Source organism: Leptodactylus fuscus, chromosome 2, assembly GCF_031893055.1.
Source record: "Leptodactylus fuscus isolate aLepFus1 chromosome 2, aLepFus1.hap2, whole genome shotgun sequence".
NCBI lineage: Eukaryota > Metazoa > Chordata > Amphibia > Anura > Leptodactylidae > Leptodactylus > Leptodactylus fuscus.
Window position 1 is genome coordinate 134172357 of NC_134266.1, and position 236408 is coordinate 134408764.

The 236408-nt window shown below is 42.8% G+C and overlaps 3 protein-coding genes across 4 annotated transcripts; 2 read left to right on the plus strand and 1 right to left on the minus strand.

Annotated features, from left to right (window-relative positions):
- The first annotated feature begins 13509 nt into the window (after window positions 1-13509).
- Window positions 13510-33223, plus strand: SMAP2 (small ArfGAP2). Its single transcript, XM_075264644.1, has 10 exons — window positions 13510-13642; window positions 18409-18542; window positions 18640-18725; window positions 21501-21579; window positions 23058-23141; window positions 24832-24913; window positions 25387-25493; window positions 25735-25897; window positions 31622-31938; window positions 32078-33223. The coding sequence occupies exons 1-10, from the start codon at window positions 13540-13542 to the stop codon at window positions 32192-32194; spliced, it is 1272 nt and encodes a 423-aa protein (XP_075120745.1). The 5' UTR covers window positions 13510-13539; the 3' UTR covers window positions 32195-33223.
- A 29254-nt stretch (window positions 33224-62477) lies between these two features.
- RIMS3 (regulating synaptic membrane exocytosis 3) lies at window positions 62478-170268 on the minus strand. Of its 2 annotated transcripts, none has more exons than XM_075264711.1 (7): window positions 170251-170268; window positions 133004-133233; window positions 90019-90160; window positions 86480-86592; window positions 68531-68632; window positions 66230-66369; window positions 62478-64760 (listed from the first exon to the last, which is right to left on the minus strand). In XM_075264711.1, the coding sequence occupies exons 2-7, from the start codon at window positions 133215-133217 to the stop codon at window positions 64548-64550; spliced, it is 924 nt and encodes a 307-aa protein (XP_075120812.1). In that variant the 5' UTR covers window positions 133218-133233; window positions 170251-170268; the 3' UTR covers window positions 62478-64547. The 2 variants fall into 2 exon arrangements, with proteins under 2 accessions (XP_075120812.1, XP_075120810.1); XM_075264709.1 differs by lacking the exon at window positions 170251-170268 and adding an exon at window positions 140582-140872.
- Window positions 170269-221448: 51180 nt separating this feature from the next.
- LOC142194084 (general transcription factor II-I repeat domain-containing protein 2B-like) lies at window positions 221449-223155 on the plus strand. The gene has a single exon (XM_075263111.1). It carries the CDS (start codon window positions 221449-221451, stop codon window positions 223153-223155), a length of 1707 nt encoding a protein of 568 aa, XP_075119212.1.
- The last annotated feature ends 13253 nt before the right edge of the window (window positions 223156-236408 follow it).

Sequence of the window (236408 nt, forward strand, 5' to 3'; positions counted from 1 at the left end):
AAGATATTACTGCATTGTATTTAGTGTAAGGTTACCGCTAGCACCCTCATTAGCCCCCCCCCCCTCTGGGGCGGACGATCAAAAGATGAACAACACCCCCTCCCCCCCGGATTCATTATATGGGGGGGCGTCCTTTGATCGTCCGCCTCAGGCAGTAGAGAGGCTAGATTCACTACTGGTCCCTTACAAGTCTTTTTCTCCTACATGCTGCAGTCCAGTGAAGTGGCACAGCTGAGCTGCTGCAATATTGGTCTTACGCTGGGTTCACACCTGCGTTCATGTGTCCGTACTATGGTTTCCGTCTTCTGCATGGCAGAAGACGGAAACCATAGACCGGGTCCGGCCGTGCGCGGCGGTGAGCGTTTTAGGCTCTCCGCCGCGAAACCGGATTTTTTTATCCAGACACAGAGTACTGCATGTCCGACTCTGTGTCCGGATTATAAAACCCAGTTTTGCGGCGGAGAGCGCAAAACGCTCACTGCCGCGCACGGCCGGACAGCTTTCTCACCCATTCAAATGAATGGGTGAGAAAGTCTCCTGCAGGCTTCCGTCTCCTGCATCTGTTTTATGCAGGAAACGGAAACCTGCAATAAGGACCCATGAACGCAGATGTGAACGAGCCCTTACAGTGTATATAAGTGCAATGTGTGGTCTTTTCAAAGGGGTATCCACTGAAATTTGCTGAAAAAAAGTGATCTACTTATAGAGTGGAAGCTTCCATAAATTAAAATGGGGGGGAAATCAGTCACTGAAAAAAAATAGTTATTTAATCCTTTAAGGCTGTCTGCTGCTGGCAGTAGCGTATGTGTCTGGGATTCCTATTGATCCTTATTTTGAACACAATAGGTGGTGACAGCATGTATTTGGGGTATGTGGACTGAATTGGGGTGTGATTTATGTTAATTTTGCTGCATGAGTGTAGTGTGAGTGCAAGGTTGAATGAGTGGAGAGAGTTAACCCCTGACAGCTGCACCCACATCACAAGATAGGACAGTCTGTACATAACAACCCTCTTCATGCCTTTCCATTTTCTTCAATAAGATTTAAGACCTGGTATTCTGTAACATTATTTTGGTCCTTAAAGCGATTCAACCATTAAAAAAATTTTTTTGTGGATAAGACGTCGGAATAGCCTTTACAAAGGATATTCGTGTCTTACCTTTAGACCGGTTTTTACCAGTATGCAAATAAGTTCTCTCGCTAACACTACTAATACTATGCAAGCGGCCATTTTCCCGTGGCCTGTACGCCTGCACAGTCTGCTCTGTTCAAGGCCCGACGCCTAGAAGTTACGAGCCTGCGCCGGAAGAAGACATTGAAGATGACGCTGCGGACGAAGAAGGAGGCGGCGCTGGAGACAATTCTCTGGCAGCGGTGGGGACGCCCTCATCACTGTTTGAGTGCTGGGGCCCGCCCCCATCGCTGCGAGAGAACTCATTTGCATACCGGTAAAAAACGGTATTTCTAAGGAACGGCGCAGCTGAGACCACGTCTAAAGGTAAGAGATGAATAGCCTTTCTAAAGGTAATTCCGACATCTTATCCACAAAAAAAAAAAAAAATTTTAATGGTAGAATCCCTTTAAGGAAAAATTAGCTGGGCTACTAAGGGGTTAATAAACACTTAAAGCAGAGCTTACTCCATCCTCCATGAAGCAACAGGTAATAGGCACTGCTATACTTACTTCAGTGCAGTTGGAATTTTCATTCCTGTCCACTTTATTCTTAAACAACAATTACAGTTAGTTTTAGGACCAGAAGTGCTATTTAAGCTCTGTAATGTCATAAATGCGGTGTCAGGCAGGGGGTCTGATTCAGAGCTCCAATCAGAGGAAGCCAGTGAGTTCAGAATCACACCACCTTCCTGATCCTGCCTAACACCACTGCCCATACAGTGCAGAGTCTAAATAGCATATGAGGCACCAAAATTAAAAGCACTGATTGCTCAGGAATGGTGGGGGCAATAGAAAACATTCCAACTTTGCCAAAATCAGTGGAATAGAGCCTATTAATTGATGTAAAGTATTGGACTTGGAGATGATGAAAGGTTCCCTTTAACGCTTTCACTGCCCGGGTTCTCCTGATATTTTGCACCTCTGGTAGCCAGAGCAATTTTCACATTTTTGAGATGGCAAATAAATCCTAAAGACAACATTAAAAAATCATACTGAACCCCCATACCTATATGTTTTCTTAAAGTAGACATCTACAGTATTGTCATAATGCTACTTGGTATTTGTATACGAACAGGCACATTCATGCAATTTTGATTTAAAACGTATGGGGGGGTTTTTTGTTTTTTTTTAATGCAAAAAAAAAATTGTTAGAAGCTGAAAGTGGAAACAAAACAAAAATGAATATGCACCAACCTCCCAAAAATAAAAGTTCAACATAAAAAAAAAAAAGTCTCAACCTATAAAATGAAAAAATGTACAGATTACACACTATGAAAAGCAAGTGTACCCCTACACCCTATATATTTCTTTAAAGTAGACAACCCGAAGATTACATGTGTCTCAATGGGTTATCAGTAGCCACATCCACCTTCATGTAACTTTGTGACAAACACAAATAATTTTTTGACAAAATGCATTAAAATATATAGTTACACCTAAAACTCCTATTTAATTGTACATTCACACTTAACACACATATAAAATAATAGATCAAGATGTAGACTATATATACCGCACACATCAACTACCACAAGAGCTCATACTCTTAAAAATACTGATACAGAAAACAAGCAACATTTTGCTGTCATTTACTAATAAATTAAAAATCTAAACTGCACATGGCAAACTGTGACTGTGAGCTTGCACAGCATACCATATATAAAAACACAACTTAATATTTCATATACAGCCAACTCCATGCAACTTTTCATCAAACTGAGATTCCGAGCAAAAATTGCACAAAAATTCATATTTGCCACTAAAGTGCATACTCAAGTATCCCCTTTCTGCAAACAAAATGTACTTTCCAAAAAATTGCAAGATGTGAGGAGTTCAAACATACCACACAAATATATATAATTAGGGTAGGTTCACATATATTAGTTGCATCAGTATCAGTTTTTTTGTCTTTCAGTTATTAAATGTGACAATCAGAGAGCAAAAGTATGCTCTATGATTGATAGGAGAGGGGATAACATGGACAGAAGTCCATGCCACCCCTCACCCTGGGGTCACATATAGGTTATGCGCAGATGAAGATGAACACCCTGATGTGGTCGCTGGAAACCATATATGAGTATATGAATGGAAGTATCTCTTATTCAAGTGAATGGGATAGAGACTGCAGTTCCAGAACCACCACTATAGTGTAAAGAGCTTCTGATCTGTACAGGGTGGCAGTAGTGCCTGGAACTGCAGGCACTTTACTTGAATAGGAGCAGAGCTGCCTCTAGCCGTATACTTAGCAAATGGCTTCTATCATCTGATCAGCTTGGGGTTCAGGTCAGACCCTGATTGATCTCATCTCATTCCAGTGGCGTAACTACCGGGGAAGCAGCAGAGGCAGCTGCCACAGGGCCCAGGACAGTAGGGGGTCCAGCGACAGCCGCTACCGCTGCGTTTTTGTTTTTTTTTCTTAATAGGCATAACTCCAGCCAGTAACGGGCCCTACTTACTTACCGATCCTGGCAGGGGTCGGGATCGGTGAGTGACACCGCGGGCCCCACAAACATCATCATTATACTCAGAGGTCTTTTCAGACCCCCGAGTATAATGATCGGGGGCCCGGGAGAGGTAAGCGAACATAACAAACAGTGTTACTTACCTCTCCACGTTCCGCGAAGGCTTCGGGGCCTACTTGTGTGTCATCTCAGACGTCACATGACCGTGGCCTGCGTCCTTATTCGTCGCGACGCAGGCCCCGGTCACATCATGTCCCTGATGTCATTGAAGATAGCCGACAGCAGGGAGCACTGGGATAGGTAAGTTACAGTGTTTATGTTTGTATCCCCCTCTCGGTCTCTGATTATTATACTCTGGGGTCTGAAAAGACCCCAGAGTATAATAATTGTTAATGGGTGTGCTCAATGGAGCATAATACTGAGTGATGGGGCCACTATGGGGCATAATACTGGGTGATGGGGCCACTATCCTACTAATATGATAAAGGTGAAAGTTTGTGTGTTTGGTTGTTTGTGGGTTTGTGTGTTTGGATGTTTGTTCCTCAATCACAGCCAAACGGCTGAATGGATTTTGTTGAAATTTCACACACTCAGACATATTGTCCAGGAAGGAAGGATAGGCTACTTTAAATGTGGGTCACTCACCCCAAATCGCCACCGTGACCCTCCAAAGAACCCTCCGGCTCTGCTGTACAAGCTGGCATTCCGCCAGCGCTGGTCTGTCCTATTGATGCATGACTGGGTGTGGGTGGGCTATGGAGCCAGGGCTACGGCACCATACGTTGGGGGCTGAATGTTGGCGCGCCGATTGAGCAGGGAAACAGTGAGCAAGATGGCGGCAGCCCACATGGTCCTGGCGCCGCAGTTATCCCAGGCCGCCTACACACTGTCACTTCGCGGACGGCTAAAGAGGAGCGGACATGCCGGCAGCTGCTGCACCCAACACACCACATAACTGGTCAGTGCAGCGGATACAAGGCGATGGGTGGGGGGTTGGGGGGTTTGCCCCAGGTCGGTGACCCGGCCGGTGTCCCCAGGGATCAACCACATTCACTCTGAACACATTTCCTCCGTCGGCGCGTGGGCGCAGCCATGTCCCCTCTCCACGCCAACAGCCGGAGAAGTCTCCGGGGCCGGCGTCAGGTTGCTATGACAGTCGGGAGCCTTGCGCTGGCTCCCCGGCCTGTCAGTCTTTCGTTTCTATTGCAGCCTAGGCTGAGTAGCCTGCAATAGAGACGCCGATATTATGCAGTGCATTGCATTTCAATTGCAGTCAACCTGCCATAGGCTGCAATCGAAGCGAAAGACTGACAGGCCAGGGAGCCAGCGCAAGGCTCCCGGCTGCCATAGCAACGTGCTGGTGATAAACCGGTCCCGGTATTATGAAATGCATTACAATGCATAAGCATTGTAATGCATTGCGTTGCTCATCAGAAAAGTAAAAACAGCAACCAAGAATAAACACATACAAAAGTTATTAAATACATATTAGGTATCCCTGTCTCCCAACGCCGCCAACTTCCGTCTCTTACCCGCCACCGGGAGTAAGCTCTGGCCCCGCCAGAGGTGGAGGAGCACGTGTGGAGTCTTTGGGGAGAGGGATTAGGGGGGACAGTGGGGTGCACAGGGCTTTGGAGCACGGAGGAGGAGTTCGCGGTGCACCGTGCGAGAGGGGTCTGTGCAAAAGAGGGATTTGTGAGTCTGCGGGCGCAACATCGTCCTCAACCGCGACCCGTCGACAATGTCACAGGTAAGTGCTAGTGGGGAATAATACTGAGTGAAGGGGCCACTATGGGGTACAATGCTGCGTGCAGGGGCAACTATGGGGCATAATAGTGCTCTCAGAAATGCAGGGGGTTTGGTCGGGGTTTTTAGCGTCGGTCGGGGGGGTATGTCAAAGGTTCGCCATGGGGCCCCGCCATTCCTAGCTACGCCACTGTCCCATTCCCTTTCATCTCACTCCTACCTCTCGTATTTCCTGTCTGTTTTAATCCTAGTCCTGGCAACTCTTTTTAGCATGTCTCCATCTACTGGTGTGTTCCAGTAACAATCTACAGACTGCTATGAGGCCACCCTGTGGAAAAAATGTTTTGTTTTTTTTGCTGATTTTCCTGCATTTTTTTTTTTTTTTTTTTTTTTTTTTTAGGCAAAGCCAGAAGTTGATGTAGCAGAACTGAGAAGTCTGTTTCCTTTATTTTTCCCTTTCATTTTGAAGTCACTGTTGGCTTTGGCTCAAACTGCAGCAAAATCTGAAATAAAAAAACAAACAGCTTTCCTGCTACATTTGGCCTCAGTCAAAATCTAAGGACTATTATTCCATATTTATCCTTTGCTGCCTATATATGTGCCTTTGCCACTGTCGATACAGAAAAGGACCTATCCAACCAACTTCTACAGAAGTATCAAATGGATAAAAGGATCCGCGCTTACCAACCGTAGTTCTTGTTTCATTCGTTTATTAAAGCCTCAAATACAATGCATTTTGAAACCAGAAGCTGGTTTCTTCTTCAGGTGTACAAAGGACAGTATTGCATAGATACTGAGAGCACAGAATATAAATAGACATCCGAGGATGCACCCCCATAGTGAACTCATCACTTTACAATTGTAGCAAAAAAACACATAAAATGGACAAATGACAACCAATAAATAGTTAAGAAACAGAATAAGACTAACATTATGTCAGCAATACAATGAAAAACTACAAACCTTTATGCAGTATATTGAAATCCTTTCCAGCATCCAGGCGTATCTACTTGCGCATGTATTCATAAAAAGCCCGCCCTGAAGTATAATTATGCGTCATAGCCCATCGTTTGGGACGCGTCTCACATGCCGGAACTACTCTTAGAATGCACATGCATTCCATATACCGGAAGAAGTTGAAAATAGACCACATGTTAAAAACCCAATTCGGGGTCACGTGTGCATGCGTGTCAACGGACTCTCAGCGATTCATAAAGGTGGTGTCTGAGCAGCCGAAACCCAGAACGTGCATGCACACGGAACATACCGGCTCCTATAAATCTGAATCTATAACAAGCAAAATAACAAATGTTATGGAGCACTACAAATATAGACACATATAGTCCTCTATTAAACAATAATACATAAAATAATGATACATGAAATTTACCACTCATTAAAATTATTGTATATGTATAAAAACACTTTATGTTAATAACCAATAAAAATATATTAAACTGAAAAAAGACTCACCATTATAATCGTTACTATTTTTCAAGAGGTGATGTCTTCCAATGTCTCATTCAAACCAGCTGGACTCAAAGTATCCAGCTGGTAGATCCAGTAGATTTCACGCCGTTTCTATTGGGTATATTCGAAGGGATGTGGTCTATGGGGACAACATTAAACCCTGCAAAATTACAAAAAAGTTCAAAAGCAGCGGCACCGTTCTGTGAGTGTGAACATACACCAAATCACTGGATCTCAAACTAGATGATCTGGCATTCAGGTGGTGCTCACTGTTAAACAAATAGTCCAATATAGTGCAAAAAAATAGAAAAAAATCAGGGCACTCACCAGCCAGTAGTAAAATTCACCAAACTTTAATAATCTTCCATAAAAATAGGCACTTGAACAGCATTTACAGACGGGGGTAGGGTAGATGGAATGTAGAAGAAATGAAGCGACGACCGTTTCGTGCTAAATGCACTTCATCAGGCTTCCGGGAAGCCTGATGAAGTGCATTTAGCACGAAACGGTCGTCGCTTCATTTCTTCTACATTCCATCTACCCTACCCCCGTCTGTAAATGCTGTTCAAGTGCCTGCAAAATTACTATTATGCTTATATAAAAAGTGTCTTGAGACCCATTTACTATATTTGACCTGTGTTTATTTATTCTAATACTAGCTGTTACCCGCGACTTTGTCTGCGGTGATTGTAGAAGTGGGTATATACAGGCACGGGTAAGGTTTTCGTACTGTGTATAAGGTATGGGATATGAAATGTAACTTTGTATCTTGTATTTGCTGTAATTCTGAGAATACGTGCGACTTTTGTGTTGAATGTAATTTGTATTTGAGCTGCTATACGGTGTTGTGAGAAACTGTACATAGTGTCTTTGGGACAGAGGTATTTGAAGTTAATAGACCTCGATATACGACATTGTATGATTTGTTATTTTCTGCCAGTAGTGTGTTGACATTTTTTTGTTTTTAAAAGTCGCCATATTCTGACAGCAGTCACTTTTTTATTTGTCTGTGTCAGGGGATGTGTTTTTTTTGTGGGGCCGGGTGTAGTTTGTAGTTGTTCCATTTTCGGGAAATGCTATTGGTTTGATCACTTTTGATTGATATTTGTATGATAATGAAAATAGTGAAAAAACAGCGGTTTTCGACTTTTCAGTATGTTTGCCGGTATGGCATTAAGTGTCCAGGCAAAATATTTGTATAGCTTTGTAGAGCGGGCAATTTTGGACACAGGGATACCTAACATGTATGTGTTTCACAGTATTTAACTACTTTTATATGTGTTCTAGGGAAAGGGGGGGATTTGAATTTGTAATACTTTTTATTTTTTATTTTATTTTTTTTCCTTTTTTTTGTTTTTGTATTTATTAGACCACCTAGGGGTATTGACATGGATGGGCGGTGTCGCGGATTGTCAGAGCAGTGGGGGTCGGCAAACATGGCTGCTCCGGTGCGTAAAAGAGAGCCTCCTGGAGTATCGTTAAGGTGAGGGGCAAAGTGGCAAAGTATATGTATATGTGATTGTGTGGGGTTTGGAGGCTAGGCTGTAGAGGGCAATATGAATTTTGTGGCTTGCTATGGTCCAAAGTGTGTGAGATTGCAGAGATGGTGGTGTGAGTTTGGGTTTTGTGGGGGTCCTGGCACAAACGTATGTGTGCTATTGTGACAAAAAGTAGCCTATTGCGCAATCGGGTGTATTAACTATGTTTGTGGAAACTTTCAGCCAAATCGGTCGAGCGGGTTTTGCGTGATTGAGGAACAAACATCCAAACACACAAACCCACAAACTTTTTTTATAATATTAATAGGATGTAGGTTCATGATCGTTCTCCCTACATATTGCAGGCCACAAGGGCATTCTGCTAAATAAATTACATAGGGCGTAGAGCAATCCATACGGAAATCAAGTTGGAAAGTCCTACCTGTAGATCTACTAGAGATCTCTTGGACCACGTGACCTATACATTGACAGCACTTGCATCGCCTGTTACCACACCTATAGCTTCCTTTTTCATTTCCTTCAGTTGTTGGACTTGTATCAGATTTGGGAGCTATGGCTTTGAGTCTACTTGGGGCTATTACATTTTTAACACTTTTAGCCCTTCTAAATTTAAGTTTCGGTCTCTTAGGGAGATACTTCTGTAGAAGTTGGTTGGATAGATCCTTTTCTGTATAGTACCATGCGTACGTGCTTTCACGGTTAAGATTTGCTAGCTACTAGCCATTTTGTCTATGAAGTGATATTTGAGTGCTGTGATCATTTCACAGCGCTTAAAGGTGATTATATGTTGAATAATACTTTGTGGAATCACTTTAAAAGGGTAATGCACAAGGTGCCGCGCGGTGCTCTCTCTTGTGTTTTCTTTGCCACTGTCAATGACTCTCTTCTCCTCCAGATTCCCCTCTGCCTTTATATTCTTTATCTTTTCGGCTTTTTTGGGGATCTTTAGCGTAAGTTCACACAGAGTTTTTTGGTCAGGGTTTTGAAGCCGCATCCACCTCAAAACCCTGACCAAAAAGATGGCTCCCATTGAAATCAATGGGAGCCGCTCAGGTCTTTTTTCCGGGAGCCGTTTGTTCCGACTTAGGGAAACAAGAAGCGAGATGCTCATTCTTCAGGCTGAGTCACCTCGCGATTCGGCCTGAAGACACACCCTCCTCCGGACTAGGCCCATTCCAAATTTGTATAGATTTTATAAAAATCTAAAACTGGCAAAACTCAAAAAAATTTACAATGATTTAAGTCACCGTATTTTAATGCCTATAACTTTTTATTGTTTCCATGTACAGAGATGCGCAAGGTTTTTTTGTGAAACAAGATGTAGTTCATATTTACACCGTTTTGGGGATTTTTTTTTTTTAAATGCAGATTGTGAGCCCCATATAAGGATCACAATGTACATTTTTTTTCCATTTAAGTATATATTTCACCACACATAAATATAGGGCATCACATTGGTAGCTTAGTGATAAATATGCAAACACCGCCTATAAAAAAGGCAAACTACCTCCACAATATTATAAAAATATATGTATTCTTTATTAATTTAAATAAAAAAGACAATAACCCACAAAACATATATAAGGGAAATGAGGGAGACAATACAACCACAATAGCACAGGGATATAGGAATATTGCATGTACGTAATACCCATATAATTTCTCTTAAAGTGCATATACAGAAAGTGCAGTCTATGAAATTGTTCTCATGCCTGGAAAATATACAACTCAATGCACAAAAGGTTTATATATGAATAAGACAAGGTATGTATAAGTGAATAAGACCAGGCATGACCTAAAAGGACCCAATAACTATAGACATTTAAGCAAGAACATAGTGTAAAATGAGAATGTGGGCTATATAAGTATGGGAAGCATTACCTATTATATTCCACTGTGCGAGTAACGCGCCCCGACGCGCGTTTCGCCACCCTTGGCTTCGTCAGGGGGATGCCATTTTTATAGTATGTATGTCTTTGTAGAATGGGAGGAAATCCATGCAAATACGGGGAGAACATACAAACTGCTAAACCACTGAGCCACTGTGTTGCCCCATTTTTTTGGGGAATGTTTAACATTTTGGTCACTTTTTATTCATAAGGTGTTTTTTAATAGTTTGGACGTTTTGGGATGCCAGGATGGCTAGTTTGTTTGTTTCTTTGGTTTTAATTAGTATTGTGATCTGGAGGAGGAGTGATTTTATTTATTAGTATATATAATATACTAATACCAATATATATTTTAGCTTTTTATGGCATTCACTGTGCTGTAAAAATTATGTTCCTTATATTCTTTGGGTTGGCATGATCACCGCTAATTTGTATAGTTTTTGTTATGTTTTAATACCTTTATAAGAATCTAAAACTTTGAGAAATGCAAAAAGTAATTTTAGTTGCCATTTTCTCACATCTGTATCTTTTTATGAGCTGTGTAAGGTGTCTTTTTGCGGCTCAAAATTTAGTTTTTATTTGTACCATTTTGGTGAATATCTGACATTTTCAACACTTCTTAGTAAATTTTTTTGGGAGGCAAAATAGTGATTTGACTATTTTGATTTTTTTTTCTGATATATGGTTCGCTGAATTGCATGCACAGTGTAAACGGCCATAAGAGAAGGGCCACAGACATGCGCAGTTGGTTCTGCCCAATGGCAGAGCCGACTACGCATGTTTGACAGTTAAATCCAGAAGAAACCTTCGGAAGAAGCCATCGCAGAGGACATGGCGCAGAGGCGTGTCAGAAGAAGATGGAGACGGCGCTGGAGAGTTTTCTCACAGCATAATGGACGCCCTCAATGCTGTTTGAGCGCATTGGACCGCCCCAAGTGCTTTGAGCGAACTCATTTACATACCAAAGCATACCTCCCAACTGTCCCGCATTTGGCGTGAAAGTCCCGCATTCATACCCCTGTCCCGCAGTCCTGCGCAGCTCCCTACATGTCCCTTTAATGTTTTACTGAACAACCATTCCTTCACTACGGTACAAGGGCCTTTGTGTGACATCACACGGCCACGTGACTAGGTGGGCATGTCAGTGTCCCGTGCAGTGAAAAGATGAAGGGATGTATGTAAGGTACTGAAAAGGGAGGGGGATGTGAGATGCAGGGTGGAGAGAGAGAGAGTGTGAGTGTCTGTCTGTGTGAGTTTGTGTGTCTGTCTGTATGTCTGTGTGTGTGTGTTTGTCATTATACTGGGGGCAGAGATGGAGGGGGGCATGAAACTGGGGGCAGATGAAAGAGGATATGAAACTGAGGAAGAAATGGAGGGGAGGGATGAAACCGGGGGCAGAGATGGAGGAGGGGACATGAAATGGGGTAGATTAAGGAGGCAACTGGAAGGGAGCATTAAACCGTGGGAGTAGCTGGAGGGGGACCTGTCTGCCTCTAGTTGCCCCCAGTTTAATGTCCCCCTCCAGCTACACCTACGGTTTAATGTCTGCTTCTAGCTGACCGAGTTTAATGTCCCCCTCTAGTTAACCCCTGTTTAATTTCCCACTTCATCTGCCATTAATTTATTGTCCCCTCCAACTACCCCCATTGCTAACGTCCCCCTCCAGCTACCCAGTTTCATGTTTAAATTGGGGCAACAGATAATTTACAGGTGACTGTAGGAGGATTATACTATGTTGGGGCACATGAAAAATTAATGTGAATGGGTAGGAGTCAACATAAAAGTGGGCGGAGCTAAATTTGATGTGGTGTCCCTCTTTCTATTGTTCAAAAGTTGGGAGATATGCCAAAGAAAATCGGGATTTCTACCAAAAGTAGAGTAAAAGACATCTAAAGGTAGGAGAAGAATAGCCTTTCTTAAAGAGGACCTTTCACCGATTTGGGGACAGGCAGTTCTATATACTGTTGGAAAGCCGACAGTGCACTGAATTCAGCACACTGTCGGCTTTCCTGATCTATGCCCAGGTGAAGAGCTTTCGGTCCCAGTACCGTAGCGCTTTACAGTCAGAAGGGTTTTCCTGACAGTCTGTCAGGAACGTCCTTCTCCATAGAAGTGCCTATCGCGCTATACAGTGTGAGCGTTCCTCCTCGCTCACACTGTACAGCGCGATAGGCACTGCTGTTGTCAAGGACGTTCCTGACAGACTGTCAGGAACGCCCTTCTGACTGTAAAGAGATACGGTACCGGCACCAATAGCTCTTTACCCGGGCACAGATTGGGAAAGCCGACAGTGCGCTGAATTTAGCGCACTGTCGGCTTTCCAGCAGTATATAGAACTGCCTGTGCCCAAACCCATGAAATGTCCTCTTTAAAGGGGTATTCCCACATCGCATACTCACCAGTCTTTGTTGCTGTAAATTCTTCTTTCTTCCGGCTTTGTTGCGTCATTGGTGGGCGGGGTTACATATGCAAAGCCAGTTGGCCCTGCCGCTGGCCCTGTGTGCACGCTCATAGACCAGTCTAGCCTTCACAATGCGAATACAGACCCGGCATCCGCCTCTCTCTATTACAGCGGATGCCGGGTCTGTATTCGCATTGTGAAGGCTAGACTGGTCTATGAGCGTGCACACAGGGCCAGTGGCATCTCGCCGCTTGGCTTTGCATATGTGAATACAGACCCGGCATCCGCTGTAATAGAGAGGTGGATGCCGGGGAGTGTAGACGCCGGCACAGATGCCTGCAACATCGCTATGCTCCTGCCAGCAGCGGCAGAAGCGATGCTGTTATTCCGCTCCTCCGCCCCTTAAAAAACGGGTTTCTAATGATAGAATCAATTTAAAAAGTCTAACACTTCTGCCACAACAGACAGTTTCACCCTGTGAAGGGCTCTCACTGATTGACACCTCTGGATATAGTGAATATATATATATATATATATATATATATATATATATATATATATATATATATATATTATAATAATCAATCAGCTATAAACCAGAAATACACTTGTCCTGCTACAGCCAGCAACTACTACCACTGAGACGTCATATATCTGCACCCCAGTTCTCTTTGCAACGGGATTTAATGTTGCCAAGTGACGTCACCGTCCATTTTGCCTTGTGGGCGTCAAGAGCCCTCCTTCCTATTGGCTGAGCTGCTTATTCTGCGCCGAGAGTGAGCAAGGAGTGGGCGCGGCTTAGTGACGTATACACTGTCGAAAGCGACGGTAGGAGTCGACCCGGAAACAGGAACTGAGAGCCGCGGCACGGGGAGGCCATCTTACTGTCTCCCGGGAAGATGACCGGGAAGTCTGTTCGGGACGTGGAGCGGTACCAGGCCGTGCTTTCTGAGCTGCTGCTGAGGGAAGAGAACAAATTCTGTGCCGACTGCCAGGCTAAAGGTATTTGACCAGACTGGCTTATTTGGATATCCTATGCGGATACCGGGCACTCCCTTATGTACCCCAAGTGCCTTGACAGGATAGTGGAGGCTGTGACTGGCAGTACAGGGATTTGTATGGATGGTTCCCTATGTGGGCACTCTTCCTATAGTCCGGTCTATTGGCATGTTTCTTACACGTTGGGGCAGGGCTCATCCTAGGAGACAGGATGCTAGTATGCACTGAGCTATTTCTGTCTGTCCTCTATGGATGCTTATGACGTTCTCATAAGCCTCATTTTAGTCGCTGGGTGAGTGGTCTGATTGGCTCGTAAGATCTAGCCTCTAGTCGGGGGTGTCATGGAGCTGATTACATTTCTCACCTAACTATGATTTCGGTAATAAAAGGGAGAGATTTTGATCTGGAGCTGTTTGTAGGTGTGAAAATAGTGATGTAATTCATTCAGAAATATGGTTATGCGCCAAGAAATTCTTTGGCGCATATGTTGGTTCCAAATGTGGAACCAATATTGATGGTTGAGTCTAGAATGGAGTGGTTTAAATCAGGTGTATTGTGGAACCAGTAGGTGGTGCTGTCTCCGCCTGCCAGCCCATCGCAGCTAGCGCACCCCGAGTCTTTGCATTTTCAGGTGTTGCCTCTTCTATGTGCTACCCTAACCCACCTGGTATGATATGGATAGAGCAGGGGGTGCAGCACATCATACCAGGCAGCACTTGCTTTTACCCATAGATGATCAGCTGTTATCATGGGAGGAAGCTGTTGGTGACAGAACCTGTGGCTAGCCGCCCATAGGTTACACTGTTTCTTATTCTGCTACATTCATGTTTGCTTATAGTGTACCACTACTCACTGATTTAATGATATGTGAAATAATTCAGATACTTCATCTGGTTTTACTGTATGATGTTGAAATGTGATATGTGTTTGTTTTTGTATGTGTGTTGACTATCCCATGGCTGTTGCATAGCTTTAGCTCCCAATCTCTTGTAGGATGCTACAGCATTCACGGAGTTGCTATGCTTGATACGTAGTTAGAGACCATTGTGTTAGTGGGTTCTACAGTCTCTTAGCTGATCAAATCCCTGATAGGCTATACGCTGTGAGAAGTTTACTGCTGGAGAATAAGAATAAAGGTCACGGCAGCTTAATTTTAGTCCGTTGCTCTGATGTGGTATAGGATCAGAATAACAAACTGAATAACTATTAGAATGATGTATACAGAATGAAGAGGGCTGGGCAATAAATTGCAAGTCGCTCAATTAATAGATGGGAACTTGCTTGCTATTCATTTATTTTTTTTTGTCCTGTCTCACACTGCCATTGACTGAAAGATATATCACTTACTGTACACTATCTATTCAGGATTGACAATATGACTTTTATTTATTTTCCTTATATAGTGCCATCTTATTCCATAGTGCTTTACAGAGATATTGTCAACACTGTCCTATATAGGGCTCACAATCTAAACTCCCTACAGTATGTCGTTGGAGTCTGGGAGGAAACCTATTCGAACACTGGGGAGAACATATAGACTCCATGCTAGAGTGCTAATATACTGTACAGTACCATGGAATTAATGGTGCTATATAAATAAACAATAATAACTACCAAAAACCAAAATTCAGAGGAATGGTGTACCATCTAAATAGGGGGTGCGATATGTAAAAATTGTATTGTCCTATAAATAATCGTTTGGTAATTGTAGGCATTGTAAAATATTCAATTAATCATGATTTTGAGTTCAATCTAATTGCCCAGCCCTACAGAGAAAGAACATACTGTCTGTCTCCGTACCATTCACCTTGACTTAAAAAACAAAAACCTTTCTTCCTTCGTTTGTATACTTCTTTGCTTCAAAGGTATTTATTAAAATCTATCATAAATACAAAACACATAGTCAGTGTAGAAAGGCGAGACAAGGCATACAAAATGCCAGAGAAATGTGACAAAACCATGTAATCTGTGGCTTTAGCACAGGGGTAGGGAACGTACGGCTCTCCAGTTGTTGCAAAACTACAACTCCCAGCATGTATACTTGCTCTGCTGTTCTTGTAACTCCAATGGAAGTGAATGGAGCATGTTGGGAGTTGTAGTTTCACAGCAGCTGGAGAGCCGAAGGTTCCCTACCCCTGCTTTAGCAGATGCTGGGATTGAGTGGGCAGCTGACTTTGAGGTCCAAAAATGGGCTTGTCATTGGCCAGGGCTATAAGAGTTGACTCTAACGCGACCATTTGCGGGCCGTCCAGCTTGTTTGCATACTTTTTAGATGGAAGATAAAGTCCCACATACAAGACTTTTATCTTCTATCCAAAACAATAACAAACGAGAAAAAAAAAAATCTACCGTCTTGTTTTTTACGCTATAGTGCTTGCTTTTTGAGTCCATTGTGAGAAAAGCGCATTGCAAATGTTTCTTGTAGTAAATCATGACTGGTGCAGACAGAATGCGCTCCATCCTTATCCATCATGCTATTAGTTTAAAGCCTATTCTTCTGCTGTTATCTCTGATCAGAGCAGCGGACTGAAATTAAACTGATCTTGGTCTAAATTTTTGGATTTTTTTGATGAACGCCTATGACCACTCTTGTTGCCTTTCTACCTGTGAAATGATTTCTTTGTGATTCTGTATTTTTGAGCTGTTTGTGTTCAGGCAGTTGCTTAGTATTAAATGCTACTGATGCCATTGCCAGCTGTCCATTCCCCTTTGCAGATCCAGAAGTGTTACCCATCTGGATGGTGACGCAGCATTCTAGTACTCTCATGCCTGCTCCGCAGCCCTGAACTGGTTATGTAACTGCAGCAGTGTGCTTCCATATCATACGTCCTATAGTTTATCCAAACTGCTAATGTAAACTCATGTAGCAGAGTATAAAATCTCCATTTCCCTATTAAGATGAATCTGTCACAGAACATAGAAGTGAGAGCAGAGTGTGGTTTACCAGCATTATCCCACGGGGAACACATTTGCTGGGAAATGATACATCCGGTGAATCACCGCCTGTGGATAGGAAGAGAAATCCTTGATCATGCAGTGTCCTTCAGAAAACCTTAGTGTTTTGCAGTCATGTCTTCTTTATCAGTGGTAATCTGGCTCTGACTGCAGTATCAGACAACATTTGTTGACAGTATACACAACTTGTACATCCTTGCTGAAGGCAGCAAGAGCTCCTGAGCCTTTATTATAGTTTAACCCTTTCACCGATTATACACCTTAAGAAGCTACATGTCTTGGTGGTTTCATTTGCCGGTATCTCAGTACCTTGATGGGTTTCGTAGTATATATTTTGTACAGTTTCATTTGAAAATGGCACCTGGTGCTTAGTAAGACCCTGTCAGCTCATAATATTTAGTATGGGAGGAAATCCACGCAAACACGGGCAGAACATACTAACTCCTTGCAGGTGTTGTTCCTGGCAGGATTTGAACCCAGGACTCCAGCGCTGCAAGGCTGCAGTGCTAACCACTGAGCCACCGTGTTGCCCCCACTGACATTTTATTTTACAGTCATTTATTTGGAAACAGTCAGATTGCATAACTACTGAGGTAGGCAATCTGACTGTTTCCAAATAAATGACTGTTGTGTATTGCCCAATCTTGCCACTTCTGTGTAAGAAAATTGAGGAAGATGTCGAATGTACTTTGACTTTGTTGTGATTTTTGTTGTTTTGTTCTTAAGAGTTGTGTACTTATTATAGAGGTTTTCTGTGGGTCTTGATCACTGGGGTTGTTATGTTGATCTATGTCTCCTCCTCCATGTCAGTAAGTCTGTAGGTAGCATTTTCAGCACACACATATATTCTTTTTTTTTTTTTGTTTATTTGTTTGTTTTTTTTAAATACATCACTTCGGATAACTTGTGTAAAGTAGATATCTTGAGGAGGTTTTGTATCCATTCTCATGCTGTACGTCTACAGCCAGGCAAGGGGGAGGTATATAGTCTGACCTAGTTCTTTTATTGGCCAAGGAAGACCTCAGAAATGCACAAGTAAATAAACCCGTTGCTACACACATCAACTATTTTGAAGAACATAGTATAAAGTCTGAGCATGTTTTCTGTGATGTGCCTCATAATACATTTTCCTTTTGAAAGGGGTCGTCTAGTCAAAGACAACTTTTATTGACAATGAGACGCCCTGTGTTGAAAAGCTGAGCGACCCACTTGTGGAAGCTCTACGAAAATAACCTGTCTGCAGAATAGCTGTCTCCCCTGCAGCCAGGTCTAGAAGTGGAGTATTACATGGCAGCCAGTTTGATCATAGGCCAGCTATTTAATACAAGGGCCGCTTGTGTGTGAGGATGCAGTAAACAAGCGCACGAGTGTCAGGAAATCATGTGAAGTACATCATGGAGAGCTTTGACCTACCTTTCCTTTGCAAGTCAATCCATATTTGTGACCTTATACACTCACAATAGTCAGATGATGGATGAGCAGGATATGCCCTAGGAATATAGACTCTTTCCTGATCCCCAGTTCCAGAACAGGCTGAGCCGAATTGTGATACGTTTGCAGATCACTTGTGCTGATGTGGATGCTTTTCTTTCTGTTCCTTTCCTTCCCCTTGTTTCTGTAACTACAATTATTGCTATACCTGTAAAATATCTTATTTCCTCTATATAACACAGGGACAAATAAGAATAGGTCAGATGAAGGGGGAGGTTTATCTTTCCTCAAAACTAGGAGGAACATGGCAATGTATATGCATGAACAAGTTTGTTTTTTCAATTATGTATTCAAATTTAGTTATTTAATATGTCTCTCACCAGGACCAAGATGGGCTTCTTGGAATATTGGGGTTTTTGTGTGCATCCGCTGTGCAGGTGTCCACAGGAACCTTGGAGTTCACATCTCACGGGTGAAATCTGTGAATTTGGACCAGTGGACACAGGAACAGATACAGGTATAGAGAAGCCACTGTCTTGAAAAAATAAATGTCTATAAATAAAACCTATGGCCCTTTTGTGTTAGTTACTCTAACTTTTTTTTTCTCTGTTCAGTGTATGGAAGAGATGGGAAATGGGAAAGCCAAACGACTGTATGAAGCATTCTTGCCAGATAGTTTTATCCGACCACAGACAGATCAGTATCCTTTCACTCTGAAGGTCTCATTGGAAGATGCTTGTAGTCTTGAATTTATTTCTCTTTTCTCTGCACAAATTCTTTTTGGGTACTATACAGTATAAAATATTTGCCCTGCTAATGGTTGCATTAGATTTCAGTTTGGGGAAATCAGAAATATGTCCATGTGTGCTGCACCACTGGTAAACCTATTCTTAAAAGCCAAGTTATATCTTCAAGGGAGTAATCCCATCTCATGGATCCTATTCAAACTTTTATCTTAAATGGATATTCCCATGAACATAGACAAAGACAGCTCAAAGTTAGTTGTTGTTCACTGGCTGTGAAGTCACAGATCCCTTCCACTGAAGCTTCTGTTTGGCCTCAGCCACATGTGAACGCGAAGCTGGGACTTACCGCACACATCAACGCGGGACCGAGAAGAACAGTCCCATGCTGATGTGCGTAGGGAGGCACTGGAGCACCGTGGAAAGGTGAGTATTTACCGTAATTTTTTTTTTTTTTTCCCACTGCCCCCCGGCCTATTTAGAATTTAAACGGGTCGTCTATTTGTGATGGACAACCCCATTGAACGTTTTAAAGATTTACTCTGTTCGTCTTAGTGGTGGCAGACTGTTGTCTTTATTTAGCTTATTTGTATGGCGCCATCATATTCCGCAGCACTTTTACAGACATTGTGTTCACTGTCCCACATAGGGCTCACATTCTACATTCCCCCTCTGTATGTTGTCTTGGTCGTTTTCTAACAGCTATGACCATGAACCGGAACTTTCAAAACAAGGTTTTCTTATTATGGCCATATTATCTTCTTGCGCATGCACTGTTCTTGTCTAATAATCTGTATACAATAACTCAGAAATCTAAATATAGTTTGTGTTTACCTTACTTGACCCCCTTCAAATTGCCACCATAGTGCTGTAGGTGAAGTGACATGCTTCAATATCATAACTTCAATATCTGTTATAGTCTTGTGGATGCCCACAAGACACTTTCTTTATATACAGATAAGTTGCATGGAGCACAGGGGGGGCATTCCCAGAGATCTCTACGCACAGCTCTCTCAGTTGAAAACACACCCCTGTATGCTTTGTTCTACCCCTTGGTCAGTGGGAAATGAAAGTCCCATGTGGTGTCATCACCTGCTCAGTTCCAACTGGCTCTTTGATGGCCATCCGTTTGGTAACAAATGATGGTTAGATATAGGATATCTGTATACACGCATAACACGTAACAGAAGTATATCAATAAGATATAGAAGATAAGAATAACTGTGTAGTTTACAACAATTAGATTAGGTTGGTGGACTGGGCAGAATATCAAGAAGTGGAGAAGACAGGAGGATGGTTGAAATCATGAGATGTAAACACACTTTTAAACACAATCTTAAAGAAGGATATGCATACATGTCTGAAGTTGGTATACAATTATATATCATGCTTCTTTTGTGAAAAGATCACATCATATATTGTTTGACAACGCGCACCAATATAGTGCAGTATTGAAAACACATAGATGGAATAAGATTCACTGATGAATGGCCTCTTACCTTCTGGTGTTGTGATATGTCATAACATCACAACAGCATATATAATAGGTCCAAACGATAAGGTGGCAGCAGCTATTAGCGACCTATCAGATATACTACTAACTGGTTTCATTTGCACTTGAGAAAGGGCTCGGCACGAAACGTGTTGTGCTTGATACTTAAATACATTTGCTGAAGAATTCCTGTGAATTTTTGGGATGTGCACGCTCCCACTCCTCTTAACCTGACTGGTTTAGACCTTGAGGGACTTTGTACTGTTAAAAACCCAGGTAGCACACTGACCTAGCCCATGTTCGTCTGTAATGCCTATAATAAAACAATTGAAACCTGCATGATAAATATCAAAGCTACTTCCACCAATACATTAACAAATAAACAGTATATAAATACCAACAGGCTTATGCGAGAGGAGTAAACACTATGAGTTTGTATAAATGTGTATTTCTTCTTGCACATAGGCAAGCACATCCATAGGCTTAGGCCCCATTCACATGACAAAATGTGCTGTTCGATGTGCAAGTACCTTCCAATACAGCAGGTCCTATTCTGCTCCATGTCATCTGAACACAACATACTGGAAGCCCCCATAGGAGGGAATGCACTATGATGTCGTCTGTATGCATTCTGTTACTAAATCGCATCCAAGTCTGCTTGCACAATTGGTTGTATGCATTAGTCCTGACAGATCAGACTTATGCCATATGAGTGTCCTTTTGGAATGCTTCTTGGTGGCATGACTGGCTGTTCTTTTAATGCCACAGCCCATGGCAAATGCTATAGTGCACTGCTATACATGGATGGCATATGCTATTGTACACTGCTATATTGTTGTATACATTATGTTTTTATGTTCAGTGTAGGCATCAACAGATGACATTGAACATAATTCATAAGTGAGATATAAACACAGCAAAACCATGGAATCAGTATTCAGGACTACAGAAAAAAAAATATACAAGCAAGACAATAGTGGCTAGTTTGTGAATTTTCCTTTTACCCCATACTCTTCTGCAGCTGTCTTGGAGAATCATCTAATAAGAAGCCCCAGGGTATTATCAGTGGTGCCATCCTCTTAAGCTATGCTGAATCTTGATCAAACGGAGTTTGTATAGTTTGTTGTTAGGATTGGGGATTTTTTTTTTTTTTTTTTTTAAATTGTGCCAATGCATAAACTTGTCAGGTTTAAATTCCTGTGTTTTGTATGGTTATTTTTCCTTCATGTAACTTCTGTAGAGCTGTAGAATCATTTATTAGAGACAAATATGAAAAGAAAAAGTACATGGATCGCAGTGTAGACATCAGCGCATTCAGAGTAAGTATTCCTGTGTTTTTCTGCTCCTGTCAGGAGCTGCTGCCAGCCAATGGAGAACATTGATCAACCCTATTTAGACGTTTTTTTCTATTGGATAATGCTGAGCCCCCACGTTGCAGAAACACTGCTTTCTTTGGCTTAAAAAGCGCAGTAAAGTCTGCAATAAAGTCACGAGTGGCTTGAAAAGGATGGAAAATATATAGGAAGGACGTACACTTCTACCTTCTACCCAATCCAATCCTGGCTTTGGCTCAAAAAAAACGCATGCATATAAAAGCTGCATTTCCGTAACGTGGAGCTTCAGCCTTAGAGTTTGTTCACACTAGCGCTTGTATTCCATCCGGATGGAGTCCGCATTGACACCCCCCAGACGGAATACAATCGCAATTGGAAGCGATGTGCTGTCAAAGCACACGGACCCCATAGACTATAATGGGCTCGGTGTGCTTGCCATGCACTGCCCGCACGAATCATTCAACCCAGGAAGTATTTTTGCTATGACTGACTACATGCACAGACATTGTGTTTTACCAAGGAAGGGTCTATGGGATACATGTAAAACAGCTCACGATGTATTTTATTAGATTGAGTAGTTTTGCATGTAATTGTATGGAATTAAGTTGAAAACACTTCTGCTCAACTTGCTTTATCAAGCTGACTACTGTCGGGAAAAACTTTTTAACCAGTTAAACTACTCCAGTTAAAAGCAAATTTTTTGGCTAAGTTCACATCTGTTAATTCGTTAAAAGTTGTGAACAAAAAAAAATCCTGTATACAAAACCTTTTAATCCATCAAAATGAAAACTGGAACAGAAGCCCATTCGACCAGGTTATAGTTAGTGGGATCTTTTGTGCTCCATTGTTGTCCATAATTTGAAAGCGCACTCTTCAAACCCCCCCCCCCCCCCATCAACTCCAGTTCTTTGCATCTTTTAATACAGTAGTTGCTCCACTAATTCCAGCACAGTTGGAATGTTTTCTCTAGCTCCCACCATTCCTGAGCAATCTGTACAGTTTTAGTACCTGGTCTTGGGCAGGAGCAGATGAAGGGGTCTGATTCTGTACTCTGTCTGTTCTAAGGCAGAAAGTGTTAGTGTTACAGAGCTCAGAATCAAACCCCTTCATGAGATCACCATCTTGACCCTCATTACAATACAGAGCCTCATTGGCATATTGGGCAGTAAAACTGTTCTGATTGCTTGGAGACAGTTTCTTGCTTATCTAAGCTTCCCTTTTTTATGTCTACGGTTTCTGAATAAAACTTGTTCATATGCCCTAATTAGACATATGTATAGGGGTTGTTTTCTTCAGTTAACCCCTTCTACCTACACTGCCAGGTACGCTATAGCCTGTGTAAATCTTGAGGTGAAAGTGTTTGCCCGTGTTGTTTTATGTGTGTGTGTGTAGGGGAGGGGGGTTATGTTTCTTTTTTGTTTTGTTTTGGTTTTTTTAATAATCTTAAATGTCTCTTCAAACAGAAAGAGAGAGAAACTAAGTGGAAGAAATCGGAATCTGCACCTGAAATAAAATCGGAGCCTGTCATATTTGAGAAGGTTAAGTTGGTAAGTTCTTGTTTTTTGTTTTTTCTTCTGTTGCTGTATGGCCTATTATTAACTCGGTAATACAGTGCATCAGCTATGCTTCTATTAAAAGAGTGGTTCAGGGAGGGAAAAAATATTGTGTGAAAGAGAATTTGTTGTTACGGTTGTATAATCTTAATCCACCTCCTGGTAATGGGTCAATGAACGTATCTTCTACAAAGGGGCACACCTAGGTTACCTAGTGGTCAAGTATTAATTCATGTTACTCTGCTTTAAAAATTAGTTTCTTAGATCAATGCTTAAAGGGATTCTACCACTAAAACACTTTTTTTTCTAGTTACCACGTCGGAATAGCCTTTAAAAAGGCTATTCGTCTCCTACCTTTGGAAGTGCTCTCCGCCGCGCCGTTCGTTCAAAATACCGGTTTGTACCGGTATGCTAATTAGTTCTCTCGCAGCAATGGGGGCGTCCCCATCGTAGGAGCAGCGATGGGGGCGTCCCCATCGTAGGAGCAGCGATGGGGGCGTCCCCATTGCAGCTCGAAAACCGACCGCAGCGCCGCCTCTCTGGTCTTCGGTGTCCTCCCCTTGCTTCTTCAGCGTACTGTCGGACGCCTGCGCAGTACGCTCTGTTCGGCGAAGATTGCCGAACGTACTGCGCATGCGCAAAATTGCGGTCCCAGCCATAGTGCGGGCACCGCACTTTCGCGCATGCGCAGTACGTTCGGCAAGCTTCGCCGAACAGAGAGCATACTGCGCAGGCGTCCGACAGACGCTGAAGAGGCAAGGGGAGGACACCGAAGACCAGAGAGGCGGCGCTGCGGTCGGTTTTCGAGCTGCAATGGGGACGCCCCCATCGCTGCTCCTGTGATGGGGACGCCCCCATCGCTGCGAGAGAACTAATTAGCATACCGATACAAACCGGTATTTTGAACGAACGGCGCGGCGGAGAGCACTTCCACAGGTAAGAGACGAATAGCCTTTTTAAAGGCTATTCCGACGTGGTAACTAGAGAAAAAAAAGTGTTTTAGTGGTAGAATCCCTTTAAGATTGTATATTTTTGTAAGTTACTTATTGCTTTTCTAGCTTGCCTGTAGTCATACACATTTCGGCAATGGGTGTCTGTTAGGACAGAAGTGCGACCATTAGTGAGTTTCGCTCTGTAAACGTGCGAATTAAAATATGGGCTCAAAATGGTAAAATAACAAACTAACGCACGCAACCCACTCCATTATACTTGTCTGTCTTCCTGTCTGGTTATTCTGGGCAGACATCAAGAAGAGGAATAGGATACGGAGAGAAAGACAGGTATGACGGGGTGGAGTGGGGGGTCAGTTAGTATTGGTGATAATCCGTTTCCAGAAACTGTATGTGATCAGCAAATCTGAAAATGTTTTGTTTTTGTTTTTTTTTTATTTATTTTTGTAAGTTAGAAATTTAGAGAGAGAGTTTTATCCCAGATATGGATGAGCACTGATGGAGAGACTGTATCAGTAAAGTAAGCCTATTGCAAAGCTTACTATTTTAAATTTACATGGATATTTCTAAATCCCAGGTATCCTTTTACGTTGTCTCTTTAATGAAATACCTACATAAATACAGACTACCATTGTGATAATTATAGTATATGATATGTGAGTTAAATACATATATCTGCACATACACATAATTTATCACCTGGTTTTAAAAAGTTTTTTTAATTTTTCTTCTAGCCTCATAGGAAGGATGACACTCATCTTGCTAAAAGCTCTCCACAAAGAACGTCAGAGCCAGTCATGGACCTCCTTGGCCTTGGTGAGATGGCTTTTCATTACAGGGGGTCATTTGCATCTCTATGCCCTGGATGTAATACTGGAAGATCTTTACTTGAGATCCCTCTACTGGTCATGGAGAAGTGCCTTTCTGTAAAGGATATCTTAATAATTTACCTATCATGTGGGAAAGGAATTATCCGTCTTGTGTGTTCTGTTAGCCAATTTTATTTTCTAATATTATACATTTATGTAGCAACCTAGACATTTACTATTTATTACTGTTTAGATGTCTAAAATATAAAGTATCAAGATATAACCTACTTATTCTGTTTGCAGGATGCTTGTTTTATTCAGATGAGCGGTGCTAAGCATATTCATTTATGAGCCTCTAGAATCACTATGTGCTAGGTTATTGCTAACCATATCTTGCACCCCTAGAAAGTTTAATATATATATATATATATATATATATATATATATATATATATATATATTTTTATAATGTTGTTTTAGATGCTCCAGTGGCTACTGCTGTTTCCAATGGAAAGTCGAGTACCAGCTTGGAAAAGGAGCTAGACCTTTTTGGCTCTACTTGCTTGGCAGGTGCAAAAAATAGCCAGGTAAACTTTTGGCATGATGTGTTATCTAATCAGTGCATTATATATTTTATTAAGGGTCTAGCTAAGACCGAAACTATATGACATCGACAATTACATTGTATAACATGTTAAGGGTCTAGCTAAGACTGAAACTATATAACATCGACAATTACATTATGGCCTACAAAGTCCAGAAGCACCTTCACTTATGATATTGTCTATTATCTATCTAAACCCTGTTTTCCGGTTGTTATTCCAACAGACTGTCAGCTCCATGCCAGTAACTGGCTCAGGATCTGTCCCAGAGAATCTTAACCTGTTTCCAGAATCTGGTGGCAAAGCAGAAGAAGGTACAAAGAAGCAACTTTCAAAGGACTCCATCCTCTCTCTGTACGGGCCTCAGACTCCACAGATTCCAGCTCAAGGTCTGAATTTGACTAGTGAACAAATTGTAGTATATTTCTGATGGGTATCAGATTGCTCCTCCATCTTGGTCAGGGGTTGGAGGGTCACTGCATGTGAGCATCGCCATTCTGTACCTTGGTCAGATATTTATGGCATCAACTTGATATAGTATCTTGAATAACAAAGCCCCTGTCATTTTGGACAGATTTTGTAGCTTTGAGAGATTTCATGTAGAAATTGTTATTATGTCTCCAATTATTAAAAGCAACAAAAAAAAAAAAAAAATTAGAACTGAGTAGTACAGGTGAAAGTAAACTTTGTAATATATTTTATTTAACAAATAGTTACTTTTTACATATTAGTATGTGGAGTTCTAGAGATAAGAGGCAATAAATCAGTTAACATCCTCTTCATCGCCCTACCATCTCCATGGAGCTGTGTTTGTGAGCAGAATAGGAATAAGGCTAATAAGGAGGAGGAAAGCAGCCTCATAAGTGGGCAAGGAAACAAATTTCCTTAAAGGGGTGTCTGGGATAAATAGAAAATCAATCCCTAAACTAAACTCCCTCCCCCTGCCTAACTTCTAATTGACTTTATTTAAAAAACAAAAAATCTATATTTACTGATATACCTGGGGCGGTCACATTTTCTGGTTAAATAGTGACATTCCGTTTCCAGAAACGAAGCATTACCAAAACTCCCCTGCCCCCGTCCCTTACATACTTGCCCATCTTCATTCTTCTGGCACCAAGCGCCACTTCCTCTGCTTCTGTTGGCGCATGCGCAATAGAGCTTTATTGTAGAGTATCCGGCAGAAGTGAAGAGCGCATAACACGCATGTGCAAGAAGTCCAGAGAAGAAGATGCCGACTGGCCGAAGACTCTGATCTTCAGGACACAGAGGAAAAGTAAATATGATTGTGGAGGGGGGTGTATTTTGGTGCAATTATTAACCCTTTAATAATTGCAGCAATAAAATACCCTTTTTAAAAAAAACTAAATATTTATTTACACTCACCGTCCACTTTATTAGGTACACCTGTCCAACTGCTCGTTAACACTTAATTTCTAATCAGCCAATCACATGGCGGCAACTCAGTGCATTTAGGCATGTAGACATGGTCAAGACAATCTCCTGCAGTTCAAACCGAGCATCAGTATGGGGAAGAAAGGTGATTTGAGTGCCTTTGAACGTGGCATGGTTGTTGGTGCCAGAAGGGCTGGTCTGAGTATTTCAGAAACTGCTGATCTACTGGGATTTTCACGCACAACCATCTCTAGGGTTTACAGAGAATGGTCCGAAAAAGAAAAAACATCCAGTGAGCGGCAGTTCTGTGGGCGGAAATGCGTGGTTGATGCCAGAGGTCAGAGGAGAATGGCCAGACTGGTTCGAGCTGATAGAAAGGCAACAGTGACTCAAATAGCCACCTGTTACAACCAAGGTAGCCAGAAGAGCATCTCTGAACGCACAGTACGTCGAACTTTGAGGCAGATGGGCTACAGCAGCAGAAGACCACACCGGGTGCCACTCCTTTCAGCTAAGAACAGGAAACTGAGGCTACAATTTGCACAAGCTCATCGAAATTGGACAATTAAAGATTGGAAAAACGTTGCCTGGTCTGATGAGTCTCGATTTCTGCTGCGACATTCGGATGGTAGGGTCAGAATTTGGCATCAACAACATGAAAGCATGGATCCATCCTGCCTTGTATCAACGGTTCAGGCTGGTGGTGGTGGTGTCATGGTGTGGGGAATATTTTCTTGGCACTCTTTGGGCCCCTTGGTACCAATTGAGCATCGTTGCAACGCCAAAGCCTACCTGAGTATTGTTGCTGACCATGTCCATCCCTTTATGACCACAATGTACCCAACATCTGATGGCTACTTTCAGCAGGATAATGCGCCATGTCATAAAGCTGGAATCATCTCAGACTGGTTTCTTGAACATGACAATGAGTTCACTGTACTCCAATGGCCTCCACGGTCACCAGATCTCAATCCAATAGAGCATCTTTGGGATGTGGTGGAACGGGAGATTCGCATCATGGATGTGCAGCCGACAAATCTGCAACTGTGTGATGCCATCATGTCAATATGGACCAAAATCTCTGAGGAATGCTTCCAGCACCTTGTTGTATCTATGCCACGAAGAATTGAGGCAGTTCTGAAGGCAAAAGGGGGTCCAACCCGTTACTAGCATGGTGTACCTAATAAAGTGGCCGGTGAGTGTATTTTGCCTGGAAAACTCCTTTAACAACTACAGTACCAGGCCAATTTTTCTGGTTCTGGACCAGACTTATTTATTTATTTATTTTTTCTCGTATGTGTGGTTTTGTGGTCTAGAACATTTATATCATTTTATCATATCTCTAAGTAAAATTGTCTGTTTTTCACATTTTATTTTTTTTCATTTTAATTTAATAGCACAAAGTGCTACCAAATTTTTTTTTAAAATATAGTTTTTCCTCTTGTTACGGTAATTATTTTATGTATTGTTGTTAGGGGTGGGGCTAGAACCTGTGATGTGGGCGTGGTATTGGCTTTTTTTTATTTATTATTTTACTTTCATCTTTATTTTCCACTTCTCAATTCATTTGCTTTTTTTTTTTTTTTTTTGGGGGGGGGGGGTAGGGGGACACTAATTTTCCCTGTGACTGGGGCTGATACATACCTCACTTAGAAGAGGAATTCAGCCTCTTGCCCATGACTGTAGAGCTTTACCCCCAGCTCTAACAGTCTCTGATCCCCGGCAGGTCAGAGGGAAGCCGCATCATGGCTGCTCCCATAGATTTGTATACAGTGTTCACAGCATTCAGGAAGGCAAGGATAGTAATAAACAGTCTCTGCCTTTTCAAAGTCTTATATTCACCTGTACTATTCATTTATGAAATGTTGATTATAATTGGAGGTAAACTTTTAAATCTAGCCGTATACATTAGAAACATAAATGAGGCCAATTCTTCACAAAGGTGTGGAAAGAAAATAGAATTCAACAACCCAAAAAGATTTCCCACACATATATACAGTAAAATAAAGTTTATTAATATTTACTAAAAACAGTAACATGACAGACAATATAAGGGGGAATGTAAATACATAAAAGCACTAGCGTACCATTACACCGGGTAATATCAAAAATTGGGCAAAAAATGACTAGTATCATATAAAGCCGTAGCATTATACATTAAAGAGGACCTTTCACCATATCCGGGCACATGCAGTGTTATATACTGCTGGAAAGCTGACAGTGCGCTGAATTCAGCGCACTGTCGGCTGTCCCGATCTGTGCCCGGTGTGAAGAGCTTACAGCCCGGTACCGTAGCTCTTCTATGGTCAGAAGGGCGTTTCTGACCATTAGCCAGGAACGTCCTTCTGCCTCGCGGCGCCTATCGCGCTGTGCTGTGGAGCGGGGAGGAATGCCCCCTCCCTCTGCTCACACAGCTCGTCCATAGACGAGCATTATCAGGAGAGGGAGGGGGGAGTTCCTCCCCGCTCCACAGCACAGCGCGATTGGCGCCGCGAGGCAGAAGGACGTTCCTGGCTAATGGTCAGAAACGCCCTTCTGACTGTAAAGCGCTACGGTACCGGGACCGATAGCGCTTTACACCGGGCACAGATCGGGAAAGCCGACAGTGCGCTGAATTCAGCGCACTGTCAGCTTTCTGGCAGTATATAACACTGCCTGTGCCCAGACATGGTGAAAGGTCCTCTTTAAAGAGGACCTTTCATGTCTTCAGGCACATGCGGTTTTACATACTGCTAGAAAGCAGACAGTGCACTGAATTCAGGCTTTCCCATTATGTGCCCCGGGGCTTGAAATATTGGTGCTGTTACTAATGTCTGACCACTGTCAGAAGGACGTTCATCACAGTCCAGCTGGGCTGTGAGGAACGCCCCCTCCCTCTGACAGTACTCATCCATAGCCCTACACCAGGGGTCTCAAACTCAACTCAGCATGTGGGCCGCAGAGCAAGATCCCAGCCAGTCGGCGGGCCGCACCGCGGCAAATTTAGCTCCACCCACTTTTATGTTGACTCCGCCCATTCATTTTTCATGTGCCCCCACACTGTATAATCCTCCTACAGTCACCCGTAAACTATATGTCCCCCCTCCATCTTTCCCCCAGTTACATATACACCCTTCATCTGCCCCCAGATTCATGTCCCCCCATCTCTGCCCTCAGATTCATGTCCCCCCATCTCTGCCCCCAGATTCATGTCCCTCCATTTCTTCCCCAGTGTCATGCCGTTCTCCCCCCTCCCTTCGTCTGCCCCCAGTGTCATGAGCCCCTTCATTCCACCTCAATGTTTAAAGAGGACCTTCCACCATTTTGCCCACAGGCAGTTCTATATACTGCCGGAAAGATGACAGTGCGCTGAGTTCAGCACACTGTCGGCTTTCCCGATGTGGGCCCGGTGTAAAGAGCTTACGGTCCGGTACTGTAGCTCTTCTATGGTCAGAAGAGCGTCTCTGACACTCAGTCAGAGACGTCCTTCTTCACAGCACAGCCAATCGCGCTGTGCTGTGAGAGCCGGGAGGAACGCCCCCTCCCTCTGCTCGCAGTACTCGTCCAGAGACGAGCATTATCAGGGAGGGAGGGGGCGTTCCTCCCGGCTCTCACAGCACAGCGCGATTGGCTGTGCTGTGAAGAAGGACGTCTCTGACTGAGTGTCAGAGACGCTCTTCTGACCATAGAAGAGCTACGGTACCGGACCGTAAGCTCTTCACACTGGGCCCAGATCAGGAAAGCCGACAGTGTGCTGAACTCAGCGCACTGTCAGCTTTCCGGCAGTATATAAAACTGCCTGTGGGCAAAATGGTGAAACGTCCGGATTTAACTTGGATCTGGCGTCCCTAGGCTTGTGCGGGCCGCACAAAATTGTTCGTGGGGCCGCGAGTTTGAGACCCCTGCCCTACACTGTCAGAGGGGGCATTCCTTACCACCCAGCAACGATGCTAAGCTGTTAAGAACTCCCCCCCCCCCCCCCCCCCCCCCCAGTGCAGGGCTATGGACAAGTACAGTCAGGTGGGGCATTCCTCACAGCTCTGTGTCTTCACTAAGCGGTAATGAGTGCCCCCTCTGACAGTACACAGCTATGGACAAGTACTGTCAGGGAGGGCATTTCTCACATCCCAGCTAGACTGTCAGGAATGCTCTTGTGACAGTGGACAAATATCAGTGCCATTATAACAGCACTGATCGCTCCAGGGTATATAAAACCACATGTACCTGAGGCCATGAAAGGTCCTCTTTAAAGGGGTATTCCTGTTTCATGAGTTTTGTTTTTAAAAATTCTTTTGAAGCATGGTTGAAAAGCAATGTCTGACTTTCACTTGTTCATTTTCATAGAATTTTTATTTATTATTACTTTGGTCAGATTCAAGTTATTTCTGTGACGATTGTGGTTTTTTCTTTCATTAAACGAGGCATACTAATAATTTTGTCCACGTGTCTATGCCCAAGAAGGTAATTCATTTACCAGAATGAAATCATGGCTGGATTTCAGACCACAGAAAGTTCCTCTATTCTTAGTCGTATCCATTGGCAACTGATAAACACAAAAGACTGTCACCACTAACTTAGAGAAATCTTTAAAACTACATAAATTTTAATTACTTGTAAAAATGTTTAGTTATGATCTTTACATTTAAATATGTTTATTTTCGTGAGAATACCCTTTATAAGAATGTTTTTACTCATAAATCAGTCATAACTAACCCAGCACTTCTCGATTTCTTGTGTAGGGGCTGTTTTCATGGCACCAGCACAAATGCCATACCCAAGTGCTTACACTGGCTTTCCAGCAGTACCTTCTCCTAGTGGTGTTATGGGTGGTATGATGGCTTCGCCCCTTGGAATCATGACTCAACCAGCACACCCAGGAGTAGTTACTCCTATGGCTGTTCCAGCTGGATATGTGGGTGGAATGCAGGCAGCAGTGATGGGTGTCCCGAATGGCATGATGGCACAACATGCAGGCTATGTAACAGGAATGGGAGCTGTGGCGCAGCCAATGTATGGCATACAACCAGGACAACAATTACAGTGGAATGTCGCTCAGGTAACACTTATATGAATATTCTCTATAGACCCACAAGCAGAATGTGTGTGTGGTTTTGTTGTTTTTCTGTTTGTTTTGCTTTTCAGTGTGCATGTATATGTTATTAAATCTGTGGGGGGGTTGTTTTTTTGTCATTTAGGTGTCCCAACAGATGGCGGGGATGACCTTTTTTGGTGTAGGAGGCATGACTGGATATGGACAGCCTACAGCTAACCAGGGACCTAACCAGACCCTTAGCTCTCCAATGTGGAAATGAAAATCAATGAACTCCTTTACCTGTGAACTCTTCCTCCCCTCCCTTCTCCAGCCAAGCTGGTCCTTCTCTGGTGGTAAATGAACATCTTCATTCACCCAAGTCTTTCTGACGTTCACTCCACTTATATTCTTCGATGATTCAGTCTTTCCCATACTTTTATAGGGACACACTGGTCCTTTTAAATCTACCATTACCAGTATATTTTAGTGTAGGATTATATGAATTTCTGAAAATCTTCACCAGACATATTTATAGATGAGCTACACACATCATAATATGAAGATCCAAAACAAGGATTTGGTATGTTCGGATGATAAGAAACGGGTGTGCTGCTACCAGCTGAATATCAATGGGCGCATGCCTCAAGAGACCTGTTACAATTCTACACCAGCAAGCCTCTTCAGGTCTGCAGCTAGTCTGTGTATATCACCTTTTCCCTGTACAGCAACTGGAATAGGATGGCATTAATATATGTTTTTTTTCCCTCATTCTTCTGGTGTCAGATATAGGAATGTGCTTACGTAACTTAGGTTTCCTCCTTTCTCCATGTATACCTTTTTTTTTTTTTTTTTTTTTCTATGAGAGGGTTTCTATAAAAGTGGAGTAATTAAGTAGATAGAAGTTAATATAATCTTAATATAGTTCACACCTAATGTGTTCTATAAAATATTATTACTAGAGATGAGCAAATAGCATGCAAAACTCTAGATTCGAATACCACGCTCCCATAGGAATGAATGGAAGCGGCCGAACACCAAGGGGTTAGGCGCCGGCTGCTTCCATTCATTTCTGTGGAGCGAGGTATTTGAAACTAGAGTTTCGAATGCTATTCGCTCATCTCTAATTATTACATTTAAGAGTCATCAGCTGAAAGGGTTACTCTACAATAATATCACTTACATGCTTCATCAGTGGGTGTTTCAGTGCTGGGACCCCGCCGATCATAAGAACAGGAATCCCATGTCCCTCATTTGGATGCCGGAGCATGCAGCCTTCGTGGTTCTGACCAAGATAGTCAAACAAAGTAGATGCCTATTTGTGGTCAGTTCCATAGTTTGACTGTTTATCCATTCAGATGAGTACCTGGGACCACCATTCTCATGATGTGTGGGCGTACCTGTACTCATACCCCCAGCAATTATGCATATCCTCTATCCTGGGGAGAAGTTATGATAGAGAGACAACCCCTATAGATAGACATGAATAATTTAGATTTTTTAAGCAACATTATAATGTCTATTTTTTTCTTTTGACAGCAATATTTTATTTGTAAAGTTAGTTTCTATTACAACATATATTCAGTTTGGAATACTTGTTAAACCTCTATCTATTCTTGGCTAGAGTTTTGGAAAAGATATCAAAACCACATCCACTTTGAAACTCTTTAGATTATTTAGTAATATAAGGACATGTACATCTCCACTCCTATTACACCCACCCACCCATTAGATTAAGTACCCTAAAGGATTTTACGTTTTCTGCTGCTGCTGAGCGCAACTAAAGTAGTATGTCCGTTCTGTCATGTTGGCGTGCAATGTGCAAGAATTAAGTTATGGCAGGGAAGGGTTAAACTGGAGTGTCCTAGTCGGAAATGAATGGCATACACTAAACTAGTCATTCTAGGTGTTCAGTGTATCCATTACATAATTTGGGGACATTGTAATGTGGACTAATAACATCTTCTATAGGTTCAGCTATGGGTCATGCATTATTGTAACACTTTTTTTTTATTGTTTTTCTGTTTCTTAGTAGTGTTCTAATGGAATTTGGTGCTCTTCCTATCCATTCCTATGGGAAGCTTTCTTATTAGGCCCTCTAATAGCTAGTCTTGTCTGTTGTTATATATTATACTTGCACATTAATTGCTGTACTTGGATATGTGGGCATGATCATACTTGGGAAGAGAAAGGTTTGCTTTAATATTCTACATGAGCACATTATGTGATGGGTTTGTCTGCACTCTAGATGTGTGCGGGACAGAGCTGGTTCTCATTTGTTTGTGAGGATCCTGTAGAGCTATGTATACATAGTTCTCTTGAGACTCAAAATTTGGTATGGTGATTCATAGCCTTCTGTATATTCAGAACAGCCGTATGCACTGATTTTTTTTATTTTGTTTTTTTAATGTTTTAAATATATATTCTATTGTAATTATAATATAATACATTTAGACCTTCGGAGAATATGAGCTGTTTCAGTTTTCCTTTAATGATTACAGCTTTTTTTATTCTCTTTTCCTGTTATCTGCGAATCACTGCACTTTAGTAGTGATTTAGTAGTTCACTTTAGTAGTGCTGATACACATTGCAGTACCCTGTACATGAACTATAAGGGTGTGCCCAAGCTTTTTTTTTTTTTCTCCTCTCTCCCTTCTGTTTATCTTCATAGTAGACACATGCAGTTACCTTGTCTTATGTACGCACCTGCCTTTACTGGTGGGTATATGTTCAGTTTCAGCACATGTTTTTCTGATGTAGTTTCAAGGCTAACACCAGGAGTGGATTCAGAAATAAGGCGTATCACTTGTCCTTAATACTGTCAGTCTCTCTGTACCATCCAGTGCCCAGGCAGCCATTGCTTTCACATCTGTTAGGGGGTGCTCACACTACCCGAAATTGCAGGATAAACAGCTTGGGGATAGCTTGCCGGCGGTCTGTTTAAAAATCCATTAGTTTCAAAGAGTTTTTAAAGCAAACCGTTGGTGTCCGTATGCAGTCTCTCCACCGTGAAACCGTTTTTTTTTTGTTTTTTTTTTTGCACAGACACAAATTCCTGCATGTCCAAGTTTGTCTTCGTGCTAAAAAAAAAACAACCCTGTTTTACCATGGAGTAGCTGCATACGAATACCAGCGGGTTGCTTTAAAACCCCATTGAAGTAAATGGGTTTTTGAACTGACTGCCGGCAAGCCGCCAAGATGTTTTTCCTGCAATTTCAGCAGAATCGTGGACAGCGTCACAATTGTGAACATTTCCTAAGTGACAAACTTATTAATTCAAGGCTATATCTCATTACTGAGGGGGTGACACACTATGTACCTGGATGCAGTCACAGGAGCTGTCTCTAATAAAATAAGTCACTAATAAAAGTAAGTATCCAAAGTATCACAAAAGAGGAAAAAAAAGGGGTCCTGGTGCCTCAGTCATATTGGTGAGTGGTAATGGTAGGCAGTAGGTACTCTCCTATGTACTGAGCAAATTTAGTACCTGCTGCTCACCACAGTGACCACTCAACCAAGGAATTCAAGGAAAAATCATTAAAAAAAACTGGGATAGAAACTGAGCAATGCTCAACAAGATAATAAATATCACTGATGGCATTGAATAAATAGTTCCAATTTATTAGTTCCACTTGGATATACAGGTAAAAGGCAACTTGTTTTGACGCAGTACTAGTGTCTTCTTCAGGCCAACAAAGTAGGACAATTTGGAGCAGAAACTGACCTGTTGTATAGATTTGCAATGCAAAGAGGGGAAGTCGGCAGGTTTCCTGATTAAAATCTGCGACAAAAAAGTTGAGAATCTGCACCGTGTCAGTCCTCTGAGTCCTTTAGGATTGGAAATGAGTCATTCTGTGGATACTCCAGTTTTCCTCAGATTTCCCTGTTTCCATAGCTATGCAGTACAAACAAGTCACTCCTGTACTATGTCCCATCAGCTTTGAAAAGCAGAGGTTTTTTGTAGCTTGATAAAAGTATTCAGTTTCTGAATCTTTCACCCTTGAGTGACTTGTGTGGGTCATTAAAAAGTTTTTATAATTTTCAATGAACCCCCATGTGCAGAGCTGGTCTGCTTGTACTAAACTAGCAGTGAATGTAACTGTGGCTAGACATACCAGGGTTGATTTGTATGAGCCATAACATAACCCGATTGTACTTGGCACACAACTGCCTCTGTCCTTGTTCTATATCTTGTTACTAAAATCAAGTAACTTTTTTTTTTTCCCCCTTGTTTCTAAGCAGAGTACAAGACTTGCAGGTGTTATGTCATATTAGGCTGATACTTGACTGTTTGCATGATGGTTTCACAAGAAAAGCAGGGTTTTTAGCATGTCCGTCCTCTAGAATACTGTTTTGTTTTTGGGTTTTTTTGTAGTGTATTGTTTGGTAATCAGCTGAACCAAATTCCTTCAGACAAAAGGACTCCATTTACCATATGTGCTGGGAAATAAATACATATTATGAATGTGAAATATTTGCACTTTCTGTAGCTTTAACATATATGTTTATATTTTGCTAACGTGTGTTTTTTTTTTTTTGTTTTTTCTTTGTTTTGTGTGCAACTTGTCAGTTTTCTTCTGGCAATGGAAGAGTTAAAGGAAATTTTTAATTTAACCTATCTTACAAGGAGCATTTAAGTTATAAACACATCTAATGGAGATAATCTTACAGGTATATAAAAATATTTTTGTTCTGTCAGTGTCTGAATTTATACTTTACAAATGTTTATATTAATTTTTTGTAACAATGATTGTAAGGCAAAATATGGTTTGTGTATTTGATTCTTGTTCATTTGAAGGTGGATATCATATACAGAGGCAGCTACACATCTGTGTATATGTACATTCCGAATTAAAATGGTCATTAAACATTAAAATTGATTAGTGTTTGGTTTTGTTTCATTAGTTTAACCCCTTCCTGCTCCATGACATAATAGTACATCACAGCATGTATATAGTTCACGCTCAGCTCAGAACTCTTAAGGCACTGTAATGCCGTGGGCACAGAAGCTGTACCTATGGCATTACATCCTGCTGCGGCATTAACCTCCTGGATGCCGTGATTGCTATTGATCCATGTGGTCTGGGCCATGGCCTCCTGAATTCTTATGCACAGTTCCCATAGGAGCTACTATGTGATGTTCAGCAATACAGTGTATTGCAGGACATTGCACTGGGGATCTGAGATCCCAGCTTCAAGTCCCCTTGTGGGACATGTAAAAAGTGAAAACACACACACACTTATAGTAAAAACATTTAAAAAAACAAAAAAACTCCTTTTGTAATTAAAAAAAAAAAAAAAAGGTTGTAAAGAAAAACAAACATGTTGGGTATCCCCTCATGTATACAAGTCCCTACTATGCAAAAATAGTTATTTATCCTGTATGGTGAATGCCATAAAAAAGAAAACTCCAAAAAACGCAATGCGCAAATTAACATATTATGGGCACTTTGCTTTCCTCAAAAAATAACAAAGTGATCAAAAAGTCATATGTACCAAACATTGGTACCAATAAAAACTTCTCCGTCAACAATACAGTAAAAAAAGGTTATAGATGACCCCAGGAAAATCCTTCATTTTCAAAAAAAAATAAATTATTTGTAAAATGTAAATATGGTAATTGGACAAAGCTGCCATGTCATTTTTAATGCAGAATGAACGCTGTAAAAAAACCAAAAAATTGTTATTTCACATATTTTTGATAGTCTAAACCAGGGGTCCTCAAACTGCGGTCCACTGAGGACATTTATTCGGCCTGCCGCATGTGGCCCGTACGCCGCTGCCTGGATCGCTCACTAACGGGAAATCCGATTCCCCGATAGTGAGCGGATCGCTGTTTTTAGTTCTATGTGCAAATGTACGTAGAACTGAAAGCTGTCATTGTAGTCCAACACAGGCGCGATGATGTCATTGCTCCTGCAGTCTGAAGGAGGAGGACGCGCGGCGGTGGCTCTTCATGGGTAAGTATGATAAAGTGTTGTTTGTACTGAGGAGCATATAATACAGTGAGGGGGTACTGAGGAGTGTATAATACAGGGGGGGGGGGCGTACTGAGGAGTGTATAATATAGTGGGGTGTACTGAGGATCGTATAATACGTGGGGGGGGACGGCGTACTGAGGAGCGTATAATACAGTGAAGTGGGGAGGCGTACAATACAGTGGTGTTGGGGGTGTACAGAGGAGCAGATAATGCTGGGGGGGGGGGGCTACTGTGGAGCATATAATCTTACACTTTTTTTAAACTATATTTTGGCCCTCCAGTGGTCTGGCTCCCTGTTAAAGAAAAAAAAAAAGGGTGAGGACCCCTGGTCTAAACCCTGTTGATTCCATTTAGGTTGTGTTTCACCTGCAATGTTTTTCCACTAAATAGCAGCACCCAGTTCACTGCATCACTGCGTCTCCCTTTATTCTCAGAACTTATGGATGTCTCAGACTCCCGTCAGTTGAAAAGTGATGAACTATCCTAGCAACATGCATAGAGATCTGTATGCAAAGAGCATTCTGGTATTTTTACCTATAGGAATTCCAGCCAGGGAAGTGAGTCACAAAACGCTATTTTCTCAATTCAAGGAATTTTTCTGGAATACGAGGGTTTGTACCTGAATATGAAAATTTTGTGAGCAAATTGATCTCTTCTCCCCCTCCCCCCAAAAAAAAAAAAAAAAAGAAAAATAAATATTCTTCAATACACTTATTCCACCTCGCCTCCAGTGATTGGATGCCCTCAGAATAGACTTCTTGCTGCTGCAGGAAACCTGTTACTGCCTTTTTGCATTATTATCAGGAAATCGTTGTCCTGGCAGAAATTTCTTTGGCTCACGGAGAAAAAGAATTTTAGCAAAAAAAAAAAGTTACTTTTAATAAATACAAAATTTGATGAAACAAAAATTTCTAAGCAAAAAATACAGACCGATCACGTAATAGAAAATACTTCTGGTGTCAGCATATATTCCTCTCATGCACAGTTATTCCCTCGGAAGTGGAATGTACTAACAAGTAAAAAAAAATTCCAGAGGAATGGAGATAGATATAGATATAGATATATATATATATATATATATATATATAATCATAAATTTTACTTTAAAAAAATAAATATAAAATGGATACCATAAAATTGTCACAAACAGATAAAAAGTTGCTTATGTGTTTCGAGACTGTTGCCTGTTACGCATAGCACTAACATGGAGTAACCATCTGTTTGTATGTGACATTTTATGATATCTATTTTTTAAGTAAAAGTTACGTTTTCTATACATCCTGTCCTCTGGTGCTGGAATTTATTTTTCCTTGTTTGATAAAACAAAAAATAGCCACGTGTTCACATTTGACACCGTATAGCAGCAACAGTTATGCATCAAGGTGTAGGTTCATCTGTAGGGTATAGGGACTTTGAGGTGATACACACCTCCATATAGATATGTCTCAATACAGGGATAGGAACATAGTACAACTATAATCCCTTATGTCCCTAAATATACTGATATAATATATATATATATATATATATATTATAATATATTTCAGATGACATAATGACCACTGTTAAATCTTGGAACCAATGCAATGACTGACCAATATAAAACAAGTTAGGCCACCAGGGAGGCTACTGGCCTAATGCCACACCAACAACCCTAGGAGACTGGATAATGGTCAGTCACAAAACAAAGGCTTTTAGTGCTGAAGATTCGCTCATCTTAACACGCTCTGCATGTATCCTATCCATTGTACATGGATCATCAGGGGCAAATACTGCAGCAAAGGATGCAGATAAATAGACAAAATAACACGATGGATCAGTGGTTCTGATCAGCAGCAGCCACACTGAGCCACTAATGACACTGTCTTGATACATAGCTGTTGCTGCTATACAATGTCGAATGTGAACACATGGTTATTTTTTTGTTATATCAGATTTTGGTTTTTATTAACGTTAAGTTTTAATTTTTAATTTATTTTTTTTCTTCTCTACTTACTTGGATAAACCATCTCTGTTATTCAGTGGTTACACAAATTTCTTCAGCTTGTCCAAGACAAAATAACGAATTGGGAGGCAGGTCTGAACTGAAGGGGGGACAGTTAAGCCCCATGAAGCCATATTCCCCAATGGCAGCTTGTGATTTGTGAGCTTAGAAATTGTGAAGCGACAACGTTCCACCGTGTTTCTCTTTGTCTCACGTAATGTCTTCATTGTTGAAGTAAAGGTGTCTCTAATAATTGTTGTGTATGGATGGGGCATTAATTCTTGTAATAAAACTCTTTCTGTATCCCAAAAACTTTAACCATGATTTTTCCAGATGACTGCTGCATAAGAATTTTTTTTTTTTTTGGTGTTTGTGAACCCTTGTGTTTCCACTGCACAGACTCTCGTTCAATCTCAGGATCATGGTAGTGGACCCATGTTTCATCACCCATAACCACTAAAATAGAAGTCTGCTGGATTTTTTTGAGCATGTCTAAATTCACTTTGTGAAATTGCCGAGCACGTATTTTTTGGCTCAGGCATTTGTGGCACCCAGCAGGAACTGAACCTTGACATCATTAAAACATCATGGATGATACTGGAAACCATGTCAACTGAAATGCTTAAAGGAAGTCTCATTGGTGTCAGTGGTTTTGGGATAAAGACTAGAGATGAGCAAACAGTGTTCTATCGAACTCATGTTCGATTGGATATTAGGCTGTTCGGCATGTTCGAATCGAATCGAACACCGCGTGGTAAAGTGCGCCATTACTCGATTCCCCTCCCACCTTCCCTGGCGCCTTTTTTGCTCCAATAACAGCGCAGGGTAGGTGGGACAGGAACTACGACACCGGTGACGTTGAAAAAAGTAGGCAAAACCCATTGGCTGCCGAAAACATGTGACCTCTAATTTAAAAGAACAGCGACGCCCAGCTTCGCGTCATTCTGAGCTTGCAATTCACCGGGGACGGAGGTTTCCGTCCAGTTAGCTAGGGGTTAGATTCTGGGTAGGCAGGGACAGGCTAGGATAGGAAGGAGAAGACAACCAACAGCTCTTATATGAGCTAAATTCCAGGGAGAAGCTTGTCAGTGTAACGTGGCACTGACGGGCTCAATCGCCGCAACCCAGCTTTCCCAGGATCCTGAATGGAATACACTGACAGTGTATTCCCGTATACCCGATATATACCCCCGATACCCGTTCCAACGGTGTGCCCCCCCACCTTCACCCCAGAAATACACTGCAAGTCCCCTAGCAATAGAATTGGGGCTATATACACCCACTATTTTTGCTACTGCCATATAGTGCCATTGTCTGACTGGGAATTCAAAGAATATATTGGGGTTACGTGCACCCACAATTTTTGCTACTGGTATATAGTGCCATTGTCTGACTGGGAATTCAAAGAATATATTGGGGTTATAAATACCCTCATTTCTTGCTACTGGTATATAGTGCCATTGTCTGACTGGGAATTCAAAGAATATATTGGGGTTACAAATACCCTCATTTCTTGCTACTGCCATATAGTGCCATTGTCTGACTGGGAATTCAAAGAATATATTGGGGTTACGTGCACCCACAATTTTTGCTACTGGTATATAGTGCCATTGTCTGACTGGGAATTCAAAGAATATATTGGGGTTATAAATACCCTCATTTCTTGCTACTGGTATATAGTGCCATTGTCTGACTGGGAATTCAAAGAATATATTGGGGTTACAAATACCCTCATTTCTTGCTACTGCCATATAGTGCCAGTTTCTGACTGGTAATTCAAAGAATATATTGGGGTTACGTGCACCCACAATTTTTGCTACTGGTATATAGTGCCATTGTCTGACTGGGAATTCAAAGAATATATTGGGGTTACAAATACCCTCATTTCTTGCTACTGGTATATAGTGCCATTGTCTGACTGGGAATTCAAAGAATATATTGGGGTTATAAATACCCTCATTTCTTGCTACTGCCATATAGTGCCAGTTTCTGACTAGTAATTCAAAGAATATATTGGGGTTATAAATACCCTCATTTCTTGCTACTGGTATATAGTGCCATTGTCTGACTGGGAATTCAAAGAATATATTGGGGTTACGTGCACCCACAATTTTTGCTACTGGTATATAGTGCCAATTTCTAACTGGGAATTCAAAATGCGCAAGGCTCCCGGAAAGGGACGTGGACGAGGCCGTGGGCGAGGTCGGGGGAATGGTTCTGGGGAGCAAGGTAGCAGTGAAGCCACAGGGCGTCCCGTGCCTACTCCTGTGGGGCAGCAAGCATTGCGCCACTCCACAGTGCCAGGGTTGCTTGCCACATTAACTAAACTGCAGGATACAAACATTAGTAGGCCCGAGAACCAAGAACAGGTCTTGCAATGGCTGTCAGAGAACGCTTACAGCACATTGTCCAGCAGCCAGTCAGACTCTGCCTCCTCTCCTCCTATTACCCAACAGTCTTGTCCTCCTTCCTCCCAAAATTCCCAAGCTTCACAGAACAATAACCCCAACTGTCCCTGCTCCCCAGAGCTGTTCTCCGCTCCTTTCATTGTCCCTCAACCTGCCTCTCCACGTCACGATTCCACGAACCTAACAGAGGAGCATCTGTGTCCAGATGCTCAAACACTAGAGTCTCCTCCATCTCAGTTCAATTTGGTGGTGGATGACCAGCAACCCACCCTCATCGACGATGATGTGACGCAGTTGCCGTCAGGGCATCCAGTTGACCGGCGCATTGTGCGGGAGGAGGAGATGAGACAGGAGTTGGAAGAGGAAGTGGTGGATGATGAGGACACTGACCCGACCTGGACAGTGGGGATGTCAAGCGGGGAAAGTAGTGTGGATGTTGAGGCAGGTGCAGCACCAAAAAGGGTAGCTAGAGGCAAAGGCAGAGGTCAGCAGCTTAGGCGAAGCCAGGCGACACCCGGAATCTCCCAAGATGTTCCAGTTCGTACCCAGCCCCGAAAAACTCCCACCTCGAGGGCACGTTTCTTGAAGGTGTGGAGTTTTTTCAAGGAATGCGCCGAGGACAGATATAGTGTTGTCTGCACAATTTGCCTCTCGAAATTGATTAGGGGCTCTGAGAAGAGCAACCTGTCCACCACTTCAATGCGCCGTCATTTGGAATCCAAGCAGTGGAATCAGTGGCAGGCAGCAACGGCAGGACAAAGGCCGCCTGCCGTTCACGCCACTGCCTCTGCCACTGCCACTGCTGACTGTGCTGGCGATGCACTCCAGAGGACGAGCCAGGACACCACTTCATCTGCCTCCGCCACTTTGTTGACTTCTCCCTCATCCTCCCCTGTTCCTGTCTTATCTCCTTCTCCTGCACCATCAAAGGAACCATCAGGCGCTTCTTTACAACAACCCACCATCTCTCAGACATTGGAGCGGCGGCAGAAATACACTGCTAACCACCCACACGCGCAAGCCTTGAACGCCAACATCGCTAAACTGCTGGCCCAGGAGATGTTGGCGTTCCGGCTTGTTGAAACTCCCGCCTTCCTGGACCTGATGGCAACTGCGGCACCTCGCTATGCCGTCCCTAGCCGTCACTACTTCTCCCGGTGTGCCGTCCCCGCCTTGCACCAGCACGTGTCACTCAACATCAGGCGGGCCCTTAGTTCCGCGCTTTGCACAAAGGTCCACTTGACCACCGACGCGTGGACAAGTGCATGCGGACAGGGACGCTACATTTCACTGACGGCACACTGGGTGAATGTAGTTGAGGCTGGGACTGCTTCCCAAACTGGCCCGGTGTACCTCGTCTCCCCGCCTAACATTCCTGGCAGGGACACGAGAAGAACACCCCCCTCCTCCTCCTCCGCCACCGCCTCCTCCTCCGCCACCGCCTCCTCCTCCGCTGTTAGATTGACCCCAGCTACGAGTTGGAAACGTTGCAGCACTGGCGTTGGTAGACGTCAGCAGGCTGTGCTGAAGCTGATCAGCTTGGGGGACAGACAGCACACTGCCTCCGAGGTGAGGGATGCCCTCCTCGATGAGACGGCAATATGGTTTGAGCCGCTGCACCTGGGCCCAGGCATGGTCGTTTGTGATAACGGCCGGAACCTGGTAGCAGCTCTGGAGCTTGCCGGACTCCAACATGTTCCATGCCTGGCCCACGTCTTCAACCTAGTGGTGCAACGTTTCCTAAAGAGCTACCCCAATGTTCCAGAGCTACTGGTGAAAGTGCGGCGCATGTGTGCCCACTTTCGCAAGTCGACAGTAGCCGCTGCTAGCTTAAAATCTCTCCAGCAATGCCTGCATGTGCCACAACACTGGCTTTTGTGCGACGTCCCCACACGCTGGAACTCAACGTTTCAGATGTTGAATAGAGTGGTTGAGCAGCAGAGACCTTTGATGGAATACCAGCTACAAAACCCTAGGGTGCCACAAAGTCAGCTGCCTCAGTTTCACATCCATGAGTGGCCATGGATGAGAGACCTTTGTGACATCCTACGGGTCTTTGAGGAGTCCACAAGGAGGGTGAGCTCTGAGGATGCGATGGTGAGCCTTACAATCCCGCTCTTGTGTGTTCTGAGAGAATCCCTGATTGACATCAGGGATAACTCAGATCACACAGAGGAGTTAGGGATAGCATCCGATCCGTCACAGCTGGAGAGTAGGTCCACACATCTGTCCGCTTCACTGCGTTTAATGGAGGAGGAGGAGGAAGAAGAGTTGTCCGATGATGTGATGGTGATACAGGAGGCTTCCGGGCAACTTCGAATCGTCCCATTGTTGCAGCGCGGATGGGTAGACATGGAGGATGAGGAGGAAATGGAGATTGAACTTTCCGGTGGGGCCAGAGGAGTCATGCCAACTAACACTGTGGCAGACATGGCTGAGTTCATGTTGGGGTGCTTTACAACCGACAAGCGTATTGTCAAAATCATGGAGGACAACCAGTACTGGATCTTTGCTATCCTTGACCCCCGGTATAAAAACAACATCTCGTCTTTTATTCCGGTAGAGGGGAGGGCCAATCGCATCAATGCTTGCCACAGGCAATTGGTGCAGAATATGATGGAGATGTTTCCAGCATGTGACGTTGGCGGCAGGGAGGGCAGTTCCTCCAGTAGGCAACCAAGTTCTCACCGGTCCACACAAACGAGGGGCACACTGTCTAAGGTCTGGGACACCTTGATGGCACCCCCTCGCCAAAGTGCCGCCACGGAGGGTCCTAGTGTCACCAGGCGTGAGAAGTATAGGCGCATGTTGCGGGAATACCTTTCCGACCACAGCCCTGTCCTCTCCGACCCCTCTGCGCCCTACACGTATTGGGTGTCGAAGTTGGACCTGTGGCTTGAACTTGCCCTATATGCCTTGGAGGTGCTGTCCTGTCCTGCCGCCAGCGTCCTATCTGAGAGGGTGTTCAGTGCAGCCGGTGGCATCATCACTGACAAGCGCACCCGTCTGTCAGCTGAGAGTGCCGACCGGCTCACTTTGATAAAAATGAACCACCACTGGATAGAGCCTTCATTTTTGTGGCCACCTGTGTAAAGCACCCCAACATGAAACTCCATGTCTGTACTCAACCTCTCCAATTCCTCCGCATCCTCATACTCATCCACCATAAGCGTTGCACAATTCTGCTAATACTAGGCTCCCTCCACCCTGATTTCCCCCAACTCTGCTGGTTAGAGGCTCCCTCCACCCTGATTTCCACCAACTCTGCTGGTTAGAGGCTCCCTCCACCCTGCTTTCCCACAACTCTGCTGGTTAGAGGCTCCCTCCACCCTGCTTTCCCACAACTCTGCTGGTTAGAGGCTCCCTCCACCCTGCTTTCCCACAACTCTGCTGGTTAGAGGCTCCCTCCACCCTGATTTCCACCAACTCTGCTGGTTAGAGGCTCCCTCCACCCTGATTTCCACCAACTCTGCTGGTTAGAGGCTCCCTCCACCCTGCTTTCCCACAACTCTGCTGGTTAGAGGCTCCCTCCACCATGAATTGGTCCAAACTGGGCTGTTTAGCGGCTCCCTCCACCATGAATTGGTCCAAACTGGGGTTTTTAGAGGCTCCCTCCACCATGAATTGGTCCAAACTGGGCTGTTTAGAGGCTCCCTCCACCATGAATTGGTCCAAACTGGGGTTTTTAGAGGCTCCCTCCACCATGAATTGGTCCAAACTGGGCTGGTTAGAGGCTCCCTCCACCATGAATTTGCCCAAACTGGGCTGTTTAGAGGCTCCCTCCACCATGAATTTGCCCAAACTGGCCAGTTTAGAGGCTCCCTCCACCATGAATTGGTCCAAACTGGGGTTTTTAGAGGCTCTCTCCACCATGAATTGGTCCAAACTGGGCTGTTTAGAGGCTCCCTCCATCATGAATTGGTCCAAACTGGGGTTTTTAGAGGCTCCCTCCACCATGAATTGGTCCAAACTGGGCTGGTTAGAGGCTCCCTCCACCATGAATTGGTCCAAACTGGGGGTTTTTAGAGGCTCCCTCCACCATGAATTTGCCCAAACTGGGCTGTTTAGAGGCTCCCTCCATCATGAATTGGTCCAAACTGGGGTTTTTAGAGGCTCCCTCCACCATGAATTGGTCCAAACTGGGGTTTTTAGAGGCTCCCTCCACCATGAATTGGTCCAAACTGGGGTTTTTAGAGGCTCCCTCCACCATGAATTTGCCCAAACTGGGCTGTTTAGAGGCTCCCTCCACCATGAATTTGCCCAAACTGAGCTGTTTAGAGGCTCCCTCCACCATGAATTGGTCCAAACTGGGGTTTTTAGAGGCTCCCTCCACCATGAATTGGTCCAAACTGGGGGTTTTTAGAGGCTCCCTCCACCATGAATTTGCCCAAACTGGGCTGTATAGAGGCTCCCTCCATCATGAATTGGTCCAAACTGGGGTTTTTAGAGGCTCCCTCCACCATGAATTGGTCCAAACTGGGGTTTTTAGAGGCTCCCTCCACCATGAATTTGCCCAAACTGGGCTGTTTAGAGGCTCCCTCCACCATGAATTTGCCCAAACTGGGCTGTTTAGAGGCTCCCTCCACCATGAATTGGTCCAAACTGGGGTTTTTAGAGGCTCCCTCCACCATGAATTGGTCCAAACTGGGGTTTTTTAGATGCTCCCTCCACCATGAATTTGCCCAAACTGGGCTGTTTAGAGGCTCCCTCCACCATGAATTGGTCCAAACTGGGGTTTTTAGAGGCTCCCTCCACCATGAATTGGTCCAAACTGGGGTTTTTAGAGGCTCCCTCCACCATGAATTGGTCCAAACTGGGGGTTTTTAGAGGCTCCCTCCACCATGAATTTGCCCAAACTGGGCTGTTTAGAGGCTCCCTCCACCATGAATTGGTCCAAACTGGGGTTTTTAGAGGCTCCCTCCACCATGAATTTGCCCAAACTGGGCTGTTTAGAGGCTCCCTCCACCATGAATTTGCCCAAACTGAGCTGTTTAGAGGCTCCCTCCACCATGAATTGGTCCAAACTGGGGTTTTTAGAGGCTCCCTCCACCATGAATTGGTCCAAACTGGGGGTTTTTAGAGGCTCCCTCCACCATGAATTTGCCCAAACTGGGCTGTTTAGAGGCTCCCTCCATCATGAATTGGTCCAAACTGGGGTTTTTAGAGGCTCCCTCCACCATGAATTGGTCCAAACTGGGGTTTTTAGAGGCTCCCTCCACCATGAATTGGTCCAAACTGGGGTTTTTAGAGGCTCCCTCCACCATGAATTTGCCCAAACTGGGCTGTTTAGAGGCTCCCTCCACCATGAATTTGCCCAAACTGAGCTGTTTAGAGGCTCCCTCCACCATGAATTGGTCCAAACTGGGGTTTTTAGAGGCTCCCTCCACCATGAATTGGTCCAAACTGGGGGTTTTTAGAGGCTCCCTCCACCATGAATTTGCCCAAACTGGGCTGTTTAGAGGCTCCCTCCATCATGAATTGGTCCAAACTGGGGTTTTTAGAGGCTCCCTCCACCATGAATTGGTCCAAACTGGGGTTTTTAGAGGCTCCCTCCACCATGAATTGGTCCAAACTGGAGTTTTTAGAGGCTCCCTCCACCATGAATTGGTCCAAACTGGGGTTTTTAGAGGCTCCCTCCACCATGAATTTGCCCAAACTGGGCTGTTTAGAGGCTCCCTCCACCATGAATTTGCCCAAACTGGGCTGTTTAGAGGCTCCCTCCACCATGAATTGGTCCAAACTGGGGTTTTTAGAGGCTCCCTCCACCATGAATTGGTCCAAACTGGGGGTTTTTAGAGGCTCCCTCCACCATGAATTTGCCCAAACTGGGCTGTTTAGAGGCTCCCTCCATCATGAATTGGTCCAAACTGGGGTTTTTAGAGGCTCCCTCCACCATGAATTGGTCCAAACTGGGGTTTTTAGAGGCTCCCTCCACCATGAATTTGCCCAAACTCTGCTGGTTAGAGGCTCAATCCACCCTGATTTTCAAAACAAATGTTGGTGCCAACCTCAACTTACTACAAGGGCCAAATTCACTGCTGGTGACAAGCTCTCCTCACTGCAAGTGCCAAATACACATGTTTCAAGGTGTTTTCCTACTGTCAGAGATGTGGTATTGAGTGTGTAAAGTGTGTAGTTGTTAGGCTGTGATGTTGGGGTAATAGAGGGTCTTTGGTGTGTTAGATGCCCCCAGACATGCTTCCCCTGCTGTCCCAGTGTCATTCCAGAGGTGTTGGCATCATTTCCTGGGGTGTCATAGTGGACTTGGTGACCCTCCAGACACGGATTTGGGTTTCCCCCTTAACGAGTATCTGTTCCCCATAGACTATAATGGGGTTCGAAACCCGTTCGTACACACGAACATTGAGCGGCTGTTCGAATCGAATTTCGAACCTCGAACATTTTAGTGTTCGCTCATCTCTAATAAAGACATTCCTGGATAGCCTTTAAAAAGGCTATTCTACTACTACTACTACTACTACATTCTTTTTTTCAATTCTCCCCGCCGTTCCATTGTAATCCTGGTGAATTACTTTATGTAAATGAGCCCACAGAGCACCCCCCTCCCATGTCATACCTCTGTTCACGCCCTCCACTGCTTGTGCTCTGTCTGCCCTCCTCCTCCCTGGATGTTTTTCCAGCCAGATCGCGCTCCTGTATTTGAAATCTCGGGCATGAGCAGTTCCGCTCCGTTCAGAGCGGGACTGCACATGTTCCAGCACCATTTTGATGTAGCCAACTACAGTACACCAACACACTGCGCATGCGATGAATGATACTCGTTATCCTGAGAACTATACAAGCGTGCATTATGACCAGATTATGGCGTCTTAGAAATGTTAAAACCCTGAGTAATGACCTCTTCAGGTATTTATTCTTTTAAAAATTAAGAAAAACATTTGTGGGTCAACTAGATAATTAACATGGACAAAATTTTATTAAAATTTGTGGATAACATGGGCAATGAAAATTACTGCTGAAAATGTATTCCAAGAATTGTTTTGGGAAACGTTTGTGCACCAATCATGGCTAATGGGTGTGGCACAGCAATTTAAAATCTCTTAACTAGAGATGAGCGAGTACTGTTTGGATCAGCCGATCCGAGCAGCACGCTCCATAGAAATGAATGGATGCACCTGGTACTTACGCTTTGACGTCGGCCGGCCGCTTAACCCCCCGCGTGCTGGCTACGTCCATTCATTTCTATGCGAGCGTGCTGTTCGGATCGGCTGATCCGAACAGTACTCGCTCATCTCTACTCTTAACCAAAGCCTCAGATCAAGATGACAGTCTACAGTGAGACAAGCTGGATAAATTTGTTTGTTAAAGATCCACACAAAAATTTTACTTCAAGAATAATAATGGGAAAAATTAGTAACGCAACAACTAAAAAGCTCATACTTGAACCTTCAGATCAAGTTGGTGGTCCACTGTGGAACTGTCTCAGGCCCTGTCTCTTGGCAGCTTCCCATTGCCTTTGACAGTGTACCCCAGGGACCTAAAGTGTATACATTTTTTATTTTTTTTTTTAATATTAAAGCAGAATTGGTCTTGCAATTTTTCAACTAGGATTAACAATGCAATAAGGGTAAATTTTCAGAGCTGAGTCTATATTTTATCCCTTCCCACCACACGCATTTTTCATTTTTACGGCGTTCACTGTGCAGCCAAAATGACATGTCATCTGTATTCTATGTTTCATTACGATTCTGAGGATACCAAATTTATATGGTTTTATTAACATTTTAACTCCTAAACAAAAATCCAAAACTGTGCCAATTTTTTTTTTCTAAAAGTCCTCATATTCTGACACCCATAACTTTTTTCTTTTTTTTTTTTTTTTTTTTTCTTTTGCAGGGCCAGGTGTCTTTTTCAGTTATACCATTTTGGTGTATTGCTTTTGCTTTGATCACTTTTTACTCTATAATTTCTATCAGAGGCAAAACAATGAAAAAACACGGTTTAGCACTTCTGACTTTTTTTTTTCCCGCTACGGTGTTTACCGTATAGGAAAAATATTTTATAGATTTGTAGAGCGAGCGTTTTCGGACACAGGGATACCTAATATGTATGTGTTTCACAGTATTTAAATACTTTTGTATGTGTTCTGGGGAAAGAGGGGGTGATTTGAGTTTTAATACTTTTTAATTTTTTTTAAACCTTTTTTTTATTTATATTTTTGCATTTATTAGACACCCTAGGGGGTCTTGAACCCCAGGGGGTCTGATCTCTAATGCAATACATTACAATGCTAATGCATTGCAAAAAATTGTAATTTCTTTTGCAGGCTATATAGAATAGCCTGCAAAAGAACATTAGTACAGAAAGGCCAGGGAGTAGGGTTGAGCCGATCTTGGGATTTCAAGATCGATTTTAAAATCCGATTTCCGATCATTTTCCAGACGATCTCCATCCTGATCGCGATCATGAAATTTGCTCGATCTCTGATTGGAAACTGATCTTTTCCGATCCCAATCGCTCAACCCTACCAGGGAGCCTTTCCAAGGTTTTCATGGCAACATAACGTCTGCCCCAGAGCTTGCTGCAGGAGTCGGCAATCGCCGTCAAAATAGCAGTGCCCATGCATTGCCGGGAAAACGGCGCCTTGGTCAGCGTTGACCGAGGCACCAGAAAGGTTTATGCCTGCGATCGGTGCGGGCACCAACCATGGGCATTAGTGCATGGTGTCTGCTGTATGAAACAGAAGACACCAGGCGGCTATGGCGGCTGCCCAGCTCCACACACCCGGCTAGTACGGCGGACGTTGGGAAGGGGTTAAAGATTTGCACACATCATATGCTATAACAAGACATGCTCCAATTTCTGTTGAAATAAACTTATAGATGGGTGTCGCCTCATGGGCAGCCCTGAGTAATGCTAAGAAGTCCAAAAGAAAAGAACTCCTAAAGACAAGGAATGTATTTTATGCAAACCAAGTTTACCAGCTGTCTATGTTAATCCTGTATAGAATAAAATGTGTTGGAGGCATCGGTGTCCTTATTTGAGAAAATTAGCTTTTTAATTAATGCTGATGTTCTCTTAGCTATGCTATTTCCATAAGGTGTCTTCTCCCTGCCAAGGCCCAGAGAAAGTAAAGAGATAAATAATACTTTATTTTACTCCATTTCCTCCTGTCACCAAATTTCTTTTAATCATGAAAAAGATCGTTCTATCAAAATTTCAGGGACAAACTGTCACTGTGTGAACATAAAGGCTGACAAGTCAAAATTGCGTAATGCAATAACATAGATGATTGTTAAAAACTTTACAAAACACACGTTGCCAAAAGAAATAACACACCAAGACAGAGTTGTTGGAATTGAATGAAACTTTATATTTGTGAATATAATGATGTAAGTGGTTACAAGTTATTGAGGTAAACTGTACAACTGAAGGGAGATTCTAGGACCCTGCTGGGCAACCTTAGTCTGGATTCAAAATAAGATATGATTGGGTATATGGTTGAGACTATAATGGAGTGGTTTAAAGGGAATCTACCATTGGCAAAGATGTAACCACCTCCTTGCTCCAAATCCCACGCATGTGCAATATACACGGCCACTTTGGGTCCCAGCTGTGCATACTGCGCATGTTCTGTTCCTAAAACATACTGCTACTGCTTTATTGAAAAAACCCAAGATGGCGCATGAGCATTCACAGTATACACGTATGGGATCCGAAGTGGCCTTGTGTACTGTACATGCGCAGGATTTGGAGCAAGGAGGCTGTCAGAGCGGCGCTGGAATGATAGTGACGACACTAACATGAAGATTGGGGGAAGGTTTAGAAAAGTGAAGAGGACGGTGCATAACGGATCCAGAAGGATGCCAGAACGGATCCAGAAGGATGACGCGGCTGTGCTTTCTGGGAAAAGTATATGCCCTGTGTGCTCCCTGGGAAGGCTGAAGATAAAGAAGACAAGTTAGTTTATTTAAAATCTACATGATGCATCTGAAAAATAAAGGTACTGCTGGAATAGCCTTTATAAAGGCTACAATACATGGAGCAGCATCTATTAAATGATATAAAGAGCTTGATTTACTGGCGGTGGTAAAAGGTCCTCTTTATGTCTGAAAATGCTGCTTTATCAGTGTTGGGAAGGACTGTAGATCACATGACTTATGTTTATAGAAGTCAATGGAAAGAAAAGAAATAACAGGAATAGAGCGATAGCAGTAGAAACACAGGTATACTAGATTCGAATACCTCGCTCCATAGGAATGCATGTTAGCGACCGGCACTTAACCTCTTGTGGTACGGCCGCTCCCATGCATTACACCCCCAATCCTCAAAATGTTTTAATTGCTGTTTATTCAAATTTTTAAGGTAAGTGAAACATTGAAAAATGGCAGTCCATCTCTTTTGATCTTTTTTCCTACTATGGTGCTCACCTTATGGGAAATATTTTTCCATATAAACAAATCAGATGTAGATCAGACAAAAAAATAAACAATGTAAACCATATATACATAAGGAATATCTGTGAATAACTAATCTACATACAGTCCTATGAAAAAGTTTGGGCACCCCTATTAATCTTAATCATTTTTAGTTCTAATTATTTTGGTGTTTGCAACAGCCATTTCAGTTTGATATATCTAATAACTGATGGACACAGTAATATTTCAGGATTGAAATGAGGTTTATTGTACTAACAGAAAATGTGCAATATGCATTAAACCAAAATTTGACCGGTGCAAAAGTATGGGCACCTCAACAGAAAAGTGACAATATTTAGTAGATCCTCCTTTTGCAAAGATAACAGCCTCTAGTCGCTTCCTGCAGCTTTTAATCAGTTCCTGGATCCTGGATGAAGGTATTTCGGACCATTCCTCCTTACAAAACAATTCAAGATCAGTTAAGTTTGATGGTCGCCGAGCATGGACAGCCCGCTCTCAAATGATCTGAAAACAAAGATTGTTCAACATAGTTGTTCAGGGGAAGGATACAAAAAGTTGTCTCAGAGATTTAACCTGTCAGTTTCCACTGTGAGGAACATAGTAAGGATATGGAAGACCACAGGGACAGTTCTTGTTAAGCCCAGAAGTGGCAGGCCAAGAAAAATATCAGAAAGGCAGAGAAGAAGAATGGTGAGAACAGTCAAGGACAATCCACAGACCACCTCCAAAGAGCTGCAGCATCATCTTGCTGCAGATGGTGTCACTGAGCATCGGTCAACAATACAGTGCACTTTGCACAAGGAGAAGCTGTATGGGAGAGTGATGAGAAAGAAGCCGTTTCTGCAAGCACACCACAAACAGAGTTGCCTGAGGTATGCAAAAGCACATTTGGACAAGCCAGCTTAATTTTGGAAGAAGGTCCTGTGGACTGATGAAACAAAGATTGAGTTGTTTGGTCATACAAAAAGGCGTTATGCATGGCATCCAAAAAAAACAGCATTCCAAGAAAAACACTTGCTACCCACTGTAAAATTTGGTGGAGGTTCCATCATGCTTTGGGGCTGTGTGGACAATGCCGGCACCGGGAATCTTGATAAAATTGAGGGTCGCATGGATTACACTCAGTATCAGCAGATTCTTGAGAATAATGTTCAAGAATCAGTGACAAAGTTGAAGTTACGCCGGGGATGGATATTTCAGCAAGACAATGATCCAAAACATCGCTCCAAATCGACTCAGGCATTCATGCAGAGGAACAATTACAATGTTCTGGAATGGCCATCCCAGTCCCCAGACCTGAATATCATTGAACATCTGTGGGATGATTTGAAGCGGGCTGTCCATGCTCGGCGACCATCAAACTTAACTGAACTTGAATTGTTCTGTAAAGAGGAACGGTCCAAAATACCTTCATCCAGGATCCAGGAACTGATTAAAAGCTACAGGAAGCGACTAGAGGCTGTTATCTTTGCAAAAGGAGGATCTACTAAATATTAATGTCACTTTTCTGTTGAGGTGCCCATACTTTTGCACCGGTCAAATTTTGGTTTAATGCATATTGTACGTTTTCTGTTAGTACAATAAACCTCATTTCAATCCTAAAATATTACTGTGTCCAACAGTTATTAGATAAATCAAACTGAAATGGCTGTTGCAAACACCAAAATATTTAGAACTAAAAATGATTAAGATTAATAGGGGTGCCCAAACTTTTTCATAGGACTGTATGTAGATTAGTTATTCACAGATATTCCTTATGTATATATGGTTTACATTGTTTATTTTTTTGTCTGATCTACATCTGATTTGTTTATATATTTTTTTTCTTTGCTTTTATTTTTAAACCCTTAGGGGAGCCTTCAGTAGTCTCCTAACTGTCATGGTAAAAGATTGTCGCCCCAGGATCTCGTTGTGTAGGACAACAATCCTCAAAATGGCTCCCAGAATAATGTAGTATAGCATGCTGCTCTATAACATTCTGTGAAAAGATTAAAACGGATTGATCCATGTATTACAGCCAGTAGGAACCTTTTCAATTGTATAACACAATAGATCCTCCACAACATAATTCTATTTTAAACATGGTCTTAATATAAATACAGATATAAACCCGGAGTTACTTGAGCCTTTAGTTTTCATGTATCTATGACATTTTATTTTTCTTCTTCTATAGCATTTTAAAACATTTTTAAATAGGTTTTCCCCTAAAAAAAAGGTCTGTTAATGCTATCAATGAGTTATTAAATGCACCCATATACTTTTAGCCATGTTTTGAGTGATATCTGGGTGTTTCTGAGAGCTCCTGATATCTTCTGCATGTTTTCCTGCTATGTATCTTCCACAGTAACTCCCTCTCACCTTACACCCCCTCCTCCCTCCCATATACCTCTCTAGCTATCCCACCCACTAATAGCCCTTCCCTACCTACTCAGCCCAACCCCCGACCACATTATATACTTACCTCTCTTCCTGCCAGTCTTCCTCCTGTGGGACAGTCCATCCTTCTTTTCTGATTCTGCAAGTGCATGCTATTGTTCCAGTGCTATTCTGTGCTCTGCAGGTGACAATCCACCACTACTTCACAGAAAAGGGAGCTGCGTAGTAGATGTGGATTATCGGCTACAGAACAGCGCTGGGTCTATAGGGGCAGTAGTAGTGACATTCGGAAAGGGAATGTGAATACCGCTGTCAGTGGTTACACATGGTTTCTTTTATTTGATGGCCTATTAGGTTATAACCATCTGATCAGTGGGGGGCCACAACCAGCCGGCTGTGCCAACCAGCGGTTTAGGATTTCTGCCAGGCCTAATACAGTACAGTGGTTTTAAGGTCACTATACCAGGTATAGAGCCATCTGCTTCTAGCTCTGTATATTGTATAGTACTAAGCCTGGAAGCAGTTCCGAACAGCAATAGCTGCAAGGTGTTGGCCCTTACCGATCACATATTGATATAGGCCATTAAAAATAATTCCAGGAAACCCCCTTTATATGTTTGATTCTTAGGACATGATATATTTTATTATGCTGTATTTGATCAACAGGGTACCAAAATAAACAAGTTACAGTATTAGTTTTAATTGGATTTATTAATCTCTGGTTGCCAGAATACATGCGTTTACAAGCTGACCATCCAAATGTCCTCACATTTTTTTTTTCTCCTTTTTCAAAAATTGCCAAGAATATTTTACAAAAAGAAGAATCGTGCATTTTTTTTTTAATAGTCATCAGTCCTGCTGCATGAAAACCACAAAAATACTAGGATTTAACAGTAAAGACCACATCTATAAAACATTACAGAGCACAGGTAGAAAATGCAGGTTTCCCTTTTGATCATAAACATCTGATTTCTCATTTGCTGTATTACAAACATTATTCATCACATACTTGGCCTTTAGTTTGAATATATATATATTTATATAATATTTGTATTTTTTTCTATATTTTTTTTATTTTGCCATACACAAAGCTTTACAAATAGAAGCAGGTATCAAATCATGTGACACCACATTCAGAGCATTAAAGCGTTACAAACATTCAACAGTGAGCCAGAAAGGAGGGCACTTCTGTACGAAGAAGAGGCAGTCTGTTTTAGCCAGAGCCATGTGAACAGTTCTCTATTCTGTATTTGATACCGGGATTGTCATGTGGACTCATGGACGGGATCAATCACCTAACCACATTCTTGCTGCTTTGTGGCTATTCCTGCTGTTAAGGCGCTGGTCTATGGAGTGGGTGAGACCATTTTTGGTCTGTTTGGCAGCCAGGACTGCTTGTGCTGTCTAAAGTGATGCTTTTGTTCAACTTTCCCTATATACTGCTCTTGCAAACTGCTGGTGCATTGTATGAAAATAAACTCTGTACCATAGTCTTATCCCATGCTGCTACAATAATGTTGCTGTATTTTATCTGGCAGCAGTAACGCTTTTATTTCTTTAAAGCTGTGTTTTTTATATATCAAATGATTTATACATTGTCAATTCTGTAAGGCAGCAGGGTGTCTTGGGTAATGTAGGGCATGTCTGCGCTCTCACTACTAGTAAGGGTCTCCCCCCAGGTACATCATGAGTAGAATTGCCATAATGTTTGATGTCTTAATACACTATTTGGCACTTCCTACGTTACTTTGGTTACCCACACGAATAACAGATGATGACTAATGTCAGCGATAACCATAGTCCTATGTAGTTGTCATGTAGCTTACGACAAACTAAATGGCTTTAACAGTAGTCCACATGCATTGTTATGGAATGTAAGTAGGGATGTGAATTTATGGGCCTTTTTAATGGTATTATTACACCTACATGTCAAGACCTATAAAGAAAAAAATAATTTTGTATAGAGTTAGCCAGTGAATATGAAATATAAAAAAAATTTGAGAGTCTTCAGTAGTTGATACCTTTTTTAATGGCTAAAAATGCATAAATATGCATCCTTCAGAAATTGTTTTTAAACTATGCCTGAGGAAGAGGCTTACAGCCTCGAAAGCTTTCAATCTGTCATCATTTTTAGTTAGACATTAAAAAAGGTATTGACTACTGAAGACTCACAGAATTTTTTATATTTCAACACCTATAAACATAAAAATGTTTGACACTTTTGGTTGCTTTTCAACTTTTTTTGTATTGGAGAAAAAAAATAAAGGATCTCAATGTAAGGGGTGGTGATCTGGTCATTTAGGAGGATCTTATGACCAGATTGATGACAAAGAACAGGGACCTATTGACTCTCACTGTGGCAGAACCTGCTCTGTCCATGTATGTCCAGTCACAGCCTTTATCAGTTTCGACACATGGCGATCAGCTGGTCTTTGAGTTGGATTCAGTATAAAAAAAAAAAAAGAGGTTGTCGTGATGACACAAGGGGTTAACTCAGGGATTTCTTGGTAATAATTTGGTGTTAGGTGAAAATTTCATATACAAGAGAGCAGGAATGAATACAAAAATCTGTGACTGTAAATTCTTAACTATTAATCTTCAAATAATTTTATATTCTGAAGACTGATATTCCCTATTTCAGAGAAGGAAATTGGAGGAGACAAACTTCTTAAAGGAATTCTATTATTTGTTGAGTTCGCTACCTGTTATAGTAAATTATGCCTGATCATATGAAGCTCCCATTCTTCTGTCGCACCAACCCCCTCCAAGTTTTCATGCTGCCTCTATATCTTTTGCTGACAAGGTGAAAAACCGTACTGTTTAACTAGCCTTTTTTTTGCTGAATAAAGAAGATTTTACTAGGCACCTGTGAAAAGTGATGGTCTTTGTTACTTCTTCTATTCCCTGGGTTCAATTTAATTGCCAAGCATTCGTTATCAAGTCTGTATGGAGGCCCTAATGAGGATCTAAAACAATATGTGCTTGTAGTTTTCGCTGGGCTCCTGCTGTTATAGTGGCTGACCTTCATAGATGCACCTGTAATGGCGGTGCCACTACAGTAGGCGGCAAATGGCATTAAGATCAGTGGGGCTTGAATCTTGAAAAAGGTCATATAAGGACTCTATGCGTTATACAAAAAATGTTCTCATAGTTCTAACAAACAACAGTACGGTTGATTATCTGAGACTTGAGGTACAGAATACTTCATGCCAAATAAAGTGACTAGGTGCAAGTGATTTAGTGACTTGCTCTCACACTAGGTTGGGTTTACCCACTGTTTCTTTAACTAAGAACTGCATGCTTTAGTAACTGCGTTAATGCCTAGCATAGTTTACCATGCATTTCACCTTTAAAATAATGGCCATGAAATTGAAAATTAAAGGGGTTGTCCAGGATAAACTATTTTTGGCAAGGAAAAGGTGAAAAAAAAAAACCATTCACCTGTCCTGGATGCTCCAGTGTCTCCCATTGTGGTCCAGTCCTGCTGCTCCCGAGGTCTTGTTCTGGCAGAAGTCCTCACTGCACATGACCGCTGAGGCAAATCAGCAGAGAATAAAGAAAGGACATGAGATGTCACAGGTGATGTATGCAAGTGACTTCCTGGTTCCTTTCTTTAGGCCGCTGAGGCCAATCAATGGCCTAAAGAAAGGTGTAACCTGTGGCGAGGACTTCCACAAAAAGAAACACCGGGGCGCCACTGGACCAGACCATGGTGGGAGAAACTAGAGCACTGGGGATAGGTGAGTATGGGTTTTTTCACCTTCCTGGCCAAAATTAGATTATCCTGGGCAACCCCTTTAATACACCATGCATAGTATAGACTTGCTTCTCAGCTGAAACATATAGCACAATGTGGTGCTCATTACATTGATCAGCCATTATTCAGTTAACAAATAAATAAAAAGCAATAGGCTGAGGCCCCCTGTTGTGGAAAAGCTGCCTTGTTTGTTGCAGATATTGCTGCATTATTTTTATTTAGGTCAAAAGAAATGGGAAATATAAAGGAATCACTTGTACATCTCATCTGCTCATTCCACTACTGATTTTGGCTCAAAAAACCACAGCAAAGTCTACAATAGAAAACACTGCTTTTCTGCAATGTGGTACCTTAGCCATATAGTGTCACTATGGTCTAACTATTTACTTACAATGTACACAATTTTCAATAACTTTATTGAATGGAGCAGCAGGGTGCGATTTCAACCCCCATTCAAGCTCCTCTACTCTTGGTCATGTACTGCATAGGAACAGAGGACATGGGATCCCCATTTTAGTAATTCTTGGAGTCCTAGTTGAGGCCCCCCCCCAGTGATCTATTCTGTGGCTAGGTAATAAATGTGGATTATGGGGATACCCCTTTAAAGAATGGACAACTATAAAGTACATGGTTGTGTGCAGTTCCCCATCCAAGCTAATAGAGGGAGGTCATGAGCAATATGACATCTGTATGCTGTAATAGGATTTATGGAGAAAAGATGTTCTAATCTAACTGCAACATTGTTCTACAGCATATGAATGGCGCTTTCTACTAGTACATTTCTTTATGTACTTTTGTTGCACATTTTCTTTTGCAGAATCTGCCAAGGACGGCCTAATGATAGAGCACCAACAATTTCAAGGTGCCATCAGCTTGTTGGGAATAAAGTTATAAGCAAATATTACTAAATTATCTTTAGATTGTGTGCTCAGTATGGACGATGAATTATATTTACTAGACATCAATAGAAGTTGCTTGCATTCTAATAGTAGAGGAAATACTTTTACATGCAGTGTTGTTTTTTATGCCTTTTAACTAGAGTTATATAAGTGGCAGAGAGGACCATCCATTATGCAGCATTTTAGTCATTGTTAGAAATGTTAGTCATTTGTTAGATTTTTTTTTTTGTTTCATGTATTTTCTCTGGGGTTATATTTTCTAGCCTTCTATACGCTTTTAAAACACCGCCAACTCCCACACAAACATGGTTTTGTGCTTTCATACAATTGACAGCCTTGTACTCATGACAGGTCTTGGAGGCAGAATTATCATTGTTAAACTCAATTGTCAACCTATTTATGCCGTTGTCTTCTGCATGGTATTGTGTACTAAGACAAGGGTAAGGTAAGGGGTGCAATAACTGTTCTTGTGTGCTCTTTAGGTATATCTGTTCTAGAGATTAATACCTCTTAGGCTACATTCACATCTACATTAGAGTCTCCATTTGGAGACTGTTGCAGTGTTTAGCCAAAATTGCTGAACAAAAAAGTGCTGTAAATCTCACTGACTGTTTCAGTTTAAAAGAGCACCTGACGAATCCCTTCATTCTCTGTGACCGCTGTTGTAGAAGTTTGCCTATCTGCAAACAAACATGCATGCTATAAGCAATGATCCTACCTATGGGGGAATCATTTAGAATATATCTATTATAAAAGTAATAAATATATAATAGCCATATTAATACTTTACTAAAATGTTTAATTAAATATTATATAATTTTACATATATAATATATATAATTATTTTTAATATATATGTATGTATTATAGAGAGACATTTATAATATAAGGATTTATAACATAAAGGGGATTATTTATTATCAAAACATAAGAAAGCACATTTGCTTGTTCATTGAGTGATCTAATTTAAGCAGGTCAAAAAAAAAACATCCCCCGCAGAACGAACTCTGCTGCCAACAGACAATGAAAGTATATAGTGAGAGAACTAGCAGTCATTACTCCTTCCTGAGCTATGCAACCATCTGTATATTCAGGCCGAAGCAGAAAGATCACCGATAGGCAAATTTTCTAGCCTATCAGCAGTTGTTCAGAAATATCTTCAGGTGTAAGATTACCCTTAATCTCGCCACAACTGCACGCTATGTGAAATCCTGTCTCCATTTGTCTCCTCCATTTTTATTTTATACTTCCTAACCTTTAATGGAAGGCTCTAAAACAAGCCTGAGTTTCGGAATCGTTTTTTGCAGCTAGTAGAACGTTCTATCACCATTTAAGGGTAAGGAAAATCGTTGCAAAAAAAAAAAAAAGACGCTGCGGAAAAGACAATCTTTTTTTTTCCTGCACAAAGTCCATAGAGTTTTCCTCTGCAGACTTTCTGCCTCTATTATACCTATATGCAAAATGCCAGCATTTCTGTAGGTATAATTGACATGCTGCGATTTACACTGCTGCACTTCTGTTAGAATGACTGCGGAGCTCTCAGCAGAGGCCGTCCCAGCGATCAGACATCTATTACCAATACTATGATTATGGTAAAAGTGTCCATTGTGAACACACCCCTTAAATACTTGACATTAGCCTGAGATGGATAAATGAGCACTCAGCTTACAGCTATTCTTCCCATTCACCCCATATACGTGCATGCATGGCTTGGCTCCACATGCATGTGTTCTTAATTGGGAGAGATCAAAAAGCTTCTGCCAGGGACCTCTGACCCCAGCTTACCTCCCATTAGAACACAGTTGAAATCCTGCATACCCAAAACCTTCTCTTATTGATATCTGACATAGGGGAGAGTTGGGACACCTCCTACAATGTGTATGGGCATGACATGAACTCAGTCTTAAAGGCTCTCCTGAGGTTAAATAAACTCTATAAATGTTTAAAATATCAGTTAAACTAGGTATATGCTGGAATGGTATGGAGTACTAATATGTATCAGTATTGATCTAAACAGTATACATACATAGATGTGAACATACCATTGGACACAAACTGAATCGGTGATTGATAAGTGTTAGTGCATATTTTTACTTGGTTATTTTGTGAAATTCACAAACAAAACTGGACATGGATCAACGCTTACGGTACCAGCACAAGGACATATCATCGTCATATCATCATGCAACAGATTGGCTGCACTTAAGCGTGACATCTCTCTAGACAAGAGGACGGACTGGACTAAAGCGTGCTACAGATCAGATGAGTGTTTCCATATGTACTTGTTATCAGAATGGTCATAAGTAAGCAGCATACACACAGATATGACCTGGCAATTCTTTTTACCACGGAAAATCCATTCTAGTCCAGTTGTTAAAGAGAACCTGTCAGCTTCTATTTTTTACCTTTATTTATTGTAGCCTAACACTACATTTTTTTCATTTCTTTTTGTGTTTTTTTTTTAGAAATATTTTAAATACATGTATGGTTTACCCAGCTTCTTCGCTAGTGTTATTCTGGTCAGTACATACAGAAGAATAACAGAAATGTCTGCAGAAATGTTTATGGAGAATATACGTTGGCCAGGTCTGTCTTATCTGAGCCTCCCTCTTGGGTTTATTCTATGTTTTTTATAAACTGTAAATGCTAAGATTCTCAAACAAAATTTTTACAATGTGTGGAAAAAAACAAAAAGATGACAGGTTCTCTATAGACATCAGGATAGAACATTTTCAGACTATATCTGTAAGTGTGTCTATGGTCATTTTTACAGTAGTCTTTGGCAGCTTACAAACGTTATATTCTTTTTAAACTCTGAAAATCGGATATTCTACCTATGTTGGCGTACATGAAACTGCTAACAAGAGTCAGAGATCATTGGTAAATATCATAATGCAAGTCATTCAGAGGCTTTATGGGCCAGGTCATTTGCAAAAGCAGCTAAAGCTTTGGAGTATTAACTAAAGATATAATGCATAATAATAATCAGAACATGTTTTGCAGTAATAGTCTCGAGAATTTAATATGACATATTACTATACCTTAGATTTCTGTCTACATCATAGAGGTTTGTAGTGTCAACACAGTATTTTCCTTTCTAATTGTATGAATGCAATTCCATACCTGCAATTTGCATGTCAAGAGACACTTACTGTGTTATTTTGTCTACATACCAACACAATTTTTTTCTTTTCATTTCATTATAGTCAGACTACCTTGACACATCCGACCAGCCCTTCTGTATTTCCTATATCAGTCCAAGCTTTGCGTTTCAGAGGAATTGATGGGACTCTTATCCATCTTCCTGGTGAAAAAACATGCTGCAGATTGTGTTGGAATTGTAATGGATGGATGTAGATCAGAGAAAGCTCACAGTTCCATAGAAGACCAATGTCTTTTTCAGCCCTGAGTTGTTATAGTAGACATATCAGTTGCTACATGAGATCACATGCTACATATATGCTTTTGTATTCCAGTATCCTTGATGCTTGCATCCCCTATCTTTCGCTTATTTAGTGGAGACTGTCCACTGCTTACCATGGATGAATGTGACTGTTTAGTATTATACGTGTATGGGATATTGGATATTGTAATTTCGCAGATAATGGATCATTGCAAACAACTCTCATGTCTCTTGGAAATAGATAATTCCTTGAAGATGACCTCTTTGTATCGAAGCAGGCTAGCACTATCAATCCTGGCAATCTGCTACCAAGCTTATTGGCACATCGAATTGCACTTCGAGACCACTGAAGGTGGGCTGCAAGGAACGTCATTGTTGTGATAAAGAAGCGCATAGCAGGTCTTCCTGGCATTAAAGTGTTTTAAGAGTTCAGTGCAGCACAAAAAGTTTAAAGCACTTAAAATAAAAAGTATGAGTTTGATGACTTGTGCTATTACACAAAAAGCTACATGCAGTAATATGTATATATAGATTTATATAAAAAAGATTGCTTATCTGTGCTGCAAAAAGAACATGTCGACAAGAAGTAGCAATTCTCCTTCTGCAATTCTTTTTGTAAAATCTCAGAGATAAAATTGCATGTTTTAAGATGCTACATTCCATTTTAAACGCAAAAATGTAGAAAAAAAAAATATTTTACCTGAAAAAATATCATTTGCCGTATAGATAGATGTATGTGCGTTCATACTCATGAGCATATATAGCTTTGTATGAAATATACATGATATCACAGTTGCCAGCGTTATGTCTTCCAGCTCTCTTGCTGCCTGAGGAGGAGGGTAGGTAGTAGGAAATGGAGAGAATGGTTATGACCGCTTGGTAGGGTTGGGCACTGCTTTAAAGAACAAACAACAGTAACATATCTGCAATGCAAAGGGTTAATATAATCCTAGAGATTTACTATATCTTGAGAGCTATGTGCTGTCTAGTGTGTATGTGCTTTTTTGTACTGTAGTGCTGGAGAAATGCATTGGCATACATTCACTCCAGCATTGTAAATGTTGCCAAGGCAGTTAATCTGTCACCCCATAGGCATTTGAAGGTGACAAAGGTGACACAAGGTTGTTGTTGTTGGTGATTCTCTTCTGCATGTAGTATTCTTGTTTGGTTCCCCTGTGTATTGAAGATAACAGTCACATATGTGATTTCTTATCATACAGATATATATCTTTTGTATATAATTTTTTGCAGTAGCATTTTATTGGCAGCTCTGTTGCACAGGGTCCTCAGCCCCATTTGCATCCCTCCTTTTCCAGAGCCCTGAATAACCAGTCTACGATATATGTCTGGTGCTATAAAGAGGAAGGTGATTGGTTAGACTTCAGGAAAAGGAGGGAACATTGGAATAAATGCGTTTTCCTCCATAGGTTAAGTGCAGGATGGACTGGTGGAGCTTTCCAGTGAGGACTGTGATAGTCGTCGAGTGAGAGGAGCAATGCTGGAGTCTGCCAGTGATGAGGTGGGAAATAGTTTATACCAGCCTGTGACACAGGAACTTAGATCAAGCTCTTCAAGTAGGATCTGCGCCATCCCCATAAAGCATTTGTGGTCCATTCTGCCATAGTCTCCCCATACAATTACCTATAGAAGGTACACAAATGGTTCTCTTTCATGAGTATTTATAGCACAACTACTGGTTACATACATATTTTGCTAATAAGATTGGTGGTATAAATACAGTAGGAATAGTTACAAATGTATTCAAGTACAAGGCAATGCTACAATTTAATACGTGGCACAGGAACAGTGAGCTGACTTGTCTATTTAATGTTTCATTCTAGGGAACTAGAAATGTTGCCCTATAGTAGATAATAAAAGGAGGGAGGGTACACATACACAATGCTCAAGGTATTAAAAAGGATTATATGCTTTTTTCTTTTTTTTTTTAATTGAAGTCCTATCCATAACATAGGATGGAAATTTTAGGTTGGTAGGCTCCATATGTCAGTACCTTCCAAAAAAGAGCAAATAAGTCTTTTAAGGCTAAGGGCTAGTTCACACGGGGACATGGACGCTGATTTTGACAGCAGATTTTGCGGCCAAATCAGCGTCCATACAATGTCCACACTATGTGAACTGCTCCCACCGCGACCATCGCGGTCGCGGCTTTCACCTCCGCTGTCGGCTCAAATGAATGAGCCGACATGGAGGGCGCTGCGGCTGGGCGGAAGCCGCGGCTCATCGCGAGCGGCTTCCGCCCGAAAGATAGGTCATGTCGCTTCTTTTTCTGCTAGCTCGCTAGCAGAAAAAAAAAAGCGAGCAGTTCACATAGGGATACATTGTATGGACGCTGATTTGGCCGCGAAATCCGCTGTCAAAATCAGCGTCCATGTCCCCGTGTGAACTAGCCCTAAGGCCCCACGTTGCGGAAACACAGCTTTTTTTTTGTTGCAGATTATGTTGCGTTTTTTTGAGCCTAAGCCAAGAATGGCTACAGTAGGAATGGAAATATATATATAAAAAAGTTCTTATTCTTCTACCTTTTGCTAAATCCAGTCCTGACTTTGGCTCAAAAAACCGCAACAAAATCTGCAACAAAAAAAGCTGCGTTTCTGCAATGTGGGGTCTCAGCCTAAAAGTCTTTTCTCCACCTCCTTCAACTTCAGTACATTCGTCAATAGTTGCCACTCCACTGATTCCAATTGGGTTTATTTTCTAACTATAGCTCACACAGATCCTGAGTGGTTTGTGCTGGGACTGCCCACCTGACAGTAGGAAGCCTAGATAGTATATTGGGTACTGAAACTACCAGAATTGATTGACTGTGATAGGTAGTAAAAATTCTGTACTCCTTGCTATTGCCTCCCGTAGATGGCTTCCTTCTATACATCATCATTAGGTGTGATCCTAAATCCAAATCCTGAACCACGCCAAATGTACAATGTATGTAGAATACAACTTAAAACAGAAGTTGGGATCCCCAGCGACCTCCTCCTCAGTATTCACTGCACAGAGGTAAGTGAACATTCACCTGGTGAGGTAACATAGATAAAATATAAAGCTTTCTTTGGTGTTACTGTTCATACTGTTTCAGGAAGACAATACCTTACCTGTAGTACCTTACCCTGAGGTCCTTCATCAAACTGGAGAACTTGCTGATATACTGGGTCCCAAGTTTTCTTAGCAGTTCTGGTCTTCTTCTTAGACAGGCACGCTCCATTCTCTATTAGGTACACCTTGATATATGGTGCTGATAAGACAGTGAAAAGAGACAAAATGAGTTACGACAGTGATGCAATATGAGACCAAAAATTGGACACAAACAAATATTAGTGGGGTTGTCCAGGATATACAATTTTGTGCAAGGTGCCTGGGAATGTTTAAAAAAACAAACAAACAAAAAAGCTTACCTGTCCCTTGTGCCATGGTGTCTCCCACCGCGGTCCTGCTGCTGCAGGTCTTATTCTGGTGGAAGTTGTCGCCGCATGTGACCACTGAGGCCAATCAGCAGCCTCAATGACTTAAGGAAAGGACACAGGATTTCACAGGTGACGTATCAGAGTGACATCCTGCTTCCAGTGGTCACGTGAAGGGAGAACTTCCACTGGAAGAAGCATTGGGGAGCCACCGGACTGGACGGTGGCGGGGAACGCCAAAGCACTTGGGAAAGGTGAGTGTGTTTGTTTTTTTTTGTTGTTGTTGTTGTTTTTGTTTATAGCTTCCCTGGCCTTTCTTGCACAAACTGTATATCCTAGGCAACTGCCTTAATGACTGTAAGTAAAAGTATAGGCTCAGGCACATGGATTTATATGGGTCCAAACTGCACCTCAATAAACCTCTGATTTTACACAAAGACCCACAGAGAGAATCTGTGAGACAAAATACATTGGCATGCTTATAGTATGCATTAGTTTGGTAAAGATGGGGTTTTTCGGAAGCACGAAGGATTCAATAAAAAAAAAAAAATCGAACTTTTGCTTGCATCTGTAGTCAAGGAAAGATTTTAAATCTAAAACCTCTCTAGTTATTTTAATGTTTGAAAATCCTAAGTCTGAGGGGACTGATGCAAAGCAGGAAGGCGATTGTACTGTCTACTGTATTTTCCCATCACTCCTATTTGCCAAGTGGCATAATACTTTTTGGCACATACGAGAGTGGGCCTGTTCCCATTCTATGCTGCCTGTTTTTAAGGAAAAAGGGAAACATCTGGTGATCTGGGTATGAGAAAAGCAGTCACTTTTGGCAGTGATTTGTTATATAGATGTTTGAGATGGGAATTGACCATATAAACACAATTTGAATACAAAGATCTGTGATTTTTGTAAATGCCTATAATGTAGTAATAATAAATGAAGGGATCATTTTGGTGCCAATATTGTTTTCCAGTAACAAAAAAATGTTTATAATACGCTAGGTTCACACTAGTATCGGGGTGTCCAATGTTCTGGTCTGATCAGAGAGAAATGGACATTCAGATCGCTAAAATAGCAGACACCAGTGAAGTTTGACAGACCCCATTGACTATGATGGGGTCCATCGGGTATCTGTTCTTTTTAAGTGATAGTGCCAGACTCCAATGCAGATATGAATCCAGTCTTTGTCAGACAATACTGTACATCAGAAATGTTAAGAAACATAGATGATAAAGCAAAGCATATCTGTGTATATATTACTCTAATGACCATATATACCAAAGATCATTATAGAAACAGTGACTGCTGGATTGAATTCTTTTTTTGGAAATGAACAACCATCACTATTTTTTAGGAAGGCTCTGGTCTTCTTTTCCTCTGACCTCAATGATCATTTGATACTAGAATGCTGCATGGTGATCAGTGGTATAACGACAGAGCCTGGAGGAGTACGGAGCCCGTGGCCACCTGAAAAAAGCCAGGGCCCCGGACCACCATGATAGCAGTTGGGCAAAACCTGATTCCCAGACCGCTATCCATATTGTTAATGAAAAGCCAGTAGATTCCATCCCAGGAAAAGTAACTGAAAATAAATAAATAAAAAAATACTTATACTCACCTCTCCTGGGCTCAGCACCCATTTCAGGGCTCTTTTAGCCTGTGACTAAGGTTATGCATGTAATGATGTCAGTGCACCCCACGTCACCGCTGAAGCCCACTCACATCTGGGATGCATCACTCCTCAGTCACAGGCAGAAGAGAACTGAAGAAGATGCTGAAGAGAGAAGTGAGGTAAGGTGAGTATAAGTGTTATTTTTAATCACTTTCCCAGGGGCCTCTACTTATTATACTCCCTATTGAAGTAAACTGAAAAACCAAGCAATGCCCCCTTATGCAGAATTATGAGGGGATTATTAGAGGGAATAAAACGTGCCATACTTGGAATTTGAAGCCAAACATTATTTAATGGTTATTTATTTTAGGTACAGTGCTCTTTACCTGGTATAGTCTTAGAACCTGGTTTTGGAGTTAGACCCCTGGCCTGTATTACTTCTACCTCAAGTTGGCCATTTCGGTCTACCATTGCGATGTTTACGTCTCCTAAAAAAAAAAAAAAAAAAAAAAACAGGATTTGTTTTGCTTCATAGTGCAGCAATAAAAGTCACAGGTTTATGAAATCTTGCTTCTGTAAAGGAGGCCATACACACACCACAACTGCCATGCAGAAATTAATACATATCAAAGTATATGCTACTTATAGAAGCTGAACGTAAGGAAGAACATGCCATGCTGGCTTACTCTTAAAGTTAAAAATAAAAGAACTGATTTTCCAAGCCCCTGGTGACACAAGGAAGGTGCAAATCTCTGTTTGCGACTTTTTATTCTACACTTTGATAATGATGTTGCTACAGCTATCTTTCACCAGCCTCGCCACTTTCTAAAAAGGTTGTGACGCCATCTGCCCAGCCAGATTCTTCATCATCCTCATCGTCATCATTTAGAGCAGGTGTCAATGCCAGAAATCTATCCCAACAATAAGCTTATGTATATTTCATTTAGTTGCATTGCCTGGTATGCACCCTGATATATGACAAAAACTCTCTTGATAAATTCTCCAAAAATTGTACAATGAGATTTATGTGCCAGGCAGATGCCAAATATGTGGATATATCAAATGTCATGTACACATTATTGTCATGTATCTGCCTAGTGTACTGTGAATGACAAATACGACCAAGATTTAAAGGTAAGCATGTCCAGCGTTCCATGCACCAGAAGATTCAGGTTCACTTTTAGGCACAAGTATATGTCATACCAGTCACCTGCTTAAAGGGGCTCTATCATTGGGAAAAGTCATTTTTAGCTAAGCACATACTTGCATAGCCTTTAGAAAGACTATTCCACACATACCTTTTGTATGTAAATTGCCTCAGTAGTTTTTTCATAAGTTCGTTTTTACTCATATGCTAATTAGCCCTCTCTGTGCACTCCGGTAGTCTCATCGTGCACCCTCTCTGCTATTCTCTGTGTATATACAGCAGAGGTTGCTGTGCTAATGACTCATTTCCCTGCTCTCACACACATAGAGAATAGCAGACGGTGCACACAGACTCTTCCGGTGCACGGTGGAAGCTAATGAGCATGTGAATAAAAATGGACTTATTCAAAAACTTCTGAGGCAATTTACATTCAAAAGGTCTGTGTAGAATAGCCTTTCTAAAGGCTATGCAAGTACATGCTTAGTTAAAAATTAATTTTCCCAATGATAGAGCCCCTTTAATAAGCTCAGCATTTCAGAGAAGACTAACTGTGGAAAATATGTGACATTCGTCCATGTGTCATCTTCTTTGCATTTTTGCAGATATGATTCACATGTGGGTAGTAGAAGTGCTCAGGACGTGTTAAATGATGAACACTGCGGAGTCATGGTAGTCAAATTTAGAATATGACTCATGGGTACAGCACTACAGACCTTAGCTATGAAAGGAAAATTATTCTGTTTTATTCCCATTTCTGTTCATGGCTGGGATGCAAAGTTTTAACCAAAATCAGTAGGATGCTAAGATATTTTCTTAGGCGAGGACAGATATTCTTGAAATGTCAGAGCCTAGTCATACCTGTGCAGAAGTGAAAATATCATAGTAGTTAGGAATGCTCATTGGTACCTTTAAAAGTAACTTTCTACTACCAACTTCCTATTAGATTGCATCTGAGGGGTTGTAAGGGGGCTAAGGAATGGCATACCTCACAATTACTGAATTAAAGAGGCTGCTCCTGAGGGATAGTAGTATTAAATATTAGCCAAATACATTGCTGTCCATTCAACTCCTCAGTGCAGTTCTCTCTGCCGATTTCAGGAAATTTCTGTGATGGAGACTCTGGTACAGATGGGAAGTTAGCCTTACTGTGTATCTACACCTCTATTGTAAATGGCATTCTTATTAATGAACATTAGGTAGCACTCACAGCCACTGCATGCAAGAATGTAGGTCAATGTCTTACAATAGACAAGTTATGCTGTCTCAACTGTATGACCCCTCACTATTTATAACCAGATAAACATTCATATTGAAGTCCGATAATGTCACCACATTCAGAAGGTCACCTGTGGTTGTGAGAGAGTACTGAGAGACATCCACCAGGGACAACTAAATATAGATGGCTATACATTCATTGTTAGATTGCTTATCGGATTCTAGTTTTATTTTTTTATGGACTGGGAATAGAAATTTTCCTAAGCATCATTATATATATATATATATATATATATATATATATATATATATATATATATACAATATATATATATATATATATATATATACAGTATATATATACACAGTATATATATATATATATATATATATATATATATATATATATATATATATACTGTATATCTCACACATTAAGTCAGCATTTTTTTTATACATATGTCTGTAACAATATGTCCACAGCTTCATTTCTTTATGTCTTTAAGGCTAAGGCCCCACATTGCGGAAACACAACAGGAAAAAAAGTTGTGTTCTTCTGCACCAGCAAAGCGAATGAGATTTTGTTTAATCTCATCTACACATTGAGGGGAAAAAATAGCTGAGGTTTGAATAACGCAGCATGTTATTTAAGAAAACATTTTCCCTATATATTTGATAAGGGAAGAAAGAAAAAAATGCAGCAAAAACGAAAAAAAACAAACACGTTTTCTTCTGCAGCATTTTTAACTGCGTTTCACTTCATGGAGCCTCCAGAGGCATAACTTGAAGGTCCTCTACTGAAATGCAAAATCTGAAACGGGGCCAAACATCTGCAACATGCCATTTATTCTTATGTCCCAGGGGTCTTTTTGGCTCCTCTCAAGTATCAGGGCATGGCTGCGACTGCTACTTCTGCTTCCACTATAGAATGGAAAAATATCAACAGTTTCCAGAGATCTTGATTTTCCTTTGTTCATGGTGTGCAACATAATCAAGAAGTTTACAACCCATGGCAATGAAAATAATTTCCCTGGATGTGGACAGAAGAGAAAAATTGATTAAAGGTTTCATCGCATGATAGTCCAGATGGTGGATAAGCTACCCAAATCGAGTTCCAAAGAAATTCAAGCTGTCCTGCAGGCATCGTCATGTCAACGAAATGAAATGCTATGACAGAAGACCAAGGAGGACCACACTGCTGACACAGAGACATAAAAAATCTAGACAGTTTTCCAAAATGTACGTGAGCAGGCCAAAATCCTTCTGGGAAAACATCTTGTTGACAGATGAGACCAAGATAGAGCTTTTTGGTAAAGCACATCATTCTATTGTTTACCGAAAACGAAATAAGGCCTACAAAGAAAAGAACACTGTACCAACTGTCAAATATGGTGGAGGTTCAAAAATGTTTTTGGGTTGTTTTGCTGCATCTGGCACTGGGTACCTTGGCTACAGTGGCGGATCCAGGCTTTGCGGGGCCCTGGGCAATTGACTTTGGCGGGGCCCTACTTACCGGGGGGTCTGGGGGTCCCCCCCAAGATTTTTTTAAAACATTAGCCCAAAAAATGCATTTTTGAGGCGTTTTTTTAACTAGTTAGCTGTGCTTGCACACCTTATAAAACTGACCTTATTTGTGTACTATTAGCTGCATTGGGAGCGTGCACGCAAGGCCAGTGGCATAGAAGCACCACCAAGCCTCATGCTTGTAACCCATACCTCCCTTTTGAACATAAGAAAGATGGAGAAAATGTGCGGCGCGCCGCAGCAAACTTGGCTCCACCCACTTTTATGTTGACTCAGCCCATTCTCATTCATTTTTCATGTGCTCCCACACAGTATAATCCTCCTACAGTCACCCGTAAATTATATGTCCCCCTCCATCTCTCCCCCAGTTTCATATACACCCTTCATCTGCCCCTAGTTTCATGTCCCCCCCCTCCATCTCTGTCCCCAGTTTCATGTCCCCCCGTTTCTGCCCAGTTTCATGCCATTCACCCCCCTTCATCTGCCCCGTGTCATGCTGTTCTCCCCGCCCCCTTCATTTTCCCCAGTGTCATGCTGTTCTCCCCCCCTTCATCTGCCCCAGTGTCATGCCATTCTCCCTCCACCTCATTTGCCCCAGTGTCATGCCGTTCTCTCTCCCTTCATCTGCCCCAGTGTCATCCTGTTCTCTCCCCCTTCATCTGCCCCAGTGTCATGCCGTTCTCCCCCCCCTTCATCTGCCCCAGTGTCATGCCGTTCTCCCCCCTCCCCCTTCATCTGCCCCCAGTTTCATGGGCCCCCTATATTATGTTCCATTTTAATGTTTAATACAAAAAAAAAAACACACTCTCCTTCCCTCGCTGCCCCGCCGCTCTCTCCGCAGTCTCACTCATACACATATTGTAGATGCGATGTGACGTCATCACATCGCGGCTACAAATGCCGGAGCGCAGCATTAAAGCAGGAGCTGAACTTTGACAGCTCCTGCTTTAAACGCCTATGTATTCAGCTCATCGCCGATGAGTTAAAATCGGGACATACCTCCCGCCAACCAGGACCATTTTGTTAGGTCCGCGCCGCTGGGCCCCGCTGGGCGGGGGCCCCAGGTGGTTGCCCGGCTCTGGATCCGCCCCTGTGTAATACCACCCATTTATGAGGACATGACTGGTCTAGGTATAGGACACATATAGGACCTGCTCCATAATTTGCAGCTCTTCAATGTGGCCCTAACACACAACCGCAAAAACAATGGCCATGTGTACTGGGCCCATTGAAATATAATAGTACAAACTTTTATCCACAATTGAGGATGACGCTAGGTTCACACCTGCGTTCGGGTCTCCGTTCTGTGGTTTCCGTCTTCTGCATGCAAGAAGACGGAAACCACAGACCGGGTCCGGCCGTGAGCGGCGGTGAGCGTTTTATGCTCACCGCCGCTCACGGCTGGACAGCTTTCTCACCCATTCAAATGAAAGAGTCCTGCAGGTTTCCGTCTCCTGCCTCTGTTTTATGCAGGAAACGGAAACCTGCAGAATGGAGACCACAACGCAGATGTGAACGAGCCCTAAGAAAGTACAGTCATGTGCATTACAGCTTAGATACTCCATGGGCCTCATATTAATAGCAGTTAACCCCATCATGTCCTTCACATTAACCCCCTGTGTTCCTCACATAAGAGTTACTGATATGTGAGAGACATGGAGGTAATAATGAAGTATCTTCATGATTAGTACCCCCATATATCTCACACATCAGTAACCCTTATGGTGAAGTACACAGGGGGTTAATATGAGGGACATGATGGGGTTAACTGCTATTAATATGAGGCACAAGGAGTTACTAAAACTAAATGAATAACTCCAAATGCCTCACATTACTAGGCATAGTAAGTGTAACCCCCCTCCCCTTTTACCTGTGTGTTCCTTCTTTACTTTCAGTTTCCTGAAGCTTCCTCTTCTCCCTCTCACGTGTGCAGGACGGCAGGGATCTTCTGCAGAGCGATAAGCTCCGCCTCGTGGGCTCTCCTCACCCTCTCATTGGTTGACAGAGGGCAGCCAGAGAAGGGGGGTGAGGAGGAGCGTCCTGACAGCGCAGAGTGGAGCTTCCTGGATGAATAGCTGCAGCTCCCTGCGCTGACTGCTCTCTGTTAGCCGCTGCTGCAGTGCTGGGGCCCTCGGCAATTGCCCTGCCGACCGACCCAACCTGCATTTTGTTAGGTGCGGGCACTGCCGCGGGGCACCGCTAGGCGCGGGTCTTCCAGCAAGACAATGACCCCAAACATACCTCATAAGGCACCCAGAAATGGATGGAAAGAAAGCGCTGGAGAGTTCTGAAGTGGCCAATGAGTCTGGATCTAAATTCCATTGAACACTTGGGAGAAATCTTAAAATTGCTGTTGCGAGAAGGTACCCTTCAAATATGAGACCTGAAGCATTTTGCACAAACATAATGACCCAAAATTCCAGTTGATAAGGTGTAAGACGCTTATTGATGGTTTTAGGAAGCAATTGGGCTCATTTGAAACAGAAAAAGGAAAAAGAAAATTGCAGGACTTTAGAACTACATAAATGTAAAAAAATTCAGAGGGACACCACTGACTACGAGACACATCAAGTATACAGATGGAAGGACTCGCTCTCCTTAAACCACAACTATGGTCCACACCACAGCTCAAATCCTGGTAGTGACATAATCCCTAGATAGCTATCCACCCTGTTTGTTACGGTCCAGAAGAGAAAGATGCATCTCACCAGAAAGGTGGGCATCAAACGCAAGATGACCTCGGGAATCGACAGTCCAGACACTATCCCAGATAGGTCCAATAACCTGGATCCTTAAGATTTAAAAGTAACTTTGTTCTGGAAACACCTTCCTATTAACATGATGTTAACCACTCCATTACATCCCTTAGGCTTATGCTTGCAAAGTAACTTTAATCCTCCCAAGACCTATCAAGCCACAGGACTAGTTATTAACAATACCAATATATCTACCTATAAAGCAAACTGATCCCCTACATAGCATCAATGGAGAGATCACTTCACTTTTGATAACATATCTGATCAAAGGTAGTATTAATAATAAAAACCTAGACATTCTGACACCAGATTCTATTTTAGTTACTTTAGTTGTCAATAATCTGTACATTTCTTTCGAACACCAGAAGGGTCTTCAGGCCACATATTGTCTTTTTTCTAATCTTTCTACTGTTATTGCATTGTACTTTATATTTGGTAACATATTTTATATACTTAAATGCCCCCCTCCTTCCCATATGCAAACACCAATAAGGCATCTTTTGAAGAAGACCATGTTTATGCACCTCCATCATTTCAAGAGCATACCATTTGCTGGTAAAGATGTATAGATGATGTTTTTTTGCATATGGGGGCTCACAGACCAAAGAAAATGAATGATCTTCAGGACATAGAAGACAGAGGGGAGGGGGCATTGGGGCAGACTTAGTTAGGTAGGTAGATAGATAGGGCTAGTTGTCCGTGGGCTACATGGGAGTTGTAGGCTAGGGAAGCTCGTAAACAAATGCAGAGGATACCAGGAGCTCCAAGAGAAAGCTAGAAATCACTCAAAACACTGCTGAAGGTATTTTGGTTCAATTATTAACCCATTAAAAGCACTAAAATACCCTTTTTTAAAAGTTGGGTTTTTTTGCCCAGAAAACCCCTGTAATAGTGAGTATGACTTTATTGTCTAACTTTGGTTATCCTTTTACATTGCACTCACTACCACTGACTAGGTTTTCATTTTTTACAGACTTGGTGATGTATGAGCTCCTGAAGATACCCTGGCATCAGGTACCATAACCTTGTCCTTCTTTCTTTCCCTTCCTTTTTCTTTTCTCTTCCCTTGTCTCTTTTCTTTCTTATATCCTCCCTTTGAAGTACATGATCAATCCTTCCTCTTGTCAAGCTTTCCTTTTTCTTCCCCGTTTCTCTCCTTTTTGCCTTCATTAATTTTAGTTTTGGTTTCACATTCCCCGTGACTTGTTCCTCCTCCCTACTTGGATAACGCACATCATCTTTTCTTCTTCCCATTCCCCATTGTTTTACCATCTTCTTCTCCTTTTCTCCTTTATTATTTTTTCTTCTTAATCTCTTTATTTTTAATTTCCTTTTACAATGTGTCAATGGGTACAACATATTGAGAATAATTTTGCCACATCCATCACGGCATCCCACTCTCACCTATGATGATGACGCTGCGCCACCACATTAGGTAACATGTCACACGCACATTGATGTAATTGTTGAGGGCCCTTTGCCATGTGACCTCCACTTATCTTTATTATGACCACCTTTTACTATTCCCAGCTAGGTACAGAGTGCAGCATTTCCTATATGCCTGTCATGCATTCAGAGACGGTAAGTGTCTATACTTCGCCTATCATGTCTTTTATGCTTCAGGACAGATTATGGCTCTACTTCAGTGTGGAGGATTATTGGGGATAGCAGTCTACTTGCCATGGTTATAGCTGTATATACCATCGTATGCTTACCATTGAGCCCTTACTCATCATGCCTTCAGATGATGCATGCATACAGTACATTCATTTCATTGCAATATAGTATAAGCGATTACCCATATGTATGAAGTTTATTTTCTTTTGATGCACAGTTGACATATAATTTTATACTATGGGTTTTAATTGTTGGTTTGTTTACTTTGTAGCCACCTTCATAAAGACTGATTGTGAAGACGTGTGGTTGCAGTCACCATTGCTGTATTAATTTCACTTACACATCCAGCATATCCCATAAAGCGCCCACTTAGTGAGGTTAATCTTACCCAAACCCCATCCTTTTTTTTTTTGGCCATGCCCTCCCATCCATTTCATGGGATTATTGGGAGCTATGTTATAAGATAGTATTGGTCTCAATGTTCTGAAACCATAGGTCTGACTATATATGATTTTAGTGATATAACTGTACAACTGCTAGGGGCTCACCCACCAAGGGTCATAAACTCCATAGCATATAAGACATCTACATTTTGTGTAAGGCCACCTTAACATGTAGGAAGGAGGTGAAGGAAATGTATCTCTTTTCTTTTGTAATTGTCAGTATAGGATATATGGGGGCTACTTGTTCCATCACACAGAGATGTTTGGGTTCCAACATACCGCCTGAGAAGCAGCTTTGCATTTCTGCCCATCATTTTAAGGAAAAGCATTTCCACAAAATGAGCTAATCCAAAGAAACATTAATAAGAGAAGTACAGTCGTTTCTAGATGGAAATGATATCATTCCTCTGGGCTAGAGCCTCCACTGTAAAACACTAACAAGGTAATTAGAGATGGCAATTGGTCCCAAGGGGAGGGGGCAATTTGCAGCAGGAAGATTGTCTTACCAGAAATGACTCTCTAGAGTACAGCCATCTAGGCTTGGGGAAATATTAGGGAAGAAGTGTTCAGATCAGCCCCTATAGCACCAGCTTCATAATGAAGATTGCAGTTCATCGGGCTTGTTTCTATCTCTCTCTAATAACACCACGTTACTACTCCTAGATATTTTACTTAATATAAAGCATTTGGGTTCTAATGTTCCCAAATGACTATCAGATACTCAAGGCAGCGATGTATAGATTTACACGACATGCCGTAAACCCTAAATTTACTGACAACTTTGTCACATAAAACAAAGGTAGACTCAGGTCTGAGAAATGTTATGCTGCAGCTAAGTTCCAAATCAGACATGCCAGTGGATATGCATTCGCTACTGCACATACATACATATATATATATATATATATATATATATATATATATATATATATATATATACAGTCCTATGAAAAAGTTTGGGCACCCCTATTAATCTTAATCATTTTTAGTTCTAAATATTTTGGTATTTGCAACAGCCATTTCAGTTTGATATATCTAATAACTGATGGACACAGTAATATTTCAGGATTGAAATGAGGTTTATTGTACTAACAGAAAATGTGCAATATGCATTAAACCAAAATTTGACCGGTGCAAAAGTATGGGCACCTCAACAGAAAAGTGACATTAATATTTAGTACATCCTCCTTTTGCAAAGATAACAGCCTCTAGTCGCTTCCTGTAGCTTTTAATCAGTTCCTGGATCCTGGATAAAGGTATTTTGGACAAACAATTCAAGTTCAGTTAAGTTAGATGGTCGCCGAGCATGGACAGCCCGCTTCAAATCATCCCACAGATGTTCAATGATATTCAGGTCTGGGGACTGGGATGGCCATTCCAGAACATTGTAATTGTTCCTCTGCATGAATGCCTGAGGATTTGGAGCGGTGTTTTGGATCATTGTCTTGCTGAAATATCCATCCCCGGCGTAACTTCAACTTCGTCACTGATTCTTGAACATTATTCTCAAGAATCTGCTGATACTGAGTGGAATCCATGCGACCCTCAACTTTAACAAGATTCCCGATGACGGCATTGGCCACACAGCCCCAAAGCATGATGGAACCTCCACCAAATTTTACAGTGGGTAGCATGTGTTTTTCTTGGAATGCTGTTTCTTTTTGGACGCCATGCATAACGCCTTTTTTTTTATAACCAAACAACTCAATTTGTGTTTCCAAAATGAAGCTGCCTTGTCCAAATGTGCTTTTTCATACCTCAGGCAACTCTATTTGTGGCGTACGTGCAGAAACGGCTTCTTTCTCATCACTCTCCCATACAGCTTCTATTTGTGCAAAGTGCGCTGTATAGTTGACCGATGCACAGTGACACCATCTGCAGCAAGATGATGCTGCAGCTCTTTGGAGGTGGTCTGTGGATTGTCCTTGACTGTTCTCACCATTCTTCTTCTCTGCCTTTCTGATATTTTTCTTGGCCTGCCACTTCTGGGCTTAACAAGAACTGTCCCTGTGGTCTTCCATTTCCTTACTATGTTCCTCACAGTGGAAACTGACAGGTTAAATCTCTGAGACAGCTTTTTGTATCCTTCCGCTGAACAACTATGTTGAACAATCTTTGTTTTCAGATCATTTGAGAGTTGTTTTGAGTAGCCCATGATGCCACTCTTCAGAGGAGATTCAAATAGTAGAACAACTTGCAATTGGCCACCTTAAATACCTTTTCTCATGATTGGATACACCTGGCTATGAAGTTCAAAGCTCACTGAGGTTACAAAACCAATTTTGTGCTTCAGTAAGTCAGTAAAAAGTAGTTAGGAGTATTCAAATCAATAAAATGATAAGGGTGCCCATACTTTTACACCGGTCAAATTTTTGTTTAATGCATATTGCGCATTTTCTGTTAGTACAATAAACCTCATTTCAATCCTGAAATATTACTGTGTCCATCAGTTATTAGATATATCAAACTGAAATGGCTGTTGCAAACACCAAAAAATTTAGAACTAAAAATGATTATGATTAATAGGGGTGCCCAAACTTTTTCATAGGACTGTATATATATATATATATATATATATATATATATATATATATATATATATTAGTATGGACATTATGGATCTCTAGGATGTGTTTCTGGCAATTTAGATGTATGTTTGCACACACAGTGCAATAATTTAGTCTACAGAAACTTTATAAGTTACCTGAACAGCACTGACTAGCAGAACACTAGAGAAGAAACTGCAGGGAAAGTGCTGATTCTACAGAATCTGTAACGCAATTGTGATGGGCATCAGAAATATCAATAGGGATATAACTTAATTCACACCTCCACCCACAAATGAAAATGTGGACCTCAGTCCTTATATTTTGCTGACAATTCTGCCTTTGAAAATAAGATAGATGCATGCATAAAATACAGTAAGTGTACCCGCAAATATGAACATTAAAAAAAAACTGTTTGGGTAATTGTGTGGATATAATTCTACACCTAGCATACAATAGAGGCAAAAATAATGTGTCAATCAGTGCAAGTACATATATTTCTTTAAAAAAAAAATAAATCTTTTTTTTTTTTTTTTTTTTTAAATGCTGTACAGCTGCAGTGTTAGATTTTTTTTTTTAATTTTAAACAAATTTATTTGTGTATTTCAACAATTATAACCCACGGCTGTGTGCCGTTTATGAGTCCATGGAAAAGCCATGTAAAATTGCATAGGGATGGCTTGCCAGCAGTCATTTTTAAAACCCATTCATTTCAATGTGTTTTTAAAGCAAACCGTCGGTGTCCATAGGCAGCCTCTCCGCAGTGAAACTGTTTTTTTTTTTTTTAGCATGGACACAAAGTCGGAGATGGTTGCTTCCTCGCTTCATGCTCCTTGTATTACATAAGTATGAATTGCAATCGTAAGGAATGAGCTTGAAGACAATGCATTCACAATAAAATCCACTAGGGGGCAGTATTGCATTGAAAGTTATAATGTTGCAAGCTATTCTGCTTCAGTCAGCACTGCTAGGAAAGAGAAATGCTTATTCAGATTATAGTTGGGTTAACTTAGAATATAGTTATAATGCAGTATTCTTATTGCAGTGACATTAATAATACTGCACATAAATTATGGAGATATTTAGTTGACATACACGTTATATTAAATTCATTTATAATACTTCCCATATAAGCAACTACAGGATATGGAAAATGCTGCAAACATTTACTAGCCTACTGTATTCCAATCCTAAACTCCAAGAAATGCCAAGAAGCTGTAATAAAATTTGTAAATATTAGTTTAAGAAGCAACTTCTGGAGTATTAGAAATTACATACTGTACGGTGGATTCGTACACGGCAGATTTTGTTGCAGAAATTTCCACTTCTGTCCCATTCATCTGAGTGTAAACTGCAAAAATTCATGCGGTTGCAACCAAAGTAACCCTAAACAGTTGAAGTGAAGCCGCAGAAATTTCTCCAAGTAAATCTGATGTGTACTTGTTACATTTGAGGAGAATCACACAAATTCTGACACGCACGCTCTTCCTTCTGCTTGAACTAGTTTATGACTGACATAGCATGGGATGGCAATTTTCTTTTTACTATTCCTCTATGGCTGGTAGGATTACATTTACATCCTGTGGATAGCTGACAAATTGGGACAACCCATTTTAAGCAGGCCTGGCAAACGGCTGAAACACTGGGGAAATCTATAACTGATATACCATACGTGACAGAGCTAAAGCTGCTATTTGCAGACTGGGGCTATATCAGAGTCATTCCTGAACAAGGGAGGACCTTCTCCATACTATCTTCATAAAACAACTCATTTATCCAAACCTACAATGATGCATAAGGAATTCCAACCACCAGGGGTGGATTAAGGGTACCATGGACGCCGGGCTGTTCATAAAGCTTAAAGGGACTCTACCATTAAAAACCTTTTTTCTGTGGATAACACGTCGGAATAGCCTTTAGAAAGGCTATTCGTCTCTTACCTTTAGATGTGATCTCCGCCGCTCCGCTCCTTAGAGATACCGGTTTTTACCGGTATGTAAATTAGTTCTCTGGCAGCGATGAGGGCGTCCCCACTGCTGCTCGAGAACAGGATCCTGTGCCGCCTCTATCTTCTGCTCGATCCTCCCCTTCTTTCTTCGTCTTTCTTCGGCGGCTTCACCTTTGTCGGCTCTGACACTAGTAGAGCCGACTGCGCATGTGCGGTCATAGTTCCGAGGCCGCAATTGCGCGCATGCGCAGTCGGCTCTACTAGTGTCAGAGCCGACAGAGGTGACGCAGCCGAAGAAAGAAGGGGAGGATCCAGCAGAAGATAGAGGTGCAGGATCCTGTTCTCGAGTAGCAGTGGGGATGCCCTCATCGCATTTTCAGCACTGCGCCCGCCCCCATCACTGTGAGAGAACTCATTTACATACCGGTAAAAAAAGGTATTTCTAAGGAACGGCGGCGGAGATCCCATCTAAAGGTAAGAGATGAATAGCCTTTCTAAAGGCTATTCCGATGTCTTATCCACAGAACAAAGGGTTTTAATGGTAGAATCCCTTTAACCCTGCCCTTCATGCCAATGATCTCTATGACAACATCCCATAGTGGTCCCTCCATACAGTATAATGTGTCATAGAGGCCTTCCACAGTGTAATGTCCCACTGTGGCCACTCCACACAGTATAATATGCCATAATGGAACATACATAGGATTGACCAAATGGGTTCTTGATATGAATTTTCAAAAAATTTCAGGTTTGACTTTTCTCGTTGAGATTCTTCCAGTCTCCTGAATGATTTTGGGGACCACTGCGGCATGAGATTTAATCTGAAGAGACCCTAGAGTATAATAATAGCAGTTCCAGATTGGATGTGTTCGGTCTGAACAAACCCGAGTGAAGCTCACATGTGCGCTACTCAAATCTTGTGAGGATAATCCAACACATCCTCTCCTCTAATAGACTCCTGTGTCCCACCACAGTAATCAGCTGCATCGGCAGGTGCTGATACAGTTCATTACAAGGTCGGATTATAATCGGGGAACATGTGCTGTTGCCGCTCATACACACATTATAATCCGCCCCTGCCAGCTACAATCTCACTGTGGCTGCTGAAAGAATTTAAAAGGAAAGTACATTAGAAGACAACAGTAAATTCTTAATTTCTTACAACTGGTTTGCAAATATTTCAGTCAACTACAGATTTCTGCTTACTGCAAATCCTTTTATGCAAATAAAACACACTTTATTGTGCTTACTAAGGGGGTGTTCACACTTGCACCCGTGTCTGCCTCGCCGGGTCTCTGTCCTATCACTCCATCCTATGTCCTATCCTGGGGGAAATTAAAGGGGTTGTCCAGGCAAAAATAAGCTGGGGGCAGTGAAAAAAAGAAATTCATACTCCCCTGTTCCCATTGCTCCGGGGTCTTCCCATGTCTCCTGGTTCATCTGCTCCCACAGCGTCTTCCGGCGTTGCGCTGAGGCCAATCAGCAAAGAACCTGAATAACACTATCTGTGACATCATGGGTCCTCTTCCTGAGGCCGCTGACATCAATCAGTGGCTTCAGCACAACGCCAGAAGAGACCTGGGAGAGCAGACGAACAGGGAGGGGCAGGACGGAAACGGAGCAACTGGGACAGGTGAGTTTTTTTGTTTTTTTTTTCCAATCCCCTGTAGATTTAAACTTTAAAAGCTTAGCCTGGACAATCCCTTTAAAGAGGACCTTTCATGGGTTTGGGCACAGGCAGTTCTAGATACTGCTGGAAAGCCGACAGTGCACTAAATTAAGCGCACTGTCGTCTTTCCCGATCTGTGCCCGGGGTAAAGAGCTACAGACTCTCGTGAAATCATTCAGTCTGCTCATGGGATAACAGCATAGCTATAGGAAATTTCAGTATCTCTAGACGGTTTTCTGCATAATCACTATTTCTCTGGTCCACAACTATTACACATTTATGGCACATCTTGTAATGTGCTATAGCTGTCTAAGAAAGATCTGCAATATTAAAAGTAGTTAACTATACCCTCCCAATTACACTTTTCACCCAGGACTCAGACAGTTCATTATTTAGATAATACTAGGGATGGTTTATGACAATGGTCCTTAATCTTTTTTGCATCACGGACCAGCTGCAATCCAGACAATTTTCCCCACGACTCAGGGCAAGCAGCAGGCAGGCAGCACTGTACATTACACAGGCTCATCATACACATGTACCGCCATTTCTAGCTCAGTCAGTCAGTCAGACACCAAATGATCAGAAAAGCCTTATACTGACTACATGGGAGACTACTGGCCAACACTCATACACATTATAGCAGATGTATGAGCATATATTTTAGCACTCCATTCTAATGTGCGCTGGCATACACGCGATACACATTGAAATCAATGGGAGGCTTTGTAACCCATTGATTTCAATGTGTATCGCATGTATGTCGGCACACATTGAAATGAATGGGATCTGTTTTGAAGCGCTGCACTCTGACACGTGTATAAGGCCCCGAGTGGTGAAGCGCAGCAAAAAAACACTTCAGAAAAAACCATAGTGGAAATGCATTGCTTTTTTTCCCGTGTTTTCCTCTGTGGACATTCTGCCACTAATATACCTATACAGAAGATACCATGCCAATTGACATGCTGCTCTTTTCAAAAACACGGGCATTTGTGAAAATGCTGCTTTTCTGTAATGTGTGGATGGAATAGAGTATGTTGCATTATTTTTTTCTGGTAAATTCTCAGAAACAATGAAGGAATCCCAACTGACCTCATTATAGTAATGGGATCTGTCAAATGGCCACACTCTTTGTCAATTTATGTTTTTCCTCCAAAATGGTAAATATAAAAAAACAAAAAAGAATTGATTTGGATCTCCCGTAAAAAAAAATTCTTCCACATATTTAGATTATTTGGGCATGAAAATCAGTAACTCATTGTCAAAACTTTCTCTCTCAAACTATACGCTACTTCTTTTATGAATAGAAACTCGCACAATTGTTTCTAATTTCAGTTTTCCTGGTTTTATAAAAATAATTTGATCAAAATATCAAAATGATTATACACTATTTCTCCTAAGGGTGAATTCACACTGAGTAAACGCTAGCTTATTCTGAACGTAAAACACGTTCAGAATAAGCGGCGTCTAAAGCAGCTCCATTCATTTCTATGGGAGCGGGGATACGAGCGCTCCCCATAGAAATGAATGGGCTGCTTCTTTCACTCCGTGCAGTCCCATTGAAGTGAATGGGGCACTCCCCATTCACTTCAATGGGACTGCACGGAGTGAAAGAAGCAGCCCATTCATTTCTATGGGGAGCGCTCGTATCCCCGCTCCCATAGAAATGAATGGAGCTGCTTTAGACGCCGCTTATTCTGAACGTGTTTTACGTTCAGAATAAGCTAGCGTTTACTCAGTGTGAATGCACCCTAATTCTGTATTTGTTACATGTTTTGCCACTGGACTTGTCACATTTCTTTTTTTTTTTTTAAATCAAAAACATTATCACTAAATTCAACTGGAATTCTAAAGCATTAGCATAAAGTATAATACTTCAATAAAAAATGAAAAAGACAAAAGGGTAGAACTTCTCGATTTTGAGACAGTGATGCTGTTCATACACAAAGGCTCCTTTTTGATGGCAAAACATCAAGACAAAATTTGGTGTCACTTTGAACACAAGACCTTAGAACTAGATATAGCGAGATATCTCTGGATCACCCCATGTAACAAATTTTAATATTTACAGATTTGGAATCTTCTTATGAACCTCCCCATCTGAATCTGGTATAAATGAATAAAAAACATAATTTTTCTCCCAAAATCAAGAAGTACACACCTCTCATATATTCATACCAAATAGATGTAGCACATTAAAGACAAAAATGAAGAGGAATGTTTTACTTTGGAACATGACTTTATGGGATGTGTCACAAAGATCAAAAGACAAAGAAATTGTCTAACCCCGATTTGATCCTGATATACAATATAATACAGTTGCACGTCGAATCCTCATGATAGTAATGATATCATTAGAGCAATTAATAACAAGGGGAATATTCCTCATGCCACGTCAATATATTATATAAATTCATAGGGGCCACACGGTGGCTCAGTGGTTAGCACTGCAGCCTTGCAGCGTTGGAGTCCTGGTGTTCAAATCCCGCCAAGGGCAAAAAACCATCTCCAAGGAGTTTGTATGTTCCTCCCGTGTTTGCATGGATTTCCATCCCATATTCCAAAAAAAACATACTGATAGGGAAAAAATGTACATTGTGAGCTCTATGTGGGGCTCACAATCTACATTAAAAAAAAAAAAAAAATTCATAAGACATTTGACAGCCCTTTCTGTTTTGGAAAAATGAGAAGTTGATTTAAGCTAAGGCCCCACATAGCGGACCGAAGTAGAAATGCATCATGTTTTTTTCCGCAGCACTTTTCACAGAAAAGTCTACAGAGGTTTTCTCTGCTGACTTTCTGTCCCAATTATACCTATAAGGAAAACGCCAGCACTTCTGTAGGTATAACTGAAATGCTGAGATTTACAAAAATGCAACGGTTTTTGAAATCGCAGCATTTCCGATTTGGATATTTTTCTGCAATGTGTGGATGGGATTAGCCAGAATCTCATCCACTTTGCCGATACTGTAAAACACAGCATTTTTGCAACTTGGGCCTTAAACAACGATTTTTACTGATGAACAAAGGAAATTGATATTGTAAAACGTCCTCACTAAATTGGAAAACTCAAATGCAAGAGTTAAATAAGATTGCTGCTAGATAGGATAGAACTCCAAAAACAATGCACAAAATGGATTCAAGCATATCCCCATTGTGCTGGAGATGCAAGAATGAGCTCAGTAACCTATTCCATGTTCTATTTACATGTCATTTAATCAAATCTTTATGGAAAAATATCCCCAATACTTGAGATACATAGATAAGAGCCATTGGGGATTAACCCCATAGTTATCTTTACTTAAAGAAAACTTATTAAGTTCTTAGCATCTATTAAAAGGCGAGACTTTACTGATTCCAATCAAAATCATACAAGAAGCAACGAAGACATTTAAGCAGTAGCACAGAATTATGGTGTTGTAAAGAGGTTTCCATGCAATTCAATGGCATTTGTAACTAGTCCTACTCACCCATGGGAGGTGTAGCCAGAGTCTGTCTTCCCACAATTTGTGCTGGTCCAAGTCCATCTAGAAAATTGCTGAATTGGCTCTCTGCTCCTAATCGTGTTGTAGGGAAGATAAATCTGCAAATGGGAAACAAGGGATTTTTCTGAATATTAATGTGATAACAGTCATACAATGATAATATGGGAAAATGCATATTCAAGTGGATTCCATGGTAGAATTCTCTTTGAGAAAGCAAGTGTCATGGAAACTCTTAGATTTAATTTTAAAGATCTGTATTAAAACAAGAACATCAGGAGAGATTGCCTTTATATTAGGTATACTCAATGATACTGAAGACCAAGCTAATGCTAACAAACAAGTCCTGTCTGTTTTAGTGATTACATAATAGCAAATCTGGAACATTTCTTCTACATTTATCATTCTTTTATTAATGGAAATTTATGAATAAATAGACAATTGAGTGTTATTAGTTAGGGATGTATCCCATTGTCTCAGTTTGTGCACAGACACAGCCAGTTGTCAATTTATTCATAAATTTCTAGGAAGAATAACAGAAGAATGACCTGATACAGATGTTCCAGAATTGTAACTTCATGGGAAATATAAGTATCAACTAAATAAATATGTAAAAAAAAAAGTGACAGGTCTTCTTTAAAAAAAACAATCATTGAAGATCAGTGGAAGAATCTTTTACAATATCTTAGCCTATCCTCCTGATAATACGCAAATGTCAGATAAGTGATATACTCCAAAGAGATAAAAATATTTTTCTTTCAATTTTGTAACACAAATTTTTTTTATTTTTTTTTGCATTTCCAGGGTTGTCACATTAAAGGGGTATACCCATCTCAACACTTCTGGCTGTTTCACAGGATAAGCCGTAAATACCTGATAGATGAAGGTTCGCCACTGCAAATTTAGCCCCGCCCACTTTTGTGTTGACTCCGCCCACTCGTTAATTTTTCATGTGCCCGCACACTGTATAATCCTCCTACAGTCACCCGTAAATTATATGTCCCCCCCTATCTCTCCCCCAGTTTCATATACACCCTTCATCTGCCCCCAGTTTCATGTCCCCCTTCCATCTCTGCCCCCAGATTCATGTCCCCCATCTCTGCCCCCAGATTCATGTCCCCCATCTCTGCCCCCAGATTCATGTCCCCCATCTCTGCCCCCAGATTCATGTCCCCCATCTCTGCCCCCAGATTCATGTCCCCCCATCTCTTCCCCCAGATTCATGTCCCCCCATCTCTGCCCCCAGATTCATGTCCTCTCCATCTCTGCCCCCAGATTCATGTCCCCCATCTCTGCCCCCAGATTCATGTCCCCATCTCTGCCCCCAGATTCATGTCCCTCCATCTCTTCCCCCAGATTTATGTCCCCCCTCCATCTCTGCCCCCAGATTCATGTCCCCCCATTTCTGCCCTCAGATTCATGTCCCCCCCATCTTGGCCCCAAGATTCATGTCCCTCCATCTCTGCCCCCAGATTCATGTCCCCCATCTCTGCCCCCAGATTCATGTCCCCCATCTCTGCCCCCAGATTCATGTCTCCACATCTCTGCCTCCAGATTCATGTCCCCTCCATCTTTGCCCCAAGATTCATGTCCCTCCATCTCTGCCCCCAGATTCATGTCCCCCATCTCTACCCCCAGATTCATGTCCCCCCATCTCTGCCCCCAGATTCATGTCCCCCATCTCTGCCCCCAGATTCATGTCCTCTCCATCTCTGCCCCCAGATTCATGTCCCCCATCTCTGCCCCCAGATTCATGTCCCCCATCTCTGCCCCCAGATTCATGTCCCCCATCTCTGCCCCCAGATTCATGTCCCTCCATCTCTGCCCCCAGATTTATGTCCCCCCTCCACCTCTGCCTCCAGATTCATGTCCCCCCATCTCTGCCCTCAGATTTATGTCCCCCCATCTCGGCCCCCAGATTCATGTCCCCTCCATCTTTGCCCCAAGATTCATGTCCCCCCATCTCTGCCCCCAGATTCATGTCCCCCATCTCTGCCCCCAGATTCATGTCCCTCCATCTCTGCCCCCAGATTCATGTCCTCTCCATCTCTGCCCCCCAGATTCATGTCCCCACATCTCTGCCCCCAGTGTCATGCCGTCCCCTCCTTCATCTGCCCCCAGTGTCATGCCGTCCTCTCCTTCATCTGCCCCCAGATTCACGTTCCACCTCCACATTAAACTTAACTTCTCCTCCGCTCCCTCGCCGCTCTCTGCGCGCCTCTCGCTGACACATGCGGCTGAAGGAAGGAGCTGACACAGGTCAGCTCCTCACTTCGCCGCTGCGTGTCTCTCTCGCTGACACATATGCGGCTGAAGCGAGGAGCTGACACAGGTCAGCTCCTCGCTTCGCCGCTGTGTGTCTCTCTCGCTGACACATGCGGCTGAAGGAAGGAGCTGACACAGGTCAGCTCCTCGCTTCAGCCGCATATGTGTCAGCGAGAGAGACACGCAGCGGCGAAGCGAGGAGCTGACCTGTGTCAGCTCCTTGCTTCAACTGCATATGTGTTCAACTCAGATCTGCATCCTCTGGACGCAGATCTGAGTTGAAATCGGGACATACCTCCCTCCAACCGGGACCGCGGGACATGTCACCCAAATCGTGAATCTCGTGAATTTCCCGCGGAAATCGGGACGGTTGGGAGGTATGTCTATCTATACCTTCATATACATTACCTGGAGAATTCAACTGGGTCATACACTTATCTAATGTGTTTGACCAACTTTTAAACAATGAAGCCTTATGTAAGGGAAATGCTATAGGAGCAATTCCCCAGTAGCTGCTGGTGAACCCTTGGGAGAGGGGCACCACAAGACAGTGAACCCTGAGCTGAATCCCCCCCTGTCCCTTCCTGCTTGCCTTGCTTGATAATAAGTGTGTAGTCTTTAATTGTCTGAACTCAATGTCCTCCACCAATCAGAACAAGTGCATTGTCACTTCCAGGACTGAATAATTGTTTTCCTCAAGATGAGACAATAAACTTGGTGGTTACAAACAGTCTTACAAGAGGTGATTATCAGTGTGGTTACAGAAAGTGTCTCAGTGACAGCCCAGACTTTGCAGTTACACATCTGAACAGAAACTTAGGTTCAGAATGATCAACCCCTTTATGCCACAAAGCTAGCGTAGAAGGATGATACTGTGGTGGTGCCAATTTGGTGCAAGGTCCTTTTATGAACCAAATGTGCACCATAACCCCTGTTATACACCTCGCTTGCCATTTTGACAGAGTGTGAGTATAGCAGGGAGGGCCTTAGCCTAGGCGCCCCTCTCCTTTGTTATTGCTGTCATGTCCATGTCAGGATGCTGCATGGAACTGAATGGCAATACATCAGAATATCACAATATTAGAAATTGAGGGTAATGAGGTTTTACTCTGTTACATATGCATACATTACACATATGTATTGTAATGTTAATCAGTAAATAAACACATATTGCTATGAACAATGTAACTTGTATTTGGAAGATGTAACAGAAATCAGAAACACAAGAAATGAAATAAAACAAAGCAGGCGATGAGACTTACGTGCCATCAGAACTGTTACTGTTTGTGCTACCATCTGTGGATTCCCGACTGCCTTGTCTAGTCACCCGATTTCTCATCTCCACAGCAATACCTGTTTCTGTGCTGCGCCGAATATTACTACGCAGTTTCTTTGTTGTACCATCTGTGAACAAAAATGAGACAGAATTTCTTTATAGCTCAGAGTGAATATGCATAGGACCTCATAATATAACTGTATTGTAGCAGTTTCAGATATCTTACACTACCTTAATGATTTTAGTGTTCTCTACCTGATCTCATATAACAAAATGTAATTATTTCTAGAACATGTCTTGATCTCAGCCCGGTCAGAACAGATTCGTAAGACACGCAGAAGAGACTTGAGCTTGACACTTCCTTCAGCAGTTTACAGAATTTAGCTACATTTTTAAATAACTTACATTATTGCAAATGGAAGAACAACAATGTTCAACTGCATATCAGTTACAAAATAAGTCTGTGAATTATGATATTTGAGTATTTTGTTTTTCTAGGCGCTTATCTGTGTAAACATAATTGTCATCTCATCTATTACCGCTAATTGAGGTGTTTGTGAAGTGAGAATAGGCGAGGCATGCTTTCACCCTCTGTGGTTATTAGGAAGAGTCTGGAGTGGCTGTGTCACTTGTTATAAATTTTATTTTATATGTTGGAGAGACATTAGTGTAAATGGGATCCATTAGTGTTTAAGTGCTTTCTTTTCAGCACAACCAGAGCTTGGTCTTCTAGGGGCACCGTCTGGAGATTTATTCTTACATGGAGTCGTATGTGTTACAGTCAGTATGAATTCCTATATTATCTTATTAGTGCTACACACTGTACGATACCAAATGTTTATTATAAGGTTCTTTAGCAATTCAAATCATTACAATATTACCAATATCAACTATACAGTAGTTAAGATTAATTATGTGGAAAAGTTATGTGAAAACAAATTATAAGAGAAAATCTTACAGTTATTCCTCTTAACAGACTGTAAAATATCATACAATTGTGCACTAAGAAGTCCATAGGAATCCCCTAACCTAAATACATTTTATTGTGCAAAAGCAGAATACTGGGTGCCAGCTCTTATAGAAAAAGCAATTTAAATCAATACCAAAAGGCTCACAGTCTGCTCTTTAATCTCTGATCGCATCAGTATCATTTAATGTATAATAGTACGGTATTAAAAGAGCTTTCCGAGATATTAACATTGATGACCTATCCTGAGACATTGATATCAGAATGTGGGGAAGAGTTAATAGATTCAGTTCTCTGTTTGGGATTCTTATCTATTAGCTAAAGTAGAGACTTACACCAAAGAGACAAATCCATACATTACATGGACAGTTCATTGATTTGGATGAGAACTGTGTAATGCTTCTTTCTTCCATGTGGTGGCGCTACAGGTATATTGAAACCTTGATACAGGGTTCTCCAGCAGAATAAAAGTATCTATTAGGAAGTTCCAGGAGTTGTACACCATAGGATAAGCCTTTCATTACATCAAGAGGACTCTTGATCAGAATGAATTGTTACTAGCAAAGTATCAGATTCTAGTCTAAGGGATAAAGAAAATCAGTAACATTAGAGGGCAAGTTACCTTTGGATAATGAATATAAAAGAATAGATCTATAGATCAAATCAAAACACACAAGAGTCCGAAAATAAATGAAGAAACAAAGACTATAAATCTATGGCGAGTGAGCAGCAGGTTTTTGGATCAATGTACACTAGTGCGCTCCCTCAAAGGAAAAAAAAAACTGTAGCTGAGGAAGAGCACCAGTGCATATAGATTTAGAGACACTGGATGTATTCACTAGAATTATTTATGTCCATTTGTGACGTCAGGCTTTATTCAATGTAGGCTGTACATTATCGCCTATCAGTGCTGACCACTATGAGAGCAGACTGTGATCTTTTGCGATATAGATTTTTATTTTCACACCTGCTGATCTAGTCTTGACCGTTCTACAACTAGATAGACATAGGCTATATGGATAACATGCTATATTCAATTAGCGTACTCCACTTACAATCCAGTAAAAACTAAGTGACCCTATATGAGATCATGTTAAGATTACTCTGCATATGACTTATACCAGGTAGTGGTTTGGACCACGAGTAAGCTGATCCATACCTATGAACTGATTATATTCCATATGGCATGACCGCCAATGGACTGGTGTTATACAGCTGCAGTGACTAGAATTAGTCTTGTTTTACTCAAAGAGCCAACCAAGGCGTTGACTAGACACGACTGATCTGACCATCAGAAAGTCCACAATAATTCAGATTTATCTATATAGTCTCCTCCGTAGTGCTGACTTATCTATTACTTTTACTATTTTATTTGGTTATATGTTGCGGAGACCTGTATTTTAACTGGCCAAATTAAAAGATATGTTTTATTCATTTATTTTTAGACCCCTATGTATTTAGATTTGATGTTTCATTTTGCGATTCACTCACATTTGTGCTAGATATATTGTTAGTTGTAGCTCTCCACATACTTAGCAAGGATGCTGATACCAAATGTCTGATGAACCATGATATATGCACATGTAGACTTGGGGATTAAGGTAGCATATTGGAGTCTGACGTGAAATTAGTTAAAATTCTCAGTCTCCTTTTCAAGATCTGACATTTCTCTGCCACAAATAATTTAACCCTGGATCTAAATGCCACAAGAGGCAGAGATCCATGTTGCTTCTTTCATACCTTAAGGAGACCAAAGAATCCAGTACCCCCCGCTAACTTGTAGCCTATGATGAATTATTAAGCAGCTTCCTTTTATCTGCTGTAGATATACCCTAAATGATATGAATAAAGATCCTCCAAAGGCAGATGATGTCAATACATCAATTACGTCCGTGCATCTGTCACCCAGAACTGTGTGACCAATCCGTAACTCTGAAACTCCAGCTTCACAATTCATGTAAAGCAGAAAAATCAGGTTATAAAAATAAACATTCTATTTATATATCAGGCTTCTAAAGCCTTCGAAGCATCTTCACTTGGTCTGTTAGCCAATGCAAGCTTGGAGATCTTGTCTCCATGGAGACGCAGTCCTCTGGATCATATCCACTAAAGGTAATTATATCTTCTTACAGATGGGGACAGTGGTACACAAGTGATGCCGCCTGGCCCAGGCATACACCATTATTGCTGCCTATCTGCCTGCAAGATGAGTTAAAATAAAGGTTCACTCCCAGAGAACACTACAGTTAACCCTAAGGATTCCACAACAATAAGACATCCTCATTGATTGTATTGTCATCATTCTTTGACATTCTGAATAAACAAAGAAGGGAGAGGAAGATTGATAGATGGATAAACAGATAAAGGATATTTCATTTCCTTTGGAGACATTCTCAACACAAAGAACACAAATAACCAGAATACGAGCGTAGTGAAGGTGATTGATAGATATGAGACAGATTATATAGATAGATATTAAAAAGATGATAGATTCATTTGATAAACATAGATCATTTATAGATAGATATAAAATAGAAAGGCAGATAGATTATTAATAATAATAGAGAGAGTCCACAGCAGCACTAAACTTGGGTGCAGCGTCTAAGATCTTTGACAGCACTCCAGATCCAGATCGGCTTGAGAAAAGCTCCTGAATATGGAGCTGAAAAGTTGAGTATGAAATAAATTCCATCTTTATTGATTTTTTTCACCAAGGTCTGGAGTGCGGCCATTTCTTCTTTTTAGATAGATTAATAGATATGAGATAGATAGAAAGAAAGATAGATACTTAATATATATGAGATAGATAGATAGACTATGTGATCAAAAGTATCCAGACACCCCAAAAAACATATGTTTTTAATATTAGGTGCATTGTGCTGCCTCCTACTGCCAGGTACTCCATATCAGCGACCTCAGTAGGCATTAGACATCGTGAGAGAGCAGAATGGGGTGCTCCGCAGAACTCACGGACAGATCACCCAGGTCAATGCGAAACGACGCCTCGCTTGGTGTAAGGAGCATAAACATTGGACGATTGAACAGTGGAAAAACGTTGTGTGGAGTGATGAATCACGGTACACAATGTGGCGATCCGATGGCAGGGTGTGGGTATGGCGAATGCCCGGTGAACGCCATCTTCCAGCGTGTGTAGTGCCAACAGTAAAATTCGGAGGCAGTGGTGTTATGGTGTGGTCGTGTTTTTCATGGAGGGTGCTTGCACCCCTTATTGTTTTGCGTGGCACTATCACAGCACAGGCCTACATTGATGTTTTAAACACCTTCTTGCTTCCCACTGTTGAAGAGCAATTCGGGGATGGCGATTGCATCTTTCAACACAATTGAGCACCTATTCATACTGTACGGCCTGTGGCGGAGTGGTTACACGACAATAACATCTCTGTAATGGACTGGCCTGCACAGAGTCCTGACTTGAATCCTTCGTGCCAGGCCTCACTGACCTACATCGATACCTTTATTCAGTGCAGCACCCCGTGAAGAATGGGCTGCCATTCCTCAAGAAACCTTCCAGCACCTGATTGAACGTATGCCTGCAAGAGTGGAAGCTGTCATCAAGGCTAAGAGTGGGCCAACACCATATTGAATTCCAGCATTACTGATGGAGGGCACCACAAACTTGTAAGTCATTTTCAGCCAGGTGTTCGGATACTTTTGATCACATAGTATAGATCAGGGGTCCTCAAACTTTTTAAACAGTGGGCCGGAGGCAGAGCAGGTCGCACAGACATCGGGAGTGGTGCCCTCCAATAGGTAAAGTGAAGTGCGCTCCATGGCCTGGCCCGAGCTCCCCAGGAGTTTCATTATAAATGCACGCCTGCCGGCGTTGTCGGCAGGGCCAGACAGAAATGCTTGGCAGGCCGCATGTGGCCCTTGGGCCGCAGTTTGAGGACCCCTGGTATAGATAGATAGATAGATGATAGATAGATAAGATTTTCCTTTGGGGACATCCCTAAGGGGGAGTTCACACGGAGTTACGTGCCGCGTGATGTGGCACGTAGACGCCGCGGGACCCTTTGCGTGCCGTACACGCTCCCATTGATTTCAATGGGAGCGGGGATCGTATGTGCCGCGCTAGTTTGCGGCCGTGCATTTAGTACGGGCTCCTCTACTCCCGACCGCCACCAACGGTACCCACCCGGGGCCACGCAATTAAGGACACCTATCCGCTGACCGATAGGAGGCCGCAGCTGCAGTACATTCCACTATCCCTACTTGTATTTGAATTTCCTGCCACAGTCTACAGGCCAGAGGACGACCACGGTGCATTGATCATAGCAATTCTTTATTATACACCTGTCCTTAGGAATCCATTTAAGTGGACCAGGTCGAGTGGCGCACCACAACGGGTGACTACCTCATACGCTAACACGGACATTAGCCACATTTACCTGTTAGGACACTGACAGGAGAGGACACACATCCTACTCCTCTGGAACCTAATCTGTGCTCCGACCCATACGACGAGCTTGAGGAAGGCAGATTTTGCCGAAACGTTCTGGTATATACTCTGTATAGCCACGTGTGGCACAGTGCAATTTGTACTACAATTGAAATAAATATATCTTTGATATTGCAATTTACCCTATACAGGAGATGGAGTCAGGAGCAGAAGGCGACATACACTATATAGCAGCACTGTATATTTTCTATGGTTTGGGAACATCCTCAGATACATATGGATCATTAAATCAATACAAGAACACAAGTAAGCAGGTTACAGATGCATTGAAATTGTCTGAAATGCACATTATACAAGAGGTCTTTATCTGCCTTTATACAAGACAAGCAGTAACCATGCCGTGCCCTATAGAAGCCCCAGCTCTCGGCAGGTTACTTGGCAACCCTTTGATGATCCAGGTCACCAAGAGATAGTCCTTCTAGTTACTTTTATCATATTCACATTGGTTTGATGCTTCTTGTTGCCATAACAACAGCTGTTCTGTACATTCTCTGCATCTGCTGCTATAAAGGTAGAGAATCCCTTTTTAGCAGGAACAGGAAGGTGCGGGAATGGATACTCTATTTAGTCTGTTGAAAATCAGATCTAAACAGAGGAATGTGTTTATTTTCATCCATTTCTTAATGGAATCTGTCAGTTTCTGTGGGTTTCTTATTATGTCTAAATATTTCTATTTAAAGAAATATAAACAAGAAAGCAGCTTGTCAAGAAAAATGGAAATGTCCTTCACTGTCAGTCCAATTGTGTAGTAGCGACAAAGGCTTTCACTGTCCCACACTTGCCTGTTTTTACATTAATATGTAAATATATTTTAACCACTTCCGGACTGCCCATAGACTATATACGTGGTTGTCTAGTTCTGCCAGGACGTACCTGTACGTCCAATCAGAACACAGCAGCTGCTCAAGATCGTGCAGCTGCTTTCACTGGGAGCCGGCTGTAACTTCAGCCGGAGCTCCCAAAGAGAAGACAGGGAAGGTTTATTCCCATCCCTGCCTTCTTGATCGCTGTGTATACAGCGCTCAATAAGCGCTGTATACACAGCTATGGGCACCGCCATGATGCGGCCGCCCTCTGACCCAGCGGTCACATGATCCGCGGGGAGCAGCGTCTTGCAAGAGCTGCTGAGTCCTACAGGACCCAAATCAGCTCTGTATACTGTGTATAGCAGCGTGCAGGAGTCTGTATTCCTCCTGCAACTGAGGCTAAATGTACCAGCCCCAATTATAGGAGAAATCAGCCTCCTTAACAAAGAAAAAAGTGATCAGATGTCTCCAAAGGTCTCTTATGATCTTATGGGGACACCATCTGAAAAAAAATATTAAAAAATTAATTAAAAAGTTTTTAAAAAAAATGAAATAAAATAATTAAAAAACAAAGTAAAATAATAAGTAAAATAATACGCCAATAAAATGACATTATTAAAGGTTATAGCCCCACCCCCGACAACACCATATAAAATAAAAGTTACCGTAATGGAGAGGAAAAACTATTTTATAAAGTTTTTCAGTTGCACTTTGTGTTATTAAATAAAAATAAAAAAAAGTGAAAACCAGACACAATTTCCCTCTTATTATGTTTATATTTTATAAAAACAAATTAAAACACATTTGAAAATAAAAATATAGCCCTATGTGTCCCAGAAAAAAGACACAAAAATTAGTTGAATGAGACGTATGAGAAAAATGTTACAGCCCTCTAAACTGCACATACAAAATAAACCTAAAATGTGTCTGGTCCTGGACCACAAATTTGCCCGGTACTGAAGTGGTTAAAGATGTTTCCCTACTTATGACAATAAGCAGATAATAGTGTCCCCCTGTTGGGATCCCCGTTATTAGCTGTTATTTATTGCAGAAACTGGTAGTAATTGGGACATTTCCCTGCAGCGCCATCACTGGTGAAATTAAGCAATTAACCCTGGCCATTGAAATCAATAGGTTGTCTTTGCGATGCTGGACAGGGCAGGTCCTCCAGAGACAGCTGCTCTTTGTATTCACTCTGCATCTGGATAAGAGATAAGGATACTATACAGATCCCTTTATTAACTCACTATCTCTTAATAGTATAGAAAAAGGGTTTTCTACACTAGGCAACCTCTTTAGTTGTGTTAATCATCTATATTTTTATTCTTATCTAAGACATAAACATAAATATCATTTTATGTTTATAGTTGGCGATGACTAATATTTTCAAGAGTAGAAAGCTTTATTTAGCTAGCATTAAAAATGTCAGCTATTTTGTGCACATGGATAGGTTGAAACTCTTTTGAGTCAATTTTTACACTTCTGAGATAAACAAAATACGAATTATAAAGGAAAAAAAACATTATATCCTTAGAGCCAAAAACTAGCACATACCAAAAAACTAGCACAATTTTGTATCATACGGTTCTAGAAAAAAAATAAATGCTGTAAGCCGATGGCTGGTCAGGTAACGGAGGGGGTGTACATCTTACCCAGACTACTAAGGTGGGTGAGATGAGAAAACTCCAGAAAGAATGGTTCTCAGCAGATAACTATTGTCTGCTGAAGGTTATTTCAGAGTTTTCTCATCTCACCCACCTTAGTAGTCTGGGTAAGATGTACACCCCCTCCGTTACCTGACCAGCCATCGGCTTACAATGCATAAAATGTAATATTGTGTGGTAAAGATGAAAGCTCCAGGCACTGATGGGGAAAATTTACAAGACATTATTAGTGCAGATAATATCTATGCTTACTGCTCTATAGAACAATATTTTACAGGGGACAGATCAGACATTACGCTGCAACACTGGTTAGATCAAATTGATTACTAAGAAAGGCAAAGACGTAGAAAACCCATCTTCTTATTAACCTATGTACCTCAAAATCCTAGCTAAACCTATAGTGATAGATTGTTGCAGATCTTGCCAGAAGACGGAAACCATAGACCGGGTCCTGCCGTGAGCGGCGGTGAGCGTTTTAGGCTCTCCGCCGCGAAACCGGATTTTTTTTATCCGGACACAGAGTACTGCATGTCTGACTCTGTGTCCGGATTATAAAACCCGGTTTCGCGGCGGAGAGCGCAAAACGCTCACCGCCGCTCACGGCCGGACAGCTTTCTCACCCATTCAAATGAATGGGTGAGAAAGTCTCCTGCAGGTTTCTGTCTCCTGCCTCTGTTTTAGGCAGGAAACGGAAACCTGAAGTACGGAGAGGGCAACGCAGATGTGAACGAGCCCTGTCTCTGATTTTGCCACTCCAGGTGGCCTTTGTTCATGGTAGAACAGCAGTTGCCAGCCGGCTTTTGATAGTCTGTGGTGGGGACAGCTGAGGTAGGTACTTCATTCTGTGAGCATAGAGGGGGCTTTTCATGTGTCTGTTCATGTTGTATATGAATCTAAGAGCCCTGGTAGGTCACCTTTTTAATGTCTTTTGCCCTTGAGAGAGCCAAGACAAAGGTGCTCACTCTCCACACTACTTTTTGATCTTGACTTAGAGCTGCTCTAGACTATAGAACTCAGATGCTACCTTTCAGGGCATAGTCGCGTGTTGCTTGATGCTGCATCTTAGCTTTTTGCAGATGATATCCTCTTGTTTATGACTGACCCACTTGGTGACCTCCATGAGTACTGTAGGAACTGAACTCATATGGGAGATTTTCTGGGTTGTTTGAATTTATCTAACTGTGAGATCCTGCACGTGGGGTCCAGGACACTCAGCCACGACCTTGCTATCAGTATCCAAGGGTTCTACCTCTAAGTTTTTGGGCCTCTTTTAGTAACGTACCTCCAGTTCATTATGCTGTCTAAACTATCCCCTGTTGATATCCTTTAAGATCTTCAAATGTGGCATAACTTACTTGGGCCTGTCTCAGTTACTATATCCCAACAGATAATACCATTATTGCTGAGACATAAAGATGTCAATAAGAAGAACAAGGCCTTCTCCCATTGTCTATGGCATGGTAGGCAACAATGGATCCATGCTCATAAACTAATGGTGACTAGGGATTATGGAGGGATGAACGCTTCTAATATTAGAGGTTAAAATTTAGCCTGTTTCCCTTGACATATCATAGATTGAGTAGAAACTAGTCCTTTTGGCCCAGACTATGCAGCAGAGGCACAGTTTTGTGCCCCATGAGATATCTGGGCCCTTTTGCACGCGCCTCTCTTATCTTCTCACATATTAAAGCCTTTTGTATGGACACTATTGCTCCATGATTATTTTTGTTAGATTGCTCTCTCCTGGCATTGGCCCATGAGGTCACTATTGGTGATCTGGTCATTTCTGTGTGTGTCTGGGTTGTGCTAGATGAGCTGGAAAGATATCCTAAAGGCGATGCGTTCTTGTGGCGCTTCCTATCCTCTTGTTTAGGGGGTGGTAATTATTTTAATCAATAATATAGATTCAAATAACCAAATGTCATGCATGCTCTAATGGTTATGCTTACAGTGCTGAACATCTGAAAGTCAATGACCAATATATTCAATGTGCCAATGGATCAATAAAAACAATTAAAAAATTTAAAGGTTTTGTGTAGGAAAGGGACTTTTTTTTCCAGAAAGAGCACTACTCTCGTGTATGGGATTTGTTTGGTTATGCAGCTAATCTCCATTAAATTGAATGTCAGCATTGGCACAGAAATACTTCTTATATTAGTCATCCATGCAGAATTTCAGCTGTGTTTCAGCCAGGTGGTTGTGCTGAGCGATATCCGTACAACGACACCACTGTATGTTGAAGGGGTTAAATGATGCCCTGATTATAGTCACACTAAGCATGTTGTGGGAGGGAAATGTTACATAAGGAATGGTTTAATTCCAAAAACAGTTACTTGAATCTGTTTATCATTGCTTTGGCGACTGGAGCAAAGTAAAAGAGCATAATATGGAAGTGCGCAGGAGTTGCTTGGCAGATGCCGCATTGCTTGGTAGTTGCCGATCAAAATAAAAGATCACCACTTCCCCATAAACTTTTTTATAGCAGCATACAGTTAGGGCCAGAAATATTTGGACAGTGACACAATTTTCGCGAGTTGGGCTCTGCATGCCACCACATTGGTTTTGAAATGAAACCTCTACAACAGAATTCAAGTGCAGATTGTAACGTTTAATTTGAAGGGTTGAACAAAAATATCTGATAGAAAATGTAGGAATTGTACACATTTCTTCACAAACATTCCACATTTTAGGAGCTCAAAAGTAATTGGACAAATAAACATAACCCAAACAAAATATTTTTATTTTCAATATTTTGTTGCGAATCCTTTGGAGGCAATCACTGCCTTAAGTCTGGAACCCATGGACATCACCAAACGCTGGGTTTCCTCCTTCTTAAAGCTTTGCCAGGCCTTTACAGCCGCAGCCTTCAGGTCTTGCTTGTTTGTGGGTCTTTCCGCCTTAAGTCTGGATTTGAGCAAGTGAAATGCATGCTCAATTGGGTTAAGATCTGGTGATTGACTTGGCCATTGCAGAATGTTCCACTTTTTTGCACTCATGAACTCCTGGGTAGCTTTGGCTGTATGCTTGGGGTCATTGTCCATCTGTACTATGAAGCGCCGTCCGATCAACTTGGCAGCATTTGGCTGAATCTGGGCTGAAAGTATATCCCGGTACACTTCAGAATTCATCCGGCTACTCTTGTCTGCTGTTATGTCATCAATAAACACAAGTGACCCAGTGCCATTGAAAGCCATGCATGCCCATGCCATCACGTTGCCTCCACCATGTTTTACAGAGGATGTGGTGTGCCTTGGATCATGTGCCGTTCCCTTTCTTCTCCAAACTTTTTTCTTCCCATCATTCTGGTACAGGTTGATCTTTGTCTCATCTGTCCATAGAATACTTTTCCAGAACTGAGCTGGCTTCTTGAGGCGTTTTTCAGCAAATTTAACTCTGGCCTGTCTATTTTTGGAATTGATGAATGATTTGCATCTAGATGTGAACCCTTTGTATTTACTTTCATGGAGTCTTCTCTTTACTGTTGACTTAGAGACAGATACACCTACTTCACTGAGAGTGTTCTGGACTTCAGTTGATGTTGTGAACGGATTCTACTTGACCAAAGAAAGTAGGCGGCGATCATCCACCACTGTTGTTATCCGTGGACGCCCAGGCCTTTTTGAGTTCCCAAGCTCACCAGTCAATTCCTTTTTTCTTAGAATGTACCCGACTGTTGATTTTGCTACTCCAAGCATGTCTGCTATCTCTCTGATGGATTTTTTCTTTTTTTTCAGCCTCAGGATGTTCTGCTTCACCTCAATTGAGAGTTCCTTTGAGCGCATGTTGTCTGGTCACAGCAACAGCTTCCAAATGCAAAACCACACACCTGGAATCAACCCCAGACCTTTTAACTACGTCATTGATTACAGGTTTACGAGGGAGACGCCTTCAGAGTTAATTGCAGCCCTTAGAGTCCATTGTCCAATTACTTTTGGTCCCTTGAAAAAGAGGAGGCTATGCATTACAGAGCTATGATTCCTAAACCCTTTCTCCGATTTGAATGTGGAAACTCTCATATTGCAGCTGGGAGTGTGCACTTTCAGCCCATATTATATATATATATATATATATATATATATATATATATATATATATATATATATATATATATATATAATTGTATTTCTGAACATGTTTTAGTAAACAGCTAAAATAACAAAACTTGTGTCACTGTCCAAATATTTCTGGCCCTAACTGTATTTTGGCTCTCTGGCTCCAAACACTTCACATGAAGACAGTGTATGATCTGAGCAATAATCATCTGGGTTGTCAGAAGCATGGGCTGGAGCCAACGTTGCAACAATAACCACCTCACCAGTAAGCATTGGGGAGGAAAACGCTGAGGTAGGCGTCTGCTGTCTCCCTTTCCAACTACGTCTGGCCCAACCTAATGACACAAAAATATGAGGGGATAGCAGCAAAGTAAAACCCCACATTTTACTAACTATATCTCTAACCTGATGCTCTGGGACTGTACAGAGCTCCACAGGCCATGAAAAAGATTGGTTTTGTTGATAGTGTACAACGGACAGGACATGAGCCAAGTTGAAAGACAACGATCCTCAGGAAGATTGAAAGTATATATTGAGCACATTCCATCAATTGGCAAAACACAGTGAAATTCACTAAGTGGTAAGGCAGTGACCCTGCCCCCAGCAGCTTGGCCAGGTGCTAGTTATGTTGCAGAACCACCAGATCACTGGGTACATATTGCTATTTTCTGGACATACATTCCCTTATGGAAGATTAATGACAGATGAATGACATTTGCGTGGCAGAAGAGGAGGAGGAGAAACAGTTGGCATTGATAATGATGATAATGACAAGCAAGTGCTAAGTGTAAATGTGGCCTGTCTACAAAAAAGATCATAGGGTTGGAGTAGATTATTACTCATTTCCCTGCCAGTGCCACTGCCAAGTCTATTTTGGCAAATATGATGGTGATTAGAGATGAGCGAACAGTGTTCTATCGAACTCATGTTCGATCGGATATTAGGCTGTTCGGCATGTTCGAATCGAATCGAACACCGCGTGGTAAAGTGCGCCATTACTCGATTCCCCTCCCACCTTCCCTGGCGCCTTTTTTGCTCCAATAACAGCGCAGGGTAGGTGGGACAGGAACTACGACACCGGTGACGTTGAGAAAAGTAGGCAAAACCCATTGGCTGCCGAAAACATGTGACCTCTAATTTAAAAGAACAGCGCCGCCCAGGTTCGCGTCATTCTGAGCTTGCAATTCACCGAGGACGGAGGTTTCCGTCCAGCTAGCTAGGGCTTAGATTCTGGGTAGGCAGGGACAGGCTAGGATAGGAAGGAGAAGACAACCACAACAGCTCTTGTAAGAGCTAAATTCCAGGGAGAAGCTTGTCAGTGTAACGTGGCACTGACGGGCTCAATCGCCGCAACCCAGCTTTCCCAGGATCCTGAATGGAATACACTGTCAGTGTATTCCCGTATACCCGATATATACCCCGATACCCGTTCCAACGGTGTGCCCCCCCACCTTCACCCCAGAAATACCCTGCAAGTCCCCTAGCAATAGAATTGGGGCTATATACACCCACAATTTTTACTACTGGTATACAGTGCCATTGTCTGACTGGGAATTCAAAGAATATATTGGGGTTATAAATACCCTCATTTCTTGCTACTGCCATATAGTGCCAGTTTCTGACTGGTAATTCAAAGAATATATTGGGGTTACGTGCACCCACAATTTTTACTACTGGTATACAGTGCCATTGTCTGACTGGGAATTCAAAGAATATATTGGGAATACAAATACCCTCATTTCTTGCTACTGCCATATAGTGCCAGTTTCTGACTGGTAATTCAAAGAATATATTGGGGTTACGTGCACCCACAATTTTTACTACTGGTATACAGTGCCATTGTCTGACTGGGAATTCAAAGAATATATTGGGGTTATAAATACCCTCATTTCTTGCTACTGCCATATAGTGCCAGTTTCTGACTGGTAATTCAAAGAATATATTGTGGTTACGTGCACCCACAATTTTTACTACTGGTATACAGTGCCATTGTCTGACTGGGAATTCAAAGAATATATTGGGAATACAAATACCCTCATTTCTTGCTACTGCCATATAGTGCCAGTGTCTGACTGGAAATTCAAAGAATATATTGTGGTTACGTGCACCCACAATTTTTACTACTGGTATACAGTGCCATTGTCTGACTGGGAATTCAAAGAATATATTGGGAATACAAATACCCTCATTTCTTGCTACTGCCATATAGTGCCAGTTTCTGACTGGTAATTCAAAGAATATATTGGGGTTACGTGCACCCACAATTTTTACTACTGGTATACAGTGCCATTGTCTGACTGGGAATTCAAAGAATATATTGGGAATACAAATACCCTCATTTCTTGCTACTGCCATATAGTGCCAGTTTCTGACTGGTAATTCAAAGAATATATTGGGGTTACGTGCACCCACAATTTTTACTACTGGTATACAGTGCCATTGTCTGACTGGGAATTCAAAGAATATATTGGGAATACAAATACCCTCATTTCTTGCTACTGCCATATAGTGCCAGTGTCTGACTGGAAATTCAAAGAATATATTGGGGTTACGTGCACCCACAATTTTTACTACTGGTATACAGTGCCATTGTCTGACTGGGAATTCAAAGAATATATTGGGAATACAAATACCCTCATTTCTTGCTACTGCCATATAGTGCCAGTTTCTGACTGGTAATTCAAAGAATATATTGGGGTTACGTGCACCCACAATTTTTACTACTGGTATACAGTGCCATTGTCTGACTGGTAATTCAAAGAATATATTGTGGTTACGTGCACCCACAATTTTTACTACTGGTATACAGTGCCATTGTCTGACTGGGAATTCAAAGAATATATTGGGAATACAAATACCCTCATTTCTTGCTACTGCCATATAGTGCCAGTTTCTGACTGGTAATTCAAAGAATATATTGGGGTTACGTGCACCCACAATTTTTACTACTGGTATACAGTGCCATTGTCTGACTGGGAATTCAAAGAATATATTGGGAATACAAATACCCTCATTTCTTGCTACTGCCATATAGTGCCAGTGTCTGACTGGGAATTCAAAGAATATATTGGGGTTACGTGCACCCACAATTTTTACTACTGGTATACAGTGCCATTGTCTGACTGGGAATTCAAAGAATATATTGGGAATACAAATACCCTCATTTCTTGCTACTGCCATATAGTGCCAGTTTCTGACTGGTAATTCAAAGAATATATTGGGGTTACGTGCACCCACAATTTTTACTACTGGTATACAGTGCCATTGTCTGACTGGGAATTCAAAGAATATATTGGGAATACAAATACCCTCATTTCTTGCTACTGCCATATAGTGCCAGTGTCTGACTGGGAATTCAAAGAATATATTGGGGTTACGTGCACCCACAATTTTTACTACTGGTATACAGTGCCATTGTCTGACTGGGAATTCAAAGAATATATTGGGGTTATAAATACCCTCATTTCTTGCTACTGCCATATAGTGCCAGTTTCTGACTGGTAATTCAAAGAATATATTGTGGTTACGTGCACCCACAATTTTTACTACTGGTATACAGTGCCATTGTCTGACTGGGAATTCAAAGAATATATTGGGAATACAAAAACCCTCATTTCTTGCTACTGCCATATAGTGCCAGTTTCTGACTGGTAATTCAAAGAATATATTGGGGTTACGTGCACCCACAATTTTTACTACTGGTATACAGTGCCATTGTCTGACTGGGAATTCAAAGAATATATTGGGAATACAAATACCCTCATTTCTTGCTACTGCCATATAGTGCCAGTGTCTGACTGGGAATTCAAAGAATATATTGGGGTTACGTGCACCCACAATTTTTACTACTGGTATACAGTGCCATTGTCTGACTGGGAATTCAAAGAATATATTGGGAATACAAATACCCTCATTTCTTGCTACTGCCATATAGTGCCAGTTTCTGACTGGTAATTCAAAGAATATATTGGGGTTACGTGCACCCACAATTTTTACTACTGGTATACAGTGCCAATTTCTAACTAGGAATTCAAAATGCGCAAGGCTCCCGGAAAGGGACGTGGACGAGGCCGTGGGCGAGGTCGGGGGAATGGTTCTGGGGAGCAAGGTAGCAGTGAAGCCACAGGGCGTCCCGTGCCTACTCCTGTGGGGCAGCAAGCATTGCGCCACTCCACAGTGCCAGGGTTGCTTGCCACATTAACTAAACTGCAGGGTACAAACCTTAGTAGGCCCGAGAACCAGGAACAGGTCTTGCAATGGCTGTCAGAGAACGCTTACAGCACATTGTCCAGCAGCCAGTCAGACTCTGCCTCCTCTCCTCCTATTACCCAACAGTCTTGTCTTCCTTCCTCCCAAAATTCCGAAGCTTTACAGAACAATAACCCAAACTGTCCCTGCTCCCCAGAGCTGTTCTCCGCTCCTTTCATTGTCCCTCAACCTGCCTCTCCACGTCACGATTCCACGAACCTAACAGAGGAGCATCTGTGTCCAGATGCTCAAACACTAGAGTCTCCTCCATCTCCGTTCGATTTGGTGGTGGATGACCAGCAACCCACCCTCATCGACGATGATGTGACGCAGTTGCCGTCAGGGCATCCAGTTGACCGGCGCATTGTGCGGGAGGAGGAGATGAGACAGGAGTTGGAAGAGGAAGTGGTGGATGATGAGGACACTGACCCGACCTGGACAGGGGGGATGTCAAGCGGGGAAAGTAGTGTGGATGTTGAGGCAGGTGCAGCACCAAAAAGGGTAGCTAGAGGCAGAGGCAGAGGTCAGCAGCTTAGGCGAAGCCAGGCCACACCCGGAATCTCCCAAGATGTTCCAGTTCGTACCCAGCCCCGAAAAACTCCCACCTCGAGGGCACGTTTCTCGAAGGTGTGGAGTTTTTTCAAGGAATGCGCCGAGGACAGATATAGTGTTGTCTGCACAATTTGCCTCTCGAAATTGATTAGGGGCTCTGAGAAGAGCAACCTGTCCACCACTTCAATGCGCCGTCATTTGGAATCCAAGCACTGGAATCAGTGGCAGGCAGCAACGGCAGGACAAAGGCCGCCTGCCGTTCACGCCACTGCCACTGCCTCTGCCACTGCCTCTGCCTCTGCCACTGCCACTGCTGACTGTGCTGGCGATGCACTCCAGAGGACGAGCCAGGACACCACTTCATCTGCCTCCGCCACTTTGTTGACTTCTACCTCATCCTCCCCTGGTCCTGTCTTATCTCCTTCTCCTGCACCATCAAAGGCACCATCAGGCGTTTCTTTACAACAACCCACCATCTCTCAGACATTGGAGCGGCGGCAGAAATACACTGCTAACCACCCACACGCGCAAGCCTTGAACGCCAACATCGCTAAACTGCTGGCCCAGGAGATGTTGGCGTTCCGGCTTGTTGAAACTCCCGCCTTCCTGGACCTGATGGCAACTGCGGCACCTCGCTATGCCGTCCCTAGCCGTCACTACTTCTCCCGGTGTGCCGTCCCCGCCTTGCACCAGCACGTGTCACTCAACATCAGGCGGGCCCTTAGTTCCGCGCTTTGCACAAAGGTCCACTTGACCACCGACGCGTGGACAAGTGCATGCGGACAGGGACGCTACATTTCACTGATGGCACACTGGGTGAATGTAGTTGAGGCTGGGACTGCTTCCCAAACTGGCCCGGTGTACCTCGTCTCCCCGCCTAACATTCCTGGCAGGGACACGAGAAGAACACCCCCCTCCTCCTCCTCCTCTACCGCCTCCTCCTCCGCCACCGCCTCCTCCTCCGCTGTTAGATTGACCCCAGCTACGAGTTGGAAACGTTGCAGCACTGGCGTTGGTAGACGTCAGCAGGCTGTGCTGAAGCTGATCAGCTTGGGGGACAGACAGCACACTGCCTCCGAGGTGAGGGATGCCCTCCTCGATGAGACGGCAATATGGTTTGAGCCGCTGCACCTGGGCCCAGGCATGGTCGTTTGTGATAACGGCCGGAACCTGGTAGCAGCTCTGGAGCTTGCCGGACTCCAACATGTTCCATGCCTGGCCCACGTCTTCAACCTAGTGGTGCAACGTTTCCTAAAGAGCTACCCCAATGTTCCAGAGCTACTGGTGAAAGTGCGGCGCATGTGCGCCCACTTTCGCAAGTCGACAGTAGCCGCTGCTAGCTTAAAATCTCTCCAGCAACGCCTGCATGTGCCACAACACCGGCTTTTGTGCGACGTCCCCACACGCTGGAACTCAACGTTTCAGATGTTGAATAGAGTGGTTGAGCAGCAGAGACCTTTGATGGAATACCAGCTACAAAACCCTAGGGTGCCACAAAGTCAGCTGCCTCAGTTTCACATCCATGAGTGGCCATGGATGAGAGACCTTTGTGACATCCTACGGGTCTTTGAGGAGTCCACAAGGAGGGTGAGCTCTGAGGATGCGATGGTGAGCCTTACAATCCCGCTCTTGTGTGTTCTGAGAGAATCCCTGATTGACATCAGGGATAACTCAGATCACACAGAGGAGTTAGGGATAGCATCCGATCCGTCACAGCTGGAGAGTAGGTCCACACATCTGTCCGCTTCACTGCGTTTAATGGAGGAGGAGGAGGAGGAGGAGGAGGAAGAAGAGTTGTCCGATGATGTGATGGTGATACAGGAGGCTTCCGGGCAACTTCGAATCGTCCCATTGTTGCAGCGCGGATGGGTAGACATGGAGGATGAGGAGGAAATGGAGATTGAACTTTCCGGTGGGGCCAGAGGAGTCATGCCAACTAACACTGTGGCAGACATGGCTGAGTTCATGTTGGGGTGCTTTACAACCGACAAGCGTATTGTCAAAATCATGGAGGACAACCAGTACTGGATCTTTGCTATCCTTGACCCCCGGTATAAAAACAACATCTCGTCTTTTATTCCGGTAGAGGGGAGGGCCAATCGCATCAATGCTTGCCACAGGCAATTGGTGCAGAATATGATGGAGATGTTTCCAGCATGTGACGTTGGCGGCAGGGAGGGCAGTTCCTCCAGTAGGCAACCAAGTTCTCACCGGTCCACACAAACGAGGGGCACACTGTCTAAGGTCTGGGACACCTTGATGGCACCCCCTCGCCAAAGTGCCGCCACGGAGGGTCCTAGTGTCACCAGGCGTGAGAAGTATAGGCGCATGTTGCGGGAATACCTTTCCGACCACAGCCCTGTCCTCTCCGACCCCTCTGCGCCCTACACGTATTGGGTGTCGAAGTTGGACCTGTGGCTTGAACTTGCCCTATATGCCTTGGAGGTGCTGTCCTGTCCTGCCGCCAGCGTCCTATCTGAGAGGGTGTTCAGTGCAGCCGGTGGCATCATCACTGACAAGCGCACCCGTCTGTCAGCTGAGAGTGCCGACCGGCTCACTTTGATAAAAATGAACCACCACTGGGTAGAGCCGTCATTTTTGTGCCCACCTGTGTAAAGCACCCCAACATGAAACTCCATGTCTGTACTCAACCTCTCCAATTCCTCCGCATCCTCATACTCATCCACCATAAGCGTTGCACAATTCTGCTAATACTAGGCTCCCTCCACCCTGATTTCCCCCAACTCTGCTGGTTAGAGGCTCCCTCCACCCTGATTTCCACCAACTCTGCTGGTTAGAGGCTCCCTCCACCATGAATTTGCCCAAACTGGGCTGTTTAGAGGCTCCCTCCACCATGAATTGGTCCAAACTGGGGTTTTTAGAGGCTCCCTCCACCATGAATTGGTCCAAACTGGGCTGTTTAGCGGCTCCCTCCACCATTAATTGGTCCAAACTGGGCTGGTTAGAGGCTCCCTCCACCATGAATTGATCCAAACTGGGGTTTTTAGAGGCTCCCTCCACCATGAATTGGTCCAAACTTGGCTGTTTAGAGGCTCCCTCCACCATTAATTGGTCCAAACTGGGCTGGTTAGAGGCTCCCTCCACCATGAATTGGTCCAAACTGGGTTTTTTAGAGGCTCCCTCCACCATGAATTGGTCCAAACTGGGGTTTTTAGAGGCTCCCTCCACCATGAATTGGTCCAAACTGGGCTGTTTAGCGGCTCCCTCCACCATTAATTGGTCCAAACTGGGCTGGTTAGAGGCTCCCTCCACCATGAATTTGCCCAAACTGGGCTGTTTAGAGGCTCCCTCCACCATGAATTTGCCCAAACTGGGCTGGTTAGAGGCTCCCTCCACCATGAATTGGTCCAAACTGGGGTTTTTAGAGGCTCCCTCCACCATGAATTGGTCCAAACTTGGCTGTTTAGAGGCTCCCTCCACCATTAATTGGTCCAAACTGGGCTGGTTAGAGGCTCCCTCCACCATGAATTGGTCCAAACTGGGTTTTTTAGAGGCTCCCTCCACCATGAATTGGTCCAAACTGGGGTTTTTAGAGGCTCCCTCCACCATGAATTGGTCCAAACTGGGCTGTTTAGCGGCTCCCTCCACCATTAATTGGTCCAAACTGGGCTGGTTAGAGGCTCCCTCCACCATGAATGTGCCCAAACTGGGCTGTTTAGAGGCTCCCTCCACCATGAATTTGCTCAAACTGGGCTGGTTAGAGGCTCCCTCCACCATGAATTGGTCCAAACTGGGGTTTTTAGAGGCTCCCTCCACCATGAATTGGTCCAAACTTGGCTGTTTAGAGGCTCCCTCCACCATTAATTGGTCCAAACTGGGCTGGTTAGAGGCTCCCTCCACCATGAATTTGCCCAAACTGGGCTGGTTAGAGGCTCCCTCCACCATGAATTGGTCCAAACTGGGGTTTTTAGAGGCTCCCTCCACCATGAATTGGTCCAAACTTGGCTGTTTAGAGGCTCCCTCCACCATTAATTGGTCCAAACTGGGCTGGTTAGAGGCTCCCTCCACCATGAATTGGTCCAAACTGGGTTTTTTAGAGGCTCCCTCCACCATGAATTTGCCCAAACTGGGCTGTTTAGAGGCTCCCTCCACCATGAATTGGTCCAAACTGGGCTGGTTAGAGGCTCCCTCCACCATGAATTTGCCCAAACTGGGCTGTTTAGAGGCTCCCTCCACCATGAATTGGTCCAAACTGGGTTTTTTAGAGGCTCCCTCCACCATGAATTGGTCCAAACTGGGCTGTTTAGAGGCTCCCTCCACCATGAATTTGCCCAAACTGGGCTGGTTAGAGGCTCCCTCCACCATGAATTGGTCCAAACTGGGCTGGTTAGAGGCTCCCTCCACCATGAATTTGCCCAAACTGGGCTGTTTAGAGGCTCCCTCCACCATGAATTGGTCCAAACTGGGTTTTTTAGAGGCTCCCTCCACCATGAATTGGTCCAAACTGGGCTGTTTAGAGGCTCCCTCCACCATGAATTTGCCCAAACTGGGCTGGTTAGAGGCTCCCTCCACCATTAATTGGTCCAAACTGGGCTGGTTAGAGGCTCCCTCCACCATGAATTTGCCCAAACTGGGCTGTTTAGAGGCTCCCTCCACCATGAATTTGCCCAAACTGGGCTGTTTAGAGGCTCCCTCCACCATGAATTTGCCCAAACTGGGCTGGTTAGAGGCTCCCTCCACCATGAATTGGTCCAAACTGGGTTTTTTAGAGGCTCCCTCCACCATGAATTTGCCCAAACTGGGCTGGTTAGAGGCTCCCTCCACCATGAATTGGTCCAAACTGGGTTTTTTAGAGGCTCCCTCCACCATGAATTTGCCCAAACTGGGCTGGTTAGAGGCTCCCTCCACCATGAATTGGTCCAAACTGGGTTTTTTAGAGGCTCCCTCCACCATGAATTTGCCCACACTGGGCTGGTTAGAGGCTCCCTCCACCATGAATTGGTCCAAACTGGGGTTTTTAGAGGCTCCCTCCACCATGAATTTGCCCAAACTGGGGTGTTTAGAGGCTCCCTCCACCATGAATTTGCCCAAACTCTGCTGGTTAGAGGCTCAATCCACCCTGATTTTCAAAACAAATGTTGGTGCCAACCTCAACTTACTACAAGGGCCAAATTCACTGCTGGTGACAAGCTCTCCTCACTGCAAGTGCCAAATACACATGTTTCAAGGTGTTTTCCTACTGTCAGAGAGGTGGTATTGAGTGTGTAAAGTGTGTAGTTGTTAGGCTGTGATGTTGGGGTAATAGAGGGTCTTTGGTGTGTTAGATGCCCCCAGACATGCTTCCCCTGCTGTCCCAGTGTCATTCCAGAGGTGTTGGCATCATTTCCTGGGGTGTCATAGTGGACTTGGTGACCCTCCAGACACGGATTTGGGTTTCCCCCTTAACGAGTATCTGTTCCCCATAGACTATAATGGGGTTCGAAACCCATTCGAACACACGAACATTGAGCGGCTGTTCGAATCGAATTTCGAACCTCGAACATTTTAGTGTTCGCTCATCTCTAATGGTGATGCCTTTTCCTGTGATTACATAGAGATGTCATTCCTACATTTGTTCCTGCACAGACACAGCTAAGTTTCTGTTTGCAGATCTTACACATTGCCTTAGTTTTTCCATTCAGCAATGTAGAAAAAAAAAAATACCCGCGGAGAATATGACCGTATGAAGTTGCTGCCACCAACACATGCATTAGTGGAAATGTGTCTACCACTACCATTGTTTTACCACCCTGTGAGCTTCCCCAAGTTCTGCCCTAGGCAGGCTTTTTGGATGTTGGACCTGCGCATTGGCTGGAATCATTACGATCACCACTGTCACCCCCTCATCTAGCTCACCAAAAAGAGGAGAAAGACTAGGAGACATAGATTTCGCAGCAGGTGCCACATCACTACCAGGGATCTGCGTCAGTAAAGAAGATAAAGTAGACATTGTTGACACCCCAGAAAGGTAAATTACAAATTATGGAGGAGGAGGAACACACAGAAGCCTGACTCAAGATCATATCACTCTCGTATTCAATATATTCCTGTGACTGATTTAAATTGGGCGAGGATGGATTATAATTCAGAACTAGTCACAGACTGGAGTAATGGAAAAATTAATAAATCATTAAAATCTATTATTGGTATGCTTTAAAGTATAATCCCAGATATGCATTTACAGACCCCCAATGCTTCTGATGATGGGCTATCATACTAATACGATGCAGGTGAGGAAAACTATACTATGTAGGACAATCTCTTTGACTAAATAAATGATCACCTGAACCATTGAAATTGCAGTTGAGTCCTATGGACCAGAGAAGCAATGCCCAGGGTGGAGATGCCTATATGGATAGCCACTATTTATAAGGATCAGAAGGGTATACTAGCTAACAGAGTACTCCTGGAGGGACACAACACAGACCTAAAAGTAGTGGACCTCTGTCTTGATCTATTTGCCATAATTTTGGAAGAGAACTATTTTTAATTCTAAGACAAGTACTATGTGCAAAGACAGGTCAAATATGTCACCCCTTTATGTGAATGGCTACATGGCCTATTTTAAGGACTCCCCTACATTACTGGAGGAGTTCACTGCACACATTAATAATATGTGTCCGGAACTCAAATTTACACCAGGATACCACATCCATCAATTTCCTTAATACAAGTATTACAAAGAATAATGATGGTCTATTACTACCTGATCTTTACGCAAAAGATACAGATAGAAATATTTTAATGCACTATATGAGTTGCCATCCACCCACTACCATCATATCCCTCCCCCAATTCCAATTCACTAGGATCTCACAAATAGTAGAACAAGCAGATACTAGGGAGAAGAGATTTGGTGAGGCCGAGATAAGTTCAAGTAAAGGGGATATCCCAATTAAATTCTTAACAGATCCTTGGACCAAATACGAACAAACATAACGAGACAAACAAGTAGGAATCAATGAAATTCCCTTTGTCCACATGTTTCATCCGTTTTCCTTCAAGGTCAATCAGGTAATACGGAGAGACTGGTCCTTACTGGGGAAAGCCTACCCTGAAATAGCAGAATTTAACACTGGTTAAAAGTATAACCACTCTGTATAAAAGTATAACCACTCTGGTTCACAAGCACATCCTAATGCCATGGAGAAGAGGCAACCACACCCTGATCCTGAAAAAAGTATGAGGCATACTGGATACGCACATTACAAACCCTTGAACCACACACTTTGAATGGTGATTACGATGTAGCCGCCTTCATTTAAATGCCATTGATGTCACCTTTGTAAATCATATACCTTCTTCTCTTCCAGACACATTAATTTACCTATGGACCATCGTCCCGGACTCCTAGCGATTGGCAATTTTAAAATCTATATCCTTTTTCCATTAGCCGTTTACTTATTTTTTTAGTATTTATTTACTTTTATTAATTTCTCCATTTTCTGTTGTCACTTTCCAAATTTTTTTCATAGGTTTCATTATTATTATTTTTATTTTTATCTTTTGTTTTTTATACTTTTTTCTCACTTCTCCCCTTTTTTGCTTTCACTCTCTCCCTCACTCCCTCATTTATTCCACTCTATTACCTTTTGAGCTATTTCTCTTTACAATAGCCAAAAAGGTAACAATGCACCATAGAGTGGACTATAGTGCACCCGTGACACACTTCTAGTTCTTGCGATTCCCCACTACTGGGAATCACATAGCATATGTATATGTATGATTTCCACATCTCCCCCATGTGTATTATTTAAAGCGCAGCCTGATGCCGCTCCTACAGCGCTTCTTCCACAGTGGAGTCATGCATTACTACTGCGCTACAGTAGCTGATTACTGGCACGGCTTCCTGCTTTATTTTTTTCCTCCAATATATAGTACTGAGGAGAGATAAGTCCCTCTACCGATTCCCTATCACTGCTTAGTTTATTTGCCATCCGTTTAACTTTGTTGATGTGAATCCTTCCAAATATCTGACTATGTACATCTACTTCTATACATCTACCTACTATACCTGGGCACAATAGTAATAATCCTTAAATTTTTAATTCCACATGACTATTACTCTGTTATTAATTACTATACGGACACTATAGCAATACCAATACCTACCACTGGTCTGTTTGTCTTCCACTATATTGTGCGTCCCCCCAGGCATCTGCCTTTGTGCATCTACTCACAACATATCTTTTACTATACCTGGGCACAATAGTGATTATCTTATCGTTCTATTTTCTACACTACCCCATATTTACTTTGTTAGTAATCACTATATGGGCACTATAATCTGCTTGTATGTATTTTTAGGTCTCTTGTCTACATGGACATTTCCATCCTCCTGATATACAGTATATACCAGATATTTGTGTGAACCTTTCACTAGCTGTATTTACTGTTGTATTCAATGTACCATTTGAACCATCTTCCTAATCCATTGTATTTATATTGTCTAACTGTGACTTGTGATTATGATGGAAAACCAGGAGTTATGTCTGTTACATTTTGAGATGACATTGATCTTTATGAAGATATTTCAGCATTGTATTTATGAGCGCATCTTCCACAGCGGAGTCCTGCATTACTACTGTGCTACTACGTCCGATTACCTGCATGGCTTCCTGCTTTATTATTTTTCCCCCAATACGGAATACCGAGAGTCTGAGAATGTCCTTGTGACTGAAAACATTCACGCATTACAGTTTGTGTCTTGCTGATATCTTGAAACATTTGTGACGCACAACAGAGTTGTTTGGATATATTTCTTCCATCTGTCTTATACACCGATGTGGTGATTAATAAAGACTATAATATCACACCAGTGGCGTAACTAGGAATGGCGGGGCCCCGTGGCGAACTTTTGACATGGGGCCCCCCCCATCCCAACTGACGCCGAAGACCTCGACCGACCCCCTCCTCCGCACTCTATTATGTCCCTTACTGGCCCCTGCACACAGTATTAACCCCAATAGTGTCCCCTGCACACAGTATTAACCCCAATAGTGGCCCCTGCACACAGTATTAACCCCAATAGTGGCCCTTGCACACAGTATTAACCCCAATAGTGGCCCCTGCACACAGTATTAACCCCAATAGTGTCCCTCTGTAGACATCCATAAGCAATTATTATACTCTGGGGTCTTTTCAGACCCCAGAGTATAATAATCGGAGACCCGGGGAATAAAAACATTAAAAAAAAAAAACACTGTTGCTTCTTACCTGTTCCCCGGCTCCTGTGCTGTGCTGTCCTCCTGTGCTGACCATCGCTCGCGTCCTTCGTTAATGACGTCAGACGTCACATGACCTGGGAAGCATGCCGGGTTCATGTGACGTCAGAGACGTCAGACAACAGTAGGACGGAGGCCTGGCAGGATCGCGGAGAGGTAAGTAACAGTTTTTTATGTTTATTACCTCTCCCGATCTGCCGGTCATTATACTCGGGGGTCTGCAAAGACCCCCGAGTATAATGATAGCCCCTGTGGGGCCCACGGTGTCACTTGCCGATCCCGGCCCAGCCAGGATCGGCAAGTGAATAGGGCTCGTAACAGCCTATTTAAAAAAAACTGCAGCGGTAGCGGCTGTCACCGGGCCCCCTAATGGCCCGGGCCCTGTGGCAGCTGCTACTGCTGCTACCACGGTAGTTACGCCACTGTATCACACTTTGAGTGTGAAGTCTCCTGCGTATCGTATTTATAAGGATCCTCACTTCTAACTGAAATGTAGAATCCAGGGTTTTACTGATTGCTACGAGCTACACTAAACGTACCAACTACTACACAAATATCCTAGTCAGTATATAGAAGTCAGCAGCTAGTCATACCGGAAAGTCAAAGTAATACCGGAATAATAAAGCATAGCGCAGCGACACCTCCATAAAGCGAAATGCGATGTCCTGGTGTGTCTTGTCAGACACCAGGCGCATCCTGGTAATTAAAAACAGAAAGGGCCGAGTGGTACCTCAGGACTCTGTAGTGTGAATAGCCCAACAGCTTTTACAGATAATATATGTCACAACAAAGTGTTAGGGATGGTGTAAGGATCACGCAATGATCGTGGCGTCAGATATAGAATAAACTGCTAAATGCTATCATCCATGTGTTTCCCCTAGCTAAATGCTATATAATGCATAAGGATAATAAAGTATTGATGTAATCAAAATAGAGCCAAATTTATATAAAGCAGAATAGTGTAAATTGTTGGAGGCCTTAGGCTCACAATAGGTAATATACAGGATAAAAGTAGGCAGAAGACTCCACAGATCTCAAACAAATTAAGTAAAAGAAATGATTTCCTTCTGTAAGACCTTCCTGTCGAAATTCCTTCTGCGAATTGAAATCTAATCACCTTAATACCCTGAAAGGTTATAGATATGGGAACACCTCCATGAACCTCCCATATGTGATGGCTTATTGGTTAGTTCTACCCATCTCCTTACCTCACATGTGGTTTTACATCTAAACAAACCACTGGGTATTGATCTTGTAAGCCAAGTGTCTCCATTTTTAATGGAAGCAAGGTGATTATGTGTTAGTCGGTCTTTAAGGTTTTTTGGGTTTTTTTGCCTCCTAAATATTTTTGCCATCGAATGTTCCTGTAGGTCTGTATCAAGTAGAAGAATCTTTCAAAAGGAACTCAGTATGTCTCAGTAATTCTAATCAGTTTGTCACCACCTCTGGGACTTGCTGGAACAAGTAGGTCTTTTCTTTTCTAGGACATGGCATGTTGTTTCGCCTGTTTGATAACATTAGGTGGATATCACCTTTGTCTGGACCTAGATTCAAGATCCCTAGCCTTGAATTCTCCAAAATTCAAACAATTCCTTTGCATTCTAAGGAATTGTCCTTTTGGTATCCCTTATCTTAAAGGCATACGGTGAAAACTGCCCCACCACAAGAAACTATTAGTTGCTGTGGCTTTCCAAAATACAATGATGCTAACTGATCAATTCTTATTAACTGTGATGTATAAATCCAAGAGCCAAATTTCTGCTGGATGAACTTTTGCCAGGAACCTAAGGTTCACTTTATTTTGGTTCAAAGCACCAACAAAGGACCTGTTCCTTATTCCATATTCCTGTGACTGTGATGAGCGAGCTAAGTAATCAAAAACTTCCTCTGCAGTCTCAGGAAGAACAACAATTCTGTGGATACTGCCAGTTCCACCAAAACCAGAAGCAGTGTTGCTGTTGCCACCCACATTTTATTGTTAGTACTTGCATGAGTGTTTCCTCATCCCCCTCCTTTTGCTTCTCCCCTGCCTTGTTTTTTCCAGACATTCTACTGCACGCTGCTTAATTATAATAGTGATTGGCAACAAGTCTAGCACAGTGTTTATGTCATTTCGCTACAAAATAACAATTTAAAAAAAAATCATAAAGCACTAAAATGGTGACCTGGACAGTGACTATTACATTTGAACCACATGAATCAGTTTGGATTTTTTTGCCGTTAGTTTGAATGTATATTGGGTTTAGAAAAACCCCTTAACCCTTGAACCCTTGATTTTTTTTTTTCAAATTAGTGCAGGCTATGAGACTATATATTGGGTGCACACAAAAAATCACTTGAATAATGGAGATGTCATTCAGATTGGTGCATGCGGCTCAGCATTTTGCTGTTAGAAAGCCAGTTTCTATCTATGTAATTTTTAAAAAATTGTACTCTTGCCCATAAAAACCCTTAACAAAAGATTTTTCATTAACAGGAAAGACTGCCAGTAAAAACTGGTTAAACATTCTGTAGACAGGTGAAACTGCACTATTGCACATCAGACAATAATAGATTATTGGCAATGAAAGGGTTAAGCATCCCATGTTTGTCTGTATTGGTGCAGACTCACAACAGCAGCACAGATATTTTTCCTCACATGATGCTGTTTTCTATCATTAATCTGCCTGTAATTGATTAACTCTGACTAAACGCTCCTATTCCTAAGATTCTCTTGCTCTATTATAATTTGTAAGCTTTTCAGATCTCAGTGCTCTGTATCATGCAGTGAAATGAATCACAGATCTGCCTGTATTCCTGGGCTGTATTCCTCCTGCAACTGAGGCTAAATGTAGCAGCCCCAGCTATAGGAGAAAGCAGTCTCCAGTACAAAAAAAAGTGATCAGATGTCCTAAAATGTCTCTTATCACCTTATGGGGACACAATCAGAAAAAATAAAATAAAATTACCGTATTTTTCGGACTATAAGACGCACTTTTTTTCCCCAAAATTTTGGGGGAAAAGAAGGGTGCGTCTTATAGTCTGAAGGTGGCGCCTGGCATCCGCTGTAATAGAGAGGCGGAAGCCGGCAAGTGATAGACGCCATTACAGGTGCCGGGGTCTGAGACATCGCTGCGCTCCTCTGCCATGCATGAAGCCAGCAGCGGCAGGGGCTTCTCCGTCCCCCCGCCGCTGGCTTCATACAGGGGAGAGGATCGTAGCGATGTCTCAGGCCCCGGCGTCTATCCCTCCCCGGCATCCGCCTCTCTAGTACAGCGGATGTCGGGTCAGTATCGGTGGCCCCTTCTCCCCCGGGGCCGGTCCCCACCGGCCCCGTACCTGTAAAGTTGCAGGCCGGCTCCTGCGCGGCGATATCGCAGGAGCCGACCTGTTCGGGTGACAGCCGGGAGCCTAATGAGGCTCCCAGGCCTGTCACGGCTATATTAGTATTGCGGCTGGTCTCTATGACCAGCCGTAATACTAATAGACAGAATGTCCCATAGACGGCAATACAGTTGTATTGCCGTCTATGGGACTTGCGATCAAGTGACCGCAGGTTCAAGCCCCCGGGGGGGGAATAAAATAGTAAAAAAAAAAAAGCTTTAAAAATATGAAATAAATAAAAGTTCTAAATCACCTCCTGTTTTTTTTTCAATACAAGGTGATCTAAGCAAAAGATATCCCCCAAAATGGTATAACTAAAAATTACAGCTGGCCCCGCAAAAAAAAACGCTCTATGCATCCCCGTACAGCTGCAGGGTCACCTGTCAATGTGGCCTTGCAGCTGTTGCAAAACTACAACTCCCATATATTAAATATTTTACCAGTTTTTGCTTCAAATTTTTTTTCCCTATTTTCCTCCTCTAAAACCTAGGTGCGTCTTATAGTCCAGTGCGTCTTATAGTCCGAAAAATACGGTATATATATATATATATATATATATATATATATATATATATATATATATATATATATATATATATATATATATATATATATACCGTATTTTTCGGACTATAAGATATATATATATATATATATATATATATATATATATATATGTATTTATTTAAAAAAGTTTTAAAAAAATGTAAATAAAATAATAAAAAATTATACGCTAATAAAATGCTGTTATTAAAGGTTATAGCCCCACCCCCGACGACACCATACAAAATAAAAATTACCGTAACGGAGAGGAAAAGCTATATTATAAAGTTTTTCAGTGACAGTTTGTGTTATTAAATAAAAAATAATAATAAATTGAAAACCAGACACAATTTCCCTCCTATTATGTTTATATTATCCCGGATAAAAAAAAAAAATTAAAACACATTTAAAAGTAAAAACAACATAAAAATAAAGCCCTATGTGTCCCCGAAAAAAGACGCAAAAATTAGTTGACTGAGACATACGAAAAAAATGTTACAGACTTCAAATCTGCACATACAAAAAAATCCGAAAATGTGTCTGGTCCTGGACCACAAATTGGTCCGGTACTGAAGTGGTTAACACAGAAATGTAGAGAAGCTACATTTTTGATCACTTCTGAAAATCACTGACAAAATAATTAACTTAATATTGGTTTATTTTCTAATTGTCAGAACTAATTATTCTATTTCATGGTGTTAACTTTTTTGTGGGAGAATACATTCAATTTTGTTATGATACTGTTGCAATATCACCATATAACCAAGAAAGTATAAGTGCTTCCTTTATATGTCCAATTCCTTTTGAAGCCACTTCTGACCCTGCTTTAAAAAGATGTCGCTAAATTTTCTGTGACTGCAGTATGGATGTGCATACGTTCTATGACTTTTCATAGTGATTTTCCTTCTATGTGTTGGCTCCTTACAAAATCTTTCTGGATTTTATGATTTTTTAAAATATTTGTTCTACCTACAGATTTTCTGTCCTGAATAGAGTCAGGCTAAGGCCCTAAAGTGGTGCGGAAAAATCACAGCGGGAACACATCGTGGTTCTTTGAACAGAATTTAACATTCGTATGTATCCCATCCACTTTGCAGATACTGTAGTGAAGTGTTACTTATGGGCTCTGTCCATGGTGCTGATGGTCTAACATCCTGTTTGACTGCTTACAGGCCTCACCGCACACTCTTTTCAAAGACTACTACCTTTTCTTATTTTACTGGATGGAAAAAGTTATTACTTCCTCTCTTCAAAGTTCATTTAGTAGTTCAACTAACTAAATAATAATTGTATAGTTAGATTGAATAAAAGTATAAAAAGAACTTGTCCCCAAGGTTTCATACAATTCATTCTCTACAACATTCCATTGTGTATGTTATTTACTAAATTAGGCAGAGAGAAGTAATGTCCATATAACTACCTGAAAACCCATAAATAATGACTTAATACCATAATACAATCTATAATCAGTTTATTTAAAAAAAAAGAATAATCTATTTTGGACATTTCATAAATAATTGCTATTAGCTGCTGCCTGCTGTAGTCTGTGTTGTGTGTGGCCCAGCAGCTAGCCAACGGCACTGACAAGTGAATGTGTAAATACTAAAACACAGTAGTCTATTAATTTCCAGGAGGAGGGGAAATGCTGGAAGTTCTCATCAGACTGGTTACCTGGAGGAGTGAGTCTCTCCATGGACCATGACAGTAATTAATGCCTTCTCCATTCTGTTCATTGTGCTGTTTCTCATCGTATAATTAAAATCTTTTAATAATCCCAGTGAATTCATGATCTGCCCAAGAGTCCTACTTATTGCCAGTTATCATGAATAGATATTCAGGGCTGGTGTTTTTTGTAAGGCTTATATTAGCATACATATCACTGTCTGTCACTATGAGACTATCGTCATAGCAGAATTATACTGTATCTAAAATGGAATTCTACAATGACTTTCCATATAATAATCTCTGCACCTAAGGACATATGCACTGAGGTTCTGAGCTATGCAAATAGGATTTCTTTCTTCACAAGCTTCATTATATTAACAGTTGTGGGTGAATTTAATCTTTCACCTGCCTGCATATGGACTCCCCCAGAGGAATGGGCAGCTTGTTTTTCCCTTGTAATTCTGGAGCCCTGGGTTCGAATCTAACCCAGGACAATAACTGCAAGGAGTTTATATGTTCTGTTTGTGGACTAAATATAATAGTGGTGAGAACTTAACCTTATACTACTTTCCATCTGTTGGCATGAACTGTGTATGGGGTACTTTCAGGGATATAAAAGAAATGAACTTGTCACTATTATATGTTGTCAATGGTGGATCCTGCCCTGTGTTATCTGCTAACAATTTTATGATAAGAGGTTTGCATTTCATTGCACATCTGCCCGACTGTAATGAGATGACTCAGAAATGATCTCTACAGAACAGGAAGATTCAGTCTATTTTGAAGTTTCGTGGACCATGAGAAAGTGGCAAGATTTCAGTAATTTTGTGGTGACTTGGAACAAAAAAAAACCTGTACAACATATTTAATAAGTAATAGGTAATTTTCTAATGATAGATGAGAATCAGTACATATTAGTAATAACCTCCACAATATTCATGATTTATTATTTTAGTAACTCTGTAGCCTTGAAGAGGAAAATCTTATATGTTTAACGTGAAGAGAAGGTTGAATTCACCCAGACACACTTTTTTTTTAGTAATGTTAATGGAATGCAAAAAATTATTAATAACCAAATTAACCATTGTTAAGATTTAGTTGGATTTCCCATATTTGGAAGATTTTCTGGTCTATAGAGCTCGATAGTCTGGAAAAAATGAAATCATTCATCTATATGATTTGCTTTGTGTTTTCATTCTGCTACTGTTTCTGACTCCAGCAGTATATAAATATATAAAATGTGCTTTCATTGATATGCAGCCACTTGGTAAATCTGTCACGTGTTTATTTGTTCATGCATGGAAAGCCTTAGGTCCAATAGACCTGGAAGGTGTATTCACCATTCAAGACAACAAACTCCAGCCCTTGCCTAAACTAAAGAGAGGAGAGCACAAGACAATCATGGCAGGTAAGTTTTCACTTAACCTAGTGGTTCCAATAAATCCCAATTCCTAAAAAGAAGGGATGCTGTGTAAAATGTGAATAAAACTAGTTAGAAGGCAAAGATTTGGAAAATATTTCATAAAAGCATATTTTAATCATAATAAAACATACAACACATATCAGATACTGAAAGTGTGGCATCTTCCCATTTCATTACCAAAATGAACTGATTTAGAAATTATTGCAGCAGCAATAAGCAACAAGCTGGGACAGGGACATGTCTAAGATGTAACAGTCTGTTATAACTGCTGGGGAGTGAGGCGACCAATTGCTGGAGTTTTGGAAGAGGAATCTTATCCCATTCTTATTTTATGTAGGATTCTAACTGCTCAGCTGTCCTAGGTGTTCTTTGGCAGATTTTTTGTTTCATAATGTGCATCATCATTTTTATTTGTGAAAGGTCTGAATTGCAAACAGGCTGGATCAGCGCCCAAACTCGTCTTCAGTGTAGCCATGCTGATGTGAAGGATGTATTATGTGATTTAGCATTGTATTGCTGAATTATGCAAAATGTTCCCTGAAAGAGATGTTATCTGGATGGAGTACATGTTGTTCTTCAATCTGTATATCCTGCTGACCATCAGTAGTGCCTTTCAAGATATATAAGCTGCTACGGTCGGGTTCACATCTGCGTCCAGGCCTCCATTCTGCAGGTTTCCGTTTCCTTCACGAAACTGGGCAGGAGACGGAAACCTGCAGGCATTTTTCAAACCCATTCATTTTCAAACCCATTCATTTGAATGGGTTTGAAAAATGTCCAGCCATGAGCGCCGGTGAGCGTTTTATGCTCTCTACGGCAAAACCGTTTTTTTAAATCAGACACAGTGTCGGACATGCAGGACTTTGTGTCCGGTTTTTAAAAAAACGGTTTCAGCGCAGAGAACATAGAACGCTCACCGGCGCTCACGGCTAGACTCGGTCTGACAGGTTTCCGTCTTCTGCATGCAGAAGACGGAAACCTCAGAACGGAGACCAGACGATGGTGTGAACCTAGCGTAAGACATAGGCATTAATACAACCACCTACCATCAGAGATGCAGACTGTTGAACTCTACAGTGATAACAAGCTGGATGTTCGTCTCCTCTTCATTCCACAGAATATGGTTTCCATGAAGAATTACAAATTTTGATTTATCTGACTACAGAACAGTTTTCCATTTCCCTTATTCCATTTTAAAGGAGCTTTGGCCCGGAGAAGATGGCAAAATTTCTGTAATGTGTTACTATATGGCTTCTTTGCATGATACAGCTTTAACTTGCATTAGTGGATTGTATGGCAAACTGTGTTCACAGATAATGATGTCTGAAGTATTCCTAAGCCCGTGCAGTGATTTGCAATAACAATTCATGACTGTTTTAATGCAGTGCTACCTGAGAGACCATAAATTATGAGTATCCAATATCGACTGTTGGCCTTGTCCCTTGTGCACATAGATTTCTCTAGTTTCGCTGAATCTTTTGATTATATTACATATGGTAGAACATTCAAAGTCTTTGCTATTTTAAGTTGAGGAACAAAGTTTATGAAAATGTTTCTGAAATTGTTTCACAGTTTTTAGACAGTTTTTCCCAGATTGGTAAAGCTCTGACCATCTTTGCTTCTGACAGAGTTGGCCTCTCTAAAATACTCCTTTTATACACAGTCATCTGACTTACTTTTACAGTTTTTTTGTAAATCTGTCCCAACTTTTTTGATATGTGTTGCTGTCATCAATTTCTAAATTTGTAGTTTATTCACACAAAATGTAAAAATTTCTACCCGTTCATTCTGATATGTGTTCTATCTTCTATCTCATATGGTCATATAAGATTTCCAAACCATTTCATTTTCTTTACATTTTATAATGTACCAAGTTTTCTATTTCTTGTATCTCTCTAAATGAAAAATTCCTGTCTACACATGCTTAGAAATGGGAACTGGATAATACCAATGTATTGCACATATGTGATTCCATTAAAATGGAGGACAAAATAGCACAGCATATGGTACTATTTTCCAAGTAAAAGGACAGGCACATAAAGGAAACCCAATGGAACCCATTATTGTCACTGAGGTCCATCAGGCACTGCTGGTTTCCATTGTGTGACAGACCTGGCACTGCTATTACTTTCACTGTTCTACTCCTGTACAATATTTTATTTCCCTAGATCCTAGATTTAGGTGAATTCAGTTCAGTCAGTTCTTATTATATTAATGTAATAATAAAAGACTTTTGGGATTTAACCTTTTTTCTTTTTTGAACTATGGCTGAAACATACAAGGTGAACACCGACAATCTGATTTGTCTCTGTAATGTCTAAATACTCCCTAGAATTTTCCTTTGTATATCAGATTATGTTTGACCATTTGCAATTCAGATGCTTCTTCAACTTCTGCAAATCAGATGCTTCTGATACTTTAGGTTTTTGTTACCTTCTTACAGCAATTATGCAGTACGTGGTGTGTGGCTTTTTGGGACTCATCGCATCTTTTTCTATGAGTTGTCACAGAATTGTTTTTGTTAGTGGACTATGGGAATATGCGTTGTGCTCAATTCATAGTCTCAGTGAGGGACGAGTGTGACACTGAGGTGTGGAGTGGTGTATACCCCTTACAGAGGACCTTTCAACACCTCCAACAAAGTTCAGCTTTTTGCATCAGTTAATAGTCACTGCTCCAATGATTTCGGCACAGTTGGAATTTTTCTCTAGCCCCCACTGTTCCTGAGAAATCAATGCTGTTAATTTTGGTGCCTGCTATGCAATAGGTTCTTTATTGTCAGGAGGGCAGTGTCAGGCAGGAGCAGACAAGCGGTGTAATTCTGAACTATGACACTGGCTGCCTCTGATCGCAGCTCTGGATCATGCCCCCAGCCTGACACCATCCTTCTGACATTACAGAGCTTAAATAGCACATCAGCTACCAAAGCTAACTGCGCTGGTTGCCTGGGAACGGGTGAGGGCTAGAGACAAATTCCAACTGTGCTGCAATCAGTGGCGCAAGACCTATTATCAGAGGATAAGAACAGGGCATGACAATCAATTGAAAGGACATGCAGACATATTTTTCCTGGAATCTTCAAGTAGATGTTTGATTGGTCAGTTACTTTGCATACAGTATGTTGTCATGGCAACATTTAGCCTTGGCATTCTTTCCTCATGTATTATGATACTGCTGCTGCTGTCTTCACAGTTATCTTAGGACCACCACCTTACTACAGTGGCAATATGGACTGGTCTGAGATGCTAAACTATATTGACACCTGTACGCACACATAAATATAGCATAAATGAATGTGGATAAGTTTGTCTGTTCACCGACTCACTTCTAACGATAGGAGCCAGAAGAGTTTCTATGGGGAAATACAGCAGAAGTAGAGATTTATGCTGTCTTCTTAATATGGACTCAGAAAGATTGTCTGGTCCTTGGTTCACATAGTTAACTTTAATATTAAGAAAGTAACTGAACAATCAAGTATAATGTACTTTTCTCACACAGGAGATTCAAAGTGCAGGGAGAGTTGGCATGGGAGAGGAAATCCACGCAAACGTGGGATGAACATACAAGCTCTTTGCAAATTCTGCCCTTTGCTCAGATTCAGGTCCAGAACCCCACCATTGCAAATCAGTGTGCTGCCCTACTTGGAGACAAATATTACATACATTTGCATTTTCAGACATTTGCTGTACTCCAACACTTGAGCAGGTAGTAGAGATTAACAGACACTTCCATGACTTTTTGGTAATAATATTTTTCACCATCATTTTTTTCAAATGCCTAGACTACAGTATTCTAGGTATTACTAGCAGTTCAGTAAAAAATATACTTTTCCATCCGTGCATCACTCACCTACTCTCCTACCCCTGCAGTTCACCATACACTATGCTTGTGATCAGACCACATCTTGGTTTCTCTTTCTCAGTCCTTCGTTATCAATCCTATAAGCACAACATCACATGGAAAGCTAGAGAGAGTACCATCTCTGCCTGCTGGGGGCTGTGTAATTAACCTTCCCTTTATATTTTCTTAAATAATCTAAACCATAAGCAGGAACGTAACTACCGGGGTAGCAGCGGTAGCAGCTGCCACAGGGCCTGGGACATTAGGGGCCTGGCAACAGCCACTACCGCTGCAGTTTTTTTTTTTTTTTTTTTAATAGTCCGTTACCGGCTGGAGTTACTCCAGCCGGTAACGGGCCCTATTTACTTACTGAGTATAATGATCGGAGAGGTAAGAGAAAATAATAAACGTGTTACTTACCTCTCCACGCGCCAGACAGGCTTCAGCCTAGTTGTTTGACGTATCTGATGTCACATGATCGGGATCTGCGTCCCAGGTCATGTAACGTCCTGACATCACTGAAGATGGCCGACACCACTGAGGACTGCAGCGGAGCCAGGGATAGGTAAGTGACTGTTTTTTATGTTTGTATCCCCCTCCCCCCTCGGTCTCCAATTATTATACTTTGGAGTCTGAAAAGAGCCCAGAGTATAATATTTGTTCATGGGTGTCCACACTGGGGTATAAAACTGTGTGCAGGGGCCACTATGGGGCATAACACTGTGTGCAGAGTTCACTATGTGGCATAATACTGTGTGGTGCAGGGGCCACTATGGGGTATAATACTGTGTAATCAGGCCACTATGGGGCATAATACTGTGTGCAGGGGCCACCATGAGTCATAATACTGTGTACTGGGGACACCATGGGGCATAATATTGTGTGTAGGGGCCAGTGTGGAATAAAATACTATGTGCAGGGGCCACTATGGGGCATAATACTGTGTTCAGGGGCCACTTTGGGATATAATACTGTGTACAGGGGCCACTATGGGTCATAATAGAGCATGCAGGAATACGGAGGGGGTCGGTCGAGGTCTTCGGCGTCCGTATCAGTTGAGGGGGGGGGGCATGTCAAAAGTTCGCCACGGGGTCCTGCTATTCCTAGTTACACCACTGGCAATAAGTATATATTTAGGGAGACTGAGCTTTGAGCCCCTGCATTATAACTGTGTGTCTGGAACCTATAAGTAATAAGTGTTTGTGTTTCCTCTCTGGAGAGCCTGTGTGGGAATTTACAGCTGGGACTATGTTACTATTTCATCTATTAATTATAAAACCATTCTCATCAATATCTAATGCAGAATCATAAAAGGGCACTAGAACATGGCAATATGGAAAATTTAGAGTACATTCACAACTCTGTTTTCACTTTTAATGAGGGTTCCATCAAGGTTTCCATCACTTATGACAGTAAGAATAACAGCATGAAGCACTGTTCTTGCTGTCAAAAGAACTAAATTTTACAACAGTAAACCATTGTAAGTCAATTGGATGTTTTATAATGGATATGGAAGCCGTAGAGTGGATTTAATAAGAAGACTTACCATATACAGTATGTACATCCACACAGTAACTTTCAAAGCAAGTAGTAACAAACCCAGTGAAAGTTCGAGAATAGCCTGATTTATAGATCTTTCTGCAGGATTTTTATTAATTCTTCCTAATTCTTCCAATTAGCAAATGGGCATAACTGGGTGAATATACATTTTGCTTTACCACAGTGATTAGTCAAGCTTTTTATTTTCTGATACTTTTACATGTTCCGGTATGGATAACAGAGAAGTCCTGTTTACATTGTACAATACCGTACAATTCTTTTTCTATACATTCTTCTCTGCTTTACTTTATGTAACAGAAAGCACTGCCTTGAAGCTTGAATCTCATTAGGACAAATCCAGCTGTGATGATTTCTTCAAGATGCAGCACAGTGCAAAGATAATTTAAGTGCAGATGAATATCGTACTTCTATAGTCTGCTTCCTAGCCTAGCATACAGAAATCCAAGCAGAACTGCTCTTGTGCTTCTAACGGTAATCATATGTTTAGAAGGTTTTCTGTACAGGGCAAGGGCATATGGAATATAAAAAATAACCACTGTCCTATATAGATTCAATTTGCTGGCTTTTTGTCAGTGGTCTCTAGTATTTATGCAGATAACAGATATCTCAAGTACAGTACAATGTATAGTTCTTTGCTTGCACTTCTCTAATCCCTTTTTGGAGTCATCCAAGCATGTATTGAGTCTGAGCTGATGTTGTTGGCAATGGAAAAGCCGTATCAACTAGTGAGGAGATATCTGCACTGTCAATCTAATGACAGCTTTGCACAGACATAACTGACAACAGGAGTAGTTACTGTACTTCTACATGGGTGGCTTTCCAGAAAGGATAATCACATCACAATAAAACAGAAATAAGATAACATACTGCAAAAAAACAAAAAACTACAGAGATAAGAAGTGACAAGTCAGGAGATCCATAAATCAACTACAAATCTCTTTACAGCCCTTAGTTATTTATATGTTTGTCTCCATAGCAGTGGCGTAACTAAAGCCTTGTGGGCTCCGATGCAATCTTTGGTCTGGGGCCCCCTACCTAATCCTTACAGAGAATTCTTGATAGTGATGGTTACGGGTGTTATGGAGTTTAACCAACCTTAGTGTGGTTAGGGTAATCTGTGGGTCTCCTTGGCTTATGGGCCACATGTGCTTATGGGCCCCCTGAGGCTCCTGGGCCCCAATGCGACTGCACCCTCTGCACCCCCTCAAGTTACACCCCTTCTCTTTAGTTGTATATCTGTTCTTTTATGGAACATGCAGAGAATCATGACAGTGAGGGTAACATTTTGCCCATACACAACTAGGTTTCTACTGGTTAAATCCAGGAGTGGATTTAAAAAGACGAAAAGTAGCACCAATTTCACTCCCTTTACAGACCACCTTTGGACTACAAAAAAACAGATCAATACCTGATACACAACCTATTGTATATAGGCACCCTTTGGATGGTGTTACACATAAGTGGTTTTGATTTCTTTAATAAAACATTAAAAAAAAAAAAAAAACTTGAGTCTTCAGTAGTTGATACCTTTTTTAATGGCTAACTAATAATGATGGTAGATTACAACGTTTTGAAGAGGGAATTTTAAATCCAGAAAACAGAGACGGATTTATGTGTACAAGTTTATGACCTTGTTTAACACTCTCGAGAAAGGGATGAATCTCTCACATGGGTTCATGGCATCCTACAGAAATCACTGAACTGAGACAGCCATAAAGACACTCTGTGAACTGTTAAGAACATTACAAACTGATGAATTGTTTAGTTGTATAACCAATAACCTTCTTCTACCCTCCCTCCTAGAATTCTATTCCTATGTGTCCCTCTTGAACATAAATATGCATCCTTTAGAAATTGGTTTTAGATATACCTGAAGAAAAAGCCGAGAGCTTCGAAACGTTGTAATCTGTCATCATTATTAGTTAGCTATTAAAAAAGATATCAACTACTGAAGATTCTCAAGTTTTTAGTTTTTTTTATATTTCCTACCCACTGGCTAACATGGTACAAAAACAAACATTTTCCTTAAATAAAACATGCATTTTGGAAAATGAACATAAAACAGGTGTTTGTTTATTATTTGATTGATGACGTTTTGATGATATAGTGTTAATATTTGATTGATGAATAATATTGATTAAAAATACAAAATGTGTATTGCTTTTGCATGTGTTATTTAAATGCATTTTTTATGTAATTTTTAACACAAATTAATATTCTTATGTATAAATGCACCGTTACACAGCCTGATTATCAGGCCAGTTATGGGGAAGAACTGTCATAGGAATGCTTATTCCCTATTTAGAAATGTCCTTGGAAATACAACTGAATGCGGGAGGAACTATCATGGGGATAATTGATCCTCCCCCAAGAGCTTTGCACTGACTTGTGCAAAAGGCCAATTCAAATAAGTACTAATGGATGATCTAATGCACTTATCAGCCTGACACTTAAGCAATGTAAGGGTAAGGTACCATACACATTAGATGTTGAAGTTCAACAAATGTTCTTTTTGTTCTCAGGGAACATAAAATGCCACAAAAGGAGTTTGGAAGTAACATACTCCCGCTTCTCTACTAAAAGCATAAGTAGCTACTAGTATCAGAGATTACATAAGTAGTATACTCTGGAAGCACTATATGACCCACGAGAAAACCAGAGGAGGGTCAGGGCACATGAAATAGTTGACCACTGAAATTGGCAGGGAATTTGTATGGGCACTCAAAGACTGCAGGACAGGGCAACTTTTTTATATATATATATATATATATATATATATATATAATAGGTTCTTTTATGCCAAGGTAATTTCTCATGATTCCAGGATCTTTTTGCCTCAGCTCAACCAGCTAGCCAGATCAAAAGCAGAACATTATGTTATGAAGTGTTGAGTCCCTACCTCGACATCATATGGGAACTTATTATTCACTTCCACAGTAAGAACAGCAGATTATGAATAAAAAATAAAAAGAAGGATAAAAGATACATAATCCCCTCAAACACACCTACCATCCCAAAAAATGCTCCTATTAAGATGTAGGCTCTGATAATGTTTGAACATACAATACCATACAGACAAGAATATGTGTCATTTAGCTCATTGACCTCATTAATAGTTCTTTTGACATTCCTTTCCAGATTGCTCAGTTTACAGGGGACATTGCCCCCCAATCCCCATCCTGCCTAGTGGGGAAGCTACCAGTCATTGGTTCCGGGAAGAGATTGGGTGAAGAGGTGGCTACATTTCCATCCCTCTCTCTATTTATTTCTATGGCAGTTACAGAATCAACCATACACATGAGTCTAATATATATCTAAGAGTCAAATTTTATATGGTCAATTTATCATTTTACTTTAGACACAGTACTTAACTTTTATGGCACATTTCATTTTATTACAAACATGTGCCCACTTTCTTTTAATAATGTACAGGTTTATGAAAATAGATTAAGAGTTTTGAAGTTTTGTGAGCAATTTGTAATTTGAAGTTACTTTCCAGCATGTACTTCACCAGTAAGCTCCATGCAGACACTGTCAGATTCAATAAGCTACATGCAGAGGTCTGTCTTAATTTACACCAAAAGACTAACCTCCAGGGGTGCCACACCATGTTTGACGTTGTGCGAGAAATCATTCAGTAACAGGATGTAATATACAATAATAGGCTGTAGTCAGGGGTAGTTACTATATGTGACCCAATAATAGGGACTGTAACTATATGGGGCTAATAAAGGGGGCAATATACTGTTTGAGGCCTGCTGAAGGGGCAACATATTGTGTGGGAGACAATAAAGAAAGCAGTTACTATGTGGGACTCAGTTACCGGACATTAGCATTTATATGGACTAATAAAAAAGGATAGTACAAAGTGTAGAGGGAAGGAAAGGGGCAATATACTATTTGTAGGTTAATAATGGGCTCAATATACTGTCTGAGACCCAATAGAGGAAGCAATATACTTTTTGGGGCCAATAGAGAGAGCATTATACTATATGGGGATTAGTAAAGTAGACAACATACTGTATGGAGATCAATAATCAAGGCATTATACTATGTGGGTGGTTAGTAAAGGGGGTGCTATACTGTATGGAGGCAAGTAAAGGGTGTGTTATACTGTGGGAAGATGCGAAAAGGGAGCAGTGTGTGATTTAGGGGCCAGTAAAGGGACCATTATACTGTGTGATGGCTTGAGGGGGCTTTATTCTGTGGAGGCCAGTAAAGCCTCCATATCTGCAACTTCTGATTTCTCAGGGGGGTAAGGAGTAGGTGAGTGGTGGTGTATAATTTCTAATGGCCCAGGGTTGAGGTCAGTCATTTCTAGTTATGCCCCTATCTGGATTATAATATAATCTGTATTTCAGGAAGAGGGCAACATAGGGAAGTTAGTGTATATGGGAAGTTGGACACATTTATATATATATATATATATATATATATATATAACCCTCTAAACATATCCTGGAAATGTGTTGTTATTAGAATTGGAAATGTAAAGCAAAAAAGTAAAACCTCAGCTCATACTTCTGTATTATATAGCACGTCATAAAATATAAGATACATGTAACACATTTAAAGAAAACTCACCAGGTTGGTGTAATTGCATGGTACTCTTACTCCACTGGGACAACCCCACAATTGCCACCATCTTAGCTCCAAGACTGGACCTCCTCTTCTTTGTTGTTCCACCAGCCGCATCTGAAGATACTGATGTACCCTTCTCTAGGTTATACATCTCTCCGCTAATGCTGGAACTGCGGATGACATTTCTGGACGAGGAACTAGCCTCCCCGTTGAACATTTTAGGGAGGAAGGATCTTCACATGTGGAAGAAAACAAAAAGAAAAGATGTGAGGTTTTTCTATTTACATACCACAAAATAATTGCCCTGTAACCTGTTACCTCCTGTAAGAAGAATAAGAATCAAGTTGAAGACACCAAATGTATCAAGTTGTAAAATAAATTACATTTACTGCAAGTATTCTTGCTGTTTTGAATCACAAAATAAACATATTGTGCTGAGATCCTTGAGCCATCCATAACTGCAGCAGAAGATCTATGGCCTACCCATGTCAACGTAGTAGGAATCACACATTCTGTACATAGCCCCCAAAAATGAAAAAAATAACTCTTTCTGATAGTATTGTGTGATATTATGGATTTATTTTTAATATCTAACTGATTTGGCAGTCAATTGAATTATTAGTTCTATTCTGTGCAAGTGATCATCGTATCTCAAAGTGTATAAAAAATATTATGGATAATATTTGTGACTTACTGCATTTCTTATCTTTTCTTCAAGAATAATCAGAAGCAAATGCACAAAGAACATTCAAGTCAACATAATGGAAAGCATTTATATAAATTGGTGCAGACCAGTGGCGTAACTACCGCCGTAACAGCAGAGGCAGCTGCCATGGGGCCCAGTGACAGCCGCTACCGCTGCTATCATTATACTCGGGGGTCTTTTCCGACCCCCGAGTATAATGATTGGTGGCCCGGGAGAGGTAAGAAACATAAAAAACACTGTTACTTACCTCTCCACGATCCGGGCAGGCTTCGGCTTAGTTGTCTGACGTCTCATGACTCCGGCCTGTGTCCCGGGTCATGTGACGTCTGACGTCATTGAAGATGGACTACTTTTGAGGCCAACATAGTAGGAGCCGGGAGATAGGTGAGTAACAGAGTTTTTTTTTAATGTTTTTCTCCCCCTGGGTCTCTGATTATTATACTCTGGGGTCTGAAAAGACCCCAGAGTATAATAATTGTTTATAGGTGTCCACAGTGGGACATAATACTGTGTGCAGGGGCAACTATGGGGGATAATACTGTGTGCAGGGGCCACTATGGTTGATAATACTGTGTGCAGGGGCCACTATGGGGGATAATACTGTGTAGAGGGGCCACTACGGGGTATAATACTGTGTGCAGGGGCCACTATGGGTTATAATACTGTGTGGAGGGGCCACTATGGGGAATAATACTGTGTGGAGGGGCCACTATGGGGGATAATACTGTGTTGAGGGGCCACTGAGGGACATAATAGTGTGTGCAGGGGCCGCTAAGGAACATAATACTGTGTGCAGGGGCCACTATGGGGTATAATACTGTGTGCAGGGGCCACTATGGGGCATAATAGAGCGCACAGGAATGCGTAGGAGGGGGTCGGTTGAGGTCTTTGGCGTCGGTCGGGGGGGGACCCCCATGTCAAAAGCTAGTCAAGGGGCCCCGGCATTCCTAGTTACGCCACTGGCGCAGACAACACAATGGATTTAGCGTTCAAAATGGAACATGTGTACTACATTCACACAACATGAATTTCACCTGTTTTACTTGCTGTAATATTTATTTGAAAGCATTGTATATTACATGAACCATTTACTATGATGTGCCTTAAAGGGGAATTTCATAAATTGTAAGTTATCCACTAGAAAGGGGAGAACTATCTGGTCAGAGAGGTTACATAGGTCAAACATCTACCAATCACAAGAATGGTGACCTTATACCTCTCTCTGCAAGTAACATATGCACGCTATTGTTCCATGTATTCTCCATGGCATTGCCAGCAGTCCCGTAAAAAATGAATGAACCTGTTGCTGCTCAATTCAGGTGGAGAAGGGGGCACCATTCTTGCTATCAGTGCAGGTCCCAGAGGTCTGACCCACATTTATATGCATAGGGATCAGCAACCCCTAGCACAAGGCATATCTACCTGGCATAGGACTCTCTACTAATCTAGGCAGCAATCTCTCTCTAATGGACCATGGAAACACAGTTGGAAGGGAGGATGCACTGGGTGCAAACATGAAGCATGATACCCTAGTGTCTGGACCAGTAGCCTAGTCAGAGGCCATGAAAGTGCCTGTGCAAAGTACAATATGGCAGCTAAACTTGTCTTCATTCATTTCAATAAGACTGGAAAGATTTGTTTCCCCTGCCCACACAAAGCAGGTTGACTGCAGACTACTGTCATGTTCAGCCGAAATCCAGATCCACTGAATAAAAAATATTTTTGCTAAAAAAAATTTCAAGTTTAATTGACTAATGGGTTGCTGTTAGTGTTTGTACTATATGACTTTTATATATGCCGATACCCTTACAATACTTGTATGCCACACTGAATATTTCATTTTTTATTTTCAAAATCGGCACAGACAAAAAAGGTTGTTGACCCCTGGATTAGACTATTCTTAAAATTAATGGAAATACCTCTTAAATGGTTAAATTTTGGCAGGTGTACACTAACAGCTTGGTTTTATGATCAACTTTTATGTCTCATATTCTATAATGCATGCTTGATAACAGTTTTGCCATTTCCACTAACAAATGACTTCAAAGGGTAACTTTTTATAGAGCGCCCACCATAATTAAGGTCAGGACAATTCTAATATGTAAAACATGCTAGTAGCTTAGCTATGGAAGGCAGTGCATATGTAGCAGTTACCTATACAGACCCCATGCCACATTAGGGAATAGTTGTACTATATGGAAATGTTATAGTGCTATTTCATGCTATTTGCACAATAATGCTAACAGCAATATATAACTATAAAATATATACTATATTGTGTATAGATTTTGCAAATACACTAGAATTTTGCATCATCTCCTGTTAGGCCGTGGGCCCAGGTAAATCTTTTATACCAGGATTCAGGAACTTTCAGCAATGCCTCTGAGTTGTCTTTCACCTTCACACTCATAGACTATCGTGGGAAGTATAATAGAATTGGACCCTGCTAAATCCAAAAATAGAAAATGGCATTTACAGGTATGTTATTGCATGCTGTATTATTTAAAGAGGCAAAGTATTTCAATGAACCCCTATTAGAAAAGTAAGTGTGAATTGAATACTTAAGTGAATATTACATTTACATTTCTGCTTTTTTATGTTCTGGACAAAGCAGATCATTGGCAGGATACAAGCAGCACAGTGCCTGGAGTATGGAGCTCTTACTGCACTAAAGCCTGACTGTTCTCATTGCACTTATGGCACTTCATTTGCTCACACAGCAACATCCATTTGCTGAACAGCGGGAGATGTCAATGAACAGTCTTGCCATTTTCAAATGAATCATGCAAAATAAAAAATGCATTGTATCTGCATGTTCAGCTGTGCCTACATTTAACTACTCATACATGTTAGATTTCGGATGGCCACGATGTGGCTGTTCAGTCAGTGGTGGGATCATTCATATGAACGATCCCACCATTAACATCAACAACTAAACTACCGTATTGGAGGCTAATGACTGGCAAAAAGGTCCGAATCATGGCAAACACTATTTTTGGCCATAATATTATAACATGGCTGATCTACTGTATTTTTGGCAGACAAAAGTCTGCTGTCAGCAAACTGCCATTCACTGTATTTCTATAGCCAAAGTCTAACATATATGACCAGCCTTAGAATTTATTCACATGTCCAAGGTTTTTTGCCTTCAGGTGATCCTTTTTTTCCTGTACTATTTTATCCACTTTATCAGACTTGATTCACCCACTGAGGTTAATGGATCCATGAAAAAAACAGCATTGTGTTGTGTTTCATATACAAAAATCAATGGTTTGTACAGGAACAAACAGCAACACTTTCACAATACAAGAACAAAGAGTACATTGTTCACAGCCTCTTTATTTTTGACATTTCTCATTTCACTTGAAGTGAAATTCCTGCTTTTTCCACCTTGGTTGTATGTATGTGTCCTATTTGTCATTACTAGTGTGAATGCGTGATGTTTCCATACCACCTTCCTCACAATCTCTTAATAGTTTTCTCTCCTTAACCCACCATACCAACACTTTGTACATCTGAACTGCGTGGGAAGCCTAAACCCATGTGATTGCACTTCTTGCCTGCCAGCTCCATACTTCAGTATACAATCTGTGGTCATGGCTGCATGGTGTGCGTCATTGTCACAGTTTTATATTGTTTCCACCAAAAAAAAGCGAGAGAATTTCAGACCATTTACTATTTTCAGGTCATGGAAAGTTATCAGAAATTTACATTGGTGTAGAAATATAAATTAGCACCTCAACAATTGCAAGAATGAGACAGATCTTAAAGTTTATTTTGACAGCTCTCCCCTAAAATTTATAGGAACATACTGCTCTGCAATATTGCTAGTAAGTAAATTACAACCAAGTCTCATACAGTAGAAAGAATAGGTATAACTTAGATTAAATGCTGTAACCAGGGGACATAAAGTCACCATAAAGGTAAATACAATGGAGCAGATTTATTAAGACTGGAATTTCATACACCAGTCTTCATATAGGGCCTGGCAGGTAAAAGACACACCTTATATTTTCAAGAGACTTTGGCCTCTTTATAAAACAGGCACGTGCCTGTGCACCAGAATGGAACTGCCAGTAACTGCCATAAATTTCTCATATAGCTCAAACCAGAAAACTGGTGTGATTATAATAAATATGTCAGGACGTCCTGGGGGTATCAGTGGATAGCACTGCAGCCTTGTAGCACTGGAGTCCTGGGTTCGAATCCTGCCAAGAACAACATTTGCAAGGAGTTTATATGTTCTCCCCATGTTTGCATGGATTTCCTCGCATTCTCCAAAGACATACAGGTAGGGGCTCACAATCTACATTAAAAAAAAAGATGTCAGGATGTCCTCATTCTCTGCCCACATTTGGCAAAAGCCATGAGTGAGATTCAATCTCCACTGGAAATTCCACAGCAGAAACCGCCAGAAATCAGCAGAGAAAAAAGTCCTATACACAGAACTGCTCTCTCCACTGGTTTCAGTACAAAAACCATCGACGCCCAGCAGACTCCATTATGGTTTATACGATCTGCCAGTATTCACAGGTAACTAAGTTTCAGCGGTATGGCTCCCCATCGTTGTGTCAGCCAGGGGACAGCCATATGCAGATGTGAGCCCAGCCAAAGAGAAGATGATAAATTCCTTCCAGTATAGTTATCAGACAGTTTTATGTGAAAAAGGATGAGAAAACACCAATTGTGACATTTATTTATTTCGCACTTTTTATTTTGACAACCCGGTAAGCATGATTTGCTGTGTAGTGGGGTTATGAGACCCCACTCAGTTGAAGGGGCACAACAACTGTAAACCTATACAAGGTATGGCACGCTGCTTGGTTTTCTGTGAAGAGGCCGCAATGCTCATCTTAATGCTGTGGCCTCTTCAAACACACCCCTGCCAACTTTTACAGATGACCTATGAGAAGCATAGTTCATTAATTTATAAGCCCCAAAAATCCCCTAAGGTCTATGCAACCTGGCAGAAAATCATGAGACATGGGAGACAAATGGCATCAGAGTCACCCTCTCTTCTCTAGTGAAATAACATGTATTATACTTGGGATGTTGCTGAGCAACAAAGGAAACTGCTGGTGCAAGACATCAAAATAATCTGCACATTCCTATGGACATCTAATAGTTATACATTCAGTATATTGCCTATATATTTTCTGACGGTTTGGTCTGTACTATGTCCTAGCCATCTGTTATACCCATTGTAACATATGTAGTGGGCACCACACATAGACCGTCAGCAATATCCACCATATGCCACAATATGTTAATAGCGATGCAATTATTGTGGATTTGTTGTTTGGAAACACATGGACATATTAGGGGCAGTGTTAGAATGAACCCTCAGCAGGAGACACTTTTTACCTTTCATAGAGTTCACCATGGAAGCTGAACATCTTATATGTAATATGTCTGACTATCCAATTTGGAAGGAAGATGTTTTGGGTGTATTTCTCAGGTGTATAATTGCCCCATGTCCCGGTCAGATCTACAAACCTGTTATTAAATTCAATGAATGTATCTATCAATGCTCTCAATCATCAGGGCCTCAAACAGATATGATCACCAATGAGTAATGGTAGAATTGATACCATTCAATTTGTCATGTTCAGACACAAAGAAAGGTGTATTACAGACAAACAATGATCAATAACCATTCGCATTTGACATTAGAATGAAATAAGTATGTCTAACCATAGCTGCTCATTACACTTGGATGTATTTTGGGAAGGCTGGATGTGTCAGTCTGCCACCTCCTGTCCTCTCATATACCATACCATGTGATCCAGGCACTGCTGCAGTTTACATATCAGTATTCAATATGCAGCGCTCATATACTTTCTGAGCGCACCTGCCTATAGATGAAAGTGTGAGCATGATACAGAAGTAGTCACAAATGGATTATAAATAGATCACACGCTGACCTGTAGATTCTTAATCTTAGCATATTTCACCACAAAGGATTCAAGATGCAACACATTATAGGATAGGTCTACGGATTATTCAGGATGTGGAGCAATAGGCTGTAAATCCTGGAAAATTGGGGGAATTGTACCAAAGGGCAAATGATCTTACTTGTTTTTCGAGCAAACATGTTATTAGCATCCTCACCCAGATGAGTCACCACTGGACATGCCAGTGTGTTGTAGGAAGGGTCATTGTGTTTTAAGGGCCCTGCACAATGAGGAGATGTGATTAATTTCTCTAGCTCTATGGAAGAGATCAATGAAATTGAGTAAGTCTGTGTTCTATTGATAGGAGGCTACTGTGAGACCAATTATACCGGCATCTTACAAGCCGTGGGGGTTAGAGGGATGCAGGAGGTGAGAGGGCATTCATTAGGAACAGTCTGATCCGGATACACAGTGGCCTCAGGTAGTTAGCACAGGCTCTCATCTTCTCATTTAATACATACTCCATCACGTCCTGCGGCTTGGCCAATACTGACAAAATGCAGGTTTTGTGCAAGTAACTTTCACGTTTACTATTTATTTTTCTCCCATGAACCAGGAATGGGGATTATCTAGCGATGCTATTCAGAGGGGCTAATAGTAAAATAATAGGGTGGCATGAGTATGCCAGGAGGCATTTGCTGTAAAATCAGTAGCACAAGCACGATTTCAGCCATTGTAATACAACAATATGGATAGCTGTAGTAAAGGAAGATGCTCAGCGATAGTAAAATGCATACATACGGTAGCTTTCTATAGTAAGTAGGTGTATTGACAGCATATTGATAGCAGGATGACGGGTAGCTGACAGAACAGTAGAGACACAGATACATATATACACACACAATACAGAGCAGAGATGCTGTGTTTGCAGACAGATTAGTAAAACAGACAGTCATGGCATTTTACAGCCACGCTTCTTACCAGCTGGCAAGCAGAGCCTTGGTGCCAGGGAGGCGTGGAGAAGAACTGGCTGAAGAAAAAGGCAAACAGATCACCCAACTTTGCCTGTTTCCCTCCCTTTCCCCAGCGACCAAACAAGAGGCTGCTGTGGGCATGGAAGGAGGGTTGCAGCATGGAGCAGGGCCGGTCGCTGGCAGTACCAAGGCAGCAAGAGACAGCAAAACCAGAGACAGAAAGAAGGAGCCAAGGAGAGGAAGAGACGGAAGCACAAGGAGCTCTTAATCTTAAAGGGTTTCTGGAGAGACACTGAGGGAGCGCCTGCAAGATTGGTTGCTAAAGCGTCTCCATGGCAACCGCGCTGACCCACTTCTGCAGTAGCCAAAAGCTGAGATGGAGATGCCTCATTAACTGTCTCATTGCTGTGGCATCTTCAACACATGATGCTGATGCAATTGATAGCCAGAGAGAGAGGGGTTAATGAAGTTAGCCATCACAGTTTATTCGCATGTTGCCCTAAATCCGGTATGCTCAGAGGGACATGGTGCAATGCTATGCAATGCTGAAGTTCTTTATTTACTACAATTATAATATTGTTTTTAAGCTTCAGTAACTATAGAGAACTTATATTAATAGCGAAACCACATTGAAGTGATGACGTTAAATGCAGTCAGGAATCGGAGACAATGTGCACAGAAATGGGTATCTGCCTGCGTACAATTTAGCTGCATCCCGATGCGCTAATATGGGTTCTGGCCACAAAACTGGCATCATAATGGGCAGCTGTAAAGTATTTCTAAAGGGTTAAACGACTATGTGTCACTGATCTCATTCAAATTCAGATGTTCCTGGCATTAGTACTGGTATCAAAATGGGGAAGATGGACACTTATAATCTGAATAAGTAACAAGTGTCTTCAAAGGTTTAGACTCACAATTCCCACACATAAATAAGGGTGCCCTGCCCTCAGGCTGGAATACTGCCATCAAAGCCTGCAGAGGGGCACTATTTACTGATCTGAATGGCTAAGGTGTCTGATCATATTGTTAGGCTACTGCAGTCACACATACAGGGACAACATATGTAAAATTCAGTTTAATTCAGGCTGATCCAAATATGGGTTTTGGCCATATTAACGCGGATGCCCCAGTCACGATCACTGAAGTCTCAGTGTAACAGTGTTCTGAGCATGAATGCCGGAATCACAATGGTCATATTGCCAGTTTCTAACATGAATAAGTAACAAGTGTTTGCAAAGGTTTAGAATACTTTAGAACAATGGTTGCAAACACAGATAACTATGTCCTTCATCAAAAGCATTTGACTCTCTGCAGTGATCCAAATGAATTTACTGGCACGGAACCTAAAAGATTTCAGAGGTCACTATTTACAAAAGCAAATGACAAACGAATTTGTGTGCCAACACACAGATAGGCAGGTACCAAATTGCCCCAGTAAACTGGTATCTATGGTATTTAATGTAGTGCAACTCCCATGCCATGATCACCTTCTTGAAAGTGATATGGGAGGTGAAAACCAGTTGCGACAGATATCTGGCATAAATTCATAATATATACCCCCATAAATGACTGACGCGGGAATATCCCTTGTGAAATACATGCATGTGTTGCAACACTAGCTATAGCTAAAGCTAGTCATATACATTAGATATATATCAGTCAAACCTGCCACCTTTGAAGAAATCAGTTAACTAGTCAACCATCTAATATGCTTAAGGCCTTCTCTTCTCTTCCCTGGTGGCTTACTGTATGTTAAGGGTGATAGGAATCAGTAACTGGAATCCAATAAGTTTGTTCTGGGGGAGATGAGCTGATGCCAGAGGTGTCTACTAGCAGCTCTTTCCCCTTAGCTAGTTCAGTGCACATGTACTACTCAGCCAAGACAAGCACACATATAGCCTGAAGATCCTCAATGCCAATGCAAAATCTGTAATGAGGCCCCTTCCTACCTTGTTCCATTTAGAATAGTGGTATATTTTATGTAGCGGAGGGACACTTGGGGCCCCCACTTGTTCCAGAGCCCAGTAACAATGCCCCATCTGGATGAAGGAGTCAGATAATCCTAGTTGTTCTGTAAGGAGCAAGCTTGGATTTGCTCATAGGATGCAAATCCATTACATTTAAAAGGGTATTCCCTTTTTGGCATTTCTAGTTGAATCCAGAACATATGCCATGAATGCTTGATCTTTGGAGGTTTCACATCAGATCCGTATCTATCTCGAGAACATCACCCCATTCTTGACCTTAATGAAAAGAGAGAGGACGACACATTCAAATATTTCTCCTTTCATTTGCACAGGACTTCCAAAAACAGCTGAAAATCAAACTGTATGGTATAGCCAAACATCCAAACAAGGGAAGACACACAGAAAAAAATTAATCCATTCAAAATCTAAAATGTGTCAAATCACACTTGAAACATTATGTAATTTATTAAATATTGAATATGCAAACAAAATGGCTATAGAGAAGAGCAGCCAGTTGGTTTATAGTGACTTATATGGATTATTATTCCCTAATTTCTTTTCTATATTGGTGTCATACTGTGCAATAACTCATATTCTCATCATATTAAATTACTCCAACAAAGGTCAGACCAGAGACACAAATTCTTCAGAAAAAAATTGGGTTTGTGTTGTCAAAACAGTTGTTTTAAATGTTCAGCCATAGAGGCCACATGAATTCTTCAAACATGAATATATTATTATATGGAAGAATATGTGAAATTGGATTTTCAGTGCAGTTGAATGTATGTGATGTATACTGCATGTAAGTGAAGATGATTACATAGCATGCAGGGACAGCTATCTCATCACTACAAGATCTACTTGCATAGAACCGTCCTACCCTTTAACATTCAATTTTGAGGAAAAACAAGCTTCATTGATGTTTGATAAGCATATACTTGCAAAGAATTTGCCATTTTTTAAAGAAATGATTAGCAAAACCCAGATCTTCCACAGTGATGTCTGCCCTAGTAAGATATAATTAAATCTGCAGGAAAATAAATCAGTATTTTGCTCTAGAATTTATCGAATTTCCCATTGTAATTATACGTCTCTGCTTTGAGCCCCCTGCAGCTTTGAATCCTTTATCTAGATATTTAGGGTACCAATAGCTGTGGGCTCCTCAGCTTGTAAAATAAAATACCCTGCCTATTTTGCAAATGCTTAAAGACATCTGTTGATATCTTAACATTTCCAAAGAAAACCCCCAGAGTTAGGTTATATTCACCCAATTGTCCTTTTTAAATCCTTTACATGTAGGGTTTTACTGTCCGCTTGAAAAATCGGACATCTTTGTGAACGGATACTTAAGGACAGACACGGACTGTAAAGAACGCACATGATGTCCCATTTAAATCAATGCAAAATTTAACAGACACAGCTAGTGTCCAATGCTAATGTCCGTGCAAGATTTTGCGCAGACATTAGTATCGGACACTAGCTGTTGGACACCGACGCTAGTGTGAACCCTGCCTTATTTCGCAGGCATTTTTCGATATTCGATTTGACTTCCTGCTTTCCAAAAGCCACAATTTTTTTTTCTCTTCACAGAGCTATATCAGGTCTTAATGTTTGTGGTACGTTAGTGCGTCATAGTGGTACCATTTAATATGTTGTATCATTTAGTATGTTTTACTGGGAAGCTGGAAAACAATTCAGAATGGAGTGATATTGGAGAAAAACTTTGTGTGACTACTTATGGTTTTGTTTTTATGACATTTACTGTGCAGCGATAATGTCATGACACCTGTATCCTATGGGACAGGGATACCAAATTTAGATATTTTTTTACATTTTAACACCTTTAACAAAAATCCAAAACTTTACAAACAAAGAAATTCTCAGAGTCACCATATTCTGACACCTGTAACCTTTTTTTGATGTTTCCATGTACAGGGATGCATAGGGAGTCTTTCTTTGCAGGGCCAGATGTACTTTTTATTTGTACCAACTTGGGGAATGTCTATTGCTTTGATCACTTTTTATCCAAGTTGTTATAGGAGGTGAAACAGCAAACAAAAGCAGTTTGACTCTTCTAAATTTTTATTTCCTGCTACCACGTTTGCCTTATGCCTTATTTTTATATGTTTGTTGATCGGGCCTTTATGGCAGTGGCATAACTAGGAATGGCGGGGCCCCATGGCAGACTTTTGACATGAGGCCCCCCTTCCTTCCTGACCAACACTGAAGACCTCGACCGAACGACCCCCCCCCCCCCCGCCGCATTCCTACGCGCTCTATTATGCCCCATAGTGGCTCCAGTACATAGTAGTATGTCTCATAGTGGCCACTGCTCACTGTATTATGCCCCATAGTAGCCCCTACACATACTATTATGCCCCATTGGGGCCCCTGCACACAGTATTATGACCCATAATGAACACCCATGAACAATTTTCAGACCCCAGAGTATAATAATTGGCCATCTCCACGTACTGATGTCACATGACCTGGGATGCAGGCCCGAAGCCTACCAGGAGCGTGGAAAGGTAAGTAACACATTTATTATGTTCCTTTACCTTTCTGGGACCTCCGATCATTATACTGTGAGGCCCGCAGCGTCACTTACCGATCCCGGCACCTGCCAGGGATCAGTAAGTAAATAGGGCCCATTACCGGCCTATTAAGAAAAAAAAATAAACCGCAGTAGTTACTCCACTACTTTACGGACATAGAAATACCTAAAGTTTATGTTTTTCACTTTATTTATGTACTTTTGCATTTGTTTTAGGGAAAGGAGATGATTTGAATTTTTAGTTTGTTTTTTTTTTACACTGAAATTTTTAGATCCTATTGCACTCATTACAATTGCATAGAGCAGCCTGTAATAGAAGCGAATAGGAGACAAGCCTGGGAGCCAAACACAGTAACAGATCGCGAGCTCCGGATCTTACTCCCTGGGTCGGCAATACACAGGAAAATGGTGCCTCAGCCAGCTTTGACTGAGGCGATGGAGGAATTAAGGCTTAGGTTGCATGTTGTGGAAAAGCAGCTTATTTTGTTACATATTTTATTTAGTTTTTTGAGCCAAAGCCAGGAGTGGATTAAGTAGAAGGTAGAAGTATAATTACTTCCTATATATTTCCCATTCCTTTTGTAGCCATCAAAAGGAATGCAACCAAAATCTGCAACTAAAAAAAAAAGCTGAGTTTGTGGAATGCGTAGCACATTGCCTAAAAGTCGTGACCGACTGCCATATTTAAACACCCAACATCCGACTATTACAGCAGATGTCAGGAAAGGGTTAAACTGTCTGTTTTTAATAGCTTTATTGGATCTATTACATGTCCATTTATTCATTTTTGACAGCTGAGAATCATCTATTTTGAAAATGTTTGTAACAGATCATTTTAAAAAATGGGAAAAATTTTATTGGTCTTTTTTTTTTTTTACCCAACCCACTAATCCATTGTTAACCTCTTCCCAACATCTGCCGTAGTATTAGAGCAATGACAGGTCTTTAAAGATGGAGCTGCTCTGCTGCATATCGGCCACCATGGCTGACAGAGAAAGGAAGCTAAAGCCTGCAATCAGAATTTACTCTTATCACAGGCATTACTGCTAGGAGACCTGCCCCCTTCACAAAGTTAGATTTTGCTCCCAGGATAGCTCGCTAAAGTTAGATTAAGCCTCCAGGGGGCAGTCCTCACCGCCACCCTACTTTCTTTCGTGCAGGATAGCTCCTGCCTGTTTCATTGACAGCCAAGAGCCTAATGAAGGCCCTTATAGCTATTAAAGGGGTTGTTTGCACTAAAATGATCTTGCTACACTAAGCTAAACACCATGCTCCCACCTAATTTTTAACCTAATTACTGTATCAAAAATTTCTATTTATCCATATTGTGGGGTGGTCATGTGACCATCCCAAGCAAATTTTCTGGTGATGTTCTATTTCCCACCCAACCCCATCATACTTTCCTGTCTTCCTGTCCGGATCTTCTGGGCACGAAACATCAGGGGCACTGGCTCCTCCTCTCCTCTGATGTCTGCTGGCCTCCCATGGCAGCATGCCAGCACTTCGGCTCTATTGTGTAGGTGCTGGCAGACATGAAGAGGAGAAAGATCCAGCCTCCCATGCCTGTGCAATAGAGCTGGAGTGTCAGCACTTTGACTCCATTGCGCAGGCGCTGGCAGAAGTCAAGAGAAGTAGAAACCAGTGGCACAGAAGAAAGTGATCTCCAAGACAGGAAGACAGGTAGGGTTGGGGGGGATTGGCTGAGTTAGTTAGTTAGGAATAGCTAATAGTGGCAGACTAAGGAAACAGGGAGGGAGTATGAGAGAGGGAGGAGGAGGGAATGATAAGGGGATCTAAGTGAAGAGCAATGCATCATGGTAGTTGTGAATAACAAAAACAGGAAGCTACACCATGTAAACAAATGTAGAGGATGCCAGGAGCTCCCAGAGAAACCCAGAAATCACTCAAAACACTGCTAAAGGTACCCAATAATAGTACTAACAGACTTTTTTTAAAAAAAAAATATTATTTTGCTCGGAAAACCCTTTTAAGGCTGGTCTATGACAAGCCTCAATAGCTATGTAGAAAATCTCCCATAGACTGCAATACAACTGTATGGGACTATGGGACTTGCAATCTGTTGCCCAAAACAGCTCCCATTGACTTCAATGGGAGTCACTCGCTTCTTTTTTCTGCTAGCTAGTAGCAGAAAAAAGAAGCGAGCTGTCCTATCTTGCCACAGATTCCGTGAGACTCCCTCCTGATTAGGCTCATTCATTCGGGCATAATCTAGAGTGGAATGCCATGATTTGATGCACTGCACCGATACTCAGTCGCGGCTAGCCATGCGGTATGTTCACATGCGGAATCCATTTTCCGTCGTGTGAACATACCCTTAGTTTGGAGATCAATGCACATAGCCTAGGAATCCTTGATTATTCTTAAACATACGTATACTGCACATTAGCTAGATTTGTGCTGCTATCTTCCAGGCCTTCAGGGTCCAGTCACACAGAGTTTTTGGGTGCTGATTTTGACACAGAATCCACATGGAAAAAATGCCTCCCCATAGAGTTCTATGGGTTCCGCTCGCTTTATTTTTCCATTCACAGAATTTTTCCGTTATTGGAAAAAAGGCTTCCTTCAAGAGGATTCCACCTGCAAAAACCAACGCAGTCAATGGAAAATCAACGTTGTGGATTTGAGTGCAGAATTGGCAAAAACCACGTGGAAAAAACACTTGCAGTTTTTTCAATGTCCATACACTGTGCTGGAGAAAAAAAACAAAACTAAAAAAAAGCCTCAAAAAATGCTCCAAAAACCGCTTCAAAAAACCATTTACTAAATTCCTGAGGCAGATTTTTTCCTTGCCAAAAAACTCTGTGTGAATGGACACTTAGGCCGGGTTCACACGGGAACACACAGGATTTTTTTGGGACCGGATTCTGAGGCGGAGGCCACTACAGAATAAACATTTTTTTCTCATATATGCACACTGTTCTTCTTTACGTACAGTTTGCTATAGTACACTATTAAGAAGTGCAGTACTGTTGGATAACCCCTATCACATATTGATAGGTTTGCTCACATTTATTTATAACAACTGTATATATAAACCTAGAATCCATTGCAAACTGTTTTGTGCTGATCAGCAAAACAACTGGTCATTTTTTATCAGAAATCTATAACCAGCTGAAATCTGTGACTTGGAATTAATAAAGTTGGAAGACGTTGTAGGCGTGAAATCTATTATATAATATTTTATTATTTATTTTTAATTACACAATCAATAAAAATAATTTTAAAAAATGCCAGACTGCATATTTATTTGTTCTTTATGCAGCTCTACAAAAAAAAAACTCATACAAAAGCAAATTCTGAGCTGAAAGCAGGTCCTAAAATTATAAAACAGATATAAGACAGATCTAACTTATTATGTAAATCATACTGCAGCAAATATACCTATAGGGAAACCGCTGACATTTCCATATGTATGATTGATATGTTGTGATTTCCAAATCCGCAATGGTTTGGTAAACCGTAGCATTCCCATTTTTATGCAATATGTGGATGAGATTCACTGTAAAGCTGCGGAATTTATGCCACGTGGGCCTAAAGGAGTTTTCCCATTTCATAAAATGGTGGGTAGAACATGCCATCAATTTATGACATAGGAATACCCCTATAAAGAAATTGCAACAATATTATAAAGCATGCTTATAATACAAGTGGTGTTTTATTCGTTAGACAGGCGGCACACTCCTCTTTTGTAATGGAGAGTGCATTTTCCCAAAAGAACTACCCACACTCTCTGCAGATACAATAGTGCATAGGAAGGAATGGCACAGTACTCCAAAAGTTCTGTTTTGAGCTTGCTAGTTATTTTATTTATTTGGAGTAATACTGAGATCCATATAAAGTATAAAAATATTATACATCCAGTTTGACATCATTTACAGTAATAGATTCAGATATATAATATCCAATTCAGAAACAAGTGTGTATATAGCAATAATCAATATAGTGCACCGTTTTGGGCAAGACTGCCCTTCCTCAGGCTGAGTATATCCTGAATGAATTTCCAGAGGAATGAAATAGTCTGATAAGGACGGACCAGAGAAGGATTCAGGGGTAATGCCTGTACTGCAGGAGTGAATGGGAAATAAAAAAATAAACCCTATTTAAATAAAAAAAATAAACCCCTATTTCAAGGTGCCTTAAAAAATACTAATCCCATGGGTCTCCCATCCCCAAAGAGGCTAGTATTTTCTAAGGGACCTCAAAATAGGTAGAGTTCAACGGGACTCAGAATATAGGGCCAGGTTCTAGTTGGGGTGGCAGCTTCATGACATTTAGGGAAATTATAGTCCATGTAAGGATACTACGGTATAATCCAGAAACAAAAAGTCAGAAATCGGAAGGCACCGCACAGACAGGGCTTTTTTCTAGTGGGGATAAGATCGAAGTATTTAGCTTGTGATTTGTTGGTCCACAAAGAACACAAGATGTCTTCTCATGCATTTACATCCTTACATTGGTCTTCCAGAAGTTGTGACTGTTTTATCCTATCAATGGATTAAAAGCTATGTTTTAATGGGCACTACTTACGTATTTGTATGTTGTAACATGATGATTTTGGATGAAATTTTCCAAATGTTTCAGTGCTTCACTAAGCCAAAAACTTTGTAAATTGTCTGTGGCAAACCAAAATGGATGCAGCAACATGTAGTATGGAGTTAAAGAACTATTAGGAGAATTATTTTGTGATATTCCAAGCTTGGGGCAGGTGTGTTAACATCACTGCATGATCCAAAGAAAATGCTGCTATTGTTAGTCGGAGGACTAGTGGAGCACAATTGTTAGATTGAATCAATTTGAGACAGATAAATCATAGGAGTTAAGGAAAAGAGAATGTCTTCCCTGACTGTGGTTTGTGAATGAAGTTTTCACGTACACTGGACAGTTCACAGTTTCTTTGCCAATAATCTCATTTTGCTAAGTCTTTTTTTTTCAGTTCTTTTAGTGTTTTTTTTTTTACTAATACAGACAAAGTGCCATTATCACGGCAAAAAAAACCCAACAAGCTGACTTAGAATGTTATATTCTATAGTGCAAAATCTCAATTTAAGAGATTTTTTTATTTTTGACAATAGCATTTGTTTATTAATCAAAAGAGAAAAATTGCCACCATCACACAGGGTGTTCTAGTCTAATACTCACTGACCAGGTCACCCTTTCAGTGCTTTGCTAAATTTCTTGAAATAAGAAAGTGTAGTAAAATGACAGAAAAAATACAGCCCATAATGTGTAAAGAGGACCTGCCTAAGGACCTTTACAAGCAATATACCTGCTGCAATGAAAGTACACATGTGTCTTTCATTGGTTGTGATAAATGATTCCTTACAAAGCTATTTGCTTCCATGTGCGGATGTGTGCAAAAACGCCATTCACATGGAGCGCATGTGCTAGCCTGCTGGGGGAGATATATAGACGAGCAGCAGTATTTAAAGAGGACCTTTCATCAGATTGGGCACAGGCAGTTCCATATACTGCTGGAAAGCCGACAGTGCACTGAATTCAGTGCACTATCGGCTTTCCCGATCTGTGCCCCGGGTAAAGCACTATCGATCCTGGTACCGTAGTGCTTTACAGTCAGAAGGGCGTTTCTGACAGTCAGTCAGGAATGTCCTTCTCCACAGCAGCGCCTATAGCACTGTACTGTGTGAGCGGGGAGGAACACTCCCTCTCTCTGCTCACAGTGCTCATCCATAGACGAGTATTATCTGGAGGGGAGGGGGGAGTTCCGCCCCGCTCCACAGTACAGCGCGATAGGCGCTGCTGTGGAGAAGGACGTTCCTGACTGACTGTCAGAAACGCCCTTCTGACTGTAAAGTGCTACGGTACCGTGACCAATACCTTTACCTGGTACACAGATCGGGAAAGCCGATAGTGCACTGAATTCAGCGCACTGTCGGCTTTCCAGCAGTATATGGAACTGCCTGTGCCCAATCTGATGAAAGGTCCTCTTTAAGTCAAGACGCCAAACATGTAAGGAGCGTTTGAAACATCACCATTGTTCAGTCTTCCATAGTGCTACCTTACACTGGGGAACCGCTTTCCTGTTCCCGCTGCTCTTCTTATCTTTGCATAGGCTCCTAGTATATGGGACTTCATTTGATGGCAGGGCCTTATAGGGCTTGTTAAATCAGGGTAAGGTTTTAATCAGGATCATGGCTAACTAGATCCATGGTTTTTAAGTTAGGAACTGAGGATCACATAGAGCTTCTTTATAGGGTGTAACAGGGTCAGTTATCAATCCCTTTCACTTGTCACTCAAGTGTCCCCACCTAATTGATCCACCTTTGGATCATAATTCACCATTTCATAAAATGAAAATCCATACATCATTATCTACCACAAGAAGATGGTGTGGTTTAGCTTCATTTTTACTGCTAGTCTCCGTGCTGATGTTGTAGGATTTTCTGCTGTTGTTCTGTCAGTGATTTTTGGACTTGGATCTCGCTTTGAATATACTAAGGGGCAGGATGGCCCAGAAACGCGTCAGCTATATTCCTTTCAACTAGCACTTTTTGGTATATGTATTTTCCTACTTTTTCACTATGTGTGTGTTAAACTATCAATTTTTATGAAGACGTAATAAAAGTTCATATTGAAGATTCGTGGAGTAGCAACCTCTCTTCTTATCTACTGAATATTTTTATGTTTAAGGCATGGTGTATTTTTATCATTGGTTATCTGTACCTCCGATTTTATGTTATTACTGTATAAGTTATGTTTTATTGTTAGTACGCTCAATTGGACTAGTGTAACAAAAATAAAATAAAATGGAAAATCAATGTGTGAAAAAAAGTACATGATTCGACACAAGTCCATGATTCAATAGATTGTAGAACCACCATTAGAAGTAAAAACTTGAAGTAATGATTTTATCACAGCTATCTTAAGGTCCACAATATTTCAATTGGGATGAGGTATAGACTTTGACTGGACCATGGCAACATCTTGATTTTTTTTTTTTTTTTTTTTTAGACATTCTGTTGTAGATTTGCTGGTGTGCTTGGCATCATTTTCCTGTTACATAACCCATTTTCAGCCAAGCTTTAGTTGTTGGATAGATGGTCTCACAGTTGTCTGTAGAATATTTAGGCATATGGAGGAGTTCATGGTTGAATCAATGACTGCAAGTGTCTTATGTCCAAACTTGAAAAACAAGCCAAAATCATCATACCTCTACCATCATGCTTTACAGTTGGTATGAGGTTTTTTTTTTAATGATATGTTGTATTTTGTTTCTGCCAGACATGACACTGTGCATAATGGTCAAACATCTCCATTTTGGACTTGTGTGGCCAAGGGAAATTGTTCAAGAATTCATGTGATTTGTTAATACTGCTTTTTATGAGAAGAGGCTTTCTCCTGACAGCCATTCTAATCAACCCATACTTGGTCAGTGTTTGTCAATGACCTTATAAACCTTTTAAGGTTGATGGCCATAATAATTGCTTCTCTAAAATAATTGCTGTGTCTTTCCTCCTTGGCATGGACCTAATATTCCTCCTAACAGTTTGACTTTGAACTACTCCAGAGAGCATGGTATAAGTGGTCTCCTTGTCACCCTTTAATCCCCATACAGGGATCTAGTCGTCACTGCAGGTGGTTGCTACGAGTAGTCCCGATGTAGGTGGCAGCTAACCCAAAGACCAGAGAAACCCTGGTATGAGGCACCAGGGGGTCAATCAAGAGAGTGGTTGAGTCCAGTCTGCGGCTGTTAAGCAATGGAGATGCAGGAAGTCAAAACTTCATACAAATAAAGCAGGTCAAGAACAAAATTAGTAGCAGAGTCAGAAACAGGCCAATGTCAAGCACAATAAAAAAAATAAAAAAAACTTTCAGGAACTGGCAAACCTATGTTGCTCAGGAACAATGCAAAGGACTAAGCAGGTATAAATAGACCAGAGCATTCTGGGATTGGCTGCAGGGTTCCTAGATAAGCACAAAAACTCTCAAGTTGCAGAAAGGGAAGGCGCACCTACCCTTACCCTAGACCAGGAGCAGCAGCAAAGATAAAATACACAGCCACATGGAGAGTCAAGACCTGTAAAGCAGAGGTAAGCCGACAGTTGAGTATGCCAGAAGAGATGGCCATTCTGGCCTAGTGTTTTATTGAGTTTTTGTTCATCTGAAGTGTTATTTATCTAATTTGAAGACCTTCTAAGGACCGGGTGTTTTTTATTTGTCTTGCTACATAAAACCATATAATTTAAAGAGAGTGTACATTGTTTTTCTAATGACTGCATGTCTGCCAAATTCAAGTCTGTGCAACATCCTTCCAAATTTGGAAAATTCCCTGGAAATCCTGGCTTCATTGCAGACCTGGGCATGAGCAGGAAAGAGTCATTGTTAGGTTAGTATAGAGTTTTATTTGTTTAACGAGACACAGACAGGATTTCAGTAGGGATATTTGGGACAATAAACCACCAATCTGCTGATAGTATATTGTCACAAATTTACCTGCTAGGTTTCCCTTTGAGGTAAGTGGGAAGGAATGATATGTATACAATAAATACTAGTTGTAGTTGTTCTATGTTTACTACACAATCTACCAAAAGTCTTGAACAACTAGTGTGACTGAGTCTAACAAATGGCCTGTATGACTGTTCATTTACAATGGGATAATCGCTGAAATGTATACCATACTCTAATGTATAAGGCTTGTTCTAATACAATACATGATACAAGTTTCATATGTGAAGGTTAATTGCCATGCAACATTCAGACAAACCAAACGAATATACAAAACAAAGTCAAAAGATAGCTTGTGGCCATCCTTGACTGGCAACCAAGCTAAGTATGGTAGTAGATATTTAATATTGTATTTTTAATAACAAATATGCCTTTTACAGCATATTCAGCTTGACAACGGGTTATCCCACTGTGACCCCCAAAAAACAACAGTAATCTGTAATACCCCCTGGCAGCAGCAGTTCAATTCCCAACAGTGCCACCACAGGAGATAAGAAGCATTGCACAGTTTCCATAGAATAAAGAGGATGCTTGTGTACTTTATAAATGTGACTGGCCATCTAAAGAGAGAATTAAACACTTTGTAGCCGATCTTAACGATGGTTAAAATATGAGGATCCTGCATGGAAACTTCTTGTATTAAAACTGAATTCCCTGGTGGGATATTTGAAAATAGATTTACTAAACCAGACAACCCTTATAATAATCTGCAATACAGAATATGGTATATTATACCAACTCAAGAACACATACAGTATGCTGACTTCTGCTGACAGTAAGGGCTCGTTCACACGGAGTAAACACGGCACGCAATGTGCTGCGTGTACGGGACGTTTGTACCGCGATTTTGACGGTACATGTTTGCGATCGCGTTAACGCGCGTTTACATGGCGCTAACGCGACCACAAACATGCACCGTCAAAATCGCGGCGCAAACGTCCCGTACACGCGGCACATTGCGTGCTGCGTTTACTCCGTGTGAACGAGCCGTAAGGGTGTACTTGACATACCCCCTGGTGATTGTATTGCTTAGATGTCAAATGACAAAGCATTGGTGGTAAATCAATAAGATTATACAAGGCCATCTACTAGCTTTTACTAATCTTTTTAATATGGCCTAACTACTAGACGCTAATCTATGTATTCTATAGCAGGCCTTGGATTAAGTGATATGAATATCTTACAATCTTATTATTCTGAATAGCTTGAGTATATCATCGCAGATCAGCGCTCCTGGACGAAAAGTAAGTAATGCAACCATAAATGTCTATGAGTGCATGGGAGATCTATTCATTTTGAGAAATTGTCACTTTGTTGTTATAACACAAAACCATTATTATATGGTAGTAGATTAGCTGAGGGAAACATGTTTCAACGGCTCTGAAAATAATATTGCTCCTTGTATGACAATTAATAGATAGGGAACAAAAACATAGCAATCTGAACACAATGCACTCATTACATCAGAATAATAAATAGATTTTTATTGTATGCATTGCTTTTAGTGCATTTTGTTTATGTGAGGCTTTTTAAACCAATAAAATTTTGCATTCAGGGATTTATCTCCTATAATATTGACTACAACATTATGCAAAAAGTGACCAAAGAGAACATGATTTATTAAGAAAGTACTACTGGTATTCATTAGAGATGAGCGAACACTAAAATGTTCGAGGTTCGAAATTCGATTCGAACAGCCGCTCACTGTTCGAGTGTTCGAATGGGTTTCGAACCCCATTATAGTCTATGGGGAACATAAACTCGTTAAGGGGGAAACCCAAATTCGTGTCTGGAGGGTCACCAAGTCCACTATGACACCCCAGGAAATGATACCAACACCCTGGAATGACACTGGGACAGCAGGGGAAGCATGTCTGGGGGCATAAAAGTCACTTTATTTCATGGAAATCCCTGTCAGTTTGCGATTTTCGCAAGCTAACTTTTCCCCATAGAAATGCATTGGCCAGTGCTGATTGGCCAGAGTACGGAACTCGACCAATCAGCGCTGGCTCTGCTGGAGGAGGCGGAGTCTAAGATAGCTCCACACCAGTCTCCATTCAGGTCCGACCTTAGACTCCGCCTCCTCCGGCAGAGCCAGCGCTGATTGGCCGAAGGCTGGCCAATGCATTCCTATGCGAATGCAGACTTAGCAGTGCTGAGTCAGTTTTGCTCAACTACACATCTGATGCACACTCGGCACTGCTACATCAGATGTAGCAATCTGATGTAGCAGAGCCGAGGGTGCACTAGAACCCCTGTGCAAACTCAGTTCACGCTAATAGAATGCATTGGCCAGCGCTGATTGGCCAATGCATTCTATTAGCCCGATGAAGTAGAGCTGAATGTGTGTGCTAAGCACACACATTCAGCACTGCTTCATCAAGCCAATACAATGCATTAGCCAGTGCTGATTGGCCAGAGTACGGAATTCGGCCAATCAGCGCTGGCCAATGCATTCTATTAGCCCGATGAAGTAGAGCTGAATGTGTGTGCTAAGCACACACATTCAGCACTGCTTCATCAAGCCAATACAATGCATTAGCCAGTGCTGATTGGCCAGAGTACGGAATTCGGCCAATCAGCGCTGGCTCTGCTGGAGGAGGCGGAGTCTAAGATCGCTCCACACCAGTCTCCATTCAGGTCCGACCTTAGACTCCGCCTCCTCCGGCAGAGCCAGCGCTGATTGGCCGAAGGCTGGCCAATGCATTCCTATGCGAATGCAGACTTAGCAGTGCTGAGTCAGTTTTGCTCAACTACACATCTGATGCACACTCGGCACTGCTACATCAGATGTAGCAATCTGATGTAGCAGAGCCGAGGGTGCACTAGAACCCCTGTGCAAACTCAGTTCACACTAATAGAATGCATTGGCCAGCGCTGATTGGCCAATGCATTCTATTAGCCCGATGAAGTAGAGCTGAATGTGTGTGCTAAGCACACACATTCAGCACTGCTTCATCAAGCCAATACAATGCATTAGCCAGTGCTGATTGGCCAGAGTACGGAAATCGGCCAATCAGCGCTGGCTCTGCTGGAGGAGGCGGAGTCTAAGGTCGGACCTGAATGGAGACTGGTGTGGAGCGATCTTAGACTCCGCCTCCTCCAGCAGAGCCAGCGCTGATTGGCCGAATTCCGTACTCTGGCCAATCAGCACTGGCTAATGCATTGTATTGGCGTGATGAAGCAGTGCTGAATGTGTGTGCTTAGCACACACATTCAGCTCTACTTCATCGGGCTAATAGAATGCATTGGCCAGCGCTGATTGGCCGAATTCCGTACTCTGGCCAATCAGTGCTGGCCAATGCATTCTATTAGCTTGATGAAGCAGAGTGTGCACAAGGGTTCAAGCGCACCCTCGGCTCTGATGTAGCAGAGCCGAGGCTGCACAAGGGTTCAAGCGCACCCTCGGCTCTGATGTAGGAGAGCCGAGGGTGCACTTGAACCCTTGTGCAGCCTCGGCTCTGCTACATCAGAGCCGAGGGTGCGCTTGAACCCTTGTGCACACTCTGCTTCATCAAGCTAATAGAATGCATTGGCCAGCGCTGATTGGCCAATGTATTCTATTAGCCTGATGAAGTAGAGCTGAATGTGTGTGCTAAGCACACACATTCAGCTCTACTTCATCGGGCTAATAGAATGCATTGGCCAGCGCTGATTGGCCAGAGTACGGAACTCGACCAATCAGCGCTGGCTCTGCTGGAGGAGGCGGAGTCTAAGATCGCTCCACACCAGTCTCCATTCAGGTCCGACCTTAGACTCCGCCTCCTCCAGCAGAGCCAGCGCTGATTGGCCGAATTCCGTACTCTGGCCAATCAGCACTGGCTAATGCATTGTATTGGCTTGATGAAGCAGTGCTGAATGTGTGTGCTTAGCACACACATTCAGCTCTACTTCATCGGGCTAATAGAATGCATTGGCCAATCAGCGCTGGCCAATGCATTCTATTAGTGTGAACTGAGTTTGCACAGGGGTTCTAGTGCACCCTCGGCTCTGCTACATCAGATTGCTACATCTGATGTAGCAGTGCCGAGTGTGCATCAGATGTGTAGTTGAGCAAAACTGACTCAGCACTGCTAAGTCTCTGCATTCGCATAGGAATGCATTGGCCAGCCTTCGGCCAATCAGCGCTGGCTCTGCCGGAGGAGGCGGAGTCTAAGGTCGGACCTGAATGGAGACTGGTGTGGAGCGATCTTAGACTCCGCCTCCTCCAGCAGAGCCAGCGCTGATTGGTCGAGTTCCGTACTCTGGCCAATCAGCGCTGGCCAATGCATTCTATTAGCCCGATGAAGTAGAGCTGAATGTGTGTGCTTAGCACACACATTCAGCTCTACTTCATCAGGCTAATAGAATACATTGGCCAATCAGCGCTGGCCAATGCATTCTATTAGCTTGATGAAGCAGAGTGTGCACAAGGGTTCAAGCGCACCCTCGGCTCTGATGTAGCAGAGCTGAGGGTGCACAAGGGTTCAAGTGCACCCTCGGCTCTCCTACATCAGAGCCGAGGGTGCGCTTGAACCCTTGTGCAGCCTCGGCTCTGCTACATCAGAGCCGAGGGTGCGCTTGAACCCTTGTGCACACTCTGCTTCATCAAGCTAATAGAATGCATTGGCCAGCGCTGATTGGCCAGAGTACGGAATTCGGCCAATCAGCGCTGGCCAATGCATCCCTATGGGAAAAAGTTTATCTCACAAAAATCACAATTACACACCCGATAGAGCCCCAAAAAGTTATTTTTAATAACATTCCCCCCTAAATAAAGGTTATCCCTAGCTATCCCTGCCTGTACAGCTATCCCTGTCTCATAGTCACAAAGTTCACATTCTCATATGACCCGGATTTGAAATCCACTATTCGTCTAAAATGGAGGTCACCTGATTTCGGCAGCCAATGACTTTTTCCAATTTTTTTCAATGCCCCCAGTGTCGTAGTTCCTGTCCCACCTCCCCTGCGCTGTTATTGGTGCAAAAAAGGCGCCAGGGAAGGTGGGAGGGGAATCGAATTTTGGCGCACTTTACCACGTGGTGTTCGATTCGATTCGAACATGGCGAACACCCTGATATCCGATCGAACATGTGTTCGATAGAACACTGTTCGCTCATCTCTAGTATTCATGTCTAATTTAGTGTATGTAAAATGTAAAAAAAATGAGAGTCATGGTCTGCGATACAATTCTCTGTTCCTGTAATACAGGAAGGCTGTTTCCAAGGATAACAAGATTTGTAATTATCAAAGCTCCTGATGAGCGGAGAATATGGTGCTGAAGCAGGATCAGCAGCATATGCTAAAGCCTAAACAGACAGTTCAGAAGAAACAGATGGACTGATGGGATCCTGTATCCGGTATTCACCAGACAACAGTCTGTCTGGGCAGAGATCCAGGGATCTGTAGTGCATGCAAGGGGAAAGCACAGGATAATTGTATCATAAGGCATAGGAATAACAGGTGGGGCAAAAGCTGGAGATATAGCATTGAAACACATCTAAACCACATACAATGAGCACATCTTCTTACATATAATAGAGTTGCTAAACACCTAATGGACATCTTTTATTTTTCCAGAGAAAATTTGTATAATTTGACCGTATGCCTTGTGGATTATAAATGAAATTTTTTGGAGAAAAATAAAGACATTCAAATATTATACATTGATCTGCTTTTCAGCAGAATCTTAAAAAATGAACACAAGGTTATTAGTATATATTTTGGTCAAGGTCTATAAGCCCACTAGCCCCTTCACAGCCACCACACAACACAGCGTTAATAGGGGAAGCAACTCAGGAGCCCATCAGCATGTCCCCAGGGTCTAGGCCCATCATGTCCCCAGGGTCCAGGCCCATCAGCATGTCCCCAGGGTCTCAGCCATGTCTTCCCACAATCACAACAACACTAAAACCTTTTGCTGATAAGCATATATCATTATATAGAACTTGGATGTGCACTTCTTGACTTTTTTTCTAAAATGTTGGTGTAGCTACATTTCTTATTTTTTGGGTTTTCCTTGGTACACCTTGGTACTCTTTCGATTCAGCCCAGGTCTTTGTATCTAGCAAGAAACTGCATAAGGCTGGGTTTACACTGGGTTTTTTGGACCAGATTTTGAGGCGGAGACCACCTCAGAATCCAGACCAAGAAACAGCTAGTCGCGACGATGCACTGCACTGGCATCCAGTCGCGGCATTCCGTTCTGGATTAGGCCGAAATTAATGGGCCTAGTCGGGAGGGAGTGTCGTGAGGCGGATGTCTGCGGCTGAATCAGCCGCAGAATCTGCCTGAAGAAAGGGCATGTTACTTCTTTTTTTCCATGAGTGGGAAAAAATTGCTCGCGTCAAAATCCAGAACAAAAAATCTCGTCTGAACCCAGCATAAGGGATCTACCTGCCAGTTCACAGACCTTTGAGTTTATATGGTAAGGTGAGATGTATTTACATGGATTGAGATGTATTTACATGGATACAGGTGACTGCCACAATGGCCGTTAAGTAGCTAGTGGGTGTATACACCTTTGTATGCTAAGAAGTTTGTGCTAGAATTTGTAGTTTTTGCTGAGAAGCATAGATCACTGTATAACAGTTATCTGTCTCTTTTCCTGTGGCACCTCCTCACACACACTCTGATTGATATCCATTGTATAATCTTTGCTTAGCATAAACTTGCTAAATTCACAGAAGTATTATAATACAGTATTACATAGAGTTCACAGTTTGAGAGGAGAAGGGGGAGAGATCAGGAACTGAACGAGAGAACAAAAGACACAGAGGCTAATGCAGCTATCCAGGAAGTTTCTTTCTCACTCCAAGTGCTTTAATCACAATACAGGTTAGTTCTTCTCTGCAATTTCCTACATAATTCTGTTGAGGCTTCTAAAGTGAGATACAGTATTATATGAACAAATTCTCTCCTGCTTTCTGTGTGCTGTCTGTGGGAGATATTATTGTTGCTAGTTTCCACTTGCCAGCTCAGGGAGAACTTACAATTACATATAATGCCTGCAGATGGGAAAACTACTAAAATGCAGAATGCATTGCACAGAGTATAATGGACAGAAATTGTGCTAGTTCTCCTGTACACACTGTATCACTGGTCTATGCAAAGATTATTGAAAGGTTAGATATTGGCCACACCTGACTAAAGTGCCAGTTGTAATGTGTTTCTATCTGCTTTACACCCCTTTAGGTTTAATAGGATTCAAACTACTAAATAATTCACCTCGCTATTGATTCAGAGCTGTACCTTTTGGTGTTATAGCCAAGCCTTCTACATCAAAGTAGACTGTCCCAGTGGGATTCAATGTTTTATAGCTGCATTGTGCCAGCCAGGCTTGTATGTTCAGGAGGAAAATTGTGCAACATTCAGCAGTACAGAACAACTTGCATAATATGGCGTGGATGAACTAGCTATTGTCAACAGTTATTGTGAACACGGGAAAGAAACAACATAAGAAAAAGGAAAATTCCATCATGTAGGAAATTCAGTTTAATAGAAATGGTATTTACTAGTTAATACAAGCAGTTTTCTATCACAGCTGGTTATATTATCTACCTATCAGCAGCGATAAAAACATGAAAATACAGTACCTTTCATTTGTAAGATATATTTGAAGTTAAATGGTTTATGACATTAAATTAACATTAACCTTGCAATATGTTGTCAAAAAACTAGAAAAAAGTAACAAAATACATTTACTGGTAATTTAAGTTATATAGGATTCATATATGTCATGGCAGAGCATATAAAATAAATTGTTGCTGTGCTCTGTTACTAATCGAATCAAATCTAATCAAATCTAATCATCCTTCCTAAAAAAAAAGTTATACTCAGAGTCTGCTGACCCCATATTTCACCCACTCAAGTTGTTCATTTACCCCTGCCCACCCATTCCATCACCCACTTAGTTGGAGTACTATAGTTAGCCATACACATTACATATTTGCTGCTGGACCACACCAATGTTGATGGAATTCATTACCTATTTAATGTAAAACCCTGGTAGGAATAAAACTTTTATATTGTACTGTTCTTATGCAGCGTTCAAACTTGCGACGCTGTCCACCCTTTTGTTTTCCACATAAATCCCCAGAAAAACTGCATAGGGGACGGCTTGCCGGCGGTCAGTTTAAAAACCCATTTATTTGAATGGGTTTTTAAAGCAAACCGCTGGTGTCCGTATGCAGCCTCTCCGCGGTGAAACCATTTTTTTGTACGGGAACAAAGTTGGATATGCAGGAATTTGTGTCCGTGCAAAGAAAACGGTTTTACTACGAAAAGGCTGCATATGGAAACCAGCAGTTTGCTTTAAAAACCCATTCAAATGAATGGGTTTTTAAACTGACCGCCAGCAAGCCGTCCCCTATGCAGTTTTTCCAAGGATTTAGATGTAAATCCAAAGGGTAGACAGCGGCACTAGTGTGAACGCTGCATTAGAGATAAAAGGTAATAATTTTCTTTATATTCAGATGGATGTTGGATGTATAAGATTATGAGCAAATTAGCATAAAAATCCATTTACTTTTATTTCCTTTCAATAGTTATACTCTGCGGTATAAAACATCCCTTCTAATTCAGGTGTTTTAGCTACCCTAGATTCACAAAGTGCATAAATTGGAGCACAAAATATGCATTTTCATTGACAGCATTCGTAGCAGAGGTTCTTGCTGCAGTTGATGGGATCTGAGAAAACTCAAAAGTATTTTGCACTATTTTTAAGCTCATAGAAGTTAAAGTACCCAATTGGAACTACAATAGCAAGTTTAGAAAAATGTAGATAATTTCTAAAAATGTAAAAAGAAAAAAATTTACATAATTGGTTTAGCTGTGTCCATGCCATTATCATTTTATTTAATACATACAGTGAATCAGTTCAAAAAAAAAAAAAAAAAAAAAAAAAACGATTGCAGGATTGCAGAATCCCCAAAAAGTGGACATTATACTGTGTGGGGGACTGCTATGGGATATTATACTGTCTGGACGCCACTTTGGGACGTTATTGTGTGTGTGTGTGTGTGTGTGTGTGTGTGTGTGTGTGTGTGTGTGTGTGTGTGTGTGCGCGCGCGCTATGGGGCACAGTCTTTGCTAGTTACACCCCAATTAAATACATACATTCAGGCAAGTAGATGCTAAAAATGTTTAATCCCTTAACATATTATCGCATGTAATTAATGCATCCCCACATACATGTAGGTGATCACCGCTGGAGCCTGGCTGTAAGTGACAGCCCAGTTCCTGCTCCAACAACCAGGACAGTGACAACACTGATCTCAGTTGTTTAACCCCCTAAGATGAATAAATCAATAGTGACCTAACAGTGACCGTGGCTGTCATCACAGACTTTCTAATAGGATCTCCCAGAAGTTTGTCCTAATAGAATGCCTGTTACAGTTGAGTAACATGTATTGTATAGTACAGTGATACTAAACTGGCAGACCACAGGAGAAACCTTCATCTCCGTCCGATGTCCCCAAGACTTAATCCCAGGCAGCAAGGATCTGTAAGGTAATCCTCCTAACATATCAGTCATATCAGTAATTGGGGTCAGTGGTCCGGAGATGAATGTTTCTCCCTGAGCATACTGTGAGGTGATACATTAATGTGACATTATACTGTGTGGGGGCACTAATGTCTCTAATATTGCCACTCACAGTGTAATGATTCTTAGTGCCCCACCCACAATATAATGCTCCTTAATTCCTCCACTGACAGTATAATGTTCCTTAAATCCCCCACCCAAAGTATAATGTTACTTGACGCCCCCACCCCCAGTATGAGGTTAAGTTCAGACGGAGATTTTTGGTCAGGATTTTGAGGCCATATCCGCCTCAAAATCCTGACCAAAAAGACGGCTCCCATTGAAATCAAGTGCTCATTCTTCAAGCTGTTACGTCAAACGATTCGGCCTGAAGACACTCCCGACTAGGCCTGTTCATTGCAGTGCACCGACATTCAGTCGCGGCTACCCGTATTTTGGAACGGAACCTGAGGTTCCGGTCCAAAAAACCCCGCCTGAACTTACCCTAATGCTCCTTACTGCTCCCACTCACAGTATAATGCTGCATAATGCCCCCCCCCCCCAGTGTGATGCTCCTTATTAACCCCACCCACAGTAAAATGCTCATTTATGCCCCCAACCACAGTAAAATGCTCCTTAGTACTCCCACCCACAGTATAATGTTTCTTAGTTCCCCACAGTATATTGCACCTTAGTGGCCACATACAATATAATGCCATGTTATTGCCCTCGCACACAGTATAATGTCACATTAGGAAATGTTTTTTCCTAATTTTTCTTTTCTAAACCTATATCAGTGTATCAAATACCTATTTTCCCCACTGTAGATTATGGTCACTTGAATCTAATTGCTTTTGTCCCTTACAAATCTGGGCCTTCATTTTTGAGCTATATTTAGGAATGTAAACATGTAAATGAGCAGTCTGGAACACAGAGGGATTCTCCAGCACTACAGACTGCTTCAACTCGCTGTGCTTTAATTTTTCTCATTCCCACATTCCCTTTATTAACAAGGCCAGGAAGTGTTGCTAAAGGTAATTCTCAGAATTCTCACTTTTGCACCATAGATCGCTTGGTATGGCACATGCGCCGGATAGCTCTGATGAACAGCCAGCTAGAGCAGTTGTATTCAGCCAGGCTAGAGGCGGGTGTATTATGCATGCGCCAAAGATGCTATCCACTGTGAGAACATATCTGGATTCTGACTGGGAAATATACCCTCAGATTGGAAAACCGGCTTTGCGCTCCTTGCGGTGGAATGAGATACTGATATGTTGGTATTATTATACAGTGGTTAATTAAAGATAATGCGTTTCGGGGTTCTCCAGTACTTCACATGTACTGCCCCTTCATCAGATCTCTGTTATTCTGCCTTCAACTATACGTGTATGGTGTTGTAACCCTTGTCGCTTTATTTCTCCACTTGCGGACAAAAAAAAAAAGCTTCCTTCAGGCGGATTCCGCCTGCAAAAATCAACGCAGTCAATGGGTGGTGTAAAATCCATGTTGCGAATTTGGACGCAGAATTGGCAAAAAAACCACACGGAAAAAACTATAGCGTTTTTCTTCAAGGTCCATGCATTGTGAATTCAGTAGATACAGCTGTGTGAACCAAACCAGGGATCCATATGCATAGGTATAAAGGTGAAGTCCATGTCTGGTGATGTACAGAGGAGACACCGACCGTGAGAGCATAAGAATACAGGCCTAGTTGAGACTTGAGCATCACTTCCTCGCTCTGTCAGTCAAGGAAAACAGTAGGGAGGTAACTGCCCATTTGCATGCTTACATTTCTAAGCATATCTTACCAAAGGAGGCCCAGATTTGTAAGGGACAAAAATCATTGGATTCAGGTGAGCCTAATATATATAATTTTGCTGTTGTTTTCATATGGTCAACTCTGGTGACAGACTCCATTTAAATAAATGAACAGCTTTACTGTTTGTGGATACTGCCATCTTCTAGTTTTTAATTTTGACTTGGCAGTTGTTTCCCAACACAATCCAGGTTAAATGTCCTATCGTGAAGCAGTAATAGTGGAGCTGGTAACTATGTTTCTGCAGACTACTCCTATCGGTAATGACTTGATGGTTTCCCTGCAGAAAAGTTCAGATCCTTGTATAAGGTTAAATGGTAAATATCACTTAGACAACACCCTTAATAGTAGCCCCAATTTAAATCTATTCATTGACACTGTGGGCCTAAACTTATTACATTACAATTTGTTCAGGCCTGCAGTGGAATCTCCAAACTCAGGATACAAGATTTGTAGATGGAGTTTGTAAGCCAACAAAACCACCAGGACCAGTTGCTCTAGAATTTGAATACCATAGCTGCTTGCCTGGACACCTTGGCGTATTCTACATTTGCAGCACCTGAAGCCACAGTTCTATCTCTTTAACTGCAGACAATTTGGCCACCAGTGCTACTGGTTTGCACCTGCCAATTCCAATGTTTTCAATGCCTTTCATTGGTATTTGTTGTCTTCTGTGATAAGACATCATTTTGCAGCCATTTGTCACACTATATAGAGTCATGTTAACTCTGTTACATCCGTAGGTCACCACTAGTGATAGGAAATTAAGTCCAAGGTGACCAAGCAGCAGGGTGATCAATCAGTAGTGCTCCCAGGGTTGTACTTGTTTCCTACACTTGGACCAGGACTATAGTAATCATTTGGTTAACTCTGCTAAATCTGTAACCTGTTTAAAGATGTTGATGACTTCTGCCTGTATTCTTATGACTTCTGCCTGTTCCACCAGCATACAGAACAAGTGTTTCCGCCAAAGACCTCTGGTCTTCTGGCCTCCATTGCATGTGCCCATTCTACTAGCATTCTTTATCACAGACCCATCCCTATGCTGACTGCACTGTGATCATGCACCTAATTTCCTGACCTCTTCTTGAATTACTATTACACACAGACTCTGCCTGACCTGTCGTTGACCTGACCCCTGACCCCATCTCTGCTTGTCCCTTTGGTGTCAATGTCTCTTGACCTGCCTAGGTCAGCTGTCACTCAATGGACTACTCCAAAAGGTATGAACCTGATGGTTTCCCTACAGCAAAGTCCATATACTCCAAGGAAACACTTAGGCAATGCAGTTAGGAGAAACACCATTTGAACTAAATTCCAAATCAGAATGGGTCCATACCTGCTGCACATGAGTACAAAATACAATTAAAAAAATTGAAGATAGATTTCACAAGGAGGTCAGTGAATAGGTGCCAAACTCTGTGTGGAAAGCTTGCTAGCTCTGGCAGCATTTCATTTTCTTTGAATAAAGAGATTGGTCAATTTTAATTTGGATCAACATCTGCCATCAGGGAAGAATCAGAAGGCCCCTATTCACATTATATGGTCAGTTGAAGACATAGAAATCAGCGGATTCAGTTTAAATACATCTAACAGGTATGAGCAGCTAAATACACCTTATTAGGATTCGGAGAGTGTATCAGAGAACCAAAATGATTTAGGATATACAAAACCTACAACATGAGACCAAAGGACGCATCACAATTTTTCAACCCAGACCAGTAAGAACATCAACAACTGTACATTAACATTAATTCATTCATAACTGTATTTTCAATCTTAAAGAGTACTTTTGAAATATCCAACTAAACTTTGGCATTTTTTTAAAATGTAGATTGTGAGCCCCATATAGGGATCACAATGTACTTTTTTTTCCCCCTATCAGTATGTCTTTGTAGAATGGGAGGAAATCCATGCAAACACGGGGGGAACATACAAACTCCTTACAGATGTTGCTCCTGGCAGGATTCAAACCCAGGACTTCAGCACTGCAAGGCTGCAATGCTAACCACTGAGCCACCGTGTTGCCCCTAAAACTTTGGCATTTTCATCTTTACAAATAATTGTGTATCATCATCTATCATTGTATCAGCATGCTGTAGAAATGGCAAAGTTTAGAATGTAATGAATTTATTATGTAAAAGAATAAAATAGTTATATTGGATTTTCCCCTGCACACCTATATATCTGCTTAACCATTGCTCTGTAGCATGATGTCTGTGATGTAGATTGTACTGACAGTTCCCTTTAGGCTGAGGCCACACATTGTGGAAAAGGTGCGTTTTTTTGCTGCCGATTTTCTGGTCAAAGCCGAGAGTGACTTGAAAAGGAACAGGATATATATAGGAAGCACTAATATTTCTACTTCTACAAAATCTACTCCTGGCTTTGAATAAAAAACACGAGCACATTGTGCAATACAAAACGCAGCTTTTCCGCAGTGCATGGACGCGGCCTAAATAGGTTTGTCCAGCCTCATTTATTACTATGCAAAAGCTTTTGGCAGGTGTAGAAATAATGCTGCAAAGTAATAATACTTTAAAAATTTCAGTGTTAATAGTTTATTTTTGTCAATTAATGAAATGCAAAGTGAATTAAAAAAAAAAGAAAAATGTAAATCATATCAATATTTAATATGACCACCAACTGCCCTAAAAACATCATAAATTCTTCTGGGAGCACTTGCACACAGCTTTTGCGGGAACTTGGCAGGAAGGTTGTGCTAAACATCTTGCAGAATCAACCACAAGTCTTCTGTGAATACTCAAATCCAGGCAGACTAGATGATGCTGCGATCAGGGGACTGTATTGGCCATATCATCACTTGCTGAACTCCACCTCCAAAGGGTAGTCATAGAAATACTGATGTGATTTAGATTTCTCTAATATTGATTCAATTAATAATTTTTGTTAATTAGTCAATTAACACTTAAATTATTTTCTACTCTGTGACATTTTTCCATACCTTCCTAAAGCTTTTGCACAATACTATATATACTGTATATATATATATATATATATATATATATATATATATATATATATACAGTCCTATGAAAAAGTTTGGGCACCCCTATTAATCTTTATCATTTTTAGTTCTAAATATTTTGGTGTTTGCAACAGCCATTTCAGTTTGATATATCTAATAACTGATGGACACAGTAATATTTCAGGATTGAAATGAGGTTTATTGTACTAACAGAAAATGTGCAATATGCATTAAACCAAAATTTGACCGGTGCAAAAGTATGGGCACCTCAACAGAAAAGTGACATTAATATTTAGTAGAGCCTCCTTTTGCAAAGATAACAGCCTCTAGTCGCTTCCTGTAGCTTTTAATCAGTTCCTGGATCCTGGATGAAGGTATTTTGGACCATTCCTCTTTACAAAACAATTCAAGTTCAGTTAAGTTTGATGGTCAACAAGCATGGACAGCCCGCTCTCAAATGATCTGAAAACAAAGATTGTTCAACATAGTTGTTCAGGGGAAGGATACAAAAAGTTGTCTCAGAGATTTAACCTGTCAGTTTCCACTGTGAGGAACATAGTAAGGAAATGGAAGACCACAGGGACAGTTCTTGTTAAGCCCAGAAGTGGCAGGCCAAGAAAAATATCAGAAAGGCAGAGAAGAAGAATGGTGAGAACAGTCAAGGACAATCCACAGACCACCTCCAAAGAGCTGCAGCATCATCTTGCTGCAGATGGTGTCACTGTGCATCGGTCAACAATACAGTGCACTTTGCACAAAGAGAAGCTGTATGGGAGAATGATGAGAAAGAAGCCGTTTCTGCAAGCACGCCACAAACAGAGTCACCTGAGGTATGCAAAAGCACATTTGGACAAGCCAGCTTCATTTTGGAAGAAGGTCCTGTGGACTGATGAAACAAAGATTGAGTTGTTTGGTCATACAAAAAGGCGTTATGCATGGCGTCGAAAAAAAAAACAGCATTCCAAGAAAAACACTTGCTACCCACTGTAAAATTTGGTGGAGGTTCCATCATGCTTTGGGGCTGTGTGGCCAATGCCGGCACCGGGAATCTTGTTAAAGTTGAGGGTCGCATGGATTCCACTCAGTATCAGCAGATTCTTGAGAATAATGTTCAAGAATCAGTGACGAAGTTGAAGTTACGCCGGGGATGGATATTTCAGCAATACAATGATCCAAAATCGACTCAGGCATTCATGCAGAGGAACAATTACAATGTTCTGGAATGGCCATCCCAGTCCCCAGACCTGAATATCATTGAACATCTGTGGGATGATTTGAAGCGGGCTGTCCATACTCGGCGACCATCAAACTTAACTGAACTTGAATTGTTTTGTAAAGAGGAATGGTCCAAAATACCTTCATCCAGGATCCAGGAACTGATTAAAAGCTACAGGAAGCGACTAGAGGCTGTTATCTTTGCAAAAGGAGGATCTACTAAATATTAATGTCACTTTTCTGTTGAGGTGCCCATATTTTTGCACCGGTCAAATTTTGGTTTAATGCATATTGCGCATTTTCTGTTAGTACAATAAACCTCATTTCAATCCTGAAATATTACTGTGTCCATCAGTTATTAGATATATCAAACTGAAATGGCTGCTGCAAACACCAAAATATTTAGAACTAAAAATGATTAAGATTAATAGGGGTGCCCAAACTTTTTCATAGGACTGTATATATATATATATATATATATATATATATATATATATATAGTTTTCTAAACAGGTGAGTACTACTTTTTATTATTATTTATAGTTTGCTAAGTTGTATTAAATTATATTACTGGACAACTTATATGTTGTGTGAAACCAATGAAACCTTAGGACCCCTATCACAGGTAAACAGTAGTAGTCATGTCTATAGAACCCATACCCAACCATTTTTGTTTGTCCTAGATTTTTTTTAATATATGAGATTCAGTATGTGTTAGAAATAATAAAGCTATCATAGTTGTTGGTAAGCTTCCATTAGAACTGATATCAAACCTCACTCTGTCCAAAAACTACACACATGTAAATAAAAATAAAAAATAGGACTATTGCAACAAAACTAGCGTTGACCACTAGGTCTAAATTTCAAAGCCTAGATCAGTGGTTCTTAACCAGAGTTCGATTGAACCCTAGGCCCTATGCACGGTTCATTTTGTGTACCAGTAAAAAAACATATACCTATGTCTTGAATTTGGGAAAAAAAATCATATTTGATTTATCACTAAAGAAGGGTTCGGTGACTGCATATGAAACTGGTGGGTTTGGTACCTCAAACAAGGTTAAGAACCACTGGCCTAGATCAATAGTGCTATGACCTAGTAATTGACATGTATAGTAACTAGTAGATTACAGTACAGTATGGTCTTACCTTCTATCTAAGGTGGCAAGCAGTTATCCAGATGTTGACATCTATGGTCCAGCAATGTCAAACAGATATTACCTTCCACTGAGAAGAGCGAGCCTCTAGTGTAAAGCTGACATTTGTTCTAAGCATATATGAGTATTAGTTATAATACAGCCTGGTGATCTTACATCCAAGACAGTATAGGGATTTGAATGAGTTAAAGCAATACGCAATTCTGGAGTTGTATTTGCGAGAATGCGATTGCTATATCTCTGTGGTTAGATGTTATATAGATATGGTGTTGGTCTCTGGATATCAGTTCTTTAGATGTTTTCGTTACCTTAGTATAACTGCTGCTGAAGTGATGCTGTCTGCATTTCATCCTCACCAGTTAAAAGCAGTGTGTTCTAGTAATCTCTGGTAGAAGCCGCAGAGTAAAGGGAGGGGAAACATTCAACTGAAGCTATGCATTGAGCATCTAAGTCAGTGCAAAATCCTCTTATTTTCCCCTTTCTCTTCTATTGACTCACTATTTTCTTTGATAGGTTCTGCCTGTTCCTTCAGTGTGTTTATCACTGCTTTTAATACATCAGCAATGTAATCCTTGTAATAACATGGTCTTCTCCCCTGTGACCAAGACTTCAGTGTTCTGGCAGTCGGCTGCCACCTTGCCTCTAGGGCCTTTAGCAATACTGTACCACAAATTAAACATGCCCTGCACATCTGCTCTCTCTGCATCTCTACACAAGAAACAGAAAGCACATGTCTAGAGTCAGACTGAAGGGCATAGGGCCCTTCAGTGGAACTTGTTCTGGGGTCCACCCAACAGCTTCATATTAATAGCCTACACCACGGCACCTTCGCTGAAATCTTACGTATGTGATGACTATCTGCTGTTACACAGTATGTTCCCAGTATAGTCAGTGTGAATCTACAATTTTTATAGTCTTTGAATGAAACGGTGTGTCCAAACTTTTGGTCTTTACTAGAGATGAGCGAACACTAAAATGTTCGAGGTTCGAAATTCGATTCGAACAGCCGCTCAATGTTCGTGTGTTCGAACGGGTTTCGAACCCCATTATAGTCTATGGGGAACAGATACTCGTTAAGGGGGAAACCCAAATCCGTGTCTGGAGGGTCACCAAGTCCACTATGACACCCCAGGAAATGATGCCAACACCTCTGGAATGACACTGGGACAGCAGGGGAAGCATGCCTGGGGGCATCTAACACACCAAAGACCCTCTATTACACCAACATCACTGCCTAACAACTACACACTTTCCACATTCAAAAAAACCTCTATCAAAGTGGGAAAATACCTGGAAACCTTCTTTACTCCCCAAATGGATGGACACAAACCCCAATTTAAGCTCAACAAACAGTAACAACCACCCCTTTAAATCACGTTCCCCATGACAACCACAAATGGAATAGGCAATGGGAATTCCAAAAGCCCTCACCCTTAACTGTCATTTTGAGTGTGTGTGTGTGTGTGTGTGTGTGTGTGTGTGTGTGTGATGTGGTAAGACCTTCCAAAATTCACTTTTCTAGCCCTTAACATGAGCCCTTCCAAACAAAGTTACATGACCTTAAGCTGAGCTACCAGCAGAGATTGAGGCCCTTGGCATGAGTAGAGCCTTGCACCAGCAGTGTTTTTGGCACTTAGGGTGAGTTGAGCCTTGTACCAGCGTGTGTCCCTTAACATCAGGCGGGCCCTAAGTTCTGCGCTTTGCACAAAAGTTCCACATTAACTAGGCTGAATGGTACAAAGATTAGTAGGCCCGAGAACCAGGAACAGGTCTTGCAATGGCTGTCGGATAACGCTTAAAGCACATTGTCCACCAGCCAGTCAGCCTCTACCTCCTCTTACCCAACAGTCTTGTCCTCCTTCCACCCAAAATTCCCAATCTTCTCAGAACAATAACCCCAACTGTCCCTGCTCCCCAGAGCTGTTCTCCCTTCCTTTGACTGTACCGCAACCTGCCCCTCCATTTCGCGATTCCACGGACCTAACAGACGAGTATCTGTGTCCAGATGCTCAAACACTAGAGTCTCCTCCATTCCATCTCCGGTCGATTTGGTGGCGGATGACCAGCAACCCACCCTCATCGACGACGATGAGACGCAGTTGCTGTCAGGGCAGCCAGTTGACATGCGCATTGTGCAGGAGGAGGAGGCGAGACAGGAGTTGGAAGAGGAGGTGGTGGACGACGAGGACACCGACCCCACCTGGACAAGGCAGATGTCAAGCTGGGAAAGTAGTGTGGATGTTGAGGCAGGTGCAGCACCAAAAAGGGTAGCTAGAGGCAGAGACATGTCCAGAGGCAGAGGTCAGCTGCTTTGCCGAAGCCAGGCCAGACCCGGAATGTCCGAAGATGTTCCCTTTTGTACCCAGCCCAGAAAAACTCCCCCATCGAGGGCACGTTTCTTGAAGGTGTAGAGTTTTTTCAAGGAATGCGCCGAGGACAGATATAGTGTCGTCTACACAATTTGCCTCTCGAAATCGAGTAGGGGCCCTGAGAAGAGCAACCTGTCCACCACTTCAATGCACCGTCATTTGGAATTCAAGCAATGGAATCAGTGGCAGGCAGCAACGGCAGGACAAACGTCGCCCGCCGTTCATGCCACTGCCTCTGCTCACAGTGCTGGCGATGCACTCCAGAGGACGAGCCAGGACATCACTTCATCTGCCTCCGCCACTTTGTTGACTTCTCCCTCATCCTCCCCTGTTTCTGTCTTATCTCCTTCTCCTGCACCATCAAAGGCACCATCAGGCGCTTCTTTACAACAACCCACCATCTCTCATACATTGGAGCGCCGGCAGAAATACACCGCTAACCACCCACCCACGCAAGCCTAGAACGCCAACATCGCTAAACTGCTGGCCCAGGAGAGGTTGGCGTTCCGGCTTGTTGAAACTCCCGCCTTCCCGGACCTGATGGCAACTGTGGCACCTCACTATGCCGTCCCTAGCCGTCTCAACTTCTCCCGGTGTGGCGTCCCCGCCTTGCACCAGCACGTGTCACTCAACATCAGGTGGGCCCTTAGTTCCGCGCTTTGCTGCAAGGTCCACTTGACCACCGACACTTGGACAAGCGCCTGTGGTCAGGGATGCTGCAGTGCTTATCTTTAATGACAGGCAGGGTGAATGTGGTGGAGTCTGTTCCCCGGGTGCAAACTGGGGTGGCCTATCTCCTCTCCCAGGCCAAAATTCATGGCAGGAGTAGACTGAAACCCTACGACGCTGCAACCTCCACCACAGCTACTAGCGGCAAACGCTAAAACACTGGTGTGGGGAGACGTCAGCAGGCGGTGCTGAAGCTCATCAGCTTGGGGGACAGACAGCACAGTGCCTCCGAGGTCAGGGATGCCATCCTGGCTGAGATGGCATTTTTTTTTCCCTGCTACACCTGGGGCCTGGCATTTTTACGCCTGTGATAATGGCTGGAACCTGGTAGCGGCTCTGGAGCTTGCCAGCCTCCAACACGTTCCATGTTTGGCCCACGTCTAACCTAGTGGTGCAAAGTTTTTTAAAAACATACCCAAATGTACCGAAGCTACTGTTGAAAATGCGGCGCTTGTGCGCCCACTTTTGCAAGTGCACAGGAGTCGCTGCTAGCCTAAAAACACTCTAGCAAGGCCTACATCTGTCCAAACACAGGCTGTTGTCCGTCATTCACACACGCTGAAACCCTACAATACCATATCTTGAGCAGGGTGTGTGAGCTGCACAGACCTTTGATGGAGTTCCATCTACAAAACCCAAGGGTTCCTCAAAGTCAGCAACCAAAGTTTCTGCACCATGAGTTTCCAGGGGTGGCAGAGTTATGGCTAGGGGAAGAGGCATGGATAGGGATGATGTCTAGGGGCAAAAGCAGTGTGGATGTGGAGGCAAGCTAAGCAGGAAAAACTGGGGGTACAAGCTAAGGCATGGACTGGGGTGATGTCTAGGGGCAAAAGCAGTGTGGATGTGGAGGCAAGCTAAGCAGGAAAAACTGGGGATACAAGCTAAGGCATGGACTGGGGTGATGTCTAGGGGCAAAAGCAGTGTGGATGTGGAGGCAAGCTAAGCAGGAAAAACTGGGGGTACAAGCTAAGGCATGGACTGGGGTGATGTCTAGGGGCAAAAGCAGTGTGGATTTGGAGGCAAGCAAAGCAGGGAAAATGGTGGCTAGAGGCAAAGGGATGTCCATAGGCAGCAAGGGCAAAGATGCAAAACTCTCCCGTTTCAAGAATTTTCCTGACTTGTTTCCCCACAAAACATTCCTGGGAGGAGGGCTGAAACACCACCCTCCTCCTCCTCCGCTGTTAGATTTACCCCAGCTACGAGCTGAAAACGCTGCAACACTGGTGTGGGGAGACGTCAGCAGGCTGGGCTGAAGCTCATCAGCTTGGGAGACGGACAGCACACTGCCTCTGAGGTCAGGGATGCCATCCTGGATGAGATGGCAATTTGTTTATCCCCGCTGCCCCTGGGGCCAGGTTTTTTAGCTTGTTGGAGGGCTCTGGAGCTTGCCAGCCTCCAACACGTTCCATGCCTGGCCCACATGTTCAATGTAGTGGTGCAATGATCTTTAAAAACATACCCCAAATTAGCTGAGCTAAGGGTGAAAGTGCGGCACTTGGACACCCACTTTCCCAAGTCTACAGTACCTGGAGCTAGCCGCAATACACTCCAGCAAGGCCTACATCTGCCTGAAGCACCTACTGTTGTGCGAGGTCACCACACGCTCTAACCCTAGATACCGTATGTTCAGCAGGGTGTGTGAGCAGCAGAGACCTTTGATGGAGTACCAGCTACAAAACCCAAGGGTTCCTCAGAGTCAGCTCCCTCACTTTCTGCACCATGAGTTTCCATGGGTGGCAGACTTATGGCTAGAGGCACAGGCATGGATAGGGGTGATGTGTAGGGGCAAAAGCAGTGTGGATGTGGAGGCAAGCTAAGCAGCAAAAACTGGGGGTACAAGCAGCCGGTGACATCATCACTGACAAGCACAGCTGTCTGTCAGCTGACAGGCTGACTTTCACCAAAATGAACAGACAATGGATAGACTCATCATATACATGTCAGTTACATGACAAATTTAGTGCAATTTGCAAGTCCAAGATGGTTTGGAGATCTGCGGAGAGGAATCTCACCACCTCTTGCGGGTGCCATCATTTGGAAGGCAAGCCCTGGGCTCAGTGGGTGAGAGCAAGCGCAGGATAATCGTCGTTTGGCCTGGCGGCCACTGCCTCTTCCACTGTTGACAGGGCTGGCGCTGCAGTCCAGACCAGGAGCCAGGACACCTCCACATCTGCCTCTGACACTTTGGGGAGTTCACCCTTATCCTCACCTTTTCCTGCCATTTCTCCTTTTGCCCGCGCCATCATGCGCCTCTTCCCAGCAACTCCCCATCTCCCAAGCCTTTCATTTCATGCTAAAGTACAGCGCAACCCACCCACATGCCCAAGGCTTCAACGGCCTCATCTCAAGAAATCTGGCCCAGGAGATGTTGGAATCCCGGCTGGGGGACACTCTGCCCTTTTTGGGCAGAGTGTCTACTGCGCCACCGCACTGTGCCGTCCACACCAGCACTTTCCCCCAAACATGAGGCGGTCCCTAAATTCAGCGCTTAGCCCTAAAGTTCCATGTGACCAGTTACGAATGGACAAGTGCATGCGGACAGGGACGCTACCTTTCAATTTGGGCACAGTGGTTGAATGTAGTTGAGGCGTGGACCGGGTCGCAAAATGTGGTGGCCTGACTTGTCTCCCCACACAACATTCCTGGGAGGAGGGCTGAAACACCACCCTCCTCCGCTGTTAAATTGACCCCAGCTACGAGCTGGAAACGCTGCAACACTGGTGTGGGGAGACGTCAGCGGGCCGTGCTGAAGCTCATCAGCTTGGGGGCCAGACAGCACACTGCCTACAAAGTGAGTCATGCCATCCTCGATGAGACGGCAATGTGGTTTTTGCCACTGCACCTGGGCCCAGGCATGTTGTCATGTGTGATAATGGCCGTAACCTGGGATTGGCTCTGTAGCTTGGCAGCCTGCAACATATTCCATGCCTGGGCCACGTTTTTAACTCATTGCTGCTAATCTTTTGAAAAAGGTACCCCAATGTTCCTGAGCTACTGGTGAAAGTGTGGCGCTTGTGCGGATAGTTTTTAAAGTGTATAGTTGCCGCTGCTAGCCTCTATGCACTCCTACAACGCCTGTACCTGCTGGAACAACGGCTGTTGTGCGACGTCTCCACACTGCTGGCACTAAACATATCATGTGTTGAGCAGAGTGTGTGAGCAGCACAGACCTTTGATGTAGTTCCAACTCCAAAACCCTCGGGTTCGTCAAAGTCAACTCCCTCAGTTGCTCAACCATGAGTGGCCATGGGTGGCAGACTTATGTGAAATCCCATCCCATCCATTGCACTGGACACGAAACATTAGCATGCGCTCAGCACAACTTCGGATATGGCAGATGCGTTAAGCAGGGTGCAGGGTACAACACAGACCAGGCCCGAGCACCAGGAACAGGTGTTAGAAATACTGCAGCATCTGCCATTTCCTTCCAATTTTGGGGTTTTGGACCCGCCACCGACTTGTCTGGACCTAAGTGGGGATCATGAGACACAGTTGCCATCAAGGCAAGCTGTGGTCATGTGCGGTTTGCAGTAAGGGGGCAGTGCGCAATTGGAAGAGGAGTTGGTGGATGACGAGGCCACCGACCCCACATGGACAGGGGTGATGTCTAGGGGCTAAAGCAGTGTAGATGTAGAGGGAAGCTAAATCAACAAAAAACCTGGGTAGAAGCAAAGGCATAAACTGGGGTGATGTTTAGGGGTGAAAGCAGAGTAGATGTGGAGGGAAGCTAAGCAGCAAAAACAGTGGGTAGAAGCAAAGGCATGCAAAACTCTACCCTGTTGGAAGACTTATTCCTAGGTCTGGAACACGTTAATGGCCCCCCTGGACAAATTACTGCCACTCAGGGGCCTAGTGTCACCAGGAGGGACAAGTATAGGCGCATGTTGTGGGAATACCTGGCCGACACCAGCTCTGTCCTCTCCGATCCCTCTGTGCTCTACAGCCTAAACTTATTTTCTCATCTTTTTTTCTGAACTGCACATCTCTTGCCTGCTTCCTTTGGGATCTTAGAAATGGTGGTCCACTTCCACAGATGGTAACTTCAATAGACAGTGTAACGGGAGTAGCTGAGGGATCGCTGTCTTAACCACTTTTTGGCACAAAATTAACTTCCAAAGCCAAATATGGTGCAAGTATATGATGCAAGGACACCTACACACCTATCTCTGACACATTGGGGAGTTCACCCTCATGCGCCCTTTTGGCCTGCACCATCATGCGCCTCTTCCCAGCCACTCCACATTTCCCAAGCTTTTCATTGCAGGCAGAAGTACAATACAACCCACCCCCATGCCCAAGCCTGTAACAGCCTCATCGATAAACTGCTGGCCCTGGAGATGTTGGTGTTTGTTTATGCTTCTGGAGACCCAGGCCTTCCGTCAGCAGATGGCAGCTGGGGCACCTCCCTATGCTGGGCCTAGCCGTTACTACTTCTCTTGGTGTGCTGTCTCTGCCTTGCGCCTGCATGTGTCCCATAACATCAGTCGGGCCCAGAGCTCTGCGCTTTGCTGCAAGGTCCACTTGACCACCGACACATGGACAAGCGCCTGTGGTCAGGGATGCTGCAGTGCTTATCTTTAATGACAGGCAGGGTGAATGTGGTGGAGTCTGTTCCCCGGGTGCAAACTGGGGTGGCCTATCTCCTCTCCCAGGCCAAAATTCATGGCAGGAGTAGACTGAAACCCTACGAAGCTGCAACCTCCACCCCAGCTACTAGCGGAAAACACTGTAACACTGGCATGGGGAGATGTCAGTAGGCCGTGCTGAAACTGATCAGCTTGGGGGACAGACAGCACAGTGCCTCCGAGGTCAGGGATGCCATCCTGGCTGAGATGGCATTTTTTTTTCCCTGCTACACCTGGGGCCTGGCATTTTTGCGCCTGTGATAATGGCTGGAACCTGGTAGCAGATCTGGAGCTTGCCAGACTCAAACACGGTCCACGCATGGCCCACGTTTTCCAACTTGTTGGTGCCATGTTTCTTTGAAACCTACACCATTGTGCCTGATATACAGGTCAAAGTGGGGCCATTTTCGTAAGTGAGAACTAGCCTCTGCTAGGCAGAAAACATTCAGAGCACACTCCTCTCATCTTCGCACCGTTGGCTGGCGGAGGAAGACGAGGGGGTTGGAGTGGCATCTGATGTCCCTATCCCACACGAGGCTAGAGGGTGCACTTCAGTGCATCCCATTGCTTCACCACAAATGGTGTGAAGGGGAGTGGAAAATGGAGGAAATGGAGAGTGACCCTTACAGTTGGGGCCAGCAAAGGCATGCCAAGTAACACACTGGCACACATGGCTGACTTCATCTTGGGTTGCTTTTCAACACATATTTCACATCATGAAGAACAAATAATACTGGATTTTTTCAAGCCTCGAACCCCGGTCTAGGTCTAATGTCTGTTCCTTTCTTATATTAGGGGAGAGGGAAAAAAAATTACTTCAGTGATACGTTTAGCGTACATAGACTGACTATTAATGTGTATCCCACTTAGTGTTGTTAGGGTTACACACCGTCACAACCTGGCTAAAGCTTCTATAGCTGTTAATAAAGTCAACATAACTTTACGGTATCCAAAAAGACAGCTGGTACCGACAGAGAGCAAGACAAATGTCACCCAAAGCTGTGAGCTCTGAACACCCACAGTGACTTTGGCGTCATCATCATTATAAGGGAGTGGGTGGTAATAAATAACTTGGCAGTGCCTAAAACCCAAAAAGCTTATACAACTATATTTACATTAAGATACACAAATGAAACTTTTCAGTAGCATGTCATGAGACAAGCTGATAAGCTCTTCCTTTGTGCAGTGCTATTTGAAAGTTAAACGCTGCCTTTATTTTAATTCTGGAGAAGGTGCAGACATTAGATTTAGAACATGTTGTCTTCATTGTCCAAATCCTCTATATAGGTAACGCGTTTTTCGGGCCGAGCTGTCTGGGAACGAGCTGGTGCAGCACTGACAACCTGGGTGAATATGGCAAGAGCCTGAGATGTAGGGTGAATGAATCCCCAAATTATTTGTGGAATTCCCAGTGAGACAATGGCACTGTATACCAGTATTAAAAATTGTGGGTGCACATAACCCCCATATATTCTTTGAATTCCCAGTCAGACAATGGCACTGTATACCAGTATTAAAAATTGTGGGTGCACGTAACCCCCATATATTCTTTGAATTCCCAGTCAGACAATGGCACTGTATAGCAGTATTAAAAATTGTGGGTGCACGTAACCCCCATATATTCTTTGAATTCCCAGTCAGACAATGGCACTGTATAGCAGTATTAAAAATTGTGGGTGCACATAACCCCCATATATTCTTTGAATTCCCAGTGAGACAATGGAACTGTATAGCAGTAGCAAAAATTGTGGGTGCACGTCACCCCAATATATTCTTTGAATTCCCAGTTAGACAATGGCACTGTATACCAGTAGTAAAAATTGTGGGTGCACATAACCCCCATATATTCTTTGAATTCCCAGTCAGACAATGGCACTGTATACCAGTATTAAAAATTGTGGGTGCACATAACCCCCATATATTCTTTGAATTCCCAGTCAGACAATGGCACTGTATACCAGTATTAAAAATTGTGGGTGCACGTAACCCCCATATATTCTTTGAATTCCCAGTCAGACAATGGCACTGTATACCAGTATTAAAAATTGTGGGTGCACATAACCCCCATATATTCTTTGAATTCCCAGTCAGACAATGGCACTGTATACCAGTATTAAAAATTGTGGGTGCACGTAACCCCCATATATTCTTTGAATTCCCAGTCAGACAATGGCACTATATACCAGTATTAAAAATTGTGGGTGCACATAACCCCCATATATTCTTTGAATTCCCAGTCAGACAATGGCACTGTATACCAGTATTAAAAATTGTGGGTGCACATAACCCCCATATATTCTTTGAATTCCCAGTGAGACAATGGAACTGTATAGCAGTAGCAAAAATTGTGGGTGCACGTCACCCCAATATATTCTTTGAATTCCCAGTTAGACAATGGCACTGTATACCAGTAGTAAAAATTGTGGGTGCACATAACCCCCATATATTCTTTGAATTCCCAGTCAGACAATGGCACTGTATACCAGTATTAAAAATTGTGGGTGCACATAACCCCCATATATTCTTTGAATTCCCAGTCAGACAATGGCACTGTATACCAGTATTAAAAATTGTGGGTGCACATAACCCCCATATATTCTTTGAATTCCCAGTGAGACAATGGAACTGTATAGCAGTAGCAAAAATTGTGGGTGCACGTCACCCCAATATATTCTTTGAATTCCCAGTTAGACAATGGCACTGTATACCAGTAGTAAAAATTGTGGGTGCACATAACCCCCATATATTCTTTGAATTCCCAGTCAGACAATGGCACTGTATACCAGTATTAAAAATTGTGGGTGCACATAACCCCCATATATTCTTTGAATTCCCAGTCAGACAATGGCACTGTATACCAGTATTAAAAATTGTGGGTGCACATAACCCCCATATATTCTTTGAATTCCCAGTCAGACAATGGAACTGTATAGCAGTAGCAAAAATTGTGGGTGCACGTCACCCCAATATATTCTTTGAATTCCCAGTCAGACAATGGCACTGTATACCAGTAGTAAAAATTGTGGGTGCACATAACCCCCATATATTCTTTGAATTCCCAGTCAGACAATGGCACTGTATAGCAGTATTAAAAATTGTGGGTGCACGTAACCCCCATATATTCTTTGAATTCCCAGTCAGACAATGGCACTGTATACCAGTATTAAAAATTGTGGGTGCACGTAACCCCCATATATTCTTTGAATTCCCAGTCAGACAATGGCACTATATACCAGTATTAAAAATTGTGGGTGCACATAACCCCCATATATTCTTTGAATTCCCAGTGAGACAATGGCACTGTATACCAGTAGCAAAAATTGTGGGTGTATATAGCCCCAATTCTATTGCTAGGGGACTTGCAGGGTATTTCTGAGGTGAAGGTGGGGGGGCACACCGTTGGAACGGGGATTTGGGGTGTATATATGGGGTATACGGGAATACACTGTCAGTGTGTTCCATTCAGGATCCTGGGAAAGCTGGGTTGCGGCGATTGAGCCCGTCAGTGCCACGTTACACTGACAAGCTTCTCCCTGGAATTGAAGTTATATGTAAGCCCAATATATTCTTTGAATTCCCAGTGAGACAATGGCACTATATGGCAGTAGCAAAAATAGTGGGTGTATATAGCCCCAATTCTATTGCTAGGGGACTTGCAGGGTATTTCTGGGGTGAAGGTGGGGGGGCACACCGTTGGAACGGGTATCGGGGGTATATATCGGGTATACGGGAATACACTGACAGTGTATTCCATTCAGGATCCTGGGAAAGCTGGGTTGCGGCGATTGAGCCCGTCAGTGCCACGTTACACTGACAAGCTTCTCCCTGGAATTTAGCTCTTATAAGAGCTGTTGGTTGTCTTCTCCTTCCTATCCTAGCCTGTCCCTGCCTACCCAGAATCTAACCCCTAGCTAACTGGACGGAAACCTCCGTCCTCGGTGAATTGCAAGCTCAGAATGACGCGAAGCTGGGCGGCGCTGTTCTTTTAAATTAGAGGTCACATGTTTTCGGCAGCCAATGGGTTTTGCCTACTTTTTTCAACGTCACCGGTGTCGTAGTTCCTGTCCCACCTACCCTGCGCTGTTATTGGAGCAAAAAAGGCGCCAGGGAAGGTGGGAGGGGAATCGAGTAATGGCGCACTTTACCACGCGGTGTTCGATTCGATTCGAACATGCCGAACAGCCTAATATCCGATCGAACATGAGTTCGATAGAACACTGTTCGCTCATCTCTAGTCTTTACTAGAGATGAGCGAACACTAAAATGTTCGAGGTTCGAAATTCGATTCGAACAGCCGCTCAATGTTCGTGTGTTCGAACGGGTTTCGAACCCCATTATAGTCTATGGGGAACAGATACTCGTTAAGGGGGAAACCCAAATCCGTGTCTGGAGGGTCACCAAGTCCACTATGACACCCCAGGAAATGATGCCAACACCTCTGGAATGACACTGGGACAGCAGGGGAAGCATGCCTGGGGGCATCTAACACACCAAAGACCCTCTATTACCCCAACATCACTGCCTAACAACTACACACTTTCCACATTCAAAAAAACCTCTATCAAAGTGGGAAAATACCTGGAAACCTTCTTTACTCCCCAAATGGATGGACACAAACCCCAATTTAAGCTCAACAAACAGTAACAACCACCCCTTTAAATCACGTTCCCCATGACAACCACAAATGGAATAGGCAATGGGAATTCCAAAAGCCCTCACCCTTAACTGTCATTTTGAGTGTGTGTGTGTGTGTGTGTGTGTGTGTGTGTGTGTGTGTGTGTGTGTGATGTGGTAAGACCTTCCAAAATTCACTTTTCTAGCCCTTAACATGAGCCCTTCCAAACAAAGTTACATGACCTTAAGCTGAGCTACCAGCAGAGATTGAGGCCCTTGGCATGAGTAGAGCCTTGCACCAGCAGTGTTTTTGGCACTTAGGGTGAGTTGAGCCTTGTACCAGCGTGTGTCCCTTAACATCAGGCGGGCCCTAAGTTCTGCGCTTTGCACAAAAGTTCCACATTAACTAGGCTGAATGGTACAAAGATTAGTAGGCCCGAGAACCAGGAACAGGTCTTGCAATGGCTGTCGGATAACGCTTAAAGCACATTGTCCACCAGCCAGTCAGCCTCTACCTCCTCTTACCCAACAGTCTTGTCCTCCTTCCACCCAAAATTCCCAATCTTCTCAGAACAATAACCCCAACTGTCCCTGCTCCCCAGAGCTGTTCTCCCTTCCTTTGACTGTACCGCAACCTGCCCCTCCATTTCGCGATTCCACGGACCTAACAGACGAGTATCTGTGTCCAGATGCTCAAACACTAGAGTCTCCTCCATTCCATCTCCGGTCGATTTGGTGGCGGATGACCAGCAACCCACCCTCATCGACGACGATGAGACGCAGTTGCTGTCAGGGCAGCCAGTTGACATGCGCATTGTGCAGGAGGAGGAGGCGAGACAGGAGTTGGAAGAGGAGGTGGTGGACGACGAGGACACCGACCCCACCTGGACAAGGCAGATGTCAAGCTGGGAAAGTAGTGTGGATGTTGAGGCAGGTGCAGCACCAAAAAGGGTAGCTAGAGGCAGAGACATGTCCAGAGGCAGAGGTCAGCTGCTTTGCCGAAGCCAGGCCAGACCCGGAATGTCCGAAGATGTTCCCTTTTGTACCCAGCCCAGAAAAACTCCCCCATCGAGGGCACGTTTCTTGAAGGTGTAGAGTTTTTTCAAGGAATGCGCCGAGGACAGATATAGTGTCGTCTACACAATTTGCCTCTCGAAATCGAGTAGGGGCCCTGAGAAGAGCAACCTGTCCACCACTTCAATGCACCGTCATTTGGAATCCAAGCAATGGAATCAGTGGCAGGCAGCAACGGCAGGACAAACGTCGCCCGCCGTTCATGCCACTGCCTCTGCTCACAGTGCTGGCGATGCACTCCAGAGGACGAGCCAGGACATCACTTCATCTGCCTCCGCCACTTTGTTGACTTCTCCCTCATCCTCCCCTGTTTCTGTCTTATCTCCTTCTCCTGCACCATCAAAGGCACCATCAGGCGCTTCTTTACAACAACCCACCATCTCTCATACATTGGAGCGCCGGCAGAAATACACCGCTAACCACCCACCCACGCAAGCCTAGAACGCCAACATCGCTAAACTGCTGGCCCAGGAGAGGTTGGCGTTCCGGCTTGTTGAAACTCCCGCCTTCCCGGACCTGATGGCAACTGTGGCACCTCACTATGCCGTCCCTAGCCGTCTCAACTTCTCCCGGTGTGGCGTCCCCGCCTTGCACCAGCACGTGTCACTCAACATCAGGTGGGCCCTTAGTTCCGCGCTTTGCTGCAAGGTCCACTTGACCACCGACACTTGGACAAGCGCCTGTGGTCAGGGATGCTGCAGTGCTTATCTTTAATGACAGGCAGGGTGAATGTGGTGGAGTCTGTTCCCCGGGTGCAAACTGGGGTGGCCTATCTCCTCTCCCAGGCCAAAATTCATGGCAGGAGTAGACTGAAACCCTACGACGCTGCAACCTCCACCACAGCTACTAGCGGCAAACGCTAAAACACTGGTGTGGGGAGACGTCAGCAGGCGGTGCTGAAGCTCATCAGCTTGGGGGACAGACAGCACAGTGCCTCCGAGGTCAGGGATGCCATCCTGGCTGAGATGGCATTTTTTTTTCCCTGCTACACCTGGGGCCTGGCATTTTTACGCCTGTGATAATGGCTGGAACCTGGTAGCGGCTCTGGAGCTTGCCAGCCTCCAACACGTTCCATGTTTGGCCCACGTCTAACCTAGTGGTGCAAAGTTTTTTAAAAACATACCCAAATGTACCGAAGCTACTGTTGAAAATGCGGCGCTTGTGCGCCCACTTTTGCAAGTGCACAGGAGTCGCTGCTAGCCTAAAAACACTCTAGCAAGGCCTACATCTGTCCAAACACAGGCTGTTGTCCGTCATTCACACACGCTGAAACCCTACAATACCATATCTTGAGCAGGGTGTGTGAGCTGCACAGACCTTTGATGGAGTTCCATCTACAAAACCCAAGGGTTCCTCAAAGTCAGCAACCAAAGTTTCTGCACCATGAGTTTCCAGGGGTGGCAGAGTTATGGCTAGGGGAAGAGGCATGGATAGGGATGATGTCTAGGGGCAAAAGCAGTGTGGATGTGGAGGCAAGCTAAGCAGGAAAAACTGGGGGTACAAGCTAAGGCATGGACTGGGGTGATGTCTAGGGGCAAAAGCAGTGTGGATGTGGAGGCAAGCTAAGCAGGAAAAACTGGGGATACAAGCTAAGGCATGGACTGGGGTGATGTCTAGGGGCAAAAGCAGTGTGGATGTGGAGGCAAGCTAAGCAGGAAAAACTGGGGGTACAAGCTAAGGCATGGACTGGGGTGATGTCTAGGGGCAAAAGCAGTGTGGATTTGGAGGCAAGCAAAGCAGGGAAAATGGTGGCTAGAGGCAAAGGGATGTCCATAGGCAGCAAGGGCAAAGATGCAAAACTCTCCCGTTTCAAGAATTTTCCTGACTTGTTTCCCCACAAAACATTCCTGGGAGGAGGGCTGAAACACCACCCTCCTCCTCCTCCGCTGTTAGATTTACCCCAGCTACGAGCTGAAAACGCTGCAACACTGGTGTGGGGAGACGTCAGCAGGCTGGGCTGAAGCTCATCAGCTTGGGAGACGGACAGCACACTGCCTCTGAGGTCAGGGATGCCATCCTGGATGAGATGGCAATTTGTTTATCCCCGCTGCCCCTGGGGCCAGGTTTTTTAGCTTGTTGGAGGGCTCTGGAGCTTGCCAGCCTCCAACACGTTCCATGCCTGGCCCACATGTTCAATGTAGTGGTGCAATGATCTTTAAAAACATACCCCAAATTAGCTGAGCTAAGGGTGAAAGTGCGGCACTTGGACACCCACTTTCCCAAGTCTACAGTACCTGGAGCTAGCCGCAATACACTCCAGCAAGGCCTACATCTGCCTGAAGCACCTACTGTTGTGCGAGGTCACCACACGCTCTAACCCTAGATACCGTATGTTCAGCAGGGTGTGTGAGCAGCAGAGACCTTTGATGGAGTACCAGCTACAAAACCCAAGGGTTCCTCAGAGTCAGCTCCCTCACTTTCTGCACCATGAGTTTCCATGGGTGGCAGACTTATGGCTAGAGGCACAGGCATGGATAGGGGTGATGTGTAGGGGCAAAAGCAGTGTGGATGTGGAGGCAAGCTAAGCAGCAAAAACTGGGGGTACAAGCAGCCGGTGACATCATCACTGACAAGCACAGCTGTCTGTCAGCTGACAGGCTGACTTTCACCAAAATGAACAGACAATGGATAGACTCATCATATACATGTCAGTTACATGACAAATTTAGTGCAATTTGCAAGTCCAAGATGGTTTGGAGATCTGCGGAGAGGAATCTCACCACCTCTTGCGGGTGCCATCATTTGGAAGGCAAGCCCTGGGCTCAGTGGGTGAGAGCAAGCGCAGGATAATCGTCGTTTGGCCTGGCGGCCACTGCCTCTTCCACTGTTGACAGGGCTGGCGCTGCAGTCCAGACCAGGAGCCAGGACACCTCCACATCTGCCTCTGACACTTTGGGGAGTTCACCCTTATCCTCACCTTTTCCTGCCATTTCTCCTTTTGCCCGCGCCATCATGCGCCTCTTCCCAGCAACTCCCCATCTCCCAAGCCTTTCATTTCATGCTAAAGTACAGCGCAACCCACCCACATGCCCAAGGCTTCAACGGCCTCATCTCAAGAAATCTGGCCCAGGAGATGTTGGAATCCCGGCTGGGGGACACTCTGCCCTTTTTGGGCAGAGTGTCTACTGCGCCACCGCACTGTGCCGTCCACACCAGCACTTTCCCCCAAACATGAGGCGGTCCCTAAATTCAGCGCTTAGCCCTAAAGTTCCATGTGACCAGTTACGAATGGACAAGTGCATGCGGACAGGGACGCTACCTTTCAATTTGGGCACAGTGGTTGAATGTAGTTGAGGCGTGGACCGGGTCGCAAAATGTGGTGGCCTGACTTGTCTCCCCACACAACATTCCTGGGAGGAGGGCTGAAACACCACCCTCCTCCGCTGTTAAATTGACCCCAGCTACGAGCTGGAAACGCTGCAACACTGGTGTGGGGAGACGTCAGCGGGCCGTGCTGAAGCTCATCAGCTTGGGGGCCAGACAGCACACTGCCTACAAAGTGAGTCATGCCATCCTCGATGAGACGGCAATGTGGTTTTTGCCACTGCACCTGGGCCCAGGCATGTTGTCATGTGTGATAATGGCCGTAACCTGGGATTGGCTCTGTAGCTTGGCAGCCTGCAACATATTCCATGCCTGGGCCACGTTTTTAACTCATTGCTGCTAATCTTTTGAAAAAGGTACCCCAATGTTCCTGAGCTACTGGTGAAAGTGTGGCGCTTGTGCGGATAGTTTTTAAAGTGTATAGTTGCCGCTGCTAGCCTCTATGCACTCCTACAACGCCTGTACCTGCTGGAACAACGGCTGTTGTGCGACGTCTCCACACTGCTGGCACTAAACATATCATGTGTTGAGCAGAGTGTGTGAGCAGCACAGACCTTTGATGTAGTTCCAACTCCAAAACCCTCGGGTTCGTCAAAGTCAACTCCCTCAGTTGCTCAACCATGAGTGGCCATGGGTGGCAGACTTATGTGAAATCCCATCCCATCCATTGCACTGGACACGAAACATTAGCATGCGCTCAGCACAACTTCGGATATGGCAGATGCGTTAAGCAGGGTGCAGGGTACAACACAGACCAGGCCCGAGCACCAGGAACAGGTGTTAGAAATACTGCAGCATCTGCCATTTCCTTCCAATTTTGGGGTTTTGGACCCGCCACCGACTTGTCTGGACCTAAGTGGGGATCATGAGACACAGTTGCCATCAAGGCAAGCTGTGGTCATGTGCGGTTTGCAGTAAGGGGGCAGTGCGCAATTGGAAGAGGAGTTGGTGGATGACGAGGCCACCGACCCCACATGGACAGGGGTGATGTCTAGGGGCTAAAGCAGTGTAGATGTAGAGGGAAGCTAAATCAACAAAAAACCTGGGTAGAAGCAAAGGCATAAACTGGGGTGATGTTTAGGGGTGAAAGCAGAGTAGATGTGGAGGGAAGCTAAGCAGCAAAAACAGTGGGTAGAAGCAAAGGCATGCAAAACTCTACCCTGTTGGAAGACTTATTCCTAGGTCTGGAACACGTTAATGGCCCCCCTGGACAAATTACTGCCACTCAGGGGCCTAGTGTCACCAGGAGGGACAAGTATAGGCGCATGTTGTGGGAATACCTGGCCGACACCAGCTCTGTCCTCTCCGATCCCTCTGTGCTCTACAGCCTAAACTTATTTTCTCATCTTTTTTTCTGAACTGCACATCTCTTGCCTGCTTCCTTTGGGATCTTAGAAATGGTGGTCCACTTCCACAGATGGTAACTTCAATAGACAGTGTAACGGGAGTAGCTGAGGGATCGCTGTCTTAACCACTTTTTGGCACAAAATTAACTTCCAAAGCCAAATATGGTGCAAGTATATGATGCAAGGACACCTACACACCTATCTCTGACACATTGGGGAGTTCACCCTCATGCGCCCTTTTGGCCTGCACCATCATGCGCCTCTTCCCAGCCACTCCACATTTCCCAAGCTTTTCATTGCAGGCAGAAGTACAATACAACCCACCCCCATGCCCAAGCCTGTAACAGCCTCATCGATAAACTGCTGGCCCTGGAGATGTTGGTGTTTGTTTATGCTTCTGGAGACCCAGGCCTTCCGTCAGCAGATGGCAGCTGGGGCACCTCCCTATGCTGGGCCTAGCCGTTACTACTTCTCTTGGTGTGCTGTCTCTGCCTTGCGCCTGCATGTGTCCCATAACATCAGTCGGGCCCAGAGCTCTGCGCTTTGCTGCAAGGTCCACTTGACCACCGACACATGGACAAGCGCCTGTGGTCAGGGATGCTGCAGTGCTTATCTTTAATGACAGGCAGGGTGAATGTGGTGGAGTCTGTTCCCCGGGTGCAAACTGGGGTGGCCTATCTCCTCTCCCAGGCCAAAATTCATGGCAGGAGTAGACTGAAACCCTACGAAGCTGCAACCTCCACCCCAGCTACTAGCGGAAAACACTGTAACACTGGCATGGGGAGATGTCAGTAGGCCGTGCTGAAACTGATCAGCTTGGGGGACAGACAGCACAGTGCCTCCGAGGTCAGGGATGCCATCCTGGCTGAGATGGCATTTTTTTTTCCCTGCTACACCTGGGGCCTGGCATTTTTGCGCCTGTGATAATGGCTGGAACCTGGTAGCAGATCTGGAGCTTGCCAGACTCAAACACGGTCCACGCATGGCCCACGTTTTCCAACTTGTTGGTGCCATGTTTCTTTGAAACCTACACCATTGTGCCTGATATACAGGTCAAAGTGGGGCCATTTTCGTAAGTGAGAACTAGCCTCTGCTAGGCAGAAAACATTCAGAGCACACTCCTCTCATCTTCGCACCGTTGGCTGGCGGAGGAAGACGAGGGGGTTGGAGTGGCATCTGATGTCCCTATCCCACACGAGGCTAGAGGGTGCACTTCAGTGCATCCCATTGCTTCACCACAAATGGTGTGAAGGGGAGTGGAAAATGGAGGAAATGGAGAGTGACCCTTACAGTTGGGGCCAGCAAAGGCATGCCAAGTAACACACTGGCACACATGGCTGACTTCATCTTGGGTTGCTTTTCAACACATATTTCACATCATGAAGAACAAATAATACTGGATTTTTTCAAGCCTCGAACCCCGGTCTAGGTCTAATGTCTGTTCCTTTCTTATATTAGGGGAGAGGGAAAAAAAATTACTTCAGTGATACGTTTAGCGTACATAGACTGACTATTAATGTGTATCCCACTTAGTGTTGTTAGGGTTACACACCGTCACAACCTGGCTAAAGCTTCTATAGCTGTTAATAAAGTCAACATAACTTTACGGTATCCAAAAAGACAGCTGGTACCGACAGAGAGCAAGACAAATGTCACCCAAAGCTGTGAGCTCTGAACACCCACAGTGACTTTGGCGTCATCATCATTATAAGGGAGTGGGTGGTAATAAATAACTTGGCAGTGCCTAAAACCCAAAAAGCTTATACAACTATATTTACATTAAGATACACAAATGAAACTTTTCAGTAGCATGTCATGAGACAAGCTGATAAGCTCTTCCTTTGTGCAGTGCTATTTGAAAGTTAAACGCTGCCTTTATTTTAATTCTGGAGAAGGTGCAGACATTAGATTTAGAACATGTTGTCTTCATTGTCCAAATCCTCTATATAGGTAACGCGTTTTTCGGGCCGAGCTGTCTGGGAACGAGCTGGTGCAGCACTGACAACCTGGGTGAATATGGCAAGAGCCTGAGATGTAGGGTGAATGAATCCCCAAATTATTTGTGGAATTCCCAGTGAGACAATGGCACTGTATACCAGTATTAAAAATTGTGGGTGCACATAACCCCCATATATTCTTTGAATTCCCAGTCAGACAATGGCACTGTATACCAGTATTAAAAATTGTGGGTGCACGTAACCCCCATATATTCTTTGAATTCCCAGTCAGACAATGGCACTGTATAGCAGTATTAAAAATTGTGGGTGCACGTAACCCCCATATATTCTTTGAATTCCCAGTCAGACAATGGCACTGTATACCAGTATTAAAAATTGTGGGTGCACATAACCCCCATATATTCTTTGAATTCCCAGTCAGACAATGGCACTGTATACCAGTAGTAAAAATTGTGGGTGCACATAACCCCCATATATTCTTTGAATTCCCAGTCAGACAATGGAACTGTATAGCAGTAGCAAAAATTGTGGGTGCACGTCACCCCAATATATTCTTTGAATTCCCAGTTAGACAATGGCACTGTATACCAGTAGTAAAAATTGTGGGTGCACATAACCCCCATATATTCTTTGAATTCCCAGTCAGACAATGGCACTGTATACCAGTATTAAAAATTGTGGGTGCACATAACCCCCATATATTCTTTGAATTCCCAGTCAGACAATGGCACTGTATACCAGTATTAAAAATTGTGGGTGCACATAACCCCCATATATTCTTTGAATTCCCAGTCAGACAATGGCACTGTATACCAGTATTAAAAATTGTGGGTGCACATAACCCCCATATATTCTTTGAATTCCCAGTCAGACAATGGCACTGTATACCAGTATTAAAAATTGTGGGTGCACATAACCCCCATATATTCTTTGAATTCCCAGTGAGACAATGGAACTGTATAGCAGTAGCAAAAATTGTGGGTGCACGTCACCCCAATATATTCTTTGAATTCCCAGTTAGACAATGGCACTGTATACCAGTAGTAAAAATTGTGGGTGCACATAACCCCCATATATTCTTTGAATTCCCAGTCAGACAATGGCACTGTATACCAGTATTAAAAATTGCGGGTGCACATAACCCCCATATATTCTTTGAATTCCCAGTCAGACAATGGCACTGTATACCAGTATTAAAAATTGTGGGTGCACGTAACCCCCATATATTCTTTGAATTCCCAGTCAGACAATGGCACTATATACCAGTATTAAAAATTGTGGGTGCACATAACCCCCATATATTCTTTGAATTCCCAGTCAGACAATGGCACTGTATACCAGTATTAAAAATTGTGGGTGCACATAACCCCCATATATTCTTTGAATTCCCAGTGAGACAATGGAACTGTATAGCAGTAGCAAAAATTGTGGGTGCACGTCACCCCAATATATTCTTTGAATTCCCAGTTAGACAATGGCACTGTATACCAGTAGTAAAAATTGTGGGTGCACATAACCCCCATATATTCTTTGAATTCCCAGTCAGACAATGGCACTGTATACCAGTATTAAAAATTGTGGGTGCACATAACCCCCATATATTCTTTGAATTCCCAGTCAGACAATGGCACTGTATACCAGTATTAAAAATTGTGGGTGCACATAACCCCCATATATTCTTTGAATTCCCAGTGAGACAATGGAACTGTATAGCAGTAGCAAAAATTGTGGGTGCACGTCACCCCAATATATTCTTTGAATTCCCAGTTAGACAATGGCACTGTATACCAGTAGTAAAAATTGTGGGTGCACATAACCCCCATATATTCTTTGAATTCCCAGTCAGACAATGGCACTGTATACCAGTATTAAAAATTGTGGGTGCACATAACCCCCATATATTCTTTGAATTCCCAGTCAGACAATGGCACTGTATACCAGTATTAAAAATTGTGGGTGCACATAACCCCCATATATTCTTTGAATTCCCAGTCAGACAATGGAACTGTATAGCAGTAGCAAAAATTGTGGGTGCACGTCACCCCAATATATTCTTTGAATTCCCAGTCAGACAATGGCACTGTATACCAGTAGTAAAAATTGTGGGTGCACATAACCCCCATATATTCTTTGAATTCCCAGTCAGACAATGGCACTGTATAGCAGTATTAAAAATTGTGGGTGCACGTAACCCCCATATATTCTTTGAATTCCCAGTCAGACAATGGCACTGTATACCAGTATTAAAAATTGTGGGTGCACGTAACCCCCATATATTCTTTGAATTCCCAGTCAGACAATGGCACTATATACCAGTATTAAAAATTGTGGGTGCACATAACCCCCATATATTCTTTGAATTCCCAGTCAGACAATGGCACTGTATAGCAGTATTAAAAATTGTGGGTGCACATAACCCCCATATATTCTTTGAATTCCCAGTGAGACAATGGCACTGTATACCAGTAGCAAAAATTGTGGGTGTATATAGCCCCAATTCTATTGCTAGGGGACTTGCAGGGTATTTCTGAGGTGAAGGTGGGGGGGCACACCGTTGGAACGGGGATTTGGGGTGTATATATGGGGTATACGGGAATACACTGTCAGTGTGTTCCATTCAGGATCCTGGGAAAGCTGGGTTGCGGCGATTGAGCCCGTCAGTGCCACGTTACACTGACAAGCTTCTCCCTGGAATTGAAGTTATATGTAAGCCCAATATATTCTTTGAATTCCCAGTGAGACAATGGCACTATATGGCAGTAGCAAAAATAGTGGGTGTATATAGCCCCAATTCTATTGCTAGGGGACTTGCAGGGTATTTCTGGGGTGAAGGTGGGGGGGCACACCGTTGGAACGGGTATCGGGGGTATATATCGGGTATACGGGAATACACTGACAGTGTATTCCATTCAGGATCCTGGGAAAGCTGGGTTGCGGCGATTGAGCCCGTCAGTGCCACGTTACACTGACAAGCTTCTCCCTGGAATTTAGCTCTTATAAGAGCTGTTGGTTGTCTTCTCCTTCCTATCCTAGCCTGTCCCTGCCTACCCAGAATCTAACCCCTAGCTAACTGGACGGAAACCTCCGTCCTCGGTGAATTGCAAGCTCAGAATGACGCGAAGCTGGGCGGCGCTGTTCTTTTAAATTAGAGGTCACATGTTTTCGGCAGCCAATGGGTTTTGCCTACTTTTTTCAACGTCACCGGTGTCGTAGTTCCTGTCCCACCTACCCTGCGCTGTTATTGGAGCAAAAAAGGCGCCAGGGAAGGTGGGAGGGGAATCGAGTAATGGCGCACTTTACCACGCGGTGTTCGATTCGATTCGAACATGCCGAACAGCCTAATATCCGATCGAACATGAGTTCGATAGAACACTGTTCGCTCATCTCTAGTCTTTACTGTATGTGCCAGATTATAGTGAGGAAGCTGTGATGCAAACATAGCCCCCCTCACACAGTATAATGTTCCACATGGTATATAATGCTCCACAGTATCTTCCATAGTATAAAATGCTCCACTGAGCCCCCCACAGTGGCCCCACAGCCACACATGGTATATAATGCTCCACAGTGGCCCAACACAGTATAAAATGCTCCCTCATAGTGTCCCCACATGGTATATAACACTCCACACAGTATAATATACTGCTCAGAGCACCAACACAGTATAATGCTCTACAGTGGATCCACACAGTGTAATATGCTTCCCAGAGCCTCCACACAGTATAATACCTCTTAGTGGCCCCACATAGTATAAACGGTTCCCCATTGTGTCCCAACAGTATAGTACAGCACAGTGGTCCCACACAGTATAATATACTCTTGAGAGCCTGCAGCCCCACCACAGTATAATGCTCCACAGTGGCCTCCACGCAGTATAATATGCTCCCCTCAGTCATCGCAATATTATGTTCCACAGTGGCCCCCAAACATTATAATATTATCCACAATGTCTCCACATAGTATAATATGCTCCTCTAGTCCCTCCCAGAATAATGCTCCACAGTGGCCCCCCACTCAGTATAGTATGGCCACAGTATCTTCACACAGTATAATATGCCCTTCATAGCCCCTGCTCTTCCAAAATAATGTTCTACAGTGGCCACACTGTATAATATGCTCCTAAAAGCCACCCACAATATAATATGTAATAACACATGTAAAAAGGAAAAAAGTGAAGCAGCACTCACATTCCTCTAAAAACTTCTTTTGATTTATTGTTAGCTCAGTGCAGGACAAACATCATGCAGCAGAATCATGCCAGACACACACTGAATGGGCAAGGCCCGTTTCGCGTTCCCACGCTTCCTCTAGCCCTCAGTACAACACCTTGCCCAGCCATCTTCTTCATGATGATACTGCGCAAGTATCTGTCAGATGGGCATGGCAACTCTCCATCCATGAAAAAAAGGCACAGGGAGATGACAGGTCCATCTGAACAATATTACACAGAAAAATATAGCAAAAAATTATATAACACCTCACTAAATCCAATAAATTTAAAGGAAAACACTAAAGTCATTAAGATCTAGTAGACTTCAAATATCTGTAAACATTATCCATCATTTCTTCAATAAAATTTTATTCTTATCCCCTCCAAATTTGGGTGAATATAAAACAATATAATATGTTCCACCGTGGCCACATATAGATGAATGCTCTACAGTGGCCTCAAGACAGATACAAAATATGCAGCAAATGGGTTTATTCAGAAAAAAAAAAGCAAAAAAAATAAATAAACTTTGACTTCGGGCACAAAATGAGCAAAATAAAATACAGCCTCAACTTCAGGCAAAAACTAAAACCTGCTTGTCTGAGCGACTAACTAAACAGTAGGGTTAACCTAACTATATGTGTGGCTTACTGCCAGCCACATGACCTTTGTCTCACCGGACTCAGGGTTACAGCACAGACCCACACACCTCCTTTCACTCCATGGATCTGCACTGGAATGCAGGAGCTGCAGCCTTTTCTGGACCAGTAATGAGACAAGGACTCACACCTGGAGCTGAGGCCTACTCAAGACCCGTCCTGGACCACATATAAGTTATAAACCTGGGAAAGATATAGCGTGATTCCAGTACTCTGCCTGTCACCTTCTCACAGGTGGTAAAAGCACTGGAAAAATCAAAGAACATTATTCTCACAGTGTTCCCTGGTTTCTCCAGATGAGAAAAAGCTCTGTGTAGAAGGTGGATGATGGCATCATTCAACCCAATTCCCGGACGATTTGCAAACTGGAGAGGGTTCATAGCTGAGCTCACTAGAGGGCGGAGATGTGTGAGAAGTTCATCAAGTGGGATGTCAATGCTACAGGCCATTAACGTTCATTGAATGAGGTGTCTTTGATGCTGGTACCACACAAGATGATTTCCACAGTTGTGGTACCATTCCCAGCTTCAGGCTCATTTTGAACATATGTGTAATAACACCACACAGCTCCTCCCCACAAATCTTAAGTAGCCTTGCACTGATTCCATCTGGCCCTGCGGCCTTGCCCACCTTAATCTTAATGTATATGTACTAACCTGGAAGAGGGAAGAAAGCCACTGCCACATTCCTTTTACCAAAAACAAAAAAATCCTGCCTTTGAAACTGAACTGCTTGATCCTTATTTCCTTCATATCTGCCACTGGTGGGTTTGGCCAAAACACTTCTAATGTACAGTATTTAGCCAACTTGAAGAGATTTCCTAGACTTTTCATATTGATGACCTATCCTTGGTAATTGATCAGCAGTAATATGGTAGAGCCACTGCACAGAGAACCAAGCCAACAGCTGACAGCTCCATCCATTGTGTACCTTCAGCACCAGCAGCTGCTGAGAACAGCTCATTGGTGGAGATGCAGTATATAGAAGTATATTGTAATGGTGGATTCCATTAATCTATATACTTTAAATATTTACTGAGAAGAAACATTTTTCTGACAATGAAGGAATAAGAAACAGTACCAACACTATCCAATCATACAACGCAGCAGCAGATTATAACAAGTTCATAGCTCCTAACAGGAGTACAAGTACTAGTTAAAATAAAATAGCAGTAAGTAAATAATACAGGTAACAAGTACCCAGGTGTAATCTGTACCCAGAAATGAGCAGTCAAAGTTGGTACAAACATAAAGGAAGGGGAGGGGAAACAAAAAAAACCCCCGAACATCCCATAGCTCAATAATCTTACAAAAAAAGTAAACTAAAAATACTACCAGTATATGTCTTGAAACAAAGTATGAAAAATACAAAAGGATACTATGGGGAGGGGGGGCAGGCCTCTAGCAAGGAAGACCTCCAATTTGATCAATATAGTCCACCACTGAGGTAGGGCACACATTTCCACTGGCATGCCATCATAGCTCTGACCCGGCACTATTTCTATACCACTTGAGAATTAATTAACATCTAGAAAACAGAGCGCTAGGCCTGGAGACAACAATACGTCAATGCTTGTCAAAGACAACATCAACCGGAAAATGGCAGTCCAAAAGGCAAGCACAGGGAGGGAAGTGCTACTACGCAGGTGCGGGATTTGAAGACAAGAAGACGGAAGAAGACACGGAACCAGAGGGCGTCACTACAAGAAGACAGAAGAAGTAGGCGTGCCTGAAGCTGACATCGCACTGTGCATCCCTGCCCATGGTGCATGTTCAGGTACGATTAGCATATATGTTTTAATGCTTTTATTTAAAAACGGGTCCGGGGTTTAATATAACATTTACAGTGCCTGAATAGCCTTTATAAAGGCTATTCATGCATATGTGGGGCTCTATTAGCATAATTTTGATGATAGAGCCCCTTTAATGTATATAGATGAATACCAAAGGATATACTTTGCCAAGTCTGAAAACTCTATTTTATGGGAGGAGGGCATATAGTTATTTCTATATGGGAAGTAAATATATTACTGTTTCTGATTAAGCAACATTTTCCATAAGCCTCCGCTATCATATAAAGCCAGAATAACCCAGAATAAATCCTTTTGTCCCCTTACAATATGTAAGCTAGCGTTCCTTATATCTTTGGGAAGTCAGAAATGTCCTTGTGTTCAGAATCAGATGGGGCTTTACTTTATACTAAAGGTGACAAGTTTAAATCCTGCTTTGAACAGATTATAAGAATGTATCAACTTTGTATCCCATGTTATGTAGTTTATTACTCTATGATATATCTTGATAAAGAGCAGCTTCAATTACATTTGATAGCAAACTCAGTTTCCTTTAATTGGTAATAAAATATATATTTTACTTAAAAGCTCATGCTTTACTATTGCTTAGGATGGGTCACAGATCACAAATACATTGTCACGTGTGTTCCATCTTTATATATGCTCATTGGGGGAATTTCTCAGACCCTGCACTCCAGAATTCACAGAAGGGACCTTTTTTTTAACTCATTTGCACACAAAAAAACAAAACAAAAATGCACCACTCATTCCACTTTTCAAAAGTAGGTGGGAAAGTGGGAATGGTTAGCTTGTCTAGATGTCTATTCCAAATTTATCAAATGCATAATAAATAAATAGTCACAAAAAATTGTCACAAACACACCCCTTTCTGTGGGTAGCATAAAAAGTGGAGTAGCAACAGGACAGATTTGTCAGACTTAAACATGCATCTAATTTATGAAACATTGTCATACAGTTGATAAATTTGGCGCAGAATACACTAATGCAAACTTCAATAAAACTAGGAAAAATAGATGAAGAGAGGCATTACTAATGCTAGCAGTGGTGTAAGTACCAGGGTAGTGGCTGCCTTAGGGCTCAGGACTGATGCTTTGTTTTCTGTTTTTTTTTTTTAAATATGCAACGGGCCCCTTGTACTTACAGATTCCTACTCCTGCTCATGGCCGCCTCCGCTTCGGAATCCCATATCATGAGGCTAGGGACCCCTGGAAGTGGATGTGGCTTTGAGCAGGAGTGGGGATTGATAAGTGAGACCGAGGGCCTGCGAACCCCAACAAATACTGCTATTCTTATACTCTGTGGTCTTTTCAGTCGAGGAGAGAAAACATAAAAAAAAAATCATTGTTACTCACCTCTCCTGTACACCAGCATAACTCTCTGCAATTTTCGGGCCTATTTAGTGACGTCCCAGATGTCACGTGACCCAGGTTGGCATAATTATGCAGCAGAGAGTATGCCGGAGTCCAGTAGAATAACACTGGTTTTTATGTTTGTCACCTCCCCTGGGTCTCTGTGGTCTGAAAAGACCCCCCACCCCACCCCCCCAAGTATAATAGTTTGTAGTTTGTCCACTATGGGGCATAATACTGTGTGTAGGGGCCACTATGAAACATTATACTGTCTGGAGGCCGCTTTGTGACATTATAGTGTGTAAATGGGGTGTTATAACTATGTGGAGGCCAGGAAAGGGGGTGCTGAGCTATCCTTGGGGCTTCAAGTCAAAAGTTTGCAGGGGGACGCAATCTTTGCTAGTTACACTCCTGAAAGCCAGTCTTCATAGCCCCCTAGCTGGCGAAGGGTGCATGACAAGTTGCATGCCTCCTCATATATGATGCGCACCCTCCATTGGGCCATGTGCAGCAGCGGACGCCAGCTCATTGCTGACTTAAATTTCCAACATCATTTACGGCAGATTTCTGGAGTAAATGATGATAAATCTGGCGAGGGAGATGCAGAAGTATTAAATTAGCAATTTTTTTCTTTTTTTTAACCAAGCTCCAATTTGCACAAGAGATTGCTACTTCTTATGCCTTATACACTGACTTTAAATATTTCCCTAATGATAAATTTCCCTCATTGTTCTTACTTGTAAATACTGCAAATTAATTGCTGAGATAAATGGAAGGGAGGGGAGTGTTCAAATCTGGGACACAATTACCTAATATACTGTAGATAGGTAGGTGTTGTACTGTGCTGTATTATTAATCGAGACAAGAAGATGAAGTAGTCAACAGGCCCTCCTGATGCCTTGTGCTGATATATACAGTGGCGGCCAAAAAAAAAAAAAGGCACCACCAGTGGATTTTGTCAAATGTATGTTATGCATATAAATTGAGTCCCTGCATGATATGTATACCTCCTACTACGAAATCAACTGAAAAATGTCACGACATGTACAAAATTGCCAAATACTCGTCATCCAAGAGAGAAGAGGATAGAAATGGAAAAAAAGACAAGAAATCATTTTCGCTACAATCATTACATTTTGTGAAATGGTGCAGGTTTTTTGGCCGCCACTTGTACAACCTGACCCAAGAAGCTCAGCTGTAGACTCCACCATCAGCAGTTGTTTTGACTAGAACTTGATACACTATGGTATTGTTCAGACATGCAACCTTTTGTATAGAAAGTGTCATCACTGTGCAGACCACTGAACCATTGGACATAAAAGACAGCAAGGGCTATATGATTTCTGGACTCAGGAAACACATGCATTTGTAAGTCACTGTTCACATCTGTGTTGTAGCTCTTGAAACCACGATGATCTGGCTGCTTACAAAGCGTAGCACTGTATTGCAGCTGTGCTTGGAATTGCAGCTTAGCAGAAAGCATGCCACAAGACTGTCAATCTGTCGCTTAAAGTGGTTTTCGGAAAATCAAAGATCTGACATCTGTCACCCCTATCTGATGTTGATGAAATTATATAAGGATAGGTCATCAATATGTCACCCGGAAACTCCTTTCAAGACTTAAATAAATAAAACTTTTTTTTTTTTTTTTTTTAAGACTATAAGACACATCTGACTATACGATGCACCCCACGTTTTAGCATGAAAAATTAGGGGGAAAAAGTCATATTATTTTAACCTTCCCTTATGGCCAAATTTTTTTCCAGCTTCCCAGTACGTTATACGGGATATTAAATTGTACTCTTATGAAGAACAGGTTGTCCCACAAACATTAAGCCCTCATATGGCTCCGTGAACAGAAAACCCCCCCCAAAAAACCACCTTATGGGATTTGGTAGGCGGGAGCCAAAAACAAAAATTGAAAAATTCCTCTGGCGTCAAGGGATTAAATCCCCACCCCATACACATCTTTATTGTCTCCCCGCACAGACCTTGCTGATAAAAAACACTTCACGACCGCTGTCCTTTACTTACTTCCTGACCTGCTGCCTGTACGGAAGTTGTAATATATTAATGCTACAGAACATTGGTCAAGAGGTGAGTAGTTTCTCCCAGCCACTGTGATTATGGATGCTGTGGTCTGAACAGCTGACGACCACGATCCCCATTTGGAGCACGATCCACCGCCCTGTATAAGCCTGTGGGCGGCCCTGCCCCCCTCCCCAAGCCACCAATGAATGGTAAGCCCTTGAGGGGAAGGATGAAGGGAAATCCCTGGACACCACGGCCGCTCAATATACAGTTAGCTTATGCACCCAGCCGGCTTGCAGTACTTCTAATGATAAAACAATTGGTCACTGGCACTGCTAGACTCCGCTGTCTTTACACTATAAAATGTGCTTCTTATCAATAAAGTATGGTCATTTTTTATTGCATTGTCTGCTATGTATAGGTGATATAGGGGAATGTTTTAATAGCTTCTTTTTCTATAATATATCTTGAGGTTTATTTGTGTGATAGGAGAAAACTTGGTGATTTCATAGAAATATTCTCATTTTGTCTGGTACAGGCAAGGCAAATCCCCTGGATTGGTCAGCACAGGATTTGTATACGCTAATGCTCATTTCTTTTTCCATTGGGCATCCCTGTCTTGCTTTGCTTTTTGTTAATCAGATTGTCCTCCTCAGTAAAGATAAGAGGATTTCTTGAGCTAGCGCTGCTCTTCTTACTGACTAAGCTGTCTGAAACCCGTCAAATAATAAACATTAACTGAGCTAGTAAATTACACATAACCAGGCTGTGACATTCCCATTGAGTAGCAGATAGGTTATCTCCTCTTTAGCTAAGCTGTGTGGGTATACATGCAAATCTGGTCTCTTGGCTTCTGCCTCAAAATCCAGTTTCATCACAGAAATGCCCAAACCAGACAAAGAGCACCTGGCATAGCATTTGCTCAGCAGGTGTTTTTGGGTTTGACTAAAAATTTTATTTTGCATGCCCACGGGCCATATATGCAGCACTAAAGCGCTGTGGGAAGAACCGCTGCGTGAACGCATTGCGGTTCTTTCAGCAGCGCTTTTAAGAAAAAGTTCACAGTTTTTCTCTACTGACTTTCTCTTAACATTATATCTACGAGAAAGCCGCTGGCGTTTCCGTAGATATAATTAACATGCTGCGATTTGCAAAGCTGCAACGACTTTGCAAACCGCAGCGTGTCCGCACTGCGTTTTTTTCCGCAAAGTGGGCATGGGATTCACATGAACCCCATCCCCTTTGCTTGCACTGTAAACCGCCGCGATTTTTCCCGCAGCGTCTCCACTTCGGGCAAATCACGGCGTTTATGTTCCGTGGGGCCTCAGCCTTAAACGTAATTTTTCCGTCAGGTTTGGCTTTATTTTTAAATTGAAAACATTTTAACATATTAGATTTGTTGTCACATATCTGTAATAGTTTTTATACTATACATGACAATATGTTCTCTACATAATTATTTGGTATACAACGTAATGAATTTCAATTGCACATTTTAACACTCAGAATTCTCTGTATTTACTTTATAAATCTTCACAATGTATGAATATACTTCCTTTTTCTCATATAACCCTACTAAATAGGGAGATTACTTCAAAACACATTTAGAAGTGTACAGTGTTTAAAGGGGCTCTATCACTAGGAAAAGTCATTTTTAACTAATCACATCCTTGCATAGCCTTTAGAAAGTCTATTCCACACCTACCTTTAGTATATAGATTGCCTCAGTGGTTTTTGAATAAGTCCATTTTTATTCATATGCTAATTAGACTGTTGCACGATACATTGTGCACTCCTCTCCTGTTGTTTCCTATGGGAGGCTGCTGCTGATGATGATGATGACTCAGCTTCCTGTTTGCCTCACACACATACTGTAGGAGATAATAGGAAAGAGGAGGCTGCTGAGGAGGAGGTATGCAAATGAGTTCTCTCACAGCACTGGGGGCGGTCCCCAGCGCTCAAACAGCACTGGGGGCATCCCCAATGCTGTGAGAGAAATCTCCAGCGCCGCCTCCATCTTCTTCAGGAACGGCCTCTCTGCTCATCTTCTTCCGGAGCTGGGTTCAAACTTCTATGCATGCACAGTCTGCTCTGCCATTGGGACTCGGGCAGAGCCGACTGCACATGCACGCTAGTATAGTAGTGCTTTGTGGGCCATAAACCACAAAGGTTTAAAGAGGTCCTTTCACCACTTTTGGGCACATGCAGTGTTATATACTGCCAGAAAGCGGACAGTGCGCTGAGTTCAGCGCACTGTCGGCTTTCCCGATCTGTGCCCGGTGTAAAGAGCTTACGGTGCCGGTACCATAGTGCTCTATGGTCAGAAGGGCGTTTCTGACCATTAGCCAGAGACGTCCTTCTGCCTCGCGGCGCCAATCGCGCTGTGCTGTGGAGCGGAGAGGAACCGTAAGCCGTAAGCTCTTTACACCGGGCACAGATCGGGAAAGCCGACAGTGCGCTGAACTCAGCGCACTGTCCGCTTTCTGGCAGTATATAACACTGCATGTGCCCAAAAGTGGTGAAAGGTCCTCTTTAAGGTTTGGCCCAAACGAAAACTTTTGATGTGTTCATTCATCCCTATTCATTAGTATGCATTGCACATCAGTGTCAGTGAGTTCTATTAAAACGGACAGTGTAGCCTATGTGCTACTGATGTCAATGAATACTAATGAAGCAGCTTGACTAATTCGCGCCACTGATTTGCTGTAATAGAGAAAATAGGTGTCTATTCGAAAGGGGCCTGGCAACTCACACATACATCACATGATGCCGGGTGGCTGGGGCCCTTTCCATTAGCAATGTGGCCAGGTTCCTGATGGCAATATTGAAAATACTGCCCTGTCAGAAGCTCCTATAGAGATAGAGTTTTGGGAACAGTGCAGTGAGCTACACTGTTTCTATAACTTTGGGAGTTAAAGAAACAGTATAGCTCCTTGAGCTACAGCTTCTCCGTAACTCCTATTGCTACAAAGTGAAACTACTGTCACACTAAACCAACCTTTTCCCAGGAACTATTGGCTAAGCACTCCCTTTAACCTTTTCCCAGGAACTATTGGCTAAGAACTCCCTTTAAGCTGAATCTAGACAACTAGAATCAGTGGAAATACAACATGTAACGTGCAGCAGCAAAAAAAAATTAATGTTCATAGTAAGATAGCTATGCAGAAGGATAGAGCTGAACTCCTACTTATACGTTTCAGGGCTAAATGCCTCTTAGTCATGTGATCAAGTATATAAACATTTATATACTCATACACATACAAACACGCACAGTGTATGCTGCAATGTTATAAGCATTCCTAAGTTAGTATATGTTACCCACAGTGCTTGGTTGGGCACACTGCCTTAAAATTTCTAGACATGACACTTGTGAGACATTACAGAAATATTACTTTTCTTTTGGCAACTGAATGTTGCCTTAAGCAGTGAGACTGTCAGTCTTTTCAGCAATGCTGGCTCTGATATTAGTAAGTGTGCACTGTAGGGTCACATTCCAAGTCATTTCTATGTATGGTCTGCACAGCTGGTTCTTTATGGAGATGACACAAGGGCTAGACATTTTATCTATTAGAAAGACATAAAGCACTAATAAATAAAGGCGTACTGAGATCTGTTTTTTGGGGATTTTTTTTTAAGTTGTTGAACAACATATACAGTAGTTGACTGCTTTGTCAAGGGATGTCATGGGGTGCGATGCTGTGGTCTGTATGTTTTTCTGCTCTATTTCTCCTATGATATAATGTATTCCTTATGCGGGGGTGTTTTGCAGCATGTATGTGCACATTTAGCATGACTATCTTTGGCAGCATTGTTTTATACCCCTATTTTGCTCTTTTATTGTTGAGCATTCTAGGATGATTACTATACAGGCTACAGCACTCTTATTATGTAATCTTTGCGTGTTGTCCTCCCTCCTCCTACCTTACTTATTAATATATGTTATATATCTTATGATTTAAATAAATTATGAAATTTTATCTTGACACTCTTTTCTGTGTGATTGTTAATAATCCCTTCTTGAAACCTGATGGTATATCCAGGGACAACAGGTAGGTGAAGGTAGACAACTGCTCATGGCTTCATCTTGCCTCCTACGGCATTACTGGGGGGCACAAAGAGCGCTTTCATCAGTACTGATGGAAGAACTCATCAGTTACTGGTGGGGTTCACGGAGTTGACCGGAAGTATTGTTCTCAGTACTCATCGCTCTTAGGACTACATGCTCCTTCTTTGTGCCAGCATAGGCATTACACTATGTGGGGGTTACAAAGGTGCATTATACTCTGAGTGACACTATAGAGGCATTGTACTTTTGGGGGCCATAAAAGGGGCATCCGCACTCTGGTTTCAGATTTTTTGATCTGTAAAAGGATCAGATTAAAAAAAAAGGATTTATTAAGAAGCTTTAATTGAAAAATTCAGTTTCACTTTTCAACCATTTGTTTGTTCTTATGATGGAAAAATAGCACAGGCTACTGTGTCCTTTTTGACAAAAAAAAAAACACAATAAACCCCCAGGCACCTGACAGAATATAGCTTCCCATTTTGTTATACTGATATTAATAAAAGACAGATATATAAACAGAAGACTTTCTGCTGTATCTCTCTTGTATTAACATTAATGGGACTTTTTTTCTATTTTTCTGATCCTCTGAACACATAGTACAGATGGGGGGCGCTGTTTGCCTACATTATCAACGGCACAAAAATACCTTGCCCTGTCCCTGGGGATATCGATATGCCATCACTTTATGTTGAGGAGGGTTCCCATAAGTTGAAACAACAACAGTCATAAAAATAATGAGTTTTCCTAGTGATGTCTTTACTTTGGTAACGTGAGAGACTGCTTTGAAAGATATACAGGACTTGACACAGTGACATAGCATAGATGACAGTTCTGCAGTGCAGCACCATCTTGAGGACATTCTATATTTTACATGACAAATGATGGTTCTGCTGGAGGAAGTGCATATTTATGAATATTTCTTTAATGGGTTTGTCTGGCCCTCAAATAAAGTTTCATAGTGTTTACCTTTCCACAGGATAGGGCAAAAATATGTGATTTGTGAATTCTGACACCTGGACACTGCACAGATCTGGTGTTCCAGCAGGCTCCAGATGTCGAAAGCTGCTGCAGTGAATGGGGAACATGCGCAGGCTGTTCCTATACAAGTAATAGGGTTGGTGCACCAGTTCGATCCACTCAGGGCCGCAACTCTAATGAGGCAAGGTGAGGCAGCCCCCTCAGGCTGCACTTTTGTAGGGAGCAGCAGTCATGGCAATTTGACTATTTTATTTTAATTTTTTTCTTTTCAGTTCCCCGAGTATAATAATCGGAGCCCCAGGGGAGGTGAGGGAACATAATAAACACTGTTACTTACCTCGCCTGGATCCGGTGTTAATCCTATCAGACTTCGGGCCTGTATGGTAATGTACCAGACCACGTGACATCTGGGACATTACCATAAAGATCCGAAGTCTGTGCTAGGAGTAATATTGGATCCTGGAGAGGTAAGTAACAGTGTTTAGTATGTTCTCTCACCTCCCTTGGGTCTCTGATTATTATACTCCAGGGTCTGAAAAGACCCCAGAGTATAATAATAGTTCATGGGTATGCCACTATGGGGCATAATAGAGTTGGATGGGCAACTGTGGGGCATAATAGTTGCGTGGGAAACTGTGGGGCATCATAGAGGTTCCAGGGTCCACTGTGGCCAATGCAACCTCTATTATGCCCCACAGTAGCCCCTGCAACCTTTATGATGCTCCACAGTGGCCACTGCAACCTCTATTATGCCCCACAGTGGCCCCCTGCAACCTCTGTTATGCCCCACAGTCTATTGTGCCACTGTCGGGCATAATAGAGGCTGCAGGGGCCACTGTGTAGTATAATAGAGGTTGCAGGGGCTGCTGTGGGACATAATATATATATGTATATGGGGGTTGGGTGCATGAAGAAGTGAGGAGTCAAAGATGTCTGTGTTGCAAACTTTACAGAGTCAAGTCACAGCTGTAAGAAGTGGCCATGACGATCCAAAGGGAAGAGACGGGAAATGTGGGAAGACGTATCCTGTAAGTAACAATGTTACCACTAGAACCCCCCTCACCTCTGCTGCCTGAGGTGGACAATTAAAAGATGACCTTCCCCCGGTATTCAGTCCGTATGGGGAGGGCATCTTTTGATTGTCCGTCTCAGGCAGCAGAGAGGCTAATTTCACCACTGTATCCACTGTATAGTGGTGATTCTGGGGAAATGCAGCACCCCTTCCACTGCTGGAGCAGTCTACACACACTCCCTGTCTACTGCAGCAGGTGTGGAACCCCAGAGACTGTTGATAAGTCACCAGTATGAAACTTTATTTTGGGGGTCAGACAACCCATGGTACAGAAAGTCATGACAACTGATTTTCTACCATTTTACTGCCAATGACAGATCAAAGAGTTGGGTGGCGTATGTATCCATGCCCAGGACTGGAGGAGATATGTCCTTAGTGGGGCATGGGTGTCCATATGCTTAGTTAAGTGTGTTAAAGAACAACGTCTATTCTAAAGCACAGAAGGGAAAAGTCAATCATTTGAAATGTATTCAGCATCAAAAAACTGTTAAAATTCAACATTTTGTTTAATCCATTTAAATTAGAAAATACATCTACATGGGTAATCACTTACATTTTACAAGGCCCTCCCGCCTCTTACTCATAGACATACAACCAATAAAGTTATTTAAAACAATAACCACCATTGTTTGTGCAACAATCCATCAAATGAGTGGATGACGTAAATCAAGGACACAGTTTTAAAAGAAACACTATGTAAAGAATAATATAGTATAATATATATGCATATCTCTCAAACGGCAAAATGCTGCAACCCAATCATTCAATGAGAGTGACCACAAAAACCCCCCAACATATTATAAGTAAATGAGCAGCATCAGAGTAGCAGCAGCTAGTTGGAATGAGGAAAAGATTAAGAAGCTGCCTTCCGTAATTATATTCGCCCTATAACGTGGAAGTTATTGCTTGTCCCTGCAAAAGTCGACAACATCTGTGTGCGGGGTCATTTCTTTGTGTATTAGGCAGCCGAAAGAGCAAAGAAGAGGCCATAAGGGAGCCGACTGGGCATGCCTAACTAGGAGGTCAAGGTGAAATAATTCGGAAGGAGAGGCCTGCAGTGCTGGCAGATGGGAAGATTAGTGGAGGAGGTAGCCAAAGGAGGTGGCTGTCAGAGGATTGTGATACAAGCAACAATCTGACCAACAGCAAGGTGGGGGCCTTGACAAGGAGAATGAAATTGGATTTGTCATGGAAGAAAAAAAATTAACAGAAGTGGGAGTTTTGTGGGGTGGGGAATTGGGGGGGGGGGTGAATTTGTTCCCTGCTCGGACATTGAGTTCCGCTGCCAGAGACTGTACAGACAGGATAGGGTCCATTTGTCAGATATGGGAGTATACAGTCATGGCTAAAAGTTTAGAGAATTATACAAATATTAATTTTTACAAAGTCTACTGCTTCAGTTTTTCTAATGGCAATTTGCATATACTCCAGAATGTTATAAAGAGTGATCAGCTTAACAGCAATTACTTGCAAAGTCAATATTTGCCTAGAAAATGAACTTTATCCCCCAAAACACATTTCAACATCATTGCAGCCCTGCCTTAAAAGGACCAGCTAACATCGTTACAGTGATTGCTCCATTAACACAGGTGTGGGTGTTGATGAGGACAGGGCTGGAGATCACTCTGTCATGATTAAGTAAGAATGACACCACTGGACACTTTAAAAGGAAGCTGGTGCTTGGCATCATTGTTTCTCTTCTGTTAACCATGGTTATCTCTAAAGAAACACGTGCAGTCATCATTGCACTGCACAAAAATGGCAGGGAAGAGTATCGCAGCTAGAAAGATTGCACCTCAGTCAACAATCTATCGCATCATCAAGAACTTCAGGGAAAGAGGTTCCATTGTTGGCAAAAAGGCTCCAGGGTGCCTAAGAAAGACCAGCAAGTGCCAGGACTGTCTCTTAAAAGTGCTTCAGCTGCGGGATCGGGCTACCAGCAGTGCAGAGCTTGCTCAGGAATGGCAGCAGGCAGGTGTGAGTGCATCTGCACGCACTGTGAGGCGGAGACTCTTGGAGCAAGGCCTAGTCTCAAGGAGGGCAGCAAAGAAGCCACTTCTCTCCAGAAAAAAACATCAGGGACAGACTGATATTCTGCAAAAGGTACAGGGAGTGGACTGCTGAGGACTGGGGTAAAGTCATTTTCTCTGATGAATCCCCTTTTCGATTGTTTGGGACATCTGGAAAACAGCTTATTCGGAGAAGACGACGTGAGCGCTACCACCAGTCTTGTCTCATGCCAACTGTAAAACATCCTGAAACCATTCATGTGTGGGGTTGCTTCTAAGCCAAGGGAATCGGCTCTCTCACAGTCTTGCCTAAAAACACAACCATGAATAAAGAATGGTACCAGAATGTCCTCCAAGATCAACTGCTCCCAACCGTCCAAGAGCAGTTTGGCGATCAACAATGCCTTTTCCAGCATGATGGAGCACCTTGCCATAAAGCAAAGGTGATAACTAAATGGCTCAGGGAACAAAACATAGAGATTTTGGGTCCATGGCCTGGAAACTCCCCAGATCTTAATGTCACGTTCGTGTCAGAGTTCAGACACAGATTCCGGGCTGCAGATTGCACCGCTAAGGAAACAGGGGAAGGAGACTATCCCTGGCACTACGGTGGCTAGCTAGGCCCTGCCTACGGGTGGTGGTCAGCTGTCTCCAAGCTAGCCTTGGCCCCGACAACTCCTGGCTCTCTAGCACGAAAACCTAACAGACAGATAGGACAAGAGCTGCAAGAGAGCTAGGGACTGGGGATTCCACGGTGGTGACCCCTACAGAAATAAAGGTGCAGCTGCAGACAAACAAACTGGACGGGGTGTGCTGGACAACGGACATGCAGCACAACACAATACAAAACCAGAGAAATGAGGAGAGGGACAGTGGAGAGGTGAGGAAAGGGTAAACACGAGACTGGGGTAAAATAAACTGGAACCCACCTCAAACAACCAGATAGTGCCAAACAAACAGACTTGAAGGGCAGGGCAGAGTAGAAGTGTGGGGGGAAAAACCAAAGTCACACACAAACAACACTCAAACTCCCTTCAAGTCAGATACAGCACAATCAAAACACTCCTCCTCCCAGGGCCACGAATTTTAGGTTGGGACCACAAAAACCGGCAACTGGTGGAGACAGCCCTCTTCCTAATAAAGGCCCCAGACTCCTTCCATTGGATGATGGCAATACATAACACCTGAGGTTTACTCTTATAACCTCAAGTGTGTTCAGAAGACCAGAACACTATATACACACCGATGGCTCAATGGTAGGGAACCCACCAGCAGATCACAGAAGCCCGGATCCAATCCTAGACAGAAACATACACCAATACACAATCAGGTCATGACACTTAATCCCATTGAGAACTTGTGGTTAATTATCAAGAGACGGGTGGACAAACAAAAACCTACAAATTCTGACAAAATGCAAGCATTGATTGTGCAAGAATGGACTGCTATCAGTCAGGATTTGGTCCAGAAGTTGATGGAGAGCATGCCAGGGAGAATTGCAGAGGTCCTGAAGAAGAAGGGTCAACACTGCAAATATTGACTTGCTGCATTAACTCATTCTAACTGTCAATATAAGCTTTTGTTACTCATAATATGATTGCAATTATATTTCTGTATGTGATAAAAACATCTGACAAACACACATACAAACCAGAGGGCAGCAGATCATGTGAAAATATAATATTTGTGTCATTCTCAAAACTTTTATTTCACAACAACCTGTAGAAGAGGCTGGAGGCCTCATGGAAAGGTTTGCGGAAGTGATGGAAAAATGGTAAACAGCTGGGGGAAGAAGCCTACATTTCAGATGGCAGTCTGCCGGAAGTTACAGCCTTGGTAGGCAGTTTGGCTGTCCTAGCTACATTGAGTGTGGTGCTGTGATTAGGGTCAGACTCTTTTTCCATGTTGTATTTTGCCAATGTTCATAATAAAGGGTAGTTCTTTCCACACAACTTAGTTTCTCAAAAAATACTGTGTTGTATATTTATTTTTAGGGGTGGCGTGGTGAGTAACTAGGGAGTAACTGATGTATGCCTTATTAGGGACAAAGGGCAAATAGCTCTCAGTGCCCATGCACACGGAGTAAACACACGCTCATTTTTGCATAACACACATGTAAAGAATACACGTGTAAAAATCAGACTCCCATTGACATCAATGACATTTTTTATACGTGTAAAAAACACGCAAAAATATGCACAAAAAGTGCGCATTTTTTACATTGACGTAAAAATCGTTCAGAGTGAGCGGCGTAAAAAACAGATCCCATTGATTTGAATGGGTGCCAGCATACACGTGCTCCCCATTGAAATCAATGGGAGGCTTTTTTTTTTTTTTTTTACCAAGTCAATGGCATCTGTTTTTTACGCCGCTCACTCTGAAAATTTTTATGTTCAGAATGAGCAAGTATAAACTCTGTGTGCAGGTTCCCTTACAGTGTACAGTACAACAAAATCCTTAGATAACAGGCTACTGTAGTCCCTAAGATTTTCCCACTATGTTAACTTCACCAACAAAGGAAAAAAAAAAAAACCAAACAACCTAGCTTGCTGGATAATGGAATCCTTTTATACCATAGACATTTCCCATAATCCTATGCAGTTTTCTCTATAAAAGACTACAAGTGATTATGAAGATAATCTTGTTTCCCTTAGTCCTAACAGCGGCACAATGTGGGGTATTTCTGCCCCTGTGTGCTGGTAGGACAGGCGGATTTTTAATTAGCCAATCAAAAGCGTGGCTGGCCCTATAAGAGGGCACAAGAACCTCCCCTCTGCGTGTCAATACAAAAGTACCTCCATATTTATACACAGTTTTATACATAAGATATGATTCCCAGGGTGGGAAATCTTGTGCCGCTGTTAGGACTAAGGGAAACAAGATTATCTTCATAATCACTTGTTCCCTGTCGTCCGTACCAGCGGCACAATGTGGGGATATAGCAAGTAGGCCCAAAGATGGGCGGGATTATTGCATGACAGAGCTCAAAATAGTTTGGGCAAAGGCAGAGGAATCGGACACCCGGTCCCTCAGGCGGTAATGCCGAATGAACGTGGACTCAGATGCCCAGGAGGCAGCTGCACAAATCTGATCCAAGGACAACGCACTCCTCTCAGCCTGAGAGGTGGACACTGCCCTGGTCGAGTGGGCATGAAGAAAAGATGGGACCGGACGCCCTTGGGCGGTATAGGCGACTTTTATGGTATCGGAGACCCAGCGGGATATCGTGGCCTTGGCGGCCTTGGCGCCTTTATTCTTCCCCGTATAACTGATTAACAGGTTTTCGGCCTGCCTAAAAGGGCGAGTACGCTGCAGATAAATTTGCAGACATCTGATAACATCCAGCCTGTGCCATCTTTCCTCTTCAGATGAAGAGGGGAAGGGAAAAAATGCTGGAAGAGAAATAGTTTGGTTCCTATTTGCAGCAGATGGAATCTTGGGACGAAATCCTGGGAGGAACCTAAGCTGCACATGGTCCGGAAAAAATATAGTATATGGCTCCTCGGCAGACAAGGCTTGTAGCTCACTAACTCTTTTGGCAGTTGTAACTGCCAATAGTAGAGCCATTTTGCCAGTTAGTAACTTAAGTGAGACTTCTTCCAGGGGTTCGAATGGTTGGTCGCAAAGAGCATTCAGGACCGGAATCAGGTCCCATTGGTGGACAGGGGTGTTCACCACCGGTCTCAGCCTAGTTGCCCCTTTAATAAAGGTGCTCACTAAAGGATCCTGAGACAAACGCCTCCCCAGATAGGCGGACAGGGCCGCTACGTGTACTTTGAGTGTGGCCGCAGCCAGACCTCTGTCTAGTCCGTCTTGAAGGAAGTCCAGGATCGCCTCAGTCGGGGGACCAGTGGAGTCCACTTGATGCAGACACCAGGCATTAAAAATGTTACTAATTCGACGGTAATTCCTGTTAGTCGAATCCGCTCTGGCGCTGGATAGGGTCTTCAAGACGGCTTGTGACAGTCCTCTATTCCTCAATAGGGACTGGTCAACCTCCAGGCTGTCAGGTTGAGTCTCCTCAGATCCTGGCATCTCAGCTCTCCTTGGGTTACCAGATCTGGGAGAGGGGGAAGCCTCCAATATATGCCCTGACTCATTAGTATGAGCTGAGCAAACCAAGCCCTCTTTGGCCAGAACGGGATTATGGCTATTCCCGAGGCTTGGTCCTGTCTTATTTTGATCAATACCTTCGGTATGATTGGAATTGGAGGGAATATGTAAAACAGCCTGAACCTCCATGGGATGGACAGGGCATCCACTGCCAAGGGATTGTCCTCCTGGTATAGGGAGCAGAAGGTCCCTACCTTGGCATTGAGTCGGGTAGCCATTAGATCGACCTCCGGGAGACCCCATCTCTGGACGATCTGTTGAAAAACGTCTGGATTGAGAGACCATTCTCCTGATACGGTAATACCCCGACTCAGATGATCCGCTACTATGTTCAGGGAGCCCTTTATGTGAACAGCGGATAACTGGGCTAGGTTCTTCTCTGCCCAGGCAAATATAAGATTCGTCTCTCTCAGTAAGGTTGGTGACCTGGTGCCCCCTTGTTTGTTTATGTAAACAACCACCGTCATGTTGTCTGACCTGATCTTGACAGACCTGCCTCTCAACTCCGGGGCAAAGTGCACTAGGGCCAAGTACACAGCTCTGAGTTCCTTGAGATTGGAAGATCCCAGCTCCGGACATCTCCATCGTCCTTGTACAGTCCTGTCCTGGCAATGGGCTCCCCATCCCCACTGGGATGCATCTGTTGTCAACAGGGTCCACAATGTTGGGACCGTGGACCTTCCGTCTTTCAGGTGTATCCACCATCTGAGGGAAAGACGGGTAGCGGGAGAAAGGCAGATCTTCTTGTGCAGTCCCCGTGGAGACCTGTTCCAGGTTGTCAACACTTCCATCTGCAGGGGACGCAAATGCCATAAAGCCCAAGGGACTGCTCTGGCCGAGGATGACATTAGGCCGAGGACCCTCATGGCGGTGCGGATAGTTACCCGCCGGGTGTGTAATAGAAACCGTGCACCGGCCTGGATCCTTTCTTTCCTTGGGCTGGAGAGGAAGATCTGCATCGTTTCTGAATCCACTATGAACCCGAGGAACTTCCTCCGTGTGGAAGGAACGATTTCGGACTTCTCCCAATTGATGATCCATCCTAACTCTTGTAGGAAACTGATGGCAAGGTTGAGCTGCTGGAGGAGAGCAGCCGGAGACTGAGCTTTCAGAAGCCAGTCGTCTAGGTAAGGAACGATGAAGAGGCCCTGTAGTCTGAGGGCCGCAGCAACCGGAGCGATCACCTTGGTAAATACCAGGGGGGCGGATGTGATGCCGAACGGCAGAGCTGTGAATTGAAAGTGCTCCCTGTGGCCGGCCATAGAAACGGCAATCCTGAGGAATTTCCTGTGGGAGTGAGCAATAGGGACATGAAGGTAGGCGTCCTTCAGGTCGAGGGTAACCATCACGTCTCCTGGCTGGAGAAAAGCAGACACGGAATCCACGGTTTCCATACGGAATGACCTCTTCTTGATAAAGCGATTGAGATACCTCAGGTCTATTATCATTCTCCAGCCCCCGGTGACTTTGGGGACCAGAAAGACGGGGGAGTAAACTCCCAGACCGAGATCTGAGGCTGGGACCTTCTCCAGGGCGCCTTTGATGACATACTCGGCGACCAAGGCCTCTAAACTGGCCTGTTGGGAAGGTGGAAGGGTTCTGGTGACAACAAACCGATCTGGAGGTGGAAGGTGGAATTTGATAAGATAACCGTGCTGTATAATTCTTAGCACCCATGGATCTTGAATATGGGTGACCCAAGCTCTGAAAAAAACCGAAAGACGTCCTCCCACAGGAAGGGGGGCCACAGGGAGCTGCCCCGCGTCAAAATTCCGGCTTCCTCTTGGTGTCCTCCCTGGAAGCACCACGTCCGGAACCTCTAGGACGATATCTGGGACGCCTTTGCTGGGTTGGGCGTCTATAATTAGAGGCGGAACCTCTGCCTCTAGAGGGGGCACGTCTGCCTCTGGCAGCTTGAGGTAAGGACTTCCCCTTACCTTCAGCTAATCCCTCTATGATAGTATCCAAGCCCTGCCCAAATACTCTTCCTGGCTCAAAAGGGAGCGCGCAAAGAGCAGCCTTGGATGCAAAGTCTGCACGCCAAGGCTTTAGCCACAGGGGTCTGCGGGCCGCAGTGGACAACGCCATCGACTTGGCTGAAATTCTCAACTGATGGCGAGAAGATTCTGCCAAAAAATCTGCGGCCCTATGAATATTCTTCATGGAAGCCAAGATGTCATCCCTGTCCACACCGGAATCAATATCCCGCTCCAAGGTGGCTAGGCGGTTACGAAGAAAATCGCCCACAGTGGTAGAGGCTATGGCTACTGAGGCTTGGGCAGAGGAAGCAGAATAAACCTTCTTTAGGGTGGCGTCAGCCCTGCGATCCAAAGGATCCTGAAGATTTGATCCATCTTCAAGGGGCACCAGGGTTCTACGAGACAACTTCGCCACGGCTAGATCCACCTTCGGGGGAGGCCCCCAGGAATCCCACTGAGTTGAATCCATAGGGAACAGGTGCTTAAAGATCCTGGATAATGAATGTCCTTTTTCTGGCTGCTTCCACTGCTGCACCATGAGGTCGGTCAGCGTGGCGTCCGCATGGAAGGCAATATGTCCCCCAGAGGCAGACGTGGAGGCTTCCCCGTCAACATCTCGGCCCACTGTAGACCGGATGGACTTCAGCAGCCTGCCTGTTTGTTCATAGTGGAACACAGGTCTGCTGGAAACTACAGAGTCGTCCTCGGAGGAAACATCCTCTGCCACCCGTAGATGTTCCAGGGGAGGGAGGGACGAGGAACGATGCTCTGTGCATGGTCTCTTGGCGAGCTGAGACAAGGTAGACTGTATGCCTTTGAGGGAATCATCCTGCAAAAAATAAATAGAGAGTACAAGCAAGGGAATTATCCTTACCCAAGCGATGCCCAACTCACCATCTCCTTGACCCAGGCCATCATATCTCTAGGAGAAGGCTCCTCAGGTGGGGGGCCTCTGCAACCATGACAACGGGCCCACTCATAGCCTAAAAATAATAGGCGGGTTATAGGACCGGTAGTACCCCAGAGGGATAACCTCTTAAGCCGCTACCTACCATCAGGGAGCGGTGTGTCACAGTCAAAACAGGAAAGGTGCTTCCTTTTGGCAGTAGATTTCCTCCTATAATCCCCAGGGGGGGTAGTAGAGGAAGACATATCCTACAGAGAGACCATAGACCATGCAAAATTGTCACCAACATATTCTACCAAATATCAAAAGAAGGGGTAGATCTTACCGTGTCCTAGACCGGACAGCAAGGTGACAAGAAACTGAAGGTTTGGTTTGGAGGCAAAAGGAGACTTGAAGCTAAGCAACAACCTCTGATGCACAGCCTTCCGCCTTAGAAAGGAGAAGGTAACTAATAACCGGCCGGCCTGACCTTTAACCCGGCCGGCCGGAAATGGGAGGGGCCATAGTCACATGTACCCTCCAGGAAGAGAAAAAGGTTACCCCCCCCCCCCTCTTCATACAGCCCCAGCAGGGGCGCCTACCCCCTCAATTCCTGGCCCGGACGTGCGTGCAGGCTAGATTCTGCAATAAGCAGAAAGCCGGAGAAAACATCCTTCGCCGGCGCCAGGACCTTCAATGGCGCCGCTATACTTCCGGGGACAACCGGAAGTGTGCGCCCGGCAAATGCGGACGCAGGAAACTCTCCGCTGGGAACTTAGTTCCGGCAGAGCACGTCCGCGAGCGACAGCGAGAGAGCCCCGCGGCAGAGTGCCGGGCCAACTCACCAGCACGAGATGTGCTGACAGGTGAGCCAGAGGGAGAAGGAGGGGAGGGGGGGAGGGAGGGAGGTAGGAGGGAAGGAAAGGAGCCACGCAGGCTAAAAAAACTTTTTTTCCCAGACAGGGGAAGGAACCTTCAATCAAGAAGGTCAGAAACTGAAGAAAGAAGAATTATGCTCCAAAGGTAGGTAACCCATAGAGCCTAAAATAAGAGGACACAAGTCCTCCCCACCTGTCCTTGACCACACAGGACAGAAAAAAACACGCAGAGGGGAGGTTCTTGTGCCCTCTTATAGGGCCAGCCACGCTTTTGATTGGCTAATTAAAAATCCGCCTGTCCTACCAGCACACAGGGGCAGAAATACCCCACATTGTGCCGCTGGTACGGACGACAGGGAACAGTTTTTGCAGCATGGCCTCTTATAAAGTCATGGCTGGCACACCCTGCTCCACTACTGCAGGTAAGAAATTAACAATCCTTTTTTATTAATCCATATTGGTGAAAATAAGAGTACAAAACTAGAGCATTCAGTGGCCAGCCTAAGGAGGAAAGAAAGGCATATGAAGTAGTAATAGAACATTAACAAAGGTTTTACCAAACCTGGGGAACTAATGTACCACAACCAACGTTCCAAAGAGGAAATCTGTTGTACACGCAAAACAAAACATTTTACATTTTTAAAGCTTTGTACACAGTAGTGTGAACATATTTGGCATGTACAACAGGAACATTTTTGGCATATACACTGAGGGTAGCCGTAGGCCCCCACTTATATAACAGAGGTCATAAGAGTTTCTGTCTGTGGCCTAATTTCTCTAACCTGTTTGTTGGGAGTCTATAGCAAAATATGCAATATGAGGTCTTAATTTTTGCGGGACAAACTTTTCTTCATGATGCCACCATTAATTATTCTATATAATGTACTGGGAAGCAGGAAAAAAATTCAGAATGGGGTGGATTTGAAGAAAAAATGCATTTCTGCGACTTTCTTACGGGCTTTGGTTTTACGGCGTTCACTGTGCAGCCAAAATGACATGTCCCCTATATTCTGTGTTTCGGTACAGTTCCAGGGATACCAAATTTATATGGTTTTATTTACATTTTGACCCCTAAAAAAAATTCCAAAACTGTGTTAAAAAATTTTTTTCTAAAAGTCGCCATATTCCGATGGCCGTAACTTTTTTATACGTAAGTGTACGGGGATGCATAGGGCGTCTTTTTTTGCGGGGCCGGGTGTACTTTTTAGTTCTACCATTTTCGGGAAATGTTATTGCTTTGATCACTTTTTATTCAAATTTTTATCAGAATCAAAACAGTGAAAAAACTGCGGTTTGGCACTTTCGACTATTTTTTCTGCTACGGCGTTTACCGAACAGGAAAAATATTTTTATAGATTTGTAGAGCGGGCGATTTCGGACGCGGGGATACCTAACATGTATATGTTTCACAGTTTTTAACTACTTTTATATGTGTTCTAGGGAAAGGGGGGTGATTTGAACTTTTAATTCTTTTTATATTTTTTTATATTTTTTTATATTTTTTTTAACTTTTTATTTATTTATTTATTTTTTTTGCATTTATTAGACCCCCTAGGGGTGTTGAACCCCAGGGGGTCTGATCACTAATGCAATGCATTACAATGCTAATGCATTGCAATGCATTGCAAAAAAGCATCCTTTCTTTTGCAGGCTGCATAGACCAGCCTGCAAAAGAAAGGCTTTGCAGACAAGCCTGGGAGCCTGTACAAGGCTCCCGGCTGTCATGGCAACGGGACGTCAGCCCTGGAGCATGCTCCAGAAGCCGGCGATCCCGGCCAAAATGGCGGCGCCCATGCGCTGCTGGGAAAATGGCGCCTCCGGCGCCGGAGGGGTTAATGCCTCCGATCGGTCCGGGGACCGATCGGAGGCATTAGAGCCGATTGTCTACTGCTTAAAGCAGTAGACACCCGGCGGCTATGGCGGCCGCCCGGCTCCCGGGCGGTCGCCATAGTTAGACCCAACATGCACCGTACTATTACAGCGCATGTCGGGAAGGGGTTAAAGGCACCAAAATTTTCACTCTAGAAACCCTAAGGGTCCATTCACACAGAGGAAAATGAGGAATTTGGCGTGGAATTTCAGCGCTGAAAAAGCCTCCCATTGACTTCAGTGGGTTCCTTTCTACTAGCTGAAAAGGGAACCCATTGAGGCCAAAGGGAGGCTTTTTTTTTTTTTTTTTTAAGCGCTAACATTCCACACCATTTTCCTCCGTGTGAATGCACCCTTAGGCTTAGGCCCCAGGTTGCAGAAATGCAGCTTTTTTGTTGAAGACTTTTTCTTCTTGGTCAAAGCCAAGAATGGCAACAAATGGAATGGGGAATTACTAGGAAATACTTATACTGCTACTTTCTGCTCAATCCACTCCTGGCTTTGGCCTCTTAAATAGCTCACCTTATTAATAATGTCCCCTGTGTGCTAAACTAAAGGTTTTTTTTTTATCAATGTAAAAAAGTCAGTTCGGTTTAAATACCTGCAACCCCTGCTGATCAGCTAAAGGGTAGCTGTAAATTTTCTATTTACATTTTATATGTTTCATAGTGGCCATGTGATGTAGTAGCCTCTTCCTATACGCTTCTATGGAACAAGGATGTAATTACATCACATGGTCACTATAAGGCCTGGGCTCCACGGGGTGTAAACGCAAAAACTACGCATTTTAAAATCCCTGCAAAGATGTTGGGATTCGAGCAAATCCCATCCACACATTGTGGAAGTATATGCACAGCGACCACGCCGCGAATTCCAAATCTGGCACAATTTTGGAAGTGTCAGCATGTCATTTATACCTATTCTGGCGGATTCCCTACATGTATAATGGAAGCACTGCGGGAAAAACCGCAATGCATTGCTACTGTGGTTTTTTCCACAGTGCTTTATTTGCTGTAGTCTGCTACGTGGGGCCTAAGCCTAAAACAGATATTGCACAATATAAAGAATGAATGGGGCAGACTTCTTGCATGTGTGCATGGCCCCTCAAACACTCATCAATGGGGGTCCTAAGTGTCAGAAACCCACTGATCTATTTTAATTTCAATAAAAATGAGCTGGAAAATCCCTTTAATAAAGCTCAAGTGCCTCCTAATCTCTCATTATATAAATGATCCCCTACTACACTGCTCAAAAAAAAGTCAACATGCAAATAACACATCCTAGATCTGAATGAATGAAATATTCTCATTGAATACTTTGTGTACAAAGTTGAATGTGATGACAACAAAATCACACAAAAATCATCAATGGCAATCAAATTAATTAACCAATGGAGCCCTGGATTTGGAGTCACCCCCAAAATTAAAGTGGAAAAACACACTACAGGCTGATCCAACTTTGTAATGTCCTTTAAAACATGTCAAAATGAGGCTCAGTAGTGTGTGTGGCCTCCACATTCCTGTATGACCTCCCTACAACCCCTGGGCATGCTCCTGATGAGGTTGTGGATGGTCTCCTGAGGGATCTCCTCCCAGACCTGGACTAAAGCATCTGCCAACTCCTGAACAGTCTGTGGTGCAACGTGAGGTTGGTGGATGGAGCGAGACATGATGTCCCAGATGTGCTCAATCAGATTCAGGTCTGGGGAACTGGGGGGGCAGTTCATGGGTTCAATGCCTTCATCTTGCAGGAACTGCTGACACTCCATCCACATGAGGTCTGGCATTGTCCTGCATTAGGAGGAACCCAGGGCCAACCGCACCAGCATATGGTCTCAAGGGGTCTGAGGATCTTATCTCGGTATCTAATGGCAGTCAGGCTACCTGTGGCGAGCACATGGAGGGCTGTGCGGCCCTCCAAAGAAATGCTGACCCACTGACAAACCGGTCATGCCGAAGGATGATGCAGGCAGCAGATTGCTCTCCACGGTGACTCCAGACTGTCACGTCTGTCACATGTGCTCAGTGTGAACCTGCTTTCATCTGTGAAGCGCACAGGGTGCCAGTGGTGAAGTTGCCAACAGGGCTGTGGAGTCAGAGTTAGTTTTGGTCGGAGTCAGAGTTGGTAGAAATGTACCGACTCAGACTCCAGCTTTAAAATAAAGTATTAATATTTCATAATTGAATTTTCATATGAATTTTATAAATGTTACTCAAATATATATGTTCTATCAAACTATGAACAACAGTGATAAGCAGTTCTGCTGGAGATAGAGACATTTCTTACTTCTTGTGTGTCACTGTTCTACACTGCCCTTATGTATTCTTATACTTGGTTAACCTCATGCTGCCCCAACCCCCCTACTTACAATGTATGAAATGAAACTGAAAGTGCTAATGTGTTGCAAATTCTTAGTAGTAAAGCTCCTCCTCTAGACTAGATGTATACTAGGTGTGCGTCTTCCAAGCATCTCACAGCTGCCTGCTACTCAGAAGAGGAAGATTGTTTCGCCTGTCCCAAAGAGGAGGGTTAATTGCAAGTGGCATTGCTACACCAATGAAACGGAGAGAGGAGCTCCTATTACAAAATAACGTCCTTTTGGCAGCTGTTTATGTAGACCCAATGCATCGGATTCTTCTAGATCAGGGGTCTCAAACTCGTGGCCCGGCAAACAGTTTTGTGCGGCCCGCAGAAGCATCCTACGACGCATAATACAGTTTATTATCTACGTAGGACCTACGTAGATAATAAACTGTATTATGCGTCTTACTTCTATGGTGCTTTCCGGTGGATGCCCCGCCCAAAGCCTGGCGACAGCGGATATCCGGACAGCGGAAGTAAGTAAGACGCGCTGTCGCCAGGCTTTGGGCGGGGCATCCACCGGAAAGCACCATAGAAGTAAGTAAGACGCGCTGTCGCCAGGCTTTGGGCGGGGCATCCACGGGAAAGCACCATAGAAATAAGTAAGACACATAATACAGTTTATCTACCTAGGATGCTAGACTAGAGAAATGGAACATACAAGTAGCTTGTATGAGCTTTTTGAGCTGAACTCAGATGTTTCTAATTTAAATCTGCAATGAATCAAGATCTGCCTCTGTTAAAGCAGTAGTGCCACTATTTTCTTTTTTCTATACATACGATGAACATACAAGTAGGCTTGGCGTGGATTAGTCTGTGGGCCCACAAAATTGTTCGCCGGGAAAATAGCCTATTATAGCTTTGCCCTGGACTGTTTAACAATGTCGTCGTCGTGTTCTAAAAAGCAAAAGATTGCGGATGAAAAACGACTGTTTCAGGACAAGTGGGAAAATTTATATTTTGTTACGCAAGTAGGCGACAAAATCACCTGTCTGATTTGTCTGCAATGCATCTCTGTGCCCAAGGAGTACAACGTGCGTAGACATTATGATACGCTGCATGAACAACAGTTTGCTGCACTGACTGGCACAATTCACGAGGAAAAAGCCCATCACTTGAAGGCATCGTTCGCCAACCAAAGAAACTTTTTTGCACGTGTTAACACAGCAAGCAGAGATTCCATGAAGGCAAGCTTTGTTGTTAGCGAGATGATGGCAAAGGCGTCACGACCATTCACTGAAGGCCAGTTTGTAAAAGAATGCATGATAAAGGCGTGTGAAATTATTTGTCCCGAGAAAAAGATGCTCTTCGAAGGTATAAGTTTGTCTGCAAACACAGTTGCCAGCAGGATCACGGAGTCAGCCGACGATGTACAACAGCAACTGATTGCAGCTGCAAAGAATTTTGAAGCGTATTCCATTGCACTGGACAAGTCCACTGGTGTAACAGATACCGTGTACTGTGCCGTATTCATCCGAGGGGTCGACGCAAACTTCAACGTCTTTGAAGAGTTATTGGACATGCTACCGATGAAAGGAACGACGACCGGTCAGGACATTTTTCAAGAACTGGAAGCTTGTATTGACAGATGTGGACTACCATGGGACACACTCGTTTCAGTGGCCACAGATGGTGCTCCAGCAATGTGTTCACAGAAGGCTGGTGTTGTCGGATTGTTGAAGGACAAACTGAATCGGCTCAGTTTGAGCGGATCTTTTGCAGCCATACACTGCATTTTGCACCAGGAAGCACTCTGTGCCAAAAATATACAACTGAAGGAAGTCATGGATGTTGTTGTGAAGACAGCAAACTTCATACGTGCAAGGGGTCTCAACCACAGGCAGTTTGTGTCATTTCTAGCCGATTTAGAGGCGGAGTTGCTGTATCATACAGAAGTCAGATGGTTGAGTCGTGGCAAAGTGCTGCAGAGATTTTTTGCTCTGAGGCAGGAAATAGCATTGTTCATGGCAATGAAAGACAGAGACGTTCCTGAGCTGTGTGAGCCAACATTTCTATCGGATCTAGCTTTTCTGACAGATGTCACACAACACCTCAATGCACTGATGGCTCATTTCTCAGCTCTAAAGTCGTTAGGTGCTGTCGATTTACAACGCCTGAAATACTATGCAGAAATGTTGACCAGATTACTAGATGATTTTGAACATCGCTTTCAGGAATTCACGGCTCTGGAACCGCATTTTGCACTTTTTGCAACTCCATTTGCAGTTGATGTGCAGAGCGTTCCAGAAGAAGTCCAGATGGAACTACTGGACTTGCAGTGTGACACTATTCTGAAACAGAAGTACACTGATGTTGGCGTTCCAGAATTCTACAAGTTCGTTCCGAGAGAAAAGTTTCCAATATTAGTCTGCAGAGCTGCTAGAATTCTGGCGATGTTTGGCAGTACATACGTTTGTGAACAATTCTTCTCTACAATGAAGATCAACAAAACAGCATTGCGATCGAGACTGACTGACGAACATCTGAAAGCAACTTTGCGACTTGCGACTACACACAACTTCAGGCCTAACGTCGACGGTCTGGTGTCTGGCAAACGCACTCAGCTGAGTGGACAGAAACCTTCTTAAGGGCTTAGCTTAGTTAACAGCAGTTGTGATGCAAACTACAGTTTCTGTTCGTTTTGTGACACTGAGTAAACTGCATGTACGATTCTACTTGTTGTACTGATTTTTTTTTTTTGTTTGTAGACCTAGTGCGGCCCGCCGACTGGCTGGGATCTTGCTCTGCAGCCCACATGCTGAGTTGAGTTTGAGACCCCTGTTCTAGATGATCAACAGCTAACTAAAGGTAAAGAAGCTCTGCTTGAAATAGTAGTAAGGATGAAAGGGTTGCAGAACAGTCAGGAGGAACAAGAAGAATTTGGTCATCCTGCCACATCTTCACCCTCATCATCAACTGAAGAATTTAATTTCGAAAAATATTTGGATCACAAGGACCGTGCAAAGCGTTCCCACATAGAAGAAGAGTCATCCACATCAAAGAACACAGCCAGTACATTTCAGCAGAATTTTTCGTGTGCACTAAAAGAAATTGAGAAACTTGACCGTTCATCAAAAATAACAGTGCAACAAGCGATTCCACTGTATCCTGACATTGTCAGAGATGTTGCCCGAGTGGTTACTGCTTTGCCACCAACCCAAGTTAGTGTAGAGAGGTTGTTCTCTGCTCTCAAAATAATTAGATCAGATTTAAGGGCATCCATGAAGGAGGACCTGACAGAGGCAATACTTTTTCTGAGGACAAATTTATAGATGTCTTCTTATTAACTGCATAACAGTGTTTAGTGCATATTTACTTACAAGAGTTTAGAAAAGTTTATAAAAGTTATTTGCTATATTCTAATTGTATTGTAATAAATATAGTTTTTGCTCTAAGTGGTCTGATTACTTATAAGATGGTGAGAAACTGAATAAGCACGATGTTAATAGTTTACAACAGTAAATTTATTGTTACGAATTGGCCATTTATGAAGGAGTCGAAGCCGGAACCTGATAAAATCCAGGAGTCGGAGTCGCAACTGTGGCTTACCGACTCCACAGCCCTGGTTGCCAATCCTGGTGTTCTGTGACAAATGCTAAGCGTCCTGCACGGTGTTGGGCTGTGAGCAAAACCCCCAATTGTGGACATCGGGCCCTCATACCATCCTCAAGGAGCTGGTTTCTAACTGTTTGTGCAGACACATGCACATTTGTGGTCTGGTGGAGGCCATTTTGCAGGGCTCTGGCAGTGCCCCTTCTGTTCCTCCTTGCGGTCCTGCTGCTGGGTTGTTGCCCTCCTATGGCCCCCTCCATGTCTCCTGGTGTACTGGCCTGTCTCCTGGTAGCTCCTCCAGCGTGTCACATTGCACCACAGACTGTCCAAAGTTGGCAGATGCTTTAGTCCAGATCTGGGAGGAGATCCCTCAGGAGACTATCCACAATCTCATCAGGAGCATGCCCAGGCATTGTAGGGAGGTCATACAGGCACGTGGAGGCTACATACACTACTGAACCTCATTTTGACATGTTTGAAGGATATTACATCAAAGTTGGATCAGCCTGTAGTGTGTTTTTCCACTTTAATTTTGGGGGTGACTCCAAATCCAGGCCTCCATTGGTTAATAAATTTGATTTCCATTGATTATTTTTGTGATTTTGTTGCACAGAACAAAGTACTCAATTTCATTCATTCAGATCTAGGATGTGTTATTTGAGAGCTCCTTTTTTTTGAGCAGTGTATATTCATGACCACTAATGTAAATAATATCCCTTATATTCATGTTCCCTTATATAAATGATCTTCCTTATATTCATATATAAATGATCTCCCCCTTATTTTTATAGTGCCCACAAACATCCCTTTTGATGCTGCATATAATAAGACCCCAACATCAAGTTACACTCTTGTCTGCAATACTTTAAGGCACAGAACTGCTGCAGCTGCCATCTCTAGTTTCTTTCTGCTCACAAGGTGCTGTGACCACAAACAGGATTTCTGTATCTCAGCACAGGAGGAACAATGCAGTGACAGCCTGGGTGCAGGCATCTTGTATGCCAGCAAGCCTTCCTGCTCTACCATTCATCCTTCAGACACAGATATAGATGAATGTACAGCATCTGTTCATGGTGAGCCTTAGATGGGCCCTAGAGACTATGCCTCTGGGTGGACCACGTTAATTTATGTATAGTTCAGTGCTGACTCGATTCTTGATTTTTAAGTTATGGAAACCCCAACAGAAATCTTGAGCGGCAGATGTTAAACTCTACAGAAGTACAGGGACAAAATGGAAATAGGTCCTCTCCCTTCTCATTGTACTTACAAATCCATCTTCCATTATGTTACAATACCCTTTAGCAATGCATTCTCTTTTTCCTCTGTTCAGGACCAATCACTTACTCCCGATGGAAAACAATTCAGCAGGGCTTACAGTACTTGACAACATGAACTACTCTTACCTAGTCTCTTTCATGATACTGAGCCTCACAGCAGCACTGGGGCAAGCTGACAGCAAATCAAAGTAAAGCTTGTTCAATAACAATCATTAATATTTCTCTGCTGGCATTGGGAGATCTTCCTATATCTGTCCTGCTTCCTGTAGGGTGAGAGATTTGTATATGCTAGAAGAAGCGGGGCGTTCACACATCCTTTATAATCGTAGTTATTACACGCTCATCTGTCACAGGACATTAATGGTGGTAGTGATGGACACAGAGCCCCTTTGACAATAATGTAAAAAACATGAGACCTCCTTCTTGTGACCGATGAGAGCAAGAGACGTTAGAAAATGTTAGTATGAACTGACCCTAATTCTGCCTGTCTACCAGCAAAGTGAATAAGATTATTGTTATTCTCATTCACATATTGTGAGAAAAAATAGCTGTGAAAAAAGCTGCTTTCTCAAAAATGCATGCGTTTTTTGAGAAGTAATGTCAATATTAGCTGTGGAAATGCAAGCATTTCCCCTATAGATTATAAGGAAAGAATAAACAGAGAAAACTGCAGCAAAAACCCAATAGAAAAGGCTGAGGAAAAACGCAATGCACTTTTCACTACATTGGGCCTTAGCCTAAGAGTAACAGCTGCACTTACAACATCTAGAGAGGTAATATATGGGAAAATAGGCAGATGTCATAGCCTTTAGAAACAACTCAGATCTGGAAAAAAAATAAGTACAATTCTGCCAGTGTCAGGTTTTAACCCCTTAAGGACCAGGCCATTTTTTGGTTTCGCATTTTCGTTTTTCCCTCCTCACATTTCAAGAGCCATAACTTTTTCATTTTTCAGTTCACAGAGTCACATGATAGCTTATTGTTTGCGGGACAAATTGTACTTTGTAATGGCACCATTCAATATGCTGTGCAATGTACTGGGAAGCTGGAAAAAAATTCAGAATGAGGCGCAATTGGAGAAAAAATGTATTTGCGCCATTTTCTTATGGGTTTAATTTTTACAGCATTCACTGTTTGGTACAAATGACATGTTACCTGTGTTCTACGTGTCAGTACAAACACGGTGATACCAAATTTATATAGTATTTGAAAATTTTTGATACTTTTAAAAAAATTATAAACTTTGCAAAATAGAAAAAAAAAATTGTGTCATCATGTTCTAACACCTGTAACTTTTTCATATTTCCATGTATGGAGCTGGTTGTGGTGTCTTTTTATGCGGGACAAGATGACGTTTCTATTGATACCATTTGGGAAAAGATCCGATGGTTTGATCACTTTTTATTCAATTTTTTATAGGAGGCAAAGTGTTGAAAAAAACGCTTTTTGGCTGTTTTTATTTTTTTTGCCGCTACGCCGTTCGCAGTACGGGATAAATGTTTTAATATTCTAATAGTTCAGGCATTTTGGAGCGCAGGGATACCTAATATGTTTATGTTTAATGTTCTTTAATTACTTTTATAGCTGATCTAGGGAAAGGGGGGTGATTTGAACTTTTATATTTTTTTTATTTTTTTAATACTTTTAAAAACTTTTTTTTTTCTTCTGTTACATTTATGATCAGACCCCTTAGGTACCTTGAAACCTAGGGAGTCTGATCGCTCATACTATTCACTGCAATACTACAGTATTGCAGTGAATAGGAAAATCGCAGCACTTCTATTAGACGATGCCTCTGGCATCGTCTAATAGATCTAGTGCAGAGACAAGCCAGGAAGCCTTCAATAGGCTTCCGGCTGTCATAGCAACCGATCACCGCCCTCTTGTGACGTTCAGGAGGGCGGCGATCGGCGAAACATGGCGGCGCCCATGCCGCCGGCGCCGTTTACACACTGCGGTCACGTTTGACCGCAGTGTGTAAAGGGTTAACAGCAGCGATCGGCTCGGGCACCGACCGCTGCTGTTAGTGGCAGGTCCTGGCTGTATTATACAGCCGGCATCTGCCGTGTATGGAGCGAGCTCAGCGTGTGAGCTCGCTCCATACATCCCCATGCGACCCATGACGTACAGTTACGTCAAGGGTCGCTAAGGGGTTAAAGACAGCAGGTATGGCTTTCCTTTCAACTCTCTCCATTCCCTAAGATGCTGTTAAATAGCATGGGGATTGCCACTGCATCTGTTTCACAGAATGATAGCAAAAGATAACAAGTCTAAACATATCTGACAAAGCTGGAATAGAAGGTGCCTGGGATTTTTCTTATAGAAGGAAAAAGTGCTGGAAAGATAGAGATAGAATGGAAAAAAATGTTTAGAAGCCCATATATTTCTGCCTTCAACTTTCTGAAGGCAGGACCCACTTTTGGACAAATATTTTGCTGGGTACCCCTAGTATCGTATTTAGTCACATTTGAAAAATAAATGTCCTTATGTATAATCTGCCTATTACACTGTAATCTTCCTCTTATTCTACCTTTTAACACTGTATTCTGCCTTTTATTCTATTCTGCCATCTGTAAACTGTGTCCCATAACTGCTAAATTTTTGACTCCCCTACTCCTGATGTATCTTAGTTTCCTGTCCTGTGGCTCCCAAACAGTATATTTAATGTTCCCCGGTGCTCCCACACACAGTATAATGTCCCACACAATATAAAATGCTCCACAGCATCTTCACATAACATAATGCTCTACAGTGCCTCCACAATCTATAGGTCCACAGTGGTCCCCACTGTATAATGCTCAACAGTAGCCCTTGCCAGTATAATGCTCCACTGTGGCCCTACATATTATAATGCCTTTGGGCACTTTATTAGTAGAGATGGGTGAACCCCACAAGATTCAATTTGAATATTCATGAGGTTTGTCCCCATAAGTTCATTTTGAGTTATTGTACACTGGGGTCTTATACACTGGGAGTATAAGTAGAGTCCTGGGGCAGGTGAAAAAATAACACTTATACTGACCTTGCCTCACCTCTCCTTGGCATCCTGTGGCATCTGGAGGCCACCCCATATCCTCTTCAAGCCTCTTCTGACGTTACGAACTCTGGGATCACCGCTGACATGGGGTGCGCTGATGCTATCACACTCTGAACCAGTATTATGAAATCAGCGCACCTCATGTTGACCCTTAGGGACATATGAAGAGGCCTAAAAAGGATTCTGAAGTTGGGATCGGAACTGTAGCACAGTACTGTACACCATAACTACTACTGATGGCTTGTGATTTTTCCCCCCCCCTTCCTTTCCCGGCAGTTTTCACACAACCCCTTAGGGGGTCACAACTGATCTGGGGAATTATTTGAAGTTATGTTTATTTACAAAAAAATACTTTTATTTTTTTTCTACCTATCTAGAAGTTATTCCCTATCCTATGGATAAGGGATAACTTGCTTTGGTGGGAAAACCCCTTTAAGCTAATGCCCCACTTACGTTAGACGAACATTGTGTGTTTTTTTTTTTTTTTCTGTGGTTTATCTTCTCTTATTAAATCTATAGGGACAGCAGCTAGTTGACCGTGATTCAGGAAGGTGATGGTAGGCTGTCTCAGGCATGTGCTGCTAAGCTGACTGCAGGGCACCCCACAATTTCTGGAAACTGCATAAGGGTGTTCCACAGAGCAAGCACTACAATTGTGGTTATACATGGATTCTCAAATGGGTTCAAGGCTGGGGAATTAGGTGGCTAGAAAAGTACTTGGAAGTTGTTCATGCTTTTCCAACCACTGTTCGACATTTCTAACCATTTGACATCACATTGAAAGGCTTCGTCTGCGCAGGGAAGATGAATAGTGCATATGGGTGAACATGGTCTGAAATGATGAATTGATACCCAAATCAGTTGTGTACCTTTCACATGGATGAGTGGGCCATGAGCAAATTCTAAAGATCATAAGACTGCTGCCACCAGCTTGAGTTCTTCCAGCTATGGTTGCAGAGTGTTTGTTGATGTTTCTAAGCTCACACACCAATGTCAATCAGTTCGATGACGCATAAACCGGTTTATGCTTTGTCGTTCAGTGGTGGTCCAATTCCAATAGGGCTGTGCAAACTGAAGTCTGTTTCCCTGGTGCAAAGGTGTAGTGACCATCCATCTGTTTCAGCTCCCCATACACAGTATGGTTTGTTTAACCTTTGTTTTAGACATGTCTGGTAGGCCCCCTTTTTTCACAGTGAGCTGCTCCACTGCCGTATGTTGGTCATGCTCACGCACCTTAGTATCCAACATTCACCTCTCACATCAATAACATTTGGTACTCTGCAGTTTCCATGTTGGTTATTTTCAATTATGCTAATTCTTTACTCATGATACACATTCACGGCAGCAGCAAGGGCACTGCTCAGATTACATGGTTTTGAGAAATCCTGCCACCCTTGCCCAAAAGCCATTTATCATTACTTTTTGCAACTCTGATAAATTGTCCCTTTTACCCATTACTCCATTACAAGTGATTTGTGTTCAGATGTCCTATCACACAATTTATATACCCACCAAGCCAAATGATGATGCACCAATTCCTTTTAGAGCTACGCACAGTCAACATCTAAAGTAGTAGGTGGTCATAATAATGTAACTTTATGTATATACATATGCATATATACATAATGGAAATTACTATAACTTTAACATAGTACAATAAATTACAATAAACTCATTTTAGTAATGAACTCTCTTAAATGATCACATAGCTAAATTACCTTTGGCAAAAAAGGGATTTTATTGTGCAAAGTAGGACAACATAAAATAAACCTGTGTACATTTGGTATTGCCGTAATTGTGGTGACAAGCATGATAATAATCATGTTTATATGTAAATATGCCCAAATTTACAACATAAAAGAATGGCAAAACTGTCTATCATCTCACTAAGAAAAAGTTAATAAAAGTTGATCAATAAGTTAAATGTTACCCAAAATAGTGCAATACAAAAGTACAACTCGTTGCACAACAATGTCTTCATATGGCTATATTGACATTAAAATGAAAAAGTTATGGCTTTTATAATGTGATAATGGAAAGAAAAACAAACTTAAAACCTTAGAGGAATTTTCACCTCCTGGGGCACATGTGGTGTAATACACCGCTAGAAAGCTAGTCTAGTGGTCTGAATTCAGCGCACTGTCGGCTTTCACATTCTGTGCCCCTGATGAAGCGCTATCGGTGCCGGTACTGTAGCTCTTCACTGTCAGAAGGGTGTTTCTGATAGGAACGCCCTTCCTCACAGCAGTTTCTATTGCGCTGTATTGTAAGAGGGGGTGTTGCTTACCGCCCAGCAATAGCGGTGAGGAATGCCCCCCCCCAGTACTTGTCTATGGACGAGTACTATCAGGAGGGGAGGGGGCGTTCCTCACTGCTCTCAGTACAATGTAATAGACTCTACTGTGAGGAAGGGCATTCCTGACTGTCAGAAACACCCTTCTGATAGTGAAGAGCTACGGTACTGGCACTAATAGCTCTTCACCAGGGACACAGAACGTGAAAGCCGACAGTGCGCTGAATTCAGACCACTAGACGGCTGTCTAGTGGTATATAAAACCGCATGTGCCCCAGGAGGTGAAAGGTCCTCTTTAAGGGACTGCATAGACTATATAATGGGGTCTGTGTGGTTTCTGCACAAAACATGTGGAGAGAAGTGCTGCTTGTAATACTTTTCTTTCCACATAATTTGTGTGGAAACCACACGGACCCCATTATAGTCTGTGGGGTCCATGTGGTTCCTTAGCTAACTTCTTTTTAATGTGTATAGGTTTCCATTCGGGGGGGTCCCCAAGCAGACTCCTCGAACGGAATACCAAACGCAGATGTAAATCAGGCCTCAGTCAGTCACAAGTAAGGATGGGGAGAGGTTCACCACTTTGTGAACAACTTGCGTGAGAAAATAGTCCAACGGTTTAAGAATGTACAATTGCAAGGAATTCGGGGATTTTATCTACAGTTCATAATATCAAAAGATTCAGAGAATCTGGACAAATCTCTGCAAGTAAGCGGCAAGGCTGAAAATCAACACTGAATACCAGTGATGTTCGATCCCTTAGGTGGCACTGTATTAAACATCATTCTTTAACTGATATTACAACATGGACTCAGGAACACTTAAGAAAACCATTTACCATTGACAGTCACTACATCTACAAGTGCAAGTTAAAACTCTAACATGCTAAAGGAAAGTCTTATAACAACAACACCCAGAAATGCCACCATGTTCTATGGACCAAAAACTCATCTGAGATGGACAGAAGCAGAGTGGAAAAGTGTCCCATGGTCTGACCACTCCACATTTCAAATTGTTTTTAGAAATCGAGGAGGCCAAAGGGAAAAGGACTGTCTGTATTATTATCAGCACAAAGTTCAAAAGCCAGATTGTCTGATGGTATGAGAGTGCCCAATGCTTGGTTAGTTTGCACATTTTTTTTTTTTTTTCTTAATGTAGATTGTGAGCCCCACATAGAGCTCACAATGTACATTTTTCCCTATCAGTATGTCTTTGGAATATGGGATGGAAATCCATGCAAACACGGGGAGAACATACAAACTTGCAGATGGTTTTTTTGCCCTTGATGGGATTTGAACACCAGGACTCCAGCGCTGCAAGGCTGCACTGCTAACCACTGAGCCACCGTGTGGCCCCTAGTTTGCACATTTGTGAGGGCACCGTTAAAGGGATTCAATCATTGGATTTTTGTAGTTTTAACTACAAAAATCTAATGATAGAATTCCTTTACTGCTGAAAGGTACATACAGGTTTTGGAGCAACATATGCTGCGATCCAAGTGACCTCTTTTACAGGGACGTCCCTAATTTTAGCAAGACAATGCCAAGCCACATTCTGCACGTTACAACAATGATATGGTATGAGGTGCAAAATATGACAACGGAGACCCCGGACTGTTAAGCAACTCAAGTTATACATCAAGAAAAAATGGGAAAGAATTCTACCTGAAAATCTACAACAATTTGTGTCCTCAGTTCCTAAACATTTATGGAGTGTTTTTTTCAAAAAATATACCTGTCCCAGCTTTTTTTTGGAACGTATTGCAGGCATCAATTCAAAATGATCGAATATTTGCAAAGAACAAAGTTTATCCGTGTTAACGTTAAATATCTTGCCTTTGCAATGTATTCAATTGAATATACACTCACCGGCCACTTTATTAGGTACACCTGTCCAACTGCTCGTTAACACTTAATTTCTAATCAGCCAATCACATGGCGGCAACTCAGTGCATTTAGCCATGTAGACATGGTCAAGACAATCTCCTGCAGTTCAAACCGAGCATCAGTATGGGGAAGAAAGGTGATTTGAGTGCCTTTGAACGTGGCATGGTTGTTGGTGCCAGAAGGGCTGGTCTGAGTATTTCAGAAACTGCTGATCTACTGGGATTTTCACGCACAACCATCTCTAGGGTTTACAGAGAATGGTCCGAAAAAGAAAAAACATCCAGTGAGCGGCAGTTCTGTGGGCGGAAATGCGTTGTTGATGCCAGAGGTCAGAGGAGAATGGCCAGACTGGTTCGAGCTGATAGAAAGGCAACAGTGACTCAAATAGCCACCCGTTACAACCAAGGTAGCCAGAAGAGCATCTCTGAACGCACAGTACGTCGAACTTTGAGGCAGATGGGCTACAGCAGCAGAAGACCACACCGGGTGCCACTCCTTTCAGCTAAGAACAGGAAACTGAGGCTACAATTTGCACAAGCTCATCGAAATTGGACAATTGAAGATTGGAAAAACATTGCCTGGTCTGATGAGTCTCGATTTCTGCTGCGACATTCGGATGGTAGGGTCAGAATTTGGCGTCAACAACATGAAAGCATGGATCCATCCTGCCTTGTATCAATGGTTCAGGCTGGTGGTGGTGGTGTCATGGCGTGGGGAATATTTTCTTGGCACTCTTTGGGCCCCTTGGTACCAATTGAGCATCGTTGCAATGCCAAAGCCTACCTGAGTATTGTTGCTGACCATGTCCATCCCTTTATGACCACAATGTACCCAACATCTGATGGCTACTTTCAGCAGGATAATGCGCCATGTCATAAAGCTGGAATCATCTCAGACTGGTTTCTTGAACATGACAATGAGTTCACTGCACTCCAATGGCCTCCACAGTCACCAGATCTCAATCCAATAGAGCATCTTTGGGATGTGGTGGAACGGGAGATTCGCAACATGGATGTGCAGCCGACAAATCTGCGGCAACTGTGTGATGCCATCATGTCAATATGGACCAAAATCTCTGAGGAATGCTTCCAGCACCTTGTTGAATCTATGCCACGAAGAATTGAGGCAGTTCTGAAGGCAAAAGGGGGTCCAACCCGTTACTAGCATGGTGTACCTAATAAAGTGGCCGGTGAGTGTAGATTGAAAAGGATTTGCAAATCGTATTGTTTTTGTTTTACACAACATCCCAACTTCATTGTGTAAGAGATATATATATATATATATATATATATATATATATATATATATTATACTGTATATTACATGTGTCTGTGTGTGTGTATAAATATATATATATATATATATATATACATACACACACACACACACACACACACACGTCGGAAGGTAACAGGCAGGGTGCTGGAGTCCAGATATATTAGTCCAAGGTCTCTGACGTGTGGTCCAGGGCGAATGTGGAGTATGCCTCAGCCCAGGTGTAGATCCGTGGCTCATTACTGGGCTGAAAAAAGACTTCAGATCCTGCAGTTCCATGAGGTGAAAGGAGGTGTGTGGTTCTGTCCTGTAACCCTGAGTCTGAGACAATATTGTTCCTGTTTTGTTCATGTGGCTGGAAGTAATCGACACGTATAGTTAGGTTATCAGTTCTATTTAATTATTGCTCAGACGAGCAGGTATTTATTTTGTTTTTACCTGAAGTTAAGACTGTATTTTGTTTTACTCATTTGTGCCTGAAGTCAATGTTTGTTTGTTGTTCTGTTTGACCAACTAGAGTGGCTCATGGAGACAGCCAGTCCACTTACCTGGGTCACCGTTACAACCAAATTCATTGCCTGGCTACCAACACCGAACCTCCTCCTGACCTTTACCACCAGAGTTGGCAACACACTAGAGTGGATATCAGCTGTTATGGACCTGCTGGACTGGATCATTGTAAGCTCTCAACAACTGCTGGACCTCATGCACTCCACTGACTGGTCAGTTATATATTCCACTGACTGGACGGTCACTGTGATCCTAGGCAGCTACATACTAGGCCTGATCAACACCAACACCTTTGTCATCTGCTGGGTCATCCAAAAAACATGGAGTGCAGTCATCAGATACAGTGACATCATGCCAGAGATCACCCCTGACTGGAGCAACATCACAATCACCATCGCCAGCCCGGACCTGATCAGCTGGGGTAGCAACATCGCCAACCTGATTAAATGGAGCCTCATCTGCTGCAGCCTTCTATTTTGGATGGCCACCACCTTCACCCACGTCACCGGGATAGCAAGCGGCAGTGGTCTACTCAACTGGATTATTGACAACAGCGATCTGTTAACCTAGATCACAACCACCATCGAAGTCATAATTGCAGTTGCTACATCTACTGATCCACTGGATTTGCTCTGCACCATAATCTGCAGCATATTTGGCTAAATCCCAGCAACACCATCCTCCACACCACCAACTGGAGCTCCAGCTCCACCTCAAAACATCCACAACTCCACCTCCAGTGATCTCCTAACCTGGATCTCCAGTGATCTCCTAACCTCGAACTCCACCTCCAGTGATCTCCTAACCTGGATCTCCACCTCCAGTGATCTCCTAACCTGGATGTTCCACAACTTCATCCTCTGCATCTTCTATGCGCCCAGGTACATGATCTGACCACCTCCCCACCCTCACCTGTACCTCTCCATCATAAGTTTTCGTTGTACTAATTTGGTTTTCTCTATTTTTCAGCTTGGACTCAATACAAGAGGCGACAAAGCCAAAATCTTCCTGACTAGATCTCATCAGGTGCCCCAGACCTCAAGGATCCAGGATCTTCACATCCCTTCATCTCTGAAGGCATCAAAACCCCCAAATTAGTAATATAATACAAATCTGTTTCATTTAAAATAAAAATCTCTCATTTCTAAGAAGTCTTCCCACCTCGTGATTTACTGCATATAGGGTTCTGGCCTGAAGGGGGTGCTGTACAGCCCTATCTTTATGACCCAGTGTCATTAAAAACAGTGTGTGGGGGGAGGGAGGGAATGGGGGGGGGGGGGAGAAAGTAATTGGTCTCCTGCCTGTCACTAAGGGGGCGTTCACACTACCGTCGGTGTCCGACATGTAGTGTCCGCTCCTAGTGTCTGCTCAAAATCTGTCACGGACACTAGGAGCGGACACTAGATGTGTCTGTGACACCTGTCATTCACTTGAATGGGCATCAGGTGCGTTCTTTTGCACTCCGTGCCCGTCCTTCCTTGTCCGCAAGAGAAGATGTCCGACTTCTCAAGCGGACAGAAAAACCCTGCATGTGTCCGCTCCTAGTGTCCGTGACCGATTTTGAGCAGACACTACATGTCGGACACCGACGGTAGTGTGAACGCTCCCTTACTCTGGTAACTCTCATAGTATAATACCCCTTTAGTGGCCCATACACAGTATAACACCTCTATGTGCCTCCTGTACAACGTAATACCCCCTTACTGCCCCCAAACCGTATAATACCCCTTATTAGCCCCCAAACAGTATAATTAGTACAGCAGCAGCTATCTTACTTCTCAGAGGAGTTATAGAAGGGTCACTGCTGCAGCAATACAATAACATTAGTCACAGGGTCACTAAGATGTCCCACTTACTTGATAAGAAATCCTTCAGTTGTATTGTGCCTTACAACTATATAGGTTTGCTGTTCAGGACTCTGGGAAAGCTGGATGACAATTCCTATGACAACCATAACATTATTTACAGGGTCACCACTGAGCTGTTTCAGACCTCTGCCTTGCTGTACAGG

Coding starts and splice junctions, on each gene's coding strand:
- RIMS3 (XM_075264711.1), bottom strand. CDS start 133,217: ATGTTCAACGGGGAGGCTAGTTCCTCGTCCAGAAATGTCATCCGCAGT. Junction 90,161..133,003: donor CATGCAATTACACCAACCTG/GTGAGTTTTCTT, acceptor TTTTGTTCACAG/ATGGTACAACAAAGAAACTG. Junction 64,761..66,229: donor CTCAGGGTAAGGTACTACAG/GTAAGGTATTGT, acceptor TACCTTCTATAG/GTAATTGTATGGGGAGACTA.
- SMAP2 (XM_075264644.1), top strand. CDS start 13,540: ATGACCGGGAAGTCTGTTCGGGACGTGGAGCGGTACCAGGCCGTGCTT. Junction 18,543..18,639: donor GGACACAGGAACAGATACAG/GTATAGAGAAGC, acceptor TTCTCTGTTCAG/TGTATGGAAGAGATGGGAAA. Junction 24,914..25,386: donor CATGGACCTCCTTGGCCTTG/GTGAGATGGCTT, acceptor ATGTTGTTTTAG/ATGCTCCAGTGGCTACTGCT.
- LOC142194084 (XM_075263111.1), top strand. CDS start 221,449: ATGTCGTCGTCGTGTTCTAAAAAGCAAAAGATTGCGGATGAAAAACGA.